The sequence below is a fragment of the Tursiops truncatus genome, chromosome 21 (genome assembly GCF_011762595.2).
Source record: "Tursiops truncatus isolate mTurTru1 chromosome 21, mTurTru1.mat.Y, whole genome shotgun sequence".
Classification (NCBI taxonomy): Eukaryota; Metazoa; Chordata; class Mammalia; order Artiodactyla; family Delphinidae; genus Tursiops; species Tursiops truncatus.
Genome location: NC_047054.1, coordinates 22,180,785 through 22,469,142, shown reverse-complemented (window position 1 = coordinate 22,469,142; position 288,358 = coordinate 22,180,785). Strand labels below are relative to the sequence as shown.

General features: G+C 39.6%; 2 protein-coding genes and 2 long non-coding RNA genes across 9 annotated transcripts; 2 read left to right on the top strand and 2 right to left on the bottom strand.

The window, feature by feature from the left end:
• Positions 1–18,728: 18,728 nt before the first annotated feature.
• LOC141277511 (uncharacterized) lies at positions 18,729–28,402 on the bottom strand. The gene is made up of 4 exons (XR_012329007.1): positions 26,939–28,402; positions 21,282–21,343; positions 20,926–21,053; positions 18,729–19,571 (listed from the first exon to the last, which is right to left on the bottom strand). It is a non-coding gene; the product is annotated as an uncharacterized lncRNA (long non-coding RNA).
• Positions 28,403–52,766: 24,364 nt separating this feature from the next.
• On the top strand, positions 52,767–69,212 carry DUSP4 (dual specificity phosphatase 4). 2 transcript variants are annotated; one of them, XM_073798698.1, is made up of 5 exons: positions 54,231–55,366; positions 63,068–63,206; positions 63,281–63,426; positions 64,366–64,585; positions 65,260–69,212. In XM_073798698.1, exons 1-5 carry the CDS (start codon positions 55,196–55,198, stop codon positions 65,643–65,645), a joined length of 1,062 nt encoding a protein of 353 aa, XP_073654799.1. In that variant the 5' UTR covers positions 54,231–55,195; the 3' UTR covers positions 65,646–69,212. The 2 variants fall into 2 exon arrangements, with proteins under 2 accessions (XP_004310484.1, XP_073654799.1); XM_004310436.4 differs by lacking the exons at positions 54,231–55,366; positions 63,068–63,206 and adding an exon at positions 52,767–53,621.
• LOC141277512 (uncharacterized) lies at positions 55,373–56,475 on the top strand. Its single transcript, XR_012329008.1, has 2 exons — positions 55,373–55,659; positions 56,092–56,475. It is a non-coding gene; the product is annotated as an uncharacterized lncRNA (long non-coding RNA).
• Positions 69,213–79,765: 10,553 nt separating the features above from the next.
• TNKS (tankyrase) lies at positions 79,766–256,075 on the bottom strand. Of its 5 annotated transcripts, XM_004310437.4 has the most exons (27): positions 255,370–256,073; positions 231,434–231,658; positions 208,638–208,733; positions 170,404–170,440; positions 169,569–169,644; positions 148,533–148,627; positions 146,986–147,052; positions 146,493–146,679; positions 142,175–142,296; positions 140,621–140,712; positions 140,450–140,528; positions 123,847–124,018; positions 121,708–121,787; positions 118,397–118,542; positions 116,279–116,444; positions 114,715–114,934; positions 114,310–114,419; positions 107,964–108,152; positions 105,845–106,082; positions 105,174–105,256; positions 98,332–98,452; positions 97,021–97,118; positions 96,777–96,851; positions 95,955–96,060; positions 95,175–95,361; positions 92,272–92,428; positions 79,766–85,769 (listed from the first exon to the last, which is right to left on the bottom strand). In XM_004310437.4, the coding sequence occupies exons 1-27, from the start codon at positions 256,040–256,042 to the stop codon at positions 85,683–85,685; spliced, it is 3,984 nt and encodes a 1,327-aa protein (XP_004310485.2). In that variant the 5' UTR covers positions 256,043–256,073; the 3' UTR covers positions 79,766–85,682. The 5 variants fall into 5 exon arrangements, 1 of the variants encoding a protein (XP_004310485.2); XR_012328925.1 differs by lacking the exons at positions 79,766–85,769; positions 92,272–92,428 and having other exon boundaries at positions 95,319–95,361; positions 95,955–96,479; positions 97,021–97,080; positions 255,370–256,075; XR_002173545.3 differs by lacking the exons at positions 79,766–85,769; positions 92,272–92,428 and having other exon boundaries at positions 95,319–95,361; positions 95,955–96,479; positions 255,370–256,074.
• Between the last annotated feature and the right edge of the window lie 32,283 nt (positions 256,076–288,358).

The following is a 288,358-nucleotide window of genomic DNA, read 5'->3' as shown; positions in this document are numbered from 1 at the left end:
TGTTGTGACAATCACAGGCAAATTCTAGAATATAGATACACTACAGAAGCAAACACACAGTATGTAGGGCCCTATATACTAAAATTCTAAATAACAATGTTAACATTTATCGAGCAATTTATCATGCTCCCATTTGTCCTTGAAACAGCACTACGAGGTGGGTCTGATTATGCCTGTTTTACAATATAAGTGGCTCGCCCGAAATGCACAGCCCGTTGGTGGCACATCCGAGCCAAGGTCTTCCTTTTTGCCAACCAGATACCCACGGCTCTGTGGGATTCACGTGCATCAGGCTTCTCACTCTGGCAATGATGCCTCCTTGCCTCTTCTTCCTTCCCTTCTCAAAACTGCATTGTTTCCTCTGCCTCTGAAGATCCTTCTGTAAACCTGAGACCCATGGCCTGCAACTGTGTATGTCTATTTGCACTTGTTTATTTTTTCTAGGAAAAAAGGACTGAGTTGAACAGGAAACTGAAACGTAAAAGTTAAAGGGGCACTCTGTTAAAACTCTACACTTGGGACTTCCCTGGTGGTCCAGCGGTTACGAATCTGTCTTCCATTGCACGGGACACGGGTTCGATCCCTGGTTGGGGAGCTAAGATCCCATATGCCACAGAGCAACTAAGCCGGCGCGCTGCAACTACTGACCCCATGCCCTCTGGAGCCCGCGTACCTCAACTAAGACCCAATGCAGTCAAATAAATAAATAAATATTAAACAAAAAAAACCCTACACTTATTTTATTTTATTTTATTTATTTATTATTTTTTTTTTGCGGTACGCGGGCCTCTCACTGCTATGGTCTCTCCCTCTGTGGAGCACAGGCTCCGGACGCGCAGGCTCAGCGGCCATGGCTCACGGGCCCAGCCGCTCCGCGGCACGTGGGATCTTCCCGGACCGGGGCACGAACCCACGTCCCCTGCATCGGCAGGCGGACTCTCAACCACTGCGCCACCAGGGAAGCCCTCCTACACTTATTTTAAACCCCTGGTTGTGCAATTGGCCCCTGCAATCTCTGCTGCACATGCGCACACACACACATCCCTACAGAATCCCCACATCCTTAGTTTAATTGACACGTGACAAATATTCCTCTAACCCAAGGGGTGTTTTAAAAACCAAGCTTGGCACAGCTCATATAACAACTAAAAATATATCCAAGAGAGACCATTTTTCCTGGAAATGATTGCCTTTAGAAATGAAAATTCAGATCAGGTGTTCAGGTGAAAATTTTATTATGACTTCAGTCTGTTCCGGGGACAACAGTAATGGAACGAGATACACAAATCCCTGGCTACAGATTCATTATTGATTCAACAAACACTAATTAAGACATCTTTGCTGTCACAGCCTGTGGGATTTTTGCCATTAAAGTATTCCATCAACAAGATTTGTAACCCAAAGAGAAAATAACTGCCCACCTGAGAAGCTGGAGCAGTCAGAAAGAGAAGGATGAGATTAAATCATCGGAACACATGCCAGTGAAATAGAGTTATTTAAGGTGATACCTGGATATCTGAAGAAAAAAAAAAATGAACCTCATCCCCCTGCATAATCCTGCAGCCTAAAAATATAGTCTGCAAACTGAAAATTTTAGTAGCTGAATTCACTCTTCATATCTGAATTAGTAGCCTGGAAAATCAAGAACATCTCGAAGAATGGAGAGAAGAAAATTATGGGGAAAAGTTAAGAGACTCAGAAAATAGATCAAGGAATCAATGTGTGAAAAATTAATGTTTCCAGAGGCCAGGTATTGGATATTAAGGCATGATAATAGTATTGCAGTTTTATTATGGGTGAGATTCATATTGGTGTTCTTATGAAGAAAATGACAAAATACCAGGGACTGGCCTTAAAATTCAAAAACAAGCAGAATAGGGGAGGGTGGGATTAGATGAAATAAGAATAATAAAATGTTGATGATTGTCAAAACTGAATAATGTCCATGGAAGTTCATTATAGTGTTTTGCAAGAAGTTGAGCGGAAAATAAAGTGGCAGAGAAGGGTGGAAAATTGAGGGTGGCAGCAATATGGTGGACCAGATGCCCTGAAGCTCCCACTTCCGTTGAACTCATTTCTTAATAGATTACAACAAACAAAAGTTATAATGATAATACATATAGGACGTTCTAGAAAGTAAGGGAAATGTTCAAGAAACAGAAAGAAAAGAAAAAGAAAAGCAGAGATCTCAAGCTTGAGTTGGAAGCAGAGCAATACATTGGTAGGTGGAAGGAGGATTAATAAGAGCGGGTGCCCTGAAGACACCTCCTTATATCCTAAATTAGCTTTGCCATTGGCTTAGTAAGTCTTGAGTGCTCTGAAAATTGGAGAGGCTGATGCCTGAAAGAGAGAAATTCCCTTTACACTTCCAGACATATCTGGATAAACAGCTGAAGGAACTGAGTTATGGGGAAGTTTGGTTTCATCTCTACCTTTCAACCCAAGGCAGGCATCTTCTTGTGTTTCAGAGAACGAAGACACGAATTGGGTGTGCCAGTCTGTCTATTGTCTTTTATAAAGGAGATTGGACTAGACTTTCATCTAGTGGTGAAATGGCTTTTAACACTTCAATGCTGCAATGGCAAGATAATCATAAATTACTTCACTGTGCATTGAAGAGTATGTTTACTTGCTCCGCTTGTATGTATTCAGCACTTTGTGCAGGACATGAGCTGATAGATTCCATTTGGTTTGTTTTCCAAAAATCTACAATATCAGCCAAAAACAATGGAAAGGAATATCATCTGGTCAGATTCCAGCTGCCCTGCACCTCTGGCTCATACTAAAAGATGGAAGTGGGTAAGAATGTTCTGGCACTGCTCACTGCCCTCCAGTAATCATCCCAGTGGACCTCAGATCTCCACTACCTGCTCCCTAATCACCGAGGCTCATGTCTCCAAACCATATGAGCCTGGAGTATTTTTTAGCAAAGAAAGGATTGGAACAATAGTTTTCACGATTTAAGAGTGAGGGTAAGTCCAAGCATAGCAGGTGGTGAGACTTCCTGAAGCCTTCATGCTCTTGCTGAGAAAGCAACCTCCTAACCAACCTACGTGTAGTTGAAGATCCTACAGGACTAGGGTATTCAGAAGATGTATCTGGACAGGAAACCATTGGAACATTTTAAAGGGATCAGGGTTGGACATGATATTTCCTCTTACCAGGTCCCAGGGCTTTCCTATTATGGCTCAGGAAGAAAGCCAACATAATGACTTGAGGCTTCTTAAGCCTAATGATCACCAGTAACCACTTATGATAAAAAGCATTTTTATATCATTCACTTCATTGGACCCCCACATCCCATGGAGGTCATTAGTGCTATTTGCCAAATATTGCTGGCTCCACCCCTTTCCAGGTGCATGATGGAATTGCACTTCCTGGCTCCCTTGTAATTAGGTGGGACCATGTGGATAGTTCTGGCCAGTGAGTCGTAAGCGAAAGGGATGGGTGTCCATTTTACTTTACATGATTTAATCACAACACAACCAGGAAAATTTCAGGTAGGAGCCACTCCATCAGCCTGGGTCGTTGAGTAACTATGGTGAGTGGAGCCCCCCAGTCAACCTGTAATGGACACAAAGCAAGAACAAGAAACGTACCTTTGTGGTTCTGAACTGCTGAAACTTTGGGGTTGCTTGTGACCACGTTACAATTGGCCCGTTACAATTTATACCATCCCTGGGTGGAAGAGACCATCATTTAATCACATCACAGTTTCATTCATTTCTTTATTCAACAAACGTTTGCTGAGCCCCAACTTTGTACTAGGAATGGTACTAGCTCTGGGGATACAGGAGTTCAGAAGGCAGACATGATCCTTTGTCCCAGGTTTGTGGCTACAGATATAAAAATATCTGTGGGGGGGGGCTTTATTCACTTAAATAACTTGGCTTGTCGGTTAGTCTCTCTGAGGTCAGTTCCCTCATCTGTAAAATACACAAAATAGCTGTCTTACAGGATTTTGGTAAAGATTAGCAGCAATGCTTGGCATATGAGAGGGGGAAACTAAACAACAGCTATAAATATTTTTTTCACATTTCATAGCAAATTGTTTTTGGCAAAGAATGAAAAGGTAGTGGAAATTAAGAATTTAAATTCTCTGATCATCGATTGCCATTTTCACATTATTCTTTACTCTAGGATGTCTTGGTGCTGATGTTTCCTTTTTTAATTTAGCGGTCGGTACCAGTCGGTCTTCCAGCCCCTCTCTAACGAGGTCCAAGATCTGTAACAAGTCGTCTGGGTTTTCCTGGGAGACGAAGCATCTTGGAGAGGCCCCTGTGTTTCCCTAGGCTGAACTTACTAAGGACAAGTACCATCTTCCCAGAAACTCTCAGGAATGTCCCTTTGGAAGGGGAATGCTGATGTGTTGGTCTCTTTTCTGCATATGGATTAGCTCAAAGGTGGGAGAGGCAGGGAGAGAAAAAATATGCCCAGAGAATAGTGTGGACAGAGGGACTTAAGATGTCGGAATATATGCGTGTGGCCCACACGATCATGTTCAGAAGCATGAATGTGTCTCCATGACTGGGTGTCCATGACTCAGGCCAGGCCTGAGCCCCAAAGGATTTGTATCATCTAGAAGTTCTCCCCAGCTTTTTCAGCATCAAACAGGAAGTGAGAAGAGAAGAGGCCGGCACATGGAGGAAGTTTCCTTGAGATAACCATCACCACCATCTCAAAATAGTCCTTCAACCCTACGGCAAGAGTGATGACATCTGGCCCGTCTAGAAGACATGCAAAGTAGCTAAGACTCTACTGGATCTTTAGGAGGCCAGCAGTGATGGAAAAACAAATGTTTGGCACTCACACCTTGGGGAGCTCATCAAAGCTGGGGAGCTGTTGACTAACAAGCCTAAGGAATAGGCAGGTCTGAGGGTGTGAAGACAATGCCTTCACTTTGGGGACAGGTTGAATTTGGGATGTCTAGGGAGGTGTTGAGTTGGCAGTCAGAAATATGAGTCTCAAATAAGATGAGATGCTGGGATTGAAGCTAAATATTTGGAAGCCATCCTTATATGAATAGAAATTGAATCCTTGAGAATGACTGAAAATAATCTAGATTTTAGACAATAAGGAGGAGAAATAAGAGGTGAGTGTGAAAACCATTGAGATTACTCAGAACATCATGCCATCTTCTTGATGCTGCTAGAGTAGTAATGAAAAACATAAAGGGGACCGACCATGGGGGTTGGCACCTGTATTCTGTTTTAGCTATTAAGGGCCCAAATATGCCGGTTCTACCTAGGCAGTATAAAGAAAAATTAAAAGCACTAGGTTTTAGAATCAGGAAGACAAGGATTTGAATCACAATTCCAAAATGTACTACGTGTATTCTCAGTTTCTTCATCTATAAAATATGATGATGATAGTATCTACAACAAATGACTACTTATTAATTCGAGAATTAAATTAGATAGTCCATATATATATACAGTACAATGCCATATAAGTAATGTGTTCAAAAGATGATATATATCTGGACAAAACTATAATTCAAAAAGATAGGGGTTTCCCTGGTGGCGCAGTGGTTGACAGTCCGCCTGCCGATGCAGGGGACATGGGTTCGTGCCCTGGTCCGGGAAGATCCCACATGCCGCGGAGCGGCTGGTCCCGTGAGCCATGGCCGCTGAGCCTGCGCGTCCGGAGCCTGTACTCTGCAACGGGAGAGGCCACAACAGTGAGGGCCCGCGTACCGCAAAAAAAAAAAAAAGATACATGCCCCCTTATGTTCATTGCAGCATTATTTACAAGAGCCAAGACATGGAAACACCTAAATGTCCATTGACAGGTGAATGGGTAAAGAAAATGTGGTACATATACGCAATGGGATACTACTCAGCCATAAAAAAGAACAAAATAATGCCATTTGCAGCAACATGGAGGCAACTAGAGATGAACACACTAAGAGAAGTAAGTCAGAGAAAGAAGGACAAATACCATATGATATCACTCATATGTGGAATCTAAAATATGATGCAGATGAACCTATCTATGAAACAGAAACAGAATCACAGACATAGAGAACAGACTGGTTGCCGAGGGGGAGGGGGTTGGGGGAGGGATGGAGTGGGAGTTTGGGGTTAGCAGATGTAAGCTTTTATATATAGAATGGAGAAACAGCAAGGACCTACTCTATAGCACAGAGAACTATATTCAATATCCTGTGATAAACCATAATGGAAAAGAATATAAGAAACGTATATATATATGTATAGCTGAGTCACTTTGCTGTACAGCAGAAATTGACATGACATTGTAAATCAACTGTACTTCAATTTTAAAAAACTAATAAAATTCTTTTAAAAGATGATATATAAAAACGTGATGATGATGATTAAAGAGAAAGACACCTATGTATCTGACAAAAATCCAGGCTCCCTCTTCCATTGTGTTGCTAGACAGTAGATGCCCAGTCAGGGACTATATAGTTCCTGGGCTCCCTTGCAGTTAGGTGACCATTGACAGAGTTCTGGCCAGTAGAATGTGAGCAGAACTGATTCTCACCACTCCCAGGTCTGGCCACTGAAAGCCTGCCATGCAGTGACCCCGTGTTTTTTCCCCCCTCCAACTGATAAAGTGTCCATCTTGGAAGCCATGTATGGAGACAGCAGAGCCGGTGAAGCCTGGGTCCCAGAATTATGATGTGGAGGAGGGTCACCCTGCTGAACTGCTCAAGCACCCACTTGTTATGTGAGCAAGAAATAAATTTTGAGTGGTCTAGAGTCATTCTATACCTGGAGGTCTATGTTACAGCAGTTACAAACAGCAAATAACAAATAAGGGAGCGCTTCGCCTACCCTCCTGGATTTTATGTTTCGGTGACATGGTTCTTGAGAGTCAAGCTTCTATCTGAGAGGCGCTGACTGACAGATAATGGTAGGATTCTAGTGCCTTCATGTCCCACTTTTGTACTTTTTAGGGCTTTAAATACTCAGACATGTATGCTCTAATCTTTTGGAGGGAGAGAAGTTGATAGTGTTAGGGTTAGATAGCATAGGCTTTTAATAATGTACCATAGGAAAGCAAAGTGGGTTCTGAAATAGGGCATGGCCATTGGAGTCTGCAGAAATGCAGTCAGTAAGGAATTTCTCTCTCTCTTTTTTTTTTAACATCTTTATTGGAGTATAATTGCTTTACAATGGTGTGTTAGTTTCTGCTTCATAACAAAGTGAATCAGTTATACATATACATATGTTCCCATATCTCTTCCCTCTTGCGTCTCCCTTCCTCCCACCCTCCCTATGCCACCCCTCTAGGTGGTCACAAAGCACCCAGCTGATCGCCCTGTGCTATGCGGCTGCTTCCCATTAGCTATCTACCTTACGTTTGGTAGTGTATATATGTCCATGCCACTCTCTCACTTCGTCCCAGCTTATCCTTCCCCCTCCCCGTGTCCTCAAGTCCATTCTCTAGTAGGTCTGAGTCTTTATTGCCATCCTGCCCCTAGGTTCTTCATGACCTTTTTTTTTTTCTTAGATTCCATATATATGTGTTAGCATAAGGTATTTGTTTTTCTCTTTCTGAGGAATTTCTGGTGGGAACGTGCCAGCGAGACTTTTAAAAAGATAGGTGTCGAATATTCATTAACTTATTTGCATTGCTGCAAGGTAAACCTCCTTCTCTCTGAAAGTTAAACAAGTCTGATACATACACACACACACACACACACACACACACACACACACACACACTACACCTCTATACTATTAGCTTTAAAAGTAACACAATTTTCTGTAAAGTTATGGCTGAGAAGCTTTGGGAAGACTAAAATGTAACCTTGGCAACTTAAATACAGTCTCAGAGAGGCACTTAATGAAATCTAAGTCTAGATAAAAAGAGAAAAAGCTAATGAACTGCACTGTGCTCCAGAGGCAGGGTAATGATAAACATGAAACCTGACTGGGGCGGGGTGGGGTGGAGGGAGTGTTAAAAAAAAAGGGGGGGGGGTCAGAATTTGTCAGTGTTCATTGGTGTCCAGGAAGAAAGTCATTGGACCTGGTAGACAAGACCGTTCCATTCAAAAGAGAGGGATATCTTATTAGAGCACTCCATGGTAAAAATATCCCTTATATCATTTATTAATTTCAGCAGTTTTTGTAATCCAAGAAATTGTAAGCAACAGATGTACCCATCAAAGTATGGTATGTCCATACAGTGGAAAAAGCAGACATCTTGGAAAGATGTACAAAATATAATGATAGGTGAGAAAGCAAGGCATTGGAACAGTGGGTCTAGAGTATTATAGAGGTACATATAAAATGGGAGTGGAAGAAATACACACGTGTTTCTACATAATCAGAATGTCTCTGGAAGCACAAGATTGGTAGCTGTGGGGAGGCACTGGGGAACTGAGGACATAGTGGGGAACATGAATCTCTTTTCAATGCATGCCCTTTATTTGAATTTTTTAACTTGTGTCTGTTGATTATTATCCAAGAATAATAATAAATAGTAAATAAAATACAGAACAACAGAGAATCTGTAAAACTCCTTCTTTTTAACTTTAGCAAGTCTGCTACACAGGACAACAACGAAGGGGTAAATAAAATCGGATGCACATTTTAAATTCTCCTTGGGATAGGCAGGGTGGGAGGGAGGGAGACACAAGGGGAAGAGATATGGGGATATACGTATATGTATAGCTGATTCACTTTGTTATAAACAGAAACTAGCACACCGTTGTAAAGCAATTATACTCCAATAAAGATGTTAAATAAATAAATAAAATAAAAATTATAAAATGGGAATAAAAATAAACAAATTCTCCTCCTTTTCTTCTGCTTTCAGCTGTACCAAGACCCTTTCTAAAATTTTAATTGGCTTCTCATGTACATAGATCGACAGGGAGAAAATGAGCCGCCCCAAGAAGTGACTTCTGGTCCACTGGTGGTTATATTTCTGGTTCTAAATTGATCGTCTCTTCTTGGAAGTTTGATTACAACTGTGTTCCTCGGCGCCTAATCAGAATGTCTAGATCTGAAACAGCAACCAGAAGACCAGCTCCTGGGAGGGGTTGTGCCCTGCAGGCTCTGTTGTGCAGCCCCACCGTGGCAGGACGTCGCGGCTATTCCATCTGGAACATTCCATCCACCACGGGGGTGGCCAACGCCCGGAGCAGAGGAAGAGCCGGCTGCCCAAGAGGTCACGAGCCCACGTCAGCCGCGCTCCCTCCCCTCTACCTCGTCCCACTCGCCCGCCCTCATCCAGCCCGTCCTCTCCCCCAGCCCAGGCCATTTCTGGGCAGAAAGGAAAGAATGCAAATTTTTCACACTACACCTCATCTGAGCCCTAAAATAAGAGCAAAGGATCTGTCGTGAGCCAAAACAAACAAACAGAACAACAAAAAAAGCCAGCCCGGGCTATTTAGCGACTGTGTCATTAAAAAGGATTTCATCAGCTCTCGGCTCCACAGTGATTTGCAAGAGGCAGTCAGCCTTCCCAGGTGGTGGGAACTCGTTTTAAATCAATGATAGCGAGTAGGTTTGTTCCGACCTGTGACTATGAGTCACCGTATTTGAAGCTGACAAACTCCCTAAGAAACAGGTGACCTTGGCCATGGGGCTTTTTCTTTCTGGGAAAGCCAAGTGCATTTCCTGCGAGTGGTACCGAGGCCCCAAAGTCTCAAATCAAATCAACCGGAGATATGTGGGCTGGTCAACTGCGAAAACCTGTCCCTATGTCACCGGGTCCCTCGCTCCTCAAAAAAGGCTGTGATTCAGCGTGCTTGGAACCCTGGTAGGAGGAACAGCGTTTAAATCTGACTAAAACAGAGCTTCGGTGGGAGAGGAGGATAAATTACTTTTGGCGGTGGGGAGGCGAGGGGAGTCAGAATCTTGTGATGCGTGCTGTCATTAATAATACTGTAAGTTAGTAATGGGCTGATAGCTAAGCGTCTGCTTTTTACTTCAAGTCCCTTGTCTCTGAGACTGAGCGCCTTTCCCAGGAGGGAAAGGAGGAAACTGTTCGAAGGCACACAGGTACCTGCGCTGCATTGGGCTAGGGGCCAATCTGCAGCAACATGGATGCAACAAAGGACTTCTTTCGGGGAAGGAAAAGGGGAAGGCTTTGTGAACCTCCACGGAGGTGGGAGTGACGGGAACCGTGCACTCTCCGGGCTGCAAGGTCACCCCTTGCTGGACACACGCCTCCCACACACTGTGAGCTGCACAGAGCACAGCTGGGGAGGTGCCCGCCCCGGGGGTGGCGGGCTGCTCAGGGGCGGTGTCAGCCGGTACCTCCTCCTCTGCTTCCCTTCTCCCCATTTCCTCTGCATTTTTGCTTCATCCTTGAAAGTACCCATTCCATCGTGTAATAGTAAATTGCTTTTTTGAAAGGGAAGAAGAAACAGGTGTTTGGGGATCAGAAATAAATAAAAGCGGCTGTTTCTCTTTGAGCTGGAAGAGGGAGGAGTGAGAAAATCGTAGAGATTAGAATCTGACTCACAAGCCAGAAGTCTTAGTCCCAAAGAAAAAGGCACAGGGTAGGGAGGGAGGTCAAGCAGAGTGATCCCAAACTCACTTTATTTCCGGTCTTTGTTTTTATTTTGGCCCAAACTTGGGGCAGTAAACATCCGTGTGTGTGTGTGTGTGTGTGTGTGTGTGTGTGTGTGTGTGTGTGTGTGTGTGATTAGATAAACAAGAAAAATCTCTGGGGGCTTCCGTGGGGGCGCAGTGGTTAAGAATCTGCCTGCCAATGCAGGGGACACGGGTTCGACCCCTGGTCCGGGAAGATGTCACATGCCGCACAGCAACTAAGCCCGCGTGCCACGACTACTGAGCCTGCGCTCTAGAGCCCACGAGCCACAACTACTGAGCTCTTGCACCGCAATTACTGAGCCCGCACGCCTGGAGCCCGTGCTCCACAGCAAGAGAAGCCACCACAATGAGAAGCCCGGGCACCTCAACATAGAGTAGCCCCCGCTCGCCACAACTAGAGAAAGCCCGCGTACAGCAATGAAGACCCGATGCAGCCAAAAATAAATAATAAATAAAATAAATAATTTTTTTTAAAAAAGAAAAATCTCAGGAAAAATGCACAAGAAACTGATAACTGTTTGCTTCCAGGAGGGAACTTCTTGTACCTTCTGAATGTTGAACGAGGTGGTTATATTACCTATTCAGGCTGTACAGAAAGCAAACAGAAGGCTTCTCAACTAATGGCAATAAGAAGCGGTGTCCCTGTCTGAGAAGTGATGGGTGTAATGTTTTAGGTAACCTAACGTGTCAGCAAGTGAAACAGTTATAGATGCAAGTCACAATGGGAGGTCTCCACAATCAGCTACACACACACACACACACACACACACACACACACACACACACACTTCACTTCAAATACATGGCAGGGTAAAGAGGTTTTAGTTTGGAGACTCAAGAATATGTAAATCTTCCATAATATTTCTAGTTTAATAATTGTAAAAGCATTACATACAAATGTAGAAAATATTAAAAAGTATTTAAGGCAATAAAATTACATTTAATCCTGCAATCAGAATTAACCATTTCAAGCACTCATCCTGCCTAAGGGGGTAGAGTCGAGATCACAAGACCACTTTTTGGTCACGTCTGACTAAACCTAATATATAATTGGCCCAGAAAGAGATCATCCCTTAAAATATATCTGGTTCCTGCAGGATGGAAGATCCTCTAGGGTCTCTTCTGAAAATATACTGGCTTTTCCTAATCTGGATAGACTAAGGTTGAGCTTTTCCAGAAAAGAAGAAATGGGCCACCATCAACCACAGGTTCCAACCTTGAACAAGGACATCTGCACCCCTTCACCACCACTTTAATATCCACCCAACACACCCTCCAAAGAAATAAAAATGCAGCTTGTTTTACTGCATTATATTCCTTAAGTTAAACTCCCTTTGCAGGGCTAAAGGCAAGTAAAGTATATTCAGAGATGCCACAAACAGAAGCGATAGAAAGTATATTGTTTAGTATTGTTTAGAGGTAAAGACCCTCAATATGTCACACAAAGTGTTTATATTATGTGCACATCAGACTCACTTTCCTGTTTATCTCTATGTGGTAGACTACACCAGTTAAAAGTAGGGCTTTGGAGTCAACCAGACTGGAATCCAATCACTGGTGCTGTTGATAGTTTAACTGGGACTTTGAACTAAGTGTTTAATCTTTTAAGTCTCTATTTTCTTATCCATGAAATAAGGGTAACAATATCTTCCTCATGGAGTTTTGTGAAGTTTAAATGAGAGGATACAGAAAAAATTAACCTGAAGCATGTTACATGACACACACTGAATCAACATTATCTGTTATCATTGTGCACACACTGTGGAAACAAGAGTGCCTGTCCCGTGGGTGAGTAAACGTTGCTCAAAGTTTCCAAGGACCCAAACTCTTACAGTCTATCTTTCTGGGTTCTAGAGCCCTTGACTTTTCAGGAGCCAGAAAAGTAACGACTGATTACTTGGTGTCCATCCAATTCCACCCCCGACCCCATCCCACCCCCAATGAATGAGCGAACAGTACATTGTCATAAAGAACTGGATTTTATCATCTAGGGTTTAACCCAGATCACAGGTGAGCTGTCCTTAAGAGAACTCTGAACAATAAAAAGTTGGCTTAACATTTTTTTCTAAAAGCCAAAATAGTCTGGAAAGTTTTGCAAAGAGAGGGTAAACGTTTTAAAAACTTCCATTTGTCCGGGTAAAAAATTTACCAAGTCCACGAACGTCAGCTGCCAGACCAGCTTCTCCAGACAAGAAGATAGAATCCCAGCTGCAAAAGGTTGCAGCAAGTGACTTGAGAGTTCCCAACCACTGTTTCCAGATCATTGTGCTGAAGGTCTCAGGGTCACACAATTTGGAATTTGTTACAGTGATGAACAAAGCGCATTTCCTATATCCCACAGCAGTGAGAAATGTCAGTACATAAGGCACTTCTGTTCAAAACGAACACTTTCCCACCAATACAAGGATAGAGCCATGCAGATTGGCTTAATTCCAGCTCACTTGATATGGTCTGTAAATTCCTCCACTATGTTCCTGAAAGGAGTCTATGAGAATACATGCAGTACCCCACCCCACCCCTGGCTTTTTCCCTTTTCCCCTCACTCCAGCCCTACCATTCCCACCCCACCTCTACTGAATAACATTAACTTAAAAAATAAATAAATAAGGTGCCTCACATTTGTGTGATAAATTTTCCTAAAAGTAGGCTGTATATATTATCTATACTAATACATATATATATTATTTTTCAGATTCTTTTCCATTATAGGTTATTACAAGATATTGAATATATTTCCCTGTGCTATACAATAGGACCTTGTTGTTTATCTATTTGATATATAGTAGTTTGTATCTGCTAATCCCAGGCTCCTAATTTATGTCTTGCCCCACCTCTTCCCCTTCGGTCACCATAAGTTTGTTTTCTATGTCTGTGAGTCTTTCTGTTTTGTAAATAAGTCCATTTATATCATTTTTAAGATTCCACCTATAAGTGATAGCATATGATATTTGTCTTTCTCTGTCTGACTTACTTCACTTAGTGTGATAATCTCTAGATCCATCCATGTTGCTACAAATGGTACGATTTCATTCTATTTTATGACTGAGTAGTATTCCATTATATATATGTACCACATCTTCTTTATCCATTCATCTGTTGATGGTCTTGTCCAATACTTTTAGTGCAAAACAGTACCTGACCAAGTCTTCTTGGCATATATACTTCTTAAGACAAGAGAATGACTGATAAATGTAGCATAGATTAAGGCTATCCAACTGCTTTTGCTCTGCTTTTGATTTCACCTTGTGGTTTTTTAAAATTTCCTAAGCTAATTTTCCTATTAGAAGAAAAAAAAAAAAGAAGCACTTAGTCACCAGTGCATATGAACTCAATTGTTATTTGTATCCATGTATCAATCAGGATAAATTAGGTTATGCTGCAATAACAAAAACTCTCCAATCTAAGTTTTGTTTATTGCTGTCACTTACATGCCCATCATGGGTTCACAGCTATTCTGCTCATTGTATGATTCAAGGATCTAGAAAGATGAAATTCCCATGACCTGAGTGTTGCCAGTCTCTGCCAGAAGGAAAAAGAGAGAGAGCTGTAGAGGGTCTTGAACCAGCAGTTAAATGCTCCAGCTAAAGTGAAAATTGGTCTGGTTTTCCAGTGACTATCCTGGTTTAACACTGTAAGTTCCATGTCCTGGGAAACCCCTCAGTCTCCAGGAACTGGGGTGGTTGGTCACAATCCTGTCCCACAAGTGACATATCATTTCTATTCACAACTCAATGTCTAGAACCAGTCACATCTTCACCCAACCACAAGGTGGGCAGAAAGTAGAATCTGCGTATGTGACCAGAAGAGGAAAGAAGAAGAAATGTTTGCCAAGGAGGTTAGCATAATCCCTTTCCATAACTTGGTATTCTGATTTATAAGTCACTCTCTCATGATTGTTTTTTCTGTTTGCTTTTGATCATAGGGGAACTTGGCTCTATAAGTAAATTCTGAATTTGCCTCACCGTACTGAATTCTTACCTCTGTGCTGAGTGATGCAGGAGCTGTAGAGATAACTAAGGTCTAAGCCCTGCCCTTAAAGAGTTTAAAATTAACAGGAGAAATAAAACACAAACATAATGACATAAGATGGAAACAGAAGTACATACATAAAAGGGGCTGAGCCATGAAGAGGAAGGAGGGATCACACACAATAAGGAAGACATTCAAAAGAGTAATCCAAGAGGAATTGTATTAACCTTGATAATATTCACCAGAGATGTAAACATCTAAAAAAAACCAAAACCATAACATCAAGCCCTCTAGGAAATCTTGTTCCATTAATCAAACCCTCCATCAAATCCCCCAGAATGTAAGACTTTAAAAACTGATCACAAAGGCTGGGCTGGTTACTTAAATGTTATTATCCTGAGCTTCCTATTTTCCACACCCTTGGCAAACCAGAAAAAACTTTCATTTTTTCGATCAATAAATAGTTATAAATGCTGTGTTGTTCTGCTAGTGTTATTTTCCACATGACACTGGCAGAACGACAGGCTCTGTGTACGTTTAGGATATCTCTTCCACACTCTAGAATTCTTCAGTAACATCCCCTATGAGTGGAAGTTAGCAGCGCCATGTGGGGGTGTTTTGCCCTGTGATAACTACTCTTAATAAAAATGACTAAGCGCCTAGCGGGCAACTTGCAGCTAACAGGGGAGTTGCCATGCTTGTCATCACCTCTAACTCACCAGAGAATCAGAAACAGATCAAAAAGAAACTGATCATTTCTGGCCTCCCCTTCTTCCAGCCAGATTTTGGTCAAGTGATCCTGGGAAATGGTATCTGAAGAGGGGTGAAGCTGACATGCCTTTCTGCACTTTTCTCCAGGATTTCAGGGGGATCTGTCACCCTGATGACTAATACTTGAAAACGTGACCATGGGAATCTGTTTCACAACTTGATTGAGAAAAGGCCAAAAAAACCATGGTATAGGGATTGTCACTTGTTTGAGGGCCTGGTGTCCCTCAGCAAAAAGGCAGCCAGCAGCACCCGTTCACCTTCTTGTTGGACAGTATCTTTTACTCTCAGTTGGTTATTACAGGAGTCTCCCCTAGTCAGGTCCCCTCCAGAAACACAACAGTGTCAATAAACAGAGCCTCTCAAAGGTCAACTATCTGCTAGGCTGTGCTCCAGATACAAGTCTGATTAGTCAAAACCTTTGGAGGAAATCATTTGTCAACTGAAAAAAAATTCACAACCTAAAAATTGAGAATTATGTTTTATTCAGTGGACTTACTGAGGGCTTAAGCCCGGGAGAGGCTGTTATAAAGAGGTGAGGGATGAGCAAGTATATCAATTGTAAAACAAAGAAACAAGCCAACAAACAAAAACAGGTGGTCAGAACATCAAAAGATTACTGCTAATTAAAGAAAACCAGACATCTCAAGTTAATGAATTTCGTGCTTTTCTGTGTATGGGAAGATGTAAGAATCTAGGTTTATTGAAATTATTCCTTTGATATTCACCTGAACTATCTAGGGCCAGTATCCTGTTTTTCTCTATCCTGAATTCCCTCAGGGCGCACCATTGGGGGCAGCTGCAGAGGCTCAAGGCTTGGCGGCAGGCAACCTGTTTTTCTGTATCTTGAATCCCCCTCAGGGTGTACCATCAGGGGCCACTGCAGTGGCTGATGGTTTGATGGCCTCAGCGTCCTTTGTTTACTGAAATGGCAGGTGACAATCTTGGTCCACACATCCATTCACAAATACCCCTCAGCTCCCACTAGGTCAGACACATGCTAAGCCTGGGGCACCAAGGTAAGTGAGGTTTGGTCCCTGACATCAGGGATCCCTTCTGACTCACAGGGTAGACGGATAAAGGAAGTCACCATAAGGCAGTAAGAGCTACAGTAGCTCCAGGCGCTTGGTCCCAGTGCAGTGCCGGAGGGAGGACAGCTTTTGAGCTGGTTCTTCAAGCGTAGGTAGAATTACAACAGAGAAAGGGGGGCCTTCTTGGCAGAGCAAACAGCATGGAGGTGATGGCATGGTGTGTTTGAAGAACGGCAAGAAGTTTTGCGAGGTAGGAACATGTTGGGGGAAAGAGGAGTGGAGATTTGCTCCTTCCTTCAACAAAGACCTATTAAGAATTTTATACTTGGCTTTGGGCAACAGAGAACAAGACAAAGTTTAGGCTCTCAAGATTTCTCCTTCTCTTGGAGGAAGAGAGGAAACAAGCAAACAAATTAAAAATGTAAAAGAACTTCAGATAGAGATGAGGGCTAGCAAGAGAACAAAACAGAATGAAGTGGTGGAGGGGGAGAAGGACATGGTTTAGAGAGGTGGTCAGAGACAGCCCTGAAATGGGGAGGGGACATCTGGAACCGAATGTGAAGGAGGCAAGTCCAAGGAGAGAGTTTCCAGAGAGAGGGCATGAGCAAATGTGGAGATGGTGAGAGGGACGCACTTAGCTTCACCTGCTAAGATGATGGCTTAGAAATTCAAGTTTTTATTCCGAATTGATTTTGAAGTTCTATTCAGTCGGAGACCTTTTAACATACCTAAAACTTACGTAAATAATCCCTGACAGAGTTAAACATCAACATTTTATACCTATGTTCTTCTAAGATGTTTATATTAAGAATTTTCTAAAGAAAGTTGATTTGCACCACCACCTATCCAGTCCTCCAAGAAAGGAGGTCAGGGTTGATCATGTATAATCCAAAGAGGACTAAAAAAGAAAATAATAGCTTCGTATCGAGAGTGGAAGGAATCTTTAAAAGTGGTCTAGTCTAACCCTTCCCCTTCACCCCCATTTCACAGATTGGAAAAAACAAGGATCAAAGCGGGTCACAAACGAAATCAATGGCAGAGCTGGAGCCAGAGAGAAGCCAGGTCTCCGACTTCCAGGTTTAACGCTCTTGCCAGTTTGTTTGTTTGTTTTTCTAAAGAAAAACTCGGGCTTTTAGCCAATAGTCTACACAACTGGACTAAGAAAGGATATTTACCATTCTCATCTATTTCAATTTAAACAGAATCACAAATAAGAGAGGGACAATTACACGAGTCCATCTGTGAACAATCTTGGAGTCCATTGAACCCACTTGTGTCTGTCCTTCCCCTGCTCCGACTCCTCCTGTAGGTACTGCAACAGCCCCTGCGATCGAGGGCCTTTACTGTATACTCAACTTCAGACCTGGAAACATCAAACGTAAAATAAATAATTATTCTGCAACGGAGCCGGAGACCTTAACGTGGAAGTGTTCCTTCCTCTCGGTGGAGGATTCTCTCCATTTTTCTTCACGAGAGGATAGTAGCCATTAGAACGTATCTGCCTTGAAGGAGTTGAAAAACCATCCCCAACCTTTCCATATGGAAAATGAAGAAAATATTTTGCCTTGAGAAACGTCTGGCATTTTCCTTTTCCCAGTTGTGATCTATGCAGCCTGAGAAAAGCCAGTGTCATGCAGACTATTTCGGTACCTCTAATCCCCATGCTGGAAAAAGCACAATTACATCAAGTCAAAGGAGAGAGACTGAACCACAAGTTGTGTTCGAACTGGGTTCCACTGAGTTTTGTGGTGAAAAGGGAGTCCTGCTTCCTACACAGGCTTTGTGGGTTAATTCATAAATGCTACCCTTCCAAGCCCTGGAGCTTCCTCCTCGTGATTAAAGCCACCACGAAGTTTCATGATTGAAAAGTCCGCTTTGCCTAGGATTTATTTAGATTTTCCTCTGACACAGTGTCGCTGACTCTGCAGCTCCAGTGGGAGTTGTACAAGGAAATTTACCCATAAGTCACAAAGCCAAGCTACTATGACAGGTGGAGGAGAGCCATTTGGCAAATTGTTTGTAAGACACTTTCCTTGTGTTTGTTAAATCCCGTTTCCTTGTAAGTCACCTACCAGGAGACCTAGCACACTTGGTTTAACCAGTTCTGAAAGTCCCCCCAAAGCTTTCTACATTTATCAAATGCAGACTTAAGAAGGAAGACTTAGATTCTTTCAGTGTTAGGATTCTTAATCGTGGCGTTATGAAAAAGATCCAGGCATTATGAAACAAACTCAGGACCTTCTAGAACTTCCACTAACTGACGTCACAAAACCAGCCAACTGCCTTCCTTGGAGTTTACAAGAGGTTGAGAAGAAGGGGAAAGAGCATGATACAAACACACATACACACACAGATGTGTGCACATACCGACGTACATACGCATACACACACATACACACGCACGCGCGCGCACACACACACACACACACACTCACACACACAAGGTTCTCGCAGACTTAAAGGGCAGAACCAGAGTTCTAAGACGGTCATCCCACAGCACACCATTTCTCCTGGGATGCTTTTTTTTAATGAAAATTAAAAGGCCTCAGGCTCCCATTCCAGTTGATAGTGGGTAGGGAGCAAAAGCCATTAGGCAAAAATCTCATCAAGCCCAGAAGGGTCTTCAACTAGCCGTCCATTTCATTTCAAAGCACAGTTTACAACCCTCTAGTTGTTCTCTTTGGGCCCTGGGACTACGAAACGCTAAAGGACTTTAAATGGGTCTTGGGTTAGAATCTGAGAGCTCATAGTCCCTCTTTCTGACTTTGGTTTTCATGGATGACTTAATTAGCTAAGCCCACGTTGACTCTTCGGGTTTGGAAGAGCACAGCTGAGCTTTACCCCACACCCTACAGCCCAGCCTGCAGTCCCCAAGTGCCTGCCCCCTCCTCCCCTCAGCCTCGTCCCCTCCCGATGCCAGGACCGCAGGTGTGGTCCCCTCCCAGGTCCAGCTGCTCTGACTGCTCAGCTGCTGGCGGTGGGAACTGGGGTGTTGACAGCTGTCATTACCCAGAGCTCCTGCAGAGAGATAGGTGCCAGGGGTAGAGACCTACACAGTAGATACAATGTGTTTTAGCAAACCGATGTGGTGTCACAGGGAGAAGTCACAGAACAGGAGTCTCTGGCCAGAGGTGAATGAGGGGTTCCAGCAGCACCTTCAGAGCTCATCTGTCCCCCGCATGTGGGAGGTTTCCCACCTCTCAGCTCACTCCAACTTTTCATAAATCCCCTCCACTCCAGGCTGATCCTCACGAATCCTTTAGCTCTGGGAAAACAATAGGAAAAGACGCTGGTTATATCCTCAAATACCTCCGGGCCCAGCAGCTCAGGGGGGAAACGTCTGGCTTAAAATCAGGGACTGTGCACTTTCTTACTTCACTTTCTCTACCTTTTCAATGAGGACAGAGTCCACCCCACATCTCCTGCCTACACTTTTACTACCTCACAACCTTAGCTTTGGAGAAAAAGGATTTATTTATTTTTAAAGAAAGATATCTATGAATATGATAAATTGGAGGAATTGGGAAGTTTAAAAATTGAACAGTTTTGTTTCAAACAAAGTAACCAAGACCTAGACATTTTTATGCTGGCCCCTCAAGATAGCTTGGTGCCCATGATGTGTGGTGAGAAGTTATTGTTCCAGCAGCTGTGTGCCCTTGTATAGTTAATTTTTTAATTATCTATGTTGATAAGGACTAGAGATAGTCTGATGACCTGAATCCTGAATTTATTGCATTTGATTGGTGCTCTAACTTATTTCCAAAGCAAATAAATGTCATCCCATTTGCTCCTCTCATCAGTAATCTGAGGAGATCAAGAGACTAAACTGCTTGAACTACCATATGCCCCAGCAATCCCACTACTGGGCATATACCCTGAGAAAACCATAATTCAAAGAGTCAAGTACCAAAATGTTCATTGCAGCTCTATTTACAATAGCCAGGACATGGAAACAACCTTAGTGTCCATCATCGGATGAATGGATAAAGAAGATGTGGCACATATATACAATGGAATATTATTCAGCCATAAAAAGAAACGAAATTGAGCTATTTGTAATGAGGTGGATAGACCTAGAGTCTGTCATACAGAGTGAAGTAAGTCAGAAAGAGAAAGACAAATACCATATGCTAACACATATATATGGAATTTAAGGAAAAAAAATGTCATGAAGAACCTAGGGGTAAGACAGGAATAAAGACACAGACCTGCTAGAGAATGGACTTGAGGATATGGGGAGGGGGAAGGGTAAGCTGTGACAAAGCGAGAGAGTGGCATGGACATATATACACTACCAAACGTAAGGTAGATAGCTAGTGGGAAGCAGCCACATAGCACAGGGAGATGAGCTCGGTGCTTTGTGACCACCTAGAGGGGTGGGATAGGGAGTGTGGGAGGGAGGGAGACGCAAGAGGGAAGAGATATGGGAACATATGTATGTGTATAACTGATTCACTTTGTTATAAAGCAGAAACTAACACACCATTGTAAAGCAATTATACTCCAATAAAGATGTAAAAAAAAAAAAGAGACTAAACTGAAACCCAGATATGGTCTGTCTCACAGGAGTGGTGTGGACTCAGGTTTTCTGTTTATTCAATGTTTACAGTTTCACTGACCTCCCATGGAGATGCTCCAGGCCACTTTCCCAGCCACAAGGTCAAAGCCCATCTCCAGCCATTTACTGGAGCTGCTGAGTGACTTGAAGGTCGAAGCTTTTCCCCCCTGTGCTCTCTCTCAACGCCCCCTGTCAGATCGAAAGAGAGAGTCAATAGATGAGAGAAACAGGAACAAGAAGAAAACAGGGTCTCTCTGGAGGGTCTTCCCCTGGTTCCAAATATGCCCGTCCCTCCCAGCGCTCCCCTCGTCCACCGTGTCCAGCCCCAAATGATCAATTCTCAACGTATCAGGTTTTAAGAGGTAGGACAGAACACTGACTATCAGAGTAGTGGGTAGACAAGACCAGATAGTTTACCGATGTGGTAGTCACAGTTGGGAAATCAGAAATGCTGATCAACACACGATGCTTCTTCGTTCCTGGAATTTGAAGAGGAAAATTCAGAACACAAAGTGTTCCGCATGCAGAACCATGACATTGTAGGTCCTGGAAAGCAATGTGCATGTTGAGGGAGAAGGGTGGACACAGGAAAAGGAAGCAGAGCATCCATCCGAGGGCCTGTCGCATCTGCCTGCTGTCTGCCCCCCGCCTACCTCACATACTTGGGACCTGGCTGCATGGCGCCCTTGAAAGCATCTTTAGGAAGACAAGTAGTTAAATGTGGACCACGAAAGAAAGACACGTTTGCAGTTTATCCAAGGCATTTGCTTCTTTCTTCTTTGCTTTGCTCACAATATAACAGGCCTCTGTATTAGTTGGGAAATATACACAAACACAAAGTGTCCCAAAAGAGATGAAATTTGTGATAAGGGATATGGTGCATAAGGAATGAGGGTACGCCCAGCAATCCCACTTCTGGAGGTTTGTTCTACGACACAACCTGACAAGTATACAGATGTACCTTTACATTATTTATAACAGCAAAAAAACTGGAAAAAACCATGGATAAGACATGTTATATCTACAAAACAGAAATAGAGTTACAGATGTAGAAAACGAGCTTATGATTACCAGGAAGCGGGGGGTGGGGGGGGGGCGCCAGGAATACATTGGGAGATTGGGATTGACTTACACACTCCACTAAATATAAAATAGATAACTAATAGGGACTTCCGTGGCAGTCCAGTAGTTAAGACTTCACCTTCCAATGCAGGGGGTGTGGGTTCGATCCCCGGTCAGGGAGCTAAGACCCCGCATGCCTCGTGGCCAAAAACCCAAAACATAAAACAGAAGCAATATTGTAACAAATTCAATAAGGACTTTAAAAATGGTCCACATCGGGCTTCCCTGGTGGCGCAGTGGTTGAGAGTCCGCCTGCTGATGCAGGGGACACGGGTTCGTGCCCCGGTCCAGGAAGATCCCACATGCCGCGGAGCGGCTGGGCCCGTGAGCCATGGCCGCTGAGCCTGTGCGCCCGGAGCCTGTGCTCTGCAACGGGAAAGGCCACAACAGTGAGAGGCCCACGTACCGCAAAAAAAAAAAAAAAAAAAAAAGGTCCACATCAAAAAAAAAAATAGATAACTAATAAGGACCTACTGTATAGCCCAGGGAACTCTACTCAGTACTCTGTAATGGTCTATATGGGAAAAGAAACTAAAAAAGAGTGGATATATGTAAATGTATAACTGATTCACTTTGCTGTACAGCAGAAACTAACACAACATTGTAAAGCACTATACTCCAATAAAATTGTTTTTTTAATAAAGACATAAGTTAAATATATTGTGGTATATCCACAGAATGGAATACTGTGGAGCCATTTAAAAACAATAGTGTTAAAAAAATTTTTTTATTAAAAAAATAAAATAAATTTAAAAAATAAAAACAACAGTGTGAAAACAACGACCTTGCAAATTTACATGTTGACATAGTTAGATGTCTCCAACATGTAAGTTTAAAAAGTAATGGCATTTATAGTATGATTCTATGGTCAGGCTTAAAAAAAAAATAGGCACATATGTGTGTGGTTTAATTTTTTCAAAAAAATTTATTTATATATTATATTTATACTGAAAAGACTAGAAGAACACACACTGAAATGTTAATGGTAATTATGGGTGGCCGTGGAATTCTTCTTTATCTACAGAATGTCCTTATTGTCAACTTTTTATAATGAAACACATGCACACAGAAAACCAATTTTCATTTGTAGGAAAGCAAAACCTGGGCTTCTGTCCGATGAGTCAGTGGGAGCCCTGACATCTGTGCTCCAGAGCACACGTGTTGTGCAAACCAGCTCATGGGGTGACACGTGTCGGTCCTCCCTGTGTAGCATGCGGCTGCTTTCCGATGCCTGGGAGGAAGGAGGCTCCGAGCATTTTGCTACTGTCCCCAGCTGCTTTATGGGACAGACGTGAAGATTTGTGATTTTGGTCACTCCTCAGAGGAAAATAAAAACAGCAAATGAGTCAGAGACACTGCTACCCACAAGGAAAAATAAAATAAGCCCCCAACCTCAAATACACTCCTCTGAATTTAGATGCTGTATCATTTTCCCCTGGGGTCAAGTTCAAAGTGATGAAAGAGATTCTGAAGATAACCTCTGGTTTCAGAGGCACAAAGACCAGATAACACAAGGCTTTATTTGAGTTAAAAACAAACAGAAAAGGAGAAAATGTTGTCTTGTGACATTTTATGAGGACATTGCCTTCATTTTCTTTCTGTCCACCCCACGCAGGCTGGCTGGTGGGCTGTGGTAGTTTCTGTTGTTTCTCCAGACAAGGACTGGACAGGCAGATAAAACCTCTCCAAGGTGGTGAAGGACTGGGTAGTGACGGAGACACGGAAAAGAAAGATAAACAGGAACAAAACAGGAAGCAGACCCTAGTATCCAAGTTGGGTTGGGAGCATTTGTTTTATTCAGCTGAAGAGGCAGGGCTAGGCTCCAATTCTGAAAGCCCCGTGCATCTAAAGCCCACAACTTAATGAGAAAACGGGAAGTCGAGAGGCGACAGAAAATTGGTGTGTGTGTGTAAAATGATGAACTCCATTGGTGTATGGGGTGTAAAGGAGAGTTAAAGAATCATCTAGGATTCCTCACGGAAGGAGGGAAAGAAGGAAATCGAATTGCCCTCCAAATCCTCTGCAACAAATAAGATTCTCTTTCTGGAAGCAAGGCAAGGGATGAAGAATGCTCCAGGTAGGCTCAGGTCAGGCCCTGGAAAGGGCGGGATACCTGGCTGGTAGGGGGTGGATGTTCTGATGTCAGAGGTTTTAATGTGCTTCTGGACAGGACGACATGAAGGCCTTTACCTCTGTTAAGTCAGAGAGAGGGTGTGGGAGCCGCTCACCACTCCCAGTTTCATTTCCTGCTATTTCCCCTCCCTATGCCCATACACCACCTTAAGAAACACAGCTTCATCTCTAAATAACTGTCCTGGCCACAGGCCTTATCCAGCTAGCTGACATGATCTTATCAAAATTTTTTAAATCAGTTAAAAAAAAAAAGTTCTTGAACAAACTGCAACTAACAGTTTATGAAAGCCACACATTTCTACCACCAAATGCTACAGTCCTGGGAAGTATATTTTATTAGCCCCTATTTGGATGGGAGGAGCATGAAGCTCAGAGAAGTTGAGTAGCTTAACCAGGTCACACAGCTTAATAAGGGGTAGAGCTGAGTTGTGAATCCAAGACTTATTTACAGTGGATTCGCCACACGTTCTGACATCCTTGGTGGGGTGATAGTGAAGACTGCCAGTATACAGGTCATAATGATTAGAAAGGCTTCTGAAACCACCTCCTTGTAACCTAACCATAAAGTCACTTGGGTGGCCAAAATGGAACGGTGGAATCTGTTCTGTTGGGTCCTTCCCAGCAAATGGCACCAGCAGACACGTTTTGCCATATGAAGGCACAGGAGGTCATTTATTTTTCTGATTGTGAAATGAACATATGACACATTATTTCAATTTAGAAGCAGATTTTTTTTAAAGGTAAAGTAATAATTAAAAAGCATTTTAAAGCAGCACTTTATTTCATTTACTGAAAGCTTCTAATAATGTGTCTGGTTCTTAGCTGGGTTAACATTATTATGTAATCTACCCCACAAGGTTTGATGATCATTGATGTGCTGATGAGGGAACTGACCAGCTCAGAGAGGCCATCAGGTACCTTTTAGGAAGGGGCCCAGGGGTGATACCCCCAAATGCAAGCGCTAGATCAGACTCATGACCCATCCAAGAGCAGAAGGCGGACATTTTGTTTGTAGTATGATAAGGACGTTTCACAGGACACCAGGGCCAGGTTGCCGGGCAGCCCCAAAGGCAATAATCCCAAATGTTTCCAGCCACCCTCAATAACCTACTAGAGATCTAGCACTCATGATATACTTGATCTGTTGTGAAATACTTGGACCTTTTATCTTCAGCCACTGAGAGTGGGTTACAGACCCATAGCTGGTGCAGCGACCAGGATTCACAACTCAGCTCTACCCCTTATTAAGCTGCACCAACAGAATTCCCAAAGATGTCAAGGTAACTGACTCAGGTTCCAGGTTCTAGTCCGTTAACTTAAGCAGATGGTGAGGTTTTGTGAATTTCACAATGACCCCTCACCACTTGAGCCTCCACTGCCTGCTGTGTGCAAGCAGGGCTGGCCGCTGCCAAGGCCCGGCTTAGATGACCTGGGAGCCGGTGGTTCCGTGCTCACCCACCTCCTCCCAGCCCCAGTGCTGTCAGCCGGTCGGCTCCCGCGACCCCCTCATCATCTGAGTCACCCTCACTCAACATTCTGACTGTAGGAGGGGTTGGGCCAGACCATCCCCACTATTCAGTCCGGGGATCACTGGCTCCTTCCCCAGATCAGCCTTCTTTCCTGAAGGCTCTTGGACTTGTCTAAACCATGAGGTAGGAAACCTCATCAAATGCATTATTCCTGGGTAATGGCATCCTCTGAGGGTCTCAGGTCATGGGCGTCTGGAGTAACTTTGACGAAAAACTCTTGGGGAAATATCTTCAAGGAGAATTTCTTGGTCTACCTCTTTTGCTAAATTTCTCTTTGTCTGTTATTTTCTATAAGGGAACATTTCTAAAAGAAGAACATTTTCACTTTTTTTTAAACTTAAGTAATTCTCCCACTTCCCCATAAAGCCCACTCTTTGGTATCTCTGCTTTCTTTTTCTATCCTGTCAAGTTTCTCCCTTTTCAGTCTTTGGATACCTTAAGAGGAAAGGGTAAGGAAGGGGACTAACGTTTAGAAGCTCTTTGTGCTAGTTATTGTGTACACACACACACACACACACTCACACAATGTGCTTGTTTTATACACATTTATTTTATCGCCTTTAATCCTCACAGCAAACCCTTAGAGGGTATTATCATTGCCATTTTACAGAAGAGGAAGCTGAATCTTAGAGAGGTTAAGTGACTTGGGTTTGGTCACTGCCACGTTGCTTGTATGGTAATTTCTCTTGAAATACTTCAGTAGAAACAGTATGACATTTGGACAAGATCCCTGTAATGTGTACCATGCGGAGCCGTAGCTAAGTGTTCAGGGACAAAGCGGGAGCCAACCCTCCAGTGTGGTTAACAGATCAAGTGCCCTAATCAAGAATCAATACCTTCAGAGGTAGTTATTTAGCACTTACATTACAGCATGGGACTCTGCACTAAAGGTTTTATGAATGAGCATAAGGGATGCTCGAAAGATTTCTTCTGTTTTTTTTTTTTTTCTTTTTGGCAGTGCCGTGTGGCACGTGGGATCTTAGTTCCCTGACCAGGGATACAACCCATGCCCCCTGCAGTGGAAGCGGGGAGTCTTAACCACTGGACCACCAGGGAAGTCCCCTAGAAATATTTCTGTTGATGAGACGAACGGGTGATGTATTCTCAAATATGTCATGGGTTAGAAATATGACACAGCCTCCAGGGCCCTGGCATAAATGAGGTGTACAAAGTGGGCTCGTCCAGCAGTTTAATGACAGAATTTAGCCTGAGACTGACTTTCATTATCACTGGGAACACCTATGGGGAAAAGGACACCAGCCCACTTATCTATTCTCCCTAGAGTCTCACCTTCTTTCCAGGCGGGCCTTGCCATTTGCCCAATGGTCAGCCTGGCTTTGGTACATCAGCAACAGTCCCCCGATGGGGGAGGGGCAAAGCCAGAATCTGGGGCCAAGTCCATCTTCTCCAAAGCCCCCGGCCTCTAGAATGAAAGGACGAAGGTCAGTGAACAAAGAGAACCATTTGAGACCAACGGTTCTGTCAGTCAACAAGTAGGAAAAAACCCTTTTCATTGACTGAACGGTCTTTAATCTTCAGGATCTTCCATAAAGTGAATCCCTAGAAATCCCCCTTATGACGTAACTTCTTTAAAGGTCAGGCTGAATGGGTATGCCACTTTAAGCCCTGACAGGAAATAAAGGATGTTCACTTTAAGCGTACGTACTTCGGGCGCCTCATGTACAATTCAGCGCTGGGCCCATAAAAAAGGGGAGTGCGGTGGGAGGGAGAAACCACAGACACAAGTTTCTCAGTGTTCCTTTCCAAAAGGTCAACTTTATTTTAATTCTGGTGTCCCTGGGCCCAGCCAGGGAAACGTACCCTCCCCTTTCATGCGGTGTAAGACTCCAGGCTGCTGCTGTTTCCAGCAATCAGATTGTCCAGATCGTCAACAAATGCTTATTTTTAGCCCTGGAAGGATGAGAATTTCCTATCCTTCCACCATCCTCTGAAGGCAGTGGGGCCTTGTTTGTGAGTATTACCCACAAGGATATAAAGCAGAAAATCTTTCAGACTTTTTTTTCCCGTCTACACCGACAGTTGACTGAGAGCATTTCCGAACTGGACCCCGAAAAGGAAACATCGTGAGCAGGAAAATCGCCTCAATAAGAATGAACAGTAAGTTGTAGTCTTTAAAACATTCGTGTGAATCTTCAAAACACGGGAGGTTGCTGCAAGAGATCGCTGTGAAACTCTCCCTTCCGTGCATTTGGAGTGGTGAGACCGGTGGGGTCAAGCCCTTGAGCTTGTGATGCTAGAAGCATAGGTTTTGGAGCTGGAAAAGGGGGGTCTTAGAGATTGTCTAATCCAGCATTTTCGTTGTACAGGTGAGGAAACAGGCTTACCTGAGGTCCTATAAACAGCTAGATGCAGAACCAGAAGGATTCAGGAGTTTGGAACCCTAGGTCCTTTTCCCACTATGACTTCCTAGAAACTTTAGGGAATATATTTATCCCTGCTTTGGAACAAACCCACTGAAGTAAGGCCACCATTTCTATCCCTTGTAAAATCAACTTTCCATCCACAGCCAAGTGTTTGGTTTCCTGAAGAGGTGAACGGTCGAAGCCCACGGCTGGGGTAAAGGAAAATCTCTCCATCCTCTGGCTTTGCTTGATGCCTTTATGAATGTGTGAGCCTGAAACAGCAATGGAAAGTGAGAGGGGCAGGGCATCCTAGACATGGTGGGTCCCTGGGGATCTCCAGGTGAATTTCTCACTCTTAAACTGGTGGATTCCTGTGCTTAGGTCTACCAGGTACAAAAATGAAAGAACTAAAGTATGGGGCTTGGGGGCAAGAGCTAGAACCTAGTTTATTTTAACTTCACTCTGGAAACTCTTAACCTCCTCATTCTTATCTCCAGACCTTGCCTCTAGACCTTTCTCTCTATCTTACACTGTCCCTTCGTCCCCGTACCCTGGTGGGTGTGTCTTCCTAGGAAGCAAGTTTACTGTGGAAGACAGGATAGTCTAAAAGAAAGAGGGCCTAGTGATTTCAACACTCAACAGCGTGTTTACTTCTTTTCATTTATTCACCATATATATTCTGAACACCCACCCTGTGCCAGGAACTGAACTTAGCACTGAGGCTCCGGGATAAAAAAAACCCTACATTTTCCCTGCTGACATTCTATCTTATGCCCGGTTGAGCTGACCAGGTATGGGCCTTACTTCTCATCACTTGAACTAGGCTTGGAGATCAGGCTGCATATTCCTCTGCCTTCCACCCATTCAGCAAAGACTTACTGATTCTCTACTATGTTCAAACCGCTGTGAGGGTGCGCAGATGAATCAGGGAGGCATCCTGTCCTCATTGTCTAGGAGGAAAGATGCTCATATAAAAATAGAACACCCATTTGGGTTGTTTCCAGTTTGGGGCTATTATGAGAAAAGCTGCTATGAATATACTTACACAGTTCTTTTTGTGGACATATGTCTTCATTTATCTTGGATAAATATGTTATCGGAAGGTCCATTATCGGGTGAATACATTGTGGTGTCTTCATCTAATGGAATATTACTCAGAAATAAAAAGGAATGAGCTACTGATACTTGCAGCATCATGGAAAAATCCCAAAGATGTTATGATGAGCAAAATAGGCCAGGCACAAAAGAGTTCATTCTGTACGATTCTATTTATGGAAAGTTCTAGATCAGGCGAAACTAATCTATGGTGAGAGAAATCAGGACAGTGGTTGCCTCTGGCAGGGGGGGATTGACTGGAAAAAATACATGAGAGAAAATTCTATATCTTGTCTGGGGTGCTCGTTACACATATGTACACAGTTGCCAAAGCTTACCACACGGTACACTCAAAATCTGTGTACTTTTTATATGTAAATTATACCTCAATAAATATTTAATTAAAAAAGAAAACCCTACAAATCTGCAGAGAGTTCATTCGTATCCGGAATAAACATGGCAAGAGGTTAAATTTGACAGGTGGTTGTTACATATGTGTTTGTCAATTATTGTATTATTTGTGTACTTTTCTGTATGCTAGAAAAATTCACGGTAAGAATATTTTTTAAGTTAAAAAGCAAAAAATAGCTATAGACTAATCAAGCCCTAGGTTATAGAAGGGATCTTAGAGTTCATTTAGCCCAACTTCCCATCTTGAACTTGGATCCCCTTAAAACATCCCTTTTAGATGGTCCCCCGCCCCACCACCAGCCTCAACTTGAACGCATTGAGGCAGGGTGTATACTGCCCCCTGGACATACAGGGGGGAAAGGGAGGGCCCCCCAGAGAGCCCACCCTCCTTAGGAGCAGGTTCATTTGAGAGCAACCATCCACTGAGCGCTTAGTAGGAGCCGCCTTTGGAGATGCAACAGTAAGCAAAACTGGCCACATCCCTGCAGGTGGCAGAGCTGCAGCCAATACGTTTGTCAAACTTAAAGTTCTGGTTCTTTCCTCTCCGCTGTACCCTCTCCTTATCTCCTAGTACTGACCTAGCTCCAGGGCTCTTGGGTGAGCTGATTTGGAAGAGAGGGGAAGGGTGAGGAGGGAGACAGCTGGTTTGGAGCCTGGCCTGGTGAGGGGTCAGGGCTGGGAGGCCAGGCTGGGTGCTGGGCAGATGCTGAGAGAACCTCCCTCCTCTTCACCCAGGACACGGGCAAGGTAAAGAGAATGTTCTGGAAACCACAGTCCAAAATATGAAGGCGTTTTCTTCAAGGCCATGTTGAGCATGCAGCAGAGGGATGGGAGTCATTCGATGGCCATCCCAGTGCAGCTGAGGGGCTCTGCCAGCTGCCCCTTCCTCTCTCTGCCAGCTGCCGCCTCCTCTCTCTGCCGCCACCGAGGAAAGCAGGGCTCTGAGGACCCTGTGAGCCTGACCGGTTCTATGTCAACCTGTCCCTGTGCAGGATCAGGTCCAGGGACAGCTGCAGATCACCCTTCCTATCACTCCAAGTTCTAAGGTTGCGAGCAACAGAAAACAGCTCTGGATAATCTAAGCAAGAAAACGAATGTATTGGAAGATACAGGGTAGTTCCTGGAATAGGAGAAAGAATTGCATAATCAAGCAGCAGGGCAGGAACCAGGGCCATTTGGGATCTGAGTAACAGAGTCATATCGACAGGCCCCCTGGAACAAATCCATGCCGCTGATCTCATGTCTGCTCAAGAGAAAGAGGATCTGAGATGCCACCTTGATGTGTCCATCGCAGACAGGCAGCTTGATTGACAATCCCACCACGATTGAGGGAAAGCTTATTTCCCCAAAGGAAAATCACGGAGCTGTGGCCAAAGAGGAAATACTGGGCAGGTGAGATGCTTGGCCTAGTTCCACCGTCATCTGCCACTGGGCAGTTTCCAAGTAACATCATGTTACAGAGCATCATAGCACACTGTGCCCAAAGGCACCAGCCACCGCTCAGCTTCCCCCAAGTCCCCTCCCCTGCAGTCTCCCAGCTTGGACCTCAAATAGTAAGCACAGGAAGTGGATAATGTCGATTCCAGAATGTACCTTGCCCCAAATCCACGTGATGCTCAGAAACATGAGTTTCCCAGGACCCCCCAGTTTGGATTAACCTAAATCAGGTTGAGGGGAGTTTTCCCTGAACAATCAGTGGGATGAGCTTTCTGCGTCACCTCTGTCTCCAGCTGGCCGTGCCCCACACAGGACCTTAGGGAAGCCTTCGGTGTCTTTTGGAGGCCATGATGGGAGCTTATGGGGGCGGAAGAGGCCCTCGGTCCTGCGTCTGGGCGGACCGTCAAGGTGAGCAGGACCAGGAGGCTGGACACGGCCGGGAGAGGAGGACGCAGGAGCCACAGGACACAGGACGACGGGGTGTCCAGCGGGGCAGGGTCAGCTTAAGGCTGGAATTCTCAAGAAGCTACTTGACCTCACTCATTCATCTGCTAAAATGGGAAATCTCCGAGCGCAGAGCCTCTCCTTTGTTTTGTTTACAGCTCGGCCTTTGGGGCAGCACCTGGCCCCGCATACTTCGAATACTTCAGGAGACGTGAAGTATTTGTAGCTTGAATGGGTATCGCTATGTCGCCTTCTTTGCAAAACTAGTTTGGGATCCTCTCCCTCCGTGGCTGGGCTGCCTGTGGAGAGGGACTAGAAAGGCCACTGAAGGCAGCCAAGTGACGGGGCCAGGCAGCCGGCCAGCTGCTCTGCAGGCTCGGGGCCGGGATGAGTCAAGAGCTCGGCCTTCGGCCTTCAGCGCTGAGCTGTAGAGGCTGTGACGCGGGCCTGGTGGTCCCTCTGGGCAGCGGCTCGCAGCAGATACGCACGAACAGACGCACGGGAGCCCTGGGCTGAAGCAAGCTGGCCAGAAGGAGAGCAGGACGGTTATGTAAGAGGCAGGAGACGGAGGGAGGCGGGGGTCTGAGGTTTGCTACACCGAGCCCTACTCCTGGGCTGCTTTTCTTCCTGCAACCCCAGAGGGTGTGATGAAAAGGAGGGGAAAAACCTTGTGGCTGAAACAGCTACATTCACTGAGCTTGGGAGACAAACTCTCACTTAGCTCAAGCCCCCCAGGCACTGAACGGGACCCCAACTCCACCCAGCCGGGCTGACGGACCCTAACGCTGCTGAGTCTCCTTGGAGACGCCCTTCGCATGGGGTCGATCCCATCCCGGCCCCTCCTGCGCTGCCCTGTTTGCCAAGCCTGGTATCAATCATCCTTGCTGGTGTTTGGGGTCTGGGGATGGAGTTCCTAACTGCAGCCCCTGTCGGCTTCCTCCCTGCTGCTTCTCCCGTGGTCTCTATGCTTAGAAAGGGCCTCCCCTTGGCAATCAACTGTCCAGGGCTAGGGGAGCAGTCGTCAAAGTTGCCCCCCTGCCTGCTTGGCCCAGCATGGCTCCTCTGGGCCAGTCAAGGAGGCTCACTGCACCCCAAACTCACTCTTGAGCCCCGCTTAGGGGGTCTCTTTGTCCCCCTCTACCTGTGCGCACCAGGGCACAGTAAGGAAAAGGGTCCAGAGTAGGACTCTGAAACCAGCCACCTGGGTCACAGTCCTGGCTCTGCGGCTTGTGAGTTCTCACCAGAGAACCTCCAGAAAGCGCCCTGGGTTCTGCGGGCCTTGCTGTCCTCATCTGTAAATTGGGCGTAGTCACAGCTCCCACCACAAAGGCCCGCTGTGTGGATTCACTGGATGAGCAGTGAATCCTGGAACAACTCCTGGCACCGGCAACTGCTTGACAGATATTTATAATTATTATCAGCCCTGTCCTAAGCCCGCCTACCCTCCAGGGCCTAACTGGGTGTCTCAGGGGGTCTTTTTCTTCTCCAGACTCCTGCAGTACGTCTCATCTGAATCACTCAATATACAGCTTTATATCACATATTGTCAATAGGTTTTGTTCAGGTTACTCATCCACGTGGTTCTCTCTGCCCCTCTGAGAGATGGTGAGTGCCCAGCTCAGCGGAAGGCCTCTTGTGGTTGCCGGTTACACCTAACATCTGCCCACAGTCTCCATGAACTTGGACATTATGGGGGGGATGATTTCCTACAAACTGATTTTAAAACTCTCTTTACGTTTTTCATATTTAAGTTCAACAACCAAGGAACATTTTTCATGCGTCTATGACGTGTTAGGTACCATGGAGACCAAGAACTTCATCAACGCATCTGCCGGGTTTGAGCCACAAACTCTGAGTCGGTGACACCTCCCTCTGCCCGAGTCCTATCCAGGGCCATCACTCCATTCTGCGGCTTTCTCTGCCTTCACGCCCTCCTGCACCTCCTCACGGCATTGCCCTAATCTGGGCCCCTCTGTCTCTTGCCTAGTCTGCTGCAAAAACACCTTGCTAGTCTCCCTGCCTCCAAGCTCTACTCCTAAAACCCTAGAGGTATCTTACCCAAACACAGATGAGATCCTGTCACTGCAAGAGTCAAAAACTCTCAGGGAGGGCTTCCCTGGTGGCGCAGTGGTTGAGAGTCCGCCTGACGATGCAGGGGACACGGGTTCGTGCCCCGGTCCGGGAAGATCCCACGTGCCGCGGAGCGGCTGGGCCCGTGAGCCACGGCTGCTGAGCCTGCGCGTCTGGAGCCTGTGCTCCGCAACGGGAGAGGCCACAACAGTGAGAGGCCCGCATACTGCAAAAAAAACCAAAAAACCCCAAAAAACTCTCAGGGTTCCCTGTTGCCTAGGGAATACAAGTTCAAATTCCACACCAGGTGGTTACCAAGGCAGGTTACCTCCTTCACAGACTCAGCCCCCAAAACCCGTGCTGCACACACTCCAGGCACCCCATACTCACGTCTTGACAACACTCTTCCTTCTGCTGTGAAGAACTTCCTTCCCTGACTCTATGGGACACCAACACCACTGTTCCTTCAAGAACATGGGACACTGCTTCCCTGAACTTCCCCACAGTTTGTCCCTGGCTTTTTCTGTACCCGTAGCACTTGGTAAAATCCCGTTAGTAGAATGCTGTCACTGTTTGTGGCTGAATTTCCTCTGCTGGGTGGTGGCTCCCAGGAAGACGTGTGGCTCTAGCTTTGTTCATTTCAAACCCATCCCTAACATGTGGTAGATGATCAAGAAATATGGGATTGGCCTAATGCAAACAGCACCCTAAAGGGACTTACCTCCCATCGTTCTCTGGCCCTATTCAGTAATGTTGATTGGAAGAGTGGTTTATATTCACGTCTCCAGTTGTGCTCATGTGGTTCTCTCTTGAATCCACTCCAACCAACCGCTTGCCTGCCCTACTTCTCATCAAGGGCCGCAGTGACCTCCATGCTTTTAAACCCAGGGGTCATATCTCTGTCCTCATCGTCACAGCTGGTCGACCCTCCCCATCTCACTGGTGGCTCCTTCTCAGAAGTCTGTGCTAATTCTTCCCGGCCCCTCTGATCTCTTCATGTTGGAGGGTCTTAGAGCTCGGTCCTGGGACCTCTTGTCTTTTCTATCTACTTTCTATCTTGCTTTCCGGGGTTCCTCGTCCAGAGTCATGTCTTTAAGCACCATCTCTGTGTCGATTACTCCCAAATGTATGACTCTTGCTTAACCTTCGCTCTGGAACGTAAGGCTCCGATATCCAACTGTGTACGCCACGTCACCTCTTCACCATTCAGACTCGCTAAATTGAAATCCTGATCTACCCACCCGCCCCCAACACCTTCTTCTCCTACCCTCTTCCCCACCTCAGTGAACTGCAACTCCAGCCTTCCGGTTGCTCAGTCCAAACAGCTTAAGTCAACGTTGAGTTCTTTCTTCCTCACCCACCCCACCTCCAATCCATCACCACAGCCAACTGCTCTGCCTTCAATGTACGTGCAGAATGTGAGCACTTCTCACTACCCTGGCCAGTCTCACCTGGACTATTTCATGGATCCTTAACTGGTTTCCTTGCTTTGGTTTTTGTCCCCATCAATCTATTCTCCACAAGGTGACCTGATTGATCCCATGAAACCCTAAGCCAGATCATGTCACTCTTCCGTGCGAAACTCTCCATGGCTCCCATCTCACTTACAATGGCCTGCAAGGCTCCACGGGATCTGACTCTATGACCTTCCTGGCACCATCCCCCCCTTCTTGGTCACTTACTATTCCTTCAGCCTAGAAGGCTTCCCAGAGCATGCTTGGGTCACTCCTCCACCACCTTCAAGTCTTTTGAGATGTCCCTTTCCCAGTGAGGTCTTCCCTGGACACCTGTTACAATATTTGTAATTTACTTTAAAATTCAGTATAGTCAGTGGGGTATTATGTACGTGCCACCTCATTTCAGTTTTATTTCTAGAGACAGTTAACGCGCGCCATCAGGAATGTGCAGTTCAGGGTGGGGGAGGGGCAAGATAGGGGAAGGGGAGTCAAAGGTACAAACTACTGGGTATAAAATAAATAAGCTACAAGAGTGTAATGTACAGCACAGGGAATATAGACAATATTTTATAGTACTATGAAATGGAGAATAATCTATAAAAATCTTGAATCACTGTGTTGTATACCTAAAATGAATATAACATTGTAAATCAACTATCCTTCAACTAAAAAAAAAAAAAAGAATGCACAGTCCAGGAATACTCAGCTGGTATTCTCCCAGCAAAGGCCATGCTCTAAGGATGCTGCTCCCAGAGTTTCCGTTACCCCCATCTCAAGCCACAACCAACACTCTGCTGATTAGCACGCTAAATTCAGAAGATAAGTCTTTGTCGGTGAAACCAGCAACAAGTGGAGAACCACAACAAAAGTGAAGGATTGCTTTCTTAGTAAAATTAAAATTTTGGGGGGGTGGGATTGGCTCCAGTAATTGGCTGCAATCATTTAGGGACTTAGGCACTCCCCATGCTTACCTAAAAGGGTAAGAATCCAACAAGGCTTGTAACCTGTACCCATCACGAGACACTCGATCCCTACTCTGTCCCACATCCAGATGTTGGTCTGGAAGGATTCATGGTGCATGAGACTGACTAGAGGCACAGAACCTGGGAAATATGAAAGGTCGATGGGAATTCAGAACAGGTTTTATGAACAATTTTAGGCCTGCTTTGCTAATAAGTATTTGGTTAATAAAAGTCATAAGCAGAATCTGGTTTGAGCTGTACTTTGATTATTTCCTGACAGTGACATTATGGGGGAGTGGCTAACACCCACCTACCTCTAACTTCTCAGCGGCTACCACCGTCTACCAAAAAAAAAAAAAAAAACCCTTAGAATTGAGCACATCCAAAATGGCTTAGGTCAAGTTTATAAGACCTCTTATTTAAAATTTTTACCATCCTCCAACGTTTTGTATCTCTATCCTTGTTTTATTTTTCTCCATGACTTATCAATGTCTAACATATTATATATGTTCCTTTTGGGTGTTTGTTGTCTTTATCTGTAGATGATGTAAGTTCCGTGAGATCCTTGTCTGTTTTGTTCACTACCGTAACCCAGCGCAAATAACAGTGCCTGGTATAATAATAATGCCTGGGTATCTGTTAAATGAAAGAATGAAAGAGGATAAGGGCATGCTTCACGAGAACAGACAAAATGCTGAAGGAGTTGGAAAGGCAAGAGGATGACTCTTGGCTGGAAAATCAAAACAACATTGACTAGGGTCTTACGATAGAACAAAGACAAGCAGGGTAGTCTAAGTGCACAGACGTGAATTTATCGTTTGCCGGGCGCGGAGCGCCACATCCTTGAAGAGAGCCCAGTGAGTCTCCCTGAACTGAAAGTGAAAGGGACAGACATCATGGAGAAAAGTTTTGTCCAAATTTCCAATTGATTCAAAAGTGAAGTTCAAGGTCTCTCTTGAGATGTGTTATGACTCTGCTTTTGCGTCACTCAGGGGTGGGGCAATTCTCAAACAGGTCCAGGGTGGGTTGCCTAAGTCTCTGGTGGGAGTAGGGTGGGGACCAATCACACCCACAGCAGATTCGGGATGTTTGCGCCGAAAGCTCAAAGGCAGGGTCTTAAAGTGTCTCAAGAGACCCAGGAGAAGGGCATTTGGGGTACAGGGAAGAGTGTGAACCAAAGCACTCAGGAAAGAAACCACAGAGCACGTCCAGGAATGACGGGGAGCAAAGGGGGATGCCAGCCAAAGGGTTGACATTGGGAAAGGAGGTGGAGGGTCCACTGCAGACTCCCTGAATGTGGTTGGCAATAGAGAATCGTAAACATTTGTCATCAGGAAGTTAAGATCAGACCAGCAGTGTGTAGGGTTCACGGAAGCAGGGAGAGATGGGGCGGGGAGGGGTGGACAAGTTAGGAGGCCGGGGCAGCATCCCAGGCGAGAGGTAGTCAAAGTAGGAAGACTCGGAAACAGTGAGACAGCTGAGCAAGCTGCAGGGAGGCGCTCAGAGAAGAGAGTGGGAGCAGCACAGACGGCTCTGGGAGCGCCCACTGTTGATCTACACCCACTGCCCTGGACACCTCCCATGTGGACACTCTCCCAGACCCCAGGGCTTGTGGGCCCAGCCAGGAGGCACCCTTGCCACCACAGTGGCAGGCTGGTGGCCTGGAGGGATCAACCTGCTTTGGTTTCGCCGGCTGCTGAGTGTGGGAAGAGGGGAGGGCCGGAAACGCGGATCCCTGCGGTCAGCGGATGGTGGTCGGCTCCAGCACGCCGCAGCTGTCGCTCGCGTGAAAAGGGGGGTCACTCTGGGGGTGCAGGTCCTTTCAGGAAATAGGGGTTCAACGGCCAGCATCTAGCCCCACTTGGGAAAGGCCTGACCCACAGGCCCAGCTAAGGGAAATGAGGATCGGGCAGCAAGACCCCAGGCCCAGGAGAGATGCAGAACAGAGATCAGGAAATCATGGTGAAAGGCCAGGCCCGGGCCACCCCACCAACCACGGGGCTGCCAGCTGGCGGAGGAAGGGCTGTGGACGCACAGCCAGACTTGGCGGAGGGACAGTGGGGCTAAGAGACATCTGTTTCTTCGTGGATAAGTTGGGGGAGGCTGGGACCCTCTTCCCATCCAATATTTCCTTCTCCACCCAGACAAAACTTCAGGAAGATGCTTGGGCTAGGGAATGGCCAGCACTTGCTTAACCTTTGTCTATTTTCTGTTGCACTGGGCAGAAAGGGGGTGCCTCCAAGCACAAAATACCCGCATAACCCTCACACAGCTCTCCCGCCAACAGACTTGCTTCCCTATGACCTCTTCCCCTCTCTGCACTTTCTGGAGAAGATGGGAATTAGCAGCGCAGGGCAGGAAAAGGCAACAGGGAGACAGGAGAGAACGGGGCCCCCAGCAGGCCAGCTTGTCCCCATGCAAAGCCCTTCACAGGGCTGGCCTCTCCCCTCTCTCATCATTTCTCTGCCAGAGGGTGCTGCCCCCAGGACCCCCGCCTCAGCGGAGCCGCCTGGCAAGTATGGGAACTGCACTTGGAAGGGATTGATACCAACTGCCCTGCAACGCTCCTTCTGGCTGAGAACCGTCTTCCCTGAATTCAGGGCCGTCCTCCACGTGCTGCCTTCTCTCCCAGCGAGGCTGGCCGCCTCCCCACCTTCCTCCTCTCCTCCATTGCCCTGAGTAGTACCTTCCGGCCCTCTGAAAAGCCACAGGTCACCTTCCCCGGCCTGGGAAACGCTCATCACTGGAATCTAACAACGGGGGCTTTTGCTTTGGCCCCGGTCCAAGCCTGGAGCCTTCTGATTTCCGTCTGTGGCCACTCTGGCATCTACGCCCTGCCCCCTGCTTGTGTGGGACAAGCGCCCTTGGAGATGAGGCTCCCTAGCCCGTCCCTACCCCTGAACCCAGCCCAGGAGCACCGAGCAGGCTCAGGAAGAGATGAGGGTCCCGGGAGACAGAGAACCTTCCCTGGAGGTTCCAGGATGTACTGAGGTGGGCGTGGAGAGTGGCCCAGCTGGTAACTGCTGACCCGATCAGAAATAAATGCATCTGTCTGCTGTCTGGATGCGATGTCCTTAGCGACCTCAGACAAGGGAATGAGTCAAAAGGAAAGAAAGGTAGGGCATGTGGGTACTGAGTCAGATACCAAGTCAGGCTCTTCTACATCATCTCACTGAATCCACAGGCTTACCCTGAGGTGTGTGTATTTTGTCCCCGTTTCCCAGCAGAGGAAACCAGAGCTCAGAGATATTAAGTAACCCACCTAAGGTCACACAGCTGGAAAGGATCCAGCTGGGGTCCAAGTCCACCTTCGGCTGATTCCAGAACGTACACGGAGTTACCTCCTGCGGAGACAGGGTCAGGAAGATCAAGTTGAGGGGTTCAGGCCTCTTCCTGGGAAGAGTTAACAACAGTTCTGTTACATCACCAAAATTCCTATGTTAACCGCCTAACTCCCAGTACCTCAGAATATGATATATTTGGAGACAAGGGCTTTAATGAGGTAATTAAGTTAAAATGAGGGCATTATAGTGGGTCCTATTCCAGTATGACTGGTGCCCTTATAAGAAGGGGAGATTAGGACACAGACACACAGAGGAAAGGCCATGTGAGGACACAGGGAGAAGGCTGCCATCTGCCCACCAGGGAGAGAGACCTCAAAGGAAACCATCCCTGCCCACACCCTGATCTCGACTTCTGGCCTCCAGAACTGTGTGGAAATAAATATGCGTTGTTTAAGCCACTCAGTCTGTGCTCCTTTGTTACGGCAGCCCTAGCAGACTAAGATGGTCCCCAGGTACTGCGTGTTTGTTTCCTGGCCCCCACGCAGGGTATTTTACATTGAGTTCTCTTCAGAGTGGAGTCCCACCCACCCCGGAGGTAGGCAGGGAGCTTGGGGAATTTCAGGTGTCCACAGGACTCCTTAGCTAATGGGGTACCTTGGCTACAAAACTCAGCACACGGCCGATGCCTCTGTCAACCATCTTTTCATTTTAATTATCCTGACAGCAGCTATCTCCTCTCAAAACAGGACTTGAAGGAGTACAGGAGGGAGGCAGACAGACAGACCCAAGCTGACCCTGAGGCGCTGACTCAGGGCTGGGGGCGATGCCCGGCACTGATCCCGAGCCTAATGGGAGCAAACGCTCTCCTCCTTTGCCAAGATGCCTGGCTCCTGGGCGCCCCCTGACCCTCCCCGTTCCAGCCTGTCAATCAACACCCAGTGAGTGCAGCTGACCTTCCGAAGTGACAGCTAACTGAAGATGCATCGGCAAGTCAGAAAACCCAGACTGGGGGTGGAAGAAACTCGGTCTCTGAATTTTCTAAGCATTTAATTTGAATACATCCTGTCACGAGTGTATATGAGTGAAGCACGCACACAAAGGGGGAAGAAGAAAACCCTTTTGAATTGCAAGGGGCCAGGAAGGAAAATGAGGGGAAGGTTGGAAATGGGTGTTTCAAGAGGAAAAACTAAATGTTATAAAACATGTGTATATGTATACAAGCATATAGCATGTGTTATGTATACACACACACCCCTCACCTCTGCAGTGCAGGGTCTTAGGGAATTTAAAACGGGAAAAGACCTTTGCCAGGGTCGCCCCACAGGGAAAGTTCAAGCAAAATATTCTTCTTGATTCTTCAGTCAGTTGGAGAGATGGCACAGAAACAGGAAACCTCATAAGACAAAAAAGAACCTCTATTTTCAGCAGTCTGCAATTTGATAGACTTCAAACTTGATAACTTCTCAGTGGAAATCCTGATCATGTTTAGATAATTATTTAGCTATTACATCACAGTTAGATATTTCTGTGTTTTTCCCAACCCAAAGATTGAAGCTACTGTGAAAGGCACAGAGTCTAATCTCTCGCCTTTCCCTTTAAATCACCAACAAATACCCCAGAAAAGAAGTCTGCTCTAGAACTGCATCTACTGACACGTGTGTAAAATATTTAATGACATGCTTTGCTGACTCCTTTTTTTATTCACATGTATAGAGCAGAAGGAAAAGCCTCTGGCTGACGTAAAATATTCTAGAAGGGAATATGTTCTGACCACTTCATTACAAGCATGAAAAATATCCCTTCTGAAAGGAAAAAATACATATGTGGTGTTTATGCCTGGGGCCAGGAAGTGCGTATGTACCCTCCAGCCGGGGTTCTGCTCTGAACAGCCATCCACACACGTAAGCGCATTTCAGCGTGACCGGGTTTGTGAGCCTCGGTTGAGCAGAAGCAGCTCAACTGGTCAGAAGTTCCTGCAGAGAACGTGAGAGGATTAAATCTGCCTGTTCAGGGGAGGATTGGAAAGTGCCTGATGCTCTTGGGCTGTTGGCACCAAGGGCCCCCAGTGGCAGCTGTTTGGGTGGACCAGTCTGAGGCTGAGGGTCTGGATGGGTCTCTCCAGAGGAGCAAGCTACAGCCCTGGGAACCCCCTGGCAGCAAACATCAAAACCACATCAAAGGAGCAGGAAGTGGTGGCCAGAGAAGCCAGCCACAGTGACGGTGTGCAGAGCAGGTAAACCCTACAAAGTGTGTGAAAGAACGCAGAGAGCACAAGTGGCGCAGAGAGGGTGTGGGAGTGTGGAGCAGGGGGATGGAGGGCTCTTGGCTTTTTTCTGAGCTCAGTCACAGCAATCCATAAGTTAATAAATCTCTGGTCCAGGTATTCTGTGCATAGCTCTGACCTGAGGATTGTAGAAGTTTTGTCAAGGTCCATGATCAGGTCTGACCGTGTTGCTTGGCAGATAATACAGACAGGGGTTGTAATGTGAATCAGCTGCAACACCTAAGATGACTCAGTTCTGCTACAGAAAATGAGGAAAACTAAGTAGAGAAGTGTGCTGCGGACTGAATGTTTGTGTCCCCTCAAAATTCATAGGCTGGAGTCCTAACCCCCAAGGTGATGGTATGAGAAGCGGGGTCTTTAGGAGGTGATTGGCTCATGAGGGTGAAGCCCTCAGGAATGGGATTCGTGCCCTTATAAAAGAGACCTCAGGTAGCTCCCTCGTCCCTTGTGCCATGTGAGGTTACAATAAGTTACCAACAAGGAAACAGGTCCTCACCAGACAGCAGATCTGCTGGAACCTTGGTCTTGGACTTCCCAGCTTCCACAACTGTGAGAAAAAAATGTTTGTTGTTTAAGCTGCTTGGTCTATGGTAATTTGTTATAATAGCCCGAATGGACTAAGACAAAGCTTATGAGACATGTGAGCTATAGAAAAATAAATAGAGCATATGAGTATTGAACAGTTAAAAAAGGATGAGCCTCAACGAGTTAAACAAAGAATTACCATATGATCTAGCGATTGCACTTGTAGGTATATACCTGAGAAAATTGAGAGCAGGGATTTAACAGACGCTGGTACACCAATGGGCACAGCAATAGCTAGAAATGACCCAGATGTTCGTCAGCAGATTATGGATAAAAAAAATGTGGTCTATACATACAATGGAATATTATTCAGTCTTAAAAACGAATGAAATTGTGATACAGGCTACAACATGGATGAGTCTTGAAAACGCTATGCTGAGTGAAATAAGCCAGACATAAAAGGACAACTATTGTATGATTCCACTTATATGGATTACTCAGAATAGGCAAATTCATGGAAACATGAACAGAGGAAAGTAGAATAGAGGCTGCCAGTGGCTGGAGGGAGGTGGGCAATCAGGGGCTAATATTTAATGGATACAGAGTTTGGGTGGTGTGGAAGTTCTGGAGATGGACGGTGGTAATGGTTGCACAACATGGTGAATATACTTAATGCCACTGAATTGTGTGCTTGAAAATGGTTAAAATGGTTAAGTTTTATGTATATTTGCCACATTAAAAAAGAAAGAATGAGACAAGGATGCTACTTATAGACAGAAAAGGATGGAAGGAACAAGTCGTAAGGTATGGATTATGCCACCTCTAGGATGACAGTTATCATTCCTAAATCCATCACCATTGGTGACATCATTTTGGTCTCATTCTGGCTCCACATATGTTTTGCCTAGAAACATAGATAAAACCCATGGCTGTTCAGCAAGCTACTTATTGGCCAGGCACACTCACCCCTTTCATCTCTCATAGAGCAAGTATGTGTTGGCTCAGACATTTTCCTCTGCTGAGGCTCCTTGTTCAAACTTCAACTCTGGGCTGCATAACCACACCATGAACAGGGAAGGCTGTTGCAGCAGAGAACACAGGACATGTGAACTCTGCATTAACTGAGGAAACAAGTAGCGTGGTCCTTTGACTCACTTGCACCCTAACCTGAGTGGGTTAACTTACCTCATCTTTTTTTTTTTTAATTAATTAATTTATTTTATTTATTTATTTTTGGCTGCGTTGGTTCTTCGTTGCTGCATGCGAGCTTTCTCTAGTTGTGGCAAGCGGGGGTTACTCTTCGTTGCGGTGCGTGGACTTCTCATTGCGGTGGCTTCTCTTGTTGCGGAGCACGGGCTCTAGGCACACAGGCTTCAGTAGTTGTGGCACCTGGGCTCAGTAGTTGTGGCTCACGGGCTCTAGAGCGCAGGCTCAGTAGTTGTGGCACCCGGGCTTCGTTGCTCCGTGGCATGTGGGATCTTCCCAGACCAGCGCTTGAACCCGTGTCCCCTGCATTGGCAGGTGGATTCTTAACCACTGCACCACCAGGGAAGCCATAACCTACCTCATCTTTTCCTCCCTGTTTCTCACTGGGTGTTTTCAACTGATTCAATAAACCGTGTGGTTCAAGCCTGAGAGTCTTTTTGTCCCAAGACCTCTGGGATTGCGTTATGGACTGAATGTGTCCCCACTAAATTCATATGTTGAAACCCTAAACCCCAATGGGATGGTATTTGGAGGTGGAGCCTTTAGAGGGGATAAGGTCATGAGGGTGGAGCCATTATGAATGGGATTATTGCCTTTATAAGAAGAGAGAGCTTGCTTCCCCTCTCTCTCCCTCTGCTCTGTGCATGTAATGATGTAATGAAAAGATAGCCATTTACAAACCAGGACCAGATCTGCCAGCACCTTAAACTTGGATGGAATTCCCAGCCTCCAGAACTGAGAGAAGTAAATGTCTGTTGTTTAAGCCACCCAGTCTGTGGTACTTTTGTTATAGCACCTGATAGGACTAAGACAGATAGTTTGCCCAGTAGTGGAACTGGAAGCTACCATTGCATTGAGGAAATTTCTCACATAACGCTGGTGAAAAGACAAGCACTGTGCAGGAAACAGTAAGAGATAAATGACAGAAAGGCAGTAAGGACTGGAGAAAACTGGAAGAGGGAAGGATTGCCTTTCTTGATGAAGGGGTCACAGAAAGTTTCAGCGACACAGTGAGATTTGTGCTTGGATAAATGGAGGGAGGTATGGAGGCACATCAAAGGGACTGGGAGGACGGGGGATGGAGCGGTCCAGGATAGTGGGAGCAGCAGAAAGGATCCAGGAGCCTTTCAAGTTATGTTGGCTGATAGGAAAACGACTGGGCAAACACCTGGGTTAACAGCTGGGCTCACTGAGCAGCCTGGCCTAAGGACACAAGACCCCACCTGTGCTTCCCTGTGCGCCTGGAGGTTTGCCAACGGCACCTCCATGGAGAGGATGATGTATTGTACAGTGATGTACAATGTAAATCAGAAATGCTGCCTCACAGACATCTCTTAGCTTCTTTAAAAAATATTCTTTAAGAGAAAGGGAGTAAGATTTTGTTGAACAACATTCCCAATAATTAGTCTGTGTGTTAGTAACATTCCCATTGAAAAGATGAGGAAACGGAAAATCAGGACTTACCTAAAGTTCCCCAGCCTCTAAATGGCCAAGCTAACATTGAAACCCACATTTGTCTGGCTCCAAAGCCTGCGTCTTTGGTCATTGCACCAAAAGAAACCTAGGACTAGAGAGGATACAGCTCAGACTCAAGGCAGACGCAGCCAGATGGGCCTTGAAAAAGGGGCCTGGGTCACCTAGAAGAGAAGACAGACTCTTAGCTTGTTACCTGGTTCGGGACTGTGTTACACAGAGGACACTGGGAGTCTGGGGGGAAAGAGGAATAATACATTAGATTAAAAATGGAGCTGGCTGGGTGCTAATTAGTTAACCTCTAATAAATGGGATAAATAGCAGGATGTAATTAACCACTGCTTAAAGAGGACCCTGGTGTTTCCCTCAGTGAGTAAACCCCTGTGGATTGTTATGCTAATTCCAGCTGTAAAAGTAGAGTGAGAACAAAATTCTTATCTGGGAAAGAATGAAGCGCATTTAGCTGTATTCCTTTTGCATGTTGATTCTGGATAGCCCAAATAATTTTTTTTTAAAGACAAAAACTGGGGACTTCCCTGGCGGCACAGTGTTTAAGAATCTGCCTGCCAATGCAGGGACACGGGTTCAATCCTTGGTCCCAGATGATCCCATAGCCGCGGAGCAACTAAGCCCGTGCACCACAACTACTAAAGCCCGCGCACCTAGAGCCCGTGCTCCGCAACAAGAGAAGCCACCGCAATGAGAAGCCCGCGCACCGCAACGAAGAGTAGCCCCCGCTCGCCGCAACTAGAGAAACCCCGCGCGCAGCAATGAAGACCCAACGCAGCCAAAAAAGAAATAAACGAAAAGAAAATAAGTAATAAATAAGTAAGTAATATAAAGACAAAAACTGGATAGCATAGACAAGGGATAGTATACAGAGGGAAATGTACACAATCTGAGGAGCGGCTTCATGGTGCAGGGTGATGGGGGCAGATGTGGGGATGGGGCCCCCTGACAGGAGGGGCTGTCGTTCTGCAGGAGTCATGGCAGCCCACTGAGAAGCGTGAGGTGGAGCGCTTTTGCTCCCCCTCTCCTCTGCTTCTCCTTTTGTTCCTTTGGAGGGCTGATAATCTGAGTATCCCATCCAGCTGGGAGAGTCTGTTCATACCCTGATTTTGGAAACCATTATTTCAACCGATGTGAATTGATCAATCTCATGAAGTATCAAAGGCATTTTTCTTTTTGCTAAAATAGTTCATTAAATGTGGACATTTTTCATTTCGGAATTGTTGGTTCTTGGCCCCTTCCATCTGCCTGAAAACTCAGAAGTAAGGACTTTAGTTTCTAAAGGACTACAGGGTTTCTAAAGCGACTGATGGACTGAATGGGACCCACTCATTATTCAAGGAAGGCTCAAGCTGAGACTCTGGCGCCTCTCTTTGCCCTGCCCAGCATTTGATCAAGCTTCAAGATGGTTATGAAGGGGATCAGAATATGCCACCCCCAACTATGCCACGTTGGCAGAAGGATTATTGTCAGTTAAAGGCAACTGAGAAACAGATGTGAAAAGAGCTCTCTGCCCCCCCTTCTCGTCTGCCTAAAAGCAGGGCATAAATTTCCCCTGTGCAGGTGCCTCCTTCTCCCGTACCAGGAAGAGGAGAATGACCCTTATCACCAGGGACAGAAATGGCACCCAGATGAGTCTGCACAAATAAGTCCTCACTAAATAACCCCTATCTACCATTAGTTTCCCCCATATATTTCCTAGTCACTTTCTCATCATTTATCAGCCCTAGAAGCCCAAACCCCCTTTTCTTTGTCTAATTGCTTCTCTACAATTTATTGCTCTTTATTAAAATGGCATATAAGCCTCCAAGTCTATCCACTTCTTTGGGTTTCTCTTTTTTCTGTGAAGCCCCTGTACATGTTAAAAAAAAAAAAAAAGAGATATTAACATCAATTAAAATTGTATGCTTTTTCTCCTGTTAACCTGGCTTTGTCCGTTTAATTTTCAGGCCCCAACTAACAAACCTAAGAGGATAGAGGGAAGATTTTTGTCCTCTCCTGTACAGTTATGATGAGAATTAACCAACCATTACACAAAAAGACCTCAGTAAGGCCAAGATGTGGAAGCAAAGTATAGTTAAACCATCTGAAAGGCAGGACACACACTCTCTATATTATATTATTGGGCAGGAAGGACTGTGTCCAGGACCCTCTGCAGAATGTATACGGAGACATCAGGGATAAGATGACCTGGGGTTGTGTTATCAAACAGGCGGCATGACGGGGGTCTTCTATAACTTTGTTTCCTTTACTGTTTCACCAATGAAGAAATAATGCCACCAAGTCCCAGATTTCCTGTGATAGTCTTAATTTCTGGTTGTTTTATTGCTTTCTATAAAAAAAGATTTAGAAAATACATAAATAAATGTGATTTAATGTTTACTTCTAGGTAAGAATTTAAAAATTAAATATATTTATATGTAAACATAAATAATCTCACAATTCCCAAAATCTTTTCTGACCACTTATGCCAATGCTTGCTTTGGACAAGAATTTCACAGCAGGATCCTTGGAAAGGTGATTTAGGTATTTTGTTGTCCTGAGAAAAGAAAATAAGTACATTATTTTCCCTACTTTTTTTTTTTTCTTTTGTGGTGCACGGGCCTCTCACTGTTGTGGCCTCTCTCGTTGCGGAGCACAGGCTCCGGACGCGCAGGCTCAGCGGCCATGGCTCACGGGCCCAGCCGCTCCGCGGCATGTGGGAGCTTCCCGGACCGGGGCACGAACCCATGTCCCCTGCATCGGCAGGCGGACTCTCAACCACTGTGCCACCAGGGAAGCCCTCCCTACTTTTACAGGTGGTAAAATTAAGGTATAGAAAACTGATTTGATGAAGATGACAATGAAAGTTAGAGTCAGGCGCACACTTGGGTCATCTCACATCTAGGTCGGCTCACTGTCCACGGCATAGATTTTCTTTTTCTTTTTTTTTTTAAGATAGTATATTTTATTACATTTATTTATTTATTTAATTTACTTTTGACTGCGTCAGGTCTTAGTTGTGGCACGCGGGATCTTCTTTGAGGCATGTGGGATCTTTCGTTGCAGTTCACGGGCTTCTCTCTAGTTGTGGCGTGCAGGCTCCAGGGGCACGTGGGCTCTGTAGTTGTGGTGCGGGCTCTAGTTGAGGCACGCACTCAGTAGCCCACGGCACGTGGGATCCTAGTATCGTGACCAGGGACCAAAGCCGCGTCCCCTGCATTGCAAGGTGGATTCTTTACCACTGGACCACCAGGGAAGTCCCATTGCATAGATTTTCAACAGAGTCTTTGCATCATCTTGGCTCCCTTGCAGCTTCAGACCAAGTGCTCATCTATTTTTAGCAGGGAAACCCACTGGGGAAGAGTGAAGTTAACAAATGAAAGGAAAAGATACAAGGCACAAGGACAGAATGAATGTCAGAGGTGGGATGAAAGCTAAGAAAAAAAAAAGGACCAAGAGAAATCAAGGATAACATTTAAGTAGATGAAATTCATCTTATTCACAATGGCCTTTTCCTTCCCTAAGGATCCCACAACGCATTTCAATTCCTTACTTGTCCGAATCCCCCGGGCATTTTGTTTGTTCTTCCCTAAAGACATTGATTAGACTCTGCCCTGCAGTAACCTACAGTGACAATCACGCCCTAACTAGACCAACCAGATTATAAACTCTTTGAAGGCACAGTGTTTCAGACAAGTTTCCCCCAGAGTTTAACATGTTTGTTGAATATATGAATATGAAAATATTCACAGCTAGAATGACCCCCCCCAAAAAAAACTCTGAGCTGATTTTTATCTCCTATTTGGAGTATTTGTTTCCAAATTTTGATTTTAAAAACTTGAAGAAGTTTTGTCAAGAGGCTTGGGACATTAGTACTAGACTAGACATAAAGCTACGAACTCTGCTCTCCATGAGCAAAAGAGGGACAGAAAGGAAGCAGTGACTGTTCTGCACACAGTGTGGCATCTCAGTGTGCCTAGCTTTGAGGAGGGAGGGGTGGTGGCTGTTTCAGGCTGGCAGAGACCTCTCCTGCTTAGAATCACACAGGGCTGGAAATGAACTAGATCCGACAAATCAACCTGTCCAAACTCTTCATTTTGCACGTGAAGAAACAGACCCAGGGAGACTGTCTTGCCCAGGATCACTAAGCTAGATGTGGTATAGCCTAGACTGAATCGTTTTCTAAATAAAGTACTGAATGAAGCAACAAATTAAACCTTTCTGCAGAGTCCCTGGGTTAGAAACCTAGCACTTTAAATCATCAGCAAATACTACAGTATCGTGGATAGAAAAATAAATGGAGGCTATGGAACAAATCTATGGCAAAGTCAGGACTAAAAAAGCCTTCAGGTTATGTTTCTGAGGTTGGTTGGTGATGTTCATTCTCACCATTGAAAACTTTCCATTGAAAAAAAAAAAAAAAACTTTCCATTGCTTTTGAGTCCTGACTTGATGAGCAGCGGTGGGCAGGGAAGGACAGACGTTCCTCATTTCCATCTATACCTGTTGCCAAAAACACACAGTATATACAGACTTCTTACCTTGAGGAGCATGAGAGAGCCTCTCAGTTCTTTTAAGCATTCCCACTATGGGGGGAAGCTCCCCAATCAGCTGATCTAAGAAACCTAGCCAACAGCTCCATGCAAAAAGGACCATTCTTGTTCCAGTTGAGAGCAATAAGCAAGGCACCCTCTCTACTCAGGAAAGAGGAATCCACAGAACCTTTCTTTCCATCACCACCTCGATTAATTCATTAATGATTTTTCAGGCAAGTTTTATTCAGGCCCTTGGGAACAGGGCAGTGAGTCAGAGGTTGGCATCAAAACAAGAATAGAAGCCATAGTCCTCTCTGGGGATCCTTACTCTGGGCTTTAAATTCCCAGATCACACAACTTCCTAGTTGGAAATAAGTGTTCTTAAACAAGAACAAGGGTTTTGCCAGGCCTGACAGTGACTAATAAGATCTGTCTGAGGACCGTCTGATGAAAAGAGAAGCTGGATTTGCATGTCACAGTGAATGTTTAAAGTAGGTTTCCTGCTGAATATAAATAAAATCTCTCTCCTTGGGCAATCCCATCTCAACTCCTGCAGCTATGCCTTCCTTAATTAAATTAACTTTGAAATAACATTCAATGTTTTCCTTCTAAATGCCTTTGTTTTCTCCAAGATCTACTTATTGACAAGCTGTTTCACGAGGTTCCTGTGTAAACTGATTAAGGTCCTTCCCCCCCCCCCCACCCCCGCCCCGCTGCATACTCAATGAGACAAGTTTTATCACCTCTATAGCCGTTATCGGGTAGTCCTCACATTGTATTCATTTAACTGTGTAGCAAATGGCCCCCATACTTACAATACCAAAAATTAAAATTAAAACAATTATCTAGGGTGCTTACAGAGGACCCGGATAAATACGAAATGTAAATCTCGTTGGCTGAAATTCACACAACTGAAAGCTAATTCCTAACTTGAAGGGGGAGGATTTTTTTTCCGCAGTCTTCTTCAAAAATGAGGCATTCGCGTTCGTAACGCAAGCGGCTCTCGGCTTAGCTACGTGAAGTGGGAGCTCCGGCTCCCCTCCAGAGAGCGGGAGCGCAGGCGCGGGCGCGCACACGTGGACACACGCTCACACGCGCCCGCCCACGCCCCCTTCCTTGTGCATTGCCTGAGGGATTTACGGGCTTCGACCGCGGATTACTGTCAGGTGCAGAAAGCAAGTCTTTGTTTGGTGGGCATTTTCCTCCCCCCCCCACCCCGGATTTGACTGTTACTTACGGGCCACGTGAGCGCCGGGCGGGGGTCAGGCGGGCGGGGAGGCGCCCCCAGCGCTGGGGAGACAAAGGCTAGCAGAGCCCGGCGGGTGCGGCAGGGGGACGTCTCCCAGCTCCTGCGACACGTGCGCAGTTGGCCCGGACCTGCCTCTGACTGAGAGGCTCTTCCACGAGATGTCCAGTTCAAGCCCTTGGAAAGGCAACGGCGTTTTCCTGGAAGCGGGCCTGGCTGCCCAAAAGCGGCCCGGGAAAGCCGGGGACGGTCGGGGCGTGGGAGCCCCTTGGGAAGGGCGCGCTCCTGGTGTACCAGGGAGAGTGAGTCTTTACACGGAGACTCAGGGCCACCTCAGCACGTGAGAAACCAGACAGAGGCCCCCATTGCCCTTGGAGGGAGTACAGACCCCTTCCCAGCGGAGAAGCCAAGCAGCGAGCCTTTGACCGCTGACCGCCCCTCCGCAGCGACCCGCGGCCTCGGTCTGTCCGCAGTGGTGGCCTCCTCCAGGCCCGGGGCTAGAGTGAGCACGCGCCTCGTGTGCAAAATGTCAGGGGGAGCCCGAAAGTCAGTGGTCAAAATAAATATCCTAATGTAGTACCTTAAACAAAGTTAGTGCCCCCCCCCCCCACGAAAAGAATCCACGATGAACAAAGTAGTAAATTTTAAACAGAGACGGGATCAGTGCATTGCAGAGCCATTTTGGAGCCCGAGGTAAAAAGGAGTATCCCCACGGGTGAGCGGCGCTCCTCGCGGCGCACTCAGCTTGGGCTGGGGGTCCGGGAGCGCGGGCGCAGCGGGAGGGGAGCGCGGGTCGTAGGTTTCGGAAGTGGAGGCCGCCGCCGAGGCCGGGCTGGGGAGTGGAGGGGTGGCCCTGGAGGCCGGAGGTGACATCTCCGGAGAGCCGCTCCGCGGGGAACAAAGGCGGAGCGGAAGGCCGACTCAGGGGAGGGAGGGACCCCGCGGGTTGCGGCCCTTGTTGCCTCTGCAGAGCCAGACTGGAAGACTCGACCCCGCTGCCACCAAGGCCCGGAGCGAGTCCTGTAATTCCCAGCTCGCTGGTTAATTCTCACTAACAAGACTTGGCAAGATGGGCGAATACTTTTTGGCTTCTGTCGTGACCCCACCGAGGCGCGCACACACCCCCTGGCAAAAGCGGCCTCTGGGAAACGAAATGCATAAGTAAAAACGGGGGCGGGAAAAAATGCGAATTGACCTGGAAAAAGCAAGGCAAAGAAACCTGAATCGGCCGTGGAGCGTATTAAATCCTTTACGCGTCAATTTCCGTGGTTCTAGCTTCGCACCAAGTGTGGACCCTAATTGTCATTTCCTGAGAAGACAATTCACACGAGTACAAGATGGGGTGAGGACTTTTCCAAAAGCCGAAAACGTCGGGGTTTTTTTTTCCCGCATCAGGGTTAAATAAACATCTTTAGGAAGCGTGGAAGGGAGTGGCGCTCCCGCCTTCCTTCTTGGGAACAACATTCCGGATTCAATTAATGCCTCCCTCCGGGTCGTAAAGCAGCAGACTCCACACCTCACTCCTATTAACTGGGCTTTGGGGCGGGAGGGTTTTCTCTTTCATCGTCTGGGTTGGGGTTTGCCCACGTTCCTCGGGAAGCTATAAAGCTGATTTAACGGTTTAAGATGAAAATCGATCAGGCTAAGGCAGAAGCTCATGGCTGAGGAATCGCAAGAGAAAAAACGGCTGGCGGGCCGAACGCACTCCGTGAGCCTGGGGCGAGGAGGGCCGGGCCGGCTGGGATGCGGTGCAGGGTTCCCCAGTCCACTTGGGTACGTGGGGGACACCTGCGAGGCTGGTAAGGGGCAAGCACGGAGGTGAAGAGGAATGAAACCTCGAAACCGAGCCCAGGCCTCCGCTAGGCCGGCTTCTCGGCTGGCGACTTTGTTTTCTGCCCGTCGCCGCCGCCACCACCGCGGCGGGGTGCGATGGCTGCACGGCGACTCGGGTCGGGCTGGACGCGGGCCGCGGAGGCCGGGGAGAGGCGCCGCCAAGCTCCATTCACGAAGTCCGGGCGCTGCGGCTCGCCCGCGGGTCGGAGGCCTCCTCCCTCATCCTCTAGGTCTTGGTTTTATGAATGGGCCTGGCGGCGAGAGCCGCGCGCCCTGTTTACTCCGCTCTTTGTGACGTCGCGTCCCCGTGACTGGGCGCTAGCGGCCGGTACTCCATTCACGCGCCCGGGCGGGCGGAGGGGGTGGGACCAGCGGGGCGAGGGGAGTCGCGAGGGGGCGGGGAGCGAGCGCGGGGGGCGGAGCAGGGCTCGCGACCTAGAATGGAAAGAGGCGGGGCCTCGCGAGGTAGTAATGAATCTGCCCCCTCCCGGGGGAGAGCAGAGGAGCATTAATAAATCCATAAGCCGAGGAGAGGAAACTCTGGCTGGGGCAGACCGTGGAGCTCCGGCAGTTCGTGGGGAACGGCGGCCAGAGCAGCACAACGGGCAAAATACAATAGAGGCGACAACGGAAAGAAGCCCTTGGTCCTCTCCCGTAAACACACTCCCCTCACCGCCACCTCCCCCTTGGCACCGTGCTGCCTGGCGCCGAGGCCGCTCGGACTGCTATGTAACTGCGAGTCTGTGGGAGGAAGGGGACCGGGAGAAGAGGTTCGGCCGTGGGAGCCCCTAAGGGCCAAGTTTGCGGCCACTTCTGCCCGCGCTCTCCCTTAGCCCCCGCTCGCCCCTTCCTGCAGCCTAGCTGGCCCGGGCGTCCTTCGCCTCCTCGCGTGCCCAGCAGCCGCGGTTCCTGGCGACCATGGTGACGGTGGAGGAGCTGCGGGAGATGGACTGCAGCGTGCTCAAAAGGCTGATGAACCGGGACGAGAACGGTGGCGGCGCGGGCGGCAGCGGCAGCGGCAGCCACGGCGCCCTGGGTCTGCTGAGCGGCGGCAAGTGCCTGCTACTGGACTGCCGACCGTTCCTGGCGCACAGCGCCGGCTACATTCGAGGCTCAGTCAACGTGCGCTGCAACACCATCGTGCGGCGGCGGGCCAAGGGCTCGGTGAGCCTGGAGCAGATCCTGCCCGCGGAGGAGGAGGTCCGCGCCCGCCTGCGCTCCGGCCTCTACTCAGCCGTCATCGTCTACGACGAGCGCAGCCCGCGCGCCGAGAGCCTCCGCGAGGACAGCACCGTGTCACTGGTGGTGCAGGCGCTGCGACGCAACGCCGAGCGCACCGACATCTGCCTGCTCAAAGGTAAACGCCGGCGCCGGGCGCGAGCTGGAGGGTCGATGCGGCGGGGCTCCGCTGCCTGAGCCTTAGTGGGCAGGAGAAGAAGTGCCTGGAGGGACTCGTGGCTGCGGGATCCCCCCCGCGCACTCCTTTGTGCGTACTGGTGTGTGCGCGTGGTGTTCAAGGATTCTGTGTGTTTGTGTGCAAGCGCGAGGTCCTGAGGTCCTCAGAGACGGTGAGGGCTCCGTCACCTGAAATTCCGGACCCTTCCTGGCGATTCTGCGATTGTTTACAGCCACTAACGGTCTGGTCTTGCGGGCGAAGCGACTCAGCTGCGTTGCCCACCTTCGAGTCCAGGGAAGTGCTCCCAAGTGCCACGGTGCGGGAGGTGGGGGAGAGGTTAGGCCTGTTGGTTTGGCGTGTCTGGGCCCCGCCCTGAGTCCGACCCAGAGATCCCGAGACATGGGGCAGGGGGTGAAGGAGGGTGAGCGCGGGGATGGGATGGGCCCTGCGGGTCCGGCTGGAAACCAGCCCTTCCTAAACGCAAAAACGAAGATCGGCTTGCGGGCCTGATGTGGAGCGATCTGTTCTCTCCTCCCCTGCTGCCCAACTCCGAGCTCCAGCTGGAGGGTCGCCAACCCCTCCCGCCATCCCCAGGCTCCGGAGCGGGAGGCGGGAGGTCCGAGTATCTGGGGAACGCAAGGCGGGACGGGGCCTCAAACTGCGACAAGTGCGACCTTTTGTTCAGACTCGACTCTCAGATGGCGGCGCGCGCTTAAGTGCGAAACTCTTGGGGAGGGGAGGTCTTGTCAAATGTGCAAGTCGGAAACTCCGAAAGGGCTGAGGGCTACCCAAGTACCTGGAGGGACGGGGGCGCCGACCGCACCTGCCGGGCGTCGGGCGGCGGGGAGCCGGACGGGTTGCTTGGGGCCCCTGCCGCGCAGTGCCCCTTCCTCCCGCGCCGCATTCCGCGAGTTCCTTCGCCCGCGGCGGGTCTTGGCCTCCGAAGTCCAGAGGCGTTTCGGAGCCGGGCTATCAAAGAGCCGCCCCTTTCCCTGTCGGCGCCCCTGGCCCCCCTCCCTCCTGCCCTGCCCTCTCCAGACCCGCTCACTGGAGAGGAAGGGAGATGGGGCGGGAGGCGCGGCGGAAACCTCTCCCCGCCGCCCCTGCCAAAAAGCACAACACTGCCCAGTGCCGGCGGGCCAGGCTTGCCCCCGTGAACAGCGGGGGACTTTGTTCTCGGCAGTTGTTTCCTGGCCATTTGACCTGTCAGCTGCTGGGGAAATGCTGCTGTTGACCTTTGGTTGAACTACTAAGGCGATTTTGCTGATTTTTCTTTCTCTACGAGGGCGGCCTTTGGCACCTCAGATTAAACCAAACGCTCCTCCCTTCTCCCAGCGCTTTAAGAGAAAGTGCCAGGAAGGGCCTTGCCGGAAGGACGGCTAAGCCCGGCGAGCTGGGCGCAGGGGGCCCGGGGCCCCCGCCTGCCCTGGCGCCGAGCTGTGCCGGGAGCCACGCGGCCCCGGACCGGGTAGAGCGCCGGGCTGGGGTCCGGGCTGTTGACGCACGCCTCCTGCACTCCCTTGCATGATGCCGGCATGCCGGCGCTCGTGGGGACGAGGAGAGAAACGTCTCTGGGACCAAAGTCCCTTCGAGTGGCAGGGGCTGGCCGGGGTGTTCTCCGTGCCGCGCTGACCTCGATCGCTCCTGATTTGGAGCCCGATCGCGCGCCTGCCTGCGCGGGCCCTGAACACAGGACCCTTCTCGAGGTAGGGCAGACGCACGTGGGGTCTGGGTTCGTTCTGTTTTGTTTTTCTTCCTGGAAGAAATCCGGAGAGGACCGCCCTAGGGTTTCCGGGCGCGCAGACACTTAGGCCCCGCTCCCGGGGAGAGAGACAGATTTTTAAGGCTTCCGCCTCGGGCTCGTGGCACCTCCCTGGTTCCCGCGAATCCCGCCGGGAGAGCCCGGAGCCAGACCTGTACCGAGAGCCGCCCTGCGGACCGGCCGCCCGGCGCAAGGCAGATGCTAATGTGAAGGCTGCGTTGGACGGGCAGCCTCTGGGTAAAACGACAGTCCCCTGGCGGTTGGCGAGGTGCCTGGCCCACGGAAAAGGCGTGTTTTAAGGGCTGTTTCCTCCCGAGGCCTGCACTGCCTCCTGTTGTCTGACCTGGTGCGGGCAGGGAGGACGGCCCGCTGCCTCTCAAAGTCCGCATCCTCTGAGCCGGAAAGTGTCTAGGCCTGGACCGAACTTCTCTCTCTCCAGGAACAGGCCCCCCGGGAGGAGCCAGGAGAGGTTCAGCTGGGTTTTTCTGAGCAAAGGGAGCCTGCCTTTGGAAGCAGCCGCCTAAAATTCACAGAGTTTGGGCTGGGGGGGGGGGCTCCTTCCAGCTTGTTCTGCAGTGGTGGTGGAACATCTTTGAGGTTAACTGGGTCCTAGTCTATTCAACTTGCGTATTTTCATTTATGTGCTAAGCAGAGGCGCTCTCCACACAGGTCCTGTTTCTTCTTGACTTCTACTGGAAAGGCATCCCTAATGAGGGCAGAAGGAAATGGGCGTGGTCTGCTCCCCCAGCGCTGCGGGAACGTGCCTCTGGGGGAGGACAGCCATGCCTCCTGCACTCTCATTCCTTGGAGAAGTGGAATGGCAGGAAATGTGGGCTCATGGGCAGGGGGGAGCTGGGGACGGGGAACTAAAGGGAAACAGGGGGAGACAAGCCCCTTAGATTATCTTTAGTAAATGCCTTAATTGATTAGGGGTTGGGTAATTTTTTTCCCACCGGAGTTGTTCCTTTATTTTGCAGCCAATGGGCCTTCCTGGGAGTCTCATTTCATGTGCAGTGGTGGGTGTGGAATAAAAGTGGTCAGACATTAAGCCAGTGGAAGACTGATTGTTGGTGTCTGCCGTCCTGGAGGGAGAGTAAAAACAGCTGGGCATTTTCAGAAGCTCTATTACCCTTCCTGGCCACAGGCTATCTAATTCTACCAATTAATTGCATTTTTAAAGGCCGATTTTCCCATTTCTGCCACTTTGAAGGGCAGGAAGTTGGTTACTCATTGCAGGCAGTTAATAACTAATACTACAGGCAAGAATTCATAGTTAAGAGTAAACTTTACTTTCTATCAATGAAATACTATCTGGCCTTTACATTTCCTAATATTACCCAAGGTTTGCTAAAAGCAGTAACCCAAATCACTACATTTTCTGGTCTTTTGGCTAGTAAAAGCTTCCCATTGGGATAAACTTTTTTTTAAGCTCATTTTATTTAAAATCCTGTAAGACATTTTTAGGGACAGTTTAGAAAGTTTAGCTTTTCAGATTTTATTACAGTACACGTCTCCTTTGAAATCCCTTTCTCACTCCTCATAGATCCTTGGAATAGGGTTTTAGACAACCGCTCCCACCCCATCCACCCTGGGTCAATAGAGAAAGACAAAAAGAGCATTTTCTTACCCTAACAGAAGTCTTCCTTTACCTCCCACAGTCTCCAAATAAATCAGTCTGTTTTGCAGAAGATGTCAGATATAAAAACATTATCTTACTTTTCCTTCTATCTAAAATTCGTCTCAGCCCATGACCTTTGTCAGTCTTATTCAAGTTCTGATTTAAAAGCTGTCCTGGAGCTGTTTTGAGAAACTGGGAAGATCAACTAAATACTCCAACTTCTCCTTCCAGGTTGGAAGTCACCTACCCAGCAGTCCCCAGGCCTGATCATACAGACCTGACATTATGCTTCCTGTGAAAACAGCCACTAAGGCCCGTAATGAATGCTATGGGTGGGGTTCGGGTGACTGTCTTCTGTCTTTTCTTTCTCTGTGTCCATTTGCCCTGTCCATCCTCGTTTCCAGGAGGTCAGTGGCATCAAACAGCAGAGTCCTGGGGGACGCTAAGGTTGAACACCTCTTTCACCCAAAGGCAAAAGGACTGGCTTTTCTCCTTGCAAACAGGACACAATGCCCATGACAGCCAAGAATTGTTAGAATTACCAAAAAAAAAAAAAAAAATTAGGCCTTAAAGGTAATTCCTAACCCCTAGTCGAAAGCCTTAAAGAATTGTAAGGAATGAAGCAAACTCACTACTCTTTGCATCATTTGAACTGGATGTTTCCAACCAACAAAAGCAACTAAAGACAGGGTGTAGGTGTAAATTGAGAGTGGCAACCTGATTGTCCGTAAGCCTATCGCAGCTCCCTTGGGCTTCTCCTGGATGCTTACAGGAAAGGTGGCTGTCCCCACCAAGGTGGGCTGCACAGAGAACTCAGGGAGGAGAAAGGGTGGCCTTTTTAAAGGGCCAAGAAATTCCTTGAAAAAAATCAGAACATCTGAAAGCAGATAGCTGGTTTTCTTGCTGGGAGGCAGTTCCCATCTAACAAAGAGGAAGTTTGAGAGGAAGAAATGTAGACTCTCAGCGGAAGGCGGCTTGCTGAACGGAGCAGATAGCACAGAAGGACTCTGGGAGGGGCTGCAAACAAGGTCCAGCCCGAGTGTGGCATCAGGTGTCAGCCCAGCTGGCCCGGGACCGAGGTCTTGACACCGAGCCCCAAGGTGAGAAGCCCATTTAGCTAAACTGGAAATGCTGCTCAGCATTTAGAGGGGCGCTTCCTAGGTCAACACCCGCATCAAGGGAAGTTCTCAAAGCCAAGGGACCTTCGAATGTCCCCAGACTTGCCTGCTGGGCAACATTTGCCTCGTATTGATAAGCTGTCCCAAGAGAGCGAGGCCATGAGCCCTGTCTGTGAACCGGTGATATTCTGAGCGTGGAGAGGGTCACAGGAAAAACCTGGCAGCCACGTTAAGATCCGTGACCATCGTCACCACCAAGAGACAGTCTTTCCCATCACAGACCCCATTAAGAGTCCTATTATGGTGAGACGACCAGCACTACGCCAGCCTGCCCTTTCCCAAGGACTTTCTCCCACATTCACTCCCACCCCTGCATAAGCAGGAGGCCAGCCAGTTTTCAAAGCTACAGTTTCTGTGAGAAGATGAAAGGAACACAGAATGGAACTTAGATGTAGTTATTCCTCAGGGGAATCAAGTGGAAAATTATAGTCCTGTTTCCCCCGAGCCCCCCAAGACTCTCAAATTTTAAAATGAAGTTGAGAAAATGAGAGCTTTAAGACTAGAAGGTATATTGTTAAATAAGAACATGAGAAAAACGGGTCAAAATTAGTCAGCATGTCTGTTACAGAATTACATGCAATAGGACGTAGGAGAAAACCAGGTGGGAATTCATTGGCGTTTGTGCTGTGAAAATGTGTTCAGAAGATGGAAATATAGGTCTTGAGGCACCTGCTGTCAGTGTGTAGTTTGCAAATGAGTGGTTTGTGAACGTTCAGGATCACAGAATGTTGGAACTTACAGATGATATCGTCTGGAATCCTTACATTTGGAGGGTGGAAAACAGGACTTAGAGGGAATGTGTTAGCTGGGCTTCCACAGTCGGAGCTGGGATGCATCCACACCTGTCTGCTGTGTCTACCCTGCACATCTGCAGGGGTCACGGGGTAGAGCGCTCCCCTCCGGGTCTACAGTGACAATAAGCTTTCCCTCTCATGAGTTTTGGATAAAACTTGGAGATCTAAATCTAGCACTTACTGGAAGGGCCGAGGCTCTGGTACCTGCACAGATGTGGGCTGGGAAGGGAGGCACGGAGGAGAGGGGGCTGGGGGCAGTCTTCTTCAATCCCACCCACCCTAAGAAATTCAGTTTCATTTCTGCCATGACCCAGTATAGAGCTACTCTATATTCTTCGAGATGATTTGAATTTTTTTTTAAGTGAAATGATCCGTGTGCTTATTACATAATTTGAGCTCTTAAAATACATGTTTTCCCAAGAGATGTAAGACGTGAGTGGTACCCTCCAGTAAGCTCATCACCTGGCCAGGTGTCAGTAGCCCCACACCGACGGGGCTAATGCCACACTCGGGCTGGAGTCAAGGCGGTGTGTGGGGGAAGAAGAGCTAGCAAGTGGCTTTAGCTGAAGTCCCTGTGATGGGGACCGTCACCCTGAAAGCACAGTGCCATGAAATTACACGCTCTGTAAATGCAGCGCATTCAAGTAGCTTCTATTCTATTTCATTAAATAGAAAAACGCTGGTCACGACTCCTCCATGACTACCTGGAAAAGCACCGGAAAGAAGCAGTTTGGTGAAGTGTCAGCAGTGCTCTGTTCACATGCCTTCTGTTTCTGCGTGAAAACTCTTTCTTCGCGTGATGAAACCAGCAGGCAAGGCCCCTAGAGAAGGCCCACCGGGGAGGCAGCAGTGGGCAAGCAGCAGGGTGGGCTCCTGACGGCCAGCTTCAAAGGGGCTTTCAGGCCCCTTCTGTGGGCTGAATGCCGGTCCCGCCCTTACCTGCGGGCTGCCCTGCACCTCCGCTTCCTCTTCTGTAAAACTGGGGCTTGTCATGCCTTCCTCTAGGGCTACTGGTTGGATACCTGTGTGGGAAGAGCCTGACACGTAATGAACACTTCCTTTTAAGAGGGTCTGTCATTTTTATGAACACGCATGGGATACCTGGAGGTGGCTTCCTGGCGTGTGGCCTTGTGGGTGGGGTGTGGACTGAATGGCCCCTGACCTGCACTCCTGTGTCTGCACTGCCTCGCCTGCGAGCTCCAGGCCCACCAGGGCACGTTCAGCTCATCCGAGGGCCTGGCCTGAGTGCAGCACCTCGGCCCCAGAAGAAGATCCTTTGGTGATGCTCCTTGTAACTACCAGCCACAGACTGCCCCCAAAGCTAGCAACGGCTCAGGAGGGAAAACCTTTCCACCGCTGCCACCGAGGGACGCAGCCCTCACCTTGTTCCTGTCCCTTGAACAGATCTGCTTCTTCACTTGGTTCCTTTCTGCCTGTTCTCTGAAAACCCCCCAGAGGGAACAGACTCTTCAGTAATCGTGTTTCTCCACTTTGTTGTAATGGTGCCTTTCCTGACAGTTGCTGTCTCTCTGTCCTGCTATGAGCAGCCTGGGGGTGACGACAGACAGCCCCCCTCAGGCCGGGTCTGGCCTCTGGGCCACCTGCACCCTCCCCTGCACAGGTGTGATTGGCCTTGGAGCCCTCCGAGGGTTCTGCTGGGCCCTCCCCGCCCCGGATTGATTGACGATTGACCCTGGGAGGTAGCAGATGTCCCTCACTGCGCAGGGCACTCAGGGCTCAGGAAGTGCCCAGCACCTGTTCTTCTGCTGTCTTAATTACCAGCTCTCAAGATGCCTACTGGAAAAAATAAGTAAAGCCCAGGAGGAGAAGGCTGTCCAGGGTCTGAGAAGTTGCCAGTAAAGCCGAAGTCACCTGTAGGTACCAAAAAAGAAAACCTTCATTGAGCTTCTCCCCGAGGCCCGGTGCAGTGCACTGGCCGTTCCAGTCAGTCCTCACAGGAGACTCCTGGCCTGGAAGCTTCATCACATTGTACAGATGAGGAAGAGGCTCAGAGAGGTTCAGTGACGGCCCCAAGGCTGCACAGCCGATGATTGAACCCAGACCTGTGAGTCCGACTGCAGAGGCGAGGCTCTTCAGGACTTCAGTCTGGTGCCCTGTCGTGTACCTTCTCAGCAGCGAGAACATTCTTCCCACCACTCTGAGCTTCCTTAGCTCCTGCTGCCCTCAGGCCTGCTCTTCCTCCGTGACCTTGGAGCCGGGCCCTGGCCCTCCTGTGACTGTTGGCCTGTCTAGCTGATGAGCTTTTGGAGGGCACCACTCATGCCTTGCATCTCTTTGAAAAAAATGTATTTTACTAGCTCAAAGTTTGTAATAAAGACACGGATCATCTTAAAAAATTTCAAATCCTGGGCTTCCCTGGTGGCACAGTGGTTGAGAGTCTGCCTGCCGATGAAGGGGACACGGGTTCGTGTCCCGGTCCGGGAAGATCCCACATGCCGCGGAGCGGCTGGGCCCGTGAGCCATGGCCGCTGCGCCTGCGCGTCTGGAGCCTGTGCTCCGCAACGGGAGAGGCCACAGCAGTAAGAGGCCCGCGTACCGCAAAAAAAAAAAAAAAAAAAAAAAAAATTCAAATCCTGTAGAAGTCTCTAGAATAACAAGTGATGGCTTTTCATATAGATGATCAACCTCCGTTGGTTGAGTGACCCATTTCTCCTTCCGCTTTCTCCAAAGGGCATTGTCTCCCGAAGTCTCCCATCCCAGGGCCTTCAGCTAGAGGCACTTGCTGGCTTTTCTTCCCGCACACACCGCACTTGGGACAGCGGTGTTTACAGCTTTATAGGGAAAGGGGACAGATGGGGGAGATAACGGGAGGGAGGCCGCTCCTGCGAAGAGAAGTCCACTGAGGCCACCAGCACATCTGAAGCGGGCAGTACTGGCCCCTCTAGCAGGTTTTCCCTCCAGGGAGGCTGGTCATTATGACTCAGCAGGAGCCAGGGCCTGGGACCAGAGAAATATCCATTTATAGCCTGAGGGAGGGAGTGGGGGAAACAGGAGGCCTCCAGTCAGAGAGGAAAAAATGTCTGCCCTGTTTCTGGAAGCCTTAATGACGTGGCGAACATAATTTTCTTTCCTCTCCAAAGCGGAAGTTTCTAGGGTTGGGATTCAGGGCAAGTAATTGACTAACCGTCACATGTTGGAAAATTGCTTTGCACAGTGGTGATCGGGAACAGTGGCTCCCACCCTATCACTTAGTCATAAAGACGTAACGGGCTAGCTGCCTATGTGACCATCAGTTGAGTGGTTGTTCCAGAACCCGCAGACCCTACTGAATTCATTTATAATCCATTTTTGGTCCAACAGAAACTGCAAAAATAAAAATACAAGCAGGGCCAAACCTTGACAATAGATGGTAAGTGTCCCGCAAAGGGAAGTCCCAGAGATCACAAGAAAATCAGATATACAGGCTGAATGTCTCTCTTCTTGGTGTGTTTCACTGCCTGCCTCTGCCTGCATCTCTGCCCGCATCTCTGCCCACGTCCGCCCAGCCGGCCCTTTCCTGAATGGCACTGACACTATTGCAGAGAAGTTGGCCGTTTATCTCTTTTTACTTAAACGACCTTCCTTCCCCGGAAGACGACCCCACAGAGAACCATTCCAGGGCTTAGCAACTCTCAGGTCAGGAAATCCTCCCTTGCCCCAAACCTGTATGTAGCAAGAGGGATTTATTTAGATTTAAGCCCGTTTGCTCTCATTTTGGCCCCATGTCCATGGAACAGCTGTTCATGGGGCCGTGCGATTGGCATCTGTTCTGTTGCTGAGATCCAGAAGGGCCGGTGCCAGGGTAATAGTTTTTTATTCTCTCCCACATTGGAGAACTTCTCTAAAAGAAGGGCTGTAGTGGGGGGATGACAGACATTTTTGTAGGGCCCAGGGGCCAGCTGAAGTGCTCATGGAAACCCCCAGTGGCTATTCCCTCTTTCTTTGTCATCACTGTAAAGAAATTATCCCTTCTTCATCTCCCCAGCACATCCTCCTTTGTGTATCTGCATCCCAATCTGAAGTCCTGTCCCTAAAGCTTTCATTCCCGCTTTCAGGATGCAGTCTTGGCCGAATGTAATCTCTGCATCCCGGGGAAAAAGGTCTCCATAGCCATTATCTCTGGGCCCACAGCGCCACCTAGTGTCAAATGTAGGTACAACCAGCCCCAGCTTCCCACCAGCTCTCCTCCATCAGGTAGGATTCAAGTTCTTTGTGGTTTCCTGCTGGCTCAGCGACCCCATTAACCTGAATATCTTTCTACTTTACAGGTGGCTATGAGAGGTTTTCCTCCGAGTACCCGGAATTCTGTTCTAAAACCAAGGCCCTGGCAGCCATCCCACCTGCTGTGCCCCCAAGCACGGCCGAGTCCTTGGACCTGGGCTGCAGCTCCTGCGGCACCCCACTGCACGACCAGGTGCGAAGAGGACTGCTTGTCAAAGGCTTTGGACGCAGTGCCTCAATGTGGGGAGAATGTGTTGAGTATCGGGGTGTGATGTTAGGTGGAGTCCACTATTCCTTGGAAGTCTTCCCCTTCCCTCTCTTATTACCCTCACCTAAGAAAAGAATATAAACACATACGTCCCTGACTTAGTCTCTAGAGTTATGTGCAGACAAGCAAGGAAGGAGGCCAGAAGCATGTGGACTGCCCGATTCAAAGCAGTTCGGCTGTCCGCCCCCCATACAAGTTAATTGTAAATGCTAAATGGACATAAATGATCAACCAACCCTTCTCCCAAGAAAAGCAGCTTATGCCACTACAGTTCGTACAAGCCCACCTCTTCCAGCCCTTTCCTTTAGATGGAAATGGAGTGAATGTATGGGGTCCAGCAACTCTGCTCCCCAAATCCGAGATCACTTGTGTTGATCTGACTCAGAGAATTGTCGTCAGTGAAGCCAGCGTTACCTCATTTCGCCAGGATGCCTCCTCTTGCGTGTGAGGTGGACATGGCATCTGCCTTTCATCTGCCAAGTGAAGGCGTATCCAGCCGAATAAGCGCCTAGGCCGCGTAGCTCAGTGGTAGCGGGTGTAAGCTCTTCGCGTCACAAACAGCGGGGCACGGCCAGCTTCATCTGTCACGGGGGAAGTGGTCTGCCTGAACCAGCAGGTGGGGCCCATAGCAGAGCAGAGCAGAAAGGCCAGAGCCCATCGCTCCCTGCCGGGGCCCGAGCGGCACATGGGAAACCTGGAGGGGCCGGGTCCACGGGCAGTGTCCCCAGGGCCCATGAAAGCCCACCTGAGACTGGTTTCCCTCTCCCCGCCCCACACGTCCCAGCCCCCTGCCCAGTTGCCTTTCACTTAATGACGTTTGCCGGTGGGGGGTGGGGGGCGCTTTGTTTTCCCTCTCTGGTGCAGGGGGGTCCCGTGGAGATCCTTCCCTTCCTCTACCTCGGCAGTGCCTATCACGCAGCCCGGCGAGACATGCTGGACGCCCTGGGGATCACAGCCTTGCTGAACGTCTCCTCTGACTGCCCGAACCACTTTGAAGGACATTACCAGTACAAGTGCATCCCGGTGGAGGACAGCCACAAGGCCGACATCAGCTCCTGGTTCATGGTGGCCATCGAGTACATCGGTAGGCTGGCTCCGGCCAGGGTGCTGGGTCCTCCCAGGCCAGGGTGCTGGGCCCAGGTCTGGCGGAGGGAGGATGGGAGGGAAGAGGGAACCACGTGTAGCTGGTGTGTGGAAGGAGGGACTTAGGAAGGGCCATCCGGGGGGGGGGGGGGCTGCCTGTTTCCCCTCTTCCTCAGTAGGAAGGCTTGCCCGTGGGGTCCTGTGCAGGCCCTGGATAGTCTGACGGACCTAGGCAAACAGCAGGTGCTGTTAGCTTACAGAGCCAAGGACCTTTTCCTTGGACGTCCCCAGGTGTCGAGAGGATAAGACTCTGGGGATGGGGAGGGAGACAAAAGGAGGATTGGGTCATTGTTTTTGTTCCTGCAAATGAAAACCCTGCCGGGTGTGCGGGGATTGCTCCAGCTCCAGCTGCGTATTTCCTAAGCGTAGTACATTTGTTTGCGTAATTCTCCGAAATACTCTAGCGGGGGTGGGACTCTAGAGGCCCTCCCCCCGTGGGTTTCCTCCCTGCGCGGCCTCAGCCTGGGAGGCGCTGTTCCTTCAGGGGTTCAGCCGCAGGGCCCCCTCTTCTCCAGTCCTCCCCGCACCCTCGTCCCGGCTGAGGCCGCCTGCAGCCGCCTTCCGGGAAGGATGGGGACCTGGGCGCCGCTAACGGCGCGCCGCTCTCTGCCCCAGATGCGGTGAAGGACTGCCGCGGGCGCGTGCTGGTGCACTGCCAGGCCGGCATCTCGCGCTCGGCCACCATCTGCCTGGCCTACCTGATGATGAAGAAGCGCGTGAGGCTCGAGGAGGCCTTCGAGTTCGTGAAGCAGCGGCGGAGCATCATCTCGCCCAACTTCAGCTTCATGGGGCAGCTGCTGCAGTTCGAGTCTCAGGTGCTGGCCACGTCCTGCGCGGTGGAGGCCGCCAGCCCGTCGGGGCCGCTGCGCGAGCGGGGCAAGGCCACTCCCACCCCTACGTCGCAGTTCGTCTTCAGCTTCCCGGTCTCCGTCGGGGGGCACCCGGCGCCCAGCAGCCTGCCCTATCTGCACAGCCCCATCACCACCTCCCCCAGCTGTTAGAGCCTCTCGAATCCTCCCTCCCCTACACCCGTCGGCTCTCAGCCCGGGTTGGGTGGCGCCCTGTGCGGGCAGCAGGTCGGGACTGGCCCGCAGGGGGCGACAGAGCTCCTTCCATCCATCTCTCTTTGGCCAACCGGGGGCCAGCTAGAATGGCAATAAGGACTTCGAATACATATTTAACGCAAACAAACACAACACTCCAACTTAGAGCAATAATGTCTTCCTCGGCAGGCAGGGAAGACCTGGGTTTTGGTTTGTGCGTCAGTTTTACTTTTCAGATAGGAATTTCTTACCTCATTTTTTTCAGCAGTAAGGCTTGAAGTTAGGAAACCCGCAGATCCTGGCAAATGTGCCCACCCAGTTCTGTTGAGGGGGAGGGGAAGGGAGGGAGGGGAGGGAAAGGGACAAGATAAAAACAAGTTTGCCAGAAGTGCCTGGTTCTGTGTGCTCGGTCCTTTTGTTGTTGTAGTTACAGGATTTTTTTTTTTTTAAAAGAAATCTTTTAGGACATGGTTTTCCTTTCTAAGTCACCACCAACAGGTGAATAATTATGCTTAATAATAAATAAAAGTATTTATTAAGAATTTCCTCAGAGTATGTAAGTACAAAGAGTCTAGTGATGGTGAATTTAGAATATATTTATGTTAATGTGGATCAGCAGAGCACAACAGCATGCAGACGTCAAAGCAGTTAGGAAGTAAGTGGTGTGTTCAAGTTAGCATGATGATCAGCTTGCGTTTGTTACCGCTGAGAAGGGGGCAGGGTGGGGTGGGAGGAGGAAGAAAGGAAGGGACTACTTTTTCATTACAGTCTCCCTCGGTATCTGCCAGGGATTGGTTGCAGCACCCCTTCCCTCCATCGCGGATACCCAAATCCGTGGATGCGTAAATCCGCTGATTCTTGCATCCGCGGATACTGCGTCCGCGCATACTGCATCCGCGAATACGGAGCGTGGAGCGCACTTGGTTCTTGGGCACATGGGCCACTGAAGCGATTTGAAACCACAACAATACAACCGTTTCTGGTGATCAATAACTCACTGTGGCGGTGGAAGCATTTTTCTCATAGACCTGCCTGAGAACTTGTATATCATCTGTGATAAATGCCATATCATATAAGGTGCTCGTAAAAAAAATTGGGCGCAATTCAGCTTTTCCTGCAGTGAATCATTTGGCAAGGCCATTGGGGAACCCAGCTAAGAGAGATAGACCCGAAATGGATCCTTTTGGAAGTGGAAGCACCATCTTTTTTCTCTTTTGCATAAATCAAGAGTTTTTAATTTTAGGGGGTTTGCTTGGAATGAAGTACACCAACAAATTCTTGGGTTCTTAAAATTCGTGGTGTCGGTGAATATTTTTAAAGTGAATAGGTGAATAAAAAGAAGGGAGTGGACACCCCATTTCAGGTCCCTTGGAAGTCTAGGACAGCAAGAGAGTGAGTGAAGAGTCGGGCAGACTCTGTGGGGGGGCTGGCTGCTTGGCTTCTGTGACAGGCATCCAGGGAACTCGTGTGCCGTCTTAGAATCCTTTCTCGGGATACTGCCATGTTCAGGGCCCTTTCCAGATGGAGGAATGGCTTTTGGAGAAAGAAGGAGATGGGTTGGGCTTGGGGGGAGGGAGGACGGGACAAACCACGTGTTATTTAATTTGTAGTATCGTGAAACAGTGTTGTTACCCAGTACCAGGTTAGAGGTAATTCCAAACTTGTCTAGAAGCGAGAGCATGCTTTTTGGTTTTGTTTTTGGGTTTTTTTAGCCTTCTGAGGATCTAAGTGATGCACATTCCTGTTCACCCATAAATAACTTCAAGCCTCAAGGTTGGAATAGTGTTGGAATGCTCCTTCTCAGCCCCACATCCCAGACAGGACCAGGTTCCTTACATTTCCTTCCATAAACATGAGCCTGTGTTGGCATCATTTGTCCTGCCTTTCCCAAGCCCTGTCTGAAAAAGTGTGGGTTCCCACAAGCAGATAGGCCCGCAGGAGGGACTGCTTGAGAGAGGAGGGAAGGTAGCTTTTTACAGAATGAGTGTACATTGGCCAAAACTCGTGTATCCTGCTTTCCCAGACTGGATCCCAACCACACGGTCGGAGCCCAGGACCTGCGCCAGACAGGTCTTTTCCCTGCTTTCCAATTCAAGTCTTCTGTCACAGCGTCAAACCACTATTTATAAAGCCATTTTCTTTGTACCCAATAGCAGCCCCAAAACTCTTACAAATCAAATAGGAAATTGGCTTGATTGGAAACAGGGACTTGGGTCACTATTTCCCCATCAGAAGCCTCTTTGATGACTTGGAATAGCTGTAATGAAGACAGCACCGCAGGGTCTGTCCAAATGGCCAGTGGGTTTCAACAGGTGTCTCTCCCATGGAGTGATTTCTGGTGACGTGAAATATGTGTCGTGGCTGGAAGGCATTGCCACTTACACCGAAGATCAACTGTGCTGTTGACAAAGGCAGTAGGCACTCTGGATCTTCCGTAGAGACTGGAGAATGCTGCCGCTTCCCTCCCGGCATCTCTGTGTGACCCAAGTGTGTCCGTGGAGCTTCCCCCGAGCAGTCTTCGGCTGAAGCCGCCTGTGAGCCGGTGGCCGGGAGCTCCCAGCCTCAGTCGTGGCCTCCTGAGACCATGTTCCTCAGGTACCCATCCTAGCCCGATTCCAGAGAGTTACCCAAAAGGTTGGGAAGCCATGAGAAAAAACATAGAATCCGTGGGAAGATGGGCAGAGGGAGGTGGGACGGGTGATTCAAATGTGAGGGGAAGGGGCTGTGAGATTGGAGGGGCCGCCAAGCCTCTAGTTGGTAAAGTGGTGGTTCGCCCTGGCTGCCCGTCAGCCTCAGCTGGGGAGCTTTGAAACCCTGCTACCAGGCGATCCCAGACCAAGTACAGCAGGATTTCTGGAGGAGGGACCCAGGCATCAGTAGGTTTCAAAGCTCCCCAGGTGCTCTCCGTGTGTAACCAAGTTTGGGAAGCTACTTTCTGGATGGCAAGGTGCTCTTGGAAGCTGGGTCTTGATAACACAGAGCTGGCTTGTCTGGCAGAAGCCACAGCCAGGGGTTTGTCACTAGTTCAGTGTGGTCTCATGGTCAGTCCCCTCAGCTCTGCTGAGGGACGAGATGGTTTCTGTCAGGAGCTCAGGGGCCACGTGACCTCCTGAACGAGGGGCCTTTCAGGCCCCTTGAAAGCCAGCTGATCTGCGGAGCGTTGTTAGGAATCCGAATACAGTGTCTGGATGTCGATGTTCTTCCCTGAAAGTTTCCCTGTCTATCGAGAAGGATGGAGAGTGCCACCTCTTTGAAGAGGACCCTGCCCTTCCTTAGAGTTTATGAGTCATAGGAGAAAGAGGCTTCTTCAAGACAGAGCAATGCAATACTTGTAACTTCTGTAAATAGCCCCATCTTTCAGAGTGATGTCATTTCTACATTTGATATGCTTGTATTTCTGTAGGATGTATATAGTCTAGGGGATTTTTTGTTTGGTTTTGTTTTTTAGAAAAGTCAAACATGTCAGTTTTTATTTATTGCTTGAAAAAAAGATCATTTGAAGAAAAATAAATACATTTTCAACCACCTCTGGCTTGGTTTATCCTTTCCTGAAAAACTGTGCTGATATCATGACTTGGAAGATCTGGGTCATTTGATAATCTTGTGCACTGCGTACCATGTCCCGTGGAGACAGGCTGGTCAGATCTGTGGGCTCCCTAAACTTCACTCAAGGAAGGTGACAGGAGAAGGCGGATAGGAATCTCAAGAACCTGATTTCTCTAGTCAGAGAGACAGGACGAAGTGAAGGATAAGAGACAGATGTCCTTCATCTGAGAGTCTCCTTTGTGCCAAGTACAGGATGGACTCCCAGGTGGGAGAAGTCAATCTTAAACAGCCTAAAGCACAAGTGACTAGGGCTATAACCAAAGCCTGTACAAGGAGTTACCACACCCTTCCCCATCAATAACGAGGGGGTCCATCCTGGCTCACAGAATCTTAGGAAGTTTTACGGACCTCATGTTCTCTCATATCCTGTAGCATGGAAATAGCAATATGCTTCCAGACAGAAAAAATAAACGGATGAAGATGATATGTCAGTGGTTCCCCAAAGCTGATCTGGGCATTGCTTCTATCAGATTCCATTGGTACAAATTTCCCAAATTGTAAACCAAAATCATATTAGTAAACATGTATGTCCACTGTGTCGTTGTTATTTAACATTTTAGAAGCACTGGCCGCTGCAATTAGCAAGGGAAAGAAATGAGGTATACAGTTTGGAAAGTGTGAGCCCAAATTATCTGCAGATGATATGTATCTGAAAAACACCAGGGAATCAACTGAAAAACTATCAGAAATGAGAGAATTCAGCTAGTGGTTGATTGCAAAATGAACATGAAAAAATCAATAGCTTTCCTATATGAAAATATCAATTAAAAATAAAATAGAAGTAGTAGATCCCATTTACAATATCAGCTTAAAGATAAACTGCCTACAGTAAACTTTACCAGAGATAGGCAAGACCTAGCTGATGGACATGGTAAAGCGCTACCAAGGGACATAGAAGAACATCTGAAAAAATCTGAAAGACATACCGCGTTCTTGGCTGAAAAGACTCAGTATTGAAAAGATTTTATTTCTCCATAAATTAACCTATGCATTTAATATCATCTCAATCAAAACATCAACAGGATTTGGGAGGAACATGGCAAAATGATCCCGATTTCACCTGAAGAAACAAATATGCAGGAAAATTAGAAAAAAGAAAAGAGAGAGTCACAAGGTTGGGGGGTAAGATTTATATCCTTTTGTACTGGGCATCTATCACTATTGTGATAAAAATAGTTTTAATTTTTTTATAGGAGATTATTTTAAAAATAGAGATTCTTGGGCTCATCTAAGACATTGAGTCAGAGACTGCACAAACTCCCACCAAGAGATTCTGACTTACAGCTGGTTTCAGGACTGCCTGATACAGGCTTGACCTCTAGCGTCTCCCTTCCCTTCAATCCCCTGCCGTTATAACAACCCGCAGCCCGTAATTATTCTGATCACATCACTATTACTGTAGCAACTTACCCAAGGACTTAGTTGTGTAGACCAACAACCATTTTCCTTTGCTCAGGAATTTGGAGATTAGAAAGCTGGGAAAGGCTCTGCTGGGTGGTTCTCACTGGGGTCTCTCCTGCGGCCACTGTTGGCTGGGCTGCTGTCATCTGGGGGTTCGGCCAGGCTGACCATCCAAACGGCTCATTCACAGGACTGGCAGCTGATCTGGCTGTCGACTCACAGACTCACAATTCAGTTGTGACTGTCGCTTTGAGCGCCTACATGCACCCTCTCCAGTCGAGCAGTCAGAGTCCATACAAGACGGATGAGAACTCCAGCGAGTATTCCAGCCACCAAGGTGGATGCTCCACCCCCTTCTAGGGTCTGGTTTCAGAAGTCACAGAGCATCACTTCCTCTCGACTCTATCAGTTGTAGCAGTTTCAAGCCTGCTCAGGTTCAAGGGGAGGCGAGCCAAACCCTGCCTCTGGATGGAAGGAATGTCAAAAATTCATCGTAGTGGGCTTCCCTGGTGGCGCAGTGGTTGAGAGTCTGCCTGCTGATGCAGGGGACATGGGTTCGTGTCCCGGTCCGGGAAGATCCCACATGCCGCGGAGCGGCTGGGCCCGTGAGCCATGGCTGCTGAGCCTGCGCGTCCGGAGCCTGTGCTCCTCAACGGGAGAGGCCACAGCAGTGAGAGGCCCGCGTACAGTGAAAAAAAAAAAAAAAAAAAAAAAAAAATTCATCGTGGCCATTTTTCAAACCACCACACCAATAAACAGAGAGTTAACTAGGAAACCTGAAAATGCAAATTTCACCCCTAATCCAGAGACATTGGTCATCCAAGACCTCGTCCAAGGACCAAAACACAGCTTTTAACCACTATGCATACTGTCTGCTTATGCTATATTGGCCCCATGTGATCCAGAAAGCATCACAAGATAAACCTAACCTTAGGTAAAAAAATGCTGGAAAGTAGAAAGCTGAAAAAACACATTCGAAGGAGGAAATAAAGGCAGGAGTATTTGACGTCACCACCGATTTCAACTCCCCGCCTCTCCCCATTAGCACTTACGTCAGGTTTGTTCAGGTCCACCTGAGGTGTCTTTCCTGCTGCACAGTGAGTGGCACAGGGACCAACTGAGCGCACAATATGAACAGTTAGAATTGTTCTGGATCCTCCACGACCAGTGGACAGAGCTACTGAAACCCTGTGTCTGGCGGCCAGGCTGGGACAGGCAGACAAAGGTCTTACCCAGGATCTCTGGGTAAGACAGACGCATCCCCACAAGCCCCTGCTAAGATTCTTTTCCCTGGATCTCTGGAGGCACATAGAGCTACAGGGCTGGGGTGGTTTAGACTGGGATTTTCATCCAAGGATGTTAGAAGCAAGTAACATCTGTCATGTGGGCACACGTCTGCTACCTCCCAACAGTGGGTCTTAGATAAGAGCTGAGTTTGACAAGCCAGCTTAGACCTTGTCACCCAATGAACACAAAAGAGCTCTGTCTACAGAGCAAGCCCCACACTAAGTTAGCTTCTTAGCTGCAGGTGAAGAGGGGAAGGTGCAGACTTTGTAGCAGGAGAAAGAATAAGATGAATGTGCTAATCTTGAGGTGTGAGGACCTTACCCAGTGGGGAAAATGTAGTCCAGTGGGTGTCCTGAGATCTGACCAGTTCTCTTCCTGGAAGAGAGAGGCTGGATGGACAAGTTAAAAACAAGGTGAAAGGGACAGTTTCTCCAACACGTACTTTCCTTTAGAGAAAAGTCATCTCTTACCCTAGAGATTGCGGATTTCATGACTTGTTCCATAAAGATTTGGTCCAGCCCAAGGACCCAGCGGTTGAAGAAGTGTGCACTTCATTGTGCAGGAAGTAGCAAAGAACCCATAGGAGTTCCAGGGAGCTCACTGCTGACAGCACAGACAGAGGAGGGAGCCCTGAAGATCTTCTGGAAATGGCGCTGAAGTCTCTTGTGAAAGCAGGGAATCTATTCTTAACCAGAGCAGTAGCTGAGGAAACTGGCTCCCCACTAGTTGCCATGGGGAAGTTCAGTGGAAAAGCTCCGGAACTTGACCTTGGAGTTCCAGGCATCTCCATCATAGTGTTCCCAAGCTGACTCTGCATCACCACTTTGGGTGTTTGTACAACTCTTAAATTTAGTAAATTTACTAAACAAACAAACAAAACCTGACTTTTACACTTAAAATGGGTAAATTATACACCAGTAAATTTGTTTAATGATAAATACATGAAAATACACGAATATGAATACGTATGTTCACTGTCCCAAACTTCAAAGAACACAAATACATACAAGGAAAAATGGAAGTTCCTCCGTCTCCATATCCCTGCCCTACACCCCACTTTCCTTTACTTTTAGTAACCAAAATGAGCCATTTGGTGTAATTACTTCAAGACTTTTATTTATGCATTTTATAAATGTATGTGTTTGACAGTGCCAGGTAGCAAAGTTTGCCACCCCTAAGTGTCTTTTTGCCATGCAGATTATTTCGAATTGGAAGTAATCAAGGAACAAAAGACTCAGGAAGAAACTTTGAGCTTCCCCTAAAGAATGCAGATAGAGGACCTGTTCCAGGAAGGGAGCATCACCATAGATAACCTAGTAGACAAAGAGGAACCCAGCAAAGTCCGCTTGTTAAAATTCCTGGGTCCCACTGTCTCTGCAGGCCCAGCAAACATTTATTTACCAAACATTTGCTTTTCCATCTCCACGTAAATTGCCTTCCTCCCCTCTGAAGTCCCAAATCAGTACCCCCAACATCCTCTTTTATCTTTAGCTGCAGACGGTCTTTAAGGTGAGGGTTTCAGCCATTTTGGGGAGTTACTCAGTTTTCCTGGGTCTCTCCCATGGATGGATATGTGTCATTCAACTTTTGTGTGATTTTCTCCTGTCAATCTATCTCATGTCAATTTAATTCTTAGACCAGCCAGAATAACGTAGAAAGGTAGAGGAAATTTTCTTCCTCCCTGATAACAGGATAATATTTGAGATGTTAGCTAAGTCAATTATTTTAAATGTTTCAAAGACATTCAAAAAGAATGTACAGTCTCTGCTTTTGGGTACAAAGTTCAAGTTAGTTAAATATGATATTCGACTCCCTGATATTTTCATTTTTATTTTGTCAGTTTCTTAGAGGAATGAATTCAAAATACGAGGAGGATTTGATGAAATCAGAATCATAGTGGAAGACTTTAACAGTTTGTGTTTTCTGTGTTCCGATGTTGCCTTGCATGCATGAAGTCGTGCTTGATACAGCTTCTTGTGGCTTGTAGGTGATGTTTCTTATTTTCCAGGTAATGTTCCAGCCCACTTTGTCTGGAATCAATAATACCATGTCTACGTTCGTTTGGTTACCGCTTGTCTGGTATGTCTGTATATGTCTCCTTTTTATTTTAAGTAACAGTTGGGGATTTATCTTTCAATCATAGAGAACACCTGACCATTAAGTAATAGAAGTATGACGGTAGATTTATAGGTTGAATTCTGTAATTAGGCTGAATGTCGATTCTGGATATTTGTTTACAACAATGTAACCCCATTTAAAATATAACCCATGGGCTTCCCTGGTGGCGCAGTGGTTGAGAGTCCGCCTGCCGATGCAGGGGACACGGGTTCGTGCCCCGGTCCGGGAGGATCCCACATGCCGCGGAGCGGCTGGGCCCGTGAGCCATGGCCGCTGAGCCTGCGCGTCCAGAGCCTGTGCTCTGCAACGGGAGAGGCCACAACAGTGAGAGGCCCGCGTACTGCAAAAAAAAAAAAAAAAAAAAAAAAATTCAAACACAATCTAAATATTAGGAAGCAAAAAATCTTCTGAAATCCTGTATCTCTGTTACAATCACCCTCAACGTTCCCTTGCCATCTTTCTATATATATGTGGGTGCATGTATACATAGATACATACATACATAGATACATACACATGCTTTCATGTTCTATACTTCTTTGTGGCTTGCAGGTGATGTTTCTTTCTTTGTTCTATGTTCTAGACAGAAAGACATAAAAAAATATATATATACGCACACAGACCCACACAGTTATTTCTTTCAAAAATGTCAGCCATATTGTTAAAGAGTACTTTCTTTTTACTTAGCTCCCTCCCTCCCTCCACCAGATTCTGCAGACAACCACTGTTAACGATCACGTGTCCTTCCTTATCTTTGCACGCTCATAGAGTTGTATACAATATAATGTATTGTATTATATGGTATAAAGCACATATACCATGTATCTACATGTATAACTACATATAGGGATTTTATTTGGTATTGTTTGCTTTATAAAAACAAGATCCTACGATACACAATTTTCTGCATCTTGCTTCCCTCAGTGTATTGTGGAAATCGCCTCAAGTCAAATGATAAATGATTTGACTCACTCCTAATTTCTTTATGTAGCTAATTTATTCACACAGATCAGACGTTTTAAAAATACAGACGTGTATATGATAAAACGCCTCCTTCTCAACTATCTCTCAACACCCAGGTTACCCGTGTTTACCAGTGTTACCAGATTTTGACATACTCACCCAGAAGATATTCTGGGAGAATCAGTTATGAGTAAGCACATGAAGGTATAGTGTGTTTATATTTATGTAACTTCTCCCCCACCCACTGCTTTTTTACCCAAACACTCACCACCACTTTGTTATAAAAATTCCTGAGTTTTGTCAATCTGAGAGGTAACTTGTGTTAACTTCTTATTATTTTAACTTACATTTCTTTTATTATGAGATTGCACAATTTCTACACATTCAAGAACCATTTGTATTTTTTCTAGCAACCGTGTGTTCATAACTTTTACCTGATTTGTTTTATCTTACAGATTTTCAGGAACTCTTTCTCTATGAAAGAGATTAGCCCCCTTGTCTATAGTCTGAATTGCAAATATTTCCCCCAGTTTGTCATTTGACTATTGCTTATAATAGTTTAAAACATATATATCTTTTTGAGTCCCTGCTTTCAATTCTTTTTGTAAACACTCTCCTGTCTTATTTTAAAGAATAGTTAGATAGAGAACACAGCTGCTCACCTTGTAGCTTGGTCCCCAGTGCCAAGCAAGGGAACATCAGTTCTATTTCAATGTCATACACTGAGTGAGCGCCTGGGAGAAGATTTGTCTGGCTAACTGTTCTCTTTTCCTCACGCTTCTCCAGGGTCTGAACTTTGGAGCACTGGTCTACAAAACCGGGTTCTGAGCTCAAAGTGGAGGAAACATAGAGAATATTTGCTTTTTCCCTCTGTCCTCCCCAGTTATATATTTATTTATTCTTTCTTTCTTTATTTTTGGCTGCGTTGGGTCTTCGTTGCAGTGCGCGGGCTTCTCATTTGTGGTGGCTTCCCTTGTTGCGGAGCACAGGCTCTAGGCGTGCGGGCTTCAGTAGTTGTGGCACGTGGGCTCAGTAGTTGTGGCTCACAGGCTTAGTTGCTCCGCGGCCTATGGGATCTTCCCGGACCAGGGCTCGAACCTGTGTCCCCTGCATTGGCAGGCGGATTCTTAACCACTGCGCCACCAGGAAAGTCCCTCGCCCCAGTTTTAAACTAATTAAAAATACCAGGTTTCTTTAATATATGTTTACACTATTCACCTCCTTGAAGTCAAAGGAGGAATTAGGTCAAAATTAATTAACTATTTTTCTTTATTTAATATTTATTTCTTCATGTGCATCTCTATGTCTCCTCTCTCAACGAAAAGAGAAAGTATGTATGTATACACTTTGACTGTACATGTTTCTATCCTTCTCTCTCTTTATAAAATGGACTTAAATTTTTTAGAGCAGTTTTGGTTTCACAGTGGAATTGAGCAGAAAGTTCAGAGACTTCTCATACACGCCTGCCCCACACGTGCACAGCCTCCCACTTAACCAGTATCCTCCACCAGAGTGGTCCATTTGTTAGAACTGATGGATCTACGCTGACACGTCACAATCACTCAACGCCCACAGTTTACATTAGGGTTCACTCTTGGTGGTGTACATTCTGTTGGTTTTGATAACCGTCTAATGACGTGTATTCACTATTACAGTATCACCAAAGTATTTTCACTGCTCCGAAAACCCTCTGCGCTCACCTGCTCATCTCTCTCCCTTCCAAACCCCTGGCAACCACTTTTCTAATTGTCTCCATAGTTTTGCCTCTTCCAGAATGTCATACAGGTGGAATCATACAGACTGTAGCCTTTTCAGATTGGCTTCTTTCACTTAACTTTCAAGTTTCCTTCATGTCTTTTCATGGCTTGATAGTTCATTTCCTTTTAGCAATGAATAAATATTCCACTGTCTGGATATGCCACAGTTTATTTATCCATTCACCTACTGGAGGGCATTTGGTTGCTTTCAAGTTTTGGCAATTGTGAATTAAGCTGCCATAAACAAACATCTGTGTGCAGGTTTCGGTATGGATATAAGTTTTCCACACCTTTGAGTAAATATCAAAGAGCACTTTCGCTGAAGCTTATGGTAAGAGTATGTTTAGTTTTGTAAGAAACGGCCTAACCGTCTTCGAAAGTGACTGTACCATCTTGTGTGCCCACCAGCACACAAGAGCGTTCCTGTTGCTCTGCATCCTCCCCAGCAATTGGTGTCATCAGTGTTGCAAATTTTGGCCATTCTGATAGGTGTGTAATGGTATGTCATTTTTAAAATTTGCATTTACCTAATGCCACAAGTTAAGCATCTTTTCATATGCTTATTTGTCATCTGTTTATCTTTTTTGGCGAGGTGTCTGTTCAGGTCTTTGGCCTATTTTTTACTCAGGTTGTTCATTTTCTTAATATTGAGTTTTACAAGTTCTTTGTATAGTTTGGATAGCAATGCTTTATCTTTTGCAAATATTTTCTCCCAGTCTGTGGCTTATCTTCTCATTTTCTACCCAGTATGTTTTGCAGAACAGTTTTTAATTTTAATAAAAATTTAGCTTATCAGTTTCCTTCTGTCATAGATCATGCCTTTAGTGTTATATTTTAAGAAGTCATTGTGGTCTGGGGGTCCCAGTTCTGATGTAAGGAGCTTGGAAGGTGCTACTCCTAACAACACGTCAAAACCCAGGCTGAAAAACCCACTTTTCTAGGATACATAAGAGTGGTAAGGACACAGGGGAAACTGCTGTCCCCAGGATTGGAGAATTTGACAGGCGAATACAGAGAATAACAATTTACTGGAGCAGAGACTCATGAGCAGAAACTTCTCTGGGAACCAGTACCGGAAGGAAAACAAGAACTGTAATTGATGAATTGCTGGAGGCTGAATGTGGACAACTCTAACTTCAAAACTCCAGGAGGACACAGTCATCAGGGCCCACTACAATTGTGTGAGATTTATTTCCAGGAGCTCAAATAGTAAATATTGGAGAAAAATCTCCTTGTGCTTCGGGCAGTGGGAGAGAGAAAGGAACCATTTTGAAATACACCAGAGCATTCTGTTTTTAGCGAGAACTAGTTAACCACAGCCTAAATCAGCAGCTGCTCATTGTGTGTCTTGGAGGTCCAGGTCTACTCTCTAGTACCTGGGTTCCAGTCCAGCAGAAAACACTATTAAATTCTTACAGCAACTCTCTGAACTAGTAGTAGGAGGAGACTCATTTTGAAGATGGGGAGACTGAGGCACCTTGGGAGCTTCCCAAGGTCACATGGTGTGTAAGTGGCAGAGCCAGGCCATGAACTTAGGCAGTCTGAGGGCAGAGGTGGTGTCTTCATCCTACACAGTCTTTCAGCAAACTTGCTGCACTAACAGACTACCTGGTCGCCTAAGCCTCTCATTGTTAAAGTTGTTTTCTCCTAGGACCCCAAGAGCACTTGATTTGTGTTATCTTGTATATCTTCCAAATATTCCTATTAAATAACTATTTGGCAGAAAGTATTCCTACTTGGTAGATAGAAAAGTAGAGAACCAGAGTCCCCATAGAATTTCCTGGGAGCTGTGAAGCAATTTAGTGGCCCAGGGCAGCCATGGCTTCTTGACAACTCCAGCCTCTTCATACGGCCGCAGATTTGCATCCATGGCACGGTTATCTTCTTTTTTAAAAACCATTAAAAAAAAAAAGTGAAATATAGTTAATTCACAATGTTGTGTTAGTTTCAGGTATACAGCAAAGTGATTCAGATATATATTCTTTTTCAGATTCTTTTCCATTATAGGTTATTACAAGATATTGAATATAGCTCCCTGTGCTCTACAGTAGGTCCTTGTTTATCTATTTTATATATAGTAGTGTGTATCTGTTAATCCCAAACACCTAATTTATCTTATGCTTTGTATCACGTACTCCTGATTTGTGAGCAGAATTATGAAAGTGGAGATGAACAGACTTACTTTTCTAATCAGTCCTTGGCTACGTAAAGTATGCCAAGAATCGTACTAACAAAATGAACATGTCACCTACACATTATCTTGCATAAAGACGTTTTACTAGCCCTATAGGGCAGGTGGGGATTGGTCAAATGAAGTCACACACCACCCCCTTCCACTTCTGCTCGTTCTAGGTCCAGGCCTTCGGAGTGGATGCCAAGCAGCACATCTGGCAGCCAGGTCCCAACAATGGGAACAGATGACCTCTTATTATTCCCAATATAATGCCAGGTCCTCCTTCAGCTTGGAGGCCCGCTGTAACTGTCTTATGATTATAAAGTAATAGGAAAGTGAATCGTGCCCAGTGATAAAGGTTTACAAGTGTTGTTAATAGGGTGCGCCGCCTCTAACCTGAGGCCCAGCAACCAAGGAAGTATCACCACAGGCAGGTAGTCCGCTCCCCGCCCCCTCCCCCAGTATGATAGGAGGAGGGGGGCAGGGATAGGAGTTTGCTGCCCCTCAAGCTGCCCTGGGAGTCCGTGTGATTCGTTGCGGAGATGTTTCTAAAAGGCAGCTGTGCTTCTCCTGCTAGCGCTGTATTTCAGTGACTCCATGTGGGCTCAGAGGTGAGGTTAAGGCCCTTCACACAGGTCTCACTAGGAAGATGAGAGGGAGCTGTTATCCGTATTTTCCGACAGTTTTAGGTCAGTTGCGTTAAGGTTGGTCAGGTTGAAAGGAACAAACAGGCAAATGAAAACGCTTCAGAGCTAACTGCTACCCACATACAGTAAACTTTAAAAATGTTTTTATTGAATATTAAACAATTACAAGTACTGTAAGTTAGACATTTAGCCAAAGCACAATTACTGGTTAAATATAATCATAAAGATGCCTTAAATAGAAACCCACCATGCAGGCAGGTTGAATTCCTTGATGCCCGCTTTTGGAAAGTAGAGGGTGGGGGGAAAAGGTGCCATTCCACGTGAAAGATGGTGAAATCTAGAAGAATGTACGTGCTGAAAGCGATTTTCCACAACCAAATCGCTAGGGTTGCCAGATTCAGTAAAACCAAACAAAGCAAAGCCAAAACCCCTATAGGATGTTCAGTTAAGTTTCCATTTCAGATAAATAATATTTTTTTTACAGTAAATATATGCCAAATAATGCATGAACCATACTTAAGAGACAAATTATTTGTTTGAAATTCAAATTTAACTGGGTGTCTTGTATTTTATCTGGCAATTCTACAAAAAGACAAATGCAAAAAGGAAAGGAAAGGGGCTTGGAACCCCCGGCCACTGGTGGGTCACACAGAGACTACAAATGAAAACAACACCAATGATGAACCAAAGAGTCACTACATTGGTTACGTACACAGACCAACATCACAATGAGAAAATACAGTTACTACTCCAAATGCTGTTGCCAGGAAACACTCTAGATTTCCTCAAAGCTGGTTTTGTAATGTGTTTGAGACACCTTGTTGATAAAAGTACCTTTTTAGTTTGTAGGTATCAGACAAATACTACTACCACATAGACAGGGTGAGCTTGACACAGTGAAAGCAGAGGCAGGTATTCTATGCACATGAAGAGTTTAAATATTCTGTGTAATGAATACAATGGTTATATAGTCAAGGTCATCTTCTAGGTCTAGGCTATTAGCCTTAAAGATTTTGGTTCTTTTCTAATTTTTACTGTTGCGTCCTCTAGCTTTTCATCCTGAACCTTGGGAGGGGCCTGGGAGTGTGGGAGAGACACCCCCCCTACCAGGGTTTAACTATATTTCTCTGCAAATGCTAGGAATCAACAAGGGGCTTCAAGGGCTGCCTGCAAAAAAGGGCAGACAGATGAAAAATAACCGAACACTCTGCATTCTAGAGCATGAGAAATCTGTTTGAGAAGATGGGTGGTGGGCTGCGTGTGGAGATGTGAAAGTGTAAATCGCAAAAGAAAACACGAAAGAATGAAGAGTCAAAATGCAATCATCTCTACTGTGTGAACGTTATTTCAAAGGAGCCACAACCCTCTGGCAGATGTTTAAAACTGGTCACATCGTGAGCACGTTTGGTCTTAGTATATAAAATCTTTAGTTTCCTACTGCTTTTCACTTATCACCGTGGTTTATATTTTAAAATGATTAAAAATCAGCTTGTGCAACACCCAAATTCTACATGGTATCACTTGTTGTTGCTAATCCCCACATGCACAAAACTTAATGGGTTTCAAAATCTTTCTAGCATTTCTCTGAACCAGAAGATTTGGTAGCTGAGGAAGTTCAGATGTAGAGAAATTGGGATGGATCAATTCTCTCAGCTCCTTTGCACATAAAGGAGGCTTACTTATGAAACAGACTCTCATTAAGTAGCCTACCAGGTGTGAGATACGTGGAGATACGCCCAACTCGGTGACACCTTTCACACACTGAGAAATGCAATTACAACTCTGTATGTATTAGGATATAAAAGGTTAAAAAGTTTCTGCCATAGTTAAGGCTTTCTTAAGAAGAAAGAGTGTCTATTAATTTCAGAACTCACAAAGTATCTGAAGAAGCCTCCACTTTTTAGGGTGGTTTTTTTTTTTTTTTAAATGCATTTCCTTTTCATGTGCTAGACGTGTCCAGCCAAAGCGCAAATATTATCTTCACAATCACTGTCTTTTCATTTCTCTGTCACTGATTTGACAACAAAGAAGTTTAGCTTCAGTCTTTAAGTAAATTTCTGACACATGAAACCCTATCTTTATGTCAGTTTTGAGTGTTGCCTGAATGACTAAAATCTATAGCTCTATGCAAGATAACTGCCCAACAGAAAACACAGAAAAAAGGCTGTTTATCACAGATTATCATACAAATGGGATCTGGACACACTGGGGGAAAGGTGCTTAAAAATACATACCATCTCTGTTTGAAAGCAATTACAGAAATCCAGAAGGTGCACACGTTTTAAAAGGGAGGGCAAGCTGGGATGAAGTGAGAGAGTGGCACGGACATACATACACTACCAAACGCAAAATAGCTAGCTAGTGGGAAGCAGCCGCATAGCACAGGGAGATCAGCTCGGTGCTGTGTGACCACCGAGAGGGGTGGGATAGGGAGGGTGGGAGGGAGACGCAAGAGGGAGGGGATATGGGGATATATGTATATGTATAGCTGATTCACTTTGTTATAAAGCAGAAACTAATACAACATTGTAAAGCAATTATACTCCAATAAACATGTTAAAAAAAAAAAGGGAGGGTAAGCAGTGGCCAATAACCTTTGTGCAGGTGGGAGACTTACTGAAATAGAAAAACATAGACAACTCATTGTATTCTAATGCTGTCTTCCAGCATACACCAAAAGTTTATTTCTTTGTACAAAGGCTATAATAATAGAATATTCATCTATATTACTTTATTTGCCACATTCAGGCATTTCTCTGCATATATCAATGCACTTCGCTATTTTGAGAGCAAAGGGAAATTACTGTAGCCACTAACATCAAGTTCAAACGAGCACAAGGGTGCCATTTCACAAAAACATCCTAATACTGTTTATTCTACTTATGTTACCGAAAAGCTAGAGATTCCAAATTCCAAGAAGGAAAAGGTAAGGAAGAATCCTGGTTGTACTGCTATTATTTTGCATAGAATTAAAACTCTGGGTTCCATGCTGTCATTTGTTGACAAAGTGGCAGAATCTTCTGAGCAGAGCACATGAGGCTTAATACCCAGTTCTAGTTGCGAAGTGGATACAGAGGTACAGTCGCCATATGCAAGACTCAAGATGGAGAAAGGAGGAAAATGAGAGGGGTCAAAGGTAATTGCTGGAGCTAATTATAATTCCAGACTAGCAATCTGGGGAAAAGGGAAGGAGGCCAAGTACAAGGAGAAAGTGTCCAGTCCAGAGCACTTAACTGATGCCAATAGCTAGCAAACTGGGCCATCAGGTCTAGAAGCCCTTTGATGTCAGACCTGTGGTGGAACCGGTGCAGGCGTCTGGATTCTCTCTTCTATATGGTTTGGGAAACAGAGGGGCCACTCAGGGGAGGCCACACTGGAAGTCCTCACTTGCTAGTGTTTCTATACAGTGTGTATACAAGAAATTAAGTGCATTTTAGCCTAACTTAAAGCCATGCTTTTGAGTTCCAAAGGGTTTTTCACACTGCTATGGGTGGAAATTCCAAACGCAATCAACTTTTGCTAACTTGAATGCACTCATGATGACCTTTGGTTTTCAAGTTTTGAAAAAATGTATTTGGCTCCTGTGAGACATCAATGAACTCATTCTCTTCAGCAGATGAATAATATGTACACATTCTTTCAAGAACTACTATATACTTGAATCATTACGAGACAAGAAGTACAGCAAATGTCCTCCTTACACACAGTACCTTTACTCGGCACACAGAACATCAGAAACGTAACATTGGCGGTTTAAATACTGAACCACAGTTTACCTTCTCAAGTGTAAGGCTGAAGTTCAAAACTGGCACATCCGTTAATCTAGTTAGTATGATGGAAATAACATATAACCACAGTTGGGTAGTGGCTTATCTTTTTAATGAAGCTATGAAGCTTTTGGGATCTATACCATATTAACCCTTTTATGTAACTAAAAATCACAGCTGTGTTTACCATTTTAAACTATATCTAATTGGGGAGGCAAGTAATATACACTTTCACAGCTACTGAAAACTACACAGATGCCAATTCCTTCAACCCACTGTTACACACAGCAAAAAAGAAGGAAGGGAGGAAAAAAGCCCTCAATGGGTATCAAACTTGAGAGCTTCATGTGGAATTCTAGTGCTATTAAACAAGTAGCCAAGACACAAACACCCAGCTTGGGTCACTAAAACTTCAATAGAAGCAACAACTGAGGCTAATTCTTGATTTAATTTTGAGGACCCATGCAAGATTCAGCTATAAAACTCAAGACTAGTTCCCGATGTCTAGTTCTAGCATTGGACTCAAGCCAAAAGGAAAGCAAAATGTATATTTTAAGAGCCTATTCTAGAATCTTTGCATGTAACCATTTTATTTTTCCTCAGGAGATTAAATGAGGTCACAGCTTAATCAGCCTGTATTAAAGAACAAACAAGCAAGTTAGTTTTCAGGACTTTAAGTTGAAATGGCAAGTTTGCGTCACACTGTTTTTCCTTTTTTCCATCACATTCATATTACTTTTGCTTCGAAGCTGAGTAGACGCATAGCATGTCAAAGTAAGTAAGTTAATGCACTTAATTCAATATTCAGTTAAGGTGAAAAGGGCAAGCGTGAGAACTGTAATGGATAATTTTTTACAAGTAACAATGTGCACTTGACAAATGTTGAGAAAAAAAGCAAAACAAAGTAGTGATTTCAGGAAGAAACAGTATGGTTATTTCTCCACTTTCATTTAAAAAATAACTGAAAGAGCTTTGGTTTCCATTTTTGTTCTCCTTGTCTACTAAGAAGTTTGAGAAAATGGTTCAAAAATTTAGTGCAGGGACCTACACAAACTATCGGAAGCACCTCACTCAAAATAAACCCCAAATCTGCAGTAAACAAAAAAGTTCTTGCATCTGTGCCTATCTAGTGACTACACAGGATTTGAATCCCAGCTTTCTAAACTAGAGAAACAATAAAGTAATTGTTTTGAGACTCTAACGCAGCACAATAATTCCACTGAATTTGGAAATAAGGCAGCTAATTTTGGGGGCGACAATTCTGGTGGTGCGGGTTAAGTGGAGAGAAGTCGTGTTTTCTGTGAGGAGCCCTCGTTGTCCTTTTCTGTGGTCCTATTATCGCACCACAGGCCCCTCATGTGTCGTAATGCTGCTTCTCCTGGATTCACGGGCCTCCCTGGCGGTCTCCCCTCTGAACGTCACAACAGCATCACTCAAGCCTCTCGCTGGCTGGGCTCTTCCTGGCCCTCCAGCACCGTCCTGAACACGTCGGAGGAAGGCCTGAGTTGGAAAGTGCGAGTGGCTCTCGTTGGCTTTGACTGCTCTGAACTTGGGAGCTCCTAAATCAGGTTGATGTTTGTGCCTTTCCCTTGTAAGACTGGCCAATCAATAGAAGGAAACTGAAACGTGGTGTTTTTCCTTTCCATCTCAGTTTACGTTGATAAGAAGTACAGATACAAAATAAATCAGTGGGAAAAAAAAAAAAGTGGAAACTAAGCCTTGCTCAGCCAGAAGCTTGGGTTACATCACTAGTGATTTTAGTCAGTGTGACTTTGTGCAAAATATCCTCAAGAAGGCTCGGCTCATTTTCAAAGTAACAACAACAACGATAGCAACAAAAAGTGAATGATGAATGTTCAGAAAAAACGAAAAATGAACCTGTCGTATGTGTATATTTACTATATACACGTGCCATATATAGCGAAGCAAATGTAGTGTGTGAACTGTGAACATTTGGGGAAGTACTGGTTATGTTTTCTTTTTTTCCAAGTCTAGATTGAAGCAATCCTGTCTTAGCAATGGATAACTACAATGAAAATGAGCCTGAGATATGTTAAAAGGCCGCCCCTGTAAACATTTCCTCAAAGGGAACAGTAGCAGTTGAGTATGTATCAGTTACTCATACTATATTCATCACTATCGCAATGCTTTATAAAAGACAAACAGCTTATTTCTAGGCTGTCAGGGATTTATAGAATATTGATTTTGTTGAAAACAATCCACTGTCATCCAGTCCCAGGTTTAAATCCAATCTGGCCTTTACCAGTGGGCATTCACTAGGTCTTCTGCTCTGCAGCTGCCGTGGTCTGTGAAGGAGCTTCCGGCTTCATGATCTGGTAGGTGATGAGATACTCTGGGTATGCCTGGAAAGGACAGGAAGCAAAACACGTCACCCTCTGGGCAGCTAAAATACTAAAGCCCGACTTAACGTGGAAGCCTCAGAGTCTGTTGATCATAACCCGTACTCTATGTACACCCAAGAGCCTAAGAAGGTCAGCTAATTCACAGGTGCCTGGACAGTTAGGAGGTCCGCCTCCATATCTGTATATGCACCTGTGTAAATCCTATAATCCTAGAATTGTTATAATGTTATTTCTACTTTTGGATACTGTAAAATGGTTACACTATATTTATCCCTCACTAGAGAGCCACATGCCATAAACAGGAAAACTCAGGCAAGAAAAAAATCTCTTTCTCACAGCACCTAGCATAGTGCCGTCACATAGCATGTTTCAGGAGAAGTCTGTTACATGAAAGAATAATTCACTGAACTGATTTCAAATTAATCATAGATGATGATGTAACCCACTGAGTGAGGAGGAAGAAAGGCAACGTGTGCTGAGTCACCAGTAACTCAGAGGCAACAGTTTGGAGGTGATTTTTACAAGTTGACTAGTTAAAGGCAATTTTTACAGGAAAGAAAATGACTCTGATGAAGAGCCTCCACCCCCTGTACTCCCTCCTCTTCTGTGTCTTCTTTCTTGTAGTAAAACCGAAGGCTCGGTGCTTACAGTGGGAAGAGCACTTCTTGGTGGGAAGAGGAAGCCTGACCAGGAAGCGGTTACAAACCAGAAATCCCTACAAAGGCAGCTGGAAGGGGGGCAGGGTGAAGCCATGTACACTACCTAGGAACCCGTCACCCCTAACTCTAACATAATGATAAGACTCGACTCAATATTTCAGAGTGGTCTGTGGGTGAAAAATAGTACTCTTTGGTGAGGTAAGTGTTTTGGGGCCCCCAAATAATTGGTTGAATGCTGACCTAGAGAGAGTAAGATAATGGAAAGAATGAAGGATTAAAAAAACTGGACTGTTTATTAGTTAAAATGCAGAAATGAACATGTGATAGATTTATTGAATTATTTCTTTATAATTTTACACCTCTGCAGAAACTGTTATATGTCAGGTGCCTCCGCTTTCCTCATTTATAAATGGGAACAGTAATGACACCAAGATTTTTGTGAGGATTAAACACAAAGATCCTAGAATAGGTTTGGCATAGTAAAAATCTAGTTTGTGTTAGTTATTACTATTAACATTATTATTCTCATTCATCAAAGACTAGTTCTTCTTGAAGAGGTCTCAGTAAGGATTAAAAAAACAAAAACCGTACATATGTTTTGAAAAGTTATAACTGTTTCTATTCATGTAAGGAACCATTATCACTCATAATATTCTTTTCCAAAATTCCAGTCTGTTTTGGTTTGACTTAAAAACAGCAGCGGTTTCCATCTTTAGTACACGTAGTTGGAATAACTAAAACAGCAACGGTTTCCATCTTTAGTACACGTAGTTGGAATAACTAAGACTGACAATCCTCATTACTCCTGACTTTCCAATCCGGAGCGCAATAACTAAATAGTTTGTAGTTTTATTTTATTATAATGTGAACACTGCTTAATTGTTGAAATGGTTTTAAACAGTATTTTAGTTTTTAGTTACAAGGTAGGTTAGCTATCTATTGCTAATTCTAGAGTTGGGTATAAAGAATCTAGGAAGGCTCAAAAACTGGTGGAAAAATGGAAAAAAACTGGTTAATCAACCAGATAGTTTAATGGTCAAGAAAATTATCTATTCATCACCAATACACATATATTGAGCATCTAGTGCATACAAAGCACTCTGGGATAAGTGGGAAGATAAGCCAGACAGAAAAAGAAGAATTTAAAACTAACCCCAGTGAGCATGTGCTAAGTGTCAAAAATGAGTGTGGGGCTTCCCTGGTGGCACAGTGGTTGAGAGTCCACCTGCCGATGCAGGGGACACGGGTTTGTGCCCCGGTCCGGGAGGATCCCACATGCCGCGGAGTGGCTGGGCCCGTGAGCCATGGCCGCTGAGCCTGCGCGTCCAGAGCCTGTGCTCTGCAACGGGAGAGGCCACAACAGTGAGAGGCCTGCGTACCACAAAAAAAAAAAAAAAAAAAAAAAAAAGAGTGTGAAGCCCACTCCTACTTCCTTTTGTCCCAATGAAATTTAATATCTATGATACTTTGTATGATACATCCTTTTGCTTGCAGAAAAGTTGCTTAAGCAAAGGGATCGGTAATGCAAGCATGTGAATTTTGGTAGTACACTATCTTAGGAGATTCCTAACACATGTAAATTTGAGGCAGATTCTAAGATGCTAATGGTATGAATGACTTACAGGTCCTTATCTCTTGGTTCCTACTGAGTAGGCTACTGAATTGCTTCTGTGTACAGACTGAGATAGGAATTAATCACATCAAAGTCCAGAGGGATTTAAGGCAAGGGAATTACTAAACTGCAGGACTAGAAGGGCCCAGGATAGACCAACAAACATGATTTCCTGTCAAGTCTTACTTTAAACCCATGCTGGTTATAAAAGCATAGAGCATATTTTTAAAGTACCTACAAGAAAAGATTCAACAGCCACTTTTAGTAACTGAATTTCAGAAAATTCTTCTTAACCCAAATCCTCAATGCTACAACTTAAACTCAAATGCTTTCAGTTAATTCTCCACAGAGGTGAAGAAACATGCTCCCTTGAATGATTTTGTATATTTGAAAATCATCCTACAAATCACTGTGTAGTCTTCTATTCTCCAAGTTACATAACTCTGCATTGTTCATATCATTTCAGTAAAACAGGTCACATGTCTGAAGCAGCCAATGACCAGAGAATACCTCTTCTATTGTCTAATTTAATGTGAAGCTTATAGTACAACGCACAAAAAAATTCCTGATACTCTAAGTCCAGTCATATACTAAAATCAGAACTACTTTTCTTTCAAAAACAGTGTAGTTAATTTTCAACACATCTTTTCAATTCCAAAGAAACAAATAATCCCACCAATAATAAATAATACTCCTCGGGGCTTCCCTGGTGGCACAGTGGTTGAGAATCTGCCTGCCAATGCAGGGGACACGGGTTCGAGCCCTGGTCTGGGAAGATCCCACATGCCGCAGAGCAACTGGGCCTGTGAGTCAAAACTACTGAGCCTGCGCGTCTGGAGCTTACGCTCCGCAACAAGAGAGGCCGCGACAGTGAGAGGCTGTGACAGTGAGAGGCCCGCGCACCGTGATGAAGAGTGGCCCCTGCTCGCTGCAACTAGAGAAAGCCCACGCACAGAAACGAAGACCCAACACAACCAAAAATAAATAAATAATTTAAAAATAAATAAATAAATAAATAAATAATACTCCTCGAACCAACCCTCTGAATTTACGTATTCTTGAAAGTGTTGATACTAAGGGTGAAAGATGATTTAAGGTATCACTAAGGGGAATGAAAGAAAAGTTACCAAAGGAAAAGTCCACCGTAAATCAGGAGAAATTGCTCATGGGCAGCGACTCAATTAGTAGACATTAGAGTAAACACTGTCCATGTGGGAAGCACCTGGATATGGAAGTACAGGTATGCTCCCCTGAAACAAAACAGCTACACACATTTCAGTTTTCAAGGTACTTTTTTCTTTCAAATATGATTTGGACCACATCATTCTCTAAAATTCTTTTAGCAAGGGAATCTAAACAAGTTATCAAGTCAAACTACTTAGGAAATGGTTGAAAGATCAGCAAATACTACAAATGTAAACCTATTATTACTATCCCTTATTATTTCTTTCCACCCAAACGTGAAAGAAATTCTATTTCCCATAGCTAACTTACAAAATCTTGAAAAGTGTATGGTAGAGAAAACTGAAATCACCTATAATCTCAATACCCAGAGATAACTGCTCTTATGTTTTGGTTGATTCTGTGTTTAGCATATACCATGTAAATATACTTTTTAAATCACAGGCACATAAATATACTAACATTCATTTAAATCATTCTCTTTCTGTTGAATATTTAGGTTGTTTAAAATTTTCATTATGAAAATCAACATAGCGATGAACCTTCTTGTAGGGTTTTTTTTGGGTGTGATCATCACTGATTATATCTAAAACAAATTTCTAAAAGTGGAATTACTGAGTCAAAGTGAAAGTGTTTTCTCTAGAAGTAGGGAGTTTCTGATTTAAACAGAAAAATTTGACAAATTTATTCTTCGGTAGTTTTTAAACTTTTATTTGGAAACAACTGCAAAACATATTAAGTTGCAAAAATTAAGCTAGTACCTAAAATACCTGTATACCCTTTACCTACATCCAAATACTGTAAAGGTTTTACTTATCCCATTTGCTTTATCATGTGTACTTCTCCCACCTCTATATATACTAGGCAGACAGACAGGTAGATTCAGTTATGTTTTTCCCTGAGCCATTTGAGAGTAAGTAATATACCTCATCATGGTTCTTTATCCCTAAATATGCCAGTATTTACTTCCTAAGAATAGGGATATTCTCTTACATAAATTTTATACTGACATAATACTTTTATCTACCTACTGTTCATATTTCAATTTTATCAGTTGATCTAATAATGTCCTTTCTCTTCTAGTACCAGATCCAATTTGGGGGCAGAATCTGAAGTTAGTTGTCCTGTCTCTTGGGTTTCATTTAATCTGAAAGTTATCAAAGCCTTTCTCTTTTATAACATTGACATTTTTGAAGAATCCAGTCTTCCCCTCAATTTTTTTTTTAATAGAACATTCTTCATTTTGATTAGACTGAGGTCATACATTCTTGGCTGGAACACTGCATAGATGATTTTGGCTCTTCTCAGAATATGACATCTGGAGGCACACTCTGTGTGTATCTCCCTCATTGGTGATGTTAATTCTGATCATCTGGGCAAGGTACTGCCCCCTTTCTCCAAAGTATAATTACTGTGGGTTTCCCCCCATCCTTTGTAACTAATAAGAAGACCATGCACAATCCTCCTCTCCGTATCAAAATTATCCCCTACATTTAGCATCCATTGATCTAATCTTTACCATGATGGCTGCAAATCTAGTACTCCCTCCTTATCTACCACCTGCCCTTGGCTTTCTACTGTAAGCAAAGCCTTCCTTTCCCCTTCATTTATTTATTTATCTATTTGTTATCAGTATAGAAACATAAATTTGTATTCTTTCCAATGTTTTAAAATTTATCACTGTACTTATTCTGATGTTCAAACTATCCCAGATTTGGCCAGTGGGAGCCACTTCAAGCCAGCTCTGCGTCCTTGTGACATGCTCCCATCATTGCTTTTGAGCACTTCATTACTTTCTGTTATAACAAGATGTTGTTCCGGGCTCATCTTGGTCCTATTCTGCTCCAGCCCTGGAATTAGCTGTTTCTCCAAAGTTCCTTTTAGTGGGGCTTGGTATTGGAGACCAAGATCTGGGCTTTAGGTGTGCTTATTGCTACTGGGGTTTCTTTGCTTTCAGCAGACAGTGCTAAGAAATACATGCACATATATACTCATGCTTACATATATCTCTTATATACCTCTTACACATATACCTATACATACATATTATTTACATGTGTATAAACATACACATACTAGAAAGCATCAGTTCATATCGATATCTCCAATTTCAGTCCGTCCCTAGCATCATTCTTACCTTCCCCCATTCCACATTTACATGTCTCTTCTTCCACAGTGAGAACCCAGCTCCCAAAATGAACACATCAACACATTTACTCATTTGCTCAATCCTAGAATACAGCTAAAAGAGCTTCAATGCTTTGCCCAAACCACCACAATCAACAGATCTACTAAATGAAACCCAGGATTTGTTTGCAATTCTTCCCCCTACTCCACACCTGACCCGGCCCAAGATTGTTGGCATATAAGAAAATCGTTTTCATAGTTTACTTGTATATAGTTAATTTCTTCTTTCTCCTTTTTTAGTTTTCTCTAACAGTGTAGTTAAAGTATCCATTTGAAATTCAATTAAGTTCAGACAAATTGGTTTTTGTTTCTAGACAAATTAGTAGGCATTTAGCAGTATTGTGAGAGTTAAGGCCTGGATTGAAAATGATAGAAAGTTTTCCTGTTTGTTGACAATTTTATCTTGGAGCCTCAAGCATTTGGCAGAATTCAATGTACTGTAGCTTTAAGACTCAGAAAGCTATTCTTCTGTGTAAGTGCCCTGATCAACTCATGTGACCAGCCTGTGGCAAGTACCTCACGAAGATCTTTGAATGGCAGCTACTCTTAGCTCTCCATGCCACGCGGAGGCATTAGTTCAGAACAGCAGGCCACAGGAGCTGCACGAGACGCCACACCTTTATTTCTCAGCCACCATCTTGTTTACACTGTATTACCTGGCTGACAGGTGAATGATGGGATCTACGTATAAAGATGATATCAAAGAATTTTGGTATGCTCATTTTGAACTGAATCAACTAATGCTATCAAACTATGTGGTGGATATTTCATTAAATGGCTTTCTTTAACTCTTACGTGGTCTCTGCATTCTGAATCAACTGTTTATGGTAGCTTGGTCATGCTTATTCCACGAGCACCATACCTGCTCTCCTCTGTAGATGACATATTCAGCATAGGCCAGCCCATTCACACTCGGCCTCCCAATGACAGAGTGATGGCCTGGGGGAGCGTGAGCCATTTTCATGGTGCTGAACTGCAGAAAGGACTTGCCAAGGGTCACTCTACAGAAAAGCATTTGTCTGAAGAAAAAAGGAAAGCAATCTTAGAATGACATAACTGTTAGCCTTACTGAGTTTTTCAAAAGCAGTTAATATAAGGCAAGCTAATTTAAATGTCACTTTTGATTTTATGAGTAGGAATAGGATAAGATTTGATATACTGATTTACTATATAAGCTGTTAGCAGGCTCAATAGTTATACTTAACATTTAAAATTTTGGTGTGGTTTAAAAATCAATCATAGAAAACACTTGGCAAGTTTTTGACTAGTGGAAAAAGGACAAATACTAGCAAAAACTGTCTTCTGGAAGGATGCATGTGGCTGGATAGGAAGAAAGTGAAGAAAATAAGCAGATAGCAGCAGCATCTGAAATTAAGATTAGGCTTATTACTCATTATGAAGAAGCAAAAACTGGGATGAGATACATAATAATAAAAGGGGGTTATATATAAAAATACTTAGCTTAACTGTATGTCTGGAAATTATACTACCTGAGTGAAACATGAATTGGGGCAGCTGTTAAATATTATAGAGGAGAAGAAAGATTGATTGGAAAGAAAGTGTATTATATAAACTAGGGGTTGGCAAAGTATGGGCCAAAATCTAGTCTGCCACCTGCTTTTGTAAATAAAACTTTACTGGAACACATTCTGGAACACATACTGCAACACATTCCCACACACCGCCACACATGCATTTACATGTCGACCATGGCTGCTTTTGTACCACAAGGGCAGAGCTGAGTCACTGTGACAGGGATCATACAGCCTGCAAAGCCTAAAAAACTTACTTTGTAGTTCTTTAAAATAAAAGTTTGCAAACCCTTAACAAACATTTTAATAAATATTTTAACTACGCTATAAGATTGGTCACACTGTTAACTGTAAATACCTGTTATTCAATCAAATAGTTTATTTTTAGTAATGGAGTATGATATTTGCATTGTGACTCATCAGAGATATTACTCTGAGTAAAAATTGTGCCAGACCCAGTTTAATTGAGTCCTGCCTGGGCTGGCTTTTTTAGTGTGATGCTACTGATGACCCTCTGGGATGCTGGCTTGGCAGCAACTGTATCCTCTTGTAGGTCCCATAGGAAAACATTTGGATCTGCATTAGAAGGAAGCTTTCTGAGCTCTATCTCCACACTGTGGTGGCGCTACAGTGTCACTGGACTCTGCCCGCTCAGCCCGCTGGGCCCACTGCCATGGCTACTCCCAGTGTCCATATGTCACTCAAAGCTTGACCTGACAGGCCCTCGCTTTCTGCCTTTTGCTTCCTGCCCCAGGGTGCCCCTGTTGCTGTGGAGACAAAAGAAGATGCAGGACCTGCCTGGCTGGCCCGCGAGGCTGGTACTAGCTCGCGTCCGCTCACCGGCTTGCCTTGTGCCTTGTGTGTGCATTCTGCAGATGCAGCGGCCCCAAGGGGGGACACCAACGCCCTGTGGGGCAAACGCTGACCAGCGCAAGACAGGCGCCAGCACATAGATTCAGCTCTCTTCCCCCATGATGTACTGCTCTGAGATGTAACAGTTCAGACCGTATGAGTCCAGGTCTCATGGACTGAGCAACCGACTGCACTGGTTATGAAACCGTGGCCAGCTCACCGGTGCACCTCCCGGTCTTTGCTCTGCCTCTTTCTCCGCCTCACTTCCTTGCCCTCACTCCTGCTTCCCTGAGGTTGCACTTGCCAGGAAAGTGCTAGTTCATAAGCTTTTGCTTCAGGCTCTGTTTTCTAGGAAATCCTGGCCAAGACATAAACATGTGTGTCTAATTTTAATAAGCAACTGTTAATCCACATCTACGTTCACTTTTACTGTTATTTAGGAGTTAGGTTTGAAGCAACAAAGGAAAATTTCTGCAATTATATATCCCTGGGAATTTTTATGTGTTATTAACCACAGCGACCTTAATAGAAAGAAGTTTTCTTCTGGACATAGGGCATCTGTCCTAGAACTGCTGATGGCTACAATTTTTTTCACAACGAAACTGAGAGAGAGAAGTTTTAAGATGAACAACTATAATGAATTTCATGGTTATATGGGTCTTTCTGAGGTTTCAACTGGATTACAAGGTATCTTACTAACTTGACTTTGCAAAAATAATGCAGCTGGTTAATCTAAAGAGAAATGCAATAAGTTGCAATCTTTGTACAGCACAATTCTTTTTGTACCTTTTCCAATGACAGGAAAGGGAATGGTATTTTTTTCACTGACTTCTGAGAGTTTATAACAGTCTCTCAAATTTCTGAGTTTTAAAATCCCATTTAAAAAGCTAATATTCATTTGTTTACTATTAATTCCAAAGTTATATTCTGAGGTTGGACTTCTAACTAATTATATACCCTGCCTTAAAATATCACTAGCCAAGTCAGCAAATTAAAGGCTCTACTTGTTTATAGAAGTTATGTGCTTTAGTTCAAATGTGACTTTAGTTCAAATGTGACTGAAGTTAGAGGTTGTTTGTTCTCCAGAAATAATTCTCAACCTTCTTCTGAATCTGAAGCAAGGAAATTGGAACCCAGGGAGAAAGCCAAAATGGAGGGAGCTTCACTGTAACCTATGACTAGCTTTTGCCGCTGCTGTCAGCTCTGTTGTCACTACTCCTATTGGGGCAGGGGCTGATCAGCTATTCCTACCCAACCCCAAAACAGTCTGACTCATTAGGAGTAAGACTGAGGATGACCTGTGACTTCTGCAGAGCTTGAGAAACCAATCTGGTTCATGACTTGAGGGCAGCAACCATTACACAGAAGGCAAGATGCTCACCTGTGACATATGTAACACGACCGGTCTTTGTGCGTGGGGCAGCCTGTTCCTCCCCCAATTCCGTAAACGTACTGGTTGCTTTTAGAAGAGTTTTCAGCAAAATAAATCCCGGCACCAAACATTCCTCCTATATATGCATGTCGCTCATCAAACCCTTTATGAATAATGGCATTAATGAAAGGAGAACCTAAAAATATAGACAGAAAGATCAGTTTCGAGCACTTTTCTAGAATCTCAATTAGCTGCATACTAGTTGCACTTGGCAGATTAATACTAATTAATAACGCCTAAATGAAAAGTTTATTTTGTAAGATGGTCTACTTACATAAATTATCATGTACTAGAATCTTATCAGGGACCCATAGCAAGGGTGTCATATGGATTTTGCAGACGGCATGAGATTTTAGATAGCAAGGTACAACGTGGCTTTGAAGATACAGATTATTTTACACCCAGTCCTACTTTAAGCAAAAACAGATAATCTAATAAACTAAAACAATTATGCTAAACTACAACAAAAAGAGTATTTCACTATCTAGATGGCTCAGTGTGCAATTTAAGTTCTGAGACAATTTCAGATAAATTATTTTCACTGTACATGCCTTGGAAAGCCTGTACTAACATGTAATGCATTAGAAAGCTGGTACCAACATGTAGTTAAAAAAAAAAAATCAGAACAAACCATTTTTAACACAACACTAATATAGTCAGTAACACAGGCTTTTCACCCTACTGGAGTTTGCAAACGCCCAGAGAGATAATGACTGTCGGGACACTCACCGTGAAATAACATGCGCTCGTTATGGTGGTTGTGATTCTCCTCAGACACTTCCTTCTGTCTGTGACAGAATCGCTCTCTCAACTTCTTGTTGACAACTTTTTGAATCTTTAAGGATGAGGAAGAAAGAAGTGAATTAGTGAAATGTTTATTAATTGGTAGTTTATGATTTAAAATAAGAAGTACGTTTTCCTTTAGGGAGGTTCAACTTGTTTTATGTTTTGTTTGCTTAAAACATTATTTAAAAACGATAAAGTTGCCAGGCCAGTGTAATTCAGTTAATACTCTGGCTTTTAGTGACGTAAGTTTCAGCTACAGTTTTTGTTTGTTATTCTGCACCATACCTAGCTATACCTCAAAATCAACTGAGGACTTATTGAATTTCAGGATACAGGGGCTTATAAATCTGTACTTTCAAAAAGCTCCCCAGGTAATTCTGATGTGCACTGGTGTAATTTCAATAGGTCCATTAACCCAAAGGGTTAACCCAGTTCTCAATTGATTTTATTCATCTTCATGACATCCCTCTGAAAAAAAGCATATGGCAGTCATTTATTCCATGTTATAAATAAGATACTGAGATTAAGAGATACATGCATACTGATATAAACACTGACTCAATTAAATTGATTGAAAATCCAGGCCTTCAATGCTACTTTGAAATAGTGATAACAGAAATTACTGTCAGCTATGGTCCAAATTAGTGGCTGAGCTGGGAGTCTTATCGCCATGTTTGCCTCACTAACGCCAGCTGCCCCGGCCTATGTTTGATATTCAGGCAAGCTGTGCAATCCAATTTTCACCCTGAAATTTTAAAAACTTACTCGAATGACATTGTATCTGTTGAAGATGCCACCAGCATTACCACCATCTCTGTGTTCGCGAATTGTACTTTGCATCTATAGAACAAAAGAGAGTAACTTTCTGAAAATACGCCAGTGTGTAATTCTGAAGACATTCCTCCTGTTGTTTTCAAAAGTTCAATTCTATTATATTGTGTCACTGATGAGTCTAAGACTCAGCACAGATTTCAGGAAAAGATAATTAAAAATTTTCATGTACAATTACCTCTTCTTCTACTGACTGATATTCTTTATCTTCTGGAGCAAGATCCAGCAAAATAGTTCCCTGATTAACACAGTGAAAAGTCAAATAAGGATTGGTGCCTGCAGGAGAGAAAAATTAACATATTAAACAAAGGTCCACACTCTTCAGGCTCTATTTTGGGGAACACTTGTCATAAATAATAGATATTTTGGAACAAGTCTAATGTATGTGCAATTTGAACCTAATATATAAGGTTGTATTAAGCAAGTACATCCAAAGACAAGAGAAGAAATGGAGATGTGTTTGGTGATCAATTTGATCTGTTCTTACAGAGGTCCTTGTACATACACACAGCAGGCTCAACAATTATTTGTTGAACTGAACTCAATCATGAACATACATGATGCTGATACAAAAGAAAACACAGTGTGATTACAATGTAGTGTGGTCTAAAATATAAGAATTATCCTCTAAAAGAATTATTATCTGTGAGATGACTTGAAATGGTCACTTATAATAAGTTTAAAATACATTGTTCTTGTTAATTTCATTACCCGTGTTGATTTAGTACAAATAAGCAAGACTCAAGCTCAACATCTGTTAACGTTTAGTTTCATGTCACTCTTGCAATTTTATTACCTCTGCAGACTAAATGACTAATTCAAGTTGTTTTCTTTCTCTCCCTTTGCTTTCCTATAGCGAAAGCATTTCTAACAAACAGAGAACAGGGAGGCACACAAAGGAGAAAGATAGGCGTGTAACAGCAAAGTACAATGGAAAAAGACCGAGCTGACAGTTGTGAGGGAGGGGAAAAGACACAAGATAAGGTAAGAGAGAAAGGTCAGATTATGAAAAGCCATGCTATGAACATCTGATTTTATCCTAAAAGCAACAGTGTTCTATTGAAGGGTTTTAAGCTCTGGAATGATATGATCATATAGTCATTTTGAAAAGTGTCTTCTGGTTACAGTGTAGGGACGGTACCAGAGGGGTGGCAAAGGTGACTGTCAGAGATAAGCTGGAAGGTGGTTGTGAGAGTCCAGGAGAGAGATGACAGTGATAGGGATTAGGTGACAGCAGTGGGAAAGGACAGAAGCACAGATTCCAGAGATATTTAGGATACAAAGTGTTGGGGAAGAGGGAAGAGTGACTCTGATTTCTAGCTAAAGCAACTAGAAGGAGAGCGAGGTCAAGGATGGAGACGGGGAGGCAGGAGGTGCCACCCCAGCTGAGTGCACGAGTTCTGGGGTCAGGCCACCCGAGCAAATGCCAGCCTGGACACTTACCTTGTACAACTAATTTCTGAGATCTATTTATTTTTTAATAGCTTACCTTGCTGTCCACCTAAGAGTCTTTCTACTCCCTTGATTAATTTATGGCGGTGTCCGTATGCGTTGATGCCTATTTCTTTCAACTCTTCATGGCCCATATCGGCCAACACATCTAGTGTAATCTGAAAAACGAGTCAAAATTAATTGCTACATCTTTAACAGCTCCTTAGATGATGAAAACTTTTCCATTTGCCTTCAATGCTATAGCATCCAGTCAAATTAAGAAAATTCTTCTGTTTCCTTTATAAGCATGAACTGATAATCTTCTTAAAGTTGCCCCCATAAACTTATCAGCTTTTTGCTCATTTGAAATACTCCCTAATTTGCTTTCAGTCAATGGAGAATTAAAATGGGAGAAATAATGCTATAGAAGTAGAAAATGGTCATTGCTATTTTTCCTTTTGATTATTTAATTCTGCCACATTTTGCTTGCCTCAAGATATAAGAGGGAACAACCAGTAGCCTGAAAATGGGGAAATACCAGATCCCAACATCCAGAAGGTAGCAGAGGTGAATGGTAGGGAACGGGAGAGGTGTTCAGCATAATGAAACAGGAGAAGCTTTAGGGAAGTAGCATTTATATAAAAATAAGAAGGAACTTCCTAGTGCTAAGAAGTATCCGAGCATGGAAAAGGCTGCTTTAGAAAGTAGTAAGATTTATATCACAAGCATTTACTTAGATTACAGACCACTTTATATAGAAACTATATAAAGAATTCCAATTTGGAGAAGAAAAAAGAGAGTAGATAGATGGTTTTTAAGGTCTCTTCTAAATTCTCAGATCTAACAATCCCTGAAGCCTAACATACATTCTATTTTTGTACAGAACAATGGTTTTAAATTTTTGGTTATTCGTCCCTGTAGATGCAGATGGTTAGCTGCCACGACTCAAAATTACCAGATTCCTTTGCTGACTAAAAGGAACTGTGACTCTAGCGTCACCCAGTGGCAGTGCTCTGAAGGCACAGGGTGAAGTCCTGGGCGGCCACATTTCTTGAGGGATGAACTGCAATTTTCAGCTCAGAAGAAGCTGGCCCCTCTGACAGCCCAAATACTACTCCACAAGATTAGCCATTGATTTTCTCTTTCCTCTGGAAAAGGAGAAATCCTTTGAGAGACACTCTTTTTCCCACTCAAACAAGATATTTTTATCTATCCATAGCTCTCTCTACCTTTATCCTTGCACATAGCATTTTAAAAAACTAACATATTAGGCCTGGAGCTCTGATGGTTTTTATCGTCAAAATGGAATACTATATAATGAGTCCGATCTCCTCAGTACAAAAAGCATACATCATTCATTCTTGGAAATAATTTACTTTATTGCTCCTAAGTGGCCATTTAAGAAATAATCGCTCCATTGCACAAAATGGGCAGTTCACTTCCAATCACCCAAAGGAAGTTTTCAGCAGAGCTTTTAAAAAGCAACAGTTTTGAAATATGCATCTTTGAGATGGAATAGATCACAACATAATAGGAGTCTTTACATTTTTAGCTAGATGTGATTTTAATATAATTTGGAAACCATGCACAAGGTTTACTACTTTACTGATATTCCATTCTTTTTTCCTTCTAAACTTCACATAAGGTTGACATAAAAACAGGATCTCATATCTAAGTGGTAGCTTCAATTTAAAGAGTCCTTAGCTTTTCTGAATTGATACATATAGTGTATGTCTGAAAGAAGCAGAAACCAGGCCAGCAAAACATAGTATTAGCTTCTAGAGAAGAGATGGAGAACATTTGATACATTTGTTCATTATATATAGCTCCAATCGTGAATGAAATGAATACCTCATTTAATACTCACAATGACTCATGAAATACTATTACCGTCCTTATGAGAAAATTAAGGCACAGTGAAGCCATGAAAATACTACACAGAAGAGCTGAAACGTATTGCCATACTTGTCTTTCCTCTTGCTTATTTTTCTTAAAAAGGATGACTAAAAAGCTAACATAACTAAACATTAAATTTAGTTGCTTTGAGTTACGTGCTACCCTATTTGTCCTCATATTTATTGGAATTGGCAACTGGAAAACCTTAAATGACAAGCTAAAGAATTTAGATTTATGTTCACTAATCATTCATTCATACATAATATATTTAATGAGTACCTTCTGTATGCTAGATATTTCCAAAAAAGTAACTAATTAAACATTTCATTTAATTCTAAAACAACCCACTTCAGCTCAGAAAGGTAAATAACTGGTCCAAATTGGTAGTAAAAGAGTGGAGCCAGGGAACAAACAAAATCCTACCACTACAGATCACGCTATTTCCGCTACCAAGGAGATAAAAGGTAAACACAAATATTTGGTAAAGGTTGGTAAATGTTTTGGAGGAACCCCTATGGGAACTCTTAGGAAGATTACTTACTGGCTTGAGGCTACAAGTAGGGGAGGGAACAAAGAAAGGACTAGGAAGGGGATCAGGAAAGGTTCTTAGAAGAAAGTAATAATTCAGCTAAGGAAGAGGACTTAGGCAGAGGAAGAAGGGAAGGGTGTTTAAGACAAATGGAAGACCATGTGCAAAAGGAAAATCAAGTGAGAGACTACAGAACATTTGAGAGACTCTAGCAATAAAGTTCATAATGATTAGCGTATAATGTATATACAGGAATAAAAGAAGGGATGGACAGAGCAGCAGGCTAAAAGCAGATCTAATGGGCTTTACACACCAAGTTAAGACAGTGTCCAAAATGTCCAAGAACACCTTTTCAGCAGAGCAACACAAAGGTGTCTTTCAGGAGGATGGCAGTATGAAGGGCAGATCTGGAAGGGAAAGTGACTGTGAACAAGATGACGACAGGGTGGAGCGGATTGGAAGGGATGAATCGGAGAGCAATTTCAAAGGGACAGATGACAGAGCCTGGTAAATAGAAACGGTTAGAGAAAAAAAAAAGAATGAGGGTAAAGATTATTCCAAAATTCTGAAGCTGAGTGAATATGAGATTATTGTGTTAATAAAAGAAATGGAAATAATTGGAAGTAAAACAGGCTAGTTGGATTTTAGGTATGTTTCTCCAAGATTCAAGGCTTTTATACTGCTAGAAATATTTTTCTGGAAATTATCTTTAAATTAACTCACTTTAAAAAAACACAAAACCTTAACTTAGTTACATCCAGGAAATTACAAGTTTGTTGGGCCAGTTATTTATAGTTAGCACACGTTAAAATCAAATTATAATCTTTAAAATAAATATTATCCATGTATCAGCTAGGTCATCTTGCACATAAAGCAAATGTCACTTCAAGGGTGTTACTTTAAGAAGGGCTGCCTCTTGTTTCTAAGATTTATTCATTTTCTCTGGGGTGGAGTGAGAAGAATTGGAGTTTTAATGAAAAAGGCCTTTCTTTTACTTGGGCTTAAAAGATTGCAGGCTAGAGTAACAGTAATTAGAACTAACTTTACAATCATGTTCATAATGAATTTCTTGAGTCCATTCCTTTGTCTTTAGATTCTGAAGTAAAAATTTATATGGTCACTTTTCATGAAAATATATATGTGAACCATAAATATGTTCACAAGGAATCTTCCAAGTCACGGCATTTATGTTCCAGGAATTGCAATGTAAATCAAATCAGTCTTTCCCACAGAAAAAGTATTCTAGTCAGGAAGCTATGTTATAGAGGAAGGGCCAAAGTGACACTGGTACTATACTTAACTAACTATAAAGGACATAGGTATATATTATTTAATATAGAACTAGCAAAGTATATATGACAAACAAGTCAAGTTAGTTAAGAGACTTCAGAGAGAGTAACTGTGAAGGTAAGAGGTGAGGCTATGATGCTCTGAAGGAAGTTTCCCTGGAACCAGAAATAAAAGAACTATGCTCCCCACTCCACTGAGAGAGAAGAATCTATCAGTGGGAACAGAGGCAATAAGATATTATGTGTCAAAGCATCTCAGGAAAAGAGGACGACTCTGCCTTCAGCTCAGTAGACATGAACTAAATGGCTACAATACATACACCCTAACACTTTCCCTCACCTCACAAATACCTGGCCCTCATCATATATTACCGGATTGACATAGAATGTTAATGGCAGAAAATCCTCTGGGTAAGTTATGGAAAGGGTTACAGAAGGTATTACTCTATAACTAAAGGCTAGTCAAGTAACAATTGTAGTCAAAATAAAACTTTTAACTGCTTGAAGACTGGGCCAAAAGACATCACACAGAGTTCAACACAATGAATGGTGATATCATTTGTCTGGAGGAAAGAGCTATGCTAGGTAATAGACATTAAATGGAAGAGTCAACATATTGATAAAAAAAAAAGATACAGAAATTATTCTGGCAAAAGGAAAATCAATGGAACCATTTACTCAGAACAAAACTGAAGTGAAAAAGATAACAATGAAACTGATGAAACCAGGATAAGCTGTCAAAAGGACCAACTGTTAAGACTAAACTATTAAACTATTAAAATCAATAAAGTGAGATAACCAGGCCACAGGAAATCAGTTACTATAAAAGAGAATATATAAAGTAAAACAGAAAAAAGAAAACATAAAATTATGATGCGAATTGACTAAAAGAGTAGAAACTGAACTCTTGAAAAACGGTTAACTGGAATTATTTGAATTAGCGTCTGTTTTTATTAAGCAAAGATATGTGAAATTTCACAGTTATTGTGGATATGATTTGGGAAGAAGGGAGATGGCTGGAATATGGCTTTAGCAGAGGATACTGCTTCTAAAACAGCTTTAATACCTTCAAGGGAAGGATAAAGGAAAAAGAGTCTTACTGTTTAGGCTATTCTCATAAGAAATCTCCAAACCAGAGGGTGAATCAATGGCAGGTGCAGCTTAAAGGAAAAGGAAATTATTATAGCAGTTTATGAAGTCCTCCCCACCAGACAGAAGATACAACTGATGTTTCATTAAAGTATATTTTAAAAACTGGCACAGAAGCATCTGACTGGGAATTTTAACTATCTGGACTTTTGAAAGTATTATTATATTTTACAGGTAAGGCAAGTGATAGGTTAAATGCCTTAATCAGAATCAAGGTCTTCTTTTAGTCCAGTGCTATTTCTACCCAACTGTTTTGATCATCAAGAGCATTAAAGATCAACTACAATATATAATATGAAGAAATTCAGCTAAAAAAAAAAAGACATTAGAAAATCTTAACATCATAATTGATATGAAAAAGACCTGGAGCTTTTAATTAACTCTAAACTGACTATATGCCTAACAAAGAAATCAGATGGGGCAAAGAGGCCAGTGAAGAATTTGGACACTATATCCATATAAAGAATAACTGAAAAAGAAGGTGAATTTATGCTAAATTAGGAGAAACTCTGTAAGGGTGGGTGGGTGGTTGGTTGGAAGGGTAAATCCACGATAAGTTGACTAGGTCTTAGAAATATAAGAAGGGCTATATTATGTTGTAGTGAGCTGAATGGTGGCCCTCAAAAAGATACGTCCATGTTCTAATCCCCAGAACTTGCAAAGAATCTTTTTTGAAAAACTTTTTTTACATCTTTGCAAATGTAAATTCAGTTAAGGATCTTGAGATAAGGAGATCATCTAGGACTATATGGGGAGGCCTTAAACTCAATGCAAGTGTCCTTACAAAAGACACACAGAAGAGAAGACAGACACAGAGAAGGCATGGTGAAGATAGAAGCAGAGATTGGAAGGATGTGGCCAGAAGCCAAAGGGCCTAGAAGCTGGCAGAGGCATGGGGCAGATTCTCCCCTAGAGCCTCTGTAGGGAGTGCAGCCCTGCCGACACCTTGATTTTGAACTTCAGGCCTCCAGAACTGTGAGGGAATAAATTTCTGTTGTTTAAGCCACAGATTTGTGGGAAATTGTTATGGCAGCCCTATGAAACTAATGCTAGTCTAATATGTAGACCAGAGGTTAGATTTCTGTGCAAAACAGGGTAAAATGTAAACATAAGATTAATAGATTATACGTGGGGCAGATTTGGGTGTACTTTAAATTACAAGCATTTTATCATACCTGCCCAAATTGTAACAAGTTATTGTCCACATGGGTATAAAAAGGGTAATTCCCACATCTGGGAGAATGACTTAGTGACCTCTAGAGATCTTTCCCACTCTAAGATGCTGTGTGTATTAGTAACAGTCAAGTCAAACTCAGGAATCTATTATTTGATAGTTAATGGTAATAAAATCATACAGTGATAAGTTAAAAACTCATTATCCTGTATAAAAACACAATGACAAACAGAAGGATCTTAATTCATAAACACCCTAATGATGACTTCATACTAAGACCTTCACAGCCATTTCAGATATATCTGAAAATAGGCTAAGTGTATAAGCATATGGCCAAGTTTTGGTTCAGCATTATTTTAGGCTCCAACTAGGCAATGGAAACTTCATAAAGAAGCAATTTTTAAAATGTACACTTGCCCAAGAATTATTTTGCTATCCAGTAATGGATAACTGCTTCATGAAGATTTTGCTAAATAGTTAACATAAAAATTTCTCACTAGTTTTAAGTGGAGTCTAGTCACATTAGTAATAAAATGAGATGAATAATGGCTAACACTTTTTGGAAACAAAATAATGAGGAAAGATTTTGAAAACATTCTTTTGCAGGGGTTTCATGGCCTGTTTTGATATGTAATAAAACATATTGAGCCAGACTGCTTATAAAGATACAACAAAATAACAGACTCTAATCATCTGTTAGACAATTTTGGAAAGAAGCATAAAATACTAGATTCCTCTAGCTTTTTCAGAAATTTGTTTTGAGTTTTAAAAGAGCAGCGAAGAAGCAGAAAAAGAAAGAACAAGTGGCAATTAATAACTCTTAATATTAAATTAAAAAGACTCAACTATATATGAGAGCTTACCTGTTCTGTTTCAAAGATGTCCCGAAGGTGTTCAAGACCAAGGCTTTTCAGGAATTGGCTAATATTCATGTCAAGACCAGCAACTAAAACAGACATACATTAAAGTTTTTCAGAAAGAAGTTTATCAATCTAAAGGAAGTTCCAGTATTTATTTAAAGCCGCGGCTCTTTGACACCCTTGGCTGTGCAGATGGTTTTACTTCAAGTTATCTCTGAATTTGATGGGGAAATAAAAGCAGAGTTTATCTTATCAGTAGTACTTATATTAATATTATAAAGCATAATATAATGCTTTTAGTGAAATATTTAACAGTGGAATTAAAAAATCCAAATTTATCAGCTATTGTTTCAGCTTTCATTTATCAGCTATTGTTTCAGTTTTCATTTCTTACATAATCTCTCAGTATTTTTCTGATATAATTTCAGTAATAAGACTCACTCAGTTCAATAAGATACTATGGTTGGAAAAGGATATACTGGGATATACATAAGTAAGAACAAAGTAGATGCCAAAGAATTTATTCTACGAAGACATATTTCTTATAAGCTGTTGTGTACATGAAAACTTACAGACAGGATGTCTTTAAGTGAGGTGTTCAATAATTACCAATAGAAAAGTGAATCTGTTCACTTAAAACCGCAAAACCAATACGCGTTCACAGGTGTACTTGCCTTCTCCTTCCTTCCTTTCTGTGCCTGCTGCGCCATCCCCAGCGTTAGACGCTCCTCCTACTGCCAGTTCTGCTAAGGGGCCGGCGAGGTTGTCTATGCTGCTAGCAGCAGACAGGCAGGAGGGGGTGGATGCTGGTGAGATCAGAGAGGCACTCACTACAGTAGCCTGAGGTTTAAAACAGGTAGGTAAGGCCTCTGGGGGCATGGCATCTATCAGCAAAGCTCTGATATCGTCAGCCTAAAAAAATAAATAAATTAAATAAAATAACACAAAAAAATTACGTTTTAAAACAATAAGTTTCTCATTAAGGACAAAATGCTTAGTGAATTTTTTCTTTAATGAATGCTCCATTATTCCCTATTGGGTTTTGATCATTCCTTCCTCCTTCCTTCTCTGATCCACAGCTCCAAAGAGTCCCAGTAGTTTCAATAGGTAGAATGGAGAAACTATACAATTAAAAAAAAAATTTCATCTTTTGAAGATCTAATGTGCAGCTTGGTGACTATAGTTAATAAGTACTGTAAGTACTTATATAAGTACTGTACTATATTCTTGAAATTTGCTGAGAGTAGATCTTAAGTATTCTCACCGCACACACAGACAAAAGTTAACTGTGAAAAAAATCCAAGAATGTGAACTATGTTGACTCCTAGAAATACTTTTTAACACTAAATGAAAAGTGTGCACACAATTGTTCATACTTAGTACACATGTATTCAAAGGACATGTAAATTAACAAAGATTTGAATAGAGTTAAAAAAATAAAATATTTCATCTTTCATCTAAAAAGGAGCACATTTTAGAATGCTGATTCTCAATCATCTCTTCTTTAGAAGGAGTTTCCATACATAGTATGTGTTGTTTATGCTTAACAACTACAATAATTTTTCTTCAGTTATTTAGTGCATACTTAATAATTTAATGTACAATTAAAATCTGGTGAAACTTTAAAGGGACAGCACTTATTTTGGCTAGCTTATTCACGAACTCTACAGTCTGCTAGGCACAACTGTTGTTAGAGTATGTGGGAGATTGTCCCCAAAGAGAGCCAGCTATCAATTCTTACTTCCATGTACATCTGTGCCCCTCCTTCCATCAGAGGTGGCACCTCCCTTCCCTGGAATCTGGGTTGCCTATGAGTTTCTGTGACCAATAGAATGTAGAGGAAGTGATGTTCTGAGGCTTTTGAGCCAGGCTTTAAAAGGATTGGCAGTTTCTACTTTTTTCCTCTTAGAAGTCATCCTCCCATGCTGTAAAGAAATTCGAACTAGACCACTGAGTGTGAAATACTACGCAGAGAGAGGTACTGTAGGATTTAAGGCCATCCGAGATGCTGCAGCCTCAGCTGAGCTCCCAGCTAAAGGGAGCTGGCAGAACAGCAGAACTGCCTAGCTGAGCCCAGTCAACCCAGAGGACTGTGAGGAATTATAACTGTGAGTGGCACTGTACTAGCCACTCACTTGGTTTTGGTTAAGCTACTAAGTGTTTTGAAAACTGTTACTCAGCAACAGATATATAAAACAGAATGTGGCTTAGAAAAGTTTTTTGGTTAAAAAATTCTAAATTATGTGACCATACAGTAACTCCCTGATTTCCAGAAAATTCAGGAAAGATGTTTCTTTACTGTGTTTAATTCTGTAGTTAAATATCATTTAACCACAAAAATTTAATTCTTGATTTTGGAACTATTTCTACAGTATGTCAGTTTACTTTTCCATCTTCAGAAGAACGATATACTGCTTAGAAGATAATTTTTTCTTTGACTACCTCACCCCCCTCAGGTCAATTACCATGAACATCAGATGCTCTAGAATAATAAGCCAAAGTAGAAGGTGCTCAGATATTTTGCGAATACAATCTATATACAAGTTTTTCTATGATTCATGTTTTCCCTCCAAGTTAAGTATGGCAAAAAAAAAATTAACTTACTGCTTAGTTTGCCTTAATAGTTTTAAATTATCTAAAAATGAGAACTTAAAAAAATTCATAAGGAAGGAAATTTGTTCTTCTTCCAAGAGATATATGCACCACTAGAGGTAAAACTGTTAAGCCCTGGAATTTACTGTCATTTCTGAAAGTATAACAAGCAAGTCTAAATATTTTGAAATGAGGACTTACCGTTGCCAGATCTAAAGGTGTCTGGCCTTCTTGGTTCTTCATAGTTGGATCTGCACCATGTGCCAGGAGTAGGGCACAGAGCTGTGTCCTGCCTTTTTGGGCTGCTTCGTGAAGAGGAGTAAATGCCCACTTGTCTGTTGCATTTACACATGTGTTGTATTTTATCAGTAACGCTGCAATGTCCACATGCTGAAGAAAAACAAAAGGATGCCAAGAGGTAAGAATGAGATTATTTGGTAAAGCTCCTTCAGGTACACTTGTTTTTATTTAACATTTCATTCCCTCTATATCTCTATTCTCATCCTTAACAGAAGTTTCTTCTATAAAAAAAGAATATTCATTGCACCCTTCCACCTGTATTTTGGACTTCATCTTTTCTTGCTTCCTCTAAAATATCAATTCCACAATTATTCTGTTACCCTGTAATTCTTCATGGGAGCCTTAAAAACTTTTTTTATTCAGCCTTATATTCAGATCTATCTTAAAAATAAACATATATTACCTGACTCCAAGTTTCCTAATAATGGGCTAACCTGTCTGTCAAACTTTTCAAACCAGCAACCTATAACCATTGCTTCTCTTTATCTTCCCATTTCTCTTTCTAACCTATTGCAACCTGATCTATTTATTGAAAACACTCATCTCAAAGATTCTCAATGTTCTTTCTTCAGCCGTTGGGAAAGTAACATAACAAAACATTTTACAAAAATTAGTCTGTCGAGCCAAAATGACTTAGGGGGTGGAAGAAATGTCAGCTGCAGACGCATTAACTAGTAACCTGGGCATGAGGTGATAAGATCCTCAACTGTGATGGTTAGAGAAGAATGGAAAAGAAGAGCTAAATTTGAGAAATTTTGAAGGCAAAAAAATCAGGTTTTAGAAAGACAAATTAACCACAGAGGAAGAAAGATGAAAAAAAAAGTCAAAGGTGACTGCCTTTTTTCTTTTTTAATTTGGTCTAGAAGATTAAGAAAAAAAAAAAAGGGTAGATGGAAGCATTAACAGAAATTGAGTAGCAGAAGTTTAATTAGGAATGAAACTATAAGGAAGGTCCACTTGGGGTATGTGGTTTCTGAGGTACAATATCTAAGTAATGATGTCCTGTAAATGGTTTCACACAAAAGGTCAGAGCACAGATAAGGGGGTCATTTACTTATTCACTTACTCTCTCTTACCGACTCACCCACCAACCAAACATTTGCTGAATACCTATCTGAAGCTGAATTTCATGAGAATGGGAAGAGATGGGGAAAGTAAGGACAGAAGTATCCCAGGATAGAATTTAGGGCATGTTTCTTCAAATTTTCCTTTAAAATTCCTTAATATTTTCCTTGCTCTCTTGAAGACACTCACTTCAAAAAGAATAGGTACTTCTTCTGAGGTAGTATTAAAGTATTTTTTGGTGTTTTTTTTAATATAATACAAATACTTGTTAATTTTAGGAAAAGTGATTTCAGAAAACAGAGGAAAATACAAATCAGACAACTTCTAAGAAAGCTTCCATATTTGCTCTGACAATATAAAGACAACAACAACAACAACAAAAAAGAGCATAACCAGACTAGGGCTTCTGAGAACAGGCCATGTTTTGTGATCTTTTGGGGATTATGAATGAGGTATACCATGATTATAAAATTGATTCTAACACAAATGATAAAAATAGGTAACATTTGTAGCACTATCAAAATCACTTAAAACAGACCCCAGTGATTTATCTCCCTTATTCAAAGGATATACGTTGAAAAGAATAGCTATTTTTGTTCAATTAACCCAAAAGCACGGAGTAATTTCAAGCTTCTCCCCAGTAAGGTTATGGGGTGTTTAAACTAGGTTCCTGATGATTAGTTTTATTCTACTCCATTTGTGTTGGCAGTATAATATAATTTGGTAGACTAATTTGTATAGGCTTCCAAAATTAGATAGTCCAAGGAAAATTATGTGTGTGTGTGTATAAAATGAATCATATATATGGTATGTATTATTAAACTTTCTTTATATTAAATTTATAGTTTATGCTTAGAGAAACCAATTACGTGCTTATTAAATTTGCTGACAAACATCTGAAACAGCAATAAACAGGAAATATGCTGCTACCCAAGTAGACTAAAAACACAATTCTTAAATCTTTTAAACAGCCACACCACTGGGGCAAAAAAAGTAACTGAAATTTAAGGGTGACAAATGCAATAAATAAGCTACAGCTCAGTCCTATACAATACATAAGAGCAAAGCATTGAACTAGAAGGTCTAGAAAAGGAATTGAACTCTGCTGGAACGTTTCCAGGAGTCAACTTAATATGGTTTCAAAATTCAGCTGCAACACAAAATGCTTTAAATGACAAATGCAACATAAAAACACTGCAAGGGCCCTAATTTAATTTTAGAAAGTTGGGAAGTAGGGAGAAGAGAAACGTGTTTGGGTTCCAGTTAGAGCAATTTAATTGTACGATAATGTCATGAAATCCCCCTAACATTATACATTTTAGAGAAAGCATTAAAAAATGAAAAATTTGAGAGAGAAAACTCAGCAAATTGATTTACTCTTATGAGATAATAGAAAACTACATGCTGTGTGGTAAATATATATCAATGCTTTATATCTACTGAAGAGCAAAAAAATTAGTTGTCTTGTGTAAATGTATATTAAAAATAATATAAGGCGTTATAATACAAAAACACCAAACAGGATAATGCACATTACCATTAATATATACTCTCATGAAATCTGTAACTTTTATTTAAACTTCTTAAACTATGTCTTTGTTTCTCCTTTTGGAAAAACTGAAGTGGTAAGTTCTTTCTATATAAAAAGGCCCAAAGACACACAGAGAGCTGACTGAGCTCTCCAGAGGAAAAAAGGTAAAATATGTATCAAAGAATGATGACCAATAAATAACGGCTTAAGTAACTTTATGTAATTTCAGATATCTCACACAATTATTTTATCTGCAGCTACCAGTCATTATCCACTACTGAAGTCAATTAATCTATTTAATACTGATATTGAGCTGGTCAAACATACAGCTAATTCCTAAGGCTGTGAGATATAAAAGTGACACACAGACCTTATTCTGACCGGCCCAGTATGAGGGCTGTGTGGACCGAGTTATCTCATAATAACTGTATTCCCTTGGATTTGGACAGAATGCACTTTCCACATGCATGGTCTTATCTAATTATCACAATAACCCTGTAAAGATGGTCTCAGCATCTACGTTTTACTAGTGAGGACAGTGAAGATTAGAAAGATTAAGGCACTTGCTGAAGACTTGTGGGTTATGGAGGAAAAGATTAAAGACTAGATCCCAGAGGTTCAGACTCCAAATTCAGGGTCTCCATTTCGCCACATCTGCCTGCATGGTCTTGCTAGACTAAAACACGAGCGCCATTTCCTGACAAGTTGAAAATGGCAGAGAGTATGATATCAGGGAAAAGCTATTTAAGCAGAGATCACTGGGTAACCCTATACCTAAAACTACTCTACCAATAGCCTTATTTTAAATATAGAAGCCTCTATTCCATACAAAGTGCCACCAAAATCTCCTTCACCAAACTATCACTTCAGGGCAGTACATCATATACACCACGCAGCCAGGCCAGTCCAAGCATCATTGATATTAATACTATGTAACCAGTGTTCTGCCACCCTAACAGAGCCCTATAATTTCATTAAAATATCCAGCCAAGGCTTATGTGCTGTATGAATAAAAAGGGGCTTTGGAAAAACATATGGATTTATATGTCTAGAGATAATGAAAATATAATTATATCTACCCCTTAGCTAAAGTAAGATAAAGTAGCTTAAATATTTTTTATATCATGGTTAACCTTGGTCCTTATTTTAAGTCTACTAATTGAGACTGAGATAAATACAGATTTGATGTGGTTACTGACAACAGGTTATATAATATACAAACTGCATTAGATAAAATTATTTCATAGAGCAGAGCTTCTCAATGGAGGGAATGACCTTACCTACTGCCAACTGAAAATCACTATGAGATGTTACTGGGGGTGGGAGGGTGGGTATATGTTGTACATGGTAAAAACATGGTAACCAAAAAAAGTCAAGAAACCATCAAAGTAAAGGTTTTAGTGAATAAGAGTACATAGTCATTAGCTCACAGATATTTGATTTTTAAGTTTCCAAGTTTAATACAAGAAGGATTTTTAGAGTGAGTCAAAAAATCCACCCACACACTGAGGCAAAAGTACTTGCTACAAACATACTGTCTAGCTCATTAGCATTCTTTAGTAGAAGGATGGGATGAACCAGGTTGACTGAAACCTCTACCAAATGCCCTCTACACAGCCTGGAGAACTTTCTCTTCATTTTTACCTCCATAAGCTACATTCATTTACAAAGAGCTCAGCAGTAGGGATGTCATAAAAAGCAGGATAACATAAAAAGAGAGAATGAAACTAAAAATGCTCATGATCTTTCTCACTTGGACTTAGAAGAGGAGAGCAGGAGTTGTCGATAATGCTGAAATAAGTTTATGAAAACGGGACAGTGGGCCTCTGGTCAGGAGGCGGACTGCATTATACTCCCTCAGCTAATGCAAGATAGCTACGAACAAAGACAAGGCCGTCCTGCACTCTACCTTATTATATTTAGCCACAAAAGAGAACCGCTATAAATTTTCTTTCTTTCACACTGGTCACAAATTGACACATATGTGTAATAAGTAGAATCTCAACACCTTTCCCATCAGAAGAATGGGAATTAAAAGGTAAAATACGTAAACCTTAAAAATTCAGTTTTACTTTCTTCATCCTCAGTGACAACTATGAAAGCTATGAAAGGAAAAGACTGACAGGACTGAACTTTTCCACATCCACAAAGTATGGGATATACTGGAAACACAGTACATAGATCAACATAGTCTACACAGTTGACAATATATGTTTTACTAGATCAAGTCAAGAAGTATAATTCTACTGCCTACACCTATCCTCACTCATTAGTAGATTTATACAGAAGTTAAAAGACACTGATCCCATCAGCTTTATAAACTCTTAACTGATAAAACTTTTAACTGAGGCTTAGAGATATGGAGAGAAGGATCATGCTAAGAAAAATATTGGACATTATTCTCCAAATGATACATATCTATACTTATAACTCAAAGGTAAAAGGATTATACACACATGTATATGTAGTATATTAGCAGTAAATATTTAGCATGCCTGGTCTTCAGCAGAAATACACGTAGTACAGTGAAATTGAGAATTTTATATGCAAGAAGGCTAAAAGAAAATTCTAATGATTTTAATAAAGGATTAATTATCTTTGGAAAGATAACTTCAAATACAGAAGTTTCAAGAGGATTTCAGTACTAATAATATATTTATTAAATCTGATAACTTTCAATTAGCATATATCACACTTGGAAGTAAAATTTTCTTTCCTTTCTGTCCAACTTGAAACTAGATTGTTTGCTTTCCTTGATTATTCCCACTCAGACATGTCATCTCCCTGAAATACTGGTCTTTGAGAGGGGGCATGAGAAGATGCAGATATTCTCATTATGAAGGGCAAGGGAGAAGAGAGTAAGAGAATATGGAAATCATGGTGATTAGTTTTTACTTATAGTCTGTCAGGCTTTTGCAAATCTAGAAACTGTCCTCACCAATAATGATTCCATCTATGAGAGCCCCTAGTATGTACATTCTGGCACGTGTGCATCTTTACAGTCAAATAGGGATTCTGACAAGCACAAAAGCATTCATCTTCTTCCTGTGTGATTCATCAGACCTAAAGTGGGCCTTGGTGACTTCCAGGCAGTCAGTCCAACAAATGTCAAGGCACTGGAATACAACCCTCTTCCTCTTTCAGCTGATGATTACAGATTACAGTTACAGGGCTTTGCAAGAATCAGTTGTGACTTTCACTGTGGGGTTTCAGCTAGTCATCTGAACTCTATGAAACCATATACACCAATAGCTCAACCATTTTCTTGAATCTTTCTAAGATGCTGAGGATAAACATAAGCAAGCATAATTTCCATGCCTACAGAGGAACCTCCTGGCTTTCATAGTTTCTAAAATCTACTTAAGGTAGAGTTAAGATTTATTATCTACATCAATAAATATTAACTGAGCAGCCATTACATACCAATTATTGTGCTAGATAATGTGAAGAGACCAAAAAGCTATAAAAAGTATGGTCCTTGGCCAAAAGATAGTTATGCCTGAGAAGGCTAGAAACACTCTGAATAGTAAGATTAAAACTGTGCTAAATTACGCTGTTGGTTAGATATCTACTTATTGCATGCATGGTATGCATTTAGCAAAGTAGTAAATATCAGTGACGTTTTCTAGACTTTAACTTTAGCATGCTCACCCCATAGGATGCTGCATTGTGAAGAGGAATTAAACCACCTTTGTCTTGGGCATTAACATCCGCTCCGTGCTCTAGAAGATATTCAGCTACTTCCAGGTTATTGTAGCCTGCTGTTAGAATGAGAAAAGGCAAATGTCAGCTTAAAAGAAAAAGGAAAATATGTATATAAATGATAAGGACCAGAAAACATTAATACTTTTTGCTTTACACTACTATCACATAATTAAGTATAAGACATTTACAATAAGAAATTTATATAATTTATAATAAGAAGTTATTTAAAATAACATCAATCAAGCATTTTCTGAGTAGCACTCTTCATGCTCAGCATTTCTTTCGTCTTCTGGCGAGCTGTATTAGGCATCTAAGAAAGCTCGTGAGCCTTGAAGTGCTGGTGATGCGTACCTGCCAAGTGCAGAGGGGTTGAGTTCCTGCCTTGGGTGTCTCGGCAGTTGATATTCTCTGGGGTACAGAGCTTCTGCACTCTTGCCAGGCAGCCCTTCTTGGCAGCATCCAACAAAGCAGCGTCTCCTCTCAGTAAGTCCTGAATATCTGTGTCTCCTTCTTTTACCAAATCTAAAGGTGTATTTCCGTCCCTGTTCTTTTTAGTCGGGTCTGCTCCGTGCTACAAAGGAACCAAATGGGGTTTGTGTTTTCTGCAGTATCTTTGTTTTGTTTCTTTATTTTTAACTTCACCTTCACTCATCCAAAGAAAGATTATCTATTCTATACACATTGTGAAAAACAGAGGCAATATTTGGTCCTTCTTGCAAAATTCCTACTTAGCAATATACTGGATCAGCTTTCTAACTATCAATACTTCCCAACCAAAGCCCCAAGCCTCAGGATCAACAGTGATGGTGAGTGGGAAAGGTGTCGAGTGTCTTTTACTTTTCGTATCATATACTTTCTCAGACTCCAAGTTGTCTTCAGAAACCACTTTTCCTTTTAATCATGGCCTGGATATTAATGTTGACCAGATTTCAATTATATAGAGATATTCAGTGTTGATGAAGTGAGAAGAGGAAGACACACAGGTGGAAAAAGTACTTAATTCCAAATGGAATCAATAAAAAGAAAGCTTGGTAATTTAAAAATATTTCCAATGTAAGTCTTAGAACCTATCATGAAATTAGGTAGAAATGTATTAACAGTTAATTTGATTTTAAAAGTTTAATCATCTATACCTATGAAATAAGGTCAATAAAAGTCAAGAATCTTTATTACAGGCCTGACACAGACTGCTATAGGCCCAATGGAGAAATCTGGAATAACCAACCTAGACAATGAATTCACATTGTCCTAGAAGTTATTTCTTACTAACCAGTGATAATAAAAATGAGTATCAAATACAGTGTTATTCTCAAAACTCATAAGGACATACTTGATCCCATGAAAGTTGCAGGAGAAGAATTTTATATTTAACCAGGACAAGTTTTTCTCTAGTTTAAAAAAAAAAAAAAAAAGAGAAAATGACATAAATACATGTCCAGTCATTTTTCACATCTTTTAATTAATTTCACATCTTTTAATTTAACTTCATATCCTTTAATGTTTAAATAATGCTTAATAATTAGAAATGAGCTTGTTAACAATAATAAAATAGCTAGTAAGAAGAAAAAATCAAACTTGATGGAAAAACTTGGTTCTTCTCGTACAAATGTTTTCTGATATTAATACTGTAAGTATCAGATAAGCAATGCAAACTAATTCAACTCTTTCCAAAACCTACCTTGTTGAACTGTGATGGACTCAACATAATCAAGTCAGTTCAGAAAGGCACTTCAGACATTACTCAAAGCTACGTGAGTATCATGATATCACACTTAAACATCCCCCTAAAATAGAGAATGGAAGCAGTCTCTACAGCACTTACTGTACTCTATTATAGAATAATTTACTCTGATGTAATTTTATGTCCTAACCAAATAATAAATATAATTACTTTATAATTTTAAAAATTACATACTTTTAAAAGGAGCTTGCAGATTTCATATTTTCCTTTAGCTGCTGCTTCATGTAGAGGGGTAAATTTCCATAAGTCTGCCACATTGACAGAAGCCCCATGCCTTACCAAGAGCTCAGCTACTTCATAGTGTCCATATGAACAAGCATTATGAAGAGGCACCAAGCCACTAAACAAAAGAAAATTATTTTAAAGACATACAACAAATCTTTGCATTAAAATGATATGTATAATAAAAATAATTCTCTATGGCATTGATTATATTGAACACTCACTTAAAAAAAAAAATTCTCCTCTGATCTTGAAGACAGCATCATCCATTTCCAAATAAGGATTAACAATTTCAAAAATTTCAAAAATGTCCCTTTCAATATAAGGACTTACTTAGTTTCTTGGTGATGGATATAAATTTCACAGCAATCTTTATTCTTAAAATACGTATAGATATACCCATAAAAAAAGGTTCTATTATAATACTTTTAATTCAGGTTTCATCCTGGCAATATAAAGAGCAACACTACAAAGTGATTTCAGGAATAACTAATTAATAACCTGGTTTTATCATCTCTCAGATTTTCTTCCATTTGGGTCTTCCTAGTGAAAACTGTATGCTTGCTTACTTATAAAATACACAATGCAATCTAACTTATTTACTTAGGCAAGTTCAACCTTTTGTTTTTGGCTTTTTTTTTTATTGTTAATAATCTGGTAGTGGTTTCTGTGCATAGATTTAAATATTTAGGTGCCAAGCAATGAAAACTCAAAATCCAAGTGATAGAGAAACTTCAGTATTCTGTAAAGAAAACAATGAAATCAACCATAAACTCTAGTCAGATGAGCAAACTATCCTGTGATGACTCTAAGTTCTGATTGGAAGGCAGCTGGCATTCTAAAAGGACAAAGATGTCCCCATAAAAAAGGGTGCATCAAAAGGATAAGTTTAAGTTGCACTTAGTACACAGCAAACACAAGGTATCAAGTTAGTACCTTTTTACTTAGAGAGATCAGGTTTTTCTGTTTTTGTTTTTAATGTTTTGAGACCAAAAATACTGACTGCTAAAATGGGGCAATAGAGGGACTTCCCTGGTGGTCCGGTGGTTGAGACTCTGCACTTCCAATGCAGGGGGTGCAGATTCAATCCCTGGTCGGGGAACTAAGATCCCACGCGGCGTGGCCAAGAATAAAGTGGGGGGCGCTGATGGCAATAGAAACAAATGTTGGTTCCTCTCTAATGCACCATAATACTTTGAAAGAGCTAGTGATAATATTATTAAATATTCATGTCTGATGTATCCCTTTTAAAAGATAAATAAGCCCAAGATGGTTAACTGAGGTCTAAGTTGTGTGGTTTAATTCTACAGCAGTCTGGTATGTAATTACACAGAAAGGTGCTTATTTATATTTTGAGATGATATGAAATTAACTCAGGATATGGAAGCTCATTTCAGTTAAAACTTCCTTCTTGCTTTTCTAAATAGCTTCCACGGCTGCTTTAAACTCTGTCTAGATAAATTAAAACAGTTCAGTAAACTAATAAAAAATAGAGAATATCTGAATGAGTAAAAATAAAATTATGTTTCTATTAATATGACTTTGGGATGGGTGGCTTCTTTTAGGAGGAGATTAAACATTTTTAATAGCAAAAAAAGGGATAAACAATAAATTACAAACTATATAAACACATGTACATAATGCAGTAAAATACTATATATAGGCATTAAAAGGATGAAATGAACTATTAAGTACTGACATGGAAAGACATTCAGCATATACTACTGGCTGAAAAAGGCAAATTGCAAAGCAGACCGTGTGCAGTGACATCATCATTTACATTAAAAATAAGCTCCACCACAACAGCACACACACTGCGACAGGTCCTTCAAAACTCCAGAGGGTTACAACAAAATTTTGATGCTGTAATCGCTAGGAGGTGGAGTGAGAGGGACTTTTCACTTTCTATACTATACATTTCCATAATGTTTTAATTTATGCTTTAAACTTAAAAAAAACATGCATTACTTTCTTAATAGGGAAAAAATACCTAAAACTTCAAAAATATAAAGAAAAGAAATTTTAAGTATCAAGAAAATGAATCCCAAACAGTGAAATTCTAATGCATACCCTTTGTCTTTGGCATGGACATCGGCACCATGGTGTAGGAGGTACTCCACGACAGACACACGGTTATAGCCTGCTGCAAAGTGTAGGGGTGTAGAATGCCGGCCCTCTAAATCTCTGCAATTCACATTCTGAGGGCTGCAAAGTTGCTTTTATGGCACACACACACACACACAAACACAAGAAGAACGTTAGTATTTATTCATAGAACTCGCTCTAAAATACTGCAGACATCTTGGATAAATTGTATTTTTCTAATGAATATTTCTTTCCAAAGATTAGATAATACAAGTGATGTTTTAAAATCAGCACGATGTTTGGCTTTACAGTGTCTATGTTTGCAGAGCTATTTAATCTTTTTCAACATTTCCTGGCCAAAATCTTAATCAAAAAGAAAAACCCATAATAAGGCAAGCATTTCCAAGGCAAATGGTGCCTTCCTTCTTCATAGTTATAAGGCTTTCCTCCCGAGACTGCCTGTAACAGCCTGTATGCTTGTACCAGCACGCTCTCAGCCACTCTTTGCTCAAATAAGACCAACCCTGGTTGACTGCAGAATTACCCAGAATTCTTGCCTCCTTTGACGTGGCAAGAAGGCGCTGGGAAAATTACATTAATTCTGTCTGGGCCATCCACTTGGCCCTTTGATCCATCTCAGCAAAGCCATGCAGTCAACAATGTTTTACTTGATCTTTGAGGGGATATTTGTCTAAGTCTACACGTCAGATTGATTCTGATCATGTTCTAGTTTCTGGCCTTTTATCTCCTTCAGCTGTATCCTTCAAATCTCTTCTATTTCACCTATTCTCCTTTTGAATATTATCATTTCAGCACAAGCTCAACTGTTTGCTTACAAAGCAGTAGAAGCAAAGTTAGGCCAGAGTGGTTGCATCGCTGATGGTGACAGATGGACTACAATAAAAATATTTGAGGAACAATTTATAAAGAATTTCCTATTTTTTCAGTGAGAGATTATCTATGTGTGAAAACAATCATCATCTCCATTTTACAGATAAATAAACCAAGGCTCAGAGAAGTTAAGTGACATCCTTTTTCATACAGTGGGTAAGGGGTAGAATAAAAACTCAAACCCCACTTTCTTGATTCTTAATCTTTTGATCTTCTTGCTACATCATTGCTTACCTACTTAATTACCCAAACTCAGGGAAGTGATGAGAAAAGAGGTAATGAAAAGAAGGATTCTTAAGTTAAAAAAGCAGAGAAAAACGGTGACATTTTCTAGGCTACAGGTATGATGGCAAGGGCTTTCATATATAGCTCACTGTAATGAGCTATTATAATATAAAAACTCTAAACCTGGAAGATATCTATGGAGATACTGAGGAGGGGCTGGTAGGGTAAAAACAGGGCTTTTCAGGTGGTACAATTTTTATATGACAGAAGGAAGTCTGGGCATAAGGGAGAGACTAAAATCTGAAGAGCCATTGTCATCTGGCCAGGTTATATCTTTTCATGACAACTGAGTCTGTGGCAAATTTTATATATTTTATTAATATATAAATTATAGAATCAAAAAACAAAATTAAATAGAAATAAATAAATACATAAACTAGAAAGAAAGGCTACAAAAATTGACAATAAACACCTTCTATGGTGTCTTACATGACTGAAGCTGCTTCCTGCTGCTGCTTTTATTCTAGTTCTTTATATTCTAAGTTAGCTTGTTTTTTCTTTTGCAGAGAACAGTGGCAAAATGGGGATGACGTAGGAAATGAAACCCAATTTATTTTATGTTTTTACTAACAAAAGGCAAGCCAATTCGGCTTATTAAATATTTGCTTTTTACTATTTGGAAGTTCTTTATCCTCTATTCTATTTCAATTTCTTTTTGAATGCCAAGGCAATTTTTATATCCTTCCTACCTGCTTCTCAAATACTTTACTCAGCAAACAGCCTTTTTTTCTAATAACTAATTTCTAATGCTTTCTAAAGCCTCTAAGGAAGGAAAAGTTTACCATGCTTAATTCTCACTTAATTTGTGCTTTGTTTTCTTCTGCCATTTCTACTCTATTCATAAAAATATATTTGGCCTTTATTGTGAATGGATTGTTTAAGAAACCTGGAAGCTGTGGCATGGTTTCTAATACATACAAGATGTAGGAATTAAAACCTACACATTAAAAAAATAATAAACTATTAATTTAATTATAATGGGCACATATAGCAATTCTAGCACTGGGGTTATCATGCTGTGATACAGAAAAGGAGTCCTAATCGCTTTTATATTTTAAGATTTTATTAGGATACATTTCAAATGATAAAAGTATTTTTAAGAAAAAATATATATAATTTCAGATCTAAGAGAAATTTAAAATTTCTCTCTAGTGGCTGTTATGACTGAAATTTACTATTTTCCTTTAAATAACTTAGAAGTTAATGTAAGATGGAAGAGAGGTTGGAAGTAGCCACATAATGCAACAAAAATAAAATTTCTAGGCAACAGAGTTTAGAAAGCATTTACTGTCATTTTCAACCAGTATACATCATCGAGAGTACGAAAATTGGTTTGCTAAAAATCACAAAAACCAAGTTTGCTTAATAAGAAACGACAATAAGAAATGAGCAAGATTAGTTTGTAAAAAATAAGCTGGTAAGATTATCAATACCAAATTTGCAATTAGCCTTTCTTTAAAAAAAGGAATAAAAAATAAAACTACAAGACCAATCCCCAAACAAAAAAAAAACTCATACCCCTTTCTGCTATCTTCTCCCACACATGAATGATTATAGAGGGGAAGTGTATGTGTTTTAAAAAGGTGTATTCAATACTAGAATATAATTTTATATTTGAAAAAATTCAATCTATAATCATTGTTTCTACACCACAAGTAAAGGTTGATACAATTTCCTTGGCAAGCAATGACATAGAAAAGAAGATCCATCTTCTGCATATAATTAATTCCAAATGGTTGCAGGATCATAAGGATGCTTTCCTAGAGCAAATGTGAGAACCTCTTGGAAAAGGTCAAGAACATTGTTTCAAACTTTACTGTACTATTACCTGGGCTTGAACTAGCTTGGAAATTTATGAAAGTGGCCAAAATAACATTTTAATTAATAAAAGTAGAAATAAAAAGAGCATTCATATAACCAGAAGTAAACTGACTAGAAAGTGGTTTAATGTACGGCACATACTAGGAAAACCTTCACAGTTAAAGATCTCTCCTGTTTATGGATCTACTCTGCTCATCCCTTTTATTGTTTGGATTTGAGTAGTTTCACTTACAAGCCTAAAATGAATTGGTAAGCAAAGGTTCCACAGAGCTACCCAAGACATTAAAGCGCTACCTTACCTTCACAGTTTCCAAGTCTCCGGCTTTAGATGCTTCTAAGAGCCGATAGTCAACATCAGAAGTGCGTATAGGTGTACTTTCTACATGAAAGAAAGGAAAGGGTACTGTTGGTTTTCAAGGAATCAGAGTAGCTAAGGAGGGAAAATTATTTGGTGAATGGAAAGAGAGAGGTTAAGGTGTCAGAAATTTCTAAGATCTAATTTAAGGTTTTGTGGTGTCTTACTTCAATCTATATCCACCTTATCATAAGCCAAATTCAAACAAATTTTAGGACACACAAATCCTCTCCATCCCAATTACTCTGTCTTTCAAATTTTATGGTCAAAACTTGGCAAAGGAGAATGGAGAAACATAGGACCATGAGATCACGGACATCTTTATGATACATTGGTCTTTCAAAGTGTTGGAGCGAAGCTTTGCAATAGATTCTGTTATGTAAACCGAGGGAAGCCACTCAACTTTCAGTACTTAATGTTTAGCCTTTCTTTTTGGTCTCAATTTCTACACTATGAAACAGAAGTAATACTCCTGAAATCAGTGACCTTAGAAAATATAATCAGTGTACGATAAAGGCCTACTAAATACAGAAATTTGTTTAATTCGCATTTATGGCTTCAGGGAAATGCAATTTAAAATGTCTTAAGAGGTGTGATACAAATGTTAAATAGAATATAATTAAAACAGGCTGTTAAGTCCAAAAGTTATGAGGCTAACAAATGAGTTATTCTGATTAGTCCAATACTATAAACAAACCAAAAATTCATTATACATTGGCCCAAATAAAAAGATTTTTAAAGAAAACAATGCTTATCACTCAAAGTATGATCATGGACATTAAGTGTGGCTTTTATAATGCACATGTGTACACACACTCATGTAACACAAAAGAACTTAAGTCCAGAAAACCTGGATTTAGACTGGGCTCTATTGTGATGATGGACAAATCATTTGACTAGCTTAGTTTTCGCACCTATAAAGTGAGCGTTGGTTGGTTTCCCAGAAATTCTCTTCCAGGCTTAAGATTTCAATATCTTGTGGCCAGAGACACCTTCCTTGAGCCCAGTGTCCAAACGGGAAGATCAAGTGATGCTATAATAAGGTTTCAGATTTCAGAAGAAATACTTCAGCTCTTTCTAAAGTACTTTATTCAGGGAAGTGAGTTTTACAGAGTAAGATAGGGCATTTAATAAAGATTTTTGGAAAGGTCTCTGTATAGTTAGGTCATAATATCTATGAATTTCATTTCTGGATAGTAAATGGATGCTATAAAATATTCATAATAAGAGGGTATGCTGCGTCTGATGAAGAAAAGAACTACTGCATCATACGTAGGGAAAGCAGCAGGCTTCTGATTCCTTGCCTGTAGCCTACTCCATTTTACTCTTTCAGTTTGTTAGGTCATTCTACAGCAGACATAATCCATGGAAAAAATTAAAAGAATGAGAAAGAAGAGTCAATTATATTAAATTTCTTTTGTAACTTCTTATTCATTTTTCAGTAGGCAGACCGTGTTATTTCCTCTGATTTGGGGGCTTTGGAAACTAGTATCTATTTTTGTAACAGTTTTATGTTTGATCGCCCTCAATAAACGAGATACTTAAAGTATATAGCACTGTACTAGGTAGGCACTGTAACACTCAGTAAGATTTTATAATTATATTTAAACCAGGAAAGACAAGATAATATCATAATAGTACAATGAAGTTAAGAATTACAGAAAGCAGAATATAACACATGTAAGAACAATTAATTTTAAGATCATTACCATATGAACGATTTGTAATTTTCCCTATTTGATAGATTTCGGAGCAACCGTAATTCCACACTGTTTATAGGAGTTTTAAGTAACCTTTGATCATAACACCCATAAGTCAGGTTTCCAACTTAACACTAAAAAAATTAAAGAATATGGTTGCCTCTCTTCATGACACCTACCTCAACCCCACCAAAATAGGCGGATGGGCAGAGCCACAGGCTAAACTGCAAGCAAGGAAAGGCAGGAAAAATATTCAGGCAAAGAAAATACTCCAAAGAGCCACTTAAAACAATGGGCACAAAGTTTGTCTGTGGAAAGAGTTTATCAGTGGACAGACATGGAAGAGGAAGAATAGAATGCAATGTCTATCTATTTGAACTTACCACTCAGAATCTGCTGCACTGCTTCGTTCCCCATCTGTGCTGCTGTAAAGCCTTGTAAAGAGATGATGGAGGGATCAGAGCCGTAACTCAGTAGCAGGCGGCAGGTCTGCAGGTGACCGGCAAGGGCAGCTCTATGCAAAGCAGTCTGACCAAGGGTGTCCAGTGCATTCATCTGAAAAATCATTGGGTGGGCACATGAGATCGAGCAGCTATTTTTGTTCCCTTTTACACCCTAGCGAATAAATTATGAGAAAAGTCAACTGTCAAAGCTTTTTGAAAAATACCACAGACTATTCATTATTAATTCTCGCTTACTGATTCTAAGAAATACCATCTTCTTAGTTGTCTTTCTCTGATCACCTTATTGAAAATTCTAACATACCCATCCTTTCCCTGAACGACTGTCTTCCTGTCCGTCCTCCACTCCCTGCCACTCTCCTCACAACTAGGGGTCTCTGTAAGGTCCCTGAGGGCTGGGACTCTTGCCTGATGTTCACTGCCTGCCACGTCGAAGATGCACAGTAAATACTTTTGGATGAATGAGTTCTACCAAACTTGTTCCCGGAATATAAAGACAACAGAGTAAGTAAGCAAAGATAGTCAAAGTAATTAATTACATTTCTTTTCTAATTTTAGTAAATGATTTTGATAGAATGCCCTAATTGAATTACACATTTAACCAAAAACCTGATTTGAAGATTCAAAGGTTCCATTTTTAAAACTTTGAAGAATTATAAAGGAAGAATAATTTTAAGACTGTTAAGACAATGTTAAACTTTGGAATCATGTTTATAATTTGATCAAAACTACCTAGTCCTAACCTGTTTTCTAGGATACCCCAGTAAAGACTCTATTCCACTCAGACCAAAGTCCATGTTCATTGTACATGTTGCTTCTTTCAGAGAAGCCCTTTGCTCTGCCTTTCTGGATTATGAGATCCAGTGCAAGTCTCACCTTTTCTAAGAAATCTTCCTTGATTACTTGAAGCCTTGCTGATTACTTCCTTTCTGAACACCTATGTCAATTCAGCACTATTTTATAAATTAGAACACAGGGATAGTGTTTGTTTACCAAGTAAAACTAAGGTTACTGAAATATGGAAAGTATTGTATAGGTTTTCTGGGTCCTTTAGAAAGCTCCCGTTAATGGTACATAGTAAATTCTCAAATATATGCTGGTTGGTTATTCAAAACACTTGGGTACCCCCACCAAACACAAGATTAAGAAAAGAAAGGATTTAAGACAGTCTCCCTGTCTCCAGTTTTTCATTGTTGTAAGGCTGTGACACTTCAGGCAAGGGTTCGAATAATTTCTTTTTTTTTAAATTTTATTTATTTTTTTATACAGCAGGTTCTTATTAGTCATCAATTTTATACACATCAGTGTATACATGTCAATCACAATCGCCCAATTCATCACACCTCTCACCCCCCGCAGCTTTCCCGCCTTGGTGTCCATACGTTTGTTCTCTACATCTGTCTCAACTTCTGTCCTGCAAACCGGCTCATCTGTACCATTTTTCTAGGTTCCACATACATGCGTTAATATATGATATTTGTTTTTCTTTCTGACTTACTTCACTTTGTATGACAGTCTCTAGATGCATCCATGTCTCAACAAATGACAAAATTTTGTTCCTTTTTATGGCTGAGTAATATTCCATTGTATATATGTACCACATCTTCTTTATCTATTCATCCGTCGATGGGCATTTAGGTTGATTCCACGACCTGGCTATTGTAAACAGTGCTGCAACGAACACTGGGGTGCATGTGTCTTTTTGAATTATGGTTTTCTCTGGGTATATGCCCAGTAGTGGGATTGCTAGATCATATGGTAATTCTATTTTTAGTTTTTTAAGGAACCTCCATACTGTTCTCCATAGTGGCTGTATCAATTTACATTCCCACCAACAGTGCAAGAGGGTTCCCTTTTCTCCACACCCTCTCCAGCATTTGTTGTTTGTAGATTTTCTGATGATGCCCGTTCTAACTGGTGTGAGGTGATACTCGTAGTTTTGATTTGCATTTCTCTAATAATTAGTGATATTGAGCAGCTTTTCATGTGCTTCATGGCCATTTGTATGTCTCCTTTGGAGAAATGTCTATTTAGGTCTTCTGCCCATTTTTGGATTGGGTTGTTTGTTTTTTTAATATTGAGCTGCATGAGCTGTTTATAAATTTTGGATATTAATCCTTTGTCTGTTGATTCGTTTGCAAATATTTTCTCCCATTCTGAGGGTTGTCTTTTCGTCTTGTTTATGGTCTCCTTTGCAGTGCAAAAGCTTTCAAGTTTCATTAGGTCACATTTGTTTATTTTTGTTTTTATTTCCATTACTCTAGGAGGTGGATCAAAAAAGATCTTGCTGTGATTTATGTCAAAGAGCGTTCTTCCTATGTTTTCCTCTGAGAGTTTTACAGTGTCCAGTCTAACATTTAGGTCTCTAACCCATTTTGAGTTTATTTTTGTGTATGGTGTTAGGGAGTGTTCCAATTTCATTCTTTTACATGTAGCTGTCCAGTTTTCCCAGCACCACTTATTGAAGAGACTGCCTTTTCTCCATTGCATATCCTTGCCTCCTTTGTCATAGATTAGTTGACCATAGGTGTGTGGGTTTATCTCTGGGCTTTCTGTCTTGTTCCATTGACCTACTTTTCTGTTTTTGTGCCAGCACCATATTGTCTTGATTACTGTAACACTGTAGTATAGTCTGAAGTCAGGGAGTCTGATTCCTCCAGCTCCGTTGTTTTCCCTCAAGACTGCTTTGGCTATTTGGGGTCTTTTGTGTCTCCATACAAATTTTAAGATTTTTTGTTCTAGTTCCGTAAAAAATGCCATTGGTAATTTGATAGGGATTGCATTGAATCTGTAGATTGCTTTGGGTAGTATAGTCATTTTCACAGTATTGATTCTTCCAATCCAAGAACATGGTATATCTCTCCATCTGTTGGTATCATGTTTAACTTCTTTCAGCAGTGTCTTATAGTTTTCTGCATACACGTCTTTTGTCTCCCTAGGTAAGTTTATTCCTAGGTATTTTATTCTTTTTGTTGCAATGGTAAATGGGAGTGTTTCCTTAATTTCTCTTTCAGATTTTTCACCATTAGTGTATAGGAATGCAAGAGATTTCTGTGCATTAATTTTGTATCCTGCAACTTTACCAAATTCATTGAATAGCTCTAGTAGTTTTCTGGTGGCATCTTTAGGATTCTCTCTGTATAGTATCATGTCATCTGCAAACAGTGACAGATTTACTTCTTCTTTTCCAATATGTATTCCTTTTACTTCTTTTTCTTGATTTTCTTCTCTGATGGCTAGGGCTTCCAAAACTATGTTGAATAATATTGGTGAGAGTGGACATCCTTGTCTTGTTCCTGATCTTAGAGGAAATGCTTTCAGTTTTTCACAACTGAGAATGATGTTTGCTGTGGGTCTGTCATATATGGCCTTTATTATGTTGCGGTAGGTTCCCTCTATGGCCACTTTCTGGAGAGTTTTTATCATAAATGGGTGTTGAATTGTGTCAAAAGCTTTTTCTGCATCTATTGAGATGATCATATGGTTTTTATTCTTCAGTTTATTAATATGGTGTATCACATTGATTGATTTGCATATACTGAAGAATCTTTGCATCTCTGGGATAAATCCCACTTGATCATGGTGTATGATCCTTTTAATGTGTTGTTGGATTCTGTTTGCTAGTATTTTGTTGAGGATTTTTGCATCTATATTCATGAGTGATATTTGTCTGTAATTTTCTTTTTTTGTAGTATCTTTGTCTGGTTTTGGTATCAGGGTAATGGTGGCCTCACAGAATGAGTTTGGGAGTGTTCCTTCTAAGAGGCTTGTGCAGGTTTCCTGATGGGAGGGACTGGTGCTGGGTAGAGCTGGCTGTTGCTCTGGTGGGCAGAACTCAGTAAAACTTTAATCTGCTTGACTGCTGATGGGTGGGGCTGGCTTTCCCTCCCTGTTGGTTTTTGGCCTGAGGGAACCCAACACTGGAGCCTACCTGGGCTCTTTGGTGGGGCTAATGGTGGATTCTGGGAGAGCTCCTGTCAAGGAGTACTTCTCAGAACTTCTGCTGCCAGTGTCCTTGTCCCCACGGTGAGCCACAGCCACCCCCTACCTCTGTGGGAGACCCTCCAACAGCAGGTAGGTCTGGTTCAGTTTCCCCTGGGGTCACTGCTCCTTCCCCTGGGTCCCGATGCCCACACTACTTTGTGTGTGCCCTCCAAGAGTGGAGTCTCTGTTTCCCCCAGCCCTGTTGAAGTCCTGCAATCAAATCCCACTAGCCTTCAAAGTCTGATTCTCTAGGAATTCCTCCTCCTCTTGCCAGACCCCCAGGTTGGGAAGCTGGACATAGGGCTCAGAACCTTCACTCCAGTGGGTGGACTTCTGTGGTATAAGTGTTCTCCAGTCTGTGAGTCACCCACCCAGCAGTTACGGGATTTGATTTTACTGTGATTGTGCCCCTCCTACCGTCTCATTGTGGCTTCTCCTTTCTCTTTGTATTTGGGGTATCCTTTTTGGTGAGTTCCAGCATCTTCCTGTCAATGACTATTCAGCAGCTAGTTGTGATTCTGGTGTTCTCACAAGAGAGAGCCAATAAATTCTTAATGGTGTGCACAAGATTCACCATGAAATGCCGACAAATTTAATTATATCACATTTGCCAGCAGAAAAATGACTGTTTATACATAAACAACATAAAAGCACAGCCATTAGCGTGTACTAATGGAAAACACAAGTGGTCAAACTAAACTTCTTGAATTTTTCTGTGAATATTTCTGTTATGTCCTCATCACAGGAGAAAAACTTTAAGAACATTCTAATCATTAACATTTTTCTGGAAATTGGATAAGACACCCACTAAATTATTCAATTATAGTGATGGAAATCCATAATCCAGCTCATTAAATCATGGGAACATGGTTTCAGAACTACTACTCTGAGATACAGATCTTACCAAGTTATTCCTCACCCCAAACTCAGTGACTCTTCAGTGCCTTCACATAAACTTGAATCCCTCAGCGTGTCATTGAAGACCATCTGTCATTTACTTTTACACCACCTCTCCTACCTCTCTTCCCACTATATTTTTTCTTCATAATCTGATAGGCCTGCTATGCTCCAGCTTTATTAGATTACCCTGGAGCCCCATTTTCTGAAGGTGTTAGTTTCTAAAGTCATCGTGAAAGGTAAAATTTGCCTTTGGTCAAGATTATCCTTAAAGATACCTCAGCAATGCGATGGTAGAGACAGATGTAAAGTTTCTCAGTAAATCCAACACCAGCCAGTTTCACTTCCAGTGTCTAAGCAGATCAACTGAACACCAGATAAAGTACAGACAGTATTTTTAAACATTAACAACACACTATGTGTAAGAAGCGGTTCTCTCTATTAATATGCATGGTGGAACTGAGCGCAATATAGAACACTGCAGATTCACTTCTTCCGCCTCTTACTCATTCTGGGACATGCACTCATGGAGTGAAATACTGAGCATAAATCACTACTCACTAATATAAGGAAGGGATGCAACTACCATTTACTAAGCACTTGCTAATATTAGATGCTACATGTAAACTGTAAGCTATTTAAAAGCAGAGACTATGACTTAACCTTAAATGTAACTCTTCCCTCTACCCTAAAGTACAGGAGAGACCAGTGTAACATAAAATTCTTTGCTTTAGTAAATGTATATATTTTTCTTTATGAAATAATTCTTCCCTCAAATTCTAAATAGTTTCATAGCAACAAAAGAATATCCATGGAGTGCTTCATCAGACAACAAGGCTGAAGCACTACAAGAAGTCATAGAAAAGTATCAGCGAATAATGTAATAGAAGCACTCATTCCATGGAAATAAGTAGAATAAAGAAACTAGAGGGACTTCCCTGGGGGTCCAGCGGTTAAGACTTCGCCTTCCAATGCAGGGGGTGCAGGTTCAATCCCTGGTCAGGGAGCTAAGATCCCACATGCCTCGTGGCCAAAAAACCAAAACATAAAACAGAAGCAATACTGTAACAAATTCAATAAAGACTCTTAAAGAATGGTCCACATCAAAAAAAAAAAACAACTTAATAAAAAAAAGAAACTAGAAAAATTTGGTGAGACTTTGTATAACCCACTTAGAAAGAACGACAATCAATAATAGGGAAATATTAAACAGATATTCTATAGGGGTTTTTGTGAAGAAGAATTATTCCTCTCTAGAAGCAAATGTCAGAAATTTCTCCAATTCCCTGGTCTCAGGGCTCCGGGCTTTCCCGTCTCAGGTCATAAGATGACTGTGGCAGCCGCACTCCACCAGTGCCAGGCAGTCTTACCCAAGGCCAAAAGGGAAGTTGCCGACATCTATTTTAAAAGAGAAGAAAGCTTTCTCAGCGAACCTCTCCTTATGGTTGGGGCCAGAGATGGTTTGTGGGCCCATGCCTTTACCAGGCACTAGTAAGGACGAGATGAGATCATCAGAGCTGTCTCAGACCCTCAAGCTTCTCTATCTGAACAAAACGGAGCTCTACGGAAGGACTTGGCAAGCTTTGATCTGCGGGTCAGCTCCAACCTACTGGTTTTGTGTGGCCTGCAAGCTAAGAATGGTTTTTACATTTTTAAATGGTTACATTTTAAATGGCTATATAAGTACCTACATAAAATCCTCTATTTTGTCTCTTGGCCCACAAAGCCTAAAATATTTACTATGTGGACTTTTAAGAACACATTTACTGAAAAATGATTACTGGATGGGAAATCGACTCTCTGCTTGAGTCATTACAGATCTTTAAATTGACTCAAAACTGAAAAAAGAAAACTCAAGGTCCCTAACTCCTTCTCATATCTAACTTGATCAACACCCTTGAGGTTCTACCTTTATTTGTTTATCAGTCAGTCATGGGTTAGAATCAGGGCTCTCTATAAAGTGGGCAATCTAATTTTTTCCTCCAAATATTCTGAAGTGGTTCAAGGCACACAAGTACAAAGTGTGTGTGATAAATTTATTCCTGGAGGGCAGCAGTAACTATGTGATATGACTAGAGATCAATCCCCGTCCCCCGATTTTTTAAATGAGTCACCTGGCAGGATTTGTGTTGCTGCTCTAGTTCAGTTTCACAGTGAAGAAGGGTGATATATTGGAGCCAGTGTAATTTTATTTTGTTGTGATGCCAGAGAATTGTAGGGAACTCTCATTGTTTAAAGGGAGTTCTCCTAAGTTTGGATTTAGTACTCTAATCTCCACCATTCTGTAAGTTACATAAATGGTAAATGACAATAATTCACTCTATTGGTGGAGAAATAACAGGAAAAGATTAAATGACCGGTGCATGTCATCCATAAAATCAATGCTGGAAACACTGAAAAAAAAGGGCCAACTGAAGTACAGAATATAGTCCAGAAGCTAGAATATCTCTTGACACAACACTGTTCTTTGTCCTCTTGGCTTTGATGACTGTGACTCACACTGTGATAATTCTTCACTCAGGCAAAAAACTTAGGCTCAACAACATTCAAAATATTCTTTATATACGAGTCAAACTCTTAAAAAAACAGAGAGACAAAACAAATATACAGTCTAGTATTATACATATAATTAAGTGCCTAAATGGTCATTCAAACTGAGCTAACCAAATAAATGACATTGCCGCTCACAAGGAATCTTCTAGGAACTTTCAAGTTATACAGCTATATATATGCATTGCTGTCCATGAGTTTTGTTTTCAACCTAAAAAATTTATTTGACAGATTGATTTTATATACAGAAGCATGAATTTATTCTTCATATTTTAAATAAATACAACTTTCTTAATATATATGTATTATTTGGAATTACCAGCACACTTACTGAAGAAATTCAGGAATGTTGGGACTGATGAAGTCTTTTTTAAGACACAGTTTTATTTTCCTCTATCCCAATCTCTACCACAAGGATATGACAGAGGATGTCTTCAAAGACCCTTAGCATTCAGCACTAAAGAGATCTGTTTTCTCTAAAGTACAGAAACTGCCTCAAATAAGAAAAATGTTATATTTAATGTGTTACACCTCAACTGTGGTAATTAATGGTTAGAACTGGCTTAAGATACAAATTCAGAAGGTGTGAGAAGAATAACAGATGTCTGGCAGTTTTAAAGACAAACATTCTTTTTTTTTTGTATCTGGAGATAACAAGTTGAGGTATGTATCTTTATTTCTATTTGAATAGTAAGAATGACTTTCCTAAAGAGGATAATTTGATAAAATGATATAAAACCACAATGGTATGTGACCTGAAATGTATAGGACATAAAATTATGATTAAAAAAATGCCAAAAACAGTTTTGGAAACCAGCAAGCAGACCATAAGGAAATGGTTAAGGGGATTCTTTCAAAAATCAGTGTGAACAGCCTAGTCTCAACAGCTAACCATGAGGCTCAGTTCATCTCTCGCTTAAACTTCAGCTATCATTGTCCACATCACTCATTTAGTAATTCATCATCAATTGTTCTGTGACATTTCCGTACTTAGGCATGTAGGCTCACATTATAATTTTACGTTAACTATGAACATGTGTACATCCCAAACTAAACCTGATTTCGAGTAATCTGAGAGTTGAAAACAGTCTCTGTATTATTTTAGCTAGAGTGACAATTTTTTTTTCTGCCCAAATCAGGATACTTTGAAATTAAAAGCAAACAATAGTTAAAAAAAATTAACAGGCATTAATAAAACCTACAAAAGAGGGATAAAGACAGGAATCTGAAACAGGTCTATGCCCTGGTAGACAGAGACTACAACCTAGGGAACAGGTAGGTGGCAGGCATACTGTAATATTTTTAGCTTGAAGGTAAGAAACATTAACTCGACATCATCCCTTTTTATAAAAATCTTAAAAAGCTAACTTTGTTGAATACTGCTAAATGATTATGCCATCTGTTATACATATACCTTGAGTCTACATTTCTGTAATTGGTTTTCTAAGAGAAAGTAGTTTCCTAGGATGTTATCTATCTTCCTGAAGCAGGATTTGTTCATGCCATCTGCCTATTCAAAATTTCCAGTGGCTCTCCAAGTACCATGAGAACAAACCAAAGCTCTCCAGCTGAGACCAGCAAGATCTTGTTCCAGCATATCTTTTCAGATTTTCACCATCCCCCATGGACTACCTATTACTCCACCTACTGAACTAACTAATCATAACTTCTGACTAAAAAACTCCTTTGCTTTTCAGATTGAGTCATTATTTAAAATGTATTCTTTGTATTTTGTCTATTTCTATATATCTAATTCTTGGACATTCCTAGCTTAAATTCTATTTTCTTCATGGAATTTCTCCATTCTTTCCCCTAGCCTGCCACCACTAACAGAAGTAATTGGTCTCTCCTCTGAATAGCAATCTACCTGTACTTTCCAACCCGTATAACAGATATTCAAGTAGACTGTGTTAGACAAGACTATTTTTAGATTTTAAGTCCCTTAAGATAAGAATCTTTATCAAATTCAAACTTCCTATATACCTCATAGTAACAAGTGCAATACCTTGTACACTGGTTGTTTGAAAATGGTTGGTAAATGGAGGGCTCAAAAGAATGACAAATTAGTAAATTCTTATGATAAAGAATATTGTTTTCAACATACTACTCTGTATACTGAACAAACATTAGAGACTATCAAACTATTCTCTAACCAAAAACCATGCATTTCTTCTTTCTCTAGAAATCTGGAGGGAAAAAAGTTAAATGCCTGTGTTGATAGAATTGTTTAATATTGAAAAAAACTGATTCACTTTATCTATAATAAAAGTATAATTTACGTTTTTACAGATATTTACAGGCCATTGTTATCCACAGTGGGATATACACAGTTAAAAGTATCTCCTGTGAGGAATGAAATAAATAAAATAAGCAAAAATTCAATTCTTAGCTAGAATTCTGCTACAGTAATCAATATTTTACTCTAATAGGTTTTTAATCCTTTAATGTGTTATGAACCCACCAGAGTATGGAATCTGTCTAAGAAGTTAAATTTTAATTTGAGAAAAGTTAAATTTGAGAAACATGAAACTAGATTAATGTTTACTAGCCAAACTTGAGTATTATTATTTGTAAACCTTCAATATTCACATGGAATTTTAAAAGGAACAATCAAGTTCTCTGAAAAGAGGTATATTATATTATAATGGTGCATACTTTCTTTGCTTTCTTAAAGGGGTACTTACCTTGCCTACATGCCCTAACTGTCAGAGAAATAAGTTGCAGAGAGCACAGCTGATTAGACTCGAGGTGCCAATCCCATGGTTGTGCTAAACAAACTGAAGTCTTATTCATACGCTCCCTTTCTCATCCCTGAGACTTGGGAGAGATGGCAGCTGCAGATGGTATATTTTTAAGCCAAAGGCTTATAAAGTAGGGGCTGAAAAGACCATATTTGGGCCACAGAGAAGTAAAACAGAAAAATACAGTCTATAAAAAGAAGAATGAAGCAGATGAACAAAGACCAGCAGAGAAAAGAAAGCCACACAATCTCAGAAAGAGAAAAAGAGACAGACAGAGAGAGAGAATGGCAGCCAAGGTAACAGTTTCGAAACTTGTTCCAGCCTTTTGCGAATCTCAGCTAGAATTCCTGCAGATTATTTCTTTGGGTTTAACCACATGGTTATCTCATAGAAGTAATAAGCAGGCATGTATATAAATAAGTATAAAACAGATTTCTACTTATGTCTAATCTAGATTCAGTCAATCTAACTGAACAGTAACTAAAATGTCTCTGAGACACTGGCCCCTTTGGACTTTATTTTGATATGATCAAACTTCAGATATTATTTGAACTATAAAAGCTACTTTGGATCTATACCTTTAAAAGCACTTTAACACCTTTGGCCTAATAGAATCTGCTTATCAATCCACCTCTAGAAGAGCATTAATAAAATCCTTAAAATAAGCTAACACATTTCTCCAAAGTGAGCAAAGGTCTTGATCACTCTCAATATGAGAAATAAGCCCATTTAATGCCAATGACTATTGATACAATTTCTTCTTACATACATTATAAATAAATCTGTCAAATTAAGACATACGAACATCAAAAAAAAGTTTTCATGTTTCACACATTTAACAGATGCTCACTAATGACAAAATAGCAGTGCTTTCATGTATAAAAAACGCACTTCTGAATTAAACCTTTTGTGTCTGCTGTATTAATAATACCGTATGCAATTGGGGCTTAGGTTGTACTTAATAATGATAGCAAACAAGGCAGTAGCAACAGAATGCAGAATGCCAGGGTACATTAACAATAATAAAGAAAAAAGGATAAAATCTTCATGTCTTTCCCATTTAGGCCTTACAGTAATCTTGCGAAGCAGGGGTTGGTAGAGATAATTATTAATTTTTTAAGATACAGAAGTTTACTCCTATAAAAGTGGATTTCTCAAATAAGTTGGTTAATAACCCCATTTTCTTATAACCATCCTTTCCTTAAGAGTCATTTGTTTTCTGTCCTTTTGCTAAATATTGCCTGCTTGCCTCCCTGGACCCACATCCACCCTCCACCCTGCTCTGTGTCCTGGGAGAATCACGTGTATGGATCACATCAATGGGCTCTTGTGGTCTTTAACTTTTCGCTGTATTTGGCCAGTGGGAAGTAATGGCAAGGGGACTGGTGGGAAGGAGAAGAGTGAGGAGTATGGATTAGATATAGCCTTTATCAAAGGCTACAGATGCTGTCAGGTGGCCTGCTCTATATAGCTCCCCTGTTCCTTGCCCCTTCAGGCCCAGGATGATGATAGCTCCCACTTGCTGCTGGTACTACCTCATCCTTTGTTGATTTCCTAAACCTTGCCCACACCTTTGTATATAACTCCTTTATTAAACTTTCCTCAAATTACCCACTCTGAGTGTGCTTTTTATTGCCAAGACCCTAACTAACACAATTTTCTACCTCTATATCTTTGGAACACCTCCTTCAAAAGCTACCAAGGCCCTTATGTGAAAATTGCCAAGTTAAATGGATCGTCTACCTTGGTTTCTCTCTGCAGCACTAATCACCTGTTCCTTCTTCACACTCCGTTGCACTCAACAGACACCATGATAAGCCTTTCAGTTCCTCTTCCCACTACTGTTCCACAAACATGAGTAATTCTCAAAGGTTATTCCTTGACTCTCAACTCATCTCTCCATATTCTCTTCCAGGAACCTTCCTCATTCCCACAATGTATGATCACTATGTCAATGGCTTCCCAATAGATTTTTCTAATCCTAAGCTCTCTTTCATACTCTAGTGCTGTATTTCCAACCACTAGTTTTATTTAATGTCCCTCTATCATATTAACTCCAAGTACAAAATTATTACCAAGACATAGGACGCCAGTATTTCTTTCTAGCTTTCTTACTTCCTTAATTGTACCACCACTTTCTAAGTTTATTCCAGCACCCAATTCATTTCCAACTACCACCATTTTCTAAGTCTATTCCAGCACCCAATTAGTCTTTCCAAATGGCTTTCGTCTTTCTCTTCCTTTTTCATTACTGATGCCACTAAATTGGTTCAGGATTAGCTTCAAGTTTGGTAACTGCTTTAACTTCCAAACTATTTCCCACAGTATCCAGCTCACAATCTTTATCATTTTACAACTCAATGTTGAGCTACTGGATCAAAACAAATGATAAAGGGATTATATACATCTCTTAAATAAAATGTAGATAATTAAAGGAAATATATAGTATATAAGTTTGAAAAGACAAATATAGAAAAAAATGCAATGCTTATACTTACTAGCAATCAAAGTATTGTTTGTGTGCCAGGTACTATACAACATACATATATATATAAGCTCATTCAATTTTTACCAAAAAAACAAACCAAAAAAACATCCTTGTAGGGGAGGTATTAATACCCACATATCACCAATGAGTCAACTGAGGTTCAGAGGAATTAAGTTCACGGTCATAAAACTAGAAAGTGGAAGATTCTAAACTGAAAACTGTATCTGTCTATGTTACATACACAATATGCTTAACTTGCAGAGTGAACCTGTACTTTGTATTTATTACCAAGCTTTACACAAAAGAATGCTTTGGCTTATATAAATATTACTAAGTTCTATTTGTCTAAGTAAGACAAGTTAGTTAATGGTATTAGATCTCCCTACCAAATTCTCTGCCTTTTCTGATTTAGTAGTCTTAGCTTGAGAACTAGGTTCATCATGAGGAGGGGAAGACAGCAGAATGGTAGAAGCAGCCTAAGAGGGCTGAATCCTAATTTGGGGGTGGGGCTACTTGTTCAGAAGGTGCTTTTAGAATCAAATGGAAACAATGAGTCATTCAAACATCAAATTGGAACCACAAGTTGCCCAGAAAGAACACTAGGCAAGCAAACATTAGGGCCCAACAGTAGCTAAGTTGGGTCTTTATAGTGAGCTTTTACTAATGCATTAGCCACCAGATAAACTAGCCCTGAGGGATAGCAGTTTGCCTTGGAACCAGGAAATGAGTGAAGGGGAGGATGGAAATTTGTATCTATTGGTTCCTAACCCTGATTAAATATGACTTTTTTTCCCATTTAAAGTGCCTAGTCGCAGGAATTCTCAATTTTGTTGAACTGAAGTGGAAGGACTAGGGATATACTAGTATAAAAGGCATTCTACATCACTAGCAGGGTGGTTAAAATTATACATGACCCACTGATAAATTGTGACGTCATTGATGAGAATGTACTGTGAACATGAAGGGCAGAAAAAAGATTTAGAACCACAGACCTAGAGTAATGCTGACTAGGATAGGTTATATAAAATAATGTTATTTCTCACTGAACCTTCAGGAAATAAAATGACTCGTGGGAGACAACAAAGAGATACTTTCCCAAAATGAAGGGCATTATTAATGGTTATTCAAGAACATTATAAATGCCATAAGGTATTTTTAAAAATAGGTAAATGATAAACATACCATGCTCTTAAGTGTAGCAGAAAGCCTACTTAGCTTATTATTTTGTTCGACAGAACAACAAGACATTATTTATGTAACAGTGCAGTAGTTATACCCTGAAAATAGGTAATAAATCTGTAGAACTCTGTTCCTTTCATTCCAGCTCATCCTGTTCAATTAAAAACATCAACCGTCCTTTTAAAGCAAGGATCATGCACCTTAGGAATAAAAAAATGTTTTAAGAACCGTCTCAATATACATTTATGTACATTTGTAAATTATAACCAAGCAGGGCTACACTAATACATAATAAATATATATAAAATTTATACAAAAAAATTACAAAGGATGGGAAAGAGGTGAAACAATTAAAAATTTAAAAAAATTTTAAATTATTAGTCGTACAAAATATCATTTGGCTCAATTAAAAGAAACTTAAAAAAATCTTATAAAAATTATGTTGTAGATTTGAGGGTCTGATTCTAAGTTCATTTTCAATAGTTGGTCCCATTGGCTAGATTAGCTAAAAAGATTTCACATAGATATGTAGTGCCACTGGAAAAAATGCATTATTAGCAAAGCTTTCTAAATCACAATGTTTATTTTTTAATGTAATTTACTAATTATGCTAAGGTTTTAACTGAATTCTGCTAGTAAAATTGCATTTTTCTTGATTCTTGCAAACTTATTATGAGGTGTTGCATTAAAATATTTTTAATAGGTTCAAAAACTACCTGAACACAAATTTTAAAACAAAACAAGAACTTTAAAACAGGTTAGAAAATCCTGTTGCCCAGTTTTTAAATTATATAGATATGACAGATGGGTGATAAATACACATCATTTTTTGGCAACAAAATCACAAAACAGTGGATATTTTCTAAAAATCTATTTTCAAAATGTCCTCTTCATTTGTTAAAGTTCCTTTTAAAGAGCAGTCACTTTCTCATTCACTCTAAAATATATAACTTTCACCTTTAAGGTTCTGATTATGTTTCTGTTTTTAAAAAAAAAGTACCTACATACAAGTAATAGTCATTTGTCACCATAGAACTATCAGCAAATTTTGAACTTCCTTATTTTCATTAAAAAAAAAAAAAGGCACAACAACTAAGTATGTCAACCCGAAAATCCTGATTCATAAAATAGCCAGATAAACTTTTTATGCTATAAGATTGTCATGGTCATTCCCTCTGATTTTCAACAACGATATTTACCAAGATTCTACCATTTAGGATAATAGCCATAAATCTACTCATGTAAAGTGCAATGTGTCACAAAGTGCTGAAAGTGAGCAGACGAGTGAGTGTGCCACGGTCAATCCCCCCACACACGACTCGTGTTCTTCCTCACGAAACACCTTGGGCTCTGACAAGACTCAGACAGGCTGACACATGGACATAATGAGAGTGCCAGCATCAATCTGTGTATGAAATATTAGTACAGTAAGTCCCCTACATATAAACCTTCAAGTTGCAAACTTTCAAAGATGCGAACGTGCGTTCCCATGTCCAATCATGTAAGTTAGTTCACATGTCTGGCATACATTTTTACATGAATGCATCCTCTACAAGTGGTTCTGCTTTTGTATACTTTACAGTACTGTATAGAGTACAGTGGTACAGTATCATTATTTCAAGCCCAGGATGTCTGGAAGCAGGCATAAAAAGCAGTGGTGATGTAGCTGGTACTGCTAAGAAGCGCCAGCTGTTGTACTGCACTACTGTACTTTTCAAGGTACTGTACTGTAAGATTAAAAATGTTTTATTTTTTATGTTTGTTTTTTATGTGTTACTTGTGTGAAAAGGATTATAAACCTATTACAGTACAGCACCATACAGCCGATTGTGTTAGTTGGGTACCTAGGCTAACTTTGTTAGACTTAAGAACAAATTAGACTTATGAACATGCTCTCGGAACAGAACTTGTTTGTATGTAGGGGACTTACTGTAGATCTTAACTTTTTCATTTGTAAATAAATTACTATTTTAATAAATCAAAATTCTAATATTTTTTTCCTACACCCAATGGCTCATCTTGTATGTTCCATAGAGTGTCTGCACCCTACTTTGGGGACTCCTGCTTTAAAGTATTCACTCTTAAGGATTTAAAAATCTGCAAGTTCAAGTACCTCCGAAAAACAACCAGTTTGCTTCCCTTCAAGCAAATTTTCCTCAAGCAATTTATGGAGTCATGGAGTTACAGATAATGTCACTCAGACAATGCCAATAAAAATGGTTATTAAAATTTTATTTCTTTATATTAAGGTTATTTGAGAAAATTATTATCATTACCAGTTTGAAGGAACAAATGTTCTTTAAAATAGGTAGCAATATTTTACCTATCATTTACATAAATTACTTTCTGATAAACCGTAATTGATGTTGACTACCAAAATACATCAATTCCAATATTAAGGTGAAACAATATAAAGTTGAAATGTATTTCAAATGATAAGACCATAGCCACCTTTATTGCTTTATAGAAGAATGATAGTAAAGTACAATATAAAACACAGGTAATTATCTCTATTAGTAACAAGATTTAAATCAGCTTTAAAGGAGAATCTATGAATTCAAATACATGCTAACAGTCCTTTATAAGATTAATTTCTTCGGGAGAATCAGAGAGAATAGGAATAGTCTTAAGTGCAGCTAGCTACTCAATGCCAAGGTTGGCACCTTATCTCAGGCATGAGCCTTACCTTTGCTCCATGTTTATGTAGAACTTCCATGACATCATTGTGGGCCCTTTCTGCTGCAACGTGCAGGGGCGTCATGAAACTATGGAGAGGAGGAAAGGAAAAGGTAATGTCCAAACTTGTACCACACTTTCCCTTTAAGAACTGAGCAACTCCTTCTGCAACTGCACTTACTCTTTATTTTTTTCATTAACATTTGCTCCTTTTCTAAGTAACAATTCTGTCACTTGTTTGCGTTTGGGATGCAGGGAGGCCACAGCACAGTGCTGTAAAGTAAAGAAAACCAAGTTAATAAAATAAATTTCTATGTAAAAATAGATTTCTGAATTGAATAGCACCTGCTGACTATTTAAAACACTGTTATCTCAAAACATGTATTTTAACATTATGGAGATGATCAAAATTCCTCCTAAATACACTGGGAGTATAAAACATAAGCCTTTAAACCAAGGTGAAATTATGCTCTCAGTTGAGCAGTAAGAGACTTCATTTCTTTCCCTTCAGCCAGTAAGTAATTATTCAGTATATATTTACTTGAAGGTATCAGAATACTGCCTCTCCAAAGCTACAGAAATCTATAACTGAATTACTCAATCCTTCAGTAGGCTGTCAGCCACATAAATCAATATTTCTCAAGCTCTTTCCCAGAGGTACTCCTAGCACTACAGGAGAATAAGTCCATATGCCCAGGGACAGGTAAGAAGGTAACAGACTTGAAGGAGCTTAGAGGGAGAAGTATTCTCAGAAATTTTATGTCTTACCCTCTATTTATACAACTTTTATATTCAACTTCATTTTATATTCATGTTTGTATTAAAACTGAAAAAGTAAGAAAACTACATACTAATGAACAGAATGAACACTCTAAAAAAGCAGGTCAGGTTCATTCTGTGGCTTTGAGTGTCTCCTGGCAGAAATGCTGTGTAGCTTGAATGTATCTAAACCCCAGCATGACAGCCATATTCTGAGTATATATACAGTTGGCCTATTTTGGTTTGGTAACTCTTATAATGTTGTTTTTAGCAGGTACTGCCTAGAGTTTGACCCTTTCGTGCCAGATATAAAGAATGTTAACTGAAGCATATTTAGAGGTCTGTGATAGAAGCATCACTCATGCTTAAATTCTGAATTCAGGTATAATCCAACCAGCCCTATACCTGAAACTTAATGTGGTCAATGACAAGGAAACTAGAACAATCTTTCTCAAAGTACAGTAGAAGAAAAAACATGAATAGTTTTAAAATTTTGTACAGTCTAGAACAAAAAAATTCCTAACGATACCATTTTTCTATAATGAATGTAACAATTCTTTGACTACAATTGCTCAAAATGATGATGCAAGTATCTTTGAAAATAATTTAATCGTTGATAGAAAGCAAATACAGTATTTATCTAGCAACCACAAGAAAAAGAAGATTCTATAGAGAAAAATCACATCTTGTATTTCATGAGAGCACTGGCCACAAAAGTACATTTGTTATAATATGGTTGGGTAAAGACAAAAGTAAAAATAATTTTCAGATTAAGGTTGAGCAAATGTCTATTCTCTCATCCATGAAAGCAATTATCTCCCTAACCAAATTTAAAAATCAATGCAACCAATATTAAAATGCAAATTCCTGGCACTTCAGATACTAAAGTTACCTTAATGTTTCTGAAATGAAAATCGTATTCTGCATTTACACTACCATTACAGACCCAAGGAATGGATTAACAATAGGATCTTACCAGTGCAGTTTCATGAGACTGTGGTTGTTTGAAATTAATGATTTCCAAAGCAAGTGTTTTTTTAACTTTCGCTAGGTCTGCTTCTCTGGCTGCTTGTAGTAAAGAATGACCTTTAAATTCATCTGTTAATGAAATAATGGTTGACATATAAATATTTAAAATCTATAAAAATCATTAGCATGATTATAAATAAAGTAGATAAATTATTAATTTTACACATTCCTCTATTTTAGCAACAGCAACAAATGACAATATGATGATAAAGGTGCAAAGGATGAGGGTGTAGGTCAATGAAAAATTTTGAAATAAGACTATTTTCTACTCGGAGTTCATAAAGATACTCACTCCAGCAAAGTTTTAAAACAAGCAACCTAAATGTTCCACAAATAGAAACCAGTTAAATAATTTGTGAATACTTATACACTGGAATACTTTATAACTCTTAAACAAAAAGATAGATCTATGTATATACTGACGTGAAAGTATATATTATTAAATGAAAATTCAAGTAGCAAATGAGGAGGACAGGCTGACCCTTTTTTTTGGTACTGTTACTACTTCTACTGCCACCATAACTAAATATAACTAATGATATAAAAAAGACATTTAGAGAAATATTCACCAAAATGTTAATAGTGATTACGTCTTGACACAGAGAAGGGAAGAACTGAATTATGTGGGAAGTGCCGAGTCTGAAAATTTTTCAAAGAACAGTTAATGTTTATTTATTATTTGTATAAGCAAGTAAGAGATTTTTAAAAAGGCATTTCTAAATTAATTGCATAAGTAAGAATCCACCACTCTTACTCATTGAAAGCAAATCATCTTATTTTCTATTTTACAAGGTTGGATTGTATTTTGATATGACTACTTATTAACAAAAAGCTGAACATTGTTCTAAAAAGATATAATGATATGTGACCTAATATGTTACATTAATTCCAGGCCTGCCTTTGCATCTGCCTGGTACTGAATTCTTTTTTTTTTTTTTTTTAAAGTAAGATTTTTTTCTAGGTATTTGCCCATTTCATATAAATATTTGATATTATCAGGCATAAAGTATTGACAGTATCTCTCAGGTTTTTTTAACTTCTTATTTTATATTGGAGTATAGCTGATTAACAATGTTGTGACAGCTTCAGGTGCACAGCAACGCTGAGTCACTTGGCTGAATTCTTTCTCTTTTCCTTTCTCCCTTTCCTTTGAGGGCCCCATGTCACTTTCTGCTCTTCAAAAGACAGGAAGAGGGACTTCCCTGGTGGTCCAGTGGTTAAGAATCCACCTTCCAATGCAGAGGATGTGGGTTCGATCCCTGGTTGGGGAACTAAGATCCCACATGCTGCGGGGCAACTAAGCCCGCACACCACAACTACAGAGCCCACATGCTCTGGCGCCCACGTGCCACAACTGGAGAGAAGCCCGCATGCTGCAACAAAGAGCCCACCCACTGCAATGAAAGATCCCGCATGCCGCAACTAAGACCCGATGCAGCCTAAATAAATAAATTAATTAATTAATCAATTAATTAAAAGGAAGGCAATTTTAAATAGACAGAGAGACACACGGATTCACACGTGTGCACATACTCGCGTCTTATTAACTACTACTCGTCACTCAAGGTCTCAATTCAGATACTTGGATAAGCCTTCCTGTTGTTCCCCATTAGGATTCCTTCTTATGAAGTCCTTCGTACTTGCCTTTAGCTGTATATCACAGGACTTATCACACTGTCTTATCTGCTATGGTAGTCCCATCACCTAGCACAGTGCTTGGCATATAGTAGGTAGCCAATAAGTATTTATTGCATGAATGCTGAATATTTATAAAATAAGTCATGGCAGGTTTGGGGAAAAAACATCTTTATATAACCTCTTGTTTAGTGGTACTTTATCACTGCTAAATTCTTCAAAGTACAGGCCTATGAAACTTCAGAAATCCCAATGACCCTGAAAACTTAATATTTATAAAATGCCTTAAAATCTCTCTTTCTAAATGCATTTGGAAACAAGAATAAAAGCTACTTTTAGTATTTTCAGCTCCAGTGTGTGCAGAACCCACACTATTGTGTTCAATTGGCTTCATGAAAACAAAAATAAAAAAGTAAACAAGAAAGAACAAAAAAAATGTGTGTAATGAAAATGCGTATGATCAAAATATTGTTTTTGTTTCCTGTATAATTTTCTTAAAAAGAATTCTGTCATTGTGGTTGCCTAGTATAAAGCAGTGAGCATGAGGATGAAAACTGGTTAGAAAAGTTCCAACTTTGTTACATCCTTTCCTTCAGATAATTCCTTGGTAGAATCTTATTTAATAAAATAAAGGAGATACTGAGAAGGTCGCAAAGTACTCTAATCAGGGAACTTCTTCCTTTACAAAACGATACAAATTTAGGTTAAATCTTAATGTTTACAGTGGAATCAGGTAGACCAGTGAAATACAACATAAAAACCCATAACAGTACTCATAATTTACAAAATGACTCAAAGGAAAAAAGAAGTCAAATTGGTGACATGGGGATAACGCTGAGCCCAGGGTATAAAACTAAAAGAAGGAAATTAGAAAAAGATGTAAAAAATAAATTTTGAGTTAAGTTAAATTCAATTCAATAAACCTGCTGGGCACACAGCATGCACAAGGCACTGTGCTAAGTTGGGGGTAGGCAGATACAGACCCAAGCACAATTACCATCAAAACATTTTATTAGGTAACAAGGCATTGTATAGGTGCTAAGAAGACAGAATAATAAAACCAAAGGTCTTTCTAAGAATTTAAACTTCACTGGGGAGACAGAACAACACATAGAAAAATGCACTATATAATGCAAGATAACATATGGCAAGAGTCATATGAGTGGGAGAGAGAATAAATGCACTTCTACAAGGATTCATTGCTAAGACATCTGCCCAGTTATAATCTGGTTTGTGCTGGCCTGTAATCTAGTAGATGTCATCTGTTCTGGTACCAAAATAAGTTTAAATTTCCATTTAAACAAGATCAAAACTGCAAGGAACTCTTCCTGTTTTAACATAAACTAATTTACAATCTGTTTAAACTTAAATGATGTTTTCATTCTGACTATGCCTTTTTCTTAAATTATCATTTAAAGGTCTTCTCAGGTGTTTAAATCTAGTTATCTGATTCTTAGAATCCTAGATGTAAGAGAATATCAACCATGGGACAAATGAAAAATTAGGTAGGTAACGCCTACTTTAATTTAAACCTGTAATGCCTACATATAGAATTAAATATATCTCAGTATTCGATATGACAACTAAATGTAATGTGGTATCCTGAATGGGATCCTGGAACAGAAAAAGGACTTTCAGTAAAAAAATAAGGAAATCTGAATAGAGTACAGCCTTTAATTAATAATGTATCAGTATTGGTTCATTATTTTGACAAATGTACCATATTAATATGTTTATAGGGGAAACTGCATATAGGGTATAAAAGAACTCTCTGTACTATTTTTGTTAAGTTTTATGTAAATCTAAAACTATTCTAAAAGTTTATTTAAAAACATGCATATGTAAACATAGGTAATATGTATCAGTACCTGAGAAGATTACTTCCACCAAATCATAAAAATTATCTTATTTAAACTTGGGCAAGTGATTGCACTTGGGCTATAACACACATAAATAAAAACATGAATGTGCAACTTGCAGGGCTTGGGAAATAGTGAGTATTCCATAATGTTAGATATCATCTATTACTACCAATAGCACAAGAATATAACCTCTGTGAGCTTAGAGATTTTTTTCTGGTTTGTACACTGCTATATTTCAAGTTCCTGGAACATAGTAGGTATTCAATAGATGGTTATTGATGGACTCATCATCCTCTTTTATCTTTAAAATAAAAAAGGAGCCTTACTTAACACATGAATTAGAATTAGGCTTCAATAAACACAAAATAAACATAGTATATGTATGTGAGGTTCCTGCAGAATTCAAAAAGAAAAGTAATGATAAGAAAAGAGGATAATAAACTAGTGAACATGTAAGAATAGAAGTCTATTATCTAAGTTAGACAAAACAACAGCCCTAATAACAAAAATAAGATATTCTAGGGACTTCCCTGGTGGAATAGTAGTTAAGATGCCACACTCCCAATGCAGGGGGCCTGGGTTCAATCCCTGGTCGGGGAACTAGATCCCATATGCATGCCACAACTAAAGAGCCCACGTGCTGCAACTAAGGAACTGGTGAGGTGGAACTAAGATCTGACACAACCAAATAAATTAATTAATATTAAAAAAAAGAAAGATATTACAATTTACAACAAGCAATGTTGACTTTAGGATATAAATACATACAAGTCAATCTTTCCCGGAGCTCAGGCGTTGGAGCCATATCCACGGCACTTTTGCCATGGCAGTTGACTAAAGTGGGATCGGCACCATGACTAAGTAACAAAGAGCAGACCTCTACACGATTCTTGGAAGCAGCCTCATGGAGTGGGGTAAACTGCCAGAGATCCATAGCATTAACACAAGCTCCATGCTGAATTGAGAAAAAAAAAAGTTATAGGTCACTAATCATTTCACTGGATCAAAAACAAACTCGCTTATTTGACTGTAAATTTCAGTTATAACTCTGAAATGTCAACAATTGTTTTAATTTCTTTAATTTCAGCTTTAAAAAAATAGTTTAAAATAAGCTGAATAATTAAAAAATTTTAAGGCAATGGTGAACCTTAAAAAAAAACAATTTTATTATCTTAAAAATCTTGGCAAAAAACCCGCATGAAAGCTCATGATGAGTTAAAAAAAAAAGCAAATAATATTCAATATTTTTAATTTCTCTTACCTTTAGTAGCAGTTCTGTGACTTCGTAATGCCCATATGAACATGCATTATGGAGAGGAACAAGTCCACTAAATGGAAAAAGGCCAATTAAAATACTGACATTTCAAAGAACTTAGAGTCATTTATCCAAGAAGTGCTAAGAAACAAAATCTAATAAATCCTAGTACAATTATGTTTAAAATATTTTGAAGTATTAAATAAGAGAATACAAAGCATAACTAATGCTCAACCTTTTGTATTTATCTTGTTTTATGTATGTCATTAAATATAATGATAAAAGCACCAAGTAGAAAAGCATTTTGGTAAAAGGAAGAAGTGCATGTACTAATTGAAAATCGCATGCTTTATATAGTAAGTGTATATAGAAAATACATGTTAACTGATAGTGAATTGAAATATTCCTACCATTTTATTTCACTTTCATGGTAATTTCCAGCATAAGAATTCAATATCCAAACTATTACAATTTGCATATCCGAGTTATCATTCTGCATGAGTCAAAGACCCTCTTTTTTGTGGTGTACTTATCTTGAGGACTCACCTATTGTACACCATCTGCTTTCAGACATGCACAAAGGAAAAGAGATTTACAAGAGCATCAGGCATTTGTGCCCCTATACTATGGGAACACCATTCACATGTGGCACAGAACCTGGCACAGGCAAGAGAGAAAGAGCACCAAAAAGAGCAGATTTTAAATGATGGACTCCTCTTCTGAGAACTGTCTCAAGTACTGAGCTCTTTCTTCTTGTCTGTGTTTCCTGACATGGAGAGGGGCAAAGTGAACAAAAGCCTGCTCCAGGGCTTCTTTTCTTTATGCTGCTCATCAGTGTAATATGAACACTACTTCATCTGGGCAGTCAGGTCAATTATCTTTTAGATATTAAAGTGGCATAAATGAGAAATGTTAGCCCATCACATAGGCTAGCAGACCCAATTCACATGTCCCTGGAGGTTAGCTAGGAAAGTGGTACAAAGGTTTCCAAAATGCACCTATTCATAAAATAAATGATATACTGCTTTCTTGGTTCCCAGATACCTCTCTCCCATATCAACCTTCATAAGGACCTTTTAGGTTTTCTCAGTTTAGATGGCCAAGATTTCATCAGGATAAAATCAGAATATTGTATACTTACGTATACTTATGATTTTAGTTTATTAGTAAGAGATGGTCCTTTCATACCTGATAAATAGGATAGTTATGTTACTGGATTATCAGAATTTTTTATTTATCTATCTTTCTACAGTGTAACTTAAGAGTTGAAAAATAGTAATTGCAATTGAGAGAAACAAATTTTAACTTCAAATAATAGAATACAGTAAAATTAAACTAATTTGGGAAATTGTTATGAGAAGAATCCTTAATTAGTAGGAACATGAAAATGAAGTCAAATCACCGTGAACATTCTTAAAATGCTACACAAGCTGTAAGGCAATGGGATATAAGACTTTGTCTAGTGCTCAAAAACTTTAGTGTATCAGATGTTGAAAACAAAGAGTAAATATCCATGAATGAAACCACTACAGGAAATACGCTGATACACGTACCCTTTGTCTTTTGCATGCACGTCAGCACCATGCTGGAGAAGAAGCTGAACGATCCGAACTCGGTTGTAGCCCGCTGCTAGATGTAAAGGAGTTGACTAGATAGAAAAGAGAAAGAAAAATGTATCCCCCTCTTCAGGTAAATAATTGTTGCTTTGGCATCTAATCTGTATTTATTTATTTAAAGACAATGAGTGTTAACATACACAGAAAATACTGAGGTGAAGTGCCAAAAATTCCTATTTCCTAACTGGATGAGAGACAATTCACTCATCTCAGGAGTAAATTCTAACTTCAGTGCCATTCACCTACTTCTCCTACTGGTTTTCCAAGGCCTTCAGTTATCAAGCCCTACCCTACCTATTCCACATTATTTCTTAATTTCTTTCCATCATGGACCATTCCTACTGTTCTGGGAAGACATGTCGGGGCTCATATTGCTCATAATTGGAAACATTCTTCTTTATGTTACTTGCATCCTGTCCACCTTTCAAATTCTAACTTTTCAATCCCAATTCTATCATAAAGAGCTGGCTGTCAAAATTTCTCTTTAATAGGAAAAGCTGAAAATCATCTCTGAAGAATATTTGAAGAAATTCTAGTGGAAACAAAAAAGACAATGGACCGTATTCATTCCATTAGGTTGCTAGTAATGGGTCAGAATTAATTTCCTATCTTGGATACGATGAAATATGCCAAGATAGTATATAATTCTTCTATTTTATGTACTGCATATGCAGTATAAATACAGGAGGAAAATAAAGTTTCTTCCCAACTAATTTCTGCCACATTTTAATTTGAACCAAGTTATTAAAAGGTGCTCTGCTCACATATAATATGATAATTAAAATAATCAAACGTGTCCTCACCTTTTAAAAAAAATCAGAAATAACATTACTTTAATTAAAAGTTTCTCTGCAAGCATAGCAATTTTCCCATCTCTGCTCATTTATTTAAAGTTTCAGTACTGTAATGGCTTTTCACACAGGGTCTAATATACTTTAATGTACTACCATGTCTCATGTCTTCTATTTTGGGCCTTGGGATTTAATAAGATTTTCAATTTATTTTCTTCACATGTTTTGATACAATAGAATTACTTAATACTGTGCTATTACTGCTTTCAAGGCACTCCATACATTTTATATGTTCTGACAGTCTCTAAGTTTAGGAACTATTTTTGAGCAATACACAGCTAATAATGAGGTCAGATAGTTTGGAAAAGAGTCCTGAATAGGAAGTCAGGAAACATGATCACAGTCCTGGACTTGTGGAACTCTGAAAGTTATATTATCTACATAGCTCAGCTTCCTCACATGTAAAATGGAGATAAAACCACCCATCCTAGCTATTTCAAAAGTGCATGAAAAGTTTTCTCCCACATATACCCACATACCTTTAAAATGTAAAATGCCATATAAAAACAGATGACTAAAATTTCTGAATCATCAAACAAGCAGCCCATCCAAGTTTCTGCCTTCAGACACCTGTCAAATGTTACTGTAAATGATACCTCTAGGGACTACCAAATTATTTTCAGGGCTTATTTTCCCCATCCTTTAACATTTTAAAGATGTTGTTTCACTATCTTCTGGCTTGCATTGTTTCAGACTAGAAATCTGCCTACATGCTATCCTTACTCCTATGTACATGTGATTTTTGTTCTGGATACATTCATAATTTCTCTTTATCACAGACTTTAAGAAATTTGACTTGTGCTGTACCTTGGTACAGTTGTTTTTTTTTTTTTTCCTTCTTTTTTTGGTGTATGTGTGTGCTTGGGGCTGGCTGAGCTTCTTCGATCTATTATTTACAGTTTTCATCAAATTTGGAAAACTTTCAGCTATTATTTCCTCAAATATTTTTTCTGCCCTCTCTCTTACCATTCTCTCTTTTGGGGACTCCAATTGTACAGATGTTAGGTTGTTTTCAAAGCTTGTGTTTAAGCTTTGTAAGCAGGACCAGAGCAGCCTTTGTTCTAGGACTAATTTTCCCCTTCTACTGAAGCATTACCCTTTTGAGTACTCTATGATATCTAATGAATTATGAGGTTTGTCCCTTCTGGCTGGTGGCAACAGAAATGATTAAAGTCTCTGTGAGTTGCTAGGATTGTTACCTCTAATCCTTTTGGGCGGTTCCTTTATCAGCCTCAGGTAGTTTCCTCATATCTGTATCAATCAGTACTCAGCTGAAGATAGTAAGGGGATCCTTTGCAGCTCTCTGGAGCTCTCTTCTCTGTGCAGCTCTCCCTTCCCTGGTCCTCCACCTTGCTAACTCTTGCCACCTTGGTCTCCTCAATCTTCTAATTCCATCTTCTCAAGTCAGGGAAACCACTGGGTGCCTCCTGGATTTTCCCTCCCTGCATCAAGGCCTGGAAATTCTTTCTAGGCAGCAACTTGGAGCAATCACAGAACTCACCTTATTTGATTCCTATCACTCAAGGATCACTACTATGTACTGCCTGATGTTCAACTTCTGAAAACCAGTTTCATATATTTTATCCAGTTTTTTTTTTTTAATTGTTTCAGGAAGGAAGGTAAATCTAGTTCCTGTCACTCCTTCTTGGCCCACTTTCAGGGCTGAATTTGACTTTAAACTGCAGTTGGGAAGCTTCCTCAAGAGATAGTAACTGCTTTGGATGAATGGTCAATGTGTCAGTAAGCTCTCAAAGGACATAGCTGACATTTAATATTATAATGAAAAGGTGACAATTTCATTGCTGATGCACAAAAAGATTTTCTTTTTTCATATTAAGTATCTCTTACAAAATTTTATTTGTATATAGTTGGGTCAATAATAGTATTTATTTCTTATTCTTGAAAATAAACTAAGTCCCTAAATGAATGAATACATATACACACACACTAATTGTTCATATAGAAGGCCAAATCAAAAAATTATATCTAGTTTCTGGATTTTAAAAAATCATTATGAGACTAAAAATTATCTATAATGCTTTGAAAATGGTAATATAATTTTTAATCTGTATAATTTTAAAACTTATATAACTCAAATAAACTAGAAGGCTCTGTAATTGAAATAGTAGAAAGTGATAGAAGGCCTGAAAAAGAGCAGTTGTTAAAAAATGAAGTTGAGGAGTGAGTGTCAAAAACTATTAGGAAGGAGAATTGCTAGAATCTGATAATTGATAATAAGTAGTAAGGGATATAGCAGCTTCCAATTTGGAAATGTCAGTGATAGAGGAAGGAAAAGAAGAAGGGAGGGAGGGAGAGAGGGAAGAAGAGAAGGGAAGGGAAGGGAAGGGAAGGAAAGGGAAGCCAAAGGGAGAGAATGTGAGGTTTGGGTTTATTGTGTTTGAGTGCCTATACGATACCCTAGTGGTAATGGGACTAAGAATGGAGTTTTGGAAAGATCACTCTGGTTACTCAGTAGAGAATAAACTGGAGAGGGAGGGCAAATCTAACGACAGGAAGACCTGAATAGAAGGCTGCAGGACTAATCTAGGAGGGAGATAATGACAGTGTCAGTTAGCAAAATGGTAGCAGCATCTAAGTAGAGGTAGTTGAGCTATGGGAGTGGATGAACTCACAGGGAGAGTGAGTACAGAACAAGCAGGATGAAACTTTCTGAGGAGTCATTCCAATGTGGATGCTAACTGTGCAAACTAAATAGTATCATTGGAAGGCACATAAAAATCTGTGAAATGCCTGCAATAAATTTGAGGAAATGGTATAAAGCAAAAAGAAAAAGTACAAATTGAGAACAAACAATGATTTGAACAAGCTTATACTACTAAGAGTCCAGGAGTTTTTCCTCTAGAAAAAAATTTATCACTAAACATTATATACTAAATGCTATCTTCTGATGCAAAGCAATTAAAATCATGTGATCTAGTGAATGGTTACCACATAGTGCCAACTTTATACCTCAACTACCAAATGGCATAGCAACGATAAGAGTAATTTTCTAAATGCTAGGATAATTAACAGAGTGTAATTTTGGTTTGGAAAAAAAAGGAAAGCAGGCCCATTTGTAAAATACTCACACATGTTACTCGATAATTTTGTGTTGGCTGTAAACTAGCAAACACAAGAATCAAACATTTAAGGCATCACTGTGCACAAGACAGCAGTCACTGTCAGTTTACACACCTCATCTTTATTCTTAAAACAGATTTTTTGTTGGGAATACTTTAAAAGTCAAACATGTAGAGCGATAAAAAGAATAAAATAGGGGGTTTCCCTGGTGGCGCAGTGGTTGAGAATCTGCCTGCTACTGCAGGGGACACGGGTTCAAGCCCTGGTCTGGGAAGATCCCACATGCCGTGGAGCAACTAGGCCCGTGAGCCACAACTACTGAGCCTGCGCGTCTGGAGCCTGTGCTCCGCAACAAGAGAGGCTGCGATAGCGAGAGGCCAGCGCACCGCAATGAAGAGTGGCCCCCGCTTGCCACAACTAGAGAAAGCCCTCGCACAGAAACGAAGACCCAACACAGTAAAAATAAATAAATAAACTCCTACCCACAACATCTTCTTTAAAAAAAAAAAAAAAAGAATAAAATAAAAAACATGTAGGGTGATAAAGTATGAAACAACTGCAAATATAAAAACTCTATCAAAAACCCATCTTAATATTATTCTGCTGTAAGAGAAATGTTATTACTAATATTTTCATATTGTAAAATGTTTACAGAAAAAAGAATCCTTACTTAAATAAATCTCATAATTCAAAGTTTTCTCCTTGGAATCAGGCCATAGGAAACAATAAACTTATATATATACATTTATCTTTGCTTTTTATGATATAGATTTGCAGCATACAATAATGCATTAACTTATCCTACACATACATGCATAGTTAAAATAGGAACAACTGACAACCTGTTATAAAACTGTGGATGCAACTTTAACAGAAGTGCAGGCACCACAATATAAGGAAGTGAGTAGAGGCTTTTAAGCCTTGGGTTTGCATTCCTCCTCTGCAAAATTTACAAGGTATATGGCTTTGGACTAACTTCTTAATGTCTCTGAGCCTTGGTTTCTAATATCTGTAAAATGAGAATTATAATTCCTACCATATAAGGCTATTTCATGCATTATAGATAACTATATAAAGCACCTAATACAGTATCACATAGAAAAAGCTCAACAAATGGTGGTTATTACTTATTATCACCTTATTAAGTATCTTAGAAGTTATTTCTTAACGGTCATTTATCAGTCCTCATCTTACTTTGCCTATCAGCATCATCTGACATAGCTGAGCACTTCTTCCTTCTTGAAATGTTTTCCCCTTGGAAACCTAGGACACCTAGGTACCCACACTTCTTTTCTGGTTGCTCCTCACTTTCTTGACATTGGAGAACTCCAGGACTGTGTCCTTAGATCTCTTTTCCTCATTATCTACACTCACTCTTTTGGTGATCTCATGCAGTCTTGGGGCTCTAAACATTTATATGCTGACAACTCCTCAATTCTATCTCCAGTTCAGTCTTCTTTGCTGAACTCCAAACTCTCATAATCTAACGTGCTACTTGACATCACCTTACGGATATACAGGAGACACTGCATGCTTATCATGTCCCAAACTGAGCTCTTAGTATTCCCTCCAAAAGCTACTCTGCAGAATTTCCTATTGCTGTTAATGGCAACTCCATCCTTTTAGTTACTCAGGTCAAAAACTTTGATAGTCTTTCTTGATTGTCATCTTTCTCTCACACACTATGCTCACTGCATCAGACTATTTCTGTTGGCTTTATCTCCAAAGTCTCTTGAGAATCCCATCACTTCTCACCACATCTACTGTCACTATCCTGGTCTAAGCACCATCCTCTCTCAGCTGATTGGTTGTAACAGCCTCCTTGCTTCCAGCATAATTCTCTGAGAGCCTACGAAACAGAGCAGCAGAGTGATCCTGTTAAAATGTTAGATGCTCCGGTCCTCAGCTCAAAATCTTCCAATGGCTCTTCATCTCACTCTAAGTAAAGCTGAAGTCTTTATAATGATCTAGAAGGCCACAGACAATCTCTCAGTACTACCTCCAACTTTCTGACCTCATCGTTCACTCTGGTTCACTCCAAACAGCTCAACTGCCACAATTATTAATTTGCTAAAAAAACTAAAGGCCTACAAATAACAAAATATTTTCCCACTTAAATTTAATTTCACACATGACTCCTTAACAAATCCGAACAATGGAAGACAAAGTATTCCTAAGGATTAAATATCAAAGCAAGAAAATCCTATAGATACACAATGCAGCCATCACCTTTGGAAGACCTATATTTTATTATGTGCCTAGAATATCAAAATTTAATTTCCAAATATTTTTTTCCTACTGAGCAAAGAAATCATGAAAACTACGTCTCAAGATTTAAATGTATTGTTACATATTCAATCCTAAGGGAATTTTAGCATTTAACACAAAACACACATGGCTATCTCACAAATGACTGCTGGGTACTGGGGAAAGGTTCCTCAGTTTGTTAGTACTGAGAAAGCTTTTGAAGTTAACACAGAGACAGAATATCCCAATCTTTACAGCACTTCTCATCTAAGAAACATAAAATATTATAAAAATTCTTAATTTCTTAAGACTATTATTATTGTTCTATTTTTATAAAGTACAGGCATACCTCAGAAATATTGTGGGTTTTGTTCCAGACCACTGCAATAAAGTGAATATCGCAATAAAGTGAGTCACAAATTTTTTGGTTTCCCAGTGCATACAAAAGTTATATTTACACTATGCTGTAGTCTGTTAAGTGTGTAATAGTGTTATGTCTAAAAAAATGTACATATCTTAGTTAAAAAATACATTATTAAAATGCTAACCATCATCTGAGCCTTCAGCAAGTCGTAGTAGTAACATCAAAGACCACTGATCACCATAACAAATAGAGTAATGAAAAAGTTTGAAATATTGTGAGAATCACCAAAATGTGACACAGAAACATGAAGTGAGCAAATGCTGCTGGAAAAATGGCGCCAATAAACTTGCTCAACGCAGAGTTGCCACAAATCTTCCATCTGTAAAAACACAGTGTCTGAGAAGTACACTAAAGCGAAGCGTAAAATGAGGTCTGCCTGTACAAAATTTGCGGCAATCCTTAAACAAGATTTTAAAATGAGATTCCAAAATACCAGTACTCCAGATAAATATCTCCTTTCCTCTTATTCTGTCTTTGGACACTACTTTTGCAACAAAAAGTGGTCACTAAAAAGATTGCCAAAGACAGTCTTAAAACTATTTGCCACAATCTTTTACTGTAACACTTGTCATGAAATCATATAGTTAAATACCTATGTGTCTGTCTCCTCTAATCCACTGTGAGCTCATTGAGAATGAACAGCATATCTTAATTTTACGTTAGAAGGCTTAACACAGTGCCTCATACTAGTAAAAAAAGAAATGAAAGTTATGGTTAGCTTTTGATTTACGTTAATAAAAGAGAACAGGGGATATGAATAATCCAGCTTGGTGAATTTGATTTTGAATTTGTGTGAAAGATTTACACCACATTTCAACACAGGCCTGTGTGATGTTTGAAGCGTTCCCTAGGAAAGAACAAAACCACAACTGAGAAGCCAGGATGTAAGTCATCAGAGAGCTGCCTAACTGCATGATGTGTAGTGTACTGAGGTTTTCTTTAAGATTTCCACTTTGACCTAGATCAAATCCTCCTGAATTTTTCAGATTAGGCTAACCAATTCATCCTGGTTTGCCCGAGACATTCTTAGTCTCAGGAAAGCCACGCATCCCAGGAAAACTGGGATGGTTGATCACCCTACTCTAGCTAGGCTTAATGCTGAATGAGTTTCTTGGTTTCCGGAGCTGTCCCAAGTCAGAAAGTAGCGTGTGTGTCTGTGTGTGTGTGCCCACCTGCAAGGGCACACATGCATTCAGAATAAGGCAAGACTTACTACTTTACCAAATCAGGAGAAGAATCATAAAACTTTATCATCTGCTCAGATCTTTCAGTGTTCACCTGAACATCCATGTACTCATCACCCAGATTCAACAATCACTTATTATTAAGACTTTGTTACACTGGCTTCTGTTATCTCTTTTATTTTCCCCACTGAAGTATTCTGGAGCAAATTCAAGACACTACATACTTCTGTAGGTGCCTCTAAAAATTATGGGCAATTTCTTAAAAAACCCCGATATTATTACATCTAATAAAATAGTGGTAAATCTTTGGTATCATCTAATGCCCATGTCAGTATTCAAATTTCCTGTCTGTCTCAAAAACTTTTAAAAGTTCATTTGCCGGATGTCAGGAAGAATACATTTGGTTATTGGGCCGTTATGTTTCCCCAAATCTACGACAGTCTTTGTCCCTCCTTTCTTTCTTTTTCTACAATACTGACAACTCTCCTTCTGCAATTTGCTTTTCTTCTCTTAAAATATTAGCACATAGAGGTCTATCTTATTCTCTGGATAGTATTTCCATCGTGTAGCTGCATCGTAATTATTTAACCATCACCTTATAAATGGACATTTACAAATGTTCCAGCTCTGCTCTGGTTATCTTAACAAAACACATCTCATTCAAACTTATCATTTGGTTAAGATAGATCAGTGTTCCCCTTCTACAAATAAAATACTGTATCAGCCTTTAATACAAAACTCCCAGGAAGATATAATAACTGCATAATCAGAGCTTATTAAATTTCTTTTAGGCACAGAGACATGATTAATCGGCTTGTGAGGTACAGCTAAGAAGTTCTTTGAGACAGTGATACTTAAATCAGAATCAAGCCAAATTAAAAGCTAGAGAATCAATATGGGCATGAGTGCATGGAAATAAATATATCTCATCGCTGATGCCTGTCTTCTGAAGAGGTATTTTAAGTAGTACCATAATAAAGATTAGACAGTCTCCTTGAAGTTTCTCAACTCTTGGGCTATTCTAATAATAATTTAAAAGAGAAACTATCTGGAGAATGAAAATTGATGAACCAAAGTAGAAATAAAATTTTAAAAAGATACTTTATTCACACCTTCCCCCCAAACTATATCTCCTTTAACTTGTCTCTTCTACAGAATACACTTTACTAGATCCTCTAATAATAATGACTTCTTTCCCATCATGAGTCTTTTTTTCTGGTCCTGGGATTCTTGGTCAACAGTTCTCTAAAGCACAGTGCCTAGAGCTAAATACACCTAATAATAGATACGGTCCCATCACAGCAGATTAAATCAGGACTAGCTTCATAAATAGACATATTACTCCTACAACCTAACAGTGTTTAACGTATTAATGTTTTGAAGTCACTATCTCTGTAATGGGAGGGAGTTGGGTAACAATAGTACTGGCTTCCTCACAGTGTTATTTTCTGGCTAAAATGAAATAAAACATATAAAAACATTTTGAAAATACCAAGTATTTTATTGAAATAACAGCTAAAATCTACTGTGTACTTTCTATGTATTAACTTGTTTACTTTACACAACTACTACCAGAACTAGAAACTATTATTACCTCCATATAACAAATGAGGAAACTGAGAAACAGGGGGGTTAATACAGCAAGTTAATAGCACAGTCAGAGATCATATGCAGGTAAGTCTGACTTCAGAACTCTCATTCTGCCTTCCTTCCTTTCCTTTGGCTGGGCACTCAGGTTCTAGATAGTATGTTCAGAAATGGATCAGTATGGCTGAGAGGCAGGAAGAATTACTCTTGGTAGGCAGGGATTACTTTGGTAGTTCTGACTCAACTCAGCACTCAGATCAAACCCTATCAATACTGAGAGTGTGACCATACTGTTGGATGAATGCCCCAGAAAGGTAGGACTTTTTTTTTTTTTAATTTGAAGTATAGTTGATTTACATTGTTGTGTTAATTTCAGGCATACAGCAAGGTGATTCACATATATATCCTTTTTCAGATTCTTTTCCATTATAGGTTATTACAAGATATTGAATATAGTTCCCTGTGCTATACACTAGGTCCTTGTTGTTTATCTATTTTATATATAGTACTGTTAATCCCAAATTCCTAATTTATACCTCCCCTGCCTCTTCACTTTGGTAACCATAGTTTGTTTTCTATGTCTGTAAGTCTATTTCTGTTTTGTAATTAAGTTCATTTTAGATTCCACATACAATTTGTATCATATGATATTTGTTTTTCTCTGTCTTACTTCACTCTAGGTCCATCCATGTTGCTGCAAATAGCATTATTTCATCCATTTTTATGGCTGAGTAATATTCCACTGTATGTATGTATCTTCTTTATCCATTCATCTATCTGTTGATGGTCATTTAGGTTGCTTCCATGTCCTGGCTATTGTAAATAGTGCTGCTATGAACATTGGGGTGTATGTAGCTTTTCGACTTAAAGTTTTCATCTTTTCTGGATATATGCCCAGGTGTGGGAATACTGGATCATATGTTAACTCTATTTTTAGTTTTTTAAGAAACCATACTGTTCTCCATAGTGGCTGCACCAACTTACATTTTCACCAACAGTGTAGGAGGGTTCCCTAGAAATGTAGGACTTCTTAACAAAAGAAGTTATTTAAAATAATAAGCATGAGGACTTCCATGGTAGCGCAGTGGTTAAGAATCTGCCTGCCAATGCAGGGGACACAGGTTCAAGCCCTGGTCCGGTAAGATTCCACATGCCGCAGAGCAACTAAGCCTGTGTGCCACAACTACTGAAGCCTGCGCGCCTAGAGCCCGTGCTCCACAACAAAGAGAAGCCACCACAATGAGAAGCCCGCGCATTGCAACGAAGAGTAGTCCCTGCTTGCCGCAACTAGAGGAAGCCCAGGAGCAGCAACAGAGACCCAACGCAGCCAAAAAATAAAATAAAATAGGGCTTTCCTGGTGGCGCAGTGGTTGAGAGTCCGCCTGCCAATGCAGGGAACACGGGTTCGTGCCCCGGTCCGGGAGGATCCCACATGCCACGGAGCGGCTGGGCCCGTGAGCCATGGCTGCTGAGCCTGCGTGTCCGGAGCCTGTGCTCCGCAACGGGAGAGGCCACAACAGTGAGAGGCCCGCATACCGCAAATAATAATAATAATAATAATAAGCATCAGGGGACATGGAGGAATAACAGAATATTGAAACTGGAGAAGAAAATTTACCTGCATCTTTCCTAGTGCTGGATTTTTCTATGTATCTCTAACAGTCATTTGGTCTTTTCTTGAACTAAATCCCTCCAATTGATTCAACTGCTTCTTCCAGGATAATTTCTTGACTACCTTCCTGGTCACCATCCCTCCTTAAATTGTGAAACCCTAAGTTTGGTGCTAAATCCAGATATGGTCTGGCTATGCATTCAAGCAGAGCCAGATGACAACCTGTCAGCATTACAGTAAAGCTTCCAGCATTGCACTGGGAGGTTGGACTAGTTGGCATTTAAGTCCTCTTCCAAATAAAGTTCTGTGAGGTAGAATAATGATTGATATTTTAGTCTCAAAGAGTATGCTTTTCCAAAGTAACATATGTAGTCATCTTTAGGAAGGAACCTAAGGCATTTGAAAATTTGTAGAATTTATGAAATATCTCATAAAACAAAATTTCTGTACTTCAATTGCCTTATATAGTAAAAGTTTATTTTTTAAAATGAGTCTATAAAGGACTATCCTTACTTTAAGTCTTATGTATGGGGAAGAGAAGGATAGGGGAAAGGAAATGAACAGACAATAAAGAGCAGGTAATCCACAGGGTAATTTTGTGAGGGTAAAGCTCTGAATGCCAACTTAATTAAATTTTAACTCAACATTATCATTGTGGAAACTCCAAGGGGATTCTTCAACAGCCAGAAATTTGTGTTTCTCTTTTTCAGCCTCAGAATCAGCTGAAGAATTGAAATGTATGCATGAAAATGAGTTTCTAGTGTCCTCTCATAGGGTTTATATGGGAAAGAAAAAAGAATGCTTAGCACTTTCAGAAGGTGCAACATTAATTTTGCATTGCTTAATGAGAAACAGCTGGCAGACTTTATGGACATCAAATTTCTTGGTCTGACAGTAACCTGATGTCTTATACTTTTCAAAAGAAAAGTTTTCACACTACTCAAACCTCACATGAATTCCTTTTTATAATTAATATTTACAATCTTAAGTTTTCAAATCTAAACATCAAAGATTCTAACTAACGTTCAACAGATAGATGACTTATTCTGGAAGTACAAGGAAACAAGTCCACCAATTGTCATTTAAAGATTATTTATGGGGAAATCATTCCACCTTAGATCCTTGGACAGTCATTTTAACCGTATAAACTAGAGAATGAGAAATTCTGTTATCTGATTGTAGTGTGCTTCAGAGCTCTAGGGCTTGGGAGACATGCTGTTACCTCAAAGTTCCTTCAGTGATCGAGTCCTGACATTTCTGAGTTTGCACATGTGAATTCAGCAGCCAAAGGCGGCCAGGAGCAGAGGTCTCTAGCTCTATTCCCTGCGGAAGCCTCCTTACCCAATTCTAATGGGTATTGAACCCTCTCAGACACTAGGAGATTACTTTAGGGGAATTTTTGTGGTATTCAGAGTAGGGTATTACCATGTTACTACTGAAAAATTAAAGCATCTTTACAAAAGGAAAATCAACATATGAAGTATTTTATATTTAGTCTATTTCCAAATTTACTAATTTGACTACCCAATATGTATTTCAAATAATTATGCACGGTATTTATAGTGTTTTTAAAGTTTTACTATTGATGCCATTCTTAGCAGAGAAAGACATTTTCTTATTAGTCACTGAAAATAGCCTTCTTTTAAAAAGGATATTAAGATTCTTGATACTTATAGAAATTTCCTTTTATAATTCTAAATTAATTAAGCAAGTGAGAGAATGGATGAATATGCTTCAGAGGTGGGGGAGGGGAAATTTCCTGAACAATTATTATACTTCTTTAAAAAAGAAAAAAAAAGTAGCATACAAAAATAACCAGGCGAGTGTGTCCGCCCTTCCAGTTTACATGTTGAAGACCTGACCCTCAACATGATGGGATTTGGAGACAGGGCCTTCAGGAGGTAATTAGGGCTAGATGAGGTCATGAGGGTAGAAGCCCTCATAATGGGATTAGTGCCCCTTACAAAGAAGAGAGAGCCAAGAGCTCTCTTTCTCTCTCAGCAAAAAGGCAGCCCTCCACAAGCCAGGAACCCAGTATGGTATGGCAGCCCGAGCTAACTGAGATACCAGGTAACTGGTACACAATGAATTAAGAAATTAATTGTTTATATTGTTTTCACATTATGGCCAAACAACTGTTTCTAATAATACCAATTCAAAGCTACAGATAATATCAGAGTTCTCAAATCCATAATGAACTCTCCACTTTTTGCTGCCTTTCCTTAGGCCAGAAGAGTTTCTGACATCAGACTTCTTTTTGTAACTAAGCAAGCCTTTTTCACATACTAAGGTTCACCCTTTACTAAAAGGATTTAAAAACTTTTTGCGGAATAATCTACTGTCAACTGACATTAACTAAACAGTTTAAGCCAGAGAGACCACAATCAAATCATAATCATTAGAGGCCTATTTTTTTTTTTTTTTTTTTTTTGCGGTGAGCGGGCCTCTCACTGCCGTGCCCTCTCCTGTTGCAGAGCACAGGCTCCAGACGCGCAGGCTCAGCGGCCATGGCTCACGGGCCTAGCCACTCTGCGGCATGTGGGATCTTCCCGGACCGGGGCACGAACACGTGACCCCTGCATCGGCAGGCGGACTCTCAAGCACTGCGCCACCAGGGAAGTCCTAGAGGGCTATTTTAAAATACCTTTATTATGTAATAATTAATAAATAACTATATGTAAATAACACAATTCCACTCACTGAAGAACTAGGACATCAACAATAGCATAAAGTGACCTTCTGTGTTTCTACCTGATCTCCTATTCCCTTGCCACTCTGCCAGATGGATGTTTTTCAAGCTACTGCTGCAGCTGTAATCTAACCTACCCTATAAAGTCTGGTATACTTGGAGAGTCAGAAGAAGCACTTTAAACTTAGATGCTTACAATTTTAAAAGGATATACTGAAATATCACTTTTGTAATTTGGCTTCTAAATCAAATTTTAATAATGAATCATGTTCCCAGCAAAATGATTTAGTACTCGCTCCTTTTTTATCCCTCAACTAGTCTAATATTGAAAAGTGCAGGAAACTTGTGGTTTTGGATATGAGTATAGGAGAAACCAAAGTCCAGAGGAGGGCGGCTAAGCTGAGCTTGACTGAATTCCTAAGTTTTACCACCTGCTTTTTAACACAGGTCCCTTCCTACTAAAAACTCTTTTCTCAAAGAGAAAAACAGAACATAGTTGGCATGGGTACTAATTACCCTCACCAGGAGACATGTCATGCTCGACAAAATAGAGACTGTTTTAGTAGTAGTGATCCCCTAATGAAAAATAAAAAAGACATTTTCAGGCCTTACTGTTACACAGTGAATATACACATGCATAAAGATTTTATACACTATATCCCAACGTAAGCAGGCAAGAAAACTTGCTCCAAGGGATTTCTGCATTACCGTTAAGACATGCACTGTTCAGCAAGATGTACTTTAAAGAAGTGATTTGATTAGATATATAATTAAACTTAAAGTACTTGAAGAGTTCCCTAATGCACACTTACTGCATTTTGACCTTCTTATAATCCCAAGTAACACCTAAACTATGAGCCAGAAAAGTTGGACACTAAAAAATGGTCTGACATTTTATCTACCAAGATGTGGCAAGAACAGAGAAGGATGATAAAGGCCACTAAAGGCCACAGGGAGCCACGCATGGGCCCTCAGGTAATGCTAACACTTTCTTAAAGGGGAAAAAGGCTGTATATAAACTTTATTCCAGATACCAGGAGTGTTTTATCTGCCGACTCTTACATAATCCAAGTCTGTATTACTTACTCTGATGAAAAATAAGTAACAAAATACATAACAATCTTAAAATGTTAGAGTTGAAAGGTAAATTGGAGCTCATGTGGCCCAAAGCCATTATTTTTTAGGCTAAAAGACTGAGAACTCAAGAGATATAATAAAACTTGCCATGATCACATAGCTAGTAATAATTTTAGCTTAAAACTTGGTCTTCTAGCTTCAACTTCCTGCTTTTTCCTACAACGCCATGACCCATGAAGATGTGCATAAAATTATTTTTTGTTTTCTGAGGGAAAAAAAATCTTAAATTGTAAGATATAAATACAAAGTAATTGAACATATCAAAAGAAATAAATATGTTTGGTGATTTGTTTAAAAATCTTCACTTATTCTTCCAAGCAGCTGTGAGAGAACCATTTTCAGTAATCTGCCTGAGAAATGACGCAAACTTTCTTGACCAATAGACAATATGCATTGAGTTATACTCAATACTTTCTTATAGCAGGGGTATTTCAGTTAGCTATTACTACATAACAAACCACCCTGGGTGGCTCTTCTGCTCTATGTGGTATGAGCTAGGTGTTAGGACAATTGGTGTCACCTGGAGGCTGGACTGGACACTCAGCTGAGGCTAAAAGTCTAGGACACGTGGAGAGTTAGTCATCTAGAGGCTTAACCAAGCTTGGTGGGTCTTTGGCTAGAGGCCTCAGTTCTTCCCCACATGAACTTCTCCATACAGCTGCTTGTGCTTCCTCATGGCATGGCAGCTGGGATCCAAGAAAGAGTATTCCAAAAGCAAGAAACTGCAGCTACCAGGCCAATTCCAAGGGCTAGTCCTAAACCTGGCATGGCATCACTTCTACTTCATTTTATTCATCAAAGCAGTCCCAGGCTTAGTTCACAGTCTGTGTGGGAGGGGACTAGACAAGAGCATAAATAATGAGAGGCCCGGTTCATCGAGGGGTTGTCAAAGTAACAACATGAGGACTGTTAAAATCCTGCTCCAGCAAAATATTTAGAGAAGACTTACACTGAAGGAGGGAGGTGTTAACCAAGAATACTGTATTAGAATATGACAAATTCACATAACCCTAAAATTTAAGTATAAATTGCAAAAACCATTGCATTAATCCTACATATTCTTTGTGCTACACTGGATGTGCTTTATGGAATTCAAATGAATGTTGTGGCATTATTTTCAGCTGGATATTAATTTTTAATAAATATATTCTTAAAAAATGGGTATATGTATCTTATGAACACACTTCTGAATTTATAAGCTGCAAAAATAAACAAATTTAATTTATTAAATGTGATGTGGGGTGGGGAGGAGACAAAGACCAAGTTCCAAGACAATTAATTCGATTGTATGCTTTGTAGATTACCTGGTAACCTACGTTTTATCCAAATGCCACCTGGGACTGAGCTTGGTAATAAAGATAATTTAAGTGGAGAAGTGGGGGCTGCAGAAGTACTCAGAAGTATGTATGTGTCCATTCTAAATACGCTCAAAAGCAAAAAATGTAGCAGAGGAGTAGGGATCTAAGTTTCTGAAGTTCTGCTATGTGCTACATTTATCACATTATTTCATTTAATCCTCTCAAATGTCTTGTGGAATGGGTATCATTATCCCCATTTAGTAAAGGATACACTGAAAACTGTAGAGCCATAGTCACACACTTAGAAAGTGGAAGAGCAGAGAACAGAATCCATCTGTTTGGCCTCAAAGCCTATTTGCTCGACTATATCACATAGTTTTTTATGGTATCTACAAGGGATGGTACTAAATTCTACTTTATTTCTGATTGATCTCTATTAAAAAATAGTTTTTAAACACTTTACTGTTCTCCATTTCCAGAGTCTTATTCATTATTAACTATTTTATGGAAGCAAACATTTACACAGTAGAAATCTGACATTTAGAGAAACTCTTCAGTTAATCTTTCTGAATTTAAATCATGCTCCTCCAGTTGCCTTTCATCTAAATTTGTGATTTCTTACAGAAGAGCATACATGTCTAAATACTAATGCTTTAAAAATAAAAGAGCAAGAAAAAAAATCTCACCTTAAATCTACACTTTGTATCACAGCAAAAGGAATCATAGTTTTTTAGGCACTGGCTTCAATGTCCTGGATTATGTCTTCATCATTCTAACAATTTTGAGCTCCTTGTGAACCAATACCATTAAACACACAGTTATCTCCCATGACACTTAGCACAGTGACCTATACATGGCATGTATTGAGTGCTGACTGAATGAACAAAAGGAGCAGAAAGAAACTACCATAACATTGAATATTTTATAATAAAAACAAAATTCCAACCAACCATTAGTTACTTTCAATATTTGGTGACATACAATTACAGCAATAGTATGCATAGTAAATGCATGCAAAGATACATATTATTTCTATTTAGGAATATGTACAGTAATGCCAAACTCCAACCTATTCCTTGTTATAAGGAGGGCATAAATTTAGGACATTTATTTTGGAAGGGGATAAAGGCAGCCAGGAAAGGGACTTAAAAGAACTCTGAAGAGGGCTGAGTGTTGGAATCATCTGAGATGTATTCAAATACTTATTTTCATTCATTGTAAAAAGGTATCCTTATAAAAATTAATATTGCAAAACAAGAGACGATCACCATCTCAAATTTATATAGCAAACAAGACCAGAATATTCGGATAATTGCTAACAAGATGTCTGATCATGATAGAACATGCTGTAAAGAGAGATCAAAGGACAAGACATCTAAGTTTGAAAATATAGGAATTACAGAAAGGAAGCAATCTGTTTTAAGGAACTGGTCGCTGAAATTCAAAATAAGAAACTATGGAACGCTATGCCTAATCACAATGGGCAGGAGACAGAAGAACAATAAATTATATCTATGACCCTATGTTTCTAAAGTGGCCAGCATTAGAACAGGTGTGTAATTGTATGAAAGTAGCATTTTAGAACAAAACATTACAAAAAATGTTTCTGCCTTTGCTTTTTAGGGAAAACAACAACACCTGGAAATTTCTAGAGCAGTCAAGCTCTGCTTTGATTTACATGTCAAATAAAAGCAAAATATAACCACGTAAGTTACTTAAAACCTTATTGGTACTTCACTATTTTCAGATTCTACAGGTTATAAAAACAAATGTCTGTGGGAAATAAAAATTTTAACCACTGAGATATTACCTAATGGGATAACCATCAGGTCACAGTACAGAATTAAGAGACTATTTAAATTTACAGTGTCACTGTACAAGCCCACGTACCACTTGGAAAAGGAATGCTGACATCTAAACCCCCCACATATATCTAGGCAATTTCTCCACCCACTAGTTAGTGTATAAGGAACATTGCTTTTCTAAAAACATTACAAAATTGACACTTCCATGGGCTTTTAACATTTACAAACCAGGAATCGTAGTAAAAACAGTGACAGGCAAGGATTCGGTTAAGCATTGATACAGTCATTTAAAAACCTGCTAAAAATGAATTTAATTCTGCACTGTGTTCTAAAATGCAAATTCAAGAAATAAAACTTCATATACCTGACTAATTTATTATACATGTAAAGTACCTGTATCCTCTTGTTTATATACAATCTGACTTCCTAATTCTAGATAAACACATGCTAATGGCCTGAAAAAATACTAAATATATAAGATTGACTTGTAATTCAGCAGCTAGATTTGCTTACACATCCTCTTGATATTAATAGCAAGAAAACAAAAGAGACTGTCATAACTAAAGAATCTTTTCCCAATCTCCATCAGCACCCACAATATCTACCACTTCACGGCTATACTGCAACTGGCATATCTAATAAGAATTGCTCTGTGCCATAAACAAGGGTAATATCTAAATATGAACATTATTCAATTTTAAACATGAAATTTTATTTGCATTCTGATGAACAATTTTGAATGATTTTTTATGTTATATGCATAGCACCAAAACCTAATAAACGCTTAAGTCTAATTTTCTTTTTCTATCTAATTTGAGAAAATTGATAATCTAAAAAAGTATAGGAGCATATTTTGGAAAATTATTACATTATTTATATGTTGTGAAACCTTCAGTATAATAGTAATATTTGAGACATGTACTTAAAAATGTTCTACACATTAAAATATATAATTCTCCCTTGTGGTACAATTACTCAAAAATAAATTGATAAAATAATACTAGTAATAATATATAATAACAGAAAATATACAATTCCCCATTCATATACTTCTGAGTTAATTTTCTAACTGGCAAAGAGCACAGATGATTTTTTTCACTCGAAGGATAAAATTATGTTCATCTGGGAGCATATTCGTAGCCTAAGTTTCTGCTACATGCAAAATGCCAGGCTTGGTCCGGTACAAAAGAGAGCTAATAGCCAAGTAGAAGAAAAAGATACATATGAATAACCACAATTCAAGAACGCTGCGGTAAATGCCATAGAGTAATACAGAAAAGGAGCCATAGGAATTTGAATGAGGAATATGCTAGTTTCAGCTACAGGAATCAAGGAAGTGTATCCTCCTTTGGGGAGAAGGAAAAATAAAGAAGTTCTACATATTTGTGTAGGGACTGAAGCAAGGAGAAGAGGTAATTTGTTAATTATCAGTGTTCACACTCCTTAATTATTTTGATTTACTGAGCTAGGAATGGGGCTGTCAAGGTATAAGGGTAAGGATGGGAGAATGAGGCTGGGATGGAAACTGACTCCTGTTATAGTAATCTCACATAAATTTTGGAATATTAAAATGGCTGTGGAAAACTGAAGTAGGCTGGGCTCTCAAAGAGCTCTGTCTAAAGATATACCTGCATTTACAGATAAGAAGGGTTCTTTCTGCATAGTGATAAAAGTCGCCTTATCTACTAAAAGGATCCAAACAAAATCTGGAACTCAAAGTAACTCAAGGAAGTTAAAACTCCCAAAGCAACTTCAAAATTGAAGGGAAAATGAGCAGTAACCATTTAAAAACATCTCCCAAAAGTCATTAATAGTACCAAGTAAATCTTTGCTAATTTATAGCTTTATATATACATAATTTAACCTACCATGAAAGTACAAGTCTCTCTCCAAATTATCCAGAGAAACTAAACATTCATTAGGCTATGTGAAATAATATACAAGCCATCTTCAATAACAACATATATTTGGAAGGATTCAATGCAATGCCACTATTATATGTGTTTCATTAGTATAGGGAAAAAAGTGAAAGGAAAGCTGAATAATTTTAATCTATAAAATTATCACTCAGAGAAAAATGAGTTTTTAAAAGCAAAACAGTTCATTATTTCTAAGGGGTACCATCCATCCTGATACTTTCCATAGTATATTTTCGATATAAATAATTCCAAAGGAATTAATTCTTTAATTATTAGGTACAAGAAATTCTTCAATATCTGCAGTGTAACTTTAAAAATGTTTTAGGTTTTAAAAATATAAAAGCCATCCTTTAACATTAAAAAATTAACCAACATTTTAAAAAAGACTTTATAGTACAAAGTATTTTGTTTTTCCATATCTATAAGGCAAATCACTGCAAAACTTTGCGGTCAGATACCAAAGGCTATAAAGGATTACATTTTCAGTCTCTATTCAGCAAGAATATGAAGCAGATAATGAAGATACCACTGCATATTTTATATATTACCTTACATTTATGACAACTGTATATTAATACAGAATATTTTTCTCTGCTTTAATACTTTCTTTCAATATATAACGATGAAAACTTAGCCAATAAAAAAAAAAGCAGGGCCGTTACAATAGACCTAAAAAAATCATTAGCATTTTCTTAGCTTTAAATGGAAAAAGTGTTGGTTGCCTAGCAAACAAATTTTCCTCTGCCAAAAAGAAATAAAAATTATATCCTAACCAAGATGGGTAATTAGGATGTAAACAAATATCTCTAATTTCCATTATCATACACAGAAAATAATATATGTTGTTATAATTTTAATCGCTAATAAAGCTGCAGTTCCATTTAACAAATAACTTTCAGTGTCTGACATTTAAGAGAAAAGGCTTAAGATCCATGCTTCACCAGCTCTATGAACATGTCACAGCAGCATTTCATTTTACAGTTAAAAGGTACCAGTAAAATACAACCATATATATGTATGTATATATACGTGTGTGTGTATATATATGTATATACACATATATATGCCAACTTTAAAATTTTTAACTGTAAAGCAAAAAGAAATCACTGAAGGGGAATATTATATTTTAAATGACTTACCTTTCGCCCATCACTTGCATGGCAATTCACATTTAGAGGAGTCAGTAAAGCCATTAGTTTTTCTTCATTACCACTCCTACAAAAAGGTAGTAAGTCAATTCCGATAAAATTATAGCGCTTCTTATGAATGTTTAGGGATATTTTTTACAAGAGAGTAGAAAATGATATGGGCTTGCTTTGATTTCTTTAATATGGTTCTGAATGAATCTCTTTTGCTTTATTCAATTCAATCAATATATTCCTAATAATTCCTGTTAATCATCATCCAGTGGTATATCATAGATAAGGTAGCTTTCTACATTTTTGTTTTATTTATCTGCATAAAGTCACCTTCTTAATTACAAACAAACTTTACTCTGATAAGTGATCTAAAACACTGGAGTTAAAAACACATATAAAATGCTGTAAAAAGCTAATCAATTAAATTATAAATGAACAAGAACAAAAGAAAATGGGTGAGAATTTTAACATTTACTTCATGCCCCTCATTCAAGCTTGGCTAGAAAAATTTCCAGAGAAAAATAAAGATATAGGTATTTAAATACTCCAAGAATATCATTCGAAAAGCTCGGCAACTCGGGTTTGCAGTTACCTTAAGAAATGTTCCAAATAAAATTAACCTTACAATCATCACCATATTGAAAGACAGTCTCATTTAATACACTAATCGTGCAAAATAAAGTATACAAAGATTTAGTATAAGGTCTTACCTGCATTATCGTATAAAATCCAAGCAAGACAATAACATGTTATAATTTTTACAGTCCTCCACCTGCCCTGCTCCTTTTCTCCCTTAAATGCATTATACTCACTTAAAATGAATGGAATCACTTACCTAGCAGCTTCTAGGAGTTCGTCTTTCTTGTATTCACCTAGATGATTGCAAAATATCATGCTGTTAGCATTTGGCAGAAGACAGATTAAGAAATGCAGTAGGCAGCAAATAGAGAATTAAATAGAAAAGAACAGAAAAAGAGAGTCCACACCCCGCTGGGTGATGGAGCCGTGACGTTAGCCAGCTTGTGAAGGCAGCATCACCAGTGCCTTGGAGACGGGCAGCAAATTGACGCAGCTTCTTGTCCAATCCTCAGATGAAATAGCTTTCTTCAGACGACCAATGAATGCTAAATCTCGTGTCCAGAAACACATTCCCTCTGATAACAGCATGCCAGTTGAAGACAATGTCCCCTCCCCCCTTTTCTATTCAGGCTGTCACAGTATACTTGTGAAGCATAATACATTCTGAGACAAAAGCAAAATGTGGCTCTTTAAAGGTACAAATTACTAGTCTTCAAAAAACCTCAGTTTTATTTGTAATGACATGGAAAGTTTTGTCAAAAAACCCCACACATTAATTACCATTGCTGAGCTTTATAGCAGAAGAAAAAAAATATCAGGATCAAGAACCCTTTGCCTCGATAGGGTAGGTCTGTAGACTAGAAATACGTGAACTACGTACCAAACGCTATGAACCCCTTGGAGGCAGTGCTCTAAAAACCAAAACAGTGAATACATTCCTAAATGACAATAATATTCTAACGTGCTGCAACCTACGCTTTATACAAATTCAATACCAAAGTTTAACAACAATGAATCTTAAAAATATTTTTTAAAAGGAGACTGGGGTCTCTGAGAATAAGCAGACATCCAACTATTAAGATGTGAATAATTTTTCTCCATTCTATTTTTTAATATATCACAGACTGAAAATAGGTATATAATTTAGAATCTTCAATACAAATTTCTTAGGGCATTCAAGAACTAACAAACAAGTCTTTGCAAGCACAACTGAAGGAATTTTAGTAATATAGAGTTTGCTCACTGAATAAATAAAAGGAACAGCCAGGACCATGATTCAGCTATAATATGCTGACTCAGTTTGCTATATCATTAAAGAAATAATTATACAAAATGTCTAAGCAAGTAATTATGTGAAGGCAAATATTAAGTATACATACAAAAAATAAAATTTTAGATGAAAATGTTATAATTCTATTAAGAAATAAGCTTAAACTACTTTAACAAATCTTATCACTTATAAATATGGATTTCTTTGCATTTTGTTTATTTTGCTACAGAATGCAGAATATTGATGCAAATTTTTTTTCTTTTTTCTTTTTTTGCGGTACGCGGGCCTCTCACTGTTGTGGCCTCTCCCGTTGCGGAGCACGGGCTCCGGACGCGTAGGCTCAGCGGCCATGGCTCACGGCCCCAGCCCACGGCATGTGGGATCTTCCCGGACCAGGGCACGAACCCGTGTCCCCTGCATCGGCAGGCGGACTCTCAACCACTGAGCCACCAGGGAAGCCCTGATGCAAATATTTTAAGGACATCTCAGGACCATCAAGCACATGTTTAAATTCTATAACCCTTCATTAGCAAATATTTCTTTAAACTTTTGTCTTGATTCTTAGATTAAGATTTTATTAAAATCTAGAAACTGTAAGCAGTTATTTTCAAATAAGGAAAAAATTGTTAAATATCTAGTCTCTCCTAAGGGAATTTTATATACCAATAAAGTCACGGGCTCAACAATATACATGGATAAGCTAGAATGCATGCTTCATGGTAAGAGTCGGTCTTTCTAATTTCCCATGTATTGTATTCCAGATTCTTTAACTGATTGACAGTTTAAGATTTACATTATTCTAATCCCCCACAAATAAGGTTCTTGTCTTCCCAAAACCAAAGACCTACCTTTATTAAATATTTTAGGTGGCAATATGGAAGTGAATGAGTCAGTTTAAGAATCTCCTTCTGAGAAAATGGTATGACCCATACCCTCAAACGCCTTAAGAATCAAGAGCAAAATAAGTGAAATTATGGGATAATCTATAAAAGTCATTCATTTAGTCAGTCAGCAAACAATTATTTGAAAGGCCTATAGGCCAGATTCAAAACCAAAAAAAGAAACTATCATCTCTAAACTCAAGGAATAATAGTCTATTAAACAAGACAAACAAGTAAACAAACGATGAGAGTAGGAAATGAGTCTTATGCTATGAAGAGTTTAAAGGCTAGTCTAAGTAGGATTAATAAGAGGCAGGATAATTGTAGTTCAAGGAAGGTTTCCTGGAAGAAGGAAAACTTGTGCAGAGTTTTTAAAGGAAGAACAGGTGATCCTCCGGTGAAGAAGGGTGAGGGAGAAGGAAGCAACCAAAGTAAAAGAAATGAGAGGGGCAATGGCTGCTCAGTAAACCTGAAACAAAGCACATTTGCAGGGGAATGGGTAAGAATGAGGCAGAGAAGAAATAGATCACATGAATGGCACTCTAAGAAGTTTGAACTTTATTTTGAAAACAATGAGGAAATACTGAAATATGTTAACAAGTAGAGTGCAAAGTATATTTAAAGATCTATATGCTTTGTGATTATTTAAAATATTCCCATATTCTACTCCAGTGAACTTTTCTTGGGGAGGAAAGTGGCCCAAACGGGGTAAAGGGAGGTGAAGACAATCAATTCTGACACAGTCTATATTTTGGTGTAAGTATACATTTCCTGATATACAGTAATCATACTGAAATTGAGATCTGAAAGCAGCTACTACTGAAATTGAAGTCATAGTGAAACATGACTTCAGTAAGCTAGGAAATAAAACTGCGAAGTATCTGGCATCTCCAAAGTTCACATCAGTCTACATACATAAGCTTCTCATCAAGTATAGCTTGATATTTTCTCCAAAGGGCACTTTTTGAAAAAAAAAAAAAAGTTATTCCCTCATGGATAAACTGATAATAAACCAAAGCTTTCAAAAGGAAACATATAAGTGCACCCAACAGTGTCAGACGGAGGTATTACAAATGACTTTCTACTTTCACTGTTAGAGTTCCTCGTACTTATTCAGCTTTTCTGCAATACATTCCAACATCCACTATCTGGTGCCCGAGGACCACCATCCATAAACATTCAAAGCTATTTTTCAAATGCTACATCGCAGAAATAAGTAGCGTAATGAACTTAGAGTCCCTCACACACTCTGACAACAAATCCGAGCTGCTTACTTCACAGTGGAACCCCTAGTTCTATTTCATTTTAGCTGCGAATCTGAAAATATTCTGGCTGAGACTCTGGTGCTCTGCGGACCATTTATATTCTTTAATAACATCCAGATAAAGGCTAGCAATAGATCAGCCAGAAGGGAAACTAGGCAATTATAGTCAAGATAATAGCAGCCAGAAACGGAGAAAACAGATGGCTTAAAATATTTTTCTTTGATTAGAATAAAATAAATGGGACTAAAAAAAAAACAAGCAAGTCACAAAGTTTACTTGCCAAAATCTGAACTGTTTTTATTAGTAAACTAAGTATTGATAGGATGCATGTAAAGATAAATACACACACACACACACACACACACACACACACACAGTCGGGGGGGCAGAGATATGAGTTAATGTGTTAAAAAGTATCAATATGTTATCAGAAAGAAGGTTAAAAATGAAAGTTAAAAAATACAGGTTAAAAATAAAGCTCCCCTTTGTATTTCTCTGAGGTAGTTAGAAACAATTTCACTTACTGTGAAGGCAAAATTACTTTTTGAATAAAAATGAAGAAAACCTGAATCAATAAATAGACGTCATAATTATTGACTTATCTCAATTTCAACATCTTAAGGGGCTTTCGTTCTTTTCTTTAGCAACTGACAGGATCAAAGCAGACTAAGTTTTCTAAAAATGAGTCATTTGGTTTTGTTGAGATGGAACAACATGGAAACATTATGAACAGAGAATCATAAATTCTTAAAGCAATAAAGGACTAAAACAGAGTTTTGACCTTTCTTTTCTCTACTTTGAAACCATGCATAATACATGCCTATCAGTAACATCTCTTGTTATATGCAGTGAGGGGGGGGTGTAACTTGAAAGTCACCTTTTCCTGTCACCTCATCCCCAATTTCAGAATAGCTTTCCTAAGGGATCATCAACATATTATTTACAGTTAATGAAACTGACACCAAGACAATTAAATGAATTGCCTAAGGTTTCACTGAGTATTATTCACTATCTGTCAAGCCCTGAAAAAAGGCTAACGTGAGCAGAAACTAACCAAATCTGCCTTTTGGAAGAATCGATGTAAACAAAAGAGTAACACAACAATAATAGTAATAAAACAATTTTAAAAACAATGACAACAACCAACAACTAGCTTTAAACAGGCTGAACATATTTATATAACATAAGCCAAGTATTTCCATCAAAACTACTTTAAAGCAGGGAACTTTCACATGAGCTTGTAAACATGGGCCAAAAAAAAAAAAAAAGTTTTACCTTCTAGTTTGTTTCAACATTTTGGACCAAGGGAATAGGTAGGAATGAAGACAATGTATTCCAGGTCTATTAAAATGACCAATACATTTTGCATTTCCCACAGCATGTGTTAATTCCTCATGCTTTAGGTATCTCAAGGTAAGAGCTACGTAAAGACTTCAATCAAGAATCTCAATTATCAAGTTTAGGGACCCTTTTGTTGCTGAGGGCTAAGTAGTACCATGAATTGCTAATTCTCATATAGATACTTTCTCATCAAGCTGCCAACAAATACAAGAGATGAACTGATTCTCGTAACTAAACTGACAGCCAATATGGGGAATAAAATATTAATTTGGGTGACATAATCCATTGTGTTTTCACGAATAGATTTGATATTTTAGAAGCAGCCACGTAGTTGTGGAAGGAATTTCACCGAAGCACCAGGAAGTAATCTAATCTCAAGATGTTAAGCTAGGTCTTCCACCAAAAGCAATTTTCAGACAGGCTGGTATCTACTATATGTACACATGGCCCCAGGAATGATCTGCATCCTCTCTCTGAAATTATTTTTTGAATTACTTATTTCAATTGTCAATTGAATTATTATTTCGTTCTCTGAAATCTTTCATAAATATTTTCAGGACAATGTTGGGAAAAAATTACAAAGTATTAAGAGTCCTCTATGCCTTCTTCCAACTTCTGAAACCTATCAATCTTCCCACTCATTCTGATTCTGGCTTCAAAGTCCACAGCATTAGAGAAGTCTAGAATCACGATCAAACTAAACGCTCCACATCGATTCTACACAAGGAATAATTGGGGGCTTTAAAATTTTAGGCTTGAATAGAGTATTTTCCTGGTGGAGATCCTTCCTGTCTTCTGCTCCCTACAACTCTGACCTTTCTAATTCGCTAACATTAAACCTGTGTTGCAGTACTAACGTAAACTCCAAGCTGGCTGTCCAGTACAGTGCAGCTTGAGAAGAATTTTCCAGTTCTTTAGAAAAATGGAGGTGTCCCACACATCCTGCCCTGCAGGGCAGCTGAAAATCAATTTTCGAAGATAAAAGGCCCCCAAATGCAACTATATTATCTTATAATATTTAAACGATAAAAATTATAATGTATTACATGTTAACAAAAAACCTAAACCAAGGTCCTAAAACATTAAAAAACACAAAATTACACTCAGACATAACAAAGGCTCTGCAAAAAAACCATATAATGAAGTCAATAAATGATTGTTACCAACCAGTTTCTTTGTATGCAGTAGTATGTCTTCACTTAGCCCCAGTGACATCTTAGATAGGCATCCCATTTATGGACACTTAAGTGGGGTTTCAAATAATTTATACCTGCTTCTGACATTCTGTCAATTGTATTTGGAATGTAACTCAAGACTTTTCACAGATTTGTTTGTTTGTTAAAAACGGAAGTATTAAAATCTGGGACATAACTACAAACACACACTGGCCAAAAAAATATTGTATTATAATATATATGCATTCTCTAAAGTTTGGTATTAAAAACCAGGAGAGGTATTCCTAATGCACATTGTTAACCAATGAGACATTCTGCAAACTGTGCCTGTACTTTAAAAGATCTTTTGATACGTCACAAAGAAAATAAGAAGGGAGGGAGGGAGGGAGGGAGGGAGGGAAGGTAGGAAGGAAGGAATGAGATCTCATTCTAAGCATGTCAGACTGTGATGCCATGTATGGTGTGGTATCTGGGTGCTTGGAACGCCCACCACTGCTTAAGCCATCAACTATCTGTGTAAATGGCTGGTCAGGGCTGAGAGAACTGGGATATTGATTCTTTACTATCACAATGTTTGCTGTCCAAAAATGGTCTGGTAAAGTAAAATCGTATTTGATCCAAAACAGGCCAATAGTTTTACATTCTTTGCTCTATATCAGGGATCCTTCTTCTATAGCAATCAACCCACAATTTCTTAGGTGCCAATTCAAAATCCCCAAAGCTCTAAAAATTCATTTGGCAGCAAAACTTGACTCACCTGGTATACACAGCTATCATATACATTAATGTTTGATTATAGCGTTAAGCCCAGACTCCTCTGGGATATTTTATGATATAGTACATGTGCTGTGTCTTTTAATATTTTATTTACTCACTGAAGTACAATTTACATACATTAAAATTCAACCTTTTCAAATGTACAGTTCTATGAATTTTGACAAACTTATACAGCTGTGTAGCCACTATCTCAAAATTTGAACATCTCCATCACCCAAAATGTTCCCTCAGGCCCCTCTGTAATCAATCTATCCCAACCCAATAGCAACCGCTAATCTAATCTCTTTCTCTGTAGTTTAACTTTTTATAGAATGTCATATAAATGGAATCACAGGATATGTAGACTTTTAAGTATGGCTTCTTTTTCTTAGTATAAATGCTTTTGAGATTCATTCATGTTCTGGACTACCAATATTTGTTCTTTTTGACTATCAAGCAGTATTCCATTACATGAATGCACCTGAATTTGCTTATCCATTCACCAGCTGATCAACATGTGGGCTGTTTCCAGCTTTTGGTGATTATGAATAAAGCTACTGTAAAAATTCAGACAGGATTTTGTATGGACCTATGTCTTCATTTCCTTTGGGCAAATACTTAGGTGTGTGGGTGCTGGGATGTACAGTAAATGTATGTTTAACTTTATAAAAACTGACAAATCACATCTCTTTTAAAATTTGAAAAATTCTTTATTCTGGAATATAATCACACCACCTACAGAAAGGAAAAAGAACAAAAGAGAAAAAGTTGACTAATGAGAAATATGACAGTACTGTACTGCTAGAAATCTCAACCTCACAGCTAGAAATCCCAATCTTGCCTCTTTTTGAGGGCAATTCACCTAAAAACTGAACTAATTTGCACAGCTTCTAGTTCTTCATTTCTCACTTGTTCTGTCTTTTGTACTTTTTTTGAAATAGGGAGAATATACAAATTTAATCTCTTCATTCAAGGAACTGTTTTGTATGTAGTACCTGCGATCTTAGAGCTACGAGAACACATGAACAAAGCATATTTTGATTTATAGGAACCATACTGTTATCTGTGAAAAGGAAATTACTTTCCTGCAGTCCTTGCTCTTATCAGGATGCTCAGCCCCTCAATGCATCAGCCTACTGAGGGCCAGAAGTTTGGTGAGACACCTATTTGGGATAGTCAGACCTCTGCCTTCTTACACCAAATATAAGGAATTAAGGAAACTAAGGCTAATGCAGAAGTACAAGTGACTACTTTTTGAATGATGTAAGAACTGTCTTGTCTTCACTGTAATTATTGCATATGATTGCATTTTATTCTTTGTATATTTTGTCCTGTTTACAAAGTCTCTGAAAGATGTAGTAACTTCGCAATTTTGGTCTTTTCAGGAAGCACCAATTATGATTTACTTCTTTAAGCTGCAAATGCTTATTTTTTTCTTATATTTCCCCCAAAGTATCACTAAATCTCTTATTCAGGGTTAGAGTTAATTAAACTTAGTGAAGTCTGAGTAATGGTATTTTATCCTGGGCATAATCTTTCTCATTCAAACTCTCTCTCTCTCTTTTAATGCCACTCATTTATTAGTTCTCCTTTGAATAACATCATTTATTTATTTAACAAATATATATTCACTATCTATAATATGCCAAGTATAACACAGCTACTACTACTGTATCATGTACTGAATCTTGAGTTAGTAGGACAAAAGTGATGGACAGAGCTAGAACACGAGGAACGGTATCAAATCCATAGAATATATTATTCATTTAGCACGTTGCAATGCACAGCTATCACTGACAGAAGTATATCACACGTGTAAACATTATCTGTCAGGTATGTTAAGGAAAAGATGTTGAGGACCACTTTCAGAAGATGACAGAGCTAAGCACTATGTTCTTAAAGCTTTGAGATATTCACCAGACAGTGGGAGAGAGATTGAGGCATTGAGTGTGTGTATGTCTGTGTTAATAAAAGATTTAGATCAGGTAAATAATAGTTCCTAACTTTGGGGGGGGTCACGAAGCACTTTAAGGAGCTAATGAAAGCAGCTTTAGACCCTCTCCGTAGGGAGAAAATTCTTTGCACATATGAAGATAAACTCAAATTTTTGCCTACAGTTTTAAGAGTTTTTACAGAATCTATGGAGTCTATGAAGTTAAGAACTGCTGTTAAAAAAAAAGAACTGCTGTTAAAAAAAAAAAGTACCTCTGACTTACACTCATTGATTCTAAATATAATCTTAAGGCAAGCTTGGCAAGATAAACTAGTTTGATATCCTTATTTTATACATGACTCAGTTAAGACCCAAAATAAGTAAATAACTTGCCTAAAAATTTAAAACTATACAGTGGCAAAGCTAGGACAAGAATCCATGTCCTTTGCCAGTATTTTTTTTTTTTTTTTGCGGTACACGGGCTTCTCACTGCTGTGGCCTCTTCCATTGCAGAGCGCAGGCTCCGGACGCGCAGGTTCAGCGGCCATGGCTCACGGGCCCAGCCGCTCCGCGGCATGTGGGATCTTCCCGGACCGGGGCACGAACCCGTGTCCCCTGCATCAGCAGGCGGACTCTCAACCACTGCGTCACCAGGGAAGCCCAGGTTGTAGAGTTTAACATGATTTTGTAAGGTATAGGAACTCTTCGTTTACTTTTCTTTTCTTTCTTTTTGAGCAGGGGAGTAAACTAAGTAAAGCTGAACTTAACCTGGTAGCTCAATGAACTAAGACCTGGAGACACTGGGGATTAGTTACAGGGCTATTGTAGCAAGATGGTGAGAAGAAAAGTACGTAAATGGTGGCAGTAAGAATGGAAAGAATGTCAAGTAGAGAGAAGGCATTGAATGCATCACAATGCAGCAGAGCTTATATTTGATGTGTTAGTTTTATGTGTCACCTGGGATATCATGCTATGAATGGTAAAATTTAAAATATTTACATCTCAATCTTAGATTAATACTTCACCCAATAATCTTTCTGAACATGCTCACAGTAGCAACACTTTGCTAATTCAGCTTCTGCTTAATGGATATATTACCGCAGACTCAGACTTCATATACTGAGAATGTCCATTAAATTAGAATAATCTATTTAAATAATATATCTAATTTATTTAATTATTTAGATGTTGAAACTACAGTCTTTGATTCTTGCACAGCCAATTTCAAGACAGACATTGAGAGTTCATAGTTCACCTAGGAGGCGTTTCAGACATATTAAAGAAAATGTTCTCCAAGAGAAGTAGTTTTAGAAAAACTAAAAGACTATAAGAGAGGTACTAATGTATAATGTCTAGAAGGCCAGTTTGCTCCTTTCCTGAGCATAATATTAGCTTAAAAAAAAATCCAATACAGATGAGCATTCACTTAATTTACTTAACTACTTTCTTATTATAAAGTTACTATAATGGGCTAGTGTACTAACATGATAACCACTGATTTTGACTTTCTTCTTAGACTTTTATCTTCTTTTCTTATTTTGTTCAACTGAGAAGGAGATATATGAGGAAGTTTATTACTTCAGAAAAATATGGAGGAAAGATTTTAAAGTTGAGGAAATGAAGAGGACGTATTTGCAATTTTGGGGGAAAAATTATTCCGTAGTATTTTGCTTTGGGAAATTGTTTCAAGTCTGTCTAAATGTAAATCAGGAAAAACATCTTTATTTGAAGTAGCAAACTGGAGAAACAGAAGTAGATGTTCAATTTCAGATAATCTTAAAATTACATATCTTACTGGGATATATTTTCCTATGTATAGAAGCAGGAAGCCACATGTCAACTGTACATTTTAATTTTCTTACCTGGAATATATTTAACCCCATCCCTTAGTATCAGTTTTATTGTCTAGTTCCATTTTTATTTTAAATACCTAGCAAAACAGGACAGCAACAATTCTATCAGAAACATGTATAAGATAATTGTATATCAATAATAAAATCTGTGTCAACAGATTTGACATGTGTCATGTCTTTTGTGTGTGCTAATATGAATTTCTTAGCAGAAATTAGATTTATATCAATGCTTGATATTATCTTTTCAGTAGATGGTTATTCAGAACTTCCTTGTTCCTCTTATATTTCAGAAAGCTGCTTGGATTAACCGTGATATATATCGCTTCATGCATACAACCCTGCCACGTTGTTCAAAATATTAATCTGTTTTCCATGGTTAGGTTTTAGTTTTGTACTATCCATAACTTTATTGTAGAAATTGCCTATGAGAGACAATTACTACCATTTCTAAACAAGATGACTAAAGACAGAGATTGCAGGTACTACATATGAAAGTTCCTTGAATGAAGAGATGAAATCTGTATACTAATCTTAATAACAAACAACAAAAATTAATTTTTTGAAATAATTTTAATATAAATACTTCACATCAAACATTAAGAAACATTTCTGATGAAAAAAACTGGTTTTGAATATTTTGGTACTTTTACTCTTTGATGGGCTTATTTTTGCCCCCATAAATTTATCAACTACCTTCATATAAAAATTATCACTTAGCCTTATTTAAAAGCTGCAACCATAAAAATTAATTGTCTTGGAAAAGTCAAGGGCTAAATCACTCTAGATAGCCAAGTTTTCAACATACTGCTAATTTAGCATTTTAATTCTCCTGCTCTTGAGGGAATTTCTTTCTGAAATACGTTAAACACTTCTATGCATTCAAAAATGGATTATTCAAAATATAATTTAACATTTCTTGACAAATCAGGGGCAATTATTTTGAACCTAGACCAGACTGTACAATAGTATAGCAAAGCTCTCTGGGCCTATTGAGATGTGCCGATCCAAAATGGCTCCGGAATGCTATGCATTTTATTATTTTTTTCATGTGTAATTTATTTTTCTCTTTCCATTGTGCTAATGAATAATCTCTTTATTTATTTCCTTTTAGTTTAGAGTATCTAAAAATGCTGTCTAGTAGAAACATAATTCAAAGCACATATGTAATTAAAAATTTTCTATTAGACATGTTAAAAAAAGGTAAACGGAGGGCACTAATTTTAATAAGATATTTTATTTCATCCAATATATCTAAAATATTATCATTTCAACATGTGGCACTAGGCCTGTTTCACATGTCCAATAGCCATCTGTGGCCAGTAGCTACTGTACTGGACAGTGCGCATCTAAAACTATCATGAGCTGGAAGATTACAAAACTTGGTAAACACTGTCACTATGGAGGAGCAAATTCCCTCTGAGTGATGTAAGGACTCTCCTAGGTATAAGGAACTCCCGATTCAGAGCATGACTTCTGGACATTTATTTGGTAGAGGTGGAGTGATGCATGGGAGAGAGAAGAAAAGGGAAAGGGAAGTGGAAGAATAAGAGAGAAGGAGAGCAGTAAAAACAGATATAAATGAGGTTGGGAGCGGGAAAGAATCCAATAATGAAGCAGGTGAGAAGACTGGAAACTCAGAGGTGAGTAATACCTAAGAAGTATTGAGCATTAATGACCAGAATAATGCAAAAATGAGGCTTTTCTTAGTAGGTAATCTAGGTCTTTCAAAGATGTATGCAATAATGATGAGAATGCATAGGTATTAAGGACTGAAGAAGCCTTGCAACATACTACAGTATCCAGAGAAAGGGACCAGTATGGTTAATGATGATTCATGGGTATAGCACAGCTTTTTATAAGGCTACCTCATTCGAATGCAAATGCAAAGAAGTGACTAAGAATATGCTTAGATAGTATATCAAATACACCACTAATCACTTTTACTGAATCTTGTAGAGATGAACAACTGTATCAAAAGAAATAGAGACCATTTCTAGTGACTCTGAAAGTCCTGGGCAAAAGACCAAAGGACTTGGTAAATTCATCATTTCTTCCTGCTGAATAACTTAAGAGAAACGGAAATTTGGAAAAAAAAAAAAAGAAGAGCTGGCTATCTAGATAACATGGAGGAACAAAATCTGGTCTTGAGGAACCTGACCATCTTAAGATACAGAATGATGGCAACTGATGGCAAGCATTACAAGAAGAACATAAAGAATTAGGATAAATACAGTGTCCTGCTATTAGAGTAAAAACAAAACAAAAAGTCAACTGTTCAAATATGTAAGTCAAGAAAGACTAAAAACTGGCTTAAGATGAGCCCAGATTCAACTACTCTGTAGCTGGTCTGACAGGAAACTCAATGAATCAATGTGACAAATTTACAAAAAAACACATGGAAACTTATGCTGTATCAGCAGAATTTAAAAAAAAAAAAAGCGTGGGCTTCCCTGGTGGCACAGTGTTTAAGAATCCGCCTGCCAATGCAGGAGGCATGGGTTCAAGCCCTGGTCCGGGAAGATCCCACATGCCACAGAGCAACTAGGCCTGTGCACCACAACTACTGAGACTGCGCTCTAGAGCCCAAGAGCCACAACTACTGAGCCCATGGGCCGCAACTACTGAAGCCCACGCGCCTAGAGCCTGTGCTCTGCAACAAAAGAAGCCACCGCAATGAGAAGCCCGCGCACCACAACGAAGAGTAGCCCCCGTTCGCCGCAACTAGAGAAAGCCTGTACACAGCAACGAAGACCCAATGCAGCAAAAAATAAACAAATAAATTTTTTAAAAAACTGGGTGGGGGGCTATTTGGCTTACAGTATAAAAGACTAAGGTGGTAGAGGTGATGGTTACAGTTATACAAAGGGTCCCGTCTACTCTTGTCCGTATTTCAGAGGAGGCTCTCCAAAAGAAAAATGCTTAGCCATATACAATGTAGTTCCAAAAAGAAGTTACTGTATTTGGCTTAATTAATGGGAGAAATATTTCTAACCATTTAAGTTATTCAACAATGGACTGATTATGGCTGAAAGTTCATAAGGAAAAGTGTATTAATGGCATGTTGGAATTAAAAAAAAAAGACTGAACAGACTTAAAGGAGAAGGTAAAATGCTCTAATTGAGTCTGGATGGTATATTACTGCTGTCTTTAATCTTTTTTCTCCTCTAACTTCATGACTTTCATCACAAAGATCGGGGTGGTTTGTGCATATGTCCACGGGGGGCACGTGACCTGGGCCTGGCTTGAGAATCACTGGTAAGTCATATCAAGGAGCATTACCATTTGTGCCAGAAATTTTGAATAAATCCTGGGTCAGCTACTATCTAGCCTCGTGAGTTTGACCAAATCATTTAACCTTCCTCTGAGCTTCTTGTTTCTCATTGTAAAATGAGAAAGATAAAGCTTATCTTATGGGTTGCTCTGAGGGTCAGGGATAATATAAATAAAACACACAACAATGCTTTCCTTACAGTAAACCTCCAAGACAAGATAATGATGATGACGATGATGGTAAGAATAATGCTTTTCAAATTTTAAAGCAATTGCTTTACTAAAAATTGTTTATTATTTCCCCCTGAAATCATCAGGGAGATAGGACCTCTTTTTCATTAGCATCAGTGAAAGAATTTTGATTGAAAACATTTAAGGGATCTGAGAGAACAGATTTCTCCATACCCCAGTAACTTTCTCTATAATGAAACGGCTTTAATATAATGAAAAGGGGGGGGCATTTTATCTCACTGTCCTAAACACTTTGCTGGGTCCTTAGAAAGTTGTAATCACAACATGAGCAGAAAGTTATAAAAACTGATGTACAACATTAATCAAGTAGTGGAAAAAATAGAAGGTTTTAAATAATTTCCAAGAAAAAGTGAAAGCTATTCAGAGAAAGATAGTTAGAAAAACAATGCAGTGAATTCTCCCTTCTCTTCCATATCCCAAAGAGATAGAATCATACCGAGACTGATAGAACCTTACAAAGAGTAAATCTCATTTCCTCATTAGAGAGAAAACTTAATTCCAAAAGAAAGATGCATATTTCGGTAGTAAGCTCCTATCATACAGATATTTGATGTTCTGTAATAAACTAATTGGTAACTTACTGACTTCTAGAAGCAGGCTTCAAGTATACCCATGTGTCAATAATGATAAGCCATATTGAAAAATATGAATTTGTTACTATATTTCATGTTTTGTTTTTTGTTAATTTTTAACTTTAGATTTACTTTATATTATATATAATGATTTCATAAAATACATATCAATTTTGACATATTTTTACCTATCTACCACAGAAATGTACCAACTCTGCAATGTAGCAATCCTTATGAAATGTGACTAAAGGTTAATATGCACATAGCATGAGGTTTGAGGTAAATTAAAGATAAAATCAATCTAACATTAGTACTATGTTAAATATTGAGGATGTGCAAGTCAGCCCTGCTGATAATGACTGTTTCCAACAGGACACGGACAAGGCCACATAAAACAATGTTTCTTTACAAGGCTGTACCACTGCTATAAAAATGATGGGCAATCCTTTCTTCTGAGTTACTGCTGGTTTCTTTTATTTTCTTTTATAAATTTATTTATTTATTTATTTATCTATCTTTGGCTGCGTTGAGTCTTCGTTGCTGTGCGCAGGCTCTCTCCAGTTGCGGCGAGCGGGGGCCACTCCTCGCCACAGTGCGCAGGCTTCTCATTGCGGTAGCTTCTCTTGCTGCAGAGCATGGGCTCCAGGCACGCAGGCTTCAGCAGTTGTGGCACGTGGGCTCAGTAGTTGTGGCTCACGGGCTCTAGAGCGCAGGCTCAGTAGTTGTGGCGCATGGGACCCGCTGCTCTGCGGCATGTGGGATCTTCCCAGACCAGGGCTCGAACCTGTGTCCTCTGCATTTGCAGGCAGATTCTTAACCACTGCGCCACCAGGGAATCCCTACTTCTGGGTTCTTAATAATGACATCACCAACCTGAGCTCAGAATCAGTGCGGTTAGTTTATTGATTACCCATACCCGTGTGTGTGTGTGTGTGTGTGTGTGTGTGTGCGCGCGCGCGCGCGCGCGTAGGCGTATATGCCCCCAGTGTATCAGCTAAACACTAAATAAAGCTCAGAAATCTATGATTTGTGGATTGGAGATATACATTTCCTTTTCCTTTTTTCTTGCTTCTTTAGCAGCAAGATATTAATTAGTATCTTAGAAAAATTAAAGAAAGGGCACATTTGAAACTCAAATCAGCAACTACCTATCACCATCTTCAGGAGAAGGTTCCAAGGTTATACATGCTCTAACTTTAAAAAACAACTAGCAAACCAGTGTGTGCACACAGGCAAACTCACTTTTACCCTCATTCTAGACAGCAACTTACTGTGTTCAAGTTCTGAATAATGATTCTGATTCTGAATAATGATTCTTGATGCCTCCTGATGGATTCAGAAGAAAGTGCTATTGATTCGGTAGAATGATACTGTTCTTGCTGAGAACAAGCTAAAGAAGAATTGTATTTTTTTTTTCCTTTTGCTTAGTTTGCTTATTGCATTTATTTCCTGCCAAGCTTACAGATGACCCAGAAGTAACTGGGGAGTGAAACTGAATAAGATCATTTGGTTTTAGTCTAGGCCGTATTCTTTTGACACTACTGATCAAAAGTACAGAAAAACAAAATATTCTAAATGGAAAAATACATAGAAATGTTAGATAGAAAATACTAAGTCTCAGAAGTGGACAGAGAACAACCCAGGTGCAGTAAATGCTGAGTTCTTGGCTTTAGTAATTCCTGCAGAGAATCAACTGCACCTTCCTCTGTGCTCCATAACACTTTATATATTGTATGAAAAATAATTTGTGGGTCTGTCTTCCTTGCCTAACTTGAGCCCCTTGAAGTCAGGGACCATATTTTATACTCTTTCTCATATCTCCGTAAGTGCTCAATGTATTTTAAAAAAGAGGAACACCTAACCCACGTTCCCATCCCTGGAGATGCCTATGTTTCCTAAAAGGAATGTCTTATCCAGAGGAAGCTCCACTGCAACAGAGGAGTCTACTGTATCTAAGTTTAGAACTAAAAATGAAAGTATTATGAGGTTACATAGGAAACCCCTGAAAAAAACCAATAGAACAGGATTAGGATACAGATTTAGAAAATTGCATTATAAATAAATCAGAATGAGCAAACACAAAATCTGATGTGGCAATCTGAAATTGTTGAATGAAAATGTTATGCTTTTAATTCAGTCAAAAAAAATTATTATAAGCATATACATATAACAGTACTTTCCAGTAAAAGTTTGGCTGCCTATTATTTTTTAGCTTTTTTTCGAACATATCTTTTATTCCTGAAAGCAAGGCAAATAGTTTTGAGGAGAGAGCTATTTGAATTAGTATAAGAAAATAAATAAATAGCAATAGTAAACTAATCAAGCATTTAGTCATTTATGTTATGCAAAGAACTTACTTTTCTCTCTCTAGGAGAATACTGGGCTTATGAATGGTAGGCCTTTATAAGGCTGAATAAAACTCCATTTTATGAATATACTATATTTAGTTTATCCACTCATTTCTTGATGGACACTTGAGTTGCCCCCACCTTTTGGCTATAATAATGCTACTATGAACATGAGTGTACAAATATTCCTTTGAGTCTCTGCTTCAGTTCTTTTGAATACATACCCAGAAGTTGAACTGTTGAATCATAGTCATTCTATTTTTATTTTTGAGGAAACTCCATACTGTTTTTCACAGTCACTGCATCATTTACTTCCCCACCAACAGTGCACAAGGGTTCCAATTTCTCCACATTCTCGTTAATATTTATTTTTTCTCTTTCATTTTTTAAAAAATAGTAGCTATCCTAATGGGTGTGAAGTGGTATTACCGTAAATTTCTTTTATGTTTCTTTTCAAGACTATGTCTAATGCAAATATTTTTAAATAAAAACCGACTTCCCAAGATTCTGTAAATGACTTAAAAATATGGTAAAAAGCAAACCTATCGAAATTTCTCATATTAAATTATGCTTAATAAAGCTGATTTTGGTTTTTACTTGACCTGTGTTTTCATTTCACTGACTTAAAATCTATATAAAAATAAATTTGATAAAATATTCATTTTTTACTATTATGGGAGTATAGTATAATCAGCTGCTTTATGACAATAGGGTATAAAGAAGTATAGTAATTGTGTACTTCTAGCAGGCTGCTAGTGATAGTAGTCCTCCAAAAGAGGTTAAAAACAATACATTTTCTGTATTTTGATTTGAGTTTACATACATTTTTATGAGACACTAAAGTATGTACATTTATTTAGTCATATTTTCTTTACAGTTATAAACCAAGGTTTATATATGCTAGAAAGAGATAGCATGTTTTTACTAAAGGTACCATTATACATTTTAAATAGAGTTTAAAATATCTCCAGAAATGACCTGATGAGAAATTAGAGCTAAAAAAAATGAAAGAAAAAAATGGTATTTAATATTCTAAACTAAAATAAACTGAGTCTTATTTCAAGGACAACATTAAAAAACTTTTTTATACATAAAGGGAACAAACAGTCTGACAAATTACAGCTACGATAGTTCATGACTAGCGGTGTTTATGAAAGATGACATTATTCTGACCCACCCGCCACCATCTCAAATTATTTGTCCCCAGCCCAAATAGCATACAGACACAAATAAACCTTAAGTAATGTTTGTAGAAATCTTGGTGTGACAAAAGTAGATAATTACTTCAAATAACTTAACATTTCTAATTTGTGATTATGTAATAATACATCCATTTTGGAGAAAGCTATAGTTAAGGGTAACTAGCACCATTCATATATTGAAAGTGATTCTTCCCACATAAGCTCTCATTCTGTGCTAGCAAAAAATACTATGCATTCATTTTGAGTAATTGATAGAACCAGCCATTTGTATAAAGGCTTCTACAAACAATTACCCAAGAATCGTGACAAGGACTACCTAAGAGTGAGTTAGTATAAAATTTCAGTAAGCTATTTTCAGCTTCTTGACAGCCTAATGTTTTCTCATCTTGATAATCTTAAAAGACTTAAGGCAAACATTTCTATATGCAGTTTGTAAAGAAATATCTGTAGCCATTTGGAAGTGTTAAAAATTTTAAATCCCAGCGGCCCACTGATTTGCCTTGGAATATAAGAAGACTTGGCAAGGTTATTTGTTGAAGAGTGAAACTAAGAAACACTTTAAGATTCATTCTCTAAGATTCATTCTCTTTGTGCGAGATGAAGACCTATAGTTTTCATGACATAGACTGAACTGAGAAACTTTCACATCTTACTGAAAATGACTTGTGGAGATAGATATATCCTGGGGCAGATGTTGGAACTAACAGTAATTCCAGAAGTTCTTTTAGGAAAGGCACATACTATATCATCATAACTGGCCATCAGGTGGTTCTGTGTAAATCATTATGACTGAGTTACAAAGTAAATGTCTCTCTCAGTCTCTCCCTGTCTCTTTTTCTCTGACACGCACACACATACACACAAATGCATTCTCAGTAAGAGTTTATTTTATAAATTCTGTAGCACTAGAGTTCTTGTGAATAAGTTCCAAAAATTTAGCCCTTGTCACGATATTAGGCAAAGGTAACCAGAATTCCATACCCTACACAAAGTTAACAAATTTTCAAGCATTTTCTTTTTCCTTCAGTTGAAACATGGTAAAAAATGAGTATAATCTATAAAGGAAAGAGGTTTATAAATAAATCAGACTCACTGTTATTAACATGTGAAAATATAACAATGGCTCAGTTTGAAATTTCCTAGAGCGCAGAGACAGTGTCTTATTCATCCTTATATACTTAACAGCTATCAAAATGTCTGAACATGTAAGTACTAACAAACACGCTGAATTGAATATAAATACACAAAAAGTTAACAAAGCATTCGACTTTTAAGTGTTAGGGGAATAATTTGTACCTTAAGAAATATCTTTAAGGAAAGTGTCGATGCCCTCCAGCCAAAGACCACTAGGAACACAGCTATCATTGAACAAGTTGGGACGTTACTTGTTACAGTGAGGGAGAGAACACAGGCCATGGGGAACATAGGCACCTCAGTAAGACTATGTTAGAATCCATTATAGCTTTTGAGCTTAGTTAAGATATTTCAGGGGAGGATATAAGGAAGCAAAGGTTTGTTCTAGATTGTATGCCATTAGAAAATGGGGGCAATTCTATGGCTGGGTAAAAAAGCAACTGTCACGTATATTAGCCAGTTGAAGAAGATGTTTACTATGTTGTGAGTTCACAATGACCTTGTTTTTGTCTGTGGCCTAGATGTGTCACAACAGTTCCCATTTATAAGGTGTTATTTTCTTTCTCAAAAAGAACATTTAATTGATAATGAAAAAATTATTTCTACTGATTATCTGAGCAAACATTTACAAGTGAAAAAAATAATAAACTTGTCTTTGGGAACTCTTCCTGTGCCAAATTTAATTGCCTATCATTGCCATCCATAAAACCAATAGATTATTGAATGTAATGGCGGCAGTGATTTAGTTCCTTTCCAATATTATAGTCTAACTAAAAATGTTCAAGGGCTGAACGATTCTCCAATAAATAATTCAAATAATATAGCCAGGTATTTAAGGATAAACCTAACCTTGGCATGATCAAGATGTAGGAATACCAAAATTACCAGAGAGATCTTTTGGTATATTCCCTGCATAAGTACTCTTCAGCTAAAGAATTCAGATGTAGTGGGAAAGATTTACAGAGGTCTACAGTGCTTTTCTGCAATTATCCTTTGTTGAATACATAAAGAGCACATCTCCCACTGCTCTTGATCTTTCCTAATTGTGTTGGGACATCAAGCTTTATAGAGTTTACTGGAAGACATATGTGTAAACGAGTGTCTTAAGGAAAATGAATGAAAAATTCTAAGTATAGGGACTGCAAGTACTCAAAGAAGTCCTTCTGCTTGTGCACCTTCTTCAATTCAAGCCCTTAAGCAGTAGACTCATAACACAAAGCAAAATTCCCTAATTATGACACTAAGAACTCACCATAGTTTCTGAGGGATAGCCTCAGTGGTTAATTAAGCTCACTTAATTAAATTAGGTAAATACAAAAGTTATTGAACTTCATTAAACACATAAAACATAATAAATACACGTTATGTTATCCTACATCATTAAAAGATATAAGGTCTTTCATTGAAAAATACTTAGGAAAACCCAGATAGCCAAACAAATACGGAATTAGTGAACAAGATTATACAGTAGAATAAAAAAAAAAATCTACTATGTAATAAATACATTGTAAAGTGATCATATATACTTTCATCATTTCAATCGAAAAAATACATTTCATTTCTTTTAGCCCACAGAGAAATGATTGGTCAAAATCAAAAGAAAGCTGCTCTCATATCCTACCAATAAAAACTTTTCATAAGCTGTTCTTATGTTTAAACAACTTACAGTTTGTAAATGTGGGTTACTTGAAAGCTTAACTGATTTTCAGACCAATTAAAGATAGGTCTATTTTAAAAAATAGACTAGTGTTCCTGAATTTTAACCTTAAAGAATCTATAAAGCAGCATTCTGATTTGCTTTAAATAACAACATTGAGAACATTTACACAATTATATCACACTACTGGACAATGCAAATCTACTGGCAAAGTGTGATGATAAAAGTTTAGCAATATTTTCCGACTCAGGTTCACAGGAAAAAAGTTAACAGAAGTGGGTAAGACAACCATTTGTTTTGACGGAAACTCTGTTGCAAGGCAGCCATTTTGTAAACCTGTCTTTCTGCAATCTCTGTAGCTTCTTAAGGACTTTACTCACTTTATTCTCTATGAGTAAAATTTTCAGGACATAGCTACCTCATTTCCATCCTTTAATAGGTTTACAGAAAGTTTGCAATCATTCATTCCTTTAAATGTTCTTTAGCTCTGTGATCTGGGCACCAATTTTACAATGTATGTACATTCACTTCCTATTTTTTCTATTCCAAAAAATATGCCATTCTCCTTTCTGCTCTTATAGCTTCTAACACATATAAAAGAACTTTCTACTTCACATTTTCAAATACTTCTTAGGAAAGACTATCTTTACTTTCATTCTTTGGTCAAATCATGTTTAAAAAGAGCATCTCAACTTCTGTTAACCATTTTTCTCTGAAAAGCATCACATAAGGACCTAAAGAAAGTACGTTGAATAATGTCTGCCGTTTTCTTTTCTTTCAGAAACAAAATATATAAACTATCATTCAGTAACATTATTCTTCTGTTCTTAAAAAAAAAAGTAATCATGTAAAATGTATGTGTGTGTCTGTATGATCATGGCTATTTTCTTCTCCAGGAGATTAGAAGATCTTTAGGTCCAAAACCCGCAATAATTCAAAGTACTACCCACAACATTTAAGCATGATATTTGGCCCAAAGTGTACTTTAAATAATGGAGACAGTAAGTAACATTGACACTGAGAGCCATGATTAAGGTAAACGTAGGGAAATATAAAAGGATCCAAGAACTTTCTATGAAGTCCTAGTCCTTTAAGTGTCAAATGTTCTCTGGTTAAGAATTAAAATATCAAGAAGAGTATGTATAAAAATATACCCTTAAGAGAAAGAAATGAGTAAAATCATAAACTTCTGGTATGATGGTACTAAGCATAAAGCATTTAAATATTGCTTCCATTCTTAATCGAATTTCTTTTCCTTCTACATTCTTGGCTAGCCTTTTCTTCTATAAACCATCATTAATATTACCATTTGGTAGGTTTTTCTTTCTGTTTTACAAAGAGTATAGGCAAGCAGTTATTTTATTTTTCCTTATTAGGTTTTAAAAATGAAAGAAGACGGGGCTTCCCTGGTGGCGCAGTGGTTGAGAGTCTGCCTGCCGATGCAGGGGACACGGGTTCGTACCCCAGTCTGGGAAGATCCCACATGCTGCGGAGCGGCTGGGCTCGTGAGCCATGGCCGCTGAGCCTGCGCGTCCGGAGCCTGTGCTCCGCAACGGGAGAGGCCACAACAGTGAGAGGCCCGCGTACAGAAAAAAAAAAAAAAAAAGAAAGAAGACTTATTCTGCAAACAAGTTCACAAAATCGGTCGCTCTTCTGGAGAATAGGATACTCTCCCATGTCTGTTATTGCCACTGGCATTCTAATAACTTCTTAAAAACAAGAGTCATTTTTATGTCTTGTCATAAGCAATATATCATTCATTTTGCATTCATTTCAGTGCAATGGAGGATAATAGAATAATGGAAAACAATATATGGGAAGATTAGAACATCAATAGAGAAAAAAGATTCTTCTTCACTCACCTGGGCCCTATTTCCAAACACTGAAGCCAAATACATATAACTAGAATTATAAGGAGCAATGAATTTTTCCCCACAAAGAAAAAACCCTGAGGGAAAGGACATAAAGAAAAACTCATACACAGAATGTTACTCCATCTCAGAAAGAAAAGAGATACAAACTGGAGATGACGAGTTCTGATAATCCACAAATCAAAAGACAGCCTATTTGTAAAGCATTCCTTATCTAGTACTGTCTAATTAATCTCCTAATAACTACTTCTTTTAAAAGAAATTCCCACATATAAAAAACAGTACTGATTATTATTTCTGATTATATTTCCCCCTTTCATTCAGAAACACTTGAGCACATAATTCACTGTATTTCTCTCCATGCCCTGTCAGGCTATCAATTCAGATGACCTTCAATGTCCACATCAAAAGAAATCTAGCAATTCTAAAACTGTCAGAGGCTGATTATCAAACACATAATTTTAAGATACTCTAAGTTATTGACACTCTAAGTAAACCTGACCCTTTCCCTGAGAAAAGAAAATACTGTTCACCTACCTATCACAGTCAGAAGCACAAGAAGGCTAATCTGATTAAAAAGCTTCCTAGGAAATAGTTAGTACCCACCTTGTGCCCACTAAGGTCATGTATCCTCAAAGAACCAGCGTGAATATACTCTCACCCAAACAGGAACATTGAGTCTATTGTGGTCTTGCGGGGGGGGGGGGGGGCGGGGGAGAAAGACAAAAGGGTACGGATATTTGTTTCAAAACAATCTCAACAAATTTAATGCCCAAGAGTTTCCTTCAGAACAAGACAGAAAACAAGGAAAGTTAACAATTCTAACAATGCCCATAAGATGGTGTTCTGATCTAAAACAAGGAAACTTTATCCACAGAAAAGAAACAAGCATTTAATTTTGATGCAGTAATAAACAGAAAAGGACACCAATGTAGCTAGAAGTAAAATGTAAAGAGGGGACTTCCCTGGTGGTCCAGTGGTTAAGAATCCACCTTCCAATGCAGGGGGTGCGGGTTTGATCCCCGGTTGGGTAACTAAGATCCCACATGCTGCGCAGTGCAGCCAAAAGATTTAAAAAAAAAAAAAAAAGTAAAATGTAAAGAAAAAAAAAAGATTGAGCTTTAGTAATTTAGCATTAGTAATTCAAAAAATGAGACTATATGAGGATGAAAAGTAGAAAAAAATAGTACAGGGTGACCATATAATTTATTAACCAAACTGTCACATTTTTTTTTGCCCAGGGTGATAATTTTTAAAATCTTTTCATTTGAAATAATTTCCAACACAGGGAAAAACTGCAAAATAGGTACAGAGAATTCCTATATACTCTTTGCCCAGGCTTACCAATTTTTAATATTTTGTCCATGTTCTTTATATCCTCTCTCTTTCCCCTCTATATCTCTATGTATGTATGTAGAAGCAATAAATAATTTTCTAAACCATTTCAGAAGGTTGCAATACATCATGTCTCTTTGCCTTTTATTACTTCAGTGTTTATTTCCTAAAAACGTGGATATTTTCTTACGTAAGCACTGTATAGTAAGTAAATTCAGGAAATTTAACATTAGTACAATACTTTTATCTAATAGAGTGTACATATTCCAATTTTGTTACTGTTCCAATAATATCCTTTATAGCATTTTCCCCCTCCAGTCCAGGATCATGTATTTTGCATTTAGTTGTCATGTCTCTTTAATCTCTTTTAATTTGAAATAATGCCTCAGCCTTTGTCTTTCATGACACTGACATTTTTGAAAAATACAGGCCAATTATTTTGTAGAATGCACCTAAATTTGTGTTTGTCTAATGTCTCCCGGTGAGATTTAGTTATGCATCCCTGGCTAGAATACAACATGAGAGATGTTGTGTCCTTCTCAGGTATTACATCTGACAGCATGCAAGGTTCATCTGACTCTCACTGATTATATTAATTTTGCTTCCCCAGTAAGGGTATTATCAGATTTCTCCACTGTACAGTTACTGTTTTCCCCGAGTAATAATCCATCTATCGACAGCCACACTCAGAACCACGCAAACATCCTGCTCCTCATCGGATCTGGTCCTTGAGATTTAGCATCCACTAAGGATTCTTGTCTTAGCCAGTCTACTGTGATGGTTGCAAATGGTGATTTTCCAGTTTCAACAGTTCCTCCACATTTATCAATGCGCATTCCAACAGTGAGAAAGAACGCTCCCCACTCACTCATTTATTATCACTGTATGAACATATCTATTCCTGTTTTATCTAATGGGTTATAATCCATTACTCTCATTATTTATTTTGATGGTCAAACTGTCCTAGATTTGCTCAGTGGGAGCCCCTTCAAGATGTCCTTTTGACAAGCCCCTATGTCCTTTAGAAATGCCCCCGTTATTTTTTCGAGCACTTCCTTACTTTCTAGCATAATAAGATATTCCAGGCTCATCTAATACCTTCCCCAATCTAGTCCTGAAATCAGTTACTTTTTTTTCAAATAACTCTTAACTCATTTACTCCCAACACATTTACTCAATCTTACAATACACCTAAAATAGGTTCAGAATTACTATACCATATTATTGCAAAACAACTTAATAGAAGGAAGTGAGGGTTTGTTTGAAATTGCCCTTTTTACCCCATCCTAGACTGAAGGTATAAAGTCAAAGAACTGCGCTCAAAAGTTACTTAGACTAGTTCTTCTTTATTTCCTTTAGTGTGGTTATTTATTTGAAATGCAGGTGGTTCATTAGTTTCTGTTTGCTCAATGCTTTAGAATGCAACTTTGAGGCAAAAAATGGGAGTTGAATTTGCATTAAACAGTATAAACTGTAAAAATGTCATTGTTGTTTTAGTATGAAATCTGTCATCTTTCTACTTACCAAAGGTCTAATTACAAGTTTCAACTATTAATATCATTAAGTTCTCTCAGATAAAACTATCATTAAGTTCTCTCACATAAAACTGTCACTAATGATCTAGTCAAAGCCTTTTCAAAGATTTTAATGTAGAATTTGATTAGCCAATGCTGATCTCCCCTTTTCCATAAGATTTATAAAATGAGTCAACCATTGAAGCATGTATCATTGCCATTTCAGATGCCCTTTTATAATAACTACATCTGCATTCTACAGTTAGATTCATGTTGAAAATTCTTAAAAACTTGTCACCTTTTTCTTAAAAAAAAAAAAAAAAAAAACACAACCAACAATGCTAGATTTTGTTTTAGTACTATTTTGGAAAAGTCTTTTGAAACTGAAGAAGTAAGATGAAAAATCAAAAACAGAAAAAGGAAAAAAATTAAATAAGAACAAGCTTACCAATATAAAACTTTAAATTTTGTAGACTGGAATGTATGAGAGATATTTTAAAGCAGAAGACAGATTTATCTTTTAATTTATTTATCCATAAAATATGGCTTTACCATAAAATAATTACCAATGGCTTCTTTCTCATCAGTCTATTTTATGACCCCTAAGCAAATAAGTGAAAATACACCCTCCAAAATCATATCACACTCCTGAGAGCAGGAGTGTTCTCAGTCTTGGATGGTTCTCAATCTTTTGTCTACCCTAAAATACCCTAAAATGGCTCTTGACTGTGACAATGTCATGGCTGGGGGTGGGGACAGAGGTCAGCCGTGGAATATCCCTTTTGACACCCTTCAGAAGCACAAGAGGATTCTTGCTATATAAAAATTATAGGTGTTTAATAATGTTATGGAAACTGCTTTATGAACTAGCTAAGTGTTAAAATGAAACATCTGAAATCAACACATTGATAGATAGGAGGTTTCTAATACTCAGCAAAAACATCTAACACAATAATAGCCTCATAAGAATCAACAGAATCAAAAGCCGTTTTCGTTAAAAGATCAAATTAATAATGGCCTCATATAATTGTATGGAAATTTAGAAAAGCTCATGAGTATGTATATACTGCTTCATGGAGGAGAAAAATAATAGTATTATGGTATCCTGGAAGGCATAAGGAGACTATTTCAAAAAGGAAATTATACTGAATCCTGCTGAGAGGCTGCACAAGGAAGTGACCACTGTGTATGTGGGAGGAATATATATAGATGATGGAGTTTACTGATAAACTTGGGGAGAAAAAAGAAAATATTTCAGTACAGTGGTTAGGAACAAAAAGTGGACCAGGTAAGTTTAGTTTAGAATAAGAAGTAAGAAAACAGACAGAACCCATGAGCAAACTCTTTATGCTCTGCAGGGAAAACAGAAAAATGGGTGCCTAGAGAGTGATGCGGCGATCAAGAGAAAACAATTTTGTTTTTACTTTATTTTTTAAAGTGGGAGCTATTAGAATCTGTCTATATGCAAATGGATATAAGCCAATAGGGAGAACATAATTGCAGGTCCTTGAGTAAGTGAGATGGGATAGGATCCAGAGCAAACTCAGAAGAGGGCTGACCTTAGCCAGAAGCAGTATGCTTCTTTCATTGTAGTGAGAAGGAATGCAGAGTATCTGAGTACAGATGCAGGCTGGTGGAACTGAGTACAGATGCAAGCACTAACTTCTTATTTGATGGCATCTATTTTTTCAATGAAATATAAGAAGCTCTTTCTAAACATACTCACAAATATTTGAACTATCAGCTAGTCTATTGCAAATATCCTAAATAAATTTAAAAGTTAATACACATATACTGTTATTATGCTAGATCTGTGCTTTTCATGTATTTCGGACCCACCCCTTTTTCTTCCTTCTTCTTCTTTCTCCTTCATTCTACTTTCGCTTCATCCTCAGGCCTGAATTACTACAATTTGCTCCAGGGCAGTTTCCTTACTTCCCATCTTTCCTTATATTAATATATTTAATGAATGTATGTCTAATTCATTTTCCTGAATTAGAAACACAACAAACATCTTCTGTTCCACCAAACAGAATAACTATGCCCTCTTTTCTTCATCAAGCTAAATTAGACATGTGAAGACTTGGGGATGGGCAGTGGGAGAGGAAGGAGACAAGGGAATCAACACCTCTTAGAGGAGCAGAATTCTACCACACCCTCCTAATCATACTGATGCAGATCTATGGCTCATCTGGTCTTAATAACCTACTGCTAAAGGAAATTCCTCATGGAATTTGGGAAACTGGGAAACTGCGGCTTCGAAACGCAAAGTAACTTTCCAGTCTACACAACTGGTAGGCAGCAGAAGTGACATTCCAATGCAGATATTCTTGATTCCAAAAATTCGTGTAACTGTGCTATATAGCCAGTGTTGCAGTCTTGCAGTACGGCCACGAACCTGCTGCTAGTGATAGCTTTTCCTCCGTAAAGTGGGGAAAGGGTTAGGAAGAGCACAGTGCCTCCTAGGTCACCAACAACCATCCTAGTCCAAAGCTTTGAGAAACTGCTCCCTAAGCAAATGTGTATACACAGCTCATTCGCTTCTTCCTACCAGTTAGCACATGTTCCTCATTGATATCTGCTTAAACAGCACACTGGAAGGTAGGAAAATGTAGGTGTAAGGCAAGTTCTGCTAGAAAACACCAGGCACAAAAGTGGGTATCTGTTCAAAGAAGGTTTTTGTTTTAGGTCAACCTATATTTTTTTGCACCATCACACCCTGCTCCAGTTTCCTCAGCCTTATGAATGAGTAAGGTAAGGCAGGGACACTGACAAAGCTGGAGTACAGCAGGAAAAGACGGTATTCTGCAAAAATTCCATCAGTAAACTCTCCAACACTAAGTTAGTTACTTTAATTACAAAGCCTCTTTAATCCTAAATAATTACCAATTACTCCCTTTACTCCACTATTCAGGGACACCTCATTTTTTAAATAATAAAGCCTCATGCCATGTGTTTCAATGACTTTTTAAATTTTCAGAAAAATAATTCTCCTACGTTAGATAAACTAGGAAAATACTGGCTACTGGGCTATTCCAACCTTAGGGCTGAGCCAGAGTAAATGGAAATAATGAACAGCACAGAAAGAAGATCATGAAGGAGGGGACTATGGGCTTATCTACCAGTTACCAACTGATAAAGCAGCAAGCTGTTGATAACTTTTACTTTTAGTCAGAATTATTTCAGCTGTAAATGCTAAAATCGTAATTTTGCTTTTTATTCACCTATAAAAAGCTAATGCATTAAACAATTAAGTTCTCTGCAGCACTATGAATAGTACTGAGAGTCCAATCATACCCCTCATAACTCACAGTTGCTTAAATATATGTTTCTGATCAGCAGGTAGATTTAGAAAAATAAGCATGCCACCGAAATTCCTATTGTTCATGTAGTTACACTCAATGCTTAAATCCTCAGAGTACACATATGAGAAATGACTGATTCCAAATAGTAATAACTGATCAAAAGTAGTTTCAAGACTTCTACTTCTAGGAAACTGGAGTAGATGTACTTTTCTGTACTCTTCCCACTAAGTACACCTAAAAAAACCTAGACATCATATGTAAAATATATATAAGAAGACTCTCAATGGTGGACAGAAGAAGGCAGACCAGTTAAGGACCTTGGTACCCAAGGAATGACTCATGGTGGTGAGTTCTCAAGTCCTTTTTGCCCCATATATACAGACTTAAGAGCTGAAGAAGCTGACAACTCAGAAAATGCCAATAGGTGCAGACAAACAAAAGCCTGTTCTCTCAAGCCAAAGGGCCAGGAAAGGGAAAGTCTGGCATGACAGAAAACCTTTAGACAATAACTGCCTCTTCCAGTCAAATACTACAAAAAACGAAAACAACCCAGAAAAACAAAAACAAAAAAACTGTGGCTCTACCCCTACTCATGAAGCAAAGGCCTGTGATGAGTCTAAATTTGCAAGCTCACTAGGAAACAAGACTTTATCTCTGCCAGGTAACAATTAGCCCCTCCTCACCACAGTGTTGGTGGAGACCACAGACTGCCACAAACTTTCACTACAGCCCAATGGTAACGAAGTCACCCCTCTTCTCCTCCTGTGATGTCAGTCAAAGCCACGTGGGGAAAAGATCAGCAAGGATAGAGAAGAACTCAATAACACCATCAACGAACAGGATGGAAGAGACATTTATAGAACGCTCCATCCAACAACAGCCAAAACACATTCTTTTTATATGCCCATTTACCATATACCAACATAGACCACATTCTGGGCCATAGAACAAAAATTTTTTAATGAAAAGAACTGAAAACATAACAAGTGTTGTCTAACCACAATCAGATCAAACTAGAAGGTATATCAAAAAGGTAATAGAAAAACCTCCAAACACTTAGATTCTAAACAACATACATCTACTAAATATTTAACCATGGGTTAAAGAGAAAGTATTTAACCGTGGGTTAAAGAGAAAGTCTCGAGAATTAAAAAAGAATATACTGAACTGAATGAAAATAAAAATAGAATGTATCAAAATTTGTGGAATACAGCCGAAGTCGTACTTAGAGGGAAATTTATAGCACTAAATGCATATATCAGAAAAGAGGAAAAGTCTCAAATCAATTTTCTAAACTACCACTCCAAGAAAAAGAGTGAAATAAGCCCAAAGTAAGCAGAAGGAAATAATAAACATAAGAACAGAAATCAACATAACTGAAAAAAAAATCAATAAAACAATGACTTGGTTCTTTGAAAAGGGTCAATAAAACTGACAAACTTCTAGGAAACACTAGTAACACAGAAGAGAAAACACAAATTACCAGTTATCAGGAATGCAACAGAGGCTATCACTACAGATTCTGCAGACATTAAAAGGTATCTAACAAAAGAAAACTACAAACAACTCTACACACATAAATCTGACAGCTTAGATCAAATTCCTTGAAAGACATAAGCTACCAAAACTCACACAAGGAAAAAATATATAACCTAATTAGCCCTGTACCTATTAGAGATATTGAATGAATAATAATCTTCCAAAAAGAAAGTATCAGGCCCAGATGGTTTCACTGATGAATTCTACCAAACATTTATAAAAGAAATAATTTCTTCTAGAAAACAATCTCATCCAGAAAATAAAAGCAGATGGAACACTTCCTAATTCATTCTATGAAGCCAGCATTACCTTAATACCAAAATAAAGACATTACAAGTAGGGAAAACTACAGAATCGGTATTTCTGGTGATGGAAATGTTTTGTATCTTGAGTGCATCAATGTCAATATTCTGGTTGTGATACCATACTACAGTTTTGCAAGATGTTACCACTAAGGGAAAATAATAAAGAGGGTACTGGGAACCTCCCTATATTATTTCTTACAATTGCATGTGAACCTACAATTATGTCAAAATGAAAGTTTAATGAAAATTTCATTAACCCTTACAATACTAAAGCATTAATGAATTCTAATGTCACACGTTCTACTTAAGAAAGCAAATGTTAACAGTAATTATTATAAGAAAATTTTAAAGAACCATTTAAAACAGTAATTTGGCTGTAGTTGAAGCTCTAATATAAATTGCAATGAAAATGCTATAAGGTTGCTACAGTTTACTAGGGAAAATGACAGTTGCTCTCAGAGTACACACTAACAAGATATTATGCTTCACAAATATGTCATTTTTGATGAGTTAAATGATCATGCTGGTTTTAATGATCATTAAAGTAGGCCTGCTGGCTTTAATTACACAAAAGGTTGATGGGAAGAGGGTGAAATACTAGAATTCTGGGTTATCTAAACAGAAAATTTCTATTCTCTCCCATTCCATATATTTATGTCTAACTATCTGTAACTCATTTAAGGTGTACACACTTAAAACTATTTGAGCTGCCTCTTATTCATTATGAATTGAATAGTTCAAACATTTTGATTATTATATCTTTCCTTATAGCTTCTGATAAATGGAATATTTATAAATGGAATGGAATATTTATAAGTGGAATACTTCTTGCCATATCAATAAACAAAGGATGTCACAGTCATCAAGGATTGCAACCCTCCAACATGAGCCGGTGAGCCCTGAGGAAACTCAGAGCTGAAAAGAATACCTGCCATCTAGCAGCCATCAGACTGAAGCCACTCCCTGCGGTGAGCCCTGAGGAAACTCGGTTTGTGAGAATACAGGATACTGGCCCCAGAAAGCTGAGGTGCATATCAAAGGAATGATTTCAGTGAGCCCAGACTCTTGCATCTTCCCATACACAGAAAAGCGCTAAATTCCTTAACTTGAGATATCTGGTTTTCTTTAATTGAAGATAATCTTTTGACTACCCATCCTTTTGTTGCAAAACTCTTATATATCCTGGCTCCTCCCCTCACTTCCTTGGAGCAGTTTCTCAGAGTCATCTGAGAGCTATCTCTCAGTTATCTCCCAGGCTGTAGTCCTCATTTTGCCCCAAATAAAAATTAACTCGCAACTCTCACATTATGCATTTTTTTAAGTCAACACGACACTTCTAAATACTGTTTTCTCAATATTTCAAATGAATGTTTTTCAAGCCTGCTGCCTAGAGAGCAAAGACTTAAGAACATAATTTATAAAGTTGGATAAATCAATTTATTATGCAAGTAAGTCATTTTCTTATAATAATATAATGATAAATCTTGCAGGTAATATTAATCAGGTAAATTTTCTTCTTTTTGAAAAGAACAATATTTAAGCTAAGAAAGTAGAGAAACATTATATTAATGGATTGAATTTAAACCCTGAATTTATTATGGGTCAGTCCAATTTTTCAAACGTGTTTTATACCACATCCTTCTAAATGAATGAGTGGGTTAAAAAATCTGATTCTGCATATATAAGAATACTGAACTCTAGAGCCAAACTGCTTGAGTTCAGATCCCAAAAATTTCCCTTAAGGACTGTGAACTTGTAAAAGTAACCTAACTTCTGGTGTAAAAAAAGGTACAGTGATAATATCTATCTCCGAGTGTTATGAGGATTGAATGCCCTTAGAACAGGTCTTGGCTTACAGAAGCATTCAGGAGTTGTCAGCTGCTATTATTATTACTGTATTTTACATAAAGCTAACTTCTAAAAAAAACTTTGCCTTGCTGCAAGTAACCTAAAAGACAAATCAATAAAAACTACTAAATGAATTGAACAGGTGCTAAAAGGAAGAAATGAACTAGCTTCAGGTTAACCTTTGACCTGTTTGTTCAAGATGCAAATAACACTTTAAAATTTAAATCATGGTGACCTATGTCAGATATGGTCATTTTAAAAAGGTACTACTTTTATATTTCTCTCCTAAGTCCTTTTCATATTTTTAAGGTTTCAAAAAAGTATTTCAATCACTTTTAATAACAAAATCTTAATTTTCCTGCTCATGTCTAAAATTATAGACAGATCAAACCATTAATGAAATTTTCTTAACAATCAGTTAAGGGATTAACATTTTCAACACATCTTTAAAATGAGTATTCACACTGTTTTATTTCAATGACAATTTTTAACTTTCTTGCTCTAATACTAAAGGGAATTTTTTTTTAAATCAGGAATTCATGTTAAACAATAATTTTCACCTAATAAAACTGAAGTGGATAAACATATAGTTTTTCTTTAAAAGTAAGGGATTTCCTTTCATGGTTTGTTTCCTAGGAGGTACACTGTACTATCAGATTTCCTAATAACTGATAAAAATAATTACTTAAGTTCAAATTAAGGACATGAGAAATCTGTCTTCAGTCATGGAGGCTGATAGTAAAAATGTACTACACATGAAAGGCAATATGCTCCACTCTAGTACAGCTGATGTGCAAAACAGCCCATTAACAGAACAATAACCAAAAGAAGAGTAAAAATTAGGCCTTGGTTTGAAGTCTGATGTGACATCTGGAAGTCTGATGTGACAGCTGCAGGAAGTTTGATCTTTCCAGAATTGGAATATTTTCAAGCAAAGGAACTAACCAAGAAATCTGTTGAAAAAAGGCTCAATAGATACCTTACCCATCACACCAATTAAAAAAAAGAAAAACTTTAATGCACTGTGTTTTAAGAGGTATACATGACTATAAGCAATTCAAAACCATTTTTAAGAAGCAGAAAATTTAATAAGACTCTTACAATATAGCATGAGAGTGAAACAATTAATAGCTATTGAGTACTTGTAGGACCTGGAAAATATGCTGCCCTCAGTGACCAGTAATCAGAGCCTAGATGTCCTTACTTATTCAATTGTTTCATGGACTCATCCAAGTTCTGGGCACAAGGAAGTGAGCAAGAGAGACAAAAGCCCAAATCCTTGTGAAGCTTGCATTCTATTGGGGCAAAAAATTAACAACAACAAACTAATGCAATTTCATATATCCATAAAGAAAATAAAGTAATAAATCCATAAGGAAAATGAAGTAAGCTAATGGAATTGAGAACAAGAAGGCTTCTCTGAGGAGTAAACATTTGAGTGGAGATTTGACTGATGACCGATGTGAAGTTCTGGGGCACTGTCCCAGTTTTAGTAAAGAGCAGACACAGAAAGGGGTTTCATCTGTGTGAGGAGCAGCAAGCATACAGCTGTAGCTGAAGCAAAGAGCTCCCGGGAGAACACAGTACAGGACAAGATCAGAGATATGCAAGGCAGGGGCCTGATCATGGTCGGCTAGGGTTAAAGTCTGGATTTTATTCAGGGGTAATGAGAATATATTAATGAATTTTCTAATCACAGCACTGATTTATGCTTTAGAAAGACCACTCCAGCTATAGTGGAGGCAGAGAGACCCATTATGAAGCTACCGCTGTCATGAAAGAAAGACAAAAGGCGTGTACAAGGGCTAGAGCAGTGAAGCTGGTAAGAAATGGTTGGACTGGGGATTTGAAAGTATGGTAGACCTGAATTACTGATAGGTTGCTTTCGAAACGTGAGAAGAAGAAAGGAATCCTAAATTTTGGCTTAAGCAAAACCTAGCAGTCAAACCTACCGAGGCAGGGTCCAGATCATTTAAGTCTTCGCTGATCATGCTGAAGGTTTTCGTTTTATCTGAAAAGCAGTAGGAAGCAGTAAAGAAGAAGAAGAACAACAAAAAAGAGATAGGATTCCAGATATATCTTGCTGATTTAACACACCAGGCTCAGCAAGCACATACCAGACCCCTCAACATTGCCTCTAGCCTGAGCCACAGCTGATTCCTTCTAGAAAGGGAGCCAGCCCATCAATCACAGATTAGCATTTCCTCAGAAGTGCAATGAATCCAGACGAAAGTTTATTCTTGAGAAACCCAGGCGCAAGTATATCCCTCTCCCTTATTCCTCTATCCCTAAATCTACTAGGAAACTGCTGGGATGAATTACCTTGGCAACCTCGTGACCATCTAAACTCACTCACTTTACATCCCTGTCATCCTCAGTTCTGCCAACGATAACTCTCCTTTGGCCATCTATCCTTTCCCAAACTCTCAGCCTCAATCTGCTGTCACCTCTTCTTATGACCCAACTTCCCACTGCACCCCACAGAATCCCCTTTACATGATTAACAAATACTCCTACATCCTTATCCTCTTCAATGAACACTCCCTTTGTCAACCACCTTTAATTTACATGTAGCTCTGGCAAAGTAATACCACATGCAGCGCAGCCCTTTAAAAAGGAAGCTCCTCATTCACCAAACCCTCACATACTTCATTCAGGAATAGAGAGATACATGTGTGTGGATGCTAAGTCTGAATATGGTAAAGAAGCATAATTCCAATGGAATTGATAAAATAACTCTAAATTCACAAGGAAGAATAAAGGATGAAAACACTGTACCTAAATGGTAAATACTAGAGGATTAGTTCAAAAAACTAATATATCCATAGAAGGATACCATGAAATTTATAAATTCATGTTGCAGAAGAATACTTAGCACCTTCTGGGAATATTCATATAACTAAATTAAAAAAAAGATTATTAAGCAATATGTAATGTATAAGGCTGATTTGATTAAAGAGAAAGAAGAATGTGGGGTGTGTATACTAAGAAAAAAAGGTTATAAATAAAATATACCAGAATGTTCTCTGTAGGTGGTAGAATAATGAGTAATTTTTTCTTTTTTGTACTTTTCCTATTTTCCCTAATTTCTAAATGAATGTATTTTTTATACCTAGAAAAAAAGGTCAAAATAAGTAATTTTTTAAAAATCCATAATCATAACACACCGAAACTGCTCTTCAATGAAATTTACAAGGCTTGTTTAGGCTTTTCCTATCCTTGTTTCCTAAAAAACAAAAAATAAACAAACAAAACCACCTCCAAGTCCTTCAGTTGACTGCCCAGAACTTCAGTCATTAACCAAAACCAAACAAAAAACCCTCAAGATCTCTTCTAAGCAAATCATTCACTTAATAATTCAACAAAGAGTTTAATGAGTCTTTCCAATTGATTATTCTCTTTAAAATACCTAAGTGCACTATTCAAAGCAGATGGCTATATGCTGGGCTCCCTTAGCTGTAAGACTAAGGGTATGTTGTTGTTTTATACAGCTCTGTAAAACCTCATGCATTCTTTATGCGGAAGAGGGTATTAGTCATTTATTTATTTTAAAATATTCGGTAAGAGAGATTTTCACTTTGTTAATTTCCTTTAAGGAATATACATATATCTATACATAATTTTAGCCAATGCACAAAAGCAGTAACATAAAAAATTTTGGAAGTCATCTTTGGCAATTAAATTCCCAAAGACGAAAAAAATAAAGAACAGAAACTTCACCCTCAAGGTTAAGTAATGGTACTACAACTACATCTGGCATAAAAATAATGACACATCATCTAGAATAATCTCTAATAACTCTAAATTAAGACTTTCAAAAGATTCTCTTTTTATCACTGCTCAATCTTTTAAATTTAACTTTGGAAATAATACTTCCACCATAATTCCATCAGAATAGAATTCTTTCCATCGGAAAGAACTGCTTAGAAGAGAACCTGCATGGGCAGAAAAACATTTTGGAATATATTTCACTGCATTATATAACACGAGTGTGTAAATATCATTAGCTTATATTTTCCACTAGAATGTTTTTCTTTTAAATCGTATCTGAAAAGTTGTATGTCATTTCCAAGAGAGCATATTTGTGAAAAAAACAATTAATGAGCTCAGTATTATGACCAAGAAGAATTTAATATCTTCCTATCTAAGCCAAATACAGTGCTAGATGCTTTTCCGGGGAAGTTTAACAGACATGGTATCTGTCCTCCAGGAAGATTTGGTCTCTATGAGTTTTTCTGCCAAATTTCTTTCCCAAACTAACAGCCAGTATAAGCTCCCCTGAAATTCACTTCCACTTAGAAGATAGCTTCTTGCTGTTCATAACTTATATTCAAACTTTGCCTTTAAAAAAAGTGAAAGTGGATCTAAAGCAGTGCTGCATTAAATGAACAAATGGACAAATCTAACAAAAGGACAAGGCAGGTGTTGAGGATTGAAGAGAAGGAAAGGTCAGATAGAGGACACAGATACAGAGACAGTCTTGGTCAGCATTTATAATATCCCTCTAGTACTATGAATTTTCTCCTTTGGTCAGAGACCACTCCAAGGCTGCAATCATTGCCCGGGGCTTTGCTAAAGGAAGAGACTGAAAGGCTGCAGAACCTAAACAGCAGCCCTGAGGCTACAGACTTTAATTTCATTATTTAAAACTTTATAATTATATTTAAAATTCTTCTTATCTACACTGGTTTAAAATAGCTTTATTCCTCTAGTGTATGTTATCATGATTCAGCAACCAAATCACCTAAACTCTTATTAATTTAGATAAATCAGATTACTCTGATTTAGCAGAGATTATGTTAATTTTAACACTGAGGGAAGTTGTCTTTCCATGCAGAGTAATTAAGCAAAATTCCACATATTTTCAAAGCTTTCTGTATATAGATATTTTCCATTCACCTCAGAATCTTTGTTAAAAATGGACTCAAAAGTGAATAAAAGATTTATTTTCTTCAAACCTGGACAAATTTAAAAGGAAGCTAAAAGTCATTTACTTTCATACAACCTAAAACAATACTGTGAGTACTGCAGTGACAGAGGCTCCAAATTATAAATGTCAGTTAAGTAAAAGAAGGCAAAGGCAGCAGAACTCAGATGCTGAGAATAAAAACAAAAATAGATCCAATGCAGCATTCTGCGAATGAAGATCAGTGAAAACGGTTGCTCAATATCACATCACTTATAGCATTATTTCCTATGTTGTTACTGAGAGAACCTTTCTATTCCAGCATTTCCTTTGTTGGTTCCTGACATTTGCCTTAATAAAACCAATACTTAAGCCAAATTTTTTTACTATCTGAAGAAAGAAGGTAATCCACTGCCTCAGTTAAAAAGTCCTTTGCTATCATGGTAAAAGGGAGAAGATAATGATAAAAATATAAACAGAGTGGCAAGTGAGGAGCGGCATCATATTTTATTTAACCATTGATGTAAGCAATAAGGCAGCAGGTTGTCTTTCCGATCAAAACTACTTTTATAAAGTAATACAAATGCCCTTGCTTGCTCAATAGTGAAGGTCTTCAAAAGAATCAACTGAGAAGATGAGGTACAGGAAATTACAAGCCAAACCATAAAAAAAAAAAAAGTCCAAAGCATGAATAATTATGTTATCATCTAATGCTGTAATTCTCAGAAATTCTAAGTATAATAAGCAATCCTATTGCTTATGCTTATGCCAGTATAGCGATTAACGAAAACAGTTAATATAACAAATCAATAATAAAGTAGAGATAATGGCATATATATTTGTTGAGCTTTTATCAGTAAAAAATAAAATAAAATTCAGACCATAAAGATTTTATAAAAGCAAGCAAATAGATCCAATAGCTAGTAGATAAAATAATTGGGCAGCTCTGTTTTCTTACCTGTAAGGACAGCTTTTGCTGAAGGATCCGCCAGGTCCAGGGCTGATTTCCCATCAGTGTTCCGAATGTTTGGATCAGCTCCGTGCTGCAGCAGCACTGTGCAGGGAAAGCAGAAACAGTATCTTACCTCAGGGATACAAAGATTATTTACTGGTAAGTGCCGCCTCGGCATGGTGTAGGCATAAACATACATTGCACAATTTTTTCTCTTTCAAGAAAAAAAAAAGAAAGAAAGAAAAAGAAAAAAAGCTCTGCAGCAAAGGATCCTCTCTAGAGTAAAGCGAAGTTGGCAACTTGTGGTACAGTATTATCACATGACTTAACATCATAAACACGAAACTAGAAAAATCCTGCAACAGACAGTTTGGGTTTGCCTCCTTCAGGCAGAAGGATGGGGAGCTGTATGCTCGCTGCCTCGCGCTGTGAAATCCTCTCACTATGAGCCTGCCCTGTCTTTACTACCACTGTGGCTGCTTGTTGCTGCTGCTGCTTCACTGCTGAATTTTTCACTGCTGAATTTCCCACCGCTTCCTCGTCTTGGAACAGCTGTAATACTGTGCAAGCCTTTTAGTGCTCACTGCTTACATGTATGGAAACGCATCAGAACATACTGGCTTGCTTCCAAGAAGTTTACCAGACACAGTAACGCATGCAACTCTGGTTCCCTGCAGCCGAGCTGCAGAAAGGAACTGCCTTCCACAATAATTCTGGCCATCAAAAATTTTTAGAATCAGAAATTCAATCACTATGATATATGCTGAGGAATGAATATTACACATGCTATATTGCGTAAAAAGTAGCTACAGAGAATTTTGAGATGTGTAGGCTTCCAAAAGAGAGAATCACTGTTTAAGTAAAATCCAGATATAATTTATTAATCTAAAACATTTCTCAACTATATCTGGTATGTGTGTGTACAGGGGCGGGGTGGGGATGGTGGAGAGGGGAGGGCGGGTGTTGCTATAACACTACCCAACCAATGGTTAAACTAATAAATATATTAAAAACTAGTCTAATAAGCAAAGTTCAATTACAAGTTATTCTAACAGTTCAAATCTAACACTTTGTGTACTCCTGGAGAGAACAGGAGTTGTTACCATTTACCAATATTCTATAGCATAAATTTAAAACAAAGCAGAAATATTAAATTCAAATAAATGGTTAAAGACATGTTATATATAATGACTGTTGATGTGTCCCAGATTTTCATTCATTAACAGTCCCATGCTAAAGTACATACATTCTTTAGGAATATTTGGAAGGCAAGCCTCATATATTACTAAGTATAGAGCTTTATAAAGCTCTTCTTCTCCCTTTAATACATAAGCCATCTAGTCGATGGCTTTACTATAAGGTACAAAGGAATAGCCTTATCTAGAATTGGGGCGCAGCTGCTGGGACAGCGTGCATCAGCATCTCTTGCACTAAATCCTGGATACTTTCAGACTTGGGATAACAAAAACTAGCCATGGCTTGAAAAGATGCAGTGAGATTTTGCTAAGACTTTCACTCCTGACTGTAAGCAACGAACATAATTCTTTTCCAGATGTTTATAAAGTGACAAAAGTAGCACAAAATAGCAAGTACCATAATGTGAAACGGTAGTTATTCTTTCATCATAATGAATAAGCTTTCACAACAATATATATACTTTTTATTCCAGGAAGAAATCCCAACATGAAGATTTGGCTTGTAAAGGGTCTTTATCATGAAGCAAGCTCATGTATCAAATGTAAAGATGACAGCTATCGCTATATCTTTATTTAGATGCTGAGTGATCACATGCAAAAAGTAGGAAAACAAAGAAATGACAGCTACCATGAAAAGCTGAGTTTTTTTATCGCATACTTCGAGAACTTCAGAACCTGCTTTAAACAAGAAGTATAAGAACGTAGTTTAACAATCCTTGATGAAAATATGGTGGGAGCTTTTACTTTGCAGCTTAATGCGTGGTAGAGGCAAAACATAGAAAGCCTTATTGTTCCTCCAAAAGTCACCTAAGTCTCAGCCTTACCTATTATATCTTTGCTATTTTGCAACAGAAATCTGCCATTACAGCTTAGTTGCAGTTTTGCTTTGTTTTAGTTGACTTTGAAAGGAGTAATCTTTTCACTAGAAGTATCTGTTTTCTAAACATTTTTGAGTCATATGCATCTCGTTCATTGGACCTGAACACACAGAAACATCACTGCAGAGTTATGTAGCAACAGGGAAGAAGCAGCTGAATTTTCCAAACCAGATGCTGATAACAAAATCCACATTAGAAAATAATCGAACCATTTTAATTCACCAGATATGGGTAAAAAACCCACAAAACTCAGTAGAGTTAAGAGTTTTAGGAGCAATAAAGGTATCCATAACTAGACCACAAGGGATCTAAACCTACCTAACTTTTTATAAAAGGGCAGCACTGGGGAGATTAAATGGGAACAAAAAATAGCATCAAAAGTACTAAGCACAGAGCCTGACAATACATATCAGCTAATACTAATATTTAAAGCACATTTTAAAATGTATTTGTACTCTCAACTTTACCACTAACTACTAATTCATTGCTTTGTCCTAGAACCAAACCTTCAGATCTTAACTTTTTCTGTAAAGGGCCAGAGAGAAAATACATTAGGCTTTGTAGACCATATGGTCTCTGTCTCAGCTATTCAGCCTTGCCTCAACCCCATCATTACAGAGGAAAAGCAGCCACAGACAATACTTAAAGGCATGTGTGTGACTCTGTTTCAATAAATCTTTATTAAAATTTGAATTCTGTATAATTCTCATATATAAGAAAATATTGTTATTATTGTGTATTTTAAAAATCATTTAAAATGTAAAAACAATTCTTAGCTTACAGGACATACAGAAAACAAGGGGTGAGCTAGATTTGGCCCATGGTCATAGTCTGCCAACCTTGACCTTGGGCAGGAATAGATAAAGTGTGGGCAGTAATAGACAAAGTGTGGTCCATGGACTGTTCTAGTCCTCGCACTCTCTGTAATCCATCGACATTGAGATAACCACAGAAATCAAGAGGAAGCATTTAAAACTGTGTGTGTCATTTTAAAATTACTTTTTCCAGTACCTCATCTTTATTGTAGTTTGCCATGTATTGGGGAAGGAAAAAAACTGGTCCCTGACCACAGACAAGGTTGAGAAGCACTAAGCCAGTTCCCAGGTCTATAAAGTGAAGGACCTGGACTAGATAAATGATTTCTATGTATCTAGAATAGGCCTCAAATCCCTGATAATGCTTTAGAGTTACAGTCTAAGCATTAAGATCTAAAATCTTAAAAAAGAAAGATTTGCCTCAAGCAGACCCTTTTCCTTCCCTACGCTTTTAATCAAAATGGAAAAAAAAAAGATTTATTTATCCTAACACTTGATTTAACAAAAACAAAATTAATAGTTGAGTCCATGATCAAAGTTGTAGGGTACATACTAAAAAGTACCAAACTACTTCTTGAGCAATTCCTCAAGTCAAATTTGTTTCACACTATTCCCTATGAAGATCTGTGTGATACTATTTTCTAATACCAGAAGAACAGCACATATATAGGGCAAAGAAAACAACCATGGCTTTCAAGACTGTCAGTCTGTACTTGAAGTAGTGACATGTAGGAGTCTCAATGCTGGATGCTTCAAAAGTTGCTTTCAAAGTTCTGTGCTACCAAAAGGAATAATAAAATATGACTACAGATACATAATACAATTAGAAATTCATCTTGTAACAGATTCTTCTTCAAAAGTAGCACAAATGTCTGAAGCAAAGTTCCCAGAATATACAATCAATATACAAACTAAGGTTTGAAAGAAAAACAAGGAAACTAAAATCTGAGTAACATTCAGTAAGTAAATTCGAGACTACTGTGGACGGACATTCAAAATCTCCTTGTATTATCTTTAACCAATTAGGGCATTATCAAACCTCAAATCCCAAATGTCTAGGCTCTATATCTCAAACCCATTTATCTCCTTTGGAAGTTATAAGGGTGGAGAAAATATAGCAGCTAGCATAATAACAGCGAGTTAAACCCAAGGTAAGATCAGAATATTCAAAATGACATTTTCAAAAAAGCTATGGCAAGAAGGACATGTGATTTTCCTATTTCTGGTGCAAACATTCAGCAACAGCGAGCCAGATTCAAGGAGCATGCCTTCAGTCTGTGACCAATGCAGGAGAGACTGAAATCGAGTCATTTAATTCCTCAAAACTATTCAATTTAAGCATTCATATCATTTTAGAAAATATTTCTACACGTATGTGAAGCCTCATCTTATCAAATTCCTAGAAAAATATGAAGTGCTATTATGATAAATTATATTTAAGTACAGGCACTAATAACTGATTTAAGAAGATAGAAGAAATAGAAACAATGTGAATTTTCCAAGCTAAAAATGTAGCAAGGCTTTTAGGTAAATTACGAAAAAGCATTTAAGTATAGTTTTCACTTTTAATGGCAGAAACCCTCCTATTAAGATATGGTAAATTCTTTGTTATGTGAATTTTAGAGCTACATTAAAGGTCTAAAACTGTTCCTCACAATGAACAGACACTCTATTTTAAAAGAAGTTATGTTCATGTTAAAATGTTTCGCAAGTATTTCATAGTCATCTTACTCTTTTTTTTTTTTGCAGTACGCGGGCCTCTCACTGTTGTGGCCTCTCCCGTTGCGGAGCACAGGCCCCGGACGCGCAGGCTCAGCGGCCATGGCTCAGGGGCCCAGCCGCTCCGCGGCATGTGGGATCCTCCCGGACCGGGGCACGAACCCGTGTCCCCTGCATCAGCAGGCGGACCCTCAACCACTGCGCCACCAGGGAAGCCCCATCTTGCTCTTTTAATTAGAGTATAAAAATACTTATTTGACTGAGTTTCTAAAATTAAATCACACGAAGCACCAAGTTTAGCAAATAAAATTTTTAATTTTGGAGCAAAATACTAAGAGACAAAATTTTAGCTAGCTATAATCGCCAATGCATAAGACAAAAGATATACAAACTTCTAATATATGAAAAGATGCTCAATATTATTATTCAAAAGAAAATGCAAATTTAAAAGATGGGCAATGACTCATCTTTTATTATTAATGGTATTCCATATTAATGAGAATGTACTAAACTGGAACTCTCATCCATTGCTGGTGGGCCTGTAGAGTGGTATGTAACTACTCTGGAAATCAATTTGGCAATTATTATAAAGGTAAATATACACTACTGTATGTTCTAACATCCTACTTTTAGATATTTATCCAAGAGGAAAAGAAATATGTCCATACAAAACACCTGCACATGAAAATTTCATATGTTTATTTAGAAAAGCAAAAAAATGAAAAACATCTCAATATTCATCAACAGGTAAAAGGATAAGCAAATTGTAGCATATCCATACAAAAGAATACTACTAAGCAATAAAAAGAAATAAACTATTGACCCATACTAGAGGGATGAAATCTCTACAACATGCTGAGCAAAAGGAGCCATACAGGAAAGAACATATTTCTAGAACAGAAAACTAATCTACAGTGACAGAAAACAGATCAATTGTTCCCTGGGGATGGTGGAGGGGAAGAGAAAACTGACTGCAAATGGACACCAAAGAACTTTTTAGAGTGATAAAACTGCTCTATTAAATTGTGGTACTGGTTACATGGGCGTATACATTTGTCAAAACTCGTCAATATATATACTTAAAATGGATGCATTTTATTTCATTATCTCAAACTAATTTTATGTTGTAATTCAATAAAGCTGATTTTTTAAAAGCTCAATAGAGGGGTTTAATCGCAGATTAGATAAATCTGAAGAGAAATTTATTGTCCTGGAAAACATGTCAACAGATCCAAGAATGCTGCAAGGAGAAATAATCATGGACAAAGGATGGAGTGAGAAGGTCTAATATGTTGTCATCAGTCTTAAAAGAAACACATACATATTTGAAGAGATAATGCCTAAGATTTTCCCATAACTAATAAGAGACACAAATTTATACGTTCAAGAAGTTCAAACAGGATAAACTCAATGATACAGAAAAATATATTACACATATAAATTAGGAACTACTATAAAAAATAGTTGATAATTCAAAACAAAGCAATAAGTTTTAGAGTAATACGTCAGAGGTAAATAATTTGTGAACCTATCCTAACTATAGTGTATGTTATACTATATAGCAGATGTTAAGCAATGATTTAACTATAAATCTGTTTCCATGTATATTTGCAAAAAACGATATTTTTACAAGTGTAAAAACACCATATTCCTATTCTTGGGATAAATTTAATTTAGGTAACATCAATTAAATTATGTTATACCTTAAAAATTACTTTAAAATTAATGTTAATAGCTTTAAATACATTCCTACAAACACTACTCTAGAACCAAGATATATAAGGTCTGACTAGGCAAATCAAAGAAAACTCTTTGATATAAATTTAATATTTATTTTCATCTGCAAAATTTTTTGTTTTAAAAATATTTTATTTCCTCTTTATATTTTTTAGAATTCTCTTCCTTTATTAAGATCCATCTTCTTACCAGCACTTTCCACCCCCAAATAAACTAACTATTTAAATCCTTCAAATTCTAACATTCATAGGAGATAAATACTGGTTCTACATACCAAATTAAATTTGGGACTCAGAAAGAATGATCACTTCTATTCCCTGTCAACATACTCAGGCTAATCAGTAAGTTTCTCTCAACATAAACTAGACTCATGTTGATTTTTTTTTTTGATGCTCAGTGGTATCTTTTCACTGAATGAGTAGTGACATTCACTGAGTGAAGTAGGCTTCTTTCATCTTAATTAATATCCTTTGGAAAAACCTCTGAGAACCTCATAATATAATGCCTAGCCTAATGTGACCCTACTTATAAAACTCTTCTGAAATGGAGATTTAAGAGCAGGTATTCTGGTATATAATGAACAGAGATCCAAGCAAGCTGGAGAAAAGTTCTGAAGTAATGGTTGTGTGGTCTTAGCTTGGCCTGGTTAGCCATAAATTAAGATGATTAAGTGATCTTCTAGTGCCTAGAGCTACACTGTCCAATATAGTAGCCACTATCCATATGTAAGTATTGAGTCTTTGAAATGTGGCTAGTGAGACTGATGATCTGAATTATTAATTATATTTTATTTTAATTAATTTAAATATTAAGTTGATACATGATACACTGGTACATGATTCAGTTATTGGAAGATGTTTAATATGTTTTGAACACCTTAGATATGTGAATCTACTGTTTCAACTGTAAATTTTATTAAATCTAAATACAGATCAAGTATTACTGATGAAAAGTTTGCTTGAATTAAGATGTGCTTTAAGTAGAAGATATACGCTAGATTTCAGAAACCAGTTGAAAAAAATATAAAATTTTTCATTAATAATGTTTTTTAATGTTATATACCATTTTTAAAGGTTATTTCCCATTTACAGTCATTACAAAATATTGGCTCTATTCCCCAGGTTGTACAATACATCCTGAAGCCTATCTTATACCCAACAGTTTGCACCTCCCACTGCCCTAACCCTATATTGCCCCTCCCCTACCTGCCCACTGGTAACCACTATTACGTTCTCTATATCTGTGAGTCTGCCTCTTTTTTTGATATATTCACTAGTTTGTTGTATTTTTTATATTTCCATATATAAGTGATACAGTATTTGTCTTTCTCTGACTTATTTCACTTAGCATAATAATGTTCTATACTCATATGTTGAAATAATATTTTGTATATGCTGCTTTAATATATTATTAAATTAATATCACCTGTTTCTTTTTAATGTGGCTATTAGAAAAATTTAAATTACATTCATGTCTGGCATTATATACCTACCGAACAGCACTACTCTAGAGCAGAGTGAACTACTGACATTTTGGACCAGATAATTATTTACTGCAGGTGTAGGGTGATGGCTCCACCATGGTGCCCTGGAGACTCTGCAAGTATCCTCACATGCTAAGCAAAGACTTGAATCACAGTTCATCTGTGTCTTGGTGCAAATGCCTTGTGACCTCTGGAAATGAAGGATGAGAGACTTGCAAGGAGCTACTGTGAGGCCACCTTCCACTCACCTCTCTACCTTCCCTCATCACTTCCCACTTCTGATGAGGTAGGGTAGGGGGCTTTCTTCATCTCCCCTTCTATTGGCTCTTCAGCAACAGAGGATCCCACAACTTGTGCTGCAGTCATTCAGCCCTTCTCCTCTCAGTGTCATCCTTTTTGCTGTATAGTACAAGGACCACAAGGAGCTGGCACTTGTGGCATCGTTTCTAGTCAAATTAGTCAGGCCCTGGCTTTGGCCTTGGCTTGTCTTGCAACGTGAACTTGCAACAGTAGGGAGTAGCCCTGGGCATTGAAAGATGATAACAGCACCCCTGACCTCTACCCAATTGATGTAAACAGCCCTCCCCCACTGTGACAACCAAAAATGTCTCTAGATATTGCTAAATATCTCCTCAATGGGCAAAACTGCTCCTGGCTAAAACCACACCTACTCCCCGCACTCACACTCACACACACACACACACACGAACTTTTGTGAGGTGGAATACATGAAGGTCTATGCTTCTCCCCTCTCACCACTTTAACATATTGGGTTACCGCATTAGATTTCATTTGAAGGAAGATTTCTGTGGTTTAATAACATGATAGGAAATAAACAAATAGTAAATCAATAAAATAGTAACTACTGTTTTTAAAAACAGTAAATAATAGTAAAAGGTAAATAATAAAAATGATTTCTAAGGATTCTTTTAATTTTAAGATGCTGTGACTTATGAATATATCTTTGAGTACTGACTTTATCAATTAGAGGGCTTTTTTTTTTTAATTACAAGGGAGAAAAAACTACTTTAACTGGCTTAAACAACACGAAAATTTATTGAATAGAGGCATCTCATCAAAAGCAAAGGCAGAAACATGTCCCCAAATTTATCCTGCTGCTGCCTATCCCTGTCTCCCAGCTTTACTGCCATCACCCTCAGCTACAGACAATACATATACTTGTACTATCTGAACCTTAATTCCAAACTCTCATTAAAGAGAATTTGCTCCAGCTTGCCTCAAATCTGGTTCTGGACTTCAAAAGCTTGGCCAGAGAAGCTGGAAGAGGCAATAAAAACAATGGTGATGGGGAAAGAGGCGTTAGTTCTAGAGTACATGGGCGGACCTCAATGGGCATCTACAGCAATAACAGATCTTAAATTTAAAGTATTATGTAGATATGGCTATACATGGTAAATGAATCTTTACAAAAATGTCTCTATTTTACATATTTCTACAGTGTTTTAATGTTTATTACAAATATATATTATTTTTATAATGAGAGAGATATTTCTCCTCAGACAAAAATGATCTTTACACATGCTGTTTAAGTATGTTCGCCAAAACAATACTTCTCTTAAAGCTTCTCTTTAAAGTAATTAATTTGTAACCAATGGAGAAATAAGAATTGGGCAGTTCTTATCAAGCAAACAACATTAAATATGGTGTAGCATTAAATAAACAATTCCAATATAAAATAAATACATTAATTTAGAATCTGTGATAATGCTGAGACTGTAGAAATAAGTCTAAAGTAAAATAGTCAAGAAGTAATTTTCTATTGTGTAAAAGTCCAGGTTTTTAACCATACTTTTTTTAGTCTTTGCCTGTCATACAAAAGTCACCAAAAATTCAGAATTCTGTCAACAACTGGGACTAGCATACTTGTGATACATAATTTTACCTCAAGGAACTATCTGTCTTTATGTGCCTTTGAACTTAGGAAAAAAATGTATTCTTATTTTTTCCTGGTGAGGGACACGGAAAAAAGTTACAAATGGGTTTCCATCTAATGAGGCACATAAAGGCAGATAGTTCATTGAGCTAAAATAAGTTCAAGAAAATCAAATTCTCTCCTAAGTCTGCTGCACTTACTAATGGCAAAACACCACAGTTAACAGTTGGTCCTCTGGAACCAGACTGAATGGGTTAGAATCCCAGTTCCGCCACCTCCTAGTTCTGGAACCCCAGGAAGCGACATCACCTCTCTGTACTTCCATTTCCGCACCAGTAAATCAGGAGATAATAACAGTACCTACTCATGGGATTATTAGGAGGACAAAACAAATAAATATTTAAGGAGCTCTTAGAACAGTGGCTAACATATAGTACACATGTGCATGTAAGAATTTTTTTAAAGACATTAGAAAATATTTAATTACTTACTCAAAAAAGCTAATCCGAGTAAATAAAATTTTACTGAATTTACATAAGACTAGTTCTTTATGATCAAACTTTGGCATGAAATGTTATAATAATAAAAGAATCCTCCAATTAAATTTTGCTCCCATTATCAAGATTTCCTATAAACAGAGAAGACCAAGAATTTTTGAAAAGGTCCGTTACATATGGAGTAACTTAGGTATAGATTATTCTGTATGTGTATATAGCAGATTCTTATATCCAATTCAATTATATCCTTTTTTCAATAAGGAGTTAAGGCAGGCCCCAATACATCTGGGAAATCAGCATTATCTGCTTACACAAACCACAATTTATTATAAGATAAAGCAGGCAGTAGAACAAATATAAGAATGATTATAACAAAGCATATCTCCTTTCTACCTGGAAACTCTAGAGAATCAAGTCTAAAAGAAAGCCCTGTCTAGGAGTCAGACAAACCTGGGTTTGAGAATACTGCTCTCTACTTAGCAATTGTCTGGCCTGAGTCAAGTGACTTCACCTCTGTCAATTTCAATTTCCTCTTTCACTACCTTCCTCCAAGGATTGCGGTCATAATTGAGACAATATATATAAACCTAGCTTGGTTCTTAGCACACAATAGGAACTCAATAAACACCCTATCCCTTCAATCAGGACCTTTTCATCTGCCTTTCAAAAATAGAATCCCATGCACAGAGTGCTAAAAAAATACCAGTTGGATTAAAATAAAGGCAAACTGGTAACAGCCCTAGGAACAATGAATTCGTTTGTGCCCAATTATTGTTTTATACTTCCTTGTACTTAGGGGAAGATTACTTTTTCTAATGCTTGACTAGAATCATGTAAATAAAACACTAATAAGTAATGAAGTAGATATTATAGTCTGACCACGTAAGTTTATAACAGGATGACAGAATTTTTACAGTTCTAGGGACAGCAACCACATGCAAAAGGTGCTTCCCAATCTCTCTGAGAGAAGTTTCACCCGCCTTTCTGAGTCCACACCTAAATTGTTAAGAGCTGAGTAAGGCCTCAAGGACTTACTAGCATTTCCAGGCAAATTCCCCCACTATAAAATATTAAGACCAATTCAGTTTTAGTGCTACAGTTTTAGTGATACAAGGTTTAAAGTCACATGTTTGAAAACATTTTTCACAAGAACACAGGGTTGAGCCAGTACCATAATATTCTGATTCTGCTTTGAATTTTAGTTTCTTAAGAAATAATATCACAACTATTATTTTCCTATGTCTCTAAGAACTCAAATGATTGGAACCTCAATATACTGTTGTACTTTCAACCTGAAGGAGGCAAAGAACATAACTGTTAAGTTTTCATTCTTTGGGAAATATATCAAATAATTTTTTTAATGTAGCTTGTTTTCGATAAATTATCCTATGAGTGATATTCTTAATGACAGTATTCAATCACGTTTCTCACATCCCACCTGAGCTCCTTTCCGCCACAGTGAGGAGGAAAAGAATGCCTTTTTCTTTTAACAGAGTTCCTCCTTTGCTCTTTCCCTTCTCTCATTCCTAGAGGGCTGCAATTTTCAGAAGCAGCAATTATGATGCCCTCTAGCAACTTGAAGAACTATTTACTCATAATTAATTTGCCTTTAAAAACTTATCATTGTTCACATCTCTTTGCATTTGTCAAGCTTTCATACGCTTTTTACTTAATCACAGCAAATCACTAGAACTTCATACTCCTGCTATTGAAGTATTTGTGGGGAAAATGTTTATGTTACGATAATTTTCCATTATCCTACCTGCAATGTCTCTGCTAAGTTAAAAGGCATAAACTGCCATTTTTTAAAAAGTTTCATGTCTTATCAAATCATAATTCAAGTTTACAAAGTAACAATGAATATGAAACAAAGGACATAAACTAATTCACATTGAAGGCAACAAAGAGCCACATATCTGTCATTACGTTTTTACCGAGTGTCAGAATACAGAAATGATCTCTGAGAACACCTTATGCTGCCACCCAAGGGAAAAGAGAGTGGAAGGAAACAAGCACTTGCTAAGGCTCTACCTGCTTTATTATTTCATTTAACTTTCCATAACAACCTGATGCAGTAGGTCTGATGCCCACCTTATATGTGAGAAATTGAGGCTCAAAGCAAGTAAATTATTTGTGGTAAAGGGGAATTCATACTTAATTCTAAAGCCAAGCATTTAATTTCTACCTTATCATTCTACACAAGTAGAAGCCAAGATCACACCAGAACTGTAACTCAAGCTTTCTTTCCTTCATGTGAATTCTAAAGGGCACATCTATGCATCTGTCCTAAATACCTTCCTCCAGCGACCAATGTCCTCTTCCTAACCCCATCCAACAACCCCCTGTGGGAAAGCAGGCAACCAGACTCTGCAGTAACACCAAGGCAGCCAGGGTTCCATTTTAGGAGACCCACTAGAATACTTCCTTCTCTTGTTCCCTCCATCCTCATACTCAAGTACAAAAGATTCTTTCAAAAGATCAACGCTCAAAATTGTGCCCCCCAAAGGCAAAATGAAATATATGCCCTCTATCTGTAACCATGATTATTTGTACCACAACAAATATAGAAATTTTCAGGCTTGACACAAAATAAACATATATTTGGACACACTGTGGGATTTCTTAATGTCTTATTTGTACTGTCATACCTGAGGACAGAATATGAAACAACTCACAATAAGGTTACATTCTTAATCCTGGATTCTGTTTACAGATGAAAAGTCTAACACCCACCCCCATCTAAAAAAAGAGAATTAGCAGATTTAAATAACTGAAGAACTAAAACAACAAAAATACATAACATTTTTTTAAAGCCTGAAACTGCAATTATTATACTTAACAACTTTCTAGTTTGGTCAGCTGAAAATGGGGAGTGAGAAGGACTCCATGAGTCTTTATCTCCAATCTGGGCCTGCCTCTGAAATCTCAGTTACCAGGGAACTGTACAAAGCAAGGACACAGTTTTAATATACATGCGTTTCAGATAACATGATAACCATGTAAAGAGAACCCACTGGTTACATGAGCCATTTGCCTCAAATACCACTTTCATACAACACCAAACTTAAGCCATGCATCTCACTGAAATCCATAGACTGTTTTGGACAATCATGTTTAATCTAAAAGTAGTGCAAACATATAATTAATTAATTTAACAGACAGTCTTGAGCAGTAAGCAAAGCATTACATCACTTTTTAAGATGTATGAGGTGTTTTTTTGGTTGTTCTTTTGTTCTTGTTACTTGACCTTTTTCCCCCTAATTTAAGCATCTTTGATATATTTCTTAAGTGCTTAGGAGAATAAAGACATTCATTCTGGGAATTTTAATAAAATACAATGAACAAATATCAAACTCTCTATATAAACATATCAATATATATTTAACACCATTAACCAGAATGCCTACTAAAGTAATCCCAAATATATCAGGTAAATGCATAAACACTCTAACCAGGGATTATTTCAGAAGGGAAAAACTGCTATCATTTTTGGCTCTTCTCCTTTTTAAGGATACAAGTATGGAATTTTGCCATTTTTTTTTTTTTAGTTTTTATGAAAATGCTACATTGAGACTTGTTTAAAAGATCCCAATTCAGTTTTTATATGGAAAAGTAATGTTAAAAATGCCAAAGGGAGGGCTTCCCTGGTGGCGCAGTGGTTGAGAGTCCGCCTGCCGATGCAGGGGACACAGGTTCGTGCCCCGGTCTGGGAAGATCCCACATGCTGCGGAGCGGCTGGGCCCGTGAGCCATGGCCGCTGAGCCTGTGCGTCCAGAGCCTGTGGGTCCGGAGCCTGTAACGGGAGAGGCCACAACAGTGAGAGGCCCGCGTACCGCAAAAGAAAAAAAAAATGCCAAAGGGAAGTATTCTTGCAGAAAAAGGGAAGAGAGAGAAAAATGAAACAAAAGCAAGTGAAACAAATTCTCAAGACTTCACTGAATTTTCAATGAATTTTTACAAAGAGTAAGGAAGATGTGGGAAATGACTTTTCTTAACCTAGCTCATTTATGGATGGCATATGGATAGATAATGTGACAGACTAAATCAAGAGCCCTAATAGAGTACTCCAGCAGCTACATTTCTTTGATTCTTATTAAGAAGCTCTAGCTTTCCAGTAGTTTATCCTAAAGTAATCAGGGTTTACATATGTAATTAATGAAAATGATAGTCTCTATAGTACTGTTTATAAAATAGTGAAAAATCAGAAATATTCTAAATGGCCTAATATAGGTGAATGATTTTAAAAGTGGTTATTTCTATATAATTCTTGACTGCCTTTAAAAATGAGATTAGAGGGCTTCCCTGGTGGCGCAGTGGTTGAGAGTCTGCCTGCCGATGCAGGGGACACGGGTTCGTGCCCCGGTCCAGGAAGATCCCACATGCCGCGGAACGTCTAGGCCCGTGAGCCATGGCCGCTGAGCCTGCGCGTCCAGAGCCTGTGCTGCGCAATGGGAGAGGCCACAACAGTGAGAGGCCCGCATACCGCAAAAAAAAAAAAAAAGAGATTAGACAAAAATATTCACTGATAATGAAATATGGTCATAACACAAAGTGAAAAAATAAGAAAACAGCATGCGTGGAATGATCTCATTTTTATGTAGAAAGGACTATGGACACAGGTACACTGACTATAACAGCCCTATCCAATAGAACTTTCTACAATGATGGCAATTTCAATATCTACACACTCTGATAAGGTAACCAATAGCCAGATATGGTAATTAAGCACTTGAAATGTGGCTAGTACAACTGAGGAATTAAATTTTCAATTTTTTACATTTTAACCGATTTTCATTTATTGGCTACATAAATCTAAATGGACAGAAAATGAGGTGTGACAATTATTATCAGTGTACTCGCTAATTTTTTTTAAATGAACATCTATTACTTTTAATATTACTGTTAAGACAAAACCCAGAAAGCTGTTAATCTTCAATGTATTATATTTGAAAAGACAAGAATGTACCAGAAGCAGTCTCACCCTTCTCTCCCCCCACCCTCAATCCTATGCCACTCCCAAGTTCCAGGACTTTTCATCAAAGGACCATGGAAGTGATCAGGTAATTTAGTAAAGGAGAAAGATTTATATGATCTAAAGAGAAACACGAGTGTGTAGATAAGGTAATTTAAAATAGAGTTTGAACAAGGAAAGTAAATATATCTTTCTAGATAAAAGATACATAAAATAGAGTTGCCTGGAAATTATGAAAGAGATACTACTTTAGGAGTGAGTTATAATAATAAAAACAGTTTAAGCTTTAGTAAATAGATTATCTTAAGATTTTGTTTTTGTTTTTGTTTTTAAAGCAAGGTAAAATTACCACTTTAAATTTGTTAAATATTAGATGATCTAAAAAGCTGAACTAAGAATAAAGAAGGATTTGTTTGGCACATTTAAAGAATGAAATTAGTTTTTTATTCTTAAAATACACTCAAATAAATCTCACTAAGCAGAGAGAACTTTCTGTTCTTAGTCAAGAAAACATTTCTTATTATAACAACTTTATATCAGCTCTACAGACTGTGGCAAAGTAACAGCTTTCTCCTTTCTTCACTAGTAAAATGGTAGGTAAATTGAATCATCTGCTTCATGCATAGGTTATAAATATTAGTGAAATTGTTTGGTTAGGTACTTTGGGCTGCCTCAAGGGAAAACACTGTATTATGTATCATGTAACCAAAGCAATTTTTGGTAAATGTACCAACATCACCTTTTTCTTTCTTCTCCCTCCCTGTCTCAACTCTTCAGTTCATGACAGGAGAACTCATGGGTTTAATCTACAAGTAACAACAAAAAGTGTATGACTGCCCATTCCTTATAGAAAATCCATAACCAGAAGTCAATGCATGCTCGGAACCAATATTCAACAACCCATCCTTAATGAAGAATGACGATTTGACAAATGGTAGATTATCTACACATAATTTATATCTGACTATACGTTTTATATTTGTATATAAATAGAGGATTATCTGACATGCTGCAAATTCACATAACTTTAAAATAAAAGAATCTCAAAATACCACCTAATCAAGAAGTAGAGGGCTTCCCTGGTGGCGCAGTGGTTGAGAGTCTGCCTGCCGATGCAGGGGACACGGGTTCGTGCCCCGGTCTGGGAAGATCCCACATGCCGCGGAGCGGCTAGGCCCGTGAGCCATGGCCGCTGAGCCTGCGCGTCCAGAGCCTGTGCTCCGCAACGGGAGAGGCCACAACAGTGAGAGGCCCGGGTACCGCAAAAAAAAAAAAAAAAAAAAAGGAGTAGAAAATTACTCAACTTCCTTATCCACGTTAACACAAAGTAATGCAAAAAAGCCAGAGAGAACCTAGTCATCTTCCTGTGAATTGCTCTGTCATTCCACACACATTTCTTGAGTATACAATTAGATACCAGCTATAGGCAACAAGAATACAAGAATAAATGAGACAATTATTGTTAGTTCCTTACCACAGAAGACTAACAATAGGATCAGCCAAGAAGAACCAAGTACAATCTCAGCAGAATACCAAAGGTGCACATAACAAGACACTAACTGATTGGAAGCATGCTCAAAGTGACGCCTTACCTGATTCAGTTTAAGAGACTGTCACTTGACCCTACAGCTGCATTGGAAAGCAAATATATTTTGATTACAACAATTTTAGTTTAATTCATCACTATGCACATACCACTTGTATATGCTAATCATTAAGTAGGAAAGCACTTTGAACTGTGTTTATGACCCTGATTCACTTGGGGATCAGCTCCAAGATACTTTTCTCTGTGATGGTAACCAAACAAGTCATTCTTCGTAACCATTTCTTTATTGTTTACTTAGGAATTCAATTCATAAATAGAGTGTAGTCAGTCAGGGTAGTCTAGGTTATGGCCAGTAACAATGTTCTCCATAATCTCAAAGGCTTATTAGTAAAATAAGTTCATTCCTTGCTTCTGCTACAAGTTGGAAAGTGATAGCAGGGGAGTTCCCTCACTCATAGACCCAGGCTGAAGAGGACTCTATGTGAAAATGTGATCCCTAAATAACAAAGGTAGGAAAAAATAAAATATGGTAAATGGTACTCTGGTCCTTAAAACTTGTGCTCCAAAGTTTATATTTGGCTCCCAACTCACATTTTGTAGGAAAAAAAAAAAGGAAAGGAAATATACTATTGAGTGGACAGATAGCTACTCTACTCCGAGATGCCAATGAGAACTAGAGGTTAAGACTACACCAGAACTATAAAGACTGTCTTTGAACTACTTAAACTGCTTATAATTCCTGTCTCAATATTGCGGGAATATGAAAAACTATGACCAAAGCCAGTGACATGAAGAAACAGCTCAAAGAACATCTGTGTGTGTCTTTTGATCTCAGAAGAGCCAAGGGATAGCACAAACCAAAAAAAAAAAAAGTTTAAGTATTACAAATTAATGTCTTCCTTCACAGAAAGATTTCATGCAACAAGTTATTAAAAATAACCTATTTCCCTAGATTCTAGAAATATATTCCAAATAGTAGGGGCAAACAATGTTATCACAGAAATAACCATGCATATTTTGGATAATTATTTTTTAATTAAACAAGATCCACCTGACTTTTAAATCTTAAAAATGAGCCACATAATACATTCAATTTTTCATTATGGGGTAGCCAATTCTTTCATTTTAATTTTTAAAAGTGTATCCTAAGTTATCATAAGGCACTTCAAGCAGAGACCCTTAAACCAAAACCTGCTTTCCTGAATTTCTGCAATGTATTGATAATTAAAACTATAATCTTATTTCACTATAAACTGTGTTTAACCTAAGAATAATTGTCTATTAGATACCTCACCTTATTATTCCAGTGCTGGGAAGACACCAAATACTTTTTCTATTTTAACTGACAAATTGGACTTCAACCAAAATTGAAAACTTTTGCTTGCCTGAAGACACCATTAAGAAAATGAAAGGCAAGATTGGGAGAAAGGATTCACAATATATAAATCCAACACAGGTCTATATCCATAACACAAAAAAGAATTCTCAAAACTTGGGAATAATAAGGAAAAAAAGTCAAAAGATCTGAACAGAGACCTCACAAAAGAATACACATAAATGATCAATATGTACATAAAAATATGCTCAACACGTTCAGCCATCAGGGAAATGCAGCTTCTTGTAAAATTCAACACACACTTATCATTCCACCCAGCAATCCCACTCCTAGGCATGTTACTAATAAGTCTTATATCTTACTTGTTTTATCCTTCTGTGGAAACATCATTAATCATCCACTCAAATTTATTTCCTCTTCTTACTACTTAAAAAAATCCAATTTTATTTGGGAAGCAAGGTGCCCAGATGTAGGGGATAAATCATGACTGGTACTAATTCTGATACTCTCATTCCTGTTTGCCAGTGGTTACTGCAGGGGGTGAACATGTAACCTACTTCCGAAAAATGGGCTCTTAAGAGGAAGTTTTCTGGGAAAGATTTTTCTTCTTAAAAAAAAACTTAAGTAGAAAAAGCCTTTTTTTTACCTCCTCCTTTCCTGCTTTGGATGTTGATGTGAGAATATGATGCTTGGAGCTAGAAACCAAGAGGGAAAAGCTAACATGTTTGCCTATTTAGAGATTGTTGAAACTCCTGAGTCAATCCTAAAACCTCGTGCAGACTTTCTATCATGTGAGTCAATAAGATTTTATTGTTTAAGCGATTATTGTTGAGGTATTCTGTTATTTGCAACTAAAAGCATCCCAGATAATACACATCCTACTCCATTTCAAGAAAAAGGGCAAAAGACATGAAGAGGCATTTTACCAAAGAGGAGATACAGATGGCAATAAGCAAGTGAAACATCACTAGCCATTAGGGAAGTGTAAATTAAAACGCTGTTGAGCTATTAGGACAGCTAAAATAAAAGATAGTGACAATACCAAATCCTGGCAAGGGTGCAGAGAAACTAGATCTCTCATACATTGCTGTTAGGAATGAAAAATCATGGAACACACTGGAAAATACTATGACAGTTTCTTTAAAAAGCTAAACATATACTTACTGTATTACCAGCAATCACACTCCAGAGCATTTATCTAGAGAAAAGAAAACTCATCTCCACATAAAAACCTGTAAACAAATGTTCACAGGAGCTTTATTTGTAATAGCCAAAAAGTAGAAACAACCAAAATGTTCTTCAATTGGTGAATGGCTAAACTATGGTACATCAACACCATGGCATAATAATCAGCAATTTAAAAAAAAATCTGGAAGGTCAAGTGAAAAAAAAAAAAAGCCAATCTCAAAAAATTATATACTGTATGATTCTATTTATATAAAATTCTCAAAATGGTAAAATTATACACATGAGAACATATTAGTGGTTGCCAGGGGTTAAGGATGTGGGATGGGGAGTAGGTCATTATAAAAGTAGGCTATAAATAAGTAGAATGAGGGGGATCTTTGGGGAGTCTGATAACATGTTCTGTATCTTGACTGCAGTAGTAGTTACATGAATCTCAACGTGTGATTAATGGCATAGAACTATACACACTGTACCAACACTAGTGTCCTATTTCTGATACTGTATTATGATTCCATAAGATGTAACCACTGGGGAAAACTGGGTGAAGGATAGATACATGGATCTTCTTGTACTATTTTTGCAACTTCCTATGAATCTATATTTCAAAATAAATGTTAAAAATACATAATAGGGCTTCCCTGCTGGCGCAGTGGTTGAGAGTCCGCCTGCCGATGCAGGGGACACGGGTTCGTGCCCCGGTCCGGGAAGATCCCACATGCCGCGGAGCGGCTGGGCCCGTGAGCCATGGCCGCTGAGCCTGCGTGTCCGGAGCCTGTGCTCCGCAACGGGAGAGGCCACAACAGTGAGAGGCCCGCGTACCGCAAAAAAACAAAAACAAAAACAAAACATAATAAATGCCTCTTATTATGTAAAGAGTTAAATATAATAAAGCAATATGATATTTTAAGATCTGTGGTTTACTGGGAAACACAGCAATCTAGCAAGGGCAACACAACAATCTAGCCAAGACAACATACAGGAGGCTTTCTTAGTTTTATTGACCCATTATGCAAAGATTTATAGATTCAGTTGTATAAGAAATAGATGAGAAATGTATTTTCTATTTAATTTAATAAATATTTTATAATTCTGTGAATATTCTGTATTATTTAGACCTTAGACTCTATAGTATACAATTGATGGTTTCCTAGACCATCCTAGCCTGGTTTCCTAGACCATCCTAGCCAATGTCAACTCATAAGAGGTTACGAGCTAAAAGCTTAACTTCAACTCCCACCCAAATATCAAACACATTTATGCCCTTATAATGAGTCCCACACAATCTTATTGATCATCATCAACAAAATGGTGACCAATTCTACTATGATCAGTGGAACTGAAGATAAAGCGTGATGTGCTAACTTATGACGTGTAAAGCCTTTTGAATCCACAACTGGATGAAACAAATCTACATCTCCAAAGCACACAACATCAGCAAAGACATGCTCCTTTGCAATTTTTAACGGATAAAGTAAGACATCAGTAGTTTTCAGTGGAAAAAAAAAGGGTTTGATCACTTCAAGAGGAGAATCTATAATATCAGAATCACAATCATCAATAAAAATATTCAAAAAACTAAATTTTAATTAAATTTTAATTAATTTTAATTACTTAAAAGTTCTTTGGGCAATAAAGAATGCCTATGCTTGTCTGTGGGAGATTTAGGAAAACAAAGTATATAGTTTAGATACAAGTATCACTGCACTCAGAATTAGAAAGGTCTCATTCAATTCTGCCCGTGCAAGAAAATGACCCAAAAGGAATATTTATAATATAGCTTTATATTAAGAGTTTGGTTTTATATTCTAATGTTTATAGAAGTATATATTTATATTTTTAGTTATGGAATGAATTTTAGTATTTTTATGGTAGGAAATGGGTTGTCTGAAACTGAACCTCAATTTATAACTGACACTCAAAAAACCAATAAATGAACTTAGATAAAAGGAGCATTTTCATTATATACTTTTGGGAAGTGGATTTAGGAGGAGGAGAGGAATATTAATTTCAATAAGGTATTAAAAGCACTGATAGAATGAAAAATTCAGAGAGGTACAGGTAGGAAAATAGAACACTGAAGCCTAAAAGGGATAATATTCCAAGAAGGTAAAAACTGTATAAAATTCTATAGCTAATGACAGAAAAATCCAATGGATATGACAAAGTGAAGCAAGAAAGGATGAAAGTAGGGAAGTTGAAGGTCTAGAAGATTAGGTAAGAATACATGTCAAGTTCAATAATTGTTATCACTTAGTAACTTATCACAAGTAACTTAAGATGTTTAGTGGTCAGAGAATATGTGGTAAGTTCAAGCTTTTTGGGTTACTTTTATGAAATGACTTAGTCTAGGACATGGCTGTTTTAGTGAGAGACATAGGAGGAAATGGGTAAATCAAGTGAAAATGGAAGATGTCAAAGATCAAAAAGGATAAGGTGTCCAAAGGGTCACATCAATGGATGGTGAAGTGACAAAGGATAATGAGAGAGAATGGGATAAAGAAGTTTTGTCAGGCAATGCAATAATTTGAGGAACACTAAAAAATATATTTGAGGCTGGAAGAGATGGCTATGAAGAGGGAGAAAATCTTAATAATGGCACCGCCTCTGTACCTTTAAAAATGACATATGTATTTGAGTTTTATCATAAAAATATCTGACTAAACAAATGGATGCCATTCAGGAAGACAACAATTATGTAAATCAACCTGCCACAGGCTAAACGAACATCCACCACCTTAAGTTTCAAGAAGGAGATGATACACTCAGGAGAAATTATGCTTGTTCTCTAGAAGCTTGTTTTAGATTCAAAATGAAAGAGTTTATAAAATATAGCAAAATCTAAAAATATATATACTTAGATACATATAAAATAGAAAGACATGCTGATTGAATACAATTTCATATAATCACAATACTTAAAATCGTTGAAAATTTCAATTTTGTTTGAAATTGCTTTTTCTCTAGACTATGGCACATGTTGAAAATATTAAGCCTTGAACTACTGTATTCAAGCCACTCAGAGCTTTTCCAGTGCTAATAAAATAGCTGGTGTTCAATTTTAGTAACGTAAAGAAAAAGGTTTTGCCTTAGTACTACATGACTTTCCTTGAATCAACCTAAAACCTCCAAATATGTCATCCAGTTCAGTTAGAACTTGTACTTTATAATGGTTCTCATTGATGCTAGGATGGAAAACTTGCAGTCTTTTAAAGAGACTGTAAATTAACTAAAGTTGATAACAGTAATCCATCAAAATTTAGTTCCACACCAGTGGACATTTGCCTCACATTTGGAGAGTTAATGTTGCGAAACTTGTTCCTAACCAACTTTAGATTTCCATCTCTCTACTTCCCCTTGGTGGAAAAGAATTGTTTCTAAGAATAAGTAATAAAGCCTTCTTTATTTATTCTCTGGGAACACTATTTCCACTGCAATAAAAAACAAGGAAAAAGTTACCCTTCTTCCTTGTGTAAACCTTCATTTAAAATGTTACACCTGTCAGGCTGATAGTACAATTTAGATATCAACAAATAATACTTACCAATACATACATCGATCTTTCCTTTAATAGCAGCTTCATGCAGAGGGGTATAGTTCCAGTTATCCCTGGCATTTGGATCAGCTCCTTGGCACAGTAACAGACTCACAACCTCAGCATGGCCAAAAGAACAGGCATTATGAAGCGGGATGAGACCGCCATCATCACGAGCATGGACATTAGCACCCATCTGCAGTAAGTGTTCTACGACATCCTTCCTTCCAAAACCTAAAACGGAAGAGGGAAAATATTTTATACTGTACGTCAATTTTGTAAAAAGAACCATTAGAATTCCTTTAACAATACCAACAAATGCGAACAACTGAAGTACTGTGTTCTATAGCAAAAAGGTAAAAAAAAAAAAAAAAGTTGCCATTCAAATGGATTCTCTCATCTCACAGAACTTAGAACTAAGAAAGCTCTTCCCTTAATTTGCTCAGTTCCTTCAAAAAACATTTCTTCAACATCTATTATGTGCTGGGCAACTGTGCTAGAAATGTAAAATGAATGAGGCAAGATTCCTGTCCAAGGCATTCACTTTCCCCTCATGCTTCACAAGACAAAATCATATGTATAAAATCCATCTCTACATTTTAATAAAGGTTATTTAAATACCAATGACAACCAAATCTAAGCCAAATCACAACACTCAACATTACACTAGGGCAACTGGAGAAGAACATATGGAAACCAGAAATATGCGGTGATAGTTTGGTTACAAGATATTTGAAAAGGAAGAAATAAAGATAATGCCATAACATCTATCTTGGGACTGGTAGCCAAACTAAATGAATGGGTGGTTAGGTGAAACAATTCAAGCTTGGATTTACTGAGTTGGAGGAAATTTTATGACAAACAAGTGAGAATGCAGGCATTTGGAAATACAGAGCCAGAACACTGGTGAAAAGTATCACAATTTTCAGACAGAAAAATGGCGGGGGGTTGTCGGAAGAGCTAGAAAAAAATCTAAAGCACTGTAAGGACTAGGCAAGCACTGAGAAAGGTAAGGAAAACCAAGAAAACACACCATTATGGAAGTCAAAGGGCAACAACACTATGCAAAGTCCAACATGATGAGCATTTAGTGAGGTCAATGGAGAATGGAAAAGAACAGTTATTTTGACAATTTGAAAGTCATTATAGTACTGTGATGAAGTTACAAGCTACATTGCAATGGGTTAAAAAAAAAGGAAACTGCAAATATTAGTATTTTTATCTTTACAGCTTAATACTTTCATTTATGATCCTTTCTTTCCTACTTTAAATTTAACTAGAACTTAACTGGCTAGGTATCACTACCTCCATGCTATTACTTACCATGCAATGTTGTTAGAAAATGACATCTTAAATAAAACTGAAAAGCAATAAGGGTTCTATCTTCCTTTATTTTATGCATATATAAACTAAATAAATGAGAACTATGTGGAAAATAGAAGGAAAAAGAAAAAGGTTTCTTTCAATGTTATGTCCTCCACACTATCTTTAGAAATCCACTCATTCCAGGAAAGCAGGCTCTAAAAAAAGTCTTCAAAGTAAAAGATATGTTTCCACAGATATTTATCAGAATTAGGTTTCCACAGAAAATATCCTTCAAATTAAGTTGAAAATTTTGGGTGAAAAGAAGTCAATTTCATATTAGTAACTGGAACACCAAAAGTATAGGGTACATGCTAATGGAACTATCACCATCCTGCTGTTTCTTTATTATATGCCGAACTTTACAGATATTACATTCTGTTTAATTCTCTGACTTCAATGTGCCTCCTGCCTTTACTGTCACAGCCCTACTGTCCCACTGGGCCATAGGTGCTTTCTTTACCCATGAAGATTTAGTGATTTTCCTGCTTTATAGATCTGAGTAAAGCCTGAGTGCAAACACACCCTCATCAGTGCATTAACAGTGTTTGAGAACTAATTTCCTTTCTTCACTAATAAATAAAGATAAAATAAGATACTTCTTAATGTATCAATTGGTACTTTAAAAAATATACGTTATAACTTTGAAGCAAAATAGCAAAGAGTGTGTTTACTTTTTACTAAAACTTTTAGATCTAAAATATAAAATAAAACAAAACAAAACAAAAATGCTTGGTATCAGCAAGGAAGTGGTGAAATGGAACTGTGCTCACATACTGAAAATGTGAATAAAAACTGGTATGACATTTTAGAAAAAATGTAGCATTATCATGAATAGGCTTAAATACTCTCTGACTCAACAATACCTCTTTTCAAACCTTATCATTTAAAAAAAGATTCACATATGAACAAATATTTTGCATCAAGAATATTTATAATAACATATTAGAGTGATGTGGCCACAAGCTAAGGAATGCTGGCATCCACCAGGAATAGTCAAGGAACAGATTCTCCTAGAGCCTGGTAGGGAGCACAGACCTGCCAACACCTAGATTTTGGCCCAGTGATACTGATTTTGGATTGACAGCCTCCAGAACTGTGACAGAAAAGAATTTCTTTTAAAGCCATAGAGTTTGTGGTAATTTGATACAGCAGCCACAGGAAACTTATACAGGTAGTTTAGAACAAATTATTCCTAAAGTCTATTTTGTTTTAAGTGTTAGAATCATACAATTTGCTTTGTAAAGTAGAGAGAAAGTAAGGGATAAATATTTCCATGCAATAGTTTGGCTACCCCTATTGTATGTTTTTTCTTTCTTTTCAAATAGAAGTGAAGGAAATTAAATATTACAAATCCAAAGGTATCTATGGGAGGGAACAAATAGTATTATATTAACTTATTTTGCAGAGAACTAAATTTTGCTGTGTTATTATAAGTAATTTTATGGCCAACTTCTTTTGTAGGTACTTGTAGACCATATTTAGCTACATCTAAACAAATTGGAAAATGGTGAGAAGAAACACAAAGAGAGTCATCTTCAGAGTAGTTTTTGGAGTTCTATGCTCATTCCCTGAATCTTTGGTGGCAAGGAAATTCTTCATTTGGTGCTATGTTGGGGCCCCGTGAATCCTTATGAAGTGGTCTTGTGGAGTCATGTGGAGGAATGTGAATGCATTTGGTCCCAGAGATAATTGTAGATAGAAGTCATACACCTGGATATGCCACTTTTAAGTTTCACTAGAATTTTGTGTTATGATAGGAACTTGCAGGCACATTAATGTTGGTGTACAAATGTAACATGTATTTTCCCCTCCTTTTAGATTTACTTGTATGTGTAATTCTGGGTCTAAAATTATTGTATTAAAACAGTATAAATTGAATGCCTACTAAAAAAATAAAAATAATATTTATCATAATATTTATAGAAAATCACGGAAATTAGATGCCCAACAATAAAGACTCTGTTAAGTGAATGATGAAGTGATGGTTTTTGATATAATACCATCCTGTATTAAAAGGACGCTAGAACACTGTGAATGTACTTAATGTCGCTGAGTCATATACTTTAAAATGGCTAAAATGGTATTTTATTTTTAAATTGCTTAAAATAAACAAAATTTTAACATTTTAAAATTCATATATTTTACCACAATGAAAAAAATCACCAAAAAAGGTATAGACCATACACACACACACACACACAACAGGATATTACAGAAAATTCAACAACATAGATTTTTTTTTAGATCAGTCTTTTAGATTAAAAATATATAAAACAAAATATAGGAGAAAATATATATATATATATTTGATACATAGATGGGTAGAAAAAGAGACTAAATCACTAAGCAGTAGAAGTATGGAATATTTTTCTTTTTGATTATCTGTTTTAATTATTATATAAAAACATAATTTTGTATAAAATATATGTGGGTGTACACATATAAGTTTATAAAAGAAGGTGGAGGTGAACAGTCAAAACCCGTAAAGATACATTTTATATGGCAATTATGATGTAAACTCTTCTAATTTGATTTTGTATTAAAATACATTATTAAATCAGAGGTTTTGTTATCTATGAAACAAACAAGTCCCCTATTTAAAGTACTGTAATTTAGAAAAACATACATAAAAAGTTTATCAAAACATATACTCTACCTGTACTGTTAAGCACAAATCATAATTGGTCATTCGCCATTCTATCCATGTTGAATGCATATGCATTATTTTTCACACATAAAGAGAATTTGTTATCTCTGATGGTTATATAAGGCCTTTGTTTCATAACCAAGGTTTGTAGTCATAATTATCTCTATAATTGATTTGTTTATTTGGGTCTAAAGAACCAAAGTAAAAATAATAATTAGGGTCAGTTCAAAGAACTACATAGAATTTGAAGTAACGTATCAATAACTAACTCAAAGAAACAGTCCCTAAGTGAAAGCATTACAGACATACTGCAGACAAGATTTTCAGCGTCCCAGCTCGTCAAGCTAGCACACATTTAAAAAAGTTAAGTCACAGCTTTTAAAAGGAATGTTGCTACATACATATATATATATATATATTTATGGTTCAGTATTATGAAGCACAAAAGGAAAACCAATGAACCATCTCCCTCCGATCCAAAGGTTGTTAAAAATTAAGACAGAGTAATACTCTGATTTTTACCAACAAAACAGTATGTGCTATAACACTTCCAATCTGAGAGTTGTACAACAGGTATAATTTAGCTTTTACAGAAAAATTCTTTTTGCTTAAAGTACATGCCCTGTTCTTGACAACAAAAAAAATAACAATAATAATGGTTAAGTAGCTAACATTTAGTAAGCTCTTATGTGTGTCAAGAAGTATGCCAAATGCTTGACAAACATTAGCTCCTGTGATAACACCCTGTGAGAGATACCATTACCCTCATTTTACTGTTGAAGAATTCTTCCCCTCAGTCCTGATATGTGTGAACTGTACTTCCAAACACACATCTCAAATCTGCCTACTCCCCAGTGCCACCAGCTTGGTTTCAAGTTCCACAATCTCTTGTCTAGACTTCAGCACATAACCTTCTGTTTGTCTCTCTACTGTCACAGCTGCTGCCCGACAATTCATACTTAACAGAGTAGACAGAGTGATCTTTTCAAGGCACATATCAGATTAGGTCACTTCCCTACTTAAAATCCTGCAATGGATTCCAATAACACACATAAAATATTACTAAAATCTCCTTATGACCTAACAAGGCTCTATGTGAGCTGGCCACTCTCACCTCTCCCATCTCATTGAGCTTTACTAACCCTGTCTTCCACTTTTTGTTCCCTGGATATGACAAACTTATTTCAGTCTAGAGGACTTTGTAATTGCTGTGTGCTCTGCCTGAAGACCTTGGACCCAGATCTTCACATGCCTAGCTCCTTCTGTCATCCAATTCTCAGCCAAAAGGTAACAACTAGGAGAGACTTTGACTGACTACTCAATTTCAATTCACCCACGAACGCACACACATTCTTCCGTCATTGTTTTCAACGTTTTTTTTTGTTTTTTTGTTTTTGCAGTACGCGGGCCTCTCACTGTTGTGGCCTCTCCCGCTGCGGAGCACAGGCTCCAGACGTGCAGGCTCAGCGGTCATGGCTTACAGGCCTAGCCGCTCCACGGCATGTGGGATCTTCCCAGAATGGGGCACAAACCCGTGTCCCCTGCATCGGCAGGTGGATTCTCAACCACTACGCCACCAGGGAAGCCCCTCAACATGAGTTCTTTACATATTTTGGATATTAACCTCTTACCAGAAATATCATTTGCAAATATTTTCTTTCATTCAGTAGTTTGCCTTTTCATTTTGTTGATGGTTTCCTTTGCCATGAAGAGGCTTTTTAGTTTGATGTAGTCCCACTTGTTTATTTTTGCTTTTGTTGCTTTTGCTTTTGGTGTCAGAGTCAAAAAATCATCACCAAGATTTATGTCAAGGAGATTACCACCTATGTTTTCTTCTAGGAGTTTTATGGTTTCAGGTCTTACATTCAGGTCTTTAATCCATTTTGAGTTAATTTTTGTGTATGGTGTAAGACAATGGTCCAGTTTCATTCTTTTCCATGTAGCTGTCCAATTTTCCCAATCTCATTTATTGAAGAGACTGTCCTTTCCTCGTTGTATATTATTGGCTCCTGTCATAAATTAATTGACCATATATGTATGGGTTTATTTCTGGGCTCTCTATTCTGTCCATTGATCTATGTGTCTGTTTTTATACCAATACCATACTGTTTTAATTACTCTAGCTTTGTAATGTAGTTTGAAATCAGGGCATATGATGCCTTCAGCTTTGTTCTTCTTTCTCAAGACTGCTTTGGCTATTTGGAGTCTTTTGTGTGATTCCATACAAATTTGAGAATTGTTTGTTCTATTTCTGTGAAAAATACCACTGGAATTCTTATAGGGGTTGCATGGAATCTATATATTGCTTTGAACAGTATAGACATTCTAACAACTTTAATTCTTTCAATCCATGAGCACAGACTACCTTTCCATTTATTTGTTTTCTTCAGTTTCTTTCATTAATGTCTTACAGTTTTCAATATACAGGTATTTCACCTCCCTGGTTAAATTTATTCCTAGGTATTTTATTCTTTTTGATACAATTGTAAATCGGATTGTTTTCCTAATCTCTCTTTCTGATAGTTCATTATTAGTGCAAAGAAAGGCTACAGATTTTTATGTATTGATTTTATGCCCTGCAACTTTATTGAATTTTCTTATTCTAAAGCTTTTTGATGGAGCCTTTAGGATTTTCTATATATAATATGCCATCTGCAAATTGTGACAATTTTACTTCTTCCTTTTTAATTTGGATGACTTCTAGTTCTTTTTCTTGTCTAAGTGCTCTGGCTAGGACTTCTAATGTTATGTTGAATAAAAGTGGCAAGAGCGGACATCCTTGTATTGTCCCTGATCTTAAAGGAAAAGCTTTCATCTTTTCACCACTGAGTACGACGTTAGCTGTGGGCTTGTTATATATGGCCTCTATTATGTTGAGTTATGTTCCCTCTATACCCACTTTGTTGACTGTTTATCATAAATGGATTTGAATTTTGTCAAATGCTTTTTCTAATTATCCCCTTTTCTTGCTGGCAAACAGAAACTCTATTTTGCTCAGGAATTGGACAGCCAATATATGCTAAGAGAAGGCAATCCTTTCCCCAGTCCAGGGAGTGACTCCTGATTACTCTAAGCCGGAAAGGTGATTTCATTCCTCTCTGTCAGTGACTGGCAATGAGACAGAAGGGAAAATCTAGAAACTTCTGAAAAGATTTTTCTCCCCATTAAGAGAAGGTGTATGAAGGAAGAGGGTCCCTTTCTCTTTTCTCCTTTCCTCTCTATTTTTAGAAAATTTCTCATAAAAGGTGGTGACATCTGAAGCCACTGAAATGATAAGAAGGTCAAGGGAATTATGAAAATAATGGCGTAGATCCTTCCTATGCTCATAAGGTACTGGACCAACTCTTGAACTTCCTACCTCTAGACTTGTCAAGCAGGAAATAAATGTCCTTAGGCTTTAAGTTTCTGTTAGTTGAGTTCTGGAATATCTATAGCTGAATCCACGACAATTTAAGTTTCATCTGTCAACTATCAGACAGATATCTTGGCCCAATTTTTCATTTGTCTTTTTTTTATTGTTTTGTAGGAGTTCTTTATATATTCTGAACACTAATCTTGTGTTGGTTATATGCATTATAAATATATTCTCTGTGTTTATGGCTTGTCTTTAAACGTTGTTTACATTGTGTTTGATTTCAGACAAGTTTTAAACTTAAACAATCTTTCCCTACATACATAGGAAGCATGGTTTGTGCTTCCTATGTGATCTTTAAAGTATCTTTCCTATTCACATACTTTCCTACATTTTCTTTTAGATTAATTTTATAACCTTGCTTTTCACATTTAGATCTTGTAAGTATGGTGTGAGTTAAAGATCTAATTTTATTTTTTTCCGTATCTTTTCTTTTCCATCAGTTTGTTTGTTCAACAGTTTAACTTCAAAATAAGCCTAGATATTGAGTAGGGCAATGTCAATCCACTCTGCTCCTCTTAAAAAATTATATTGGCTATTACTGTTTTTTGATGTTCAATATAAATATCTTCAAGTTCCATGAAGAAGCCTGTTGGAAATTGTTTTCTTTAAAAGCTTACTGATTAGAATTAATTCTGGAAAGTTGAAAATTTTAAATACTGAGTCTTCTAATCCATATGTATGATATACCTCTCCTTAAATTGAGGTCTCTTATGTTCTTCTATTTTGTGTTTTTCTCCATTAATACCCTATGCATATCTGTCAAGGATTATTGGGTATTTTAAGGTTTTCATTGCTTTGGGGATGGAAGGGGCAGTGGTGCATTAGGAAAGGTCAGTAAAACCAGATCACGCAGAACCTCTGAGTCATAAGTAACAGAGTCTGAATTTCAGCAGGGCAAGCCAAGTAGCAATAAAAAGTTCACACTGATGAATTCTTCTTCCCCAACCAAACTAAGTAATAGGAACCTCTTGTAAATTTCAGCACATTCTTTCCCCTAAGCAGTAGGAGAAACAATTACATTATTTCACATACTCAAAGAAATTTTAAAATATACTATGTGGAAAGCATTGTGCTGGCACTGGAGGAAAACCTAAATTCATTACACATTACCTAAACCCAATATACGTACCAAGTTTCTTATTCTAACGTTAGAGTTTCAATTAAAACCACTCAAAAATGTTTCAATATCAAATGTAAGGTCATTGGTATCTATTCACTAGGTCTGAGTTCATAGAGACAGTAATTTGTTTCAGTTGTGTTCAGCATTTTAAACTGCCTAAACTTAAAGCTTCAAAGGAACAACCCTGGGCAATATTAAGTCTTGTAAATAACAACAATGCATTCTAAAATTTAATAAAAGGAGAAAAACCTAAAGTGTTTGGAGTATTAAAAAGTGATGTTTTTATTTATAGTAGCAAAGTCATAGCTTAAAGACTCTTTCGATCTAACTGGACCGTCAGCAAAGCCACAAGCACTATATATCATTTGAACTGCTAAATTCATCGACTTATAAAACCAATGAAAAAATTTATACTGCATCTCTCACATATACTTATTTATAATTTTTTTCCTTAAGTGCAAAAAAATTATATTCAAAAGACATTCAAAGTAACAATAAAATAAGTTTGGGACTGTCTAGCAAAATAACTCATGAACTTTATATATATATATATATATATATATATATATATATGATATCTATTTTCCTGACAGAAGAAATAACAGAAAGTAAGTTAGGAAAGATAAAAAGGTACTTGTTGACAGATGAGACGTGTTCACTGTTCTCTCAAAAAACATTAGGAAAAACTTGAACCTAAAATATCAGAATAGCCTGGTTACTTTCTTAAGCATACCAAACCACCTCCACCCCCATAAAAACATTTAAAAAAAAATGACAATAAAATTACTTTCAATGAAACAAATTTCAGCCATGACACATTTATGCAATAGCTGTAAGGTTCCTAAAGTAACTGTTCTTTCCCAGCTAACAAAGTCATCATTCAGCAATTTAATACCAGTAGTTCTAGATATCCGTGAGCATCTCTAAAGGTCCATTAAACACAGTAACTTATAACTGTACTGAATTAAAAATTAATAAATGATGTTGGGAAAACTGGACAGCTACATGCAAAAGAATCAAACTGAACTACTTTCTCACACTATATACAAAAATAAATTCAAAATTGATTAAACACTTAAATGTAAGACCTGAAACCATAAAGCTGCTAGAAGAAAACACAGGCAGTACGCTCTCTGACATCAGTCTTAGCAATAGGGATGTGTCTCCTCAGGGAAGAGAAAGAGAAGCAAAAGTAAACAAATGAGACTACATCAGACTACAAATTTTTGCACAATGAAGGGAACTATCAACAAAATGAAAAGGCCATCTACTGAATGGGAGAAGATATTTGCAAATGATGTATCTGATAAGGGGTTAATATCTAAAATATACAAAAAACTCATACAACTCAACATTAAAAAAACAAACAACCCAATTTTAAAAATGGGCAGAGGACCTGAACAGACATTTTTCCAAAGAAGACATACAGATGGCCAAGAAACACATTAAAAGTTGTTCAACATCCCTATTCATCAGGAAAATGCAAATCAAAACTACTATGAGCTATTAGCTCACACCTGTTGGAATGGCTATTATCGAAAAGACAACAAATAACAAGTGTTAGTGAGGATGTGGAGAAAAGGGGACTGTTGTATAGTGCTGGTAGGAATGTAAACTGGTGTAGCCAATATGGAAAACAGTATGGAGGTTCCTCAAAAAAACTACCATATGATCCAGCAATTCCACTTCTGGGTATTTTTCTGAAGAAAACAAAAACACTAAATCAAAAAGATATATGCACCACTATGTTCATTGCAGCATATTCACAATAGCCAAGACATGGAAGCAACCTAAGTGTCCATCAACAGATGAATGGATAAAGAAGGTATTAAACACACACACACACACACACACACACACACACACACACACACACAGAGGAATATTACTGTGCCATAAGAAAAGAAGAAAATCTTGCCATTTGTGACATGGATGGATGTAGAAAGTATTATGCTAAGTGAAATAAGTCAGACAGAGAAAGACAAATATCGTTATGATTTCACTTACGTGTAATGTAAAAAAAAAAAACAAATGAACAAATATAACAAAACAGAAACAGAGTCACAGATACAGAGAACAAACAGGTGGTGGCCAGAGGAGAAGGGAGTTGGGGGATGAGGGAAATTAAGAGATACAAATTTCCAGGTACAAAATAAATGAATCATAGGGATGAAACGTACAGCATAGGGAATACAGTCAATAACAATGTAATATCTTTGTATAGTGGCAAATGATAACTGATTATTTTGTAATGTATAGAAATATCGAATCACTATGTTGTGTACCAGGCCTATCTTCTAGTCTTTTAAAGTTTTCAGTTTTACTACTTTTTATGAAGGAAATTATATGCCCCAGTATTATGCTCTAAGCTGGGAGTTGGGGAAAGTCTTGAAAGTCTTGTGATATATTCTTTAAAATGTCAAAGGTTTTCTATACACTGGGTTAAATTTATGCAGTCCAATATACACAGAACTGTAGGTACCTAATAATAGATTTCTGCTTACCTTATAAGAAATGTTCTATGACAAAGAAACATGCATTTTCTACTTAACATTAGTCATAATTGCTTCCTCTTCTAACTCTATTAGCCTTTAAATAAAGAACTATTTTACACTCCATTAGATCAGAAGTCATGGTTAAGACTTATAAGAGTATATTCCCTGTTATTTCTAAAATAACAGTTTAGAAAACAAACTACAAAATGACTTCTATAAAGCAATGACGTTGCATATATTTTTCATTTGTCAAAGGTGGACTCTGACCAATTAATTTTTCCATTTTATAGAACCTGATTTAGAAAGGAAAACATTTATACTCAGATAAAAGAAGTATTTCATTAGCAAACACAGTTAAAAATGTGTGTTTTTTCCAAAAACATTGGGAAATCACCAGAAGCAAAAGGGTATGAGACAAATCCCAGATTCCAGCTTAAAAAAACAAAACAAACAAAAAAACACTGTAAGAAATCATTCCTCCTTGGGAAGAAAAAAAAAAAAATGGTTGGGTGCCATTGTGGGAAGAAACATCAGCTTAATTGCAGAAGATCAGTTATCCTGGACAGAAGACAGGCCAGAGGAAAGTGATCTGTGTCCTTTTCACTCCTCAACATTATCACATTGTCCCCTGTGCTGTGGAATATGAAAGCAGTATCTACAGCACACTTCTAGCCAAAAGAGAAGGGGTAACGTCAAGGTAAAATACTGGAACTTGGCTGAGGTGGGAAGCAAAGTACAGGTGGACTCCCAATTAGGCAATTACACGACGGTGATAGCACTCACCTCATGTAATTGCTCAGTGAAATCCTCAACAACTACGATGTAACCACCATCCAGAGCCTCTCTACCCTGAGGCATGTCCCTATTTGCCTCAGACCACATGGAGAACCAAAACCTAGAACACAGGTTTTTCACCAGTCCTAAACCGGACCCCCATCAAAACTCATCCTCCCAAACAAATGCAATATTGGCCCAAATAGTTGTTAGTTCCAAGGGAATATAAGCTCACAGCAGAAAATAATAAGATGTCTGAGGAGTGCAAGTACCATGAAAGAGCAAATAAAAGCAGAATTAACAGACCAAAAAAAACCATTTAAAATTGGCATATTAAATGTTGCTAGAGAAAAACTGGAGAATACTGAAAACATGAGAACAAAAATCTACCAAGTAAAACCAACTGGAAATATTATCATGAAAAATATAACAGGAGAAATAAAGAATACAATAAATTGACTGAATAATAATAGAAACAAAGGTGAAATTCCTGAGGAAAAACTGGTAGAAGAACTTCGCCAAAAAATTCTGAAAGGGATAAACAGAAGCAGAGAATGAGAAGAAACAGGTAAGACAGAGGATTGGAAGAGAGGAAAGATATACGTAGAAATAATGACAGGATGTCTCATAATTAAAGGAAAATGTAAAATTTCAGATTAATAAGAGTTCATGAAGTACCAAAGAGAATGAACACAAAAATGCAAATTCCTAGACTACTCCAGACCAACTGAATGAGAAACTTGGGAGTGTGGCCTAGCAACCTGTTTTAACAAAGCCCTCCTGGTGACTCTGATGCAAAGTTTGGGAACCATAGCTCTAGTGCTTCTGGAAGTTTATAATCCTCTGAAAATTACATGTAAAATTTGCTATTTAAGTATATCTTTCTGGGGAAAATGTCCATACCTAGTATCAGATTCTCAAAAGAATGTTAACAAAATTAATATCTATTTGTATTAGCTCTGCAGTTTTCAAAGTGTGGTCCATGGTCCCCTGGTGATCCCTGAGACACTTTCTGGGGGTCTGAGAAGTCAAAACCATTTACAAAATAATATAAAGATGATTTTAGCTTTCTTACTGTCAAGACAGTTATAGTGCAAGATCTTATAACATCATGTGTTGGACATTTGGAAAATGTACTCATGGTGCTCATGATGGTGCAAAAGCAATGGTAGGTGAAACTGCTGGCATCTTGGCATGAACCAAAACAGTGGCAGCAAACTATACAGTCATTGTATTCTGTAGAGTTGACATATATGGACATATATTAGTCATTGAATTTTTCACCACCAGGCCCTCACAGTTTAAAAAAAAAAAAAACGCCACCAGTTTCACTTAAGAATGTCCTTCATGAAAATGTAAATATTAATTTTATTAAATTCCAACCCCTGAGTATGTATCTTTTTTAATATTCTTGTGGCAAAATAAGAAATACACATTAAGCACTTCTGCTACACACCAAAGTATGGTTGTCTTGAGGAACAACCGTATGAGACCGTTTGAGCTCCGTCTGACCTGTGTATTTGGTAAACATTTTCTCAAGAATGAACAAAGTGAGCCTGTCACCTCAAGGAAAACAACAAACAGTATTTGCTCCCAATGATAAAATGTGAGCTTTCAAGCAAAAAATGAGAATTTTTTAAAACTTGTATCTGCCACCATGAGCTTAAAAGTTTCTCGATACTTAAATGTGTATAGCTATAAAATCCATTTATATAAGACAGACCAATGGATTTCATTTCATACATAACAGAGTATGAAAAATTTATTGATATGGCTTCAGATTCCACATTGCAACTAACCTTTAAGAAACTACTACTTGTCAAGTCTGGGTGTAGTATCAAACAAAAAAATCTAAGATTATCTGAAAATGCTATTAAAATATTCCTTCCTTTCCAACTACATATCTGTTTAAAGCAGGATTTTCTAAATATACTTCAATATACATAATAAAGTACAACAAATGGCATGCAGAAGCAGATGAGAATTTGCCTGTCTTCTATTAAGTCAGACATTGACTAGCAAAGTGTAAAGTAATGCCTCTCTTCTCATTAATCTGTTTTAGGAAATAGTTACTTTTTATTGAAAGTGTGATTTACTCTAACATAGAACAGAATTTTTTATTTTCTCAGTTTTAATTCCTAATATAAATCTCCATCAATATAATATATATAAACAAAAACTCTTTCAATTATTTTTATGAGTGTAAAAGAGTCCTGAGATCAAAAGTTTGAGAACTACTGCATTTTGACTATAAATTTTTGCAAGGGCAGGAACTGATGCCATTCCATCATTTTGCTCCTTATAGCACTTACATTTATTGAGTTGTCATTGAACCACTATAAAACCTTAGGATTCATGCCAGATTCCTGAAAAAAGACCAAAGGGGGGAAACACACTATGAAATTGTCTCAATGACTGTTAATTAAACAAGCTGCATGAAGTTCTTTTGAATTTCCATAAACACCTCAGGAATACTTAGTTTCATACTGCCAAAGAAGGACGACAGTGACTCTCAAAAATGTGAATTAACAAAAGAGATGAAAGGGTATCCCCAACGTAGCACTGCTAAATATGCTACTTTCCATATTTCATGTTGGTAATATTAAGAAATGAGTTCTCTCTAAGGACAATAGAGAGACCATAATGCACACTATGATAGACATCCATCCCCATTTTTAAAATTTTAATTGTGGTAAAATACCTTTAACATAAAATTTACCATCTTAACCATTTTAAACTATCAGTTCAGGAGCATTAAACTTTCAAATTGTTGTGACTCCCATATGCTTTATTTACTGTTCAAAATGGTTTTTTTCTTGACTGCTTCCATGAATCAAAGCATACAGCAGCTTATCTTTGAGATTTTTTAACAAATTTAAGTAGTTTTTTAAAGAAAGGAATTGCTAAGATATCCTTCTTCCATTAAACTACGAGGTTCTTTGAAGATTACTTCCAATCACACTTTTTATGTTTAATTAGCAACTGATCAAAAGATCAGAGTCCAATATTCTATTAATCACAAATGTTCCAACAGCCTACTTACTAAAAGCATGGTCTCGATCAAATCCTAGTCATGTTTTAAGAGAGCATCTATATGCAGTTTTGCTTTATTTTAAATGTCTAGGAAAAAAGCTAGGGGAAAAGATGCCAAAATGACTATTATTAGCTGCACTGGGGTAGTGAGATGATTAACTACTTTCTACTGAACTTTCCAAAATGTGTACAATTACTTATATTTTCAGAAAACAAATTTGAGAAGGCAATAACAAACTTTCAAATAATAAAATACTCAAAAGAGTTGATTTCTTACTGCTACCAACTTTCTATTTGAGTAGGATTACCCAAACAATTTTAGGACACTCAGATAGGGGTTTAAATCTGGCTCCATCACTTAACAGCTATGTGACCTTAGACAAGACACCTGAGTCTCGGTTTCTTCATCTGTAAAACAGAGTTAAAACCTATCTCGTGTGATTGCTGTAAGGATTAAATAACACAGGGAAAGTGCAAAATTCACTTGAAAGCTTTTTTGTTGTTATTTTTATTAGCTTTTACTATTATTTAGCAACAATATCAATACTAAATTTATTCGTTTATATGCCAACAGAGCAGTAAAAGCACTTTGATGACGAAGAACTAGACTAATAGATAAGAATTACCATTTATACATTTAAGAAAGACAGACTATCAGAAATCAGAAGTGTTAACTTACAAAGTTCATCTGCTCAAATATTTATAGAGCACATACCATGAACATTTCACTAAACTAAACACTGAACTTCTCCTTTTACCTCAAATTTATCTGCTTTCATAAAATTCCAACTAACAGCTACACTTTCCTAATGTTAAATTGTGTGGACCTTTTTTGGGGGGGGAAGGGCAACCAAGTTTTTGATAGCTTGCTAAAAGTTTTTTAATTAGTCCAAAAGGTTTTTTTGTTTCTTTCTTTCCAAAAGAGAACATTTTCCTGCAAAGACAAAAGCATAGCTTGGCATCTCTTCTCAAGATACTAGAAAAAAATAGCTAAAATGTAGCTATCAACTGTAATCCCATGTCACTTCTTTCTTAAAAACCCATTTTCCGTCGTCAACATGAGAACAACCTGAGTTTTGGAAATGGAGAACTGTATATCTTATTTATTAACAAGATGGATGAAAACATCAAAATGGTTTCTATGGTTGGTCGATATACCAGAATGAAGGCATCTGATCTTTATGGCTCATAATATACATACATATATCCTAGTTTTTCCAAAGCATTACAGCTGGGCATCAGGAGGTTTAGGTTATTTTTAAACCATACCTGATGATACAGGGACCTTGGCTTCAAAGATCTGGTCAATCAGTAAATTTAAAACAATTTTTTTTTCAGTTTGTAGTTAATAAAGATTGTCTGCTTCATGTTTTTTTAAATCTACCGCAATGAAAAAAGTTGCAAGTCCACACAAACAAACCAACAAACATCTGCCACCAACCATTAGTTTAGTGTTCTACTGAAAAGGCAAAAGGGAGAGGAACATTTACATCACTTTATTTCCCCTTTTTCTACAATTAAAACAAAAATGACAAATCTTAACTGAATAGGGAGCTGTTACATTCCCAAAAAAGTCTCAAAAAAAAAGGTTTACGCTCACACTACTTTAATTTTAATTTTATACACAGATTCCTGAACCAACAGGCAAAACAAGTTTCCACTTGACAAAGAACCCGGCAATTCACTGCAGGGAAAAGCAATCCTGAATATCTGATGAAGCCTTAAAGGGAAAACCCAGTAGGCACACAAAAGCAAAACACTCATAACTTTCCTCAATCACTCAAAATCAAATGATTTTTAGAAAATGAACCTCAAAGTTATCTTGAGCACCTAGGCTTTAGTATAAATCCCCAAAACACCGACACTACTCAGTTCTTATTATGAATCCACATTGATGATACAGGTATTAGGCCCCCCAAGATCAGAGCTACATCCCACGTTTCTGAGTGTTCCTGTCAGAAGAATAAACATAGACCAAAGTAACTTCAAGTACTCTGACATACAGGAAAAATAAGAATTTAAGAGGCTCTTGTGTCTTCAATCGTATCTCACACATATTTTACAATCAACTACCAGAAACATTTCTTTGTCCATAAAGCAAAAGCAGGCTATTAAATACATTTAAGAATAAGCTACTGGGCTTCCCTGGTGGCGCAGTAGTCGAAAGTCCACCTGCTGATGCAGGGGACATGGGTTCGTGCCCCGGTCCGGGAAGATCCCACATGCCGCGGAGTGGCTGGGCCCGTGAGCCATGGCCGCTGAGCCTGCGCGTCCGCGCTCTGCAATGGGAGAGGCCACAACAGTGAGAGGCCCGCGTACCGCAAAAAAAAAAAAGAACAAGCTACCCTAGTGTTTTCAACTGCATTTCATCGCAAGACTCATGATGATGCTGATTCCTTCCTAAAACCTAACACTAAAATAAAATACATTTTCTTAGCATGATTTACATTCCTTGACCACTTTTCTTCTCCTGGGCTCTAAGCTTAAGATACCATTTTTTTAAAACATATTTACACTCACAACTTGGTCCTTAAAGATATGTCTTCTATTCTCCAGATATATTTCTCTGGTCTTTTAACTGACAAAGAATCACATCTGGTTTGGAAGGAAGGCACACCTAGCCTGCGATCTATTCAGTTCCTTGGGAACAAAAGGGATGCCCCAGGGGAGGAAAAAAAAGGCAGGTGACTAAACTTCTTGTTATTAAAACTTCTATGTAAACAGACTATGAGGAAGACATCTTAACTATAAAACGCCCTTAGCACAATGTCTCTGGTAAAGGCTCTCTAGAAAGTGGCATGTAGGCTATATAAACTAAGATATAAAATGATGTTTCATAATTTAAATGCTACTACTGTAAGAGATGATCCTGCAAACCTTCCTGTGAGACTTCATCTATTCTAGGTCAGACCTGCATGTCCAACATGAGGAGGAAGGACAAGGGGAGTTACCCTCAACATCTCAGACCTCTATTTTTATCCTTGAAATTACTTAGCAATTAATTTCTGTAAAAATGAGCGGTAGAAAAAAAATGAGGTCAAATCCCATGTAAAGTTCTTATAAGAAGAATTTGAGCAGAAAAGCATCCCTATAGACAATATACTAGAAGAAAATGCCCAAAAAAGACAAAATTATGCTCTACTATTTCAATAATAGCTAAAAGACAATGTGAAAATGATGTAAGATATGAAAAACTAGCATTGTGAATTAGAAATAAGATGACAGAACTCAGAAAGTAATTCAAAATAAAAGAAAAGGTTATTCCAGAAGTAAAGACTAAACAAGAAGGAAAACAAAAATGAAAAAAAAATACCACAGACAATGTCTCATGACAGGGATCAGCGAACTACAACACTTGTGCCAAATATGGCCACTACCTATTTTTATAAATAAAGTTTTATTGGAATATAACAATACCCATTCATTTATGTATTGTCTATGGATATTTTCATGGCACAAAAGCAGAGCTGACCAGTTGACACAGTTTAAAGAGAGACCACAGAGGGCATGAAGCCTAAAATATTTACTGTCTGGCCATATATAGAAAAACTTTCCTAACTCCTGCCTTATGAGAAATGAAAGGTAAAAGGGGAAGACCTAAATAGACATTTCTCCAAAGAAGATATACAGATTGCCAACAAACACATGAAAGAATGCTCAACATCACTAATCATTAGAGAAATGCAAATCAAAACTACAATGAGGTATCACCTCACACGGGTCAGAATGGGTATCATCAAAAAATCTACAAGCAGGGCTTCCCTGGTGGTGCAATGGTTGAGAGTCCACCTGCCGATGCAGGGGACACGGGTTCATGCCCCGGTCCAGGAAGATCCCACATGCTGCAGAGCAGCTAGGCCCGTGAGCCATGGCCGCTGAGCCTGCGCGTCCGGAGCCTGTGCTCCGCAATGGGAGAGGCCACAACAGTGAGAGGCCCGCATACCGCAAAAAAAAAAAAAAAAAAATCTACAAGCAATAAATGCTGGAGAGGGTGTGGAAAAAAGGGAACCCTCTTGCACTGTTGGTGGGAATGTAAATTGATACAGCCACTATGCAGAACAGTATGGAGGTTCCTTACAAAACTAAAAATAGAACTACCATACAACCCAGCAATCCCACTACTGGGCATATACCCTGAGAAAACCACAATTCAAAAAGTCATGTACCACAACGTTCACTGCAGCTCTACTTACAATAGCCAGGACGTGGAAGCAACCTAAGTGTCCATCGACAGATGAATGGATAAAGAAGATGTGGCACATATATACAATGGAATATTACTCAGCCATAAAAAGAAACGAAATTGAGTTATTTGTAGTGAGGTGGATGGACCTAGCATCTGTCATACAGAGTGAAGTAAGTCAGAAAGAGAAAAACAAATATCATATGCTAATACATATATATGGAATCTAAAAAAAAAAAAAAAAAATGGTTCTGATGAACCTAGGGCCAGGACAGGAATAAAGACGCAGACGTAGAGAATGGGCGTGAGGACACAGGGAGGGGGATGGGTAAGCTGGGGCAAAGTGAGAGAGTAGCATTGATCTATATACACTACCAAATGTAAAACGGATAGTTAGAGGGAAGCAGCTGCATAGCACAGGGAGATGAGCTCGGTGCTTTGTGACCACCTAGAGGGGTGGGATAGGGAGAGTGGGAGGGAGAACACAAGAGAGAGGGGATATGGGGATATATGCATACGTACAGCTGATTCACTTTGTTATAAAGCAGAAACTAACACACCATTGTAAGGCAATTATACTCCAATAAAGATATTAAAAATAAAATAGTATAATCAAGGACCTTGCCAGACAATAGAAAGTATAGAAAGATTCCCATTCCAGGACTGAAGCATTCTGACTCATTTTTTTACCCACTGATGGGCAACAGTTTAGAGAACACAGTGTTTTTTTTTTTTTTACTAGAAACTACATTTGTACAGTGAAGTGGGGGGAGGGACAAGCATGGACATGCTGAAAAAAATCAGGAGAAAAAGGAGTCAGGCAACCTCTACATAGTTAAATGTGTGTTGATGTAGAAACCACTCAAATCAAAAGAAAGCATAAAACTGCCCTACATATTTTGCTGGTTTTGATACTGAAGTACCTCATATTACATGTCCTAATTCAAGTCATATGTTAATTAATGTTAACCATTAAAGTTAACCAGGAAGCCTATTTCAAAATTTCTTCAATTTAAAGTAAATACCGTGAAATTTCAGAATTCAATGCTTCGTTAAACCTTTTTTTTAATAATGACGTCATCTGAACTTTTCTTTAAAAAGAGACGTCATCAGGGGGGATTCCCTGGTAGCGCAGTGGTTGGGAGTCCGCCTGCCAATGCAAGGGACACGGGTTCGTGCCCCGGTCCGGGAGGATCCCACATGCCGCGGAACGGCTGGGCCCGTGAGCCATGGCCGTTGAGCCTGCGCGTCCGGAGCCTGTGCTCCGCAACGGGAGAGGCCACAACAGTGAGAGGCCCGCGTATAACAAAAATATGTCACTACTAGGAACTGAACTCAGGAGATATATCGTTCTAAATTAATGCTATTTCTAAAGCTTTGACTACTATCCTTTGAACAATAGAAAACCAGGGTCAAGAATCTTAATTGTAGAAGAAAAAGTCTTATATAAACTCGTCAACAATAAAAGACTGGATCATTTTGATATGGCTATCTTAAGAAGGTATTAGAAATAGTACTTTAAGAACCTGTATCAACAGTGGAAACTGAAGACTATGTTTCTAGTTGTGGATAGGGTGATTCCATTATTAATACTGTCTCTAAGCTACATTTTAAACGAATAATTATCACAATCCACAGTGAGATAGAAAGGATTCTTAATTCTGCTGCTGGAAAGAATTACGGTTAAAAAAAAGCATAAGGATTTAAATATGAGTATGAGTTCATACCACTTCAGAGGGTCTTAAAAATGGTTTCATTTCACTCTATAGAACTATATTTATATTTAAATGGAAATAAAGGCATTAATTAACATTCTTCCTTCCCATCTTTGCTTGGCTAGCTTGGACTCATCCTTTAAATCCCTGTTTTAAACAATCTCTTTAGAAAGATGACTTCTTTAAATGATCTAAAATCAGGACAAGAGTCCTTACTGCCTGCTCCAAAAGACAGTATAGTGTACTCTTCCTGTCACTCTAGGTTATACACTTTGTGGGGTTTTGTTGTTGTTGTTATTTAATTTCCCCCCCCAGACTGAAGCTCCATAAGGGTAAGGACTACCTGCCACTTGAAAATTGTGTCAGTGTTTAACATCAACCTATGATAAGTAATAAAAGATTCGTGCAACAAAAGAACTACAATTTTTAAACCTTTCCATCCAAGGGACTGTACCAATTTCCTATCTTTAAAACAGCTCTTCCATGACATTCAGTGACTAGCATTCTAACCAACTAATAGTCAACTGAGAATTACTTTTAATTATCCAGGCTACACATGATGGAGAAGACTAGATTTAACAAAGCTTTAATGCTTTAATGCTAGGAACACAAACATGAAAGCATGGTAAATTGACTACAGGGTGTTGTGCATTTAGACCATGGAGAGTCTTACTGTTTTTGTTCTTTTTTCCACACTGAACTAAAAAAAATTATTTTTTGTCTCTAAAAAAGCCAGTTCAAGATTAGGTTCTCATAACTACAACATAATTACAGGGCTGTTTTACTGTTTGTCTTCTAGCTTATCTGGGTACACATAAAACTAAAACAGAATATAAAGTAACTATTGTGGCAAACAGAAGATGTGATTTGAGAGATAAGCACTATTTTATGTGTGACTAATCCTAAATCAGTACATTATTACCCAAATTAATATAACTAGCTATCACCTGTTAGTGATTACTTGTAATGCAATATTGTGAGAAATGACAAGATCTGTGAAACAATGTGTTAAAATAGTCAAATATGGAATAAAGTCTGCAAAAGCAAAAGGTCTCGTTTCATTCATTATAGATCTATCATTTGGCCTAAAGAAAAAGAAATGATTTTTCATCTAAAATAAGCAACACCGTGAGCATGCATCTACTTAAATGGAAGCCTGTTTATGACTCAATTCACTACATTCCTAACAGTAGTGGCTACATTTCAAGAATGGACCCAACCATCTAATAATGATTTCCTGTAAGTGTTTCTCATATTGTTGATCATGACTCATTAATGGGATCACAAACAGCATTTGTAAGAAAGGAAATGGAATAGGATATAAAATATCAGAGTGCAACACATGTAGCAAGGGATAGAATTGTTTCCTGAAATTTTGACTCAGTTTGTGTGTGGGTGACAATATACTGCTAAGTATGGGCTGCAAAAAATAAAATGTGTGAACACTATTCCTGGAGTATATGCTCCCAATTACTTCTTCCCCCCAAACACTGCCAAAGTAGAAACTCCATCAAAATTACTCACAAAAAAGAAAAGTGACCTTAAACTTGGTATGTTATAATTGTTTAAACTTGATATCACAAACTCTAAAATCAAAGTTTAAATCCAGGTTCCACTACTTCTAGTGAACATGGGCTTATTTAAGCAGTATGTGCTCCACTTGTGTCATCTATGAAATGAAGATAAAAATATTTTCCAAGTTGTGGTAAAAATAAATAATGTATTTAGTAAGTTTAACATATGCTTTACCATTAACAGAAAAAACTGAAGGAGAAACTTAGCAGAAGTAATCTTCAGGGTATTACCTCTGATGTTTGTGTGTGTGTGCCTGGTGCTTTTTCATTGTATATATTTCTATGCTACATTAATTTTACAATGTACATACAACATATACATTTTTAATGTAGCGTTTCTAATGTATATAACATTACCTTTATTTTTTTTAATTTATAAAATTATTTATTTATTGGCTGAGTTTGGTCTTTGTTGCTGTGCGCGGGCTTTTTCTATTTGCAGAGAGAGGGCGCTACTCTTTGTTGCGGCGCGCGGGCTTCTCACTGCGGTGGCTTCTCTTGTTGAGGAGCACGGGCTCTAGGCGTGCGGGCTCAGTAGTTGTGGCCCGCAGGCTCTAGAGGGCAGTCGCATGGGCTTAGTTGCTCCACAGCTTGTGGAATCTTCCCACACCAGGGCTCAAACCCGTGTCCCCTGCATTGGCAGGCAGATTCTTAACCACTGTGCCACCAGGGAAGCCCTACCTTTATTTTTAAAAATATCAATAGTAGGTATCTAGGCAGTGAGATTATAGTCCTTTTTGTTTTATATTTCTCTGTATTTTATAAAAATATGTTATGTGTTTTTAAAAGAAAAGAGTCAACTACTTGCTCAAAAAAAAAAAAAAAAAGACAAAAGTGTGTAGTGCTCCAGTGTTTAGGAATTAGCATTCTGGGGGGAGAACTTATGCGCCAGATGCTTCTCACTAAATCCTCACACAACCTCAGTGTATCACTTTTGCCCAAGAGAAAATGGAGGCAATTGAGATAAGGTAAATTGTCTGCTACAAAACTAACAAACAGCAGTGTCCATAACTTCAAAGCCTATATTTCTTCCGCCACCACATAATGCATCCAAATAGTCTTCTCCAGTTGTTTCATACAGGCACCTTTCGATCTACCCAACTGGACTGTAAACTCCTTGCAAAAGGGGGGAAAGTTTCACTAACTTCATTTATGTCTCTCATTGGCCCACTAAGACGACGATAGCTACTTCTACACTTGTCGAGTTACATTAAACTTCTTTTGGTCTATACTGTCCTCCTGGGACCTACTCTTGCAAAAACGAAATAAACTAGCAAACAAACGACAAAACTACTCTAAGACTGTTCAGATCTAACTTTATTCCTGCACACTCGTAAATGAAAAAGTTTAAGTATACCCATATCCTGAGTACCAGTAAAGGAGTTTGGGGATGAGTACAAGGATCACTGTGCAAACACTAAAAAGAATGGATTCACACGTTCCCCTACCACGCCCCCCGTCACCCAGGCACCACCTAAAGAAAGGAACCTCAAGTCTTCCCGAGAAGTGTTGAAGAACCATAACCACGCCCCCATTGTTCCATCATAATAACTTGTTTTCTTTCCCGACCCGGACCCCCGTCCCCAACACCAAAACCCTTAATAAGCAATTCAAAGTCTCTGACCTGCAGCGAAGTGCAGGGGAGAAGACTTCCGGCCGGCCATGTCCTTAGCATTCACGTTTGCCGCGTCCACCAGCCTCTTTACCCGGGACACGTCCCCATTGCGACAGGCCTCCAACAGTTCCCGGAGGGCCCCGCTCACTGCTGGGACCCCTGGCCCAGGTCCTGCTGCCCCAGGTCCCAATGTTGCTGTGGTGCTAACTCCGGCCGCCTCGGGGCTCTCCGACAAGCTCGATCCGGGGGAGGATGGAGAGGAAGATGAGGAAGAAGTCGGGGAAGAAGAGGACGACGGTGAATTGTTACTGCCACCGCCGGCTGGGCTGGGAGCGACCCCGACGGCAGATGAGGCAGGAAGAGCCGGGACCACGGGAGCTGCGGCGACGGTACAGACTGTGCTCGTGGTACTGCAACAGCTGGTACTGTCAACCGGGTCCGGGGATCGGGGCCTGTCGGGCGGATCCCGACTGCCATCCCCCTCCGGCAGCGCTAGGCCGTGCCGCGGGGAGGCGAAGGGGGCCAGGCCACCCACCGTAGGGGAGGCTGGGGTGGTCCCCGGGGCCAGGCCGGGGCTGAGTGGGGGGGGAGGTGGCGGCGGCGGCGCCGAAGCCCCTGGGGCGGGCTGGAGCTGTTGTTGATGATGGTGGTGATGATGCTGAGAGCGACGCGACGCCGCCATCTTCAGACTCCCCCAGCACTGTCACTGCGGCAACGGCCCCACCGCCCGCCCTCACTTCCGACTGCTGGACCAATTAGCACCCAGCGCACAGGAAATGATGCTGGGAGCGGTGGGCGGGGTCAGAGAGTGGGCGGGAAGTATTGGGAGCTCCGAGAACCGCCGCGGAAGGGGGCGTCGCCCTGTAGCTGAGGGGCGGGCTTTGTGACTCCTTGGCGGGCTGGCCGGGGAGATTTGAAAGCTGGAGCCAGCCTAGGCTTAAACGGGAAGCTTTTCCTGCCTTTCTCACTTTTCAGCCTGCTTACCTTGCCCTGTTCCGTTCAGTTGCCACGTCTTCTTCAGTCTTCCTTTTCTTGCTCCAGAGCCTGCTATTGAGGTGGAACTCTGTGCAAGGTATGTGTCGTTTATCAAATACCAAGTGCCCTTGTCTGAAAAATGGACTAGTATCTACCTCACAGAATTGTTAGCGGGATTAAATGAGCTAACATATACAGAGTGCTCCGTACGTTAATAAAACACAACTATAATTAGCCCATTGGTAAATTTTATTTGAAATGCAGACTTTTCCCCCTCCCCGTCCCCCCCAGTTAATCCCTTGGTCTCTCTATCCCTTCTCTATGAGAGTTCACTTTATGTATTGTACTTCGTTAATATCCCATTTTAAAATAGTGGTTCGGATTGCCAGGATTGAAATTCAAGCTCTGTCGTGAACGAGCTGTGTAAATTTGGACAAGCTATTTAACCCCTCTGTGTCTCAGGTTCCCCTCTGCAAAATGGAATTAATAGTTCAATAAATGTTAACTATTAAAATTGTGGTTTTTTCCTATTCTATTATCTCTGTACTTTTATTTCTCACCTTAAGCTTGACCCAAATAATTACGAATATGTTCCTTTCTTTTGAATTCTTTTTAGCTGACCTTCTCATGTCTGTTCCTCTCATCCCTCCTCCCTCCCCCTCCCAAACTAAGATAAAAACCTGACTGCTCTCCATCCATCACTCACCTTCAGAAGCCATTCTTCAGCAATTACTTTATCTCTTTTTCCTCTGCCTATACCTACTTTTTTTGTCTACCATCAAAAGAAATGTACCAATGAATGGGATAATCTCAGTAAGGTCTGCATTTCCTGCCTCCTGTTTAATAGTAAACTAGGCATTTTGGAAATTTAGACAAACAGCATTATTCCAAGAGAGTGGACACAAATGGAGCTTCTGTGTCTTAAGAAAAACCCAAGATTTAGATGGGTCAAGTAGAAATTTCGCTTTGCAAAATACCAAACTATGTGATAAATTTTTCTTTCACATGTTCATTATGAAATATAAGTGTGATGCTAATATTCCCATCCACATAAATAGGTAAGTTTCTTTAGGACTACCATCTAAATACAACAAGGTCAGGAACATAATATTATGAGTGACATTTATTGTCATCTAGTCTGGGGTTGCAGATTATAACTCTAACATTATCCATGTGTTTTATAAACTTGTGCTATTGTTCACATATTGACAAATGTGTGGCTGGATAGGAACACTCCATCGGTGTAACTAAAATCTGTCCACAACACACATTCTCCTGGTTTTGAATCATAATGCACAACAGAGGGTGGCATTGAGGAGTGGGGGTGAATCAACATGATGCATTAGATGCCCATAACTCACCTTGTGCCCCCTTGACTATGACCTTCTCCCTGAATGGGAAACATAGGAATTATCTCACTGGGTACCCTGATGGCCAGTTACTCATAGATCACAAGAAGTAGTAATGTTCACCCGAATTCAAAATGCATCTAGCATGTCTGTTTATCAGTACAAAATAAATTTTAAAGTTTCTGCTGGTTGAGATAAAAAGGCTGAATTGCCTGAAACTATTCTACTGGTAAACTGTCTGAAAATGCGTTCAATCAATTGGAAATTGCTTTTTTCCCCTCCGCTGGAAAGTAGTAAAAGTACTTAACATTAAGTATTTATAAGGTTTGGGTTTATATGGACTAACGTTGAGCTCTAAACATGAAAAAGCAGATACCATTACCCGATCTTTTATAGCTAAACAATTCCATGAGGGATGCACTGTACCCTCGTGAAACGAGCAAAGCTTATAGTAAAACAAACCTGGGATTGAATCACATCTCTAATGATTACTAGTTGCCTAGTCTTGGTAGATATGCTTCAGCTCTGTCATTCTAAAATTCTGATTTTATTGTAGCATTGTCGTGAGGATTAAAAGTCCTGGGTGTTTTGTAAGCACACCTTGATTGTTAGTTTCATGCACTAACGTGTCATACATAAAGTGTTAATAGCCACTATCGGTAGCTGTCTCCTCACAACTTCCTTTACGACAAAGATAATGACTAGAAATAAATAGCCACTATTTTACATGTAACAGGAATCTTAGGCAGAGAAAAATCAGGTTGAATTGTTTCTTCATCTGAAAATTCAAGATTTCATACGGGCCCTGACTGTTTCCAATAATTGTTGCAGATCAAATTTGTGTAGCATCTTACCATTTTCAAAAATGTTTTCAGAAAAATCATGTCCAAGTGGTATAAAAATGTGAGCACATAGCACTCTCTTAAGCCACATGTTGTTGATACAAAGGAAAGAGCCACCAACTCAAAGGTCACTCACCTTCTGGACTGTGTTGTGATGTTTGTTTTTCCCCCAAAGGACACACTTTGTAAATTACACAACGTGAACTTGTGCAGTCTCCATATTTCAATTAGACTTGGTGTGTTTATTCCATTCATATGCTTCCCAGTAATCTGCTCCACATTCACGTTCACTGGTAGTGGCTCCAATCTACTAAGTCCACTTATTGTTTGATGCTCTGTGCAATGCCTCTTCTGCAACCACAGCCCAAGCTAAAGCTACAGTTTGGCGGAGGCAGTGCCATTTCCTCACCTGGGCCTTAGAAAAAGATAATGTTATCCTTATGTCATTTAATGCCCATGGTGCCAAAGGGCCAGATATCTCTATGAAGATATTACTACTAAGCTAAGAGAATTTTTAGCTGAAGTTTCATCCAGAAACCCGGGAGAATCTTTTTTTGTAAAGCTATAGGTGGGCAATAATTCCAACAGCTGCAATCATGCCAACCACATTGTATCAGAGAAAATTTTATTTAAAAAGCAAAGCAACTCTTACAAGGCAGGAAAATTACAGTAATTTAAAGATCCCCTATATATTAGTTTATTAGCATCCCCCCGCTTGGAAATTTTCAGTAGCTTTATATCTTTTACACAGCAGGGTCCTCTGCATGTTGCTCACAAGACATCCGTAGTCTGCCCTTTTGATAACTTGGCTTTTCTCCGAGTATGGTCTGTACACTTGGGAGGAGTATTGAGTTGAGCCAGGAGTGTTAGTTCCAGGCAGAGAGGCAATATAAATATAAGACAGTAGTTAAGAATGTGGATTCTGCATTTAGACTGCTTGGATATGAATCCTAGCTTTGTCACTGGCTAGTTGTGTGTGATTAAAGGATGGCCCAGCCTATGTTCTAACAGGGATAAATAAAAACCTACTTGCTGTACTTTAAAAATGGTAAACTAGCTTTCCCACCCAAAGCATTTCTTGTAAACATTTTTTCCACAAGTAATTAAAATCGTACATATATACCTCATTAAGGGTTAGCATGTGGCTTCCTCACTCAAAAAAGATAAATACTTGGTCATAAACAAATTTAGAAAAGTTCCCAAGTTCATAAACATGTTTAGAAAAGTTCCTGAAAGTTCTGGAATATATTGATGAGGAATGATATAACTAGCCAATAATGCATATCTAATGATGTAATATGAAATGATGGCTTACGAAACTTTGCATGTAGCCAATCAGAATAGGGCTGATGCCGCTGCTAACCAATAGATTGTGAGGCACACCTGGAGGGCTCAGCCTCCCCAGTCAGAACACAGGGCCAGCCAGCCAAGCCTTGTTGAGCGTTGATTCCTGCGACTGTCAGGGATTGCAGGCTCCCACATAATGATGGTGAGCCGTCTCCTACCTCCAGTGGAGATTGGAGCAAAGAACTCTGGGAGCAGAGATCACCAGACCTACTGGCTGGAAATAAGTGGCAGCCGAGGGAGCAAGAGGCACTAGTCCATCCCAGAACAGGATTCCACCCGCTTCTCCAGGCGCTGACTCCTCTTGCCTGCTGGCATTGTTTGGCTTGTTGAAGGAAATAAATGAGTGAAACCTGTTTGAGTTAAATGGTGTGTGTGTGTGTGTGTGTGTGTGTGTGTGTGTGTGTGTGCAGTTTCTCTTGTTGCGCATTCCTTCATATCGTCTTTGTTTTGAAGATGTTGCTCAAAATAAAACATTGAATAATCCAGAAGTTATTCAACCTCTGTAAACGCATCTGCAAGGTGGGGATATTAAGAGTTGTGAGAAATAAATGAGTTAATATATGCCACGTGCTTAGAACAGCTTCTGGCACATGCTAAATGCTATGTAAATGTCAACCGTTATTATCAAAAACTGGAGAAGGCCTCTGGTATGGGACATTAAAGGCTACCTGGGAGACTGCACTGGTTTTGCCTGTCTAATAACAAACAGGTTCCTTTTCACCCAATAATGTTGATATGCAGCCTCTCGTACATACTTCTTTTTTCACAGTGTCTTAGAGGAAGGTCTAATAATCTTGGGAACCGGAAGGGGAAAGGCAGCTATTCCCTCCTGGCTGTAGTCGTGATGTGTGTGCTGGGTGCAGTGGGGGGTGGAGACTCTGCAAAGAAGGGATGCTCAGCCTGGAACTTCGCGCATCTCTCCCTCAAAACATTCTGTCCACGGTACTGAGAAACCACAGTGGCTATAGTGTGGGAGTCCACCATAGCCCCCTCAAGGGAAACCAACACAGCCATGGTTCCTGAGGTCAGTGACACATGGATGTCTGCAGAAATCTCCCACGGAAGTTGAGCTTACCACCATAAGTCACCAAATACATGAGAGGGGCCTACAGCATGAGAGAGAAAATGCAAACCCAACAAATGAAAGGCCCTGTATCAGAGAAAACATAATAGAACAATCCAACATTCATTTTTACATCCAAATAATAGTGCCCCAAAGATAGCCATGCCCTAATCCCTGGGATCTGTGAATATGTTACCCTACATGGCAAAGTGGATGCAAGGTTGCAGATAGAATTAAGACTGCTAATCAGCTGACCTTAAAATAGGGAGATTTTCTGAAAAGACAATCTAAGGAATGGGAGAAAATATTTGCAAAGGATGCGACTGACAAGGGATTAATTTCCAAAATATACGAACAGCTTATAAAGCTCAATATAAAAAAAAACCCAATCAAAAAATGAGCAGAAGATGTAAATAGACATTTCTCCAAAGAATACATATAGATGGGCAACAGGCACATGGAAAGATGCTCAACATTGCTAATTATTAGAGAAATGCAAATCAAAACTACAATGAGGTATCACCTCACACTGCTCAGAATGGCCATCATCAAAAAGTCTACAAATTATAAGTGCTGGCGAGGGTGTAGGGAAAAGGGAACCCTCCTTCATTATTGGTGGGAATGTAAACTGGTGCAGCCACTATGGAGAACAGTATGGAGGTTCCTTAAAAAACTAAAAATGGAATTACCATATGATCCAGCAGTCCCACTCCTGCACATATATCCAGGAAAGATGAAAACTCTAATTCAGAAAGATACATGCACCCAAATGTTCATAGCAGCACCATTTACAATAGCCAAGACATGGAAGCAACCTAAATGTCCATTGACAGAGGAGTGGATAAAGAAGATGTGGTACATATATGTAATGGAATATTACTCAGCCATAAAAAAGAAAGAAATAATGCCATTTGCAGCAACATGGATGGACCTAGAGATTATCATAGTAAGTGAAGTAAGTCAGACAAAGACCAATATCATATGATATCACTTATATGTGGAATCTAAAAAAGTGATACAAATGAACTTATTTACAAAACAGAAATAGACTCACAGACATAGAAAAGAAGCTTATGGTTACCAAAGGGGAAAAGGGGGAGGGAAAAATTAGAAGTTTGGGATTAACAGTTACACACTACTATATATAAAATAGATAAATAGGGCTTCCCTGGTGGCGCAGTGGTTGAGAGTCAGCCTGCCGATGCAGGGGACACAGATTCGTGCCCCAGTCTGGGAAGATCCCACATGCCACGGAGTGGCTGGGCCCGTGAGCCATGGCCGCTGAGCCTGCGCGTCCGGAGCCTGTGCTCCGCAACGGGAGAGGCCACAACAGCGAGAGGCCCACGTACCGCAAAAAAAAAAAAAAAAAAAAAAAAAAAGATAAGGATTTACTATATAACGTAGGGAACTATATTCAATATCTTGTAATAACCTATAATGGAAAATAATCTGAAAAATGTATATGTTATATAACTGAATCATTTTGCTGTACACCTGAAACATTATAAATCAGCTATATTTCAATTAAAAAATAAATAGGGAGATTTTCCTGGATTATGTGGACGGCCTAATATTATCACAGGAGTTCCTAAAAGTGCAAAAGGATGGCAGAGAAGGAGATTGCAGTGATGCAATGTGAGAAGGACTCAAGCAGCCATTGCTAGCTTTGAAGATGAAGGTAGGGAGCCACAAGCCAAGGAATGTGGGCAGCAGCTAGAAGGTGAAGGTGAGGAAACAAATTCTCCCTTAGAGCCTCCAGAAAACAGTGCAGCCCTGCCAACGCCTTGATTTGAGCCCAGTGAGACCCCTGCCAGATTTATGGCCTGCAGAACTATAAAATAATAAATTGGCGTCATTTTAAGCTACTAATATGTAATAATTTGTTACAGCAGCAATAGAAACTAGAGGGCATTGGAAAATCAGATGGTATGAAGCCCGCTGCCTATTTTTCCACATGACAATAGGCTGAAGTTGCATAGTTGCTGCTACTTGGTATCGCCAGAGGGCAATTGTTCTCTACCATTCCTTTTGTTGATTTACATCTAGATGACTTTACTCAATAAAGACCTGGCCCCTATAGGCACGGGAGTGTTTTCTAAGTGCCAGGTGCTATACCAGGAAGTGATTACCAAAATGAATTAGACATGGCCCTCAACACTGAGTGTTTATGGTCTAGTGGGGGAGATAATGTCAACACGATGTGAGTGCTCCAAGGCCAGTACATACAGGGTGCTCTGGAAACACAAAGCAGCCTGTAACCCAGCCGTGGGTGAGCACTCAAGGAGGGGATGGTGCCATGTCTCAAATAATAAGATCCTACCTCCAAATAGCAGCAGTATCACTGTCACTGTACAGTACTCACTACATATCACATGTACATGACCTATAGTGCGTTATGTCTTAAGCGCCTTATCTTCATTAATTCATTTAATCTTCCCAGTAACTCTACTGTTATTAAATGCATTGCACAGATGATAAAAGTGAGGAACTGAAAACTTAGGTTGCTTGCCCAAGGTCACAGGACACTTAATAGTGTGGAGTCACCATTTGAAGCAAGGTGTTTTGGCTCTGGTGCCCAGGCTTTTAACACCTACCCTCTACTACCTTCTATAATAACTCCAGGACTTTTGCTTGGATGCCAGGAGTGAAATTAATGCCTGTGCACACAGTGAGGCCCAAGTCTCTTCTGGAGCTTTATCTTGCCCTGATTTGCAGAGATACTAGTTCTCTTCAAAGGTAAAATAACTCCCTTTAGCCCCAGTGTTTTCACTGGAAAAGCTTCTAAGAAATGGCTGTGCTTTAAGGAGGCATAGGAAGTAGCCAGACAGGTAGATGAAGGAAGAACAAGGGAATCCTTGCCCTCTTCTTTTCTCTGTGTGTATGTACTTCCTGGGTAATTCCATCCATACCCACGATGCTAATAACACTCATCAGGTAGTCACTTTTTTTTTTTTTTTCCTACGGTACGCGGGCCTCTCACTGTTGTGGCCTCTCCCGCTGCGGAGCACAGGCTCCGGACGCGCAGGCTCAGCGGCCATGGCTCACGGGCCCAGCCGCTCCACGGCACGTGGGATCCTCCCGGACCGGAGCACGATCCTGCATCGACAGGCCGACTCTCAACCACTGCGCCACCAGGGAAGCCAGGTAGTCACTTTTTATTGAGACATTTAAGGTATGTCAGGTTAGTTTTAGCAATCATTAAGCTCAACCACAATGAATGAAGCAGATTTTATCAGGTTAACCAAATTCTTCAATATCATCTATCCATCCATTTGGTCATTCATCAAATATTTTTGTGTGCATACCAAGTGCCAGGCACAGTTCTACATTCTGAGAATATAGCAGTGAACAAAACAAAACTTCTTGCTCTTGTGAAACTCATATATCCACCCAAGAGACATAGACAATCAGCAAATAGGTAAAACCTATAGCCTGTAGGATGGTGATAAACAATGCTATAGAAAAAATGAGAGCTGGGGAAAAGGGTGATGGAGGTAAGGGTTGTAATTTAAAGGAGCAAGCATGGGTATATCTGGGGGAAGTGCGTTCCAGGGGAAGGCACAAAAAATACAAAGGCCCTGGGACAGGAGATAGTTGGCTTATTCAAGGAACACCAAGGAAGTTCATGTAGCTGGAGCAGAACGAATGAGGAGGTGAAAAGAAATAGAGTCAAAGGATAACAGAAGATCAGATTGTATTATAAAGTCATAGCAGAGCTGTATTGTAAGTGAGATGTTGGCCACTGAAGGGTTTTGAGCAGAAGAATGGCATTATCTGACCTCTGTTTCTAAAAGCTTACTCTAACTGCTGTATTGAAGACAGATTATAGGGTGGAAGAGGCCATTAAAATGTAAGAGATGATGGTGACAAGAAAAGAAGTAAGAATGACTCCCAAGGGTTTACCTGAGCATCTGGGAAAAAAAAAAGTTGCCATTTATTACCTGGGGAACAGTAAGGGAGAAGATGAGGAGTTTGTTTTTGGACTTGTTAAGTTTAAACTTGTTATTAGGCATTCATGTGTAGATAGTTGGGTATATGAGTCTGGAGTTCAGAGGAGAAGTCAGAATGAAGATATAAACAAGTGAGTCATCAGCATATAGACAATTTCTAAAACCATAAAACTAGATGAGATCACCAAATGAGTCACTATAGCTAGAGAAGAAGTCCAGGGACCGAGCCTTGAGACATTCCAATTCCACTGCTGAGAGAAGCAGGCAACGGAATAAACCTAGTAGAATGCGATATTCTGGACACCAATGAAGGAAGTGATTCAAGGAGGAGAATAGTAGATCAAATTAGAGACCTCAGTTCTTCACCCCTTCCTGTGTCCATACTATTTGCCCTATGACTTTGTAAATACTCCCCTTAAAGATAGAGCATATTCACCAGCCCTTTGATTTGGGGCTCAAAGACATGATTTTTTTGGCCAACAGAATGATGGTGGAGGTGCCCATGCCAGTTCTGAGTCTGGACCTTAGAGGCATCCTGTGTTTGCACTTGCCCTCTTGCAGTCTATCATCAACAGGAGAGAAACGACCTAGTTAACACGCTGGTCCAAGAAAGATTAGAAACTTATGGAACAGATCAGAACCCATCCTGCCACTTGGAGCCCACCCAGCCCAGTTGAGCCAAGCCTACATCAAAAAACCCCTCGTGTGACCCACAGATGAATAAGCAAAAATATCTTTAACTACTGAGCTTTGGGGTGGTTTTTTACAGAGCACTTTTATAGCAATAGTTGACTGATAATAAGGAAAACAAGGAGATCATAAACTGTCAAATACGACTGATAGGACAAGTAAAATCAGGACTGAGAACTGACCATGAGATTTAACTACGTGGAAGTTACTGGCAACCCTGAAGAGCTGTTTTGTTGAAGCGTTGAGGTGATAGCTTGAATGGAGTAGGTTCAATAGCATGTGGGAAAAGAGGGATTGAAGAAAAATAGTAAGGGCAAATTTTAAAATAAACTTTAGTGCAAAGGGAAGGAGAGAAATAAAGTAGCAACTGAAGGGAGGAGTGATGTCAAGAGAGGGCTTTTTTTTAATACAAAAAAAGAATGTATATATGTGTATAACTGAGTCACTTTGCTGTACACAGAGACTGGCACAACATTGCAGATCAACTATACTTCAGTTAAAAAATTAATAATAAAAAAGAAAGGGCCTTTGTTTATAGATGTACTTTTATTTTCATATTTGTTTTCTATTTTATCATGTTTTTATTAATGAATAAATACTATTTATATCATTTTATAGAATAAGTTTGCAGATGTTTTCAGATATTCCATTAAAGTAGTTAAAATATCATTGACTTATTCTACCCAATTTCAAACATTTAGAATATCATATTTGCCAATATCCTCTTTTTTTAATAATAGCTCTATTGAGATACACTTCACATACATTCAATTCACCTATTTAAAGTGTACACATCGGGACTTCCCTGGTGGCACAGTGGTTAAGAATCCACCTGCCAATGCAGGGGACATGGGTTCGAGCCCTGGTCCGGGAAGATCTCACATGCCACAGAGCAACTAAGCCCGTGCACCACAACTACTGAACCCACATGCCACAGCTACTGAAGCCTGCACGCTTAGAGCCCGTGCTCCACAACAAGAGAAGCCACTGCACCGTAACGAAGAGTAGCCCCCGCTCACTGCAGCTAGAGAAGGCCCACATGCAGCAACGAAGACCCAGCGCAGCCAAAAATAAATTAAATAAATAAATAAATAAAAATACTGACAGAATTAAAAAAAAAAAGTGTACATACCAATGGTTTTTAGTATATTCAGAGTTGTGTAACCATTGCCACAATCCCTTTTAGAACATTTCCAGCAACCCAAAAAGAAACCTCATACCCATTATCAGTCACTTAAAAGGGAAGTTTTTAAGATGGAAAAAATAAAAGCATATTTTCATGCCGATAAGAAGAATCTAGTACAGAGGGGGTAATTCATGATGCAGTAGATAGAGCGGAGAATTTCTGGGGCAATATGTCTTCAAGTAGGTAAAAGGGATCAAATCTAGAGGACAATAACTTACAGCTCATCCTTAGTATCACAAAAAGGCAGAGTGTATGGGCACAGAAGCAATACATGGCTATACATGGTGGGAGATTGAGAAAGACTCTTGACCGCTTCTTCTTTCTTAGTGAAATAGAAAACAGAGAAGAAAGACTGTCTTTGTTTCTCCTTGCATCTCACTGGCCCCAGTTGGGTCACATGCCCATTTCTAAATTAATCCCTGTTGCCAGGAGAAATCCGTGCATTGATTGACTTGGGGTTGTGCTCCTGAACCAACCAACTCTAAGGAAGTTGGGCTTGAGCTAATCATGACCCCCTCCGGGGATCAGTTCACCAAATGGCATGGCTCATGTTGAATGGGAGAAGGTGGAATGGACACTGTGGAGTCACAAAAATGTCCTCTTCACTTTTCACAATCACAGTTCATAGCACAGGCTGACCTCAAAGCCCTAGGCAGAGTGTACTAGTTTCCTTCGGCTGCTGTCATAAATTTCCACAAACCTAGTGGCTTAAAACAACATAAATTTATTCTCTTACGGTTCTGGGGTGAGACATTTGCAATCCGTGGCACTGGGCTAAAGTGAAGGAGTCAACAATGCTGGTTTCTTCTGGGGACTCTGAGGACACAATGTTTATTTGAGTTTTTCAGCTTCTAGTAGCTGCCAATATTCTTTGAGAGACAGAAGGTGACGTCATGGTGGAAGCAGAAATTGGAGTGATGTGCTTTGGAGGTGAGGGGGTCACAAGTCAGTTTCGCTACGACTCCTCTTGCTTCACTCTTAGAAAGACCATTGTGATTACATCAGACCCACCCAGATAATCCAGGATAATCTCCCCATCACAAAATCCCTAATTTAATCATATATACAAAGTCTCTTTTGCCATATAAGGTCACATTCATGGGTTCTGGATTTAGGATGTGGGAATATCTGAGGAGCCATTATTCAGCCTACTACAATGAGAATGCCAAAGAGCCCCTCATCTGAAGAAGAGAGAGAGGCTGCCCTAAGGGGCAGATTTGGGTTAATTTACCACATGGAAGGAGCAGGAGAAGACAAAGCATCATATTTAGTCAGAGAACTGCGATGGGGTTAACACTGTCCTTCCTCAGGGGCATGTCAACTTCCTAGCTTCCTATGATAATTTTGTCCACAGAGATCTAGATTGCCTTTCTTTTCCGTGAGACATCACACTGGCCTATCACATTGAGGATAGTATTCTGATTGGACCTAGTGAGCAGGAGTTTGTAATGACTGTGGGCTTATTATTAAGACATTTGCCTGTCAGAGGATGGGAAATGAATCCGAAATTCAGGGGTCTTCTGCCTCTGAAGGGGCATGACAAGATATCCCTCCTAAGGTGAAGGATAAGTTGTTGCATCTGGCCCTCCTACAATCAGAAAAGAGGCACGACGCCTAGTGGGTCTCTTTGGATTTTGGAGGAGACATATTCCTCAGAGCGTATGACTCCAGCCTATTTACTGAGTGACCCCCAAAGCTGCTGGTTTTGTCCAAAACAAGAGGAGGCTCTACAAGTCCATGATGATGTGCAAACTGCTCTGCCGCACAAGCCAGCGGATCTAATGGTGCTTGAAGTGGCAGTGGCAGATAAGGACACTGATTGGAACCTTTGGCAGCCTCTATATGTGAATCCCAGCACAAACCCTTAGGATTTTGGAGCAAAGTCCTGCCATTCTTTGTGGATAATTATTCTCCTTTTGAGAGACTGGCTTGCTCCTGGGTCTTAGAGAGACTGGCTGCTTATGCACGGCTCACCAATTTACCATGTGACCTGAACTGCCCATCGTGAACTGAATGTTGTCTGACCCACAGAGCCATAAAGCTGGGCCTGCACAGCACACTCCGTAATCGAATGGACCTAGTATATAGGAGATCGGGCTTGAGCGGGCCCTGAAGGCACAAGTAAGTTACACGAGGAATTGGCCCAAGTGCCCATGGCTGCCACTCTTACATTATTTTCTCCCAGCCCGCATCTATGGCCTTGTGGGGAGTTCCCTAATGAAGAGAAAACGTGTGCCTGATTTACAGATGGTCCTGCACAATATTCAGGCACCACAATATGTAAGGGCACTGCAGCCCCTTTCTTAGTGGTAAAGGGAAATCCTTCTGTTAACTAAAACTTTGAGGAGCGCACCTGCTTGGCCATTTTGCTTGGAAAAAGAAATGGCCAGATGTGCAATTACATACCAATTCTGGACTGTGGCCAGTGGTTTGACTGGATAGGTAGGGACTTGGAAGGAGTATGATTGGAAAATTAGTGACAAAGAAGTCTTGAGAAGAGGTGGATACAGATAGACCTCTCTAAGTGGGTAAAAAACATGAAGGTATTTGTGTCCCATGTCAATACTCACCAACTGGTGGGATTTTAATAATCACGAGGATGGGATGACACGTTCCGTGGATACCAGTCAGCCTTTCCCCCAGCCCCTCTTGTCATCATCCAATGGACCATGAACAAAGTGGCCATGATGGTAGCGATGGAGGTTATGCCTGGGCTCAGCAGCATAGACTTCCACTCTCCAGTGCTGACCAGGCTATAGTCACTGCTGAGGGCCCAGTCTGTCAACAGCAGACACCAAAACCAAGTCCCCAATGTGGCACCAACCTGACGTGATCAGCCAGCTACCTGGTGGCAGGTTGATTACACTGGATCACTTCCATCAGGAAATGGGTAATGTTTTGTTCCTACTGGAATAGATACGCTAGATATGAATTTGCCTTTCCTGCATGCAATGCTTCTGCCAAAACTGCCGTCTGTGGACTTACAGACTGCCTTATCCACTGTCATAGTATAAGCATTGCTTCTGATCAGGGAGCTCATTTCACACTAAATGAAGTGTGGTAATAGGCCCACGCTCATGGAATTCACTGGTCTTACCAGGTTTCCCATCGACCTAAAACAGGTGGCTTGGTAGAACTGTGGAATGGCCTTCTGAAGAGAGTCAGATATAAGCACAAGTTAGGTGGCAATACTTGCAGTGTTGGGCAGTGTTCTCTGGGAGGATGTTTATGCTCTAATTCATCATCCAATATATGGTGCTGTTTCTCCGATAGTCAGGATTCATGAATCCAGGAACCAAGGGCTGACTGAATCACTTTCCTATACACCTGAAACTAACACAACATTGTTAATCAACTATACTCCAATATAAAATAATTTTCAAAAAAAGCAGTAGTAGGGCTGCAATGATTGTTTTTGACTGACATCTATCTGACAAGTTGTTGGCTGGGCCATATAGATTGTTAAGTATTTTGAATATCACCCCTGCATATGGGTCCTCACACGCATTGGGTTGCACATATGTACAACTCTACTATGTTGAAAGCTTCATGGAATCACACCTTCAATAATAGTAGTTCTGTTATTTTGTACAAAACTGAAAATCTCACAGATATCCAACAAATACCAATCAGCCAGTTAGGTGCACTGTGTATTCATGAAATACCATCATTGATTACCAAGATCTTGTTATAAATGGTGAGTGGTATTATTGGCATTAAAATCATTGAAGAAGCTGCCCCCGGGCTTCCAGGGTCCCTGTGCTTCTAGAGGGAGATAGAATGCAATAGTTGGTTTCACTCTGTGAGCAGGGTGCCCAGAATCATATCACAATCTCCCTTGGGAGAGCTCCATGCCAACCCAAGGGCACCCGAGGAGAAGTTCTTATGAACACCAGTGATCTGTATCTTGATCAAGTGTCATCTCAGCACCTAACTTGGACAGAACATTTGAACATAGGCTGGCGGTTACAGCACTGCTATTTGGATTTATATCTCAAGCGCACATACACTTCATAAAGGGATCTATTCTATTATCACAAAGGTTTTTCTTGGATTCCATTTCTAGTTTTTTAGAAAAAAAGCAGAGAAAGAAAATGGATAAAATGTGACTAATGTGGGTAATTATCTTTACAATTCTCTCCAATACAGTACTCTCAAGTTCTTTTTATCGTTTTTCTTTCGGCCCTCTGAGAAACAAATCTCTCTGGCAATTTGAACTTATTGAAAATCTTTAGATGTCAGCCAACCCTTTCTAAAGAGCGAGAGAATCCTTACAGCTTTTCTCAAGCAAAATAAGAGGTGCTCAACTTTAATTATACAAAGCTTTTATTGATTTGGCTGACAATATCTTAAGCCTTGATTAACATTGGAAACTCATAATCATCACTATTCAGACTTGGAGAAGTGGAGGAGACCCAAAGAGGTCAGCTACCAAGGGTGGTCATCATTAGGGGAGGGGGAGGTGCTCCAAAGTGACAGAGACATGGATTAAGATAGGGAACCCAGTGGCTCTTGGTCGCTGTTGAGAATACACAGGGTGCTTATTGGTCATGTGAAATCAAAGCAGATGTAAGTAATGAGAAGGTAAGAGTTTACTAAATGAACTTCTTTCACAGGGTCTACTGCCGTCATATAACAAGAATGATATCAGTAGCATCCATTATCAAGTACCTGCTACATTGCTTCTCAAAGTGTTGCTAAGAAATGGAGCCTGTGGAGCGCCCGTGGAACCCCCTTAGAATCCACTACCCTCAGCTGTCTGGCTTGAAAGTCTGTGTTCTTATTTTATTTCCTATTTTACTTTCCTTGAATGCCTGGCTTCTCCATTGCCAGGGATATTAGGATATTACTGGATCAGCTACACAGACTCTTTCCCACTATGATTTATTACAATCAAGTACCACAGGAAACAAGTGTGTAAGAGGATAGTTGGAAAAAATACCTTTCAGACAACCACATCTCACTATTATTTCCCTTTTGTAACACAGACTTGGCCTTACCCATCTACAACAATAAAATATGGTCACATATTTATACCCATATTTATATCCTTTCACTTGCCAGATGATTAAGAAGTCCAGACTTTCCCTAGGTGTCTCCTCTTCAAATATTCTCTAGAACTCCCAGGGGCACTTATGACTGTTAATGAGTCAGTTCTTCCTGCCTGCTGCTTCCTGCTGGGAGGGTGAGAACTCAGAAATGTTGTTAAGATCAGACTTCACTGTCCTTTGATGCTAAGAAGCCCTTGTCTGTTTGTCTTGGATGTCTCCAGCTGTGGCTTTGCACCTTATATAAGTGGAATTGTACAGTCTTTGTCCTTTCATGGCTGGCTTATTTCATTTAGCATAATATGTTCAAGGTTCATGCGTGTTGTAGCTTGTATCAGAATTTAATTCCTTTTTTTTTTTTTTTTTTTTTTTTTTTTTTTTTGTGGTACGCGGGCCTCTCACTGTTGTGGCCTCTCCCGTCCAGACGCGCAGGCTCAGCGGCCATGGCTCACGGTCCCAGCCGCTCCGCGGCATGTGGGATCTTCCCGGACCGGGGCACGAACCCGTGTCCCCTGCATTGGCAGGCGGACTCTCAACCACTGCGCCACCAGGGAAGCCCAGAATTTAATTTCTTTTTAAGGCTAAGTAATATTCCACTGTAGGTATAGAGCACATTTTATTTATTCATTCATCTGTTGATGGACGTTTGGGTCATTCCCACCTTTTGGCTACTGTGGATAATGCTGCTATGAACATTGAGGTACAAGTATCTGTTTGAGTTCCTGCTTTCAATTTCTTTGGATATATAACTAGAAGTGGAATTGCTGGATCATTTGGTAATTCTGTTTAACTTTTTGAGGAACTGCCATATCACTTTCCAGAGTGGCTACCCCATTTTATATTCCCACCAGCAACACACAAGAGTTCCAACTTATCCACATCCTCACCAAATCTTGCTGTTTTCCATTTTGTTTTTTAAAAAATAATTTCCATGTCCATTCTAATGGGTGGGAAGTGGTATTTCACTGTGGTTTTGATTTGCATTTCCCTAATGACTAATCTTCCATGGGTCCCAAGCCTACTTGGTTAGGAATGCCTGTGACACCCACTGGGTACACATTACTCCCAGCAACCTCCATAGACATTTCCCCACTGGGGTCCCTACTTATGACTGGGCCAGCTCTTACAGACATACTTCAGCAAAAACCGTCAGAGAACGCTGAGGAACATACTTTTAACTCACAAGTCCTGGAGGATATACAGCACACCCAAGGGCCACAGTGAGGTCATGGATAAAGAGAGAGAGAGAGCTCAGACCTGGGGCTCTGCCTTTATTAGGGTCTGAGAGTGAGGTGTCTAGAGTTTCTTGGGCTCACTCTTTATTGGCTAATTGAAAGGATAAGAGCAGGAATGGTAGCACAAGAAGGGAGAAGTGGGGTCCCCCAAGGGGATAACTCAATCAGTTATCTTGATTACCTTGGGCTTTCCAAAAGGGGACCTTCACGGGTGGGGACAGCCTAGTCCCTTATCTGGTTGGTTTGCTAGTTGCTGTGTTATACACCTGGCAATATGTTTATTCAGAATTGTTGTCTTTTGAAATGAATGCCTCAGGAATTGAAAGTCAAACACTAACACTACAGCTAGTGATATTGAGTATCTTTTCATGTGCTTATTGACCATTTGCATATACGTACTGTATATCTATCTACCTATCTATCTATCTATCTACCTGTCTCTCTATCAGAAATGCCTATTCAAGTCCTTTGCCTATTTTTGAATTGGGTCCTTTGTTTTTGTTGTTGTTGAATAATTTGCATTCTTAACAAATTCCCAGGTGATGATGACCTGAGAATCACACTTTGAGAATTGTTTTAGATTATATATGTCAAGAGATGGAATGCCAGCCTCATTTGTGATACAGAAGACAGATAAAATTTGCTTGGTATATGGTTTTAATCACTTCTTAGGTATCAGCCTTTTGATAATTCATCATCTATAACTTTCCTGGGATTCTGATATATTACCTTGTTCCCCATGTAGCCACGGTGGATGTCAGGGCAGCCCTGAAATTAAAAAATCCCATTACTATGTCACCCAACACCTTCAACCCCCTAGAGATCGTACCTGGGTGTGTTATAATGTCATGCGAATACGCATCTTACTAAAGCTGCACCTGAAAGGATGTTACTACTGACCTGAAGATTTAGGAAACTCTTGTTTATACATCATCATGAAGGCTCAAAACTCCTAATAAGTAGGAGTCATTTTATACATGTGGCTTTTTCTTTTTTTTTTTTAAAGACTAATTATCTTAAAGAACCCTTGCTTATTAGACTGAGTTAGAGGAATTATCATTGGCCATGTGAATATGTGTAATTACCATGATTTATTTTGTCAAGTAATGAACATAAGTAAATTTCCTACACTTTTATTGAATTTGAGAAGTTAATTAGTATGACTATTAAGCAAAACCCAGAGATCATTATACATGAAATATTTCCTTATAATTCTAATAAATTGATCTCAAAACCTATTAGGCTTGAAATTTCATTCAATTGTCCCTAAACATTTTTCCCTTTAGTTAATGGATCTCTGTACTTATCCTTCTCACTAAAAATATTCTAGATCTATTTAAAAGATTTATAATAGTTCTTGCTGGACACACATAATTAAGTTTGTTTTCTGTGAAAATCAGTGGAAATGTCCTTTGCAATTAGTGGAAAAGTATAATTTGCCTTATTATCGTTACTTAGCATTTTTGTAGCACTTCTTATTCCCCAAGTACTATATAATCACTACTTCCTCTCGAGCTGTTTTTATGTTATTCATTATAATGTTCTTTTGATACACTATGTGATTTACTTGTGTTACACCTTTCGATGTAGTTCAAGGGAGAAAGGGAATAAGATGGGCTCTTGTAATACCCTGGGTTGGGGGATCCCCAAGACCACCCCCAGGTTTAATGATTCACTAGGAAGACTCACAGAACTCAATATCTAGTCATACTCACAACTATGACTTATTACAGCAAAAGGATGCAAAGCCAAATCAGCAGAGGAAAAAGGAATATGGGATAAAGTCTGGGGGAAAGCAATCTTCCAAGGGTCCTCTCCCAGTGGAGGTGCACAGGATGTGCTTAATTCCCCCAACAACAAGTTGTGAAGACACTTGCAAGGAGAAAAGGGAACTCTCTTGCACTGTTGGTGGGAATGTAAATTGATACAGCCACTATGGAGAACAGTATGGAGGTTCCTTAAAAAACTAAAAATAGAATTACCATATGATCCAGCAATCCCACTACTGGGCAAATACCCAGAGAAAACCATAATTCAAAAAGACACCTGGGGCTTCCCTGGTGGCGCAGTGGTTGAGAGTCCGCCTGCCGATGCAGGGGACGTGGGTTCATGCCCCGGTCTGGGAGGATCCCACATGCCGCGGAGTGGCTGGGCCCATGAGCCATGGCCGCTGAGCCTGCGCGTCCGGAGCCTGTGCTCCGCAACGGGAGAGGCCACAACAGTGAGAGGCCCGCGTACAGAAAAAAAAAAAAAAAGACACCTGCACCCCAATGTTCATTGCAGCACTATTTACAATAGCCAGGTCATGGAAGCAACCTAAATGCCCATCAACAGATGAATGGATAAAGAAGATGTGGTACGTATATACAATGGAATATTACTCAGCCGTAAAAAGGAACAAAATTGAGTCATTTGTCGAGACGTGAATGGATCTAGAGACTGTCATACAGAATGAAGTAAGTCAGAAAGAGAGAAACAAATATCATATATTAATGCATGTATGTGGAACCTAGAAAAATGGTACAGATGAACCTGTTTGCAGGGCAGAAGTTGAGACACAGATGTAGAGAACAAACATATGGACACCAAGGGGGGAACACCACGGTGGGATGGGGATGATGGTGTGCTGAATTGGGTGATTGGGATTGACATGTATACACTGATGTGTATAAAATTGATGACTAATAAGAACCTGCAGTATAAAAAAACAAACAAACAAAAAAAGACACTTGTGAAATGCTGTCTACCAGGGGAGCTCATTAGAGACTCCATGCCCAAGGTTTTTATTGGAAGCTGGTCACAAACGCAGCCTCTGCCTGGCATGTACCATATGTCCAGACTCCCAGAAGGAAAGCAGGTGTTCCGATTGTGATGGTTATCTTCCTGGGTGTCTAGCCTACTGGCCCACCCTGCAGATTTTTGACTTGCCAGCCTTTCCATAATCGTGTGAGCAAATTCCTTAAAATCTCTCTCTCTATATCTCTATCTCTATGTATGTATCTATGTATCTATCTATACAGTAACAGGGAAAAAAGCATAGGGAATGCTGTAGCTTGTTTATGGTTTTAAATGTAACAAGAGTGTTCCTCCAGCCCTGTGGACCCCAGAAATACCTCCCCCCGAGTTTATGAACAAGGTATACATGCACAAAGGTCCATCAAAGAGACCAGAAAACCTTTCCAATCTATCTTAAACCTCAGACTGCGTTACCCCAGTAAAGAAGTTAGTGTCAAAAAACACTGATCCACTTTTGTAGTCCTCAGATGTGTGCTGCTTGCAGTTTCTGTCCTGTGATTTTTCAGCAGATAACATAACTTTCTCTTTTAACTTCCCAGGAAATGCCATGCTTGAAAGTGCCTTGAGCTGTGAAGCATGACAAGAACTAGCACCCAAGAACTCGTCAGGATAAAAACGGTCTGACGGCAGCTACTCCGGGGAATCGCCCCTCTCCTGCAAGCCATCAACGTGAAGATGCTCCTGGGATGGAGAAACGGCAACTTTCCAGGCATAACCGGTGTTTTCAGAATCTGTACTTGTTTACTCGGTAGGTCCAGATAAAGGGCAGACATGGATGGGCAGGGGGAAAACATACGTTTTACTTCTTCGCCATCTCAGGCTTTCATTTTTTTCCTCGTTATTTTGACAGTGTCTTACCTAGTTTCCCTGGATCTTCTCTCCCCTCCCCATTTTCATTTTATTTCATATCTTGGTATAAGATTTGTTTCTATAAACGTGAATCTAGTCATATTGCGTCACTGAGTCCCGACTCACTCTCTGCATTCCACTGAATAAACTCTCAAGTCCTTGGCATTGCGTTGAGAGAACGTCACAGTGTGGCCTGAATTTATTCTCCCAGCCTCATTTCTAGCCACCTCCCTATCAAGGGTGAGTCAGTCATTCCCCTTTGACCCTTAAATCTAAGAATTTACCAGATTTTAAAGCTCTGTGGTTTTGTAAGATCCACTATCAGTAAGATGCATTTTTTTCAAGGAAACTTTGTATTGAAATATGCAAACAAATAAGTGCACAAACCTTAAGTGTATAGCTTGATTAATTTTCTAAACAAACATATACCATCGTTCAAATGAAGAGACAGACCATCACCAACACCCCTATTAGTCTCTTCAGACCCTCTCCCACTCATTCCCTGCCCACTACCTTCTATCACTTGTGATTCATTTTTCCAGTCTTCAACTCTACGTAAATTATGTTCTCTTTTGTATCTAGCTTCTTTTGTTCAACACAGATTTATGAGGTTTATCTGTGTTAGCATATGTAACAATAGCTGGTTTATTCTCATTGTTGTACTGTGTTCCGATTTATCCATTTTGTTTTGATGGACATGAGGTTGTTTTCATTTGGGGGCTATTAGGAATAGCGCTAATCTCGATATTCTTGTATATGTGTTTTGGTAGCTGCTTGTGTGTATTACAGTTGGATGTGAACCTCGGAGTAGGATCACTGGGCCATGGGGTATGTGTATCCTTAGCTTTAGTAGATACAGCAAACAGTTTACTGAGGTGGTTGTGCTAAGTTATATTCCCAGCAGCAATAAATGAGTGTTTGCCCACAACCTCACCAATACTTGGTTATGCAGTCCTTTTTCATGTTAACCATTTTGGTGAATGGGTAGTGCTATCTCATTGTGGTTTTAATTTGTGTTCCCTGGTGACTGTTGATGTTGAGTAACTTTTTATATGTTTATTGGCCATTTTGATTTTTGTTTTTTATGAAGTGTATATTCAAATCCTTTGCTCACTTTCTTCCTATGCTCACTTTTTTCCTATTGATTTTAGGAGTTATTTATATATACCGAGTTTTACATCCTAGATACAGGAAATTTTATACACACACACAAGTATATTTATCCCATTTTGTGTCTTGCCTTTTCACTTTCAATGTTATTTTTTGATGGGCACAAGTGCTTAATTTTGCTGAAGCCCAGTGTGTTCATTTTTCTTTTCTTTATGGTCAGTGTTTTTTGTGTCCTGTTGAAAAATCTGCTTGCTCCATTTGTGAAGATATTCTCCCAGCTAGAAGCATTATTGTTTTGCCTTTTATATTTAAATCTGAAATCATCTAGACTTGATTTTTTTAATACGATGTGAGGCAGGAATAACAGTATGGTTTTCCATATGGAATCCAATTGACCCCATTTATTGAAAAATCCATCTTTTCCTCTGTTGTACTGCAGTGTCACCTTTGTCATAAATCCTGTTGCTGTATTTGCTGTTTGTCAATTCTGAATACTGTATTCGCTTCCATCCGTCTGTTTATCTATGCTTGGGCCAATACTTGTCTTAATTACTACAGCTTTATAGTGTCTTGGTATTTAGTAGCGTAAGTCCTCCAGCTTTGTTCTTCAAGGTTGTCTTGGCTATTCCTTTACTCCTCTAAATTTTAGAGTCAATTTGTCAGTTTTCACAGAAATAAAACTTTTGGGATTTGATTGGTATTTCATTGAATCTCTATATCTATTTGTGTGAGAATTTCTGTTTTTATAATATCAAATTTTTAAATTGGTGCATATGGTTTATTCATTTATTTGGGGCCACTTTAATTTTTGTACAAGAGCCTTACAGTTTTCTGTAAGAGGTCTTGGCTAGCATATTGTTTAGGATTTTAGAATCAATGCTCATGAGAGATATCATCCTGTAGTTTTTCTTTCTTGTAATGTCATTGTTAAGTTATGCTGGCCTCATAAAATGAGTTGGAAAGGGCTTCTGCCCTTACGTGCTATGAAAGATTTTGTTAAGACTGTTGTTACTCCATGCTTAAATAAGTTTGGATGAACTTAACTAACAAGGCCATCTAGCCTAGCCTGGTGTTTTCCTTGTAAGATAGTTTTAAACTGAGTATTCAATTTATTTAATAGATACACATTTAAAATTTTAAATTTATCTTTCTGTTATTAAATTGTGTTTTTCTTTGTACATTTTGTCTAAATTGTCAATTTGTTGACATGTTATTCGCAATATCTTAGCAGTTTTTAGCATCTATTTAATCCACAGTAATCTCCCTGTTCTATTTGCAATATTCACAATTTGTGTCTTATCTCTCTTTTTCTTATCAGCTGTGCTCAATATCTATCGCATTTAAATGTCTTTTCAAAGAACCAACTTTTGACGTTGTTGATTTTCTTTGTTTTATATTTTCTATTTCATTCATCTCCTCTTTCTGTTATTTCTTTTCTTCTACATTATTTGAATGTGATTTACTGTGTTCTAAAAAATTGCTTGTGATGGATTCTAGGAAGATATGCATTTAAGACACTTTCTCTATAATGGTGATAGGTTGCATTATACTATTTGCCTTTCTCCTCATTGTCTTTTGTGGAACCAAAAGCATGAGTTTTCAAATGAGGATCCCTGAAGAAACGAAGTATGAAAACCTTATTTTTTTAGAGGGCAGCTTCTATAATGTAGAGCTGTGGCCATAATTATAACTGTTAATGGAACGACTCGAAATGTTGCCCAATGGTCTGGATGGTAGAGTTCATCTCTCATGCACCCAACTTACTATATAGTAGGAAGTGACTTATACAAAGAAGAATTAAATACTACTGGGCAGTGGCCTTGGACAGTATGTCATGTTTCATCTCCTTTCGAGATCAATCGATCAATAGAACTGCATTAGTTTCCTAGGCCTGCCTTGACAAAGTACCACAAACTAGGTGACTTGGAAAAATAGACATTTATTGTCTCACAGTTCTGGAGGCTGGACGTCCTGAATCAAGACCGTGGCAGGATTGTGCGCCCTCTGAAACCTATAGGGATATGTCCCCTCCCTGTCTCTTCCTAGCCTCTTGTGGTTTGGTTTGCTGGCAATCTTTGGTGTGTCTTGGCTTGAAGATGCATCACTCCAAACTTCTGTCTTCACACGGCCTTCTTCCCTCTTTGCATGTCTGTCTCTGTATTCAAATTTCCCCTTTTTTTGTAAGGACACCAGTCATATTGGATTAGGGTCCACCCTAATCACCTCATTTTAACTTGATTACCATTACAAAGACCCTGTTTCCAAATGCCATAATCTGAGGGACTGGGGGTTAGGACTCCAACATAGCTTTTTTAAGTGACAGAATTCAGCCCACAACAAGAACAATTTCAGTGCTGGTTGAGAAGCCTCCGCAGGTGGACAAATGGAAAGCCAGGCAATGGAGAGGGAAAGGAAAAATATCCCATAGACAGGCAGGTAAAGCCCTCTCCTTGAATATCGTTCCAGTGATTGAAGTGCTGCTTTACAGGTTCATCAGCCTTCTTGGGCAATACTATTTCCAGCATTTGACCCTATTTGTTTTAGTCCTTGGAGTGAACACCTAATCACATGTAGCTCCCATAGGAACAAAACAAATTGGTCCCAGGACTCAGCTCTATCACTGATAGGAAACCTGGCTTAACATTGTGAGGCCAAATCGTATGAATTGCTTTCAAACCTATGCATGCTAAATTAAATCTGTATTTTCAAGATGGCAGTCACCTTAGGCGAAAAGGACGTTTTTAGAGAATGATCGGAAGGTTCGGAAGCTAGTGTGCACCCTTCTAGACTACATTGAAGCTTCTCTCCAGCACCTCTTACCTTTCAGAAATGTAGTACCTACTCTGCTCCTGGGATTCTCTGTGGTTGTCTGCAATGTTTCTTTCTAAATTGCACTTCAGCAGTATCACCCTCTAGGCAGCATCAATAGATTTTTAAGAACAGAAAGCAGAGGGGCAAATGAACTACTAAGAATAGGTACATTCCTGGGTCAGTTAAATCCAACTCGACATCCTTAGTGCTTCTGTAATGCGATAATACCGATGATCTACCTCACAGCGATGTTGTGAGAAATAACAAATTAATGACTGTAATGCACTCTGAAAATAGAAAGGGCCCAATAAAAGCTTGTAATTATTAACGCTAATCATTTGCAAGTGACCTAGAGATTACTGTTAAGTTATTGCATACTTCTTGTCATCCATTCTTTTCTTGTAAGTTTTGGACTTCCGGCCCCAAATTCTGTGTTGAGAGAGATTATATGTTGCTACACTGCAGCCCTCAGGAGCTCTCTTAGCAGAAACTTAGAAGCAACACTATCCCTGCATCTCTTGTCTCTAAAATTTTCTCTTCCCTATTGTTGAAATTGGATATAAATTCTTGATATTTATTCATTCACTCATTCATTCATCCATCCATCCAACTGTTATTTATTGAGCATTGCAGGCACAGAACTGGATTCTGGGGATACAAAGATGAAAAAAATACACATGGTACCTATTCCCTTGGAGTTTATAGTTTTAGAGACAGAAATAAAATAACCTGGCAATTGCAAAGAGTGTACAGAGTGTACTAAGATGGAAATAGCAGAGGATGCTAGGAGGGGGCAAATGACCCACATGGGAGCTGAAACCTACAGCCAGGGACTGGATTGATAGGATACTGTTGAATTGGAACATCATGCCTCCCCCTTAAAGGTCATCCTGTTTCCTTCCATCACACTTTCCTAAAAGAACTGTACTTATGGATGAACTTTCCCACCACCTTATTTCTCCAGGTAACAATTCATCAATGTCCTTTGTCCTTCCTCTCTTTAAAAAAATGAATGCAAGAGGCAGATCTTTTACCAAACCAAGGAGGACTTACCCTATCTCCCCAGCTACCCAGGGGGCAGAATGAATAACTCATAACCAACCACCAGAAAGACATGCAATAATCTGTTAGATTTCCATGTCTGCTGGACCTTGAACATTTTCTGTGAGGAGTACGGAGCCCCTCGTGCAGGTTCATCTTTATCCCAGGACTAACAATGACCCAATGACTAGGGGAATATCCTAGTCAGGGCTTGAGGTGATTAGTCCTGCTATCCTCAATACCTCCCTGCCCCGGTACCCTGATCTCTCCTCCTTCCTGTGTCTCGGTGGTTAAGGTCGTAATTAATTTTCCAGTTCCTTGGAGGCAGGATGTATCCCTCGTTCTCTCTACACTGGGGTTTCCATCTTGCACCTCAGTCCTTCTTTGTGACTGGAGAGTTCCACCACCCACCTCCCCAGTCACAGCCCCTTTTCTGATGATTTCTATCCCACAGCAATAGGAGCTCGACTATGGCTTTCTGTCCTTTCCCGACTCAGCCTTGGACGCCGGACTTGTTTTGAATGGTTTATTAATGGTACTTGAATCTGGCCTGTTCACCCCTTCCTTACCTCCCCGCCTTCCACAAATATTTATTGAGTCCCTCCTCTGATCTCCACACAGTGCTTAACCCTGGGGACACAAATGTTTAAAGTAACATTCATCCCTCCTCAACTTTTTTTTTTTTGGCTGCGTTGGGTCTTCGTTGCTGTGCGCAGGCTTTCTCTAGTTGTGGCGAGAGGGGGCTACTGTTCGTTGCAGTCCGTAGACTTCTCTTGTTGCAGAGCATGGGCTCTAGGCACGCAGGCTTCAGTAGAGTAGTTGTGGCTCGCAGGCTCTAGAGTGCAGGCTCAGTAGTTGTGGCGCATGGGCTTAGTTGCTCCACGGCATGTGGGATCTTCCTGGACCAGGGCTCGAACCCATGTCCCCTGCATTGGCAGGTGGATTCTTAACCACTGCACCACCAAGGAAGTGCCACACAGCTTTCTTTAGAGTCACCAAATACTGGGAGGACCCTTGCAGCTTCTCAGCCTACTAGGGTGGAAGGCATTTAAAAATAAGTTCAACTAAGGCCAGGGTTTGAAGCTGTCACTTCAGAAAGTGACTGCTCCCTGGGTACTCACCAGACCAGCAGGCTGCTGACTCTGACCAGCTTGGATCTCTCTGTTCTGACTTTGGGCTCATTCAGTGTCCTCTCAACTTTGCTCAGCAATCGTCTTTCTCCTGTGAGTACAGTCTGACCCAATAAATGGCCATTCTTTCTGCTCCACACATCCTCTAATTCCTGTAATTGCTCCTGGACTCTATAATGGGCTTTGATTGTAACCATGAATCGTTTTTCTGTGTTTGGTTTTCCCAAAGCCCCAAGAGAAGTGCTTTACTCTGCGATTTCTTGGATTTGACCTGTTGGGCCAATGTTTTAGGAGCTCAGTCAAGTATGTGGATACCAGCACCCATGGATCCCCATCTTCCTGCCTGGACTCCTACCAGCTGGACCCATTCTCCTGCTCCCACTGGAACGTGGTTTTAGCAGAGAGGGGAGAGTGCAATGATTTCTTGCTTGAGAGTTGCTTCACGTAGTGGGAAGCCCAGGCTTGGAGCCATCATGGCATCGACTGGATGTCTCAAATCTGCATAAGGTTCATTTTTGTTTACTTAAGGTTGCACCCTGTTATTATCATCATTAAATACACTTCTGAACTAGATGCAGGAAAAAAGACACAATGGGTTAAAATCAACCAAGATTAGCAAATTCAAGGGAAGAGTATGGTTTTAGGTATTTTCTTTAATTCAGATCACTCAGAATAATATGCCCTAATCGTACTTTGTAAATATCTGTTTATTCTACAGATAAATATATATAACAAGTATACAATAGATACAAAGAATTGAATGCTCTGTGTCCTGTCTTGTATAATTTAGGAATCAACCTCTAGGTCTAGGTCGGCTGTGTCCCTCATTGCCTATTTTCTAAACTCCAGGATTTGGAGAGAATTACTATTTTTTTTTAAAGTGCTTGTTAAGGAAAGCTTGTAAGGCTATAGTTTAGTACAATTATGATGTTAGATTCTGGGACTGCTAACCTGGCAGTCCTATGACCCCAAAGGATAAATTAATTTAAAGTAGATAAAGAAGAACTACAATTATTACCTTTTGTAGGGCCAAGGAGTGCTTGTTAGGAACAAAGTGTGTGATCGAATGCTAATGATGGTTCTGCAGGCTGAGCATTTCTGAATACTTTTGTTACACAAATTGCTCTCGGTGGATGTAACTCTTTCTCGTGAAATTTGCTCCTTGGGGAAGTATAAAGAAAAGTATGTCTTTCTTAGGTCTGTTGTTCAGAGAAAAATGGCACTGCTTTTATATAATGAGGAATAAGGTAGGAGCGGGAGATGGCTATATCACATTATCTCCATTTTGTCATTCTGTGTTGGGGATGGCATAGAGCCAGTGCATCTGAACATTATTATAGAACATGGTCGCTATTTATCAAGTACATTGCAATGTTTTTTTCTTTAATTTTTAAAAATTTTATAATTTTTTATTTTATATTAGAGTTCAGTCGATTAACAATGTTGTGTTAGTTTCAGGTGTGCAGCAAAGTGATTCAGTTATACATATACATGTATCTATTCTTTTCCCATTTAGGTTGTTACATAATATTGAGCAGAGTTCTCTGTGTTATACAGTAGGTCCTTGTTGGTTATCCATTTTAAATATAGCAGGGTGTACTTGTCATCCCAAGCTCCCTAACTATCCCTCCCCCCTTATTTTGGGGATATAAATCTTCAGATGACATAGCAAGAATATATCCTCTTCAATTGTCACCAAAGGAGGACAGAACCCCAGTTCCTCAACTGTTCTAGACAGAGCCGGAACTCTGTGCCTCTTTTTCAAGTACCCTGAGGTTAAGTTGGATGATGTTTCTTGGAAAAGCAAGTGATGAAATATTGTAATAAAACAATCATTATACTCTGGATTTGTGAAATTTAAAAAAATAGCTTTAGATGCTTTCATGTGTTTTTTTTTCTTTTTTAAAAAAACTTAGAAATATTTTCCATTTATGCCTCTATATGTTAGAATAAAAATTATATGATCCTACATTATGGGATTGTTCACTCTAAGGTACTGCTCTACTGAGAGAAACCAGCCTTTATGAATGCTTAACCCTGGGCCTGGAATCTGTAGTTCATGTTTTAGTAAATTCCTGGCCACTGCCTTGCTTCAGGTGGATGTAGACGAGTACTTTCACCTCCTTGGACCTTTATTGGTGTCTCCAAGAAGTGAGGGTTAATATAGAAAAAGTCATCCAATCGCTTGGCTAGCGCTGTTCCCTGTGCAATGTGGCATTCAGTGCCCCAAGAGTCCTACATGGACCTTCACCCAAGTTGTGAGGGAAGTTGGTGGTGAGGGAATGCAAAAGATGCTGGTGGATATAACCACCAAGAATCTGCCCATCTTTGCCTTCTGTACCTGCACATAGGGTACCCCAGCCTCCTCCACATGCCTCTAGCCTGAGATAGGAGTCGACATCTGGGGTTCTAGGTTACTTTGGTGGAAACGGCCACCAAAGTAGCCCCCCTCTAGACTCGGTCATGCATTAGATTGTTGTGCCCTGGGCACGTGCCCAGGTAATTCATTGGAATGGTTGCTTTGCCCTGTGATCTTTAACACACCAAGATTTGTGGTCATCTCTGAGACTGCATTGCAAAGTCAAGGCCATGTCCAGTCACTCTTGAGATCTCAGCAGATCTGTTTTTCCCAACCTCTTTTCTTCATCCTATTGTTTCATTCTTTATTCCTTTGAAAGTGAGGTTTCAACAAAATGCTCACCTCAAAAAGAAATCAATGAAAAGACCTAATAAATTCATAACTTCACACCTAAAAGGCTACACAATTGTGCATGTTTTTGAAAGCCAGGTCTTTATATTTGCATGTGCTGAAAGAAACTTCTCAGACATACAGAACAAAATCCCCTATATTTCTTATTCTTTCTCAACTCCTTCTACCTTTTAGAATAACAAACTAAAGGATTTTAGGATAAAAGGAAATGTTCAGTATGCTGCCAAGAATGGACAACACCAGCTCACATCTTAAATACCATGAATTTTCTTCTCTACTCATATCTGTTCTTCGATTCACACTCACAGTATGTTAAGCTCTGAATTTCATCATAACGCACCACAGCATTACAGGTCTAATCCTCACCACTAAATCAGAGTCCTGAACTGATTCAACAAACTGAAGGGACTCAACATAGGTGGATTTGCTGCTGAATACCTTGCTTTGATCTCTCTAAGGATCTGAAGTTAGCATACTTGCCTTTGGGTGTCTGCCAGTCTTTTATTTGAAAAATCCAAACACAGATATCTCCCCTCGACAGTGTATACCTTAGGGAGACTTCCAGACAACATCCCAAAAGACAGAGCTGCCGAGAGATAGCAAACAACGTTCAATAAATAAAACCTGTTTGGGTGAATGCCTTCCGGTGTTGTATGTTTTGGTGCAGCAAACTTTCCCAGTCAGTTAATAATTGATGGACTGGGACTTCCCTGGTGGCGCAGTGGTTAAGAATCTGCCTGCCAATGCAGGGGACATGGGTTCAATTCCTGGTCCGGGAAGATGCCACGTGCCACGGAGCAACTAAGCCTGTACACCGCAACTACTGAGCCTGCACTCTAGAGCCCGCGAACCACAACTACTGAGCCTGAGAGCCACAACTACTGAAGCCTGCATGCTCTAGGGCCTGCGTGCCGCAGCTACTGAGCTCATGTGCTGCAACTAATGAAGCCTGTGCATGCCTAGAGCCTGTGCTCTGCAACAAGAGAAGCCACTGCAAGGAGAAGCCCGTGCACCGCAATAAAGAGTAGCTCCCGCTCACCACAACTAGAGAAAGCCCGCACGCAGCAACGAAGACCCAACACAGCCAAAAATAAATAAATAATAAAAAAAATTGATGAACTATTTGAACATATTGAGGTACAAATATACAATTTTAATTGGAAAAACTCTTATTTATCCTTATTCTCCTTCCCTCCCCCATTATGGTATTCTAATGGTGTCCTTCGGAAGTAATTCCAGGGTTTAAGAAGGCATTTTTTTCTTTTTAAAAAGAAGGCATTAAAAAATAGTTTTTCCTGTCGTGATGGATCCTGCACACTCTCCAAGGAACTCCTCAGAGTTGATAATATCAGGTATTTTAAAGTTACTCTACTAAAAGAGGGTGGATGGAAACATTTTTAGAAAAATAATTATTTATAAAGCAATGTCTCTAATTGGACAGACAAGTGAGAGGATGAATGACTTGGCTGTTATTTTCTTGGCGGGTGGGGGGCTTTTTCCAGTGTTCTGGAAAGTTCAGCCCAAATCTCTCCTTATTCTGGGATGGGGCTGGCCACAGCTGTGGAAGCAACAGAGACTCCCTTTGTTCCTGAGACCGGACATTAGCTGTTAGAGCAGACAAGCCTCCACTGTTCCCATCAGGCGTGCAAAGGAAAAGCCTGGTGCAGAGCTGTGGGGATAAAAGCAGGAGAGCCAAGTTTTAATTAATCAACAAAGTCATCAGATAGGGTACAAGGTGGTTTGCAACAGTACCTAGCATACAACAATGCAGAAAATAAGCAAGGAAATCAAGAAGATTCGTGGGTGAAAGAGAAAGGAAATGAAGGGGAGGATTAAGATGAAACTAGACAGGAAGTTGGTACCCAAAACACAGCTATAAAGCCCAGGATGCATAAAGAGGGCAGGATGATCCGTTACACTTAAAACCAGAGCAAGCCTGGTCTCGTGGGCTGCAAAGCTCTCCTCCAACTTCTGACTACAAAGAAATTCCTCTAGCAGCTTTTATCTGAAATATCTGCAACCTCATTCCTGCATCAAACACAGTGATCACATTTTCTGTGGTTATTTGGTTTAATGCCGTCGGTGTAGACAGAAGAGAGATCACATTCTCTGAAGTCAAATTTGTGGGACAGAGCTTTCTCTCTGAACTCAACAACAATCTACCTCTGTGTTCTTCTTCTTCTCCTCTCCTGCCTCTCTCTTTAGCTCTCCACAGAAGAGGGAGGAAAAAGAAAAGGAAATAAATATTCAATTTTTCTTACTGTATATGTTAAGTGCTGGGTTAGGAGATTTGCATATGTTATTTCATGTAGTCCTCACAATAAACCTATAATGGAAGTACTATTTCTCGCATTTTATAGATGAGGAAAGAGGACCCCATACCAGAGGTTAAAAAATTTACCCGATGCTGGTACGTGTTAGAAGCGTGATTTGGACCCACAGCTGGACTTTGATGATAAATCAAATATAGCTATAATTTCTGCTCAAATCAATCAATCACCAAGATCTTTCCAAGATCTTCCTTGTGTCCAGCTCTGGAGATACTCTATAACTCCACCAAATTCCCCCATTTATTTGCTAACTCTCAGCCTGGGGAGAAAAGGCAGGAGAAAATATCTGTGGATTAAAGAGGAGTGAAAGGGGGGCTTCCCTGGTGGCGCAGTGGTTGAGAGTCCGCCTGCCGATGCAGGGGACACGGGTGCGTGCCCCGGTCCGGGAAGATCCCACATGCCGCGGAGCGGCTGGGCCCGTGAGCCATGGCCGCTGAGCCTGTGCGTCCGGAACCTGTGCTCCGTGACGGGAGAGGCCACAGCAGTGAGAGGCCCGTACCGCAAAAAAAAAAAAAAAAAAAAAAAAAAAGAGGAGT

What these genes read in the sequence shown, in the direction of transcription:
- TNKS (XM_004310437.4), bottom strand. Translation starts at nt 256,042, where the DNA reads ATGGCGGCGTCGCGTCGCTCTCAGCATCATCACCACCATCATCAACAA. An exon ending in GAACTCCTAGAAGCTGCTAG is followed by an intron (nt 169,645 to 170,403) that starts GTAAGTGATTCC and finishes ACCTTTTTGTAG; the next exon opens with GAGTGGTAATGAAGAAAAAC. An exon ending in ACAATGCAGCATCCTATGGG is followed by an intron (nt 108,153 to 114,309) that starts GTGAGCATGCTA and finishes GTTTTTCTTCAG; the next exon opens with CATGTGGACATTGCAGCGTT.
- DUSP4 (XM_004310436.4), top strand. Translation starts at nt 53,183, where the DNA reads ATGGTGACGGTGGAGGAGCTGCGGGAGATGGACTGCAGCGTGCTCAAA. An exon ending in CGACATCTGCCTGCTCAAAG is followed by an intron (nt 53,622 to 63,280) that starts GTAAACGCCGGC and finishes TCTACTTTACAG; the next exon opens with GTGGCTATGAGAGGTTTTCC. An exon ending in GCACCCCACTGCACGACCAG is followed by an intron (nt 63,427 to 64,365) that starts GTGCGAAGAGGA and finishes TCTCTGGTGCAG; the next exon opens with GGGGGTCCCGTGGAGATCCT.